Source organism: Bos grunniens, chromosome X (genome assembly GCF_055505025.1).
Source record: "Bos grunniens cultivar Pamir isolate PY7600 chromosome X, Bosgru_T2T1.0, whole genome shotgun sequence".
NCBI lineage: Eukaryota > Metazoa > Chordata > Mammalia > Artiodactyla > Bovidae > Bos > Bos grunniens.
This window is the reverse complement of record NC_141194.1, coordinates 55,052,968-55,327,914: the sequence shown is the minus strand read 5'-3', so window position 1 is coordinate 55,327,914 and position 274,947 is coordinate 55,052,968. Positions and strand designations below refer to the sequence as shown.

Here is a 274,947-nt window from a genome sequence, read left to right as displayed (position 1 = left end):
GTAGGTTTAGTCTCACTTTACCAACAGGACCAGGACGGGGTGGGGAATAGGAGCACAAGGCAGGAATGTGAGTAGGGGACAGAAGGCAGAGTCAAGGTGACTTACTGATAATTTGATTATTTTGAATAAGTAGTTGAAATTAAAAATGAAGTAAGAGTAAACTAAAATTAATCAATAAATTAAACAAAATTAGATAAAATTACCAAACAAAGGAGATTTCCACGAGAAATTTCTGAATGACTGATGACAACATGTAACATTAGGTTACATGCTGGTTCACTGCAGGTGCTCACTGGACAGATGAATGAGTCAGATGGCTACAGGGAAACTTGGGTGAGTGAGTAGGTGGAGGGAAGTACCTTCTGAGCTTTGCTGAACTCCTTATCCAGGTAGGCAACCTTCTGTCGAAGACTGGTGAGTTCTGGTGTGGGGAAATCAGGGAGTCTCAGCTTCAGTCAGTGGTAAGGAGCTGAAAGGTCTTCCTGCCAGGCCTCTGAGGTATTTTCCCCCTTGGCCTCTGTCCCCCAGAGCCACCCCCATCTAATGAGACCCTCTTGGCTCACCAACACCATTCTTGCGTAGTTCATCTGAAAGCTGGTAGTTGTTTGTCCGGAGTTCTAGTAGCTGAGCCTGAGAGGGAAGCATGGAGGGAAATGATTTGGCAGGAATGTGCCCCCTACCCTCATGAGGAGGGAACCAACCCTCTGAGCCCCAGAGACCCTGTTGCCCTTCTTGTGCCTTTTTAATCACTCTTAAGACCTGTGCCTCACATGTTAAGACCACTTTTTTAAGCAGCCAAATCACAATGAAAACATCACTACTGTAATGCTTGGCTCATGATGTTATTTCCTCACTATCAGTCTGAGACCCAGTAATAAATATAAAACGTTGGAAAAAAAAAAAGACCTGTGCCTGCTGCATCCCAAATGAGTCCAGCCACTCAGCCCCTGTCCCACCTTCTCCAGTTCTACCTTTGACCACAGCCAGCCTCGAACATCTCCCTGCTGCCTCCACCTCTCCCCTTTCAGTCCAACTATGACTCCAGGCGATGCCACAGTGCTGACCCAGTCCATCTCTTGTTCCTGTGTGTTCCATGGCTCTCCGTGCCCTCAGGATGAAGTCGGCTTCCTCACCCTGGCTGGCCTCGTCACACACTAAACACTTTTCAGTCTTCTATCAGAGGTGCTGTCTATCCTCTTGGCCTGAATAGGGGGCAGGGGACTGCCTTCTTCCCTTTTTCCCAAGGGAAGAGGGCTTGGTATTATGACCAATTTCACTGAGTAAAAACGGGCTGCCTGGGGTCCCCACAAGCAAGGCTCTCAAAATGTCCAGATCCCTTTCAAGAATCAAGGACAAGTGAAGTATGGGGCATTCCAAACAGCATATCCCTACCTATCAGCCCCTCAGGGCACTGAGGCCAGTTCTTCCCAGAACAACCATCCCTTACAGCACCAGGACCTTTCCCTCTCTCCCATGGCACTAGACTCCATTCCTGGGTGGTCTGCTAAAGGGGAGAGGGCTTGGCCCCTATGCAACCTTTCCTGCCCCTGTCCACTCCTGGACCCTCTCCTCCTGATCCAATGAGAACACCCCTGGCACCCACTTAAGAGTCTCTATCCATCAGAGTCCAATGGTTTTCCCTTCACTCATGACTAATGGAATCAATCTTCCTCACTCAAGGGTCTCCTACACCCCTCAAGATCTCCCCAGTCATGATCCAATGAGATGAACCTATACCCTTCAGGGTTTTCCCCCCACAAGGCCTTGGATGGGTTAGGTGGATTACCCTTACTCACATAGGATAACCCTTATGCACAAGTTACAAGGGCCTTCCCCTTTTATGGTCCAATTATCTCGCCCTTCCACCCTCAGGGTCCTTCACACAGTGACAACTGGTTTCCTTCATTCAAGGACCAATGGATTATCTGTCTTCACTTGGAGTTCCTTCTGTCCTCCCACAGACCCTACACAGGGTTTCCCCCCTTGAGTCTGCCCACGCACAAAATCCAGTGGTATTCCCCAGTAAGGAACTATGTCAACAAGGGTCCCCTTTGGCCTTTCATCCCATCTCAGAGCCCCACCAAAAGAATCAAGTGGTCAGAATACTCAGGGTACCTTCCCAGAGCCCGGTGATCTCCTCTCCACGTGGTCCAAGGGTATCACTCTTTCACCTCCTCTGGTTCTCTCTCCAACAAGGATTAATGGTATTACCCATTCAGGGCCTTCATCACCCCAGCCCTAATGGGATCACCCCTAATCATCCAATGGTACCACCCCTTGCACAGAAGCTCCACCTCCCAAGAACAATGACAACATGTGGGGTCTTTCCCCAGTGCCCTGACATAGTGGTATCTCCCACAAAAATGTCTACCTCCCACCAGTAATGGTATTGCCCTCTCCAGGGCTCCCCCCACCATGACGCAAACAACCCAACGCCTGCTTCCTTCCTCTCCAGGCAAAATGGTTTCGCCTTCTCAGGATCTCCTTCCCTCAAAGCTCAGCAATATAATCGCCCACCTAGGGTGTCTCCCAAAGGTCTCGTCCCCTCCAGGTCTCAGTAAGGTATCACCCACGCTAGATCTCTCTTCCACCCACAAGGCTAACAGAATCCAACCGCTGAGAGCCCAACAGTCTCTTAGAATCCAGTAGTCTCACCACTCGGAGCCTCAGTTTCCCTTCTCCAGACCTCTTAGACTCAAGGTCCATCCCAACCAACCCCTGTTCAAAGCCAGTGGCACAATCTCTCTCTTCCCCGCACCCCCGTCGCCTAGCCTGCTTTTCCTCGCCGAGCGGTACCTGCATCCGCTGAAACTCCTCTTCAGACAGAGCTTGCGCCATGTTCCTCCCCCCCACCCCCCCAACAGCTTTCTGCGCCGACGCGGTTTGTCTCTCCTGTCAGTAGAATTGGGTCGGACCAAACCACCGGTCAGGAATAGAGGGGGAGGAGTCTACTCCGGAAGTTCAGCGTTTTGGAAACCGAGACAAGAGAAAAAAAACTGGCCGGTTAAGTGAATTGCAGTTTAGGATTTTACCAGAATCCAGGTCATTAGATTTGGTTTTTGAGCTATCATTAGACTACTCATTGTGATGCGACACTGTGACATTCCTGTGTCATGGGACTCGTCGCTAGGGAAGTGTTTGCCGACCGAAAATCGCGCTTCCGCGGTACTCCTTTAAGGAAGATGGTCGGCTTTACAGTGGAAATGAAAGCGGAAGCTTTGCGCGTGTCTTGTTCCGGCCCTCCTCCGGGTGACCCCAAAAAGGGAATCCCGTCTCTTGTGAAGCCCTTGGCGTGTTTGTTGTTTGTTTGTTTTTTTTTTTTTTAAGATTTAACGCTGATTTTTTTTTTTTTTTAACATGATACTGTTAGGTAAAGGGCCCAGCCACCAATAAATTTAAAATACCTGCAAGGAAAGAATGGCAGTGAATCAAACGAGAAAGCTTCACTTAAAAAACAAAACTAGGATAGCAAAACATCAGGAACATTCAAATAAGTGTTAAAATGCATTATAAACGTCTCTTGTGCTTACCGGCCACTGCTGCAAACCCTGCCACCCAAGCAGTAGTTTATATTTGGGAAAGAAAAAAATTAGCATGTTTAGCAGCAACATATCTGGTACTAGGATTTGCCCTATTTTCTCTTTTTTGTCTTTTTAGTGGGGCGAGGAGAAAAACGATTTTATGCCATTTTAAACTTACAGAAAAGCAAGAATGGTATAAGGAAATGTGCTTAGTCACTCAGTCGTGTCCGACCGTTTGTGACCCCATGGACTGTAGCCCGCCAGGCTCCTCTGTCCATGGGATTCTCCAGGCAAGAATACTGGAGTGGATTGTCCTGCCCTCCTCCAGGGAATCTTCCCAACCCAGGGATTGAACACAGGTCTCTCGCATTGCAGGCGGGTCCTTTACTGTCTGAACTACCAGGGAAGCCCATAAGGAAATTACCTGTACCCTTCTGCCAGCTTCATCAGTTGTTCACATTTTGCCACCTTTGCTTTATCATCCTGTCTTTAGATATAAAATTTTTGAGCTATTGACTTCAGCATCCATCAATGATTTCCTAACACCAACATTCCTTTGATATTTGTTAGTTACTAGTCTACTGTAAGAAAGAGCTTTCTCTTCTTCCCCATTTATGTATTTAGATCTGTACAGACTCGTTCTTATTTTATTCCATAGATTATAATCAATCACTATCATTATTTCCTTTGACGCTCAAATTGTCCCAGATTTGACCAGTGGAAGCTCCTTCAGGTTGACTTTTGTGTCCCTTTGACATGGCCCCATCATTTTTTTTAAAAAGCACTTCCTTGCTTTCTAGCATTACAAGATGCTCCAGACTCAACATTATTCCTTTTTAGCCCCAGTTGAGAAAGTGTTCATTGCTACTAGAGTGTAATTTTTTCTATGCCGTCTCAGTGTACAGAGCTAAAAAATACACGTATATGAACTAATTCATGTATACACACATATCTATTATATCTAGTTACATATTTTGCTATAGGTATATGTATTTTTTATTTTTATTTTTTTGTCATGCTGTGTGGCATGTTGGATCTTAGTTCCCTGACCAGGAATAGAATCTGCACCCTCTGCAGTGGAAGCAAGGAGTCTTAACCACTGGACCATGGGGGTAAGTACCTTTTATTTTTTAGGTATATGTACTTTAAAAACATAAGTATACTACTAATAACTTCCATTTCAACACAACACACAAGATTCATTTTAGTTTCCTCACTTTTCATATTCTTTTTTTTTCTTTTTCTTTTTTTTATTATTATTTTTTTTTTACTTTACAATATTGTATTGGTTTTGCCAAACAGCAACATGCATGCGCCACAGTTGTACACGTGTTCCCCATCCTGAACCCCCCTCCCACCTCCATCCCCATACCATCCCTCTGGGTCATCCCAGTGCACCAGCCCCAAGCTTCCTGTATCCTGCATCGAACCTGGACTGGCAATTCGTTTCTTATATGATATTGTACATGTTTTACCGCCATTCTCCCAAATCATCCCACCCTCTCCCTCTCCCACAGAGTCCAAAAGACTGTTCTATACCTCTGTGTCTCTTTTGCTGTCTTGCATACAGGGTTGTCGTTACCATCTTTCTAAATTCCATATATATGCATTAGTATACTGTATTGGTGTTTTTCTTTCTGGCTTACTTCACTCTGTATAATAGGCTCCAGTTTCATCCACCTCATTAGAACTGATTCAAATGTCCATGCTAATCTTCTCTGTATCGTTCCAGTTTTAGTATATGTGCTGCTGAAGCGAGCACTCATATTCTTCTCCAACAGAAAGAAACCTATCTCCCACTGTCCACAATAAATTTACTTATTTGTGTAATCATAATGCACATTAACTCCAGGATTGCTTACCCATAAACTATGAAAAACAAATCTATCAACTAGAGGTCAATACTTTTTTACAGCTTCTTTTGTATTTAGATTCCTGTTGGTTTCTAGTCAAAATACTGTGTTTAACAAGACTGCCATAGCTTTAATACAATGCAGTTCCTTTTGTTTTTAATCTGATGGTAGTCAAAATACTGTGTTCAAAATTTGCTTGGCTTGGACTTCCCTGGTGGTCTAGTGGTTTAGACTCTGAGATGCCAAAGCAGGGGGTGAGGTTTGATCCCTGGGTAGGGAACTAAGATCCCACATGCCAGTGGCCAAAAAGATTTTTTAAAAATTCGCTTGGGTTAGTTCTCCCTCTCCCCAATGCCCCTCCCCCATGAGGCTGCGTGATTCATTTGAAATATGGTTAGGTTCCTTTGTTTTTGTTTGAATTCCATTTTGCCCTCCCCTCCACCTCCTTGTTGAGGTAACCAACCTAATTAATTTCTAGTTTATCCTTTCTCTTTTTTTTCACACAAATGAGCACATGTGAAGAGAGGCAGAAATGCCACCCCAAAATATGCCACTTTGATTTGCATTGCTCTAATAATTAGCGATACTGAGCATCTTTTCACGTACCTGTTAGCCATCTGTGTCTTCTTTAGAGAAATGTCTACAAAATGTGGTACTTTAGTGTGTGACTTATTTTAAGCTGAAAAGAATCAAGACCAGCACACTGAAGAAAAATTTCTACCTCTCCTTTAACCGCATAGAAGAATTAAGATAGGTGGTCTAGCCCAGAAAGAGAACTATACCAGCGATAACGTATTATCTAAAAGACCCGGCGTGGCCAAGCAAACATTTGACTAAGAAACATCTGCTCTTACCATCCTGTGAATTGCCCTCCTCCCCTTTGAAACCTCTCTGAAGCCCTTATCCCATTCCTTAGCTCAGTTTGGCATGTAAGCCTCAATTGCCCAGCTACCTTTGGGTCTCATATTTTTATGGATATCCTGCACATACAAAATTAGTTTTTCTCCTATTTATCTGTCTTATGTCAATTTAATTATTAAACCAGCAAAGAACCTACAGAATAGAAGGAAAACTTTTCTGCTGTAACACATACATGTATATTATCTCATTTATCCTACATGAAGGGTAACATCCTGTAACTACTCTTTTGCACTTTGCATTTTTCATTTGATAATATCTTCTTTCTCCCTGTCTCAGGTACATAGTACCCCATTTTTTCAATGTATCATAATTGAACTACCCTCCTATGTTTGCCCATATAGGCGGTCTCTAATATTTTGCAATTATAAACAATGCCAAAAGGAATAACCTTATACATATATGTTTTTTAAAATTATTATCTGAGGTATATCTTCAGGGTAAATTCATAGAACTGGGATTGCTGCATCAAAAAATGAATATCTGGGGATTTCCTTGGTGGTCCAGTGGCTAAGACTCCGTGCTCCCAATGCAGGGGGAGAGGGTTCAATCCCTGGTCAGGGAACTAGATCCCATGTGCTGCAACTAAGACCTGGTGCAGTCACATAAATTAAAAAAAAAATTTTTTTTTCCCATGAATATCTGGTTTTAGTTGATACTCCCAAATTCCCTCCCAAATGGGCTGTTCCAAGTTCATAACCACTATCAACGTATTTGAGTACCTGTTTCCTCACAGCCTAGCCAATAATCTGTGTTGTTCTATTTTACAATTTTCTCCAATCTCAGAACAAAGAAATGACATCTCATTGTATCCTTTATTTCTTGGAGCACACGTGGGATCAAACCCATGCCCCTGCATTTTTTTCTGTCATTTTCATCAGACTAAATAATCTGCTTGCTGTGGGAAAATTATTTCAGCCAGGTCTCTTTTTTTACTTTTTTTAATGTATGAACTTTATTGAGATATATTCTCTATTTACCTATCTACCTATTTGTATAATTCAATGAGTTCTGACAAACACATACCTTGTAACCACCACCACAATCAATATATAGAAAATTTTCATTACCCTCAAAAGGTTCCTTAGTTACCCATCCCAACCCTCCACTCCATCTCAGGCAACCACTGATTGGCTTTCGGTCATGGGAGATTATATTTGTCTTTTGTAGGGTTTCATACAAATGGAATCAGACAATATATACTCATTTGCATCTGGCATCTTTCACTCAGTGTAATGCTTTTGAGATTCATCCAAGTTGTTGTATGTATCAATATTTTTCCTTTTTATTTATAAGTAGAATTCCATACTGTGGATATACCACAATTTGTTTATCCATCCTCTTAGTATAGTTTTAATTTATGTCACTCTAATTATGAGTAAAATTATGCTTTTCATATAAATAAGACCATTTTAATCTGTGAACTGTCCACATCTTTTCCCCATTTTTCTAGTGGCTTTTTGGACTTTTTTCCCCTTAATGTTCAAGAATTCTTTCTATATTGGGAGTATTAACACTATGCTGCAATATATGTTGCATATATATTGTCCCAGTCTGTCAGTTGTCCTTTAACCATGTTTATGATTCTATACAGTCCATGGAATTCTCCAGGCTAGAATATTTGAGTGGATAGCCGTTCCCTTCTCCAAGAGATCTTCCCAACCCAGGGGTCAAAACCAGGTCTCCCTCATTGCAGGCGGATTCTTTACCAGCTGAGCCACTAGGGAAGCCCATTTATGATTCTATGAACTAGAAAATCAATGTATGCATGCTAACCCATGTATTCACACTTATCTATAAGTATTTCTGCGTCTATTCATCTCTCTATATTTTAAGATGAGCATGAATTCATACTGATGTTCCAGTACCATATGGTTCATCTTAACCTGCCCTTCTTGCTCATCTGTAGCCTGCCATTCCAACAGTGAGAAACCCAGCTCCAGCCATCCACCACCGATTTACTTAATTGTTTGATCCCAGTGTATATGGATTGCAATATCAGAATTGTTAACCTGTATTCCTATGAGAGACAACTTTACCAAAGTTAAATGCTTTTATATGGTTCCCTTTGTCTTTTAGCTCTGGAGTTTCCAGTCAAAATACCATTTTCCAGGGTTACTTAGGTCAGCATATCTTCTCCCCATGCTGTTCAGCGATGTTATGTCATACATTTACAATAGAGTTGGATTAGGTTGTCACAGCCTCTATTCCATACTGGGATTCCCTGACCTCCAGGTTGATTTAAATTTTTTTTTCATACATTAAGATGATTTATTTGGTGTGTGCTATAAAGATCTTTGGGTTTTGACAAATTTTAAAGTTTTCTTCACATAGATTTTTTTTTCACATTTCTTTTTAGGTTCCTTTGTAAGGTATATTACCTTCTTTAGTGCTGTTATAAATGGGGTTTTCTCTAACTGGTTATTATTTGTATATATGAAGGCCATTGATTTGTCTGTTAATTTTGTATCATCCCACTTTGCTGAATAATTTTATCGTTAGTTTTATCATTGATTCTCTAAGGTTTGCTTCGCTGATAGCTCAGCTGGTAAAGAATCTGCCTGCAGTGCGGGAGACCTGTGTTTGATCTCTGGGTGGGAAGATCTCCTGGAGAAGGGAAAGGCTACCAACTCCAGTATTCTGGCCTGGAGAATTCCATGGACTGTATAGTGCATGGGGTCGCAAAGAGTCGGACACGACTGAGCAAGTTTCACTTTCTCATTTTCTAAGCTTTGCTAGGTACAAAATCATATAATCAGAAAATAGAGATATCTTTATTTCTTCTTTTCCGTTTTACGCATCTCTAATTGGTTTCTTTCATCTAGCTGATGTGTCAGGAGAATGGGGTGAGAGAGGATGATCATGTCCCATGTCTCAGGTGATTCCCTGGGACAGGTCTCCAAGTGAGGGTCAATGGATTTGCACAGGAAAGAATTCAAGAGCAAACCATAGTAAAGTGAAAGCAAGTTTATTTAAAGAGATACACACCCCACAGAGAGAATCTGGTCCTTCTCAGAAGGCAGGAGTGGCCCCAGGGCCTAGGGTCATCTTACAAAGTGAGAATGGACCTGAAACCTGGGGTAGTTTTTGTGGGCTGAGTATTTCATATGCTAGTAAGTGGGAGGATTACACCAGATATTTTGGAGAAGGGGTGATGATGTCCAGGAATTGGGCCACTGTCCACTTTTTGGCCTTTTATGGTCTGCCTTGGAATATCAATAACCTCAGATATGTAGACCACCCTTATGGCAGAAAGTGAAGAAGAACTAAAGAGCCTCTTGATGAAAGTGAAAGAGGAGAGTGAAAATGTTGGTTTAAAGCTCAACATTCAGAAAACTAAGATCATGGCATCCGGTCCCATCACTTCATGGCAAATAGATGGGGAAACAGTAGAAACAGTGGCAGGCTTTATTTTGGGGGGCTTCAAAATCACTGCAGATGGTGACTGCAGCCATGAAATTAAAAGACGCTTACTCCTTGGAAGGAAAGTTATGACCAACCTAGACAGCATATTAAAAAGCAGACATTACTTTGTCAACAAAGGTCCGTCCGGTCAAGGCTATGGTTTTTCCAGTGGTCATGTATGGATGTGAGAGTTGGACTATAAAGAAAGCTGAGCACTAAAGAACTGATGCTTTTAAACTGTGGTGTTGGAGAAGACTCTCGAGAGTCCCTTGGACTGCAAGGAGATCCAACCAGTCCGTCCTAAAGGAGATCAATCCTCAGTGTTCATTGGAAGGACTGATACTGAAGCTGAAACTCCAATTCTTTGGCCACTTAATGTGAAGAGCTCACTCATTGGAAAAGACCCTGATGCTGGGAAAGATTGAAGGAGGGTGGGGAAGGGGATGACAGAGGATGAGATGGTTGGATGCATCCCAGACTCAAAGGACATGAGTTTGGGTAAACTCCAGGAGTTGGTGATAGACAGGGAGGCCTGGGGTGCTGCAGTCCATGGGATTGCAAAGAGTCAGACACGACTGAGCAACTGAAAACTTAGATTTTGTGCCCAAGGCAAGTGCATCACTTGCCTGACCCTAATCCTAACTATGGTTAGGTCCTGCTTTTTATCTTTCTGGTCTTAAAATCCTTCCCTTTAATGGGAGCTTTTAGTCCATTTACATATTATGGAATTATTGATATGGTCAGAATAAGCTCTATCAGGTTGTAATGTGTTTTCTGTTTGTTCCTTCTGGTTTTTGATCTTCTCTGTCCTCCTTTCTCACCTTCTTTTGAGTTAACCAAATATATTTCCATGTTTAATTGTTATTCTTCTATTGGCTTTTTTATTAAAAAATATTTATTTATTTGTGTCTGCACTGAGTCTTTATTGTTGTGCACAGGCTTTCTCCAGTTGTGGTGCGTGGGCTTCTCATTGCGGTGGCTTCTCTTGTTGTGGAGCATGGGCTCCAGGCACACGGGCTTCAGTAGTTGCAGCACGCAGGCTTAGTTGCCCTGTGGCATGTGGGATCTTCCTGGACCAAGGATTGAACCTGTGTTCCCTGCATTGGCAGGCGGATTCATAACCACTGGATCACCAAGGAAGCCCTCTATTGGCTTTTCAGTTGTACCTGTTTTCATTATCTTTTTTAGAGGTTGCCCTGGTGATTACAAAATGCATCCTTAATTTATTACAGTCAACTCAAAGTTAATATTGCACCATCTCATATGAGACGGAAAAATCTTGCAAAGCTATGGTTTCATTTCCCAAATCCTGTCTTTTGTGTTATTGTTATATATGCTATATCTATATACATTCTAAATGTCACAATTCAACTTGATCCTTTTGAAGCATGTTTTTAGCATATTTTGGAGAAGATCTATAGTAACCCTTACTCTAGAGCTGAAGTGGCATGGTCTTAAGGCATGGTCTTTCTGGGGTGTCTATTTCTCACTGGGGTATTGGGTAAAGATTCTCCACTCAGGCTGGTCAAAATCTCTGTCTCCCAGGAATGTGCAAGCATCCATTCAGTTCACGTAAGCCCAGGACTGATCTTTGCTTGGTCTCGCAGTGCCTCACTCTAAACCTGCACAGCTTAGCATTTGGTCAAAGACCTAAAGCAATGCCTATGATAATTTCTGAAAGTCTGACTCTACAAAGCTCTTTTTTCTCCAGTACCATGCCTGCTAGTCCTAAGGTCTGAAATCTGATCTCTTCTACCCAGCTCAGCTATATTGCTATTCTCTTCCTAGGCTCCACTTCCCTCCAAGCAGGGTCCTGAACCTGACCCAGGCAGAAAGAATGTACAGTCTAGGCTCACTCTGTGCCTACCTTCAAGTTTTGCCCGCTAATTTTAGCATTTAGCTGTGGATCCAGTCCAGAGTAATTATTATTGTGGTATTCTAGTGGTAATTTTCCATTTCTCTCATTCCTTCTATATTTATTATTTGGAAATCTTATGCAAGGAAGAGTTGTCCCATCTCCAGCATTTATTTACTTATATAATCATATCACTGATTTATATAAGTATGGAATCATGGATATTTAGTTTTTGGACTATAATACAGCACTATTGTTATTTTTTTGCTGCTCAGATTGTTCTACCTTTGGCTGTTGGGAGTTCTTTCAGATTGGCTCCCGCATCTTTATGACACAGTCTCATTTTTTTTTTAGGTTCCTTCTTACTTTCTGGCACTGAACAATGCTCCAGGCTTGTCTTGTTAAATTTCTGTTCATCAGCCTTAAAATCAGTCATTTCTCCAAGGAGCCCATGTTCCTTTTATTGGAGCGTGGCACTTAGAAACCAAGATCTGGGTACCAGATGTGCTTGTTACCTCTGGCATAGTGCAATGCCTTCTCAATGGGCAGACTGAGAAACTGTCAGAGGAGACCATGAAAATATGACAGCTCAACCCAGTGTGGTAGGGAGCTTCTAAGACAGCACCCCAGTGGTCCTACTGATATTCATGATCTTGTGTAATCCTCTCCCTTGAGTAATTTGCTTCTAACCAACAGAATGCCCTAACGGTGAGGGGATGTCACTTCCATATTGGATTACAAGAGATTGTAACTTCCGTTTTGCTAGCGGACTCTTCTAACGTTGACTTTGATGAAGCAAACTACGTATGTTGTGAGCTGCCTCATGGGAGGAAAGGCACACATGGTAAGGACTGAGGGCACCTCCAGCTGACAGCCAACAAGGAACTGAGGCCCTCAGTTTAACAGGCTGCAGAAAACTGAGGTCTGGCCCAAACCATATTAGCATGAAGATTCTTTTCCAGTCCCCCTTTCAGATGAGCCCTCAGTCCTGCCCACACCTCCCCTGACTGCACTCTTGTGACAGCCACTGGAGTAGAGGACCCAGCTAAGCCAGCCTGGATTCCTGACCTGCAAAAACTGGGAGATAATGAATGCATGATTTTTTAGCCACTAAGATTGTGGTCATTTGTTACACAGAGAGAGATAGCAAATAGAGTATCCTTACTTGAATCTTAGAACAGGAAAAAGACATTTGTGAAAAAACCAGTGAAATCCAAATAGTCTGGACTTCCTAGTACTGTGCCAATGTGATTTTCGTAGCCTTAATAAATGTGCCATGGTTATTAAAGCTGTTAACGTTAGGGGGAGCTGGATTATAGCTATGAGAACTCTTTCGCCACACTTCTGTAAATCTGAATTATTCCAGAATACAAACTTAAAAAAAAACCATTTCTGGGTGTTATATGTTATCTTTGTAAAATAAATAGAATATAGCAAATTTGAGGAGAAAAAAAAGTTATCAGAGACCTACCATTCTGGTGGTAGAGGCTCAGCAATGAGGCTCTAGGACTCACAGTATGTTAAGCTAGAAAGGTGCAAGGCAGTGTGGTAGTCAGTCTGACTGGGGAAACACAGGACCAGGCTGGGTCCCAGTGCTCAGGGGTCAATGTTGGATGGGGGTGACACAGGAGGCAGCCTGATACCTGTCCTGGGAGTCAGTTAGGTTGAGAAATCCCAAGAGTATTTTTTCCCAACCTAAGATACTTGTGTCTTTTCACTTCCATTTAAATCTGCCCCCCCCCCCCCAAATGTCAACATCTGTTCCAAAACCAAGTTGTCTGCTTATTCCTCTACCTTTACAGTTTTTGTCTTTGCCATTTTCACCATCTGGAATACTTCTACTCTTTATCAGTAGATATCATCATATACTCTTTTTTGTTTCAAAAGTGAACTTCCAAGAAAATCTCTTTTGGCTCATCTGTCTTCCGTGACATTTTTCAAACCAGAGCCCTCACTTACCTAACTTTACCATTAAGCTCTTCATCCATTTACCAATTGTGTATCTTCAGATAGTTCTTAAATTCTTAATGTGTTTCTTAAAACATGAAATAGGAATAGGAACCAGTACTATCTTGATAAAAATTCCTTAGAACAATAAATTGGGTACAACATTGCAACCAGCTAGTTGCAGATAGTTGAGGACCACTTTTGTTTGTACATTGTTTTCCTCCAGCCCCTCTACCTAAGTTGTTTTATTCATCCTCTCAAATCTGTTTCTTCCAAGAACCTTTCTCCCTCCTGGCCTTCATGAGCCATGCTCACTCCATAGACAAAAACAAGGACAGGAGACTCTTTGCCAAAGTTAAAAGCGCATCAAACACGCCTAGCATTTATTAATCACAAACTTACAGACCCCTCAGAACACCCTCCTCGGGGCATGGCCCCAACAATTCAAAGCTGACAACCTTGGGTATATGTGTAGGAGGGATGGGGATGAGCAGGGAGTGTCTCTTGATAACTCTGAAATGGGGAGGACTTCTCCAAATGGAGAACTGGGTGGAGGCCAGAGGTTGGGGGTGACTTAGCTTCTGAGTAGGAGGTGGGAGTCAAAAAATCAGATAAACAGAAGAGTGGGTATGTATGCTTTTGCAATCCTCCCCCTGTGCCTCTGTCTTGGTGGGATAGGCTTCCACTTGTTCCCGGGCTGGGGAACTCCCTGGAAAGGTCCCTTCCTTCATCCTGTTCCTCTACATGTTGAAAAAGAATACTGTGGTGCTGATTGTGTAAAACTGGACCAAGTACTCCCTAATCTCCATCCTCTCCAGTCTACCCCTGAAAGGAACGAAACAACACTCTGCCTAAGGGTGCGGGGTCTAACTCTCACTCACTGCTGATCTAGGTCTGGAATGTCAACCCACAAGATTTCAAGATCTGCCCCCTTCTTCAAGGGCAAGGCCAGCTTAAAGCCCTCTTAGGTTAGATCAAGTTGGTCCCAGGTTAAGACGGGGTTGGGGGGGGTCGGGGGGAGCTTAAGTACCACTCCTCCCTGCAGTATGGAATGCTGGATGGGATATTGCTAAGAGACAAAGACTGTGATGTCCACAAAGCTGCCTGATCGTACTGACTCCTCCACACCTGAAATACCTGCGCTGAGTTGTTCCTATAGGGAAGGGGCAGGGCCTGAGTCCTCCATTGTTACAAGGCCAGGACTGAGTTCCCAGGTGAAGGGGCTGGCTCTAATCCTCACTTCTGCTCCTTGCCTGGGCAGGGCAGGATTCACAGGGGAAGGGACAGGGCTTAAACACTTAAGCTAGGACAGCCATCATTTTGACTCCTCTTCCTTCCCAGGATGGACTAGACTGGTGGTTCCAAGAGAGGAGATGGAGCAGTATTCAGACACCTCTTTATCCCAGGAAACCAGCTAGGACAGTCCCTAGGGGCCAGGGGCCAACCTCATCCCATCTCTTTCCCTCACCTGGGCAAGGGCGGGTGCCACGGGACAAGGTCAGGCTGTGATCTGCAGGATACAGGCCCTGATGTCCCTACCTTCTCTATGCCTGAACACCTCCACTGGCCTTTCCTGTGGGGAAGAGGTGGGGCCTCATCAAGTCTCCTTTTCCCCGGGGTACACCTGGACAGGGCAGTCTCATGGAAAGGTGGGGGAAAAGGTGGGGCCTCATCCTGACAGGTCCTCCTTTCCTGGGTGGGGAAGTCCCAGGGGAGGGGTGAGGCGTGATCAGGACTCCTCTTCCATGCTGAAGCTGCTGCGGCGACTGCTGGCCTTGGAGACTGCAGGGGATACTGAAGAAAGCAGGGGATCAGAGGCAGCCCGCAGTGGGGACAGGGTGCCCCCTGACAGTCCCCCCACCACCCCCTCCTCCTCCTCCATCAGAATGTCCTCCAGCCCCAGATGGAAGGGGTCCCCCAGATCCCCCAGGTGGTCGCTGGGAAAGTGCAGGTCCAGAAGTGCATCTGAGGGTGGTGGTGGCGGCTGCTGATGGGGAGCACTTTGGGCAAGGCCCCCTGTTGCATGAAAAATTGCTGTGCCTGGCCTGCCTTCCTCTTCAACATCCAGCTGCTCTGGCTTGAGACTGTCAGAGGCTGAAGTTGCAGCCAGCGAGAGCAGCCCTGGGGTGGGAGGCACCGGCAGACCATGGATCTGGGCCTGCAGCTCCAGCTCCTGCAAAACATAGGTGGGGGCGGTGTGGGACAAGATGGGGTTCAGAGGTCCTTCAGAGGCAGGGGATTTAAGAGTTAAAAGGGTAGGCTGCCTAGGTTCAAATTCAGCCTCTGCCACTCACTAGTTGCATAACTTTAGGCAAGTTGCTTACCATCTGTCCCTGAGCCTCAGAGTCCCAATCCATAAAATGGGTATAATAATGGTCCCTGTCTCACAGGATTGTTGTATTAACTTAGTAAATGGAGAGAAGGCTCTTGTCACAGTTCATGGCACAAGATAAACACCATGTCTATTAGCCAATATTCATTATTATTGTTGTTAATGTTATGACTAATCTTCCCAGGTGGTGACAGTGGTAAAGAACCCACCTGCTAATGCAGGAGACATAAGATATGGGTTCGATCCCTGGATGGGGAAGATCCCCTGCAGAAGGGCATGGCAACCCACTCCAGTATTCTTGCCTGGAGAATCCCATGGACAGAAGAGCCTGGAGGGCTACAGTCCATGGAGTCAGAGTCGGACATGACTGAAGCAACTTAGCACTAGCACAATGTTATGATCACTGCTTATGATCATCATCATCATCAACATGTGAGTCAGGAAGCCAGGGGATCCCCCAAATATGCCCAGAGGGGAAATCCTGGCTTGTTCTCCCTCTGCTTCTGCCTCAGGAAGCCCCCCACCCCCACCTCTGCTACTGCCTCCTCCTTCCAGACCTGGATTCGGAGCTGCAGGCTGCGGTTGGCTTGCTCCAGGGATCGCTGCCGGCTCTCCAGGTCTTTGGAGCGCTGTTGCTCCTTCTGCAACTTGCGGATGTAATCCACGGAGGCTTTTAGGATGGTGCCCTTGTTCCAGCGCATTTCCCTGTGCAGCCCGAGGGGGAAGAAAGAAGGGAATGCTGGGAAAGAAGGGAATGGAGTCTCTCGGGAGCTGAAAGGGGCACTGCAGCAAGTAGATGGAGCACCCAGCCACATGCCTGGAACTTGAAGTGTAGGCCCATCAAGGGTATGGAGTGCTCAGATGAAAACCACCTGCCTGGAACCCTCCAATGATGCCCCATCACACTCCAAACCCAGGAGACTCCCTGACCTGATCCCTTACTGCTTCTCTTATCAACCCCCCTCTGATTCATCTCACTGCAGCCACACTGGCTTCTCAATGCTCCTAGAACATGGAAAATCATTCCCACATCAGGGCCTCCAGTTCAGTTCTGCCCTCCACCTTGAGCTCTCTTTTTCCCTAGACACCTAGATGGCTCCAGCCTCACCTACTCAGGCTCTTTATTCAAATGTTTCCTCACCAGCTGAGGCCTGCCCTGTCCCCACCCTCCTCACCCCAAACTGTGACCTTCCCAACATTCCCCCCTTCTTCCTTCCATACTTAATTCCTCTCCACCACACTCATCATAACCACCAGATTTTATTTATTTATCTTGTTTGCTGTCTGCCCCCACTAAAACATCAGTTCCATGAGGTCGGGGACTTTTGTGTGTTTTGTGCCCTCTGGTATCCTCAGGGCCTAGCATGGTACCTGGCACAAAGCAGAAGCAGCTGAATACATTTCTTGAGTAAATAAAAGAAGTACTAAATAAGCAGAAAACTCATGCGGGGGTTGGATGAGGTGCATGGACCATGTCATGCACCTAAATTTAGATTGGGACATGGTGAGAGGCTGCCACCCTGCTTAGAGTGAGGGAAGCTGGGTGAGAAAAAGGAACGTGAGCAGGACTGCCTGGGTGGTTCCCATTTAGGGCAGGCCCACCCAGGAATGACTTTCAGGGAGTAGGGCCCCTATCCCACCTTCCACTGGCCCTGGGGTTCCCAGCCCAGACTCACGGGTCACTGGACTTGGGGATGAGGGTGCCCAACTCCTTGATCCTGTCGTTAATGTTGAATCGCCTGCGACGTTCAACTTGGAAGGCAAGGGAAAGAAAGAAGAGTCATCAATAGGCCGAGGAGGGAAGGAGAAAAACTGGGGAGTTGAGAGGCTGCTGCAGGGAGAGCCCCACCCGCTCAAGGAAGGCTGGGCAGAGTGAAGCAGGGCTGCATGGCACGCAGCCAGGGGTACATGCTCCCACTCACTCAGATTGTGATTGTCTTTCTTCTGCCGTTCCTTCAAAAGGGCCTTGGCCTCCGTCTCTGGAAGAGATGGGGTAGTGGTCAGGGCTTCTGGGCCTGGGAAAGGTGACAGACGATGGAGGGCAGCACATGTAGCCACTTGGGTAGGCTTTGGTGGGTGCAGGCAGGGGAAGTAACTACTTACAAAGTGCTACCCTTTTTACGATTTTTAAAGAAGCCATGGTGACAGGCTATTTGTTAAACCCAAGAGAAGAGGAAGTGGACTGAAAGCAGGACCATAGGCCATATGGCCAAAGGTGGCAAACAGCCCCCATTACTGTCTGTTTAAACCTTCTTCCCCTAGAACCAGGCCTGACCTCCAGACCTGGTAGAAATGGGGCTTGCCCTGGGGTAAAGGATGATGGCATGGGGCCAAGACCCTGTTCCTTACCAGAGATCTCCCGTTTGATATTGGGCAGCTCAGCTGGACAGGAGTTGCTGACAGTGATGGCTGGCGTGGCTACGCCCTGATTATTGTACACATCAAGCAGATTCCCCGACACAGGCAGCTGTGGGCAGAGTGAGCAGAAAAACCATGGTTGGAACAGACCCCAGGCTTGGCCTCTTCTCCAAACCTAGTTCCTGATCCTCCACACACCCCAAAGGTGGCCCCCTCAATGCAAGGATTGCCTGGCTCCATGTGGGAACCCTTCCTTCTCCATCAAGGGAATTTCATACTGTGACTCACAGGGAGGACAGCGTCAAGGGGTCCTACCCTGCTTTGCAGGGGGACTGGACCCTGCCTGGCCTGTTCATTGTGACCCCATAGCCCCTCCAATCCCCTGGAGACTTCTGAAGCCTCTCTCCCAAACCCCAGGGCTGGCTCTGAAGAGAAGTGCCAGAAAACCACGCTTCTCAGGTCTTTATCAGCTCCAGTGCAACATTTCAGCCCCTCCTAGCATGACATTCCAATTCAGCATTCTTTTTTTTTTTTTTGTCCTGAATGACCTACTCGTTCCATTCATCTGGGTTTCAGAACAAGGTTTTTGACTCGCCTTTGGGCTGATGCCTTAAGCTTTTCAGGGCAAAGACCCAAAGCATGACCACAATCTGCACCACTTGCCCCTGGATTTCCCCAGCACAGGTATCTAACCCACCCATATCTGCATCTGCATACTGGTTCTTGGCCTCTGCAAGCCACTTCTCAAAAGCCTTATTCTTGCATGTAAGACCCCATCAATGGAACATTTCCGGTAGCCTCTGAAAACGTCAGTTTTAATAAAGGTCTCTGGTTGTACCTGAGAAATGGCAAGTACAATGGGAACTGTGTTTTCCTGAAATGTTGCAGATCAGTTACAGCAAACAGAACGGCGACCGTCAAGGAAAACTGTCACTTTCGGCTCCTTTTTGACCACAGCAGCTATATGGAAGCAGCTGCAGCTTCGATAAGGGCCACCAATTCAGCATTCTTGAAACACTCCAACCCAGTCTTCTCAGACCTTGGGAAATTGTCATGGCAATATTTCACCCCAAATCTGGCTTTCTGGAAAGTTCCCCAGCCCAATCTCCAGTCTTTTGCTGTGATTGCATTGCATCACATTACATACAGTCTCCAGCTGCTATTCACCAAGGTCCTGACTCTAACATCTTGCACATTCTGATCTCAGGATTTCTAGGGCAAGAAACTAATCCATAAGCGATCAGTCCCACCTCTTGATGAGTTTTCATTTCTTGAAACCCCCTCACTAGTCCACTGGATCTGTCTAATATAAATCCCAATCTTTAGCTATTGTCCAAATCAATGAAAAATTCTGATAAATTGATACCATTTTTACACGCGCTTCTATCCTCTTGATGAGCTGGAAAGAAGTAAAGCTATAGCCACTTGCTATGTCCCAAAGCGAGTTATGGGACTCTTGGAATGTTCAAAACCAGAATGTTATAGTTCACTGGTACATCTCTTACTCTAGAAAGCTTTATCCAATCTTTACAAGGCCCCAGCCTCTTGGCACAGTTCACTGTAAGAGATGTGGTACGTTCTAATTACTTCAAGGTCCAAGTACATCAAATCTGGCTACCTTTGGCATATCATGTTCCAATCACTTCATGGTCTGTGTATGTCCTCTTGATTTGAATGTCTTAATACATTCAAAATGCTACAAGAGTCCTCCTCTTCTTTTTTCTCACAGTGAAGCTTGAGTGCTTTGGTATGCCCTAATATGTCCATAAAGTTCCCACTGTGTATGTATCAAAATCTACAAAGTCAACCTGTTTGTGCAGTCCAACGTGGCCCCAGGGCACTGATGTGCCCCGTTCTTATCATCCAGCCCCGACACTCTATCTCAGTACAATTCAACATGAGAATCTCTTATATATAGCCAGCTTGGGTGTACGTAAGCTATCCCTCAGGGACAGAGAGACACACAAATTTTTAGACCAACCTCCCCTCTTAGGGCCTTACTGTGCTAGGGAGCTGCAGCCCCGTGTTGCCTCCAGGCAGATAGCTGAGCATCTCATCATTGTAACTGGACTCCAAGCTAATGATCTCATCGATGACATCGTCAATCTGGGAGAAATACAGAGGAGCATTAGAAGAAGCTGGGGTAGGGGGAACATGTGAGGGTCGTCTGCAGCCACTCACCTCCTTCTCTGAGCTAGACCCGATGGTGAGCAGCGCCATGGGGCTGTTGGGAGCACTGCTGGTGGGGCCAGGAGCGTGGGCAGCCTCGGGGGTGGGGAGCGGCTGGACACTAGCACCCCCTGGTGGTGGGGTGAGGGCCTGGGAAGCCAGCTTGGGCCCAAGTGTGGTGGACAGGTACTGTTTCACCTGCTGTCGGCGCGCCTGCTGTAGATGATAGCGTGTTGGGTTCTCCAGATGGGTCTGCACCTGTGGAATGAAAGGGAGACAGGGTAGGAGGGAACAAGGCAGAACAGGGCTCAGAAAGAGCAACTCTAAGCCCCAGTTTGCCTCCCAGAAGTCATCTGTTTCTAGCCTCAGGATGGCAAGCCAGGCCCAGAATCTGAGAACCCACCCCCAATCCCCAAACACTGGTAACTCTCCCCTAGGACCCAAACTCCCTCTCTCAGAGAGCCTGCACAGCCCCTCAAGATCTACCCAAGGCTGGCAGACTCCTTCAGCTTCTGGAGCAGCTTGTCACAGTCCCCAAGACTCCCCACGTCTGCGAAGTCTCTGACCCCGCTTAACAAACCTGGGAACCATACACATGGCTTCCCAAGACACTCCAATGCCAAGGAACTCCTAATGCATCGCCAGACACAAAGTGCTTCCTACTGAGTCACTTCACAGACTCCAGGGCACTCGTGCACCTCCATGGGCCACCAAGACATCCTATGGCCCCCAAGAACCCCTCACAACTCCACGGGAACACCTTGGAAACCCGAAGCACAGGGGGACACTAGCACAGCCTGCTTTTACCAGTACCTGAGACCCTCTTTTAGAGCCCCTAGGACCTCACCCCAAAGCCACCAGGGCCAATCCTCAGTCACCAGGAGCCCCTCCCAGGGCCTCTGGATGTGGCCTTACCTTGAGCACCTCCCTGGGCACCTGAGCTGGGGGAGGACGACCCAGTGTGTGGCCCCCAGCAGAGACGCCAACCACAGAGATGGCGGGAGAGGCAGGTGCAGGACTAGGGAAGGAAGAGGCCTGTTCCCGACGCTCACGCCTCTCCTGTTCCTGGGCCTGGGCCCTCATTAGCTGCTGCCGCAGCAAGACCCTCGATGAAGAAGAGGACGACATGGCAGGGGTCCTGGAGCCCTCGGCAGAAGATGATGCAGACAGTGTAGCTGGGGTGGCTGGTGTGGCCTGCAGTGATATTGGGAGGCTGTGGAATGGGAAATACGGGGCCACAGGTAAGCTAAAAGTCTCAGCTCCCAGCCTAAGGAGTCACAGGGGGAGGGAGCAGACAGAAGAACCTGGCCTGTTCTCCACCTCCAGAGGCCACAACATAGAGGGGAGATATAGGAACCAGACCCAGTCGCCACACTCAGGGCTCAGTCTGCTGGGGCGACTTTAGCCCTCAGTCCTTAGGGTGAAGCCAGGACTGGGGCCTGTTCATATATTGAGCTGAGATACCACTGTTCAGCTCTGGGAGCAATTTAAAGAAGAGCTGGAAGAAACAGAATTAAGACTGTGGCACAGAAGGCTCCTAAGCTCTATTTCGGGCTGGACATACTCCCTGATCTCCTGGGGGTGGGCATCAGGCTTCCGGGCAACCGAAAGTCCTTCTTCTTCCCTGCTTAGGCCTCTGGTCCCAGGAGCTAGTCAGTCTTGAAAAGGAGATTTCACAATCCTCTCTTCCTGCCCCTCTTCCAGGTCCCCTCCCCTCTCTTAGAGCCCAGGCCCATGACTCAGCACATTTCGACTTCGCAAGCTTGGGGGGGAAAGAAGACACCAGCAGGGGTTCTTAAAGGGCGAGGGGAGTGAATTCGTGGAGTTAGGAGGGAGGACGACCAGGGATTTGGGGAACGGCTCCACCCACTTGGGGGCTGGACTTAAGCACGCCACGCCCCGGGTCTGGGAACTCCAGGCACGCGGCAATTTTTATCTATGAATGGATGAGCAGGTGGGGCGGGAGGAAGCAGAGGAGATTTTGTCTGAGATACTGGAATCCTAGTTTGGCCTCCTGCTTTTTACATGCTCTTTCTGGCTCTTAATTTTACTCTCTGAAAAGTTTAGGCTGGTGAGAGAATGGGCTGGGCTGGCACTGAGACCTCTGCCCATCAAGAGGGGATGGAGGTGCCTGAGGAACCGGGAGGGGAAGTCAGAGAAGACATACCTTGAGCGTAGCGATAGGGGTGGGCTTTTGAGCTCGTAGAAGCTGTCAGGATCAAGGACGTTTTCTAACTCGATGTCAGCAACAATCCCGGACTCCGGAAGCAAAGAGTTCAGGCTGCGGGTGGGGAAAAGGCAGGGGTAATGGTCAGTGATTTTATGCAGACATCATTCCCCTAAGACAGACAGACAGACAGACAGACAGACAGACACACACACACACACACGCACAGAGAGACAGAACAGAAGCACACACCAAGAGGGAGGAGAACCGAGTGTAGCCTTCGCGTTCCGCCACTTTGCTAAAACCACCACCATGAATTCCCAGGTCTTCTTCCCTCCCCGCTCTCTTTTGCTCCGTGTTACCCATAGTTCCTTAAGATTCAAAATAATAAGCCTGGATCCCAGCTCCTCGATCTAACAATCACGTGTACAACCTGGGTTTCAGGAAAATAGAAATGAAGAATTTAGGAGTGACAATTCACTTTGAGGGATTCCTGACTCCGCATTCAGAGTTCACCCAGCCCCCACAGTGCCCCGCTGTTTTCCTAGCTGCTGAAAGTGAGCCCACGTTGGTCCAAGTAGGGTGATCCCTCTGCAGAACAGTCTATTGTAACACAAACTGAATGCATCACAAAGAGAACTGGGGTAGCTGATTCACTTTACTGAAGGATCCACCACTTTGCAAATGAGCCCCTCCGCCACCCCACCAACCCTGCCCCAGAATTTGTGGGATGCGAATAGGCATCCAAAAACAAGATGGGAATAACAGGCTCCCCTTGGTCCAACAATCTGTATTTAAAAGAGGGAGAATTTCGGCGGATGATCCGCTTTATATGAACATTTTTTTCTTGGTCAGAGGAGCCTGCCCAGCCCTCTCCAGTTTTTTGAATAAATCAAAACACAAACGCACCTCCAATACCAAAACCCGCTGACACACAAAATGAGAAGCCACGAACACACCTCCCCTTCAACTACTGCCACTACTGTGATGCTCTAAGTTGTTATAAAGACATCAGAAGACGGTTAATTGATTTATGGAAAGGCTCCTACTCAACCCTCCATGCTGGGTGCAAGACCCTAATGTATGAGGGACATTAACATATAGACAGATGGATATGCATCCTTGAATTTAGTCAAAGATTTAGAATCCTGAAATTGTCATTGACTTCACTTGACAAGAATTCTTGCCCCTCCCCAAGAATCTGTCTTCCTCCCTTTCCTCACCCACAGTTGGGGCCCTAAAACCACCCAGGAAGCTGGGAAGAGGAAGCTCAGGGAGCCGCTGAGCTCAGCACAATTCCAAGGCAGAAAGTAGGCAAAGCCCCCTCCCATGCTCACACATCCATTGCACAGAAGTTGGAAGAGGTGGGCACTAGGGCTGGGATAGGCAGGGTATACACAAAGAGGGCTGGGGCTTCCAGGCCCTCTGATGGAAGTGAGGCTAAGATGTCAGAGAAGATCCACCTAGGCAAGGATGGTGCAATTGGTGCTCATTCCAGCTCTAGGGTCAGATTCAAGATTGTCTCCAGGGCCGGAGAGACAATCTGGAAAGGTGAGATTAAAAAAAACACAAAAACTGTCTGTGTGTGTGTAGGGGTTGAAAGGGGCTGGCTGAGAGACTAGGGCAGGCAGTAGTAGGAACAAGACCCTCCTCTGGATTCCGAAATAAGGTCTGAGGCCTTCTCTGAGATAAGAGGTGGCACCATCTCCATTGCCTGTCTGTCTCCCATTTGAGCCCCTATAGGGGTGTTGGGAAGACGGCTCTTCCACTACCCAGCTGGATGGGTGGGAGGGTGAGGGGATTACTCTGATCAAGTCTTGACTAATGTTGCTTTTCTTGTTCACTCACACACTCACAAGGATGGTTCCACGCAGTATATTCGAGATACCCCCAAATCCCTCTAGAGTCATGTTATCCTCAAACACAGCCTCCAGCAACCAGCCACTGGGAGTCATCAAGCTCCCAAGACGGTACATCTCTCTTCCAGGAGCCCTTCCCAAAGGGAAAAAGTCCCTTCAAATCAGTGAGTGCCTCACCTCAGAGTGTCCCCTCATACCCGACTCAAAGACCCCAAATTCAGCCTCTAGTCAGAGTCTCAGTACTCAAAGCTCAGCAACCTTAGACTAGTTTCTGGACACAACAGAATCAGCCCCTGTTAGACCTAGTCAAGAGGCCACCCAAATCTGAACCAGGCCTCCCTTAATGCACTTCCACGACTCCTTTAAGCTTCAGTTCAAGCAAGCCACCGCCAGATTCCTTAAGTGCCCCCCCAAGTCGGGCGCCCAGACGTCCTCCAAGTCTAGCCCAAGGGCCTCCAATCACAGTCCTTGGTCCCCGCTGCCCCAAGATTAGGCCCCCAGGAACCCCAGTTAGCACTACCGGCCCCAGGCGGCCCCGCACCTGAGCAGCTGGGCTGAGTCGGCCGGCCTGCGGTCCTCCAACAACAGGAACACGGCTCGAGGGCCCTCCGCGCTGGCCTCTACGCCGTCCTGAGCTGGCTCGGCCGCATGAGACATGACGCCCGGCCCCGGGTGAGCCCTGAAAGGCCGGTCGGGCCTCGGCCCGGTCCCCCTAACAAATTAAGAGTCCCCTCCCCCGCTCGCCACCGCCTCCTCCGCTAAGCCATGGAGAGAGCTCTGCGCGGGCGGACGGCGTCGGGGAGATGGGATGGGCCGTGAGTCATCCCCCGCCCAGAAAGGACCAACAACCCCCTCAACCTAACCCCGGACGACCGCCCTCTTCCCCCTCGCCCTCTTCCCCCTCCTCCTCGGGTTGGGGAAACTCCACAGGAAGTGACCGAACCGCGGATACACAGATAGCCGGGCCACGCCCTCCGAGTGAGGCGACCAATCACTGAGGGGTGATTCAAGAGCCCGCCCTAAGCTACGCCTACAAACTGCGAGAGAACTAGGTTCTGCCGGCCCTGATTCCGAGAAGGGGCCACGCCCTCAGAGACAGAGGCAAATCAATGAGAGGTAATTTGATTGAGGCACGCCTTCTCTTCGCAAATTATCCCTCCGCAAGATATTAAGCCGCGCCTTGGGTCCTCTGCGCCTGCGTACTGATGGCCTTTCTGCGCGCGGAACGTCTCCACGCTACGCTTCTACCTGCGGAAGCGCGCCTCCTCTAGGCCAATCTTCGTAATGCTGCTGCTGCTAAGTCGCTTCAGTCGTGTCCGACTCTATGCGACCCCATAGACGGCAGCCCACCAGGCTCCCCCGTCCCTGGGATTCTCCAGGCAAGAACACTGGAGTGGGTTGCCGTTTCTTTCGTAATATTTGTTGCCTAAACCGTGCTGCCACCTTGATCTAGCGTTGCCTCCTCAGCCAAAGCCATAGCCTTGAGGCCTTGTTTTGTCAGTAAGTCGTGTTCGATTCTTTTGCGACCCTAGGGACTGTAGCCTGCCAGGCTCCTCTGTCCATGAGATTTTCCACACAAGAATACTGGAGTGGGTTTCCATTCCCTTCTCCAGGCATCTTCCCGACCCAGGGATCGAACCAAAGCCTCCTACATTGGCAGGCAGATTCTTTACCACTGAGCCACAAGGGAAGCCCTAGCCTTGAGGCCTAGGCAGCTGTAATACATTGCCTGGAGGTGCACACCAGAAACCTCACCCTTTTGGTACCTAAAGTCCAGCTGCCCAGGTGGTCTTCCTAGAAGCCCTCCACCTACTCTATGTCATTTAGAGCGGTTGTTGTATTTGGTTGTTGTGCTACCCAGTAGGTGCTTAGTAAGTCCTTGACAGATGGATGAATGAGTGGAATGATGGAAATGAGAACTGGTCCCTTCTGTGGATGACTTCTGGAATCATAAAGACCTGGGTTTGAAGATGGGCAAGGGACTTCCCCTCTCTGAGCCTCAGTTTTCCTGGCCTGTCAAATGGGGGGTCATAATACCTGTCTGGAAGGGTTATTATGAAGATTAGCACTATTATGAATAGTGCTGGCAGGTTGTTTGGCATACAATAATCTCTCCAAAATTTAATTGAGTCACTCCTTTGTGAACTGATTTAACAAAAATTTTTGAGCTCCTCTGTGTGCTAGATATATGCAAGCTGGCTTGCACACAGCAGAGTCTCACCCAGATCTTCAGATGCACAGTCAGCTCACAAAACACCCGGACCTGCAGCCCTCCTTTTATCCCTCCCAACATCCCAAGATCATGCCCGTCAGTTGGACCACTGGGAACTTCACTGGGCTCCTGTTTGCTTTGCACCTTCCTGTACTGGCACCCTTATTTCCCAAGTTGGCTTGGGAAACACCCACATCCCTCTATGCTCACAAACATTATCCACATGATAAAGATGACAGTTCTTTCCTAAATTAATTTTTAAAAAATCAATACATTACCAATAAAAACTGCAAAATGGAACTTGCAGACCTGTTGTTTCTATGGTGCCTTAAATATGCAAGAATATCTAATTTTATAAAAGAAGAAGAAAGAGAAGGGTACCGTCTTAACCAAATTCAAAATGTCTGACAAAGTTCTAGTAATTAAAGCATTGTAATATGGGAGTAGGAAAGAAAAACTAGATCAGTGTATTATGGGAATTAGTAAATGACAAAAGTGATACTTCAAGTCACTGGGAGATGGACTATTTACTAAAATGGTCTGGGGAGAATGACTGTCTTCTGGGGAAGAGGGATTAGATTCCTAATTTACTCAATTCAGAAAAATTAATTCTAAATTGGCTAAAGACTTAACCATTAAAAAAGAATACCACCTATCACACTTTTCTGGTTGTCCAGTGGCTAAGACTTTATGCTTCCACTGTAGAGGGCCCAGGTTCGATCCCTGGGTGGGGAACTAAGAGCCCACATGCTGCGTGCTGTGGCCAAACACAAAACACCTGTAAGAAATATCAGAAAAAAATATGTTTGGAGAATATGTTTAAGTCTTTGGCAAAAAAAGAAGGCCTTCTTAAACAGGATACAAAAAGCAAAGCTATAAAGGAAATAATAAACAACATCTATCAATCATTCTTGGCACTTTATCTGTATTAATTCATTTTAATTCTCAAAACAGACTTCTGAGGAGGCTTCCATTACTCATCCTACAGATTAGGAAATCAAGGTACAGCAAAGTTAAGTCACTTGCCCTAGGTCACCTCAGTTTATAAAACCTGCTGTGGAACCCAGGCACTTTTTATCACCTTGCTCCACCATTTCTCCAGTTTTACCCATCAAAATATAAAACTATAATCTGATGAAAGATGCTATAAACAAATTAAAAGACTTGCAGCAGACTGAGAGGAAAAAACTACAGCATTAAACCCAAAGATTAGCTATCCTGTCACATACCCCAATTCTACAAACACCAGCCTCATACACACATCCCCAATATCTCCATGACAAGTGCGTCCCCATCACATACCCTGCATCCATCCTCCATCTGTCTGTCTCTTTTAATCTCTTGCTCACAAGTCACAACTTTTTCAACACTGCTCTCTCAGTCTTTGTCTCTGTCTCTCTCTGGAAGCTGGGGTTTCATTGCAGTGCAACTGAAGAGTAGGGTAAATGGGAGATATGAAGAGAGAAGAGAGGGCGGTTGGGTGGTGAAGTTGGGGATATTTATAAAGAGATGTTGGTGGTGATTGAGGATGGCGTGGGGTGAGGTTGGGGGTCTATTACAGGACAGTTGCTACACAACTAAAGAATCACATCTTCAGGAGAAATGGGGCTAGTAGAGGACAGTATAGGAGTGTAGGTAGGAGCTACTGGAGGGTAAATTGGGAGTACTTTTGGGGAGGGTGGTTGGAAAATGGTTTGAGATGCAGTCGGAGGGAGTATCAAAAGTTAGTGTTTAGTCTTTTGTAGTTTAAGGAATTTTTCATAGAACTGTTAATTGTCATAAGATAGTGTGGTGGGCTAATGGCCCCCCAAAAGATATCCATGTCCTAATCCCTGGAATTTATAAATGTTACCTTATATGGCAAAGAGCGGGGAATTGCAAATGTGGTTAAATTAAGGATTTTGAGATCGGGAGATTGCCCTGGATTATTTGAATGGAACTTAATTGTAACCCCATGTCCTTATACTAGGAAACCAGAGAAAGATTTGACAAACCGTAATGGAGAAGAAATGGCAACCCACTCCAGTGTTCTTGCCTGGAGAATCCCAGGGACGGGGGTGCCTGGTGGGAGGCCGTCTATGGGGTCGCACAGAGTCAGACACGACTGAAGCGACTTAGCAGCAGCAGCAAAGGAGAAGACAACGTGACCACAGAGGCAGAGATTGTAGTGATATGGCCATGAGCCAAGGAATGCCAGCAGCCACAAGGAGCTGAAAGAGGCAACATGTTCTTCCCTAGAGCCTCCAGGGAGCGTATGGCCCTTGCTCACGCCTTGATTTTGCCCAGTGAAACGGATTTTGAACTTATGACTCAGAACTGTGAAAGAGTAGAATTCTTATATTTTTAAGCCATCAAATTTGTGTTGATTAGTTACAGAAGTCACATAAAGTAGATTTTGGTACCTGGATATGAGATGCTGCTGTGTCTTAATCTGCCTGGGCTGTCGTAATAGAATACACAGACTGGGTGTATTAAACAATAGAAGTTTATTTTCTCATAGTCCTGGAGGCTAGAAGTCCAAGATCAATGGGCCATCTGGGCTGATTCCTGATGAAAGTGGTCTTCCTAACTTGCAGATGACTGCTTTTTGCTGTGTCCTCCCATGCTCTTTCCTTTGTGCATGTGCACTCTTGGTATCTCTTCCTCTTCTCATAAGGACACCAGTTCTATTGGATAAGGATCCTATCCTTATGACCCCATTTAACCTTAATCATCTCCTTGAAGGCCCTATTTCCAAATATAATTATATTGGGGGTTAGGGATTCAACCAATTAATTGGGGTGGTGGGTAGGGTAGACATAAGTCCATAATATGTTATAACAAGTACCTGAAAATATTGAACTGGCTTTGGAATTAGTGAGCAGAGGCTGGAAGAATTTTGAAGTATGTGATAGAAAAATCCTAGATTGTCTTGAATAAACTATTGGTAGAAATATGAATGTTAAAAGCCCTGCTGATGAAGGCTCAGAAGGAAGTGAGGAGCACAGTAGGGAAAACATACACTGTCTTAGAGAAAACATATATATATCATCATAAACAGAATGCTCGTAGAAATATTAATGTTAAAGGTGCTGCTGGTGAGGGCTCAGAAGGACACAAGGAACATGTTATTGGAAACTAGAGGAAAGAAAGTCCTTATTATATAAAGGCAGAAAACTTAGCTGAATTGTGTCCTACAGTTGTATGGAAAGCAGAGCTTGTAAGTGATGTATATTTAGCTGAGGAGATTTCCAAGGAAAATGTTGAAGGTACTACCTGGTTTCTTCTTGCTGCTTGTGGTGAAATGTAAAAGGAAAGGGATAAATTGAGGGAAGAACTATTAAGCAAAATGGACCCAGGATTTGATAATTTGGAAAATTCTCAGGCTGTCCAGATTGCAAAAGACACAAAATTTAAGAGATGAACTGTCTGAAAAGTATGCTCTAGAGAGAAAGCTAAGGGTGTGGCAGGACAGCCTTTTGCTAGTACCAAGGAGATGTTGTGTGACTCATAGATCCCCTCAACCGTCTCAGAAGTCAGGAATAGAGATGGGATTATCCGTGAAAAATTTGAGGAGGACCTTCTTGTCTAATGAGCTCCTGTGGTGGCTCAGACGGTAAAGAATCTGCCTGCCAATGCAGGAGATGTGGGTTCTATCCCCTGGAGAAGGGAATGACAACCCACTCCAGTATTCTTGCCTGGGAAATCCCATGGACAGAGGAGTCTGTTGGGCTACAGTCCATGGGGTTTCAAAGAGTCAGACACGACTGAGCAACTGACACTTTCTCCACTTTTCTTGTCTAATGATGTGAATCTCTCCACCTCCCATGGGAGACCCAAAAGATTTTTCAGAATGTTATGCAGACAGAAACACTGCCTAATGGGCTTGAAAAAATAACAGATACAGGATGAAATGAAGGAATGATGTCGGACTCTCAAAATTTTACTGCAAGGATACAGGCTAAAACTACTTAGCTGCAAACATGTGTACCCTTCAAGGGAAAGGAAGAATGACTCTGACAGCACAGCCTTGAGCCCACACGCGAAGCCTCAAGCCACAGAGACTTCTTCTCAGGCCTTGCAACTAAATGAAACTTGCCCTGCTGGATTTCACAAGTACTTGGAACCAGTCACACCCTTTTTTTTTCCTTCTGTTTTCTCCTTTTTGGAATAAGAATATCTATAACTCTTATCCTATGCCTGTCCCACCATTGTGCTTTGGGAACAGATAACTTGTTCTCTACTTCCACAAGTCCAAAGATGGAGAGGAATTTTGCCTCAGAGTGGATCATACCCAGAGTCTCACTCATATCGGATTTAGATTATTTCAATGATGAGATGTGAAATTTCTGAGCTGATGATATTAAACTCAGATTTTGAACTTGATTTGATGCTGTGATGGGTTGAAATTCTGGGAGTACTGGGATTAGATATGTTTTTTTCACATAGAGTGAATATGTATCTTTGGAGGCAAAGGGGTGTACTGTTGTAGGCTGATTGATGTCCTCACCAAAAGATACGCACATCCTAACCCCTGTAACCTTTGAATTTACCTTAAATGAGAAAAAAGAAGAAAAGAAAAAGACCAAGGACTCTGCAGTTTGCAGATGTGATTAAGGCAAGAATTCTGAGATGGAGAGATTATCTTGGATTGTCCAAGCGACTCTAATTGTAACCATAGTGTCCTCCTAAGAGGGAGGCAGAGGCAGATTTGACAGAAAAGAAGGCAATGTGACCATCAAGCAGAGATTGTACTGAAATGGCCACAAGCCAAAAAAGGCTGATATTCATCAAAAGAGGAAGCAGCAACAAGCAGATTCTCCCTTGGATCCTCTGAGGAGAGCATGACCCTGCTGGCACCTTAATTTTGGTCTTCTGCCTCTCAGAACTGAAGGAACCAATTATTTTAAATTTTTTACATTTTAAACCACCAAATTTGTGGTGATTCATCACAGTAGCCACAGGAAGCTTAGGTGTAGATTTGAGGGTTGTCGGAGGGACTCAAGTGTATGCTTGAAGCTTATTGAGGGCATTTTGAGGGTATAATGAGGGCATTAGAAAATGTTTGGGTGCAATTGGAGCCATCAAAGGGAAGATTGAGGTGGTGTTGAAGGAGTCACCGGAGGATGACTCCCAGAGGTTTCGAGGCATAGTTGGGAGTCCCCAGAAGGTGGTTTGGGTGGTACAGTGGAGAATATTGGAAAATGTTTTGGGGGTGTATTACATGTACAGTTGCCCCTTGGTATCCAAGGGGAGATTGGTTCTAGGACACCCCCATGTACAAATATCAAAATCCAAGGATGCACAAGTCCCTTATATAAAATGGCATAACACAATTGGCCCTCCCTATTCCCAGATGTGGGACCAGTGGATATGGAGGCAGACTGTAATTTAAGACAGATATAGCTGTTACTGAAGTGTGGCTTGGAGGTATAGTTTGGGGCTGTAGCTGTGGGACCAAGGCAAGGTAGTTAAGGGGTATTTAGAGGTAGAGTTGGGGGTTCTTGGAAGGGAAATTTGGGAGGTGAGTTTTATAACTGTTGGAGAGTAGTTTGGGATTAGAGTTGGGTATCATTGAAAGGGCAATTTGGGGATGTTCTTGGGAGTTAGAGGGCAGTGTGAGGGTAAAGTAAGGTGTGTAGGAAGATTTGGAAGTGACGATGAGGACCTGGTTGGATAGTTTAGTGATGAGGTTTAAGGTTCAATAGCACGGTTTGGGGATATAGTTGAAGGCTGGTGAGTACAGTCTGGGATGCAGTTTATGGGCCTGTTTTGAGGTCAGGGTGTCAGAGGGATTTTATGCATTATAGTTGTGGATCTAATAATGGTTGATTTGGGGAGCAGGTAAAAGATCATTGGACGGAATACTGTTCTCAGTAATAAAAGAAACAAACTGCTGATACATGCTACAACATGACTGAAGCTCAAAAATATTATACTAAGTGAAAGAAGTCAAATATCAAACATCCATATATTGCGTTTATATGAACTATCCAGAAAGGCAAATCTATAGAGACAGAAACTAGATTAGCAATTGCCTGGGACTGGGAATGTGAAGAGGGATTAAATGTATTTTGGGCATGAGGGGTCTTATGGAGATGATGAAAATGCTGTAAAACTGGATTGTGGTGGTTAGCACACATTTTGGTAAATTTACTAAAATAATTAAATTGCATGCTTAAAATGAGTGACTTTTCAGTTCAGTAGCTCAGTCGTGTCCGACTCTTTGCAACCCCATGGACTACAGCATGGCAGGCTTCCCTGTCCATCACCAACTCCCAGAGCTTGCTCAAACTCATGCCATCGAGGTGGTGATGTCCTCCAACTATCCCATCCTCTGTCATCCGCTTCTCCTCCTGCCTTCAATCTTTCCCAGCATCACTGTCTTTTCCAATGAGTCAGTTCCTCGCATCAGGTGGCCAAAGGATTGGAGTTTCAGCTTCAGCACCAGTCCTTCCAATGAATATTCAGGACTGATTTCCTTTAGGATGGACTGGTTGGATCTCCTTGCAGTCCACGGGACTCTCAAGAGCCTTCTCCAACACCACAGTTCAAAAGCATCAATTCTTCAGCGCTCAGCTTTCGTTATAGTCCAACTCTCACATCCATGCATTACTACTGGAAAAACCATAGCCTTGACTAGACGAACCTTTGTTGGCAAAGTAATGTCTCTGCCTTTTAATATGCTGTCTAGGTTGGTCATAACTTTTCTTCCAAGCAGCAAGTGTCTTTTAATTTTATGGCTGCAGTCACCATATGCAGTGATTTTGGAGACCAAAAAAATAAAGTCTGTCACTGTTTCCATTGTTTCCCCATGAAGTGATGGGACCAGATGCCATGATCTTAGTTTTCTGAATGTTGAGTTTTTAGCCAACTTTTTCACTTTTCTCTTTCACTTTCATCAAGAGGCTCTTTAGTTCTTCTTCACTTTCTGCCATACGGATGCTGATATTTGCATATCTGAGGTTATTGTTATTTCTCCCGGCAATCTTGATTCCAGCTTGTGCTTCATCCAGCCCGGCTTTTCCCATGATGTACTCTGCATATAAGTTAAATAAGCAGGGTGACAATATACAGCCTTGACATACTCTTTGCCCAATTTTGGAACCACTTTGTTGTTCCATGTACAGTTCTAACTATTACTTCCTGACCTGCATACAGATTTCTCTGGTAATCCCATTTCTTTCAGAATTTTCCACAGTTTGTTGTGATCCACACAGTCAAAGGCTTTGGCTTAGCTAATAAAGCAGAAGTAGATGTTTCTCTGGAACTCTCTTGCTTTTTCTTGATCCGACGGATGTTGGCAATTTGATCTCTGGTTCCTCTGCCTTTTCTAAATCCAGCTTGAACACCTGGAAGTTCACGGTTCACATACTGTTGAAGCCTGGCTTGGAGAATTTTGAGCATTACTTTGCTAGAGTGTGAGATGAGGGCAATTGTGCAGTGGTTTGAGCATTCTTTGGCATTGCCTTTCTTTGGGATTGGAATGAAAACTAACCTTTTCCGGTCCTGTGGCCACTGCTGAGTTTTCCAAATTTGCTGGCGTGCTGAGTGCAGCACTTTTCACAGCATCATCTTTCAGGATTTGAAATAGCTCAACTGGAATTCCATCACCTCCACTAGCTTTGTTCATAGTGATGCTTCCTAAGACCCACTTGACTTCACATTCCAGGATGTCTGGCTCTAGGTGAGTGATCATACCATCATGATTATCTTGGTCATTAGGCTCTTTTTTGTATAGTTCTTCTGAGTATTCTTGCCACCTCTTCTTAATATCTTATGCTTCTGTTAAGTCCATACCATTTCTGTCCTTTATTGTGCCCATCTTTGCATGAAACTGTTCCCTTGGTGTCTCTAATTTTCTTGAAGAGCTCTCTAGTCTTTCCCATTCTCTTGTTTTCTTTTATTTCTTTGCATTGATCACTGAGGAAGGCTTTCTTATCTCTCCTTGCTATTCTTTTGAACTCTGCATTCAAATGGGTATATCTTTGCTTTTCTCCTTTACCTTTATCTTCTCTTCTTTTCACAGCTATTTGTAAGGCCTCCCCAGACAGCCATTTTGCTTTTTTGCATTTCTTTTTCTTGGGGATGGTCTTGATCACTGCCTCGTGTACAACGTCATGAACCTCCGTCCATAGTTCTTCAGGCACTCTGTCTATCAGATCTAATCCCTTGAATCTATTTTTCACTTCCATTGTATAATAGTAAGGGATTTGAGCTAGGTCATACCTGGATGGTCCAGTGGTTTTCCCTACTTTCTTCAATTTATGTCTGAATTTGGCAATAAGGAGGTCATGATCTGAGCCATGATCTGACAGAATGTGGTCCACTGGGGAAGGGAATGGCAAACCACTTCAGTATTCTTGCCTTGAGAACCCCATGAACATCATGAAAAGGCAAAAAGATAGGATACTGAAAGAGAAACTCCCCAGGTCAGTAGGTGCCCAATATGCTACTGGAGATCAGTGGAGAAATAACTCCAGAAAGAATGAAGGGATGGAGCCAAAGCAAAAAGAATACCCATCTGTGGATGTGACTGGTGATAGAAGCAAGGTCTGATGCTGTAAAGAGCAATATTGCATAGGAACCTGGAATGTCAGGTCTATGAATCAAGGAAAATTAGAAGTGCTCAAACAAGAGATGGCAAGAGTGAATGTCGACATTCTAGGAATCATCGAACTGAAATGGACTGGAATGGGTGAATTTAACTCAGATGACCATTATATCTACTACTGTGGGCAGGAATCCCTCAGAAGAAATGGGGTAGCCATCATGGTCAACAAAAGAGTCCGAAATGCAGTACTTGGATGCAATCTCAAAAACAACAGAATGATCTCTATTCATTTCCAAGGCAAACCATTCAATATCACAGTAATCCAAGTCTATGCCCCAACCAGTAAGGCTGAAGAAGCTGAAGTTGAACGGTTCTATGAAGACCTACCAGACCTTTTAGAACTAACACCCAAAAAAGATGTCCTTTTAATTATAGGGGACTGGAATGCAAAAGTAGGAAGTCAAGAAATAACGGGAGTAACAGGCAAATTTGGCCTTGGAATATGAAATGAAGCAGGGCAAAGGCTAATAGAGTTTTGCCAAGAGAACACACTGGTCATAGCAAATACCCTCTTCCAATAATACAAGAGAAGACTCTACACATGGACATCACCAGATGGTCAACATTGAAATCAGATTGATCATATTCTTTGCAGCCAAAGATGGAGAAGTTCTATATAGTCAGCAAAAACAAGACTGGGAGCTGACTGTGGCTCAGATCATGAGCTCCTTATTGCCAAATTCAGACATAAATTGAAGAAAGTAGGGAAAACAACTAGACCCTTCAGGTATGACTTAAATCAAGTTCCTTATGATTATACAGTGAAAGTGAGAAATAGATTTAAGGGCCTAGATCTGATAGATAGAGTGTCTGATGAACTATGGATGGAGGTTCGTGACATTGTACAGGAGACAGGAATCAAGACCATCTCCATGGAAAAGAAATGCAAAAAAGCAAAATGGCTGTCTGGGGAGGCCTTACACATAGCTGTGAAAAGAAGAGAAGTGAAAAGCAAAGGAGAAAAGGAAAGATATAAGCATCTGAATGCAGAGTTCCAAAGAATAGCAAGGAGAGATAAGAAAGCCTTCCTCAGTGATCAATGCAAAGAAATAGAGGAAAACAACAGAATGGGAAAGACTAGAGATCTCTTCAATAAAATTAGAGATACCAAGGGAACATTTCATGCAAAGATGGGCACAATAAAGGACAGAAATGGTATGGACTTAACAGAAGCATAAGATATTAAGAAGAGGAGGCAAGAATACTCAGAAGAACTATACAAAAAAGAGCCTAATGACCAAGATAATCATGATGGTATGATCACTCACCTAGAGCCAGACATCCTGGAATGTGAAGTCAAGTGGGCCTTAGGAAGCATCACTATGAACAAAGCTAGTGGAGGTGATGGAATTCCAGTTGAGCTATTTCAAATCCTGAAAGATGATGCTGTGAATGTGCTGCACTCAATATGCCAGCAAATTTGGAAAACTCAGCAGTGGTCACAGGACTGGAAAAGGTCAGTTTTCGTTCCAATCCCAAAGAAAGGCAATGCCAAAGAATGCTCAAACCACTGCACAATTGCCCTCATCTCACACTCTAGCAAAGTAATGCTCAAAATTCTCCAAGCCAGGCTTCAGCAATACATGAACCGTGAACTTCCAGATGTTCAAGCTGGTTTTAGAAAAGGCAGAGGAACCAGAGATCAAATTGCCAACATCCGCTGGATCATCAAAAGAGCAAGAGAGTTCCAGAAAAACATCTATTTCTGCTTTATTGACTACGCCAGAGCCTTTGACTGTGTGGATCACAACAAACTGTGGAAAATTCTGAAAGAGATGGGAATACCAGACCATCTGACTTGCCTCTTGAGAAACCTATATGCAGGTCAGGAAGCAACAGACTGGTTCCAAATAGGAAAAGGAGTACGTCAAGGCTGTATATTGTCACCCTGCTTATTTAACTTATATGCAGAGTACATCATGAGAAACACTGGGCTGGAAGAAGCACAAGCTGGAATCAAGATTGCCGGGAGAAATATCAATAACATCAGATATGCAGATGACACCACCCTTATGGCAGAAAGTGAAGAGGAACTAAAAAGCCTCTTGATGAAAGTGAAAGAGGAGAGTGAAAAAGTTGGCTTAAAGCTCAACATTCAGAAAACGAAGATCATGGCATCTGGTCCCATCACTTCATGGGAAATAGATGGGGAGCAGTGGAAACAGTGTCAGACTTTACTTTTGGGGGCTCCAAAATCACTGCAGATGGTGATTGCAGCCATGAAATTAAAAGACGCTTACTCTTTGGAAGAAAAGTTATGACCAACCTAGATAGCAGATTGAAAAGCAGAGACATTACTTTGCCAACAAAGGTCCGTCTAGTCAAGGCTATGGTTTTTCCAGTAGTCATGTATGGATGTGAGAGTTGGACTGTGAAGAAAGCTGAGTGCCGAAGAATTGATGCTTTTGAACTGTGGTGTTGGAGAAGACTCTTGAGAGTCCCTTGGACTGCAAGGAGACCCAACCAGTCCATTCTGAAGGAGATCAGCCCTGGGTGTTCTTTGGAAGGAATGATGCTAAAGTTGAAACTCCAGTACTTTGGCCACCTCATGCGAAGAGTTGACTCTTTGGAAAAGACTCTGATGCTGGGAGGGATTGGGGGCAGGAGGAGAAGGGAATGACAGAGGATGAGATGGCTGGATGGCATCACTGACTTGATGGACGTGAGTCTGAGTGAACTCCAGGAGATGGTGATGGACAGGGAGGCCTGGTATGCTGCGATTCATGGGGTCGCAAAGAATTGGACACGACTGAGCGACTGAACTGAACTGAACTGATCTGAGCCACAGTCAGCTCCCAGTCTTGTTTATGCTGACTGTATAGAGCTTCTCCATCTTTGGCTGCAAGAATATGATCAATCTGATTTCAGTATTGACCATCTTGTGATGTCCATGTGTAGAGTCTTCTCTTGTGTTGTTGGAAAATGGTGTTTTTTATGACCAGTGCGTTCTGTTCGCAGAACTCTATTAGCTTTTGCCCTGCTTCATTCTGTACTCCAAGGCCACATTTGCCTGTTACTCCAGGTATCTCTTGACTTCCTACTTTTGCATTCTAGTCCCCTATAATGAAAAGGACATCTTTTTTTGGTGTTAGTTTTAGAAGGTCTTGTAGGTCTTCATAGAATCCTTCAACTTCAGCTTCTTTGGCATTACTGGTCAGGGCATAGAGTTGGATTACTGTGGTATTGAATGGTTTGCCTTGGAAATGAACAGAGATCATTTTGTAGTTTTTGAGATTGCATCCAAGTACTGCATTTCAGACTCTTTTGTTTACTATGATAACTACTCCATTTCTTCTAAGGGATTCTTTCCCACAGTAGTAGATATAATGGTCATCTGAGTTAAATTCACCCATTCCAGTCCATTTTAGTTCACTGATTCCTAAATGTTGATGCTTACTCTTGCCATCTCCTGTTTGACCACTTCCAATTTGCCCTCATTCATGGACCTAAGATTCCAGATTCCTATGCAATATTGCTCTTTACAACATCAGACTTTACTTCCATCACCAGTCACATCCACAACTGCGTGTTGTTTTTGCTTTGGCTCTGTCTCTTCATACTTTCTGGAGTTATTTCTCCACTGATCTCCCATAGCATATTGGGCCCCTATTGACCTGGGGAATTCATTTTTCAGTTTCATATCTTTTTGCCTTTTCATGATGTTCATGGGGTTCTCAAGGCAAGAATACTGAAGTGGTTTGCCATTCGCTTCTCCAGTGGACCACGTTTTGTCAGTGATTTTTATGGTATGCAAATTATACCTCAATTAAGCTGTTTTAAGAAAAGGTCATTGAAGGATGCTCTGTAATATAATAGGGTCACTTAAAAATGATTTAGGGTGTGCGTAAGAGTCATTGGAAGGCTTGAGGGACACATTTGGGGTCACTGGAGTATGATTTGAAGGTAACTGCAGAAATAAAGTTAGTGATTATTTGGAGATATTGTTGAGGACTGTTGGAGAGTGCTCTGGGGTCAGAGTCTGGATCAGTGGAGTATGATTTGGAGATGGAGAGGGTGTGGAGGGTAGTTTGAAGTGCAGTTGGGGGAATCTCACTTTGCGTAGTTGGGAGTATATGGAATAGTGATAGGGGCTTTGGAAGTTAGTTTTTCTGGGAGTGGGATTAGTCAATGAAATGTTTGGTGGTGGTAGGGAGTTGGGAGTTAAAGCTCGTGACTGTTGGAATTGATTTGGGGTGCAGGTAAAGGTCACATACAAAGGTAGTTGAGAATGTTTGGAGTGGCTTGAGTGCCATTTGGGGGTCAAAAGAGTATGGTTAGAAGGGTACATGGAGAGTGGTTTAGGGTCAATGCAGGGTGTTTTGGGTGCATATTGCAGGGAGATGAGTGTGATTTGGAAGTGCTCTTTGGACACTCAAGGTTTCAGGGCTGATTGTAGATGATTGGGGGAACAATTTGGGGTATTGGAGGGTAGCTTATTCGTGCAGCTTGGGTGTTCAAGGGAGGTAGATTTGGGGTACTGCTTTGGGATCAATGGACAGTAGTTTGGGGATACAATTTGGGAGATGTGAAATGTGGTTTGGAGTGCATTTGGGGCACGGAGGCGGAATTCAGAGGTGTGCTGGTGGCTGACAGAAGGAAGTTTGGGGTGGCTTGAGGTGAGAGGACACTAATCTGATCACTGAGGGGGCGTGGCCTCGGTTTGAGAACGCTCCACGGCCTCGAGAAAGCGTGTGCGCACGCGCTCCGAGCTGGTTTGCTCCTGGCGCTCCCAGGGCAGGAAAATCGAAGACCCGAACTAGCGCCTGCGCACTCGGACTCCGCCGCTGCTGTGGTCTCGCGCCCCGCCCCCCGTCTGCCCCCACCCCCCCGACCCCGCCCCTCCAGGCTCGCGCTCAGCCGCGGAGGTGGAGGTGCAGTCGGGAGCCGACCGACCCGAGTTAAGGTGGGGGGCCAGGGTCCACCGCCCGCGGTGGAGCGGGTACTCCTCTCCTACCCTCCCCGCGTCCCCAGTCTGGCCCCCACGGCTCACAGTCGCGCGGCCGAACGCGGCCCGCGGGCAGGGCGCGGAAAGGGAGTAGGCAGGAGCCCGGGGACGAGCTGGGGGCAGCGAGGGAGGGGCGCCGCCCCCCCCCTCCCCACGCCATTGCCTGCACGGACACCGCCTACGCCGCGGGCGCGGACACTAGGTGAGTAGAGCCGGCTTGGGGTTGTAAAAGAGGAGACAGGGTGGGGCGAAGGCCCAAAAACGCCGACCAGCGATGTACCTGCGCTCGCACCCCTTATCTCTGACTCCGTGGTCTCCCTCTCGACCCCTGACTTACCTGGCTACATCTTTTTTAATCTGGAACCCCTGCCAGTTTTGGCCCAAGGACCTCTGGACTGACCCCTGACTAACCATATTCTGGCCTGGTGTGATCCTCAACCTTTGTTTTGCCCCCCTAAATCCAGTCCTGACCCCAAAGCATCCTTGACCTGACCCCAGATCCTTGCTTGACCCTGTTCCGTCTCTGAAGCTCATCTTGCCTTGTCTTGATCACCCCAGTTTTTGTCCAGATGCTTCACGTGCCTGTTCCCTAAACTCTAGTCCAGTCTCTGGACCCCTACCAGTCATGTCCTGTCTGCTAAACTCCAGTCTGATCCAGGTCTGTCCTGATTCCCAACCTCTGATTTCTGTACTCTTTCCCCCAGGTCCCCCTCCTGACTCCTGAACTCCATCCTGGCCCATCACCTTTAGACTCTCCCTCTTGCCTCCTGCCATGCCCCTGCCCCCAAATCTATGCTGTTTCCCCGTTGTCTTCCCTAGGCCCACCACTGTCCTCATTCCTATCTTCATTCTGTCCAGATATTTTCCTGTTCCTTACCTCTATCCTGAACCTGCCCTTTTCCCTACCCTCTTCCATGACTACTGTCTTGGCCTGTCCTCCATCATGTCTTCTGACTGCCCTTTTATACTGATCCTGATACCTGCCTGCTTTTTTGTCCCCTACTTTCCCCCTGGCCTTTATCCTGAACCTCACTCTATCCCATTCTCTGGCCAGTGTCCTGGCTCCTTCTCCGTCTTATCTTTTGACCTCCATCCTACAATGACTCTGATTCTGTTTTGTTCCCTATACTCCTTCCTGTTCTGTCCCTTCATCCTGTCCCAACCCCAGGCCCCTCTTCTGCCCCTTACCATGCCCTTCCATGCCATTCAGATCTCCCTTCTTCGTAACATCCACTTTTCATCTCCTTTGAGCCCACAAGGACAGGGGTCCCATTATACCTTCCCCTTGAACTTGGAGGTTCCACTGTACCCATTATCTCTGAAATTCATCCCAGAAGCTTTTCTTAGCATGAGCAAATAAATAGCAAACAACCTTGTGGGCCCCCTGCGACTAAGGGAGTTTTCACATGTGATTTCTCTCATCCCTCACCCAGTGATCTCACACAGAAATTGCATTTCTCTCCCTGCCCCAGGGGGGCATGGAACTGTTCCTGGGCCCCCTCCACTCCCCAAGTGTGAAAGAGCACCCTAAATTATTCAGTGACTCTCTGGGAGTCTGTGAAGTCTGGGTCATGTTTCCAACCTTGCTACGTTGGGGGCTGATGTGAGTCCTCTAGGTCATGTTATCCCCATATCCTGGTCTTGATCCTGGGTGCAATGATCCCTGCTTTCCTGGCCTGAAAAAAGTCCATTCTAGGCCAGAGGCTTCAGGGCTTGGTAGAGGTAGGATGCAGGCAGGAGTTTATCCTTTTCCTCTCAGCAGGAAGCAATACAAATCTTGATGCTAAGTCCATCCTACCTCTGCGGGCAGGTCTATGTGTATTGGGTGTGTGGTGGGGGTCTCTGTTAGAATCAGGCCCATCCAGTAGTGACAGTAATAACAAGAAAAAATACGAAGTTCTCTCACTGTCTGAATCTCCTTGATTTTGAAGACAGACAAGGAGAATTTGAGTAGTGAGGACGTAACATGTCATTCAGTTCTGTTTTATTCCTGTATTTCTCATAGAGAATAGTGAGAGTTTGAATAATGAAATAATGGGCCTGTTTCATTTATCCAAACCTGTTAATGACAACACAAACATCTCTCGCTATTCTAGTGTATTTGGTACCCAAGTTCTGAGAGGAGAGTTTGAATAGTTCACACAGTGAAAGATACTAAGTTATCTGAAGGTATTTTGTTTTAGCATTTTACAGAGTGAGTAGGGAGAGTTTAGGTAGTGAAGGATAATGGCTTTAACTCAGAAATGTGTTCAGATCTACTAATTTTCCTGTGCTCCAGTGGCAAGGATTGGGATAGTAAGAGCATCTCATTATAGAAATATGTTTGGTTCCTGTTATTTTGCCTGGTGAGTAAGGAAAGCTCAGAGAGTGAGGAAAAGGGAAAGTGAAAAAGGAAAAGGACAGCTCAGGATTGAGTCCTATCTCAGAAATGTATCAAAGTCCATTCACTTCCTGTATTTGGATAGTGAGAGTTCAGACAGTTTTTCTGAATATATTTGGTTCCTGCATTTTTGATGTTGAGTAGGGAGAGGCTGGATAATGAGGAAAAACAGCTCTGTTTCAAATATGTCTTGTTTGGCAAGTAGAGAGGGTTCTATATCTGGGTGGCAAGTAAGGAGGGTTTTGAGGCTGAAATGTGTGTGTGTGTGTGTGTATTTGATTCCTGAGTTTGGACTGGGAAGAAACAATTATGCATGACATATTACATATGTATATAGACCACTTACCATGGGCCAACCTGTCCTAAACTGTCCCAAGCAAACTTTGGATCTCTTAGCTCATGTCATGCTTACAGTCACCCTGTGAGTTATATACTGCTGTCATCACCCCCATTTTACAGATGAAGACGTTGAGTTACAGGGAAGTTGAGTGACTTGCCCAAGCAGTCACACAGCCAGGCAGTGGCAGAGCTGAGTTGAATCCCAGACCCACCACTTGCTAGCCCTATAGGAAGAGGCCACAGGAGGCTCAGGTCCCCACTGGCATGTGGCTTAGAGGTGGTTGTCTTCTCAGTTCAGTTCAGTTGCTCAGTCGTGTCTGACTCTTTGAGACCCAAGGGACTGCAGCATGCCAGGCTTCCCTGTCCATCACCAACTCCTGGAGCTTTTTCAAACTTATGTCCATTGAGTCAGTGATGCCATCAAACCATTTCATCCTCTGTCGTCCCCTTCTCCTCCCACCTCCATTCTTTCCCAGCATCACGGTCTTTTCCAGTGAGTCAGTTCCTCGCATCAGGTGGCCAAAGGATTGGAGTTTCAGCTTCAGCACCAGTCCTTCCAATGAATATTCAGGACTGATTTCCTTGAGGATGGACTGGTTGGATCTCCTTGGAGTCCAGGGGACTCTCAAGAGTCTTCTGCAACACCATGGTTCAAAAGCATCAATTTTTTGGCGCTCACCTTTCTTTATAGTCCAACTCTCACATCCATACATGACTACTGGAAAAACCAAACCTTTGACTAGACGGACCTTTGTTGGCAAAGTAAGGTCTCTGCTTTTTAATATGCTGTCTAAGTTGGTCATAACTTTTCTTCCAAGAAGCAAGCGTCTTTTAATTTCATGGCTGAAGTCACCATCTGCAGTGATTTTGGAGCCCCCAAAAATAAAGTCTGACATTGTTTCCATTGTTTCCCCATCTATTTGCCATGAAGTGATGGGACCAGATGCCATGATCTTAGTTTTCTGAATGTTGAGTTTTAAGCCAACTTTTTCACTCTCGTCTTTCACTTTCATCAAGAGGCTCTTTAGTTCTTCCTCGCTTTTGCCTTAATTGTGGTGTCATCTGCATATCAGAGGTTATTGATATTTCTCCCGGCAATCTTAATTCCAGCTTGTACTTCATCCAGTCCAGCATTTCTCATGATGTACTCTGCATATAAGTTAAATAAGCAGGGTGACAGTGTACAGCCTTGACAGAGTCCTTTTCCGATTTGGAACCAGTCTGTTGTTCCATGTCCAGTTCTAACTGTTGCTTCTTGACCTGCATACAGATTTCTCAGGAGGCAGGTCAGGTGGTCTGGTATTCCCATCTCTTTCAGAATTTTCCACAGTTTGTTGTGATCCACACAGTCAAAGGCTTTGGCGTAGTCAATAAAGCAGAAGTAGATATTTTTCTGGAACTCTCTTGCTTTTTCTTGATCTAACGGATGTTGGCAATTTGATCTTTGGTTCCTCTGCCTTTTCTAAATCCAGCTTGAACACCTGGAAGTTCACGGTTCGTGTACTGTTGAAGCCCAGCTTGGAGAATTTTGAGCATTACTTTGCTAGCATGTGAGATAGGTAGTGTGGTAGTTTGTGCAGTAGTTTGAGCATTCTTTGGCATTGCCTTTCTTTGGGATTGGAATGAAAACTGACCTTTTCTAGTCCTGTGACCACTGCTGAATTTTGCAAATTTGCTGGCATGTTGAGTGCAGCACTTTTCACAGCATCATCTTGTAGGATTTGGAATAGCTCAACTGGAATTCCATCACCTCCACTAGCTTTTTTCATAGTGTTGGTTCCTAAGGCCCACTTGACTTGACATTCCAGGATGTCTGGCTCTAGGTGAGTGATCACACCATCGTGGTTATCTGGGTCATGAGGATCTTTTTTGTATAGTTCTTCAGTGTATTCTTGCCACCTCTTCTTAATATCTTCTGCTTCTGTTAGGTCCATGCCATTTCTGTCCTTTATTATGCCCATCTTTGTCTTGTAGGGGCTGTTAAAAGTCGTGGACAAGGCCAGTGATGTGTGTGGGTGACTCCGCCCTGCCTCTCCCAAGAGCCCCAGTTACCTGCTCTTCCCTCCTTACTCTCGCTCCAACCCACCTCTGCCTGAGTTGATTATGTAGTTATTAGCAATTGTGAATGACATGGTGTGAGTTTCCTTGCATTTTGAAATGTCTTCCAAAGCTACTTTGGCCTCCGTTGGTTGGCTGTGTTTGTGCCATTTACCTGTTTTCCAGATGCGGAAACCTAAGCCTTGAGACTCAGTCTGCATCGCCAGCCAGATACCCTGTCCCTCTCAGCCCTGATTTTATAAACATCCCCCTTCTGAGCATCCTTGGTGTCCCACAGGACAGGGGGTTTGGGGCCATGGCTGAGAGGACACTCCCCACCAACACCCAGCTGCCCAGCTTGTGGCTTCTGCCTCCATCAGCCCCAGGCAGTGAAGGGAGGGAGAAGGGGGTGATGAAAGTGGCCTTTGTGTCCCATGCCAGAAATCTCACAGCCAGGAAGAAAGGTGGGCAGGGTAGCAGGAGGCCTGTAGCGTGCACATGGGGCGTTACTGATACAGAGTAAGTTCCTTTCCAGCCTTGGCCCACCTGTCAAGTGGGGAGGGAGCTTTCCTCACTCTGCTTTTTCACATCATGGCATGGGCTGCTGTCGGGCCTGGGCTGGGCTTGGGCCCTGAGGGCACAGAGCAGATGGTCCCTAATGGAGCTCAGGTTGTGTGTGGGGTGTGCCGGGGCAGGCCCAAAGCCCAGGTGGTGGTATAGGGGAAACAGTTGGTCCATCGGTCTGGTCCATCGCAGAGACTGATAGCCTCCCATTTCCTTGACTCCTGGCCAGAAATGCCCCAGGGGGTTGGAGAGACCCAGCCTGGATATGAAGTGTGAACCGCCCCCACTCCTCCTCCCCTGCAGGAGTTGCCTCTGTCAACCTGCAATCCAGCACCCCACCCCCGCAGTTCTGATTGTAGCAGCTCTTGCACCTCTGTGATCAGAGTTGGGCCTCTTCACCTGCACGGGGAGGGGGGGGGGCCCGCTTTCATCTCTCCAAGCTGGCTCTGTGGAGCTGGGTCTGTGCCATCCTCTCAGGTGTGTAGGGGTCAGTTGGGGGGGGGTGGTTAAACCACTGGTGTGTTTTTGCCCTTTGCTGGAATGATTTCTTGTGACGCTGCAGAAGGTTATAGGGTCCTGAGACATGGTCTCTCTTAGAAAACTGGACCTCGTTTGTCCCACTTTGGCAAACTGTTACCTCAACGAGGGTGGGAATTGCCTTCCAACCTTTTCCCACGTCTGCCTCGCCTTGGGAGGAAAGGGTAAAGGATCTCCAGAAAGTGATGGGTGCTGCCACAAGAGACACACACCCAGTGCACACCCAAGTCCTTCCGTGTGCTTAGCCTCTCCCCAGACCTCCAGCCTTCAGCTCCTAGGGTAGGCAGGATTGAATCTGGGCACTTGGGCAGCACCAGAGGCAGCTACCACTCCCACGACCATTAGCCCTTCCTCCTCGGTCCTCCGCTAGGTATATGGGGTAAAGGGGGAGGTCCAGGCTCTCTTCTTGGCCATGCTGGACTCCCGGGAGAGACATGACTCCAAGACAGCTTTTAAGGGTGACCCAAGCCCTGGTGTCAGGCAGGCAAGGGTTAAAAGGTATGGGCTGGCCCAGTCCCTGGCCAGGTAGGCTGGGCCATTACCTAGTGGGAGGCGGCCTCGGCATCCGCCACTGGGCTCACCACTTATTGCCACTACCAGCGGGAGCAGGGCCTGGTCGAAGCAACTTTTTTTCTTTTTTGAGGTACCTGAGGCCACCCCACAGCACCTCTCTGACGGGTGAGCACCCGGGAGCGGTGGGGCCAGGGGCGAGGGGTGAGGGGAGAAGGGCATGGGTATGCTGAAGTTCCCTGCCAGAGAGAGCGAGGTTTGTGTGAGAGGCACAACCAGGAAGCAAGGCCTGGCTAAAGGGGCAAAGCCTAAAATGTCCAATTTCCTTTCCTGGCATGAAGCCGATTCTTTGCTGGATGTGGATGAGGGGAAGGGACGAGGGAGAAGAGCAGCTGGCACCCTATTAGCAGAAGAGCGCCCCTTCTCCACTCCCTCCTATTTCCTGTCCCCTTTCCTCCACTGCTGAGGTAGCCCTTGCCCCGCTTCAAGGGCTCATCCCCCTAGGAAAGCATAGACTGGGGTATTGAGAAACTGCCTCCCACACCTGTCTGCCCACCACCCCTATCTGTCCCCCTAGAGGGGGCCCTGGGGGAACCTCTCGGGCAGTGTGGGGAACAGTGCAGTACATCAGGAGCTGTTATTTGCTCCAGAGATGGCAGGATGTAGAAATGGGGGTCCCACTGAGGTGTTGGGGTGCCACCTAGGTGAGGTGTCTTGGTTGTAAACAGTCATTACAGCCAGGAATTTCTTTCTCGGCTGTGGTGTCAGAAGGGCAGACCTGAAAAACCTGCTGGGCCCGGCCGCCTCTGGGTGTGTGTGGGGGCCCTTTGCAGCTCTCTCACTGCAGCCCATCCTCAGATAGGACAGGGACACAGGGTCACCAGTGGGGAGCCCCCGGGGCTGGTTGGGAGTGTGTTGGGGAGGGAACTGCTGGGATCCCCTCTTTCTCACCATCCTTGGGTGGCAACCAGGCTGCCCCAGGCCCCCAGGCCAGCATGGAGAGGGTAGGCGAGTGGAGGCAGAGGCTTGGGAGCGGGTGTGAGAGTGTGGGGGTGTGGGGCGTTGACCTGTGTCTAACCTGCCTGATGACCCCATGACTCAGGCCCTAGCTATGTCCCTGAAGTCAGGCTGACAGGGTGTGGAGTCGGGGTTCCTGTCTGGACCCCGTGTGGACTTCCAGGATGCCACAAGCTCTACAAGCTCCCAGGGAAGGAAGGCTGAGGGAGATGGAAGGAAGATGAAGCAGCCCAGTGTGGGATGGAGGAGTGATCCTGGTGAATGGGCCCATTGGGGAGGAGTTGAGGCTCCTGTTGGGGTTAAGGAAGGTTTAGGGGAGCCCTCCTCAAACCCAAATGGAAGCTGGGGAAGAAGGAACCCCTGGAGCCAAGGAGCAGAGGAATCTAAGCTGGGACCTCAAGGAAAGCCTGCCATGCCAGGCAATGTCAGACCTTGGAAGGTAGCTGCTGCCTGGAGGTGCAAAATAGCTTTAGGGACTGACCCCACCCTGATTTTGAGGATTAGGAACCCCTGCTTTGTTGGAGGGGCATAGACCCCAAGAGGTGGGTGAGAGGCCTGCTGAGAAACTCCTGGCACCCTATTAGCAGCTTGGCCATGACTCCAAGATACACATAGGGAGGGGGCTTGAATCCACCCCACCAAGGCTGCCTGGGTCTTCACACCTGGCCACCACGTAACGACAAGCTGGGGATTGCAGAGGCAGATAGAGATGGAACCTCGGTAGCCTCAGGAGGTCCCCCCAGTCACCTGCTGCCGAGGTCAGACCAGGTGGTGGGAGGTGATGTCACCTAGCTGCCCAGCTGGGGACTGAGCAGGCCGTGGGAGGGAGCAAACTCCAAAGGAAGGGATGAGGACAGGGCTGGCAACCAGCCAAGGCTAGCTCCATGGTCAGCCAGGGTGTCTGGGGCAGAGAAGGAGGCAGTCGCTTGTTATCTGCAGCTGTGGACTTTGCCACTCCCAGTCCTGGCAGGGTGACTTCCCTATGCCTGTGCGGGACAGGCTGGCATGCTGGGTGGGGCTGGATGGGTCCTGAGGCCAAGGGCACGCTTTTGCTGCTGCACCAGGGCCACAGGACGGAGTTGGGACGAGGAGCAACTCACAGACCTTGCAGTCATTCTTTTATTCACCCAGCAGACACTCCCTGAGCACTTGCTGTGTGCCCGGAAGTATTCTGAATGCCAGAGATACTGATAACATTTTCTGTTCTCATAAAGGTACAAGGGAGGCATAGTCTTGACATAGTGTGGGGGCCCACCTCTGGAAGTCACACTGAAGCCTCAGAATATGAGAGAACCAGGGGCTGGAGTGGCCGGAGGGAAAAGTGCACTCCAGACAGTAGCTGCAGCCTGTGCAAAGGCTTGGACCCCTGATGGGCTGAGAGATTATGAAGGATTCGTGAGGTTCAGCACCTCTGGGGAGGGAGAGTGTTGGAACAGAGGGTGGGCCTGGCTACATCCTTAGCCGTAGGCAGATTATTTCATCTCTTTGTGTCTTACTCTTATCTCTAAAATGGAGGTAACGATGGTCACAGAAATTGCCATCGCAGGGTGGTTGTGAGGATTAAATGTGACATATAAGGTGACTGTTCCAGGCACCCAGGTGGTTAATAAAGGCCCACTGTTGTTCTAGTTGGTTGTATCTGTACTGTTAATTCTCCTTTCCCAGGCAAGACTCCTGACGGTGGCCCATGGGCCTCTGACGAGGTGTTGTAAGTCTGCCCAGCTCCCCACTTGCTGTGCTCCCACTCAATGGGAAGGGAACCAAGGTACCCGGGCCTTGACATTGGCACAGATTCTGAGAGGGCAGGCCAAGCAGGTGGGTGGGGTCAGGGTCCTCCTTATTCGCAGCTGGGGCACGGGAACCTGGGTAGGGGTGGAGGGTGGGGGTGCATGCCGGATGATCCCCAGTGGCCCCCCTGCATCACTGCTAGGCCTTGTGCAGCCATCAGTCACGGCATCCTGACAGCTTCAGGATGGAAGTCAAAGGTCAGCTGATCAGCTCTCCCACCTTCAACGCCTCAGGTCAGTGTCTGGTTCCCCCTCCTGCTGCCTCCTCCCCTGCTGAGTTACCACTCGCCTGCGTGGGAAGGAGTGGGCCCTGGCCCCACAGCTGCTCCAGGATGCCCCCCACCCCCTGATCTTCACTCCCTCTGTGTCCAGCTGCCCTGTTTGGAGAGGCTGCCCCCCAGATGAAGTCAGAGCGTCTACGGAGTCTGCTCGACCGGCAGCGGGCCCTGCAGGAGGCCCTGAGCCTGAAACTTCAGGAGCTTCGGAAAGTGTGTCTCCAGGAGGCGGTGAGGGCCTGAACCTAAGGGCGTCTGTGGTGGGGGGAGGGGGGGCGGGGGTGGGGGGAGAGGGGTGAGGAGCAGGGACGAGGTAGGCAGACTGAGCCACTTGTCTGAGCTGGAGATTCCCCAAAGCTCAGCTTGGATGTCTTCAAATACGGTAATATTTTACCACAATCCCCTATCAACAATTTGAAATCCAAAGAAGAAGAAGAAGAAGAAAAGCCTCAAAGACAAAAGAAGTTATTTCCCAAATGTGGCAGTAAAACCTGACCAGAAGTGACATGGGCTGATTTATAGTTTCGATTTACCTCTCTTGCTGCGAATGTCCACACAGTTTGCCAGAAACGGTAATGCGGTTCAGAGCATGCAGCCCAGGCCCTGAAGGGAGTGTCATATGATATGTAGTATACAGATGGTGTCACCTTTATAAAAACTGTGAGATTCTGGATTCCAAAGCAGGCTTCCCTGCCTCCCATGCCCACCGGCCCTGGGCTTTGGGCCATGAAGGGGCTGAGAGTGTGCCACACACCCACCTGGTGGAGAATTAGGAAGAGGAAGAGAAATAACAGGTGTGGGCGCTGAGCAGGGCTGGGCTCCTAGTCCGACTTCTGTACCTTCGTGTGTCATGACTGCTTTGCCCCATCCCCCCAACTAACCCTTGGTAGTCTCCAACCCCTGACCCCACCCAGGAGCTGACTGGCCAGTTGCCTCCCGAGTGCCCACTGGAGCCTGGTGAACGACCCCAGTTGGTCCGCCGGCGCCCCCCTGCAGCCCGCGCCTACCCTCCACCACACCCTAACCCAGCACACCACTCCCTGTGCCCCACCGAGGTGAGCTGATGGGCATGCTGAGCAAGGTGGGGGTGGGACAGGATCCCGGAGGAAGCTGAGAGGGGCTTATGGCCAGGGAAAGGAGAGACTAAGGTGGGGAGGCTTCCCTGGTGGCTCAGAATCCACCTGCAATGTGGGAGACCTGGTTTCCATCCCTGGGTGGGGAAGATCTCCTGGAGAAGGGAACGGCTACCCACTCCAGTATTCTTGCCTGGAGAATCTCATGGACAGAGGAGCCTGGTGGGCTACAGTCCATAGGGTCACAAAGAGTGGGACACAACTGAGCACCTTTCACTTTCACTTTCAAGGTGGGGAGGGAAGGAGCTTAAGGGAGGTGGCTTCCAGGTCTGAGAGAAGATGCTGGTCCCTAACTGTCAGGATAAGCATTTCCCCCTGCCCCAGGAAGACGAGCAGGTGCAGCTCTAATGCACACAAACCCTGCCCCCAGAGGAACAGTAGGCGCCCCCAGGAGGGGCAGGCCCCGCCCCCAGCCTATCCAGGCTCTGACACCGCCTGGTCCTGGCGCCTGGCATTTCCATTTCCAACATCTGGTCCTGTCGCACCGTCTCGGGTGGGCCCCACAGGAGCTGGCGCTTGAGGCCCTGGAGCGAGAGGTGTCTGTGCAACAGCAGATCGCCGCAGCTGCCCGCCGCCTGGCCTTGGCCCCCGAGCTCAGTGCTGAGCAGCGCCGGCGCCGGCGCCAAGTCCAGGCAGATGCCCTCCGGAGGTTGCACGAGCTAGAGGAGCAGCTTGGGGAGGTCCGGGCCCGCCTTGGCCTCTCGGGGCTCCCGCCATCCCAGCCCCTGCCCCTGTCCACTGGAGGAGCCGTTATCACCGCCCAGGGAGTCTGCCTGGGCACGCGCCTCGCTCAGCTCAGCCATGGTGAGCCAGGCCCTGTTATCCCACCGACGAGAGCGGGAAGGTGGGCACTGGCTAAGGGGCTGGCAGGGGTGGAGCGGATGAGCAGCCAGTGAAGATTGGGGGAGGTAGGCAGGGCTTAGGGGACCCTAGCTGTGAGAGGAATTGTTGTAGACTGTTCCCAGGCAAGGGTGGGGACATTGGGAACAGGCCTCAGGAAAGTGAGGGACAGGGGCTTCCCTGGCCGTCCAGTGGTTAAAGCTCTGCACTTCCACTGCAGGGGGCACAGGTTTGATCTCTGGTACTAGAACTAAGATCCCTCATGTCACTCAGTGTAGCCCCCCCCCCCCAAAAAAAGTGAGGGAATAAGCCCCTGGTGGTCTTGGATTTAGGTAAAGGTGGATTCTTGGGAAGGGTGCCAGGTGGGGAGGAGATGGTCCAGTGGTGTAAGGGGGTGGCACCCAGGCCTTGCATTGATAAGCCTGGGTCTCCGCTTTTCACCTGTAGAGGATGTAGTTCTGCACTCGGAGAGCAGCTCCCTCTCAGAGTCTGGGGCCAGCCATGATAATGGTGAGAACCCTTGTCCCCTAAATTCTCCCGTTCTTTGATGCATTGCCCCTGCCCTCCCTCTTCAGCTCCTCTTTAGCCACACCCCATCCTCTGGTGGAGCCCCCATCTTCTTCACTTCACCGCCCTCCCCTCTGCCCCTCCCATCAGCCCCAGTTCCTGCCTTCCTCCCTTGGTTCCTCCTCTACCTGTCCTACCCTGCTTAGCCCTCTGCACCTCCCTAGCTCCTGCCCTTGGCTTTGTCTACAACCCTCCCATTGAATCCCCCCTCCACCATTTTCTCCCTTCTGCTCAGAGGAGCCCCGTGGCTGCTTCCCTCTGGCTGAGCGCCCCTCACCGCCCAAGGCCTGGGACCAGCTGCGGGCAGCTGGGGGCAGCCCTGAGCGGCGAACCCCATGGAAACCACCCCCATCGGATCTTTATGGGGATCTGAAGGGCCGGCGAAACTCTGTGGCCAGCCCCACCAGGTGAGGGTGAGCCCCTCCACTCCTTCTGCACAGCCAGGAGTGGGGGCTGAGCCTGGGTGGGCAGGAGGACCTGCTGGGAGGTAGGGTCTCTAACCTGGCCCCCACCCCCACCCTGGGCCCGCATGTCTCTGTCTAGCCCTACACGCTCACTGCCCAGGAGTGCCTCCAGTTTTGAGGGGCGAAGTGTGCCTGCTACTCCCGTCCTCACCCGGGGCGCTGGCCCCCAGCTCTGCAAGTAAGTGGACTCTAAGGGTGAGTTTGAGGACCAGAGGAGGGAACTGGTAGTTCTAACAGGGGGTACTGGGGAGAGTTATTTGGATTCCAAGAGTGTAGGACATGAAAGACTGGGCTTTGAATCCATCAGTTTTATTCTGATTTTCTGTGTAGGTTGTATGAAAAAGCAAGAATTTTATTTATGCTTCAGAACTTTTGTCCATAATGCATCCTATTACATGATAAAGAAATATAGGTAAAATATCTTTTGGAATATGCCATACATAATGTATGTGTAACATCACATTATAAATAAATTTTTTAATTGACCAAAAAAAGAAAAGCTGAGCTTTGAAAGGTGAATAGGAGTTGTCTTGGTGGAGAAAGAGGGTGGGGATTTGGGGCAGAAGCATTGAAGTTTGAGTATGGGGTTTTTTGTGCATTTTGGGCAAGTCATTTCCCTTCTCTGAATCTTGGTATCCTCATTTGTGAAACAGGCATATCAATATGTGTCTCTGGAAGAGGCTGTAGGCATAAATGAGTTCTGGTTAACATGTGCTGCATACCGGCCATCTGCTAGGAGTCAGTCCTTTACTTGGTATCAAACTCATTTAGTTATCACAACATCCCTATGAGGTAGATGCCATTATTCTCATTTTAGAGATAAGAAACCCGAGACACAGAGAGGTTAACTAACTTGTTGGTAAACCAAAGACTTGGTATTTGAACACAGACAAATTTGACTCAAGAGTCCGTGCTTTTAACCATGGTAGTCTCCTAGTCCTTAAACAAATACGTACTTACCAAGTGCCTACTTTTTCCAGGCTGTGAACAAAAGTCCCCATCCTTGTGACACTTGCCTTCTATGAATAGTGTCCTCCCCTGCTAGCATTTCCTCTGGAGTCCTTTGCTTCCATCTCCCTCGGAGCTAACAGCCCCAGGCACCCCATACATTTTCAACCCCTCTGCTCCCCAGTCCTGGTTAGGACCTCTGCTGCTCTTAATGTGCCACTCCCTAACGCCTTTATACCCCATTTCTAGTCCGGGGCCCATTGTGGAGTATGAAAATGAAGGCCCAGAGAGAGGCGTGTGTTGGGGGAGGGGTTGCGGAGCGTACTCATCCCATCTGCCTGATATTTCTGACCCTTCTCCCATCACCCCCACCTCTGTGCCCCTAGACCCGAAGGCCTCCATTCTCGCCAGTGGTCCAGCAGCCAGGACTCCCAGATGGGCTTCCCACGGGTGGACCCTGTCTCCGACCGCACCTCCCTCTTCGCAGCTCGCACCCGCCGCAGCAATAGCTCCGAGGCCCTGCTGGTGGACAGGGCAGCGGGTGGGGGAGCTGGGTCCCCGCCCGCACCTATGGTTCCCCCTGCCACCGGTCCTCCAGTCTGCAAGAGCAGTGAGGTGCTGTATGAGCGCCCCCAGCCAACCCCCGCCTTCTCCTCCCGCACGGCTGGCCTCCCAGACCCTCCCCGGGCTGCCCGGCCCAGCTCAGCTGCGCCGGCCTCCCGTGGGGCACCTCGGCTCCCACCCGTGTGTGGGGACTTCCTCTTGGACTATTCCCTGGACAGGGGCCTGCCCCGTGGGGGTGGCGGGACAGGCTGGGGGGAGCTGCTACCCGCAGCTGAGGTTCCAGGACCCCTCTCCCGCCGGGATGGGCTCGTCGCCATGCTCCCAGGCCCACCGCCTGTGTATGCAGCTGACGGCAGCAGCCCCCTCCTCCGCAGCAAGGACCCCCATAGCCGTGCCCCCCGCACCAAGCCCTGTGGTCTGCCCCTGGAGGCCGCCGAGGGCCTGGAGGCACATCCCAACCCTGTGCTGTGGATGCCCCCACCCGCCCGTATCCCCACGGCCGGTGAACGCAGCGGCCACAAGAACCTTGCCCTGGAGGGGCTGCGGGACTGGTACATCCGAAACTCGGGACTGGCCTCGGGGCCCCAGCGCCGGCCTGGGCTCCCCCACATGGGCCCGCAGCACCCGCCCTTCCTCCATGCCCGCTGCTATGAGGTGGGCCAGGCACTGTACGGGGCCCCCAGCCAGGCGCCGCTCCCACACTCGAGGAGTTTCACGGCGCCCCCTGTCTCCGGCAGGTATGGGGGGTGTTTTTACTGATGGGTAGGGGTCTCTTGAGGCAGATGGCAAAGGTGTCCAGGTCAGGGAGCAGCTAGTCATGGTAGCTAATGACAGGGACCAGGAAAGAAGCAGCTGCAGCCTTGGCCTGTGGTCCCTGGGCCTGCCTGACCCGCATTAATCCGTGGGGCCTCGGCGGAGGGGTATCTTGGGCCCCGGTAGCAGCAGTTCTTCACCGAACTATTCAAGAGTTGTAATAGTTGAACAGCCAGTGCATGTCAGCTAAAAATGAGCCTTGAAACTAGGGTGCTGGGAGGAAGGGCTGTCCTGTGCCCCTCGCCTTTCTCTTCCTCTTTTCACCGCGCCCCGCACCTGCGAGCCTAAAGGTACTCTCCTGTGCCTGTTTCCACCTCTTTAACGAGCCTCTTTTCCTCTTTCTGTGTCTTGTCCGTCTTTTCCTCTGTCCGGTCTTCCTACCCTGTCTTCTGGATTCCTGCTACCCCTTCTAAAGATACTACGCGGACTTCCTGTACCCCCCGGAGCTGAGCGCTCGTTTAAGTGACCTGACGCTAGAGGGGGAGCAGTCCTCCGGTTCTGACCCCCAGACCCCGGGAACACTGGTCTGACCCCTTCTGACATGCCCCTTATTGGCCTGGACAAGACTCCAATTTGGGGAGCGCACAGCTGACCTCGCTGAGCCCTGGGATAGGGTTGCTGTCACTCCTGGTGGTGGGCACCAACCTGATCATCCAAGGCCCCTAGCTCCCTGTGGGCCCATAAAGGTGTCTGACACCCTGCATCTCCTTTCATGCTGTGCTGGGGACTGGGGGCCCTCCGCCAGCTTAAAAGAGAGGAGGTGATGTAACGGAGACTCCAAGCCCCTTCCTCCATTTCTGTTTACAGTTGTGATTTAGGTATTCACTGTCCTCCCCCGACACTAGACATTTTATAAAAAGGGAAACTGTGATCTCATCCTGGTTGGGTTCATTCCTGTCCCTGTGCCCAGCCTGCTCCATTCAGGAACCCCCTCCACAAAATGGACCAGATAGGGTCTTGGGGCCCAATTTAGGGCAGTCAGGAGACTGATGTGAACAGAACTCCCTGCCACCCATCCACTGGGACAATTTTTTCTTGGCAGAGGTGCCCACATTTGGAAGGAATGAAGTCTCTGCCCACATGTGGAAGGACTGAAGTCTGGGTGGGAGGCTTGGGTTCATTTTCCCTTCCCCAGGGGTGCCTGAAGGTGCCCCAGATCCTGTCTGTCTGTGCCCGCTGCCTCTGCCCACAGAATCAGATGGCTCAGCCTTTGGTGGCAGCCTCTGCCCTCTTCCCAATCAGGAAGCCCCACAGGAGGACCAAAGGGCAGAGCCATTGGGTGTTTTGTGTCCTGGAATGCTGCGGTGGTGGAACCTAGCATCTGGTAGATGCCAGTGAAATCCTCAAGTGACGTCTTGCCACTGGCTCCATCACATCTTCCTTGGCTTTCCTTCCATCCACCACTTTTTAAAAAAAAATCCACACAAGCTGTGTTTTCTATGATACCTTTCTGTGACTTTCTGAAGCTGGGGGTTCCTCTACCCCCTTTACCTGGTGTGAAAACTTTTCTTTTTGTACCAGTGGATCTGGACCCAAAACACTACCCACATTGGAAGGGGATTTCTATAATAAATGTGTAAACTGAATCCATGTATTGCTTCCCTATCTGCCTTGCCTTGGGGGCCCACATCTTTACCTAAGATGACATTTTAACAAGAAAAATATATATATAGCACTGTGGAAACAGCCTTTGATAACGTAATCTGCTTTGGTTTTACTTGCTTTGTCATGTGGGGCAACTTCTTCGCCTGTCCATGCCCAGATTCCTAGGCAAGAGCCCTTAGAGATACAAATGATGGCAGCAAACACTCCTCGCCCTTAACTCCCTTGTGTGTTAATGCCACTCTAGGGATTCCCTGGTGGAACAGTGGTTAGGACCCTGCACTTTCACTGTTGGAGGGCCAAGTTCAACCCCTGGTCAGGGAATTAAGAGCCAACAAGCTGCTCAGCACTGGAAAAAAAAAAAAAAAAACCGCTACTCCAGAGGTAATAGATTTGAGAAAGGAACTGAAAGCTAGTCTTTTAAGCTCACATATGTGACAGACTCAGTCAGAAGTCTCCAGCAGAATTGAAAAGCAGGTTACTTCTGGCCATTGAAAAACACAGACTACCCAAGAGGCCCAAATTGACTTGAGCAATGCAACAGCCTTTATTGTTGCAGCAATACTGCTATATATGCCCCATTCCTGGTCAGGGCTACCCCCACACCCCACCCCACGGTCCTTGTCACTGGAATTTTTCGGAGAAGTGGCAGAACTCCTAAGCAGAGCTGGAGGGAGGCAAGTGGGACTGGTGAGTGTTGGGGTCACCTGGGACCAAGGGTTCAATGGGGTCAGGATACCTGAATCCTCTACCCTGATGGGGGCTGAGAACACTTGGATCCTGGGTTCAAAGCTGGGGTAGGGTCTGGAAAAGCCTTGGTTCAGGGTTCAGGATTTGAGAATGCCTTGGTCCCAGACCCCAGCTTTGGGACTGAGCATGGAGGATAGATGGGTCCCAGATTGGGGTTGGGGGTGTGGACCTAGAGTTTGAGGTTGACTATGGTGCTCTGGTCTCCAACTCTCAGTTTTGGGCTGGATGTGTCTCTGGGTCCAAGTTCAGGGCTGGGAAGACTCTGGTTTCCTAAAATGGGAGGTGGGGGTGGGTATGAGGGAATATCCCAGTTTGGGACCTGGGGAAAGGGTTGCAGTTGTCTTTTGAACTGGGTGGGAGGCTCCTATTTTAAGGGTTGGGCAAGGGCTCTGGGTTCGGGCCGGGGTGGGGATGGCATTCTCCACGCCTTTGGGTACAGATCCCAGGCCCCTAGGATCCAGCCTCCTGTTCTTGTCCCAGCGCCTCCAGCAGCAGCCCCATTGGTGTCCGCTTGAGACCAATGCTCTCGATCTTGTTCTCAATCTTGTTCTTGAGGTTGCGCAGGCGCAGTGACGCATGCACCAGGATCACTGTGGGCAATACCGAGAGGAGTGGGGTCAGTGGGATGGGACATCTGCCTTTAGCTAATGGGGGGCCGGAGAAAGGAACTGGAACACCGGCAGACCAATGGAATGGTCGGTAGCCAGGTCGCCTCCGAACCCTGCTAATATGGCGGAATAATACGTTTCACAACAGGGGCGTGGCCAGAAGGGTGCGCAGCAATGGGGACGTGGCCGGCGGAAGGCACTTCATACCAGCAGTGACGCCCAGAAAGGCGGGTAGTAAGAGGGGCGTTCCCAGGGAGGGGCTCAAAGCCAGGGAAGGCGCTTTGTAAGGGAGGGGTGTGGCCTTGCCCGCTGAGTATCCCAGCCCCCTCTCAGCCCAGGAACCGGGGTAGGGCGGGCCTGGCGCCGTTCGCGAGCGCTGGCTGTTTTCCCGGTTATCTCAGGGTAGTGAAGACTCACGAAGCACTGGCCCGGCGATGCTGAGCAGGAAGGTGCCAGCGCCGCCCGCGGCCCAGAGAACGAGGAAGCCGACGGCAAGCACTGCGGCCAGGCAGGCGGCTGGGTGGCTGCGACGGCAGCGGCGCACGGCGGCTCGATTCTCAGCCGCGCACACCAGCATACCAAGGGCCACCGCCACTACCAGCGCGCTTAGGAGGGTGTGCAGCGGGCGCACGTACCTGTGGGGACAATGGAACTAAGCTAGCCCCCGGGCTGGCGGGGAGAGGGCCTCCCAGACCACCGTCCACCAAAGCCTGGATGGGCCCCAAGAGCTCTGGTTTGTTCCCACCTCTACCCCTGCTCTGGATCCTCCCGCTCGGTAAATACTCCCACCTTCCCAAGAAGTCCACCCTCCAGGTCTTCTAACTTCTGGGAGCCCTGGGCTCCCCGCAGAACCCACTCCAGCTGCACCTCCCCATTCCAAGCCTGACCCCAAACCCACTCTTTGCAAAGGCCCAGCCCTTGCAAATTCCTCTTCCAGTCCTATTTCCATACATTTCCCACTCTCCAAGCCCAGAGTCCTTTCCAGACTTCCTTTCCTTGAAATTCCCCCTCCAGGCTCCCATTTCCTACAGATTCCTTCCTCCATCATTGCTAGAACCCCTTCCAGGCTTTCAGTACCACTCTTAACTTCCAATCCTGACCAAGACCTTCCTCCAGGTTCTCCAACTGTCCCTCGTCTCAGGCCTTCATCCTTGGGTCCTTCCTCATAACTCAAGTTTCCCAACTAGTACCTGCTCCTGGAGCATTCCAATTATAGCCAGGTTCCAAGTCCAGATCCTCCACAAGTCCACTCTTCAACTTGACCAAGTCCAGCCCCTGTCTCTGCAGTAAATTGTTCAAGGCCACCTAAAGCTGGTCCCATCACCCCTCAGGCAGTCATGTCCCAATTTTAGGCCCTCCTTATCTTCAGATCCACACTTAACCCTACCCTCGCAGGACCTATTCCAGCCGCCCCTCCCATCCCAACCTGTCCCTAAACCTTTGCAAAGGCCCAGCCCTCTTCGAGGGCTTCTGTCACCCAGTTCCCCCCTCAGTTCCTCATACTACTGAATTCGCCCTTCAAGGTCTTCATCCCTCTAAAAATCCCGCGGGCCCACCCTCCATGCCAGTGGGCATCCCCGGCCAACCGGCGCCTCCCTCCCTCCCTCACCCGGCCAAAGCGAGACCAAGGCCGAAGCAGATAAGGTAGTTGGTTTGGTAGTAGAGGAGGTTGTTGATGACGCGGTGGCACCATCGCTGCGGGTCGCAAGGATCCGGGGCCACCAGACGCGCGGACCCCAAAACGAAGTCGTCCAAGGCGCGTAGCGGTGGCAGCCGCACCTCCGACATCCTGCCTGTCGATGTAGCTGGACCAGAGAAGCGGTCGGACTACAACACCCGTACCACCCCGCGCCAACACGGGGCACACCGGGAAATGAAGTCTGGACCCTTCAGCCGCTACCCGGAAGACCCAGCGGCTGCGCATGTGCACCGATGCACGTGACCGGAAGTGCGGGCAACAAACCGGAACTGTAGGCTGGCAGGGGCTGCCGGGAAATTAAGTCTGCGCCATGGGGCGAGACATTCCCATCCACCCCCACGCGGGGGCGCCACAGGGCCGGTTGAGGGACATGCTGGCTGTTCTGGCACCCAGTAGCCAGACCTTAAAGAACACGCAGAGACTGTCAGAAGGACCTGCGCAAGATGCCACTTCCTTCCCGTCAAGGTCCAAGAGGGTCACACCTTTCAGGAAACTCCTGCAGGGCCTTTTCAGCCTCATCTTCTCTAGGCCCCACTCCCAAGGTCCAGTCATAAATACTATTAAGGGCCTTTTATTATTTATATTCATCACATCAGAGTCTTTTTCTGGGAAGTTTTTTAAAAATCCCCACAGGTTGGATTAGGGCACCCACTCTGGGTCCTTAGCAGTTTTCTTCAGGCTGGGAGCTCCAGGGGGTCCACTGTCTGGGTCCCTGAGTCCCTGGCCTGGCCCTGCAGGCACACAGTCATCAGGAAGTGCTTGGGGCAAAGTGGGCGCCCGCTCCATTAATGCTTCCTGGGTGGCGGCTTCCACAGCACTCCCACCCCCACACGGGCTTTGCAATCTGCCACTGAAGGTCCCTAGCACAACCCACAGGGTGCTTAAAAGTCATCATCATCACAGATGTCAAGGTACACATCAAAAGCCTCTCGGTTGCAGTTTCCATCAGGAGTGAAGACATATTTGTGGAAGGTCCCATCTACACAGATGGCTGGAAGAGAGGGGAGGATTGGAAAAGGTTAGAGGCTGCCAAAGCCACATTCTAATCCTCTCAGGTGTCCCATAGCCTAGGGTCTACCTCCAGGCCTTTGCCCACATCTCTTCTGGGTTGGGAAGATCCCCTGGAGAAGGAAATGGCAACCCACTGCAGTATTCTTGCCTGGAAAATCCCATGGACAGAGGAGCCTGGCAGGCTACAGTCCATGGCGTCGCCAAGAGTCGGACACAACTGAGCGACTTCACTTCACTTCACTGATGATGGAAGTGACCCATCCATTTTTGCTCCCTCAGGCCTCCCATGACCTAAAATTCTTTCAGGTCCAATTTGCAGGCCTCCGCCCATGCAGTACCCCAATCAAGGGCTATTCCTACTCACCAATGACAGAGTTGACATTCTTGGAAGTATTTCGACCAAAAGCACAGATGCAGGCTGACTCAGCAGGCACGGTGAAGCTTGCCAGGCTCCACTGAGAGTCCACATACTGCCCAATCATAGGCCCCACCTTGCCCACGCGAGCCAGCCTGCAGGCAATACTGGCTAAGCTCAGGTGTGGTATATGTGCAGGGGGATGATGGGGGTAAGGCAGGGTAGGGCAGGAGGTACTCACGCAGAACGGCGGTTCAGGCGGGTATCCTTGAGAGCAAAGATATGGACTGTGCCCTTATCACTGGATGCACACAGGAAGGAGGAATCATGGCTAAAGTTGATGCTGAAAGACAGACCAGCAGTGATGCCCACATGTCATGCTGGGCGTGGGGTCAAGAGCCCACCACCCATGCCCTGTGCTTACCAGTAGAGGGTGGCAGGGTCAGTGCCTCGACGCAGTTCCACCAGTTTCTCCTTGGACTGTGTGTCAAAAAGGCGAATAAGTGTGCCCTTCTGAGAGGCCGAGGCCACTACTGTGCCTGGCTGGTTCAGAGACACACACGCCACATCGCTCTGATGTGCATTGATGGTAAACGGAGCAGAGGAAGTACCAGGCTTTGTGCTTGCCAGGTCCTGTGGTAGAAGGAGCAGTTCAGGCTTAGAGCAGGTAGTAAGGAGGTCAGTGGCCAAGAGTCCACAGGGAGAGCCGGTCCACCTACCCATCCCTGCCCACGGGACAGCTCACCACAAGTTGGAGGCTCCCACACTTGTGTCCTGGGAACACTAGCAGCTGTTTCTCCAGGCTGGGACAGAGGTCACAGAGCCCTAAGGTGTGAAGGGGGTGGGCTGGTAAAGAAGACGATGGGGCCAGGCAGGGTCTCAGATGGACAGAGCTGGATAAAGGCTGGACTTCAACCTTCTATGATACATGTTACCCACAGAACCCACAGGGGGCTTGTCCTCAACTGTGCTCCCCACCATCAAGGCAGATTCTCTACCTCCCAATGCATTTGTGGCAGTTCCAGGAGGCCCAGGAGGCCCTGGCATACCTGCAAATGTCCTTACTGAGCCTTTTTGCTCTGTGATCTCAGATAGCCAGGGGTGGGACAGGGCCAAGAGTGGAGAGAGAGAACTGGCTAAGGGATGGGAAAATGGATACACTGGGAGTCTCAGCCCATCAGAGCATCTCTATGCAGACTCCCTCCCTGCCTCTTTCCCAGTGCCTTTGTGCATGTCCCTCTTCCCCATCCACTACCTCCTGCCATTACATCTGCATCTCAGGGTCCTCTCACCCTTGGGGTTGTCCCGGGTGTCAAATTCAAACAGCTTTCGGGGATTGTCAGGGAAGGAGTACACATAGATGCGGTTCTTCAGCACGATCACGATTCTGTGGGCATCACACAACACAGGATGGTCATGAGAGAGGGCAGGGTACCCATGCAGGATGAACCCTCTCTCCTGCTGGGGGGACTTCCTACCTCCCCCACCCCCAGTCCACCTCAGGCTCACTTGTCATGGCGCATGCGCACAGCCAGCACTGGCTTGGTGAAGGTGAACTCCAGCACCAGCTTGTCCTTGGAGTCCTTGCCCTCCCGGGCATCGTCCCAGATCAGCACTGCTTGGCAGGTGGGTGTGTTGTCGGGGCCAAAGTGTAGGGTGAGGGGCAGCCCTGGTGACACAAGACCTACCCCTACTCCCCATGGGACCTCAACCACTTGCTTAACCTTTTGCTAGTACCCCATGTGATCCTCACACAGCATGACCACTTGTGATTCCTCAGGAGACAGGTTCTAGAACTGTTATACTCATTTACAGATGAGGAAGCTGAGGCTCGAAGGGGCTGGCTACCTGGCCAAGGACCTCACAACCCATCAGCAACCAAGCAGGGACTCATATCCAGGCCTGGAACTTCCCATCAGTAACCATATCTGCTTCCAGGGTCCCAGTCTATACACCCCCAGAATATTTCTGTGAGGAATCCTAGGGCTTCTCTTGCCATGCCCCAGTGGGATAAACAAAAACCCTTAAAACAAGATGGTGCTTGAGACTCAAAGCAAGAGTGCAATGGGGAGACTGCCCCAAGATTTTAAAACCTATTGATTGTGTGACCTTGGATAAATCACTTAACCTCCTTGGGCCTCAGTTTCTTCATCTGTAAAAACGGGAATAATGATACTTCCTACCACACATAGTTATTATGAGTATTAAATGAGTTAATACATGTAAAGTGGTTAGGACAGCACCAGGATCACAGCAAGCGCTCTATAGGTAAGGACATGTCATACAGGAGGCATTCAACAAGTGTTTGTTAAATGAAGACAAAACACCAAGCTTCTCAAGCAATGAGATCCAGGACTTGTAAGCCTCACTGTGTGACTCTGAGTTACTCTTCATTTGCCAGTGCCTCTGGGAGGCCAGGATTCTAGGGAGTCTGGGCCAAGGGTGGGATGGGATGAGGACACTTACCTGAGATCTCTGAGAACTTGGGGCTGCTACCACCGCCCACCAGGGCCAGCAGGTTGGAGCGGTGCAGCATTTCCACCAGGCCCATGCTGCCCACCTGCTCATGGTCTGGACAAGGACCAGGGTATCAGTACGGATGGGTGCCAATTCCCAACCCATCCCTTCTGCCCATTGCACCTCCCCCACCGACAGCTCACCCAGATGCCCCTTCTCCATCAATGGCTCCACGTTGTAGATGCGCACACCTGTCTCCATAGCACAGCAAAAGCAGCCTGGGGATGGGAGGAATCCGGACTGCCTCAAAGGATGCCCAAGTGGGAAGCTAGGGGCTTAACATCCACCTGTGGCCATTCTCTCCCTCCCCCCGCTCCCAAAAGGGCATAGGCACAAGCCTCTCTCACTCTGGTCTTGGTTGAAACGCAGACTGGTCACACCTCGAAGTGGCTGCTGAGTCATGGTCCAGGATTACTTCCCTGGACATAAATGGGGGTAGGGTTGGGAAGAGTCCTTTGGTCTGTTCTCTGAGTCCTAGAACTCCCATCCTCAACTGATTACTTCCTCCTCCTTCCATTCTGCTACCTAACCCCAGCAGTATTGCAGAGAAGACAAAATCAGGGGAAGAATCCTAGGGTCTCCAGTCTAAGCTCCCAAGACCCCAAGGAGCATGGCCAGGAACATTTCCATCTTCTCACACTTGGTTGACCCCAACTCTGTGTGCCTATCCCGACCTCGACCACCCCTGCCCCACCTCCTTACTCCCTGGCCCTGACTGTTTCTCAGGAAATAATGAGGTAGGGGGTATTTCAGTGATGTCTCCTCTTTACCCCCAGCCAATCCTGACCCTAGTGCCCAACATGGCCTGGAACCACCCCATACCCACTTCTCTTCTTACACCTGGACCTAGCACCTAAGTCTGCCTGTCAATAAATGGGAAAGGGAGCTCAAGCACCCACCTCCTTCTGCACCTCCCCGACCTGGCCCTGAGACCTGCTATAGTTGGTCCACCATTCTGAGGAGCTCTCCTTCCATGTCCTTCTACTCCAACCTATTCTATCACTCCCAAGCTCTCACACCTTCTGTCCTCACAGGCTTCCTGAAATACCTCCAGGATCCCATTCCTACCTCCAGACAACCCCTCTCATGACATGCTAACTTCTGCCTCATCATGGACAACCTGGACCTTCCCCCAGATCCCTGTATGCCCTAAAGACACTAGTTCAGAATTCCCTTATCACCCAGATGCCCCACCCCCGGGACACACCCTTCCAAGTGTTCAGCTATCCCTGACTTTGACATGGGTTGGCTGGGACCTACCCTCAGGAATTTCATACCCCTTAAGATCCCTCTTCCAGACTCCCTATCCTCTCCCCAAGACCCTGCCCCAGGGGACCCTACTGCCTCAAGACCCTTGCCCAGGACACAGACTTTCCAAAACTCCTACCTGGGACTACTCAATCCCCCCAGCAAGATACCTGGCCCAGATTCCCCTAATATTCTTGCCCTAGAGTCCCCATATTCCCTTTAAACACCCATCTTCCCCAAATCTTTGCCCAGGCACACCCTCTTCCCACCCTTCAAATGTCCCCCTCACCTCTCCACACCACCTCCACTGGACTGCCTCCTCCACAACAAAGACCCATTCGTTGGAGATTCCCCCACCCAAGAACCCTGCCCAGGGATTCCTCACACATAGCTCTCCCACCCCTTACGTCCACGACCACCCTCATACTCTTCCCAATGCCAGCACCTACTTAAGATGCTTGTCCTAGATACCTTCCATCAACCAGAACTCCTGCTCAAAAGACCCCTTTGTCTCCTAGACCGCAACCAATTTTGGGACCATGCCCCAGATCCCTGCTCCTGCACTGACCTGACCTCTGTGCGTCCCCGATCCCAGCTCCAGTTCTCGGTGCCGCCCGCGGCCCGGCTTTCTGACCTCCCGGGCCTTGACGCCCTGCTCCGGTGTTTACATCAGGCCTCACTTCCGGGGGAGGGAGCCTGTGACCGGAAATGATTCACCCTGCCCAGAAAACGCGGCCAGTCCTGCTAGCCCAGCTTCTGGGTCATTGGAGCAATGAGAGAGAGTGTGGCATCCTCCCAGGAGGGCGCGGGAAGCAGAGGATGCTCAGCCAAGGCATGATTGTCTGAGGGAACCGCGGACGGATGGGCGAGAGAGAGTCTTTCCCTCGCTGAGCGGAAAAGGGCGAAAATTCTTCAATTCGGTCCAGCTCCGACAGCTAGAGGCGTTATCTTCTGGGCTAATAAGACGTGGACCACCGAGGTGGGGAGAGGGACCGCCCCCGTTAGCAATTTGTAGTTCCCGCACACTCCTAGGGAGGGGCGACCCAGGACCCTTGAGGCGGGGGTGGTCCTGGAAGCCTTCAAAGCTGTCTATCCCAATAGCCAGGGGAAACCAGATTGAGATTCCCCATCCCACCCTCGCTTCGTTTTATTCACAAAGTGAAAAAAATTTTTTTTGATGGCAAGATAAATGTTCTCTGGGGGGGGGGGGAGAAACCCCAATTATGTACATAGTGGAAATATTTTTTTATTCAACACGTGAGATGTGGACTCACGTGTAGTTTTGAGAAATAATACAGAGAAATTCTATGTACTTAAACACTTCCCCCTAAAGGTAACATATTATCAAACTATAGTAAAATATTACACTCAGAATATTGATATATTTAATATTGATACAATCCACCCATCATTTACTTTTTTTCAAGTATTGTTTTTTTTTTTTTTTTTTAGTTCTCCTTTTTAATTTATTTTTTAACTTTACAATATTGTATTGGTTTTGCCATATGTCAACGTGAATCCGCCACAGGTATACACGTGTTCCCTATCCTGAACCCTCCTCCCTCCCCGTATCAAGTATTGTTTTTATACTTTCAAAAGTTACTAATATATAATGGACAGTGGTTTAATGTAGCCTTTTAAATTGATTCATGGTATTCCGTGGAATAAATGTCTAATTGTTCAGCTGTTACCCTACTGATTGGAGAAGGAAATGGCAACCCACTGCAGTACTCTTGCCTGGAAAATCCCATGGAAGGAGGAGCCTGGTAGGCTACAGTCCATGGGGTCGCGAAGAGTTGGACACGACTGAGCGACTTCAATTTTTTTTCCCCTACTGATAGCCATCTAGGTTGTTTGATGGACTGTGTTGACAACATCCACAGGCATGTTTACTTGTGAATTTTGACCCCATATACTACTCTATAGCTTCCCTGGGATCCCTGGGTTGGGAAGATCCTCTGGAGGAGGAAATGGCATCCCACTCCAGTACTCTTGCCTGGAAAATCCCATGGATGGAGGGCCCTGGTAGGCTACAGTCCATGGGGTTGCAAAGAGTTGGACATGACTGAGTGACTTCCTTTTCTTTCTTTCTACTACTCTAGGCATCACTCCACTGTTATGCTCCTCCACAAAGCCAATCTTCTGGCTCTCTTCAGTCTCTACTTTCTCACAACCCAGAGCATATTTAACTTTTTTTTTTAATCTGCTGTGCCATCGGCATATTGCAGGATTTTAGTTCCCTGACCAAGGATTGAACCTAGGCACCAGCAGTGAAAGCTTCAAGTCCTAGCCTGTGGGCCATCAGGGACTTCCTAAGGCATATTTGACTTAATTCACTTTGGCTTCTGTCTCCTAGACTCCCTGTCTCTGAGACCTCTCTTAACCAGATTACTGATGATTAACAATCTTCCCAAACCAGCAGTTACTTCTCTACCCCTTCCTGTGACCACTCAGCATATTCCACAGTTTCTTGCCCTCACTCTCTTGGTTTTCTCCTGTAACTCTACTGCTCCCCTTTCATCATTTCCAAACATTGGTGTATGCTTGGCCATGATCCTGGCCCCCTTACTTTTATAGCCAGTATTTTGTCCCTAGGTGACTTCATCTTGTCTCCTAGCCTTAATTATTGCAAATATTTGTAAGATTCAGTAATTTAGGCCTCTGGCCTAGATGTCACCAGACTCATATATGCTATGGCTTGTTGCACATTTTCACATGGATGTCTCATAAGCCATCTCAGATTTAACCCATCCAAACAGATTTCTTGAATCTCTCTAACTCAAACACCCTCCTGTCACCCACATCTCAACCAATGGCACCATTACACCAAGTTTGTCATGCAAGCCAAAGAGCAGATATATCATGCTTGATTCTCCTTTGTCACTGGCAAATTGTGTTGATACCACTGTCAAAATGGTATCACAGATACAACCCCTGGGATTTCCCTGGTTTGTCCAGTGGATAAGAATCCACCTGCCAATGCAGGGGACATGGGTTCTATTTCTGGTCTGGGAAGATTCCACATGCTGCTGAGCAGCTAAGCCTGTGCACCACAACTCCCAAGTGCTGCAACTACTGAAGCCCGTGCACCTGGAACGAGAAAGCCCACACAGCAACGAAGACCCAGCACAGCCAAAAATAAGTAAATAATAAATAAATATAGCAGTGTGTACACGTCAAAAAAACAAAAAGGCCTGGCACATAGGTCGATTGGAAAAACTCATAATTCACAGGGCATGGAATACACAGGAAGGTTGTGGGGAATAAGTAGCCCTGGACTTAGTACCACTCCATACCCAATTAATCATTAAAGGAAGACAATGAAAAATCAAATTGTTTCCTAGTAACTGTATTTCAGTACAAAGATAAAGAAGATTCATAGGAATAATAATAATAAAACCCTAAAAATAAATAAACCTAATAAGGTAAAATTCACAATGTCTGTTACCCACCCCCCCAAAAAATGACTAGGCATAAAAAGAAAGCAGAGGTACATACTACAACATGGAAGAACCTTGAAAAACATATGCTAAGTGAAAAGAGCCAGTCACAAAGGACCATGTGTTGTATGATCTCATTTGTAGATAATGTCCATAATAGGCAAGTGAAATACAAAGTAGATTAGTGGTTGCCTAAGGCTGGTGGGGTGGGGGATATGACTGGGAGAAAAAAAGGCAATGACTGCTAAGGAGTGTTTGGGGTGCTGAAAATGTTCTAAAACTGATTGTAGTGATGGTTGCACAAGCCTGTAAGTATCATTTAAAAAGAACATTTAACTGTACACTTTAAATCGTGTATTCTGCGGTGTGTCAATTATATCTCAATAAGAATGTTATTTTTTTTAAGCAGAAAAACAGGACCCATAATAATCAGTCAATGGAAATTGACCCAGAAAGGACATACATGTTAGAATTAGGAGAGAATAATGCTAAAAAAAAGTTATTAAAAGCTGCACTCCATATGTTAAAAAAAGTTGATCAGAGACATGGAACGTTCACCCAAAGTAAAAAATACACCTGATGGGATTAATGACTAGACACTGCAGAAGAAAAACATTAATGACTTAAAGTCCTAGCAATAGAAACTAAGAAAATGAAAAAGGGAAAAGGAATCTCCAAAAATAAAAAGAGCATATATGAGCTGTAGAACAATTTTGTGTGACCTAATATGCAGGAAATCGAAACCCCAAAGAAGAGCAGAGGGGACAGAAAAAGTATGTAAAGAATAAAGTCCCCAAGACACATATTAATCAAATTAACAAAGATCAAACACAAAGAACAAATATTAAAAGCAGCAAGGGAAAAACAACAAATAACACACAAGGGGATTCCCATAAGGATAACAGCTGATCTTTCAATAGAAACTCTTCAAGCCAGGAGGGAATGGCAAGACATACTTAAAATGATGAAAGAAAATAACCTACAGCCCAGATTATTGTACCCAGCAAGGATCTCATTCAAGTATGAAGGAGAAATCAAAAGCTTTTCAGACAAGCAAAAGCTGAGAGAATTCTGCACCACCAAACCAGCTCTCCAACAAATACTAAAGGATATTCTCTAGACAGGAAACACAAAAATGGTGTATAAACTCGAACCCAAAACAATAAAGTAAATGGCAACGGGATCATACTTATTAGTAATTACCTTAAACGTAAATGGGTTGAATGCCCCAACCAAAAGACAAAGACTGGCTGAATAGATACAAAAACAAGACCCTTACATATGTTGTCTACAAGAGACCCACCTCAAAACAGGGGACACATACAGACTGAAAGTGAAGGGCTGGAAAAAGATTTTCCATGCAAATTGGGACCAAAAGAAAGCAGGAGTCACAATACTCGTATCAGATAAATTAGACTTTAAAACAAAGGCTGTGAAAAGAGACAAAGAAGGTCACTACATAATGATCAAAGGATCAATCCAAGAAGAAGATATAACAATTATAAATATATATCCACCCAACATGGGAGCACCGCAGTATGTAAGACAAATCCTAACAAGTATGAAAGGAGAAATTAACAATAACACAATAATAGTGGGAGACTTTAATACCCCACTCACACTTATGGATAGATCAACTAAACAGAAAATTAACAAGGAAAAAAAAAAAACAAAAACATGTATCTATAAAGCTCACTAAAGCAAAGCACAGTAAAATGAGGTATGGCAATAAAAGGCATTAAATTTATCAAATAAAAAATAAATAAAGTGCTGAAAAATTAAAGCTGTCAATTCTGTAATAGATATTCATTGAAAGTATCTTTTGAAATGGGAGTGAAAACACCTTCAGAGAAATGAAAGCTAAGGAAGCATGCACGAGCTATAAAAAATGATAAAGTCCTTTATGAATGATGATAATATCAAAACAAAACTGGGGAATACAGGAAGGAGTAAAGAGCACTACGAACAGTCAATACATGGATAAACATTAGAAACTATTCTCTTTTCTTAATTTCTTCATGGTAAACTATCAACATTATATTGTGAAATTTTTCAGAAAAAAAAAAAAGAATATGGTATGACATAGTTCTGTCTTAGATATTATGCAAGTGGGATGAATACTGAAAATAACTAAAGTACCTCATGGTAAAAAATAAAAAAAAAAAAAATAAAGACAGAGATAAACTATAAAAAAAAAAAAAAAGAATTTCTACTAAATTAAAAGTTTTTCTTTCAAAGTTGTGAAATTGCAATGTTGTGGTTAAAATAGACCAAGTCAAAAATTTCATGTCTTCAAATGTAGTGGTAAAGAAAAAAAAAAAAAAGAATAAAGTCCTAAAATTTTCCAAAATTAATTAAAAATATAACCTCATAGATCCAAGAAATTCAATGAACACCAGCAAAAGATGCATGAAAAATACTACACAGAGGCACACTGTAATAAAATTGCCCCAAACCAATGAAGAGAAAATCTTTATTTTTTCTTCAGGTTTAATTGAGATATAACTGACTTACAGCACTATATGTGGAAAATTCTGAAAGAGATGGGAATACCAGACCACCTGACCTGACTCTTGAGAAACCTGTATGCAGGTCAGGAAGCAACAGTTAGAACTGGACATGGAACAACAGACTGGTTCCAAATAGGAAAAGGAGTACGTCAAGGCTGTATATCATCACCCCACTTATTTAACTTATATGCAGAGTACATCATGAGAAACACTGGGCTGGAAGAAGCACAAGCTAGAATCAAGATTTCCAGGAGAAATATCAATAACCTCAGATATGCAAATGACACCATCCTTATGGCAGAAAGTGAAGAACTAAAGAGCCTCTTGATGAAAGTGAAAGAGGAGTGTGAAAAAGTTGGCTTAAAGCTCAACATTCAGAAAACTAAGATCATGGCATCTGGTCCCATCACTTCATGGCAAATAGATGGGGCAACAGTAGAAACAGTGGCAGACTTTATTTTTCTGAGTTCCAAAATCACTGCAGATGGTGACTGCAGCCATGAAATTAAAAGACGCTTACTCCTTGGAAGGAAAGTTACGACCAACCTAGATAGCATATTGAAAAGCAGAGACATTACTTTGCCAACAAAGGTCCGTTTAGTCAAGGCTGTGGTTTTTCCAGTGGTCATATATGGATGTGAGAGTTGGACTGTGAAGAAAGCTGAGCGCTGAAGAATTGATGCTTTTGAACTGTGGTGTTGGAGAAGACTCTTGAGAGTCCCTTGGACTGCAAGGAGATCCAACCAGTCCATCCTGAAGGAGATCAGTCCTGGGTGTTCACTGGAAGGACTGATGTTGAAGATGAAACTCCAATACTTTGGCCACCTGATGCTGGGAAAGATTGAGGGCAGGAGGAGAAGGGAACAACAGAGGATGAGATGGTTGGATGGCATCACCGACTCAATGGACATGGGTTTGGGTGGACTCCAGGAGTTGGTGATGGATAGGGAGGCCTGGCATGCTGTGGTTCATGGGGTCACAAAGAGTCGGACACGACTGAGCTACTGAACTGACAGCACTATATAAGTTTGAAGTGTACAGATAATGACTTGATTTACATACACCGTGAAATGATTATCACAAGTTTAGTGAACATCCATCATTCCATATAAATATAAAATTAAGGAAATAGAAAAAAATTTTCCCTGTGATCCACTTATAATTTACTTTTATATATAACATACAGCAGTGTTCATTATATTTATCATGTTGTACATTACATCCCTAGTACTTATTTATCATATACCTGGAAGTTTGTACCTTTTAAACCATCTTCATCTTATTCCCCCCTTCCCACCCCCATCTCTGAAAAACACAAATTGGATCTCTTTCTATGAGTTTGTTTGTTTGTTTTTGAAGGTGGGGATTGGGGAAGGGGCAGCAAGAAAGACAGTTAGGAGGCTATTTCAGTAAATCAGTGGTTTTTGGTGCCTTATGGCAGAAAGCAAAGAAGAACTAAAGAGCCTCTTGATGAAAGTGAAAGAGGAGAGTAGAAAAGTTGGCTTAAAATTCAACATTCAGAAAACTAAGATCATGGCATCTGGTCCCATCACTTCAAGGCAAATAGATGGGGAAACAATGGAAACAGTGAAAGACTTGATGTTGTTGGGCTCCAAAATCACTGCATATGGTGACTGCAGCCATGAAATTAAAAGATGCCTGCTCCTTGGAAGAAAACCTATGACCACCTAGACAGCATATTAAAAAGCAGAGACATTACTTTGCCAACAAAGGTCTGTTTAGTCAAGGCTATGGTTTTTCCAGTGGTCATATATGGATGTGAGAGTTGGACTATAAAGAAAGCTGAGCGCCAAAGAATTGATGCTTTTACAAAGACATCAAACCAGTCCATCCTAAAGGAAATTAGTCCTGAATATTCATTGGAAGGACTGATGCTGAAGCTGAAACTCCAATACTTTGGCCACCTGATGGGAAGAACTGACTCATTGGAAAAGACTCTGATGCTGGGAAAGATTGAAGGTGGGAGGAGAAGGGGATGACAGAGGATGAGATGGTTGGATGACATCACCAACTTGATGGACATGAGTTTGAGTAAGCTCTGGGATTTGGTGATGGACAGGGAAGCCTGGTGTGCTGCAGTCCATGGGGTCACAAAGAGTTGGACATAACTGAGTGACTGAACTGTCCTTCAACACAAGGTTGACTTTCAACAACCTGCCTGATGCTGTTAAAACTTCTGATAGTAGGAGTACCACTGTGTCCCTTCACCTCCTCACCTTTTTGGAGCAAATAGGACTTAGCATCTTATTTGAATTAAGATGTATTCCTAAGTCTTTAATCCTTTTTAGTTTGCTTTTCAAACCAGCAGTCTGATTATTTACTTACTGCTGTATATTAACAGGACAGTCACCAGAGAATGAAGAATGATGCACATGCCTGTCATGCCAAGTTGTCACAAGGAAGGGCGTCAGGATCAAAAAGGACCCACCTGTCATGATTGAGTAATGTCTGGAAAAAATCCAAACTAGGATGAATGCTTAGGCATTCCAGATTTGTGGGAATGAGTTTCAAGTATCTATATCTCAGTCAAAATCTTTCTTAAAACAGAAATCTTGAAATTAAACATGGCTCTGCTCAAACTCAGTTGGGTCAACTTTAATATTAGAATTTCTCCTTGGAACATTTCACCTTCTTTTGTGGATATGACTCAATGAATTAATTTTCTCTTAACACATCCTGGAAAATGGATTGTTTGGCAATTGAGAAATTCGGTTTTGCTCTGATGTTTTGGAAAGTAACATACTAATCCCCTTCATTAACAGCTAATTATTGAACATTTATCCATTCATTTATCCAATGTATACTGAGTGCCTACAACACACCAGGTACCTGTACTAAGTGTTGGAGAATGGAATAATAAACAGAACAATGTCCTTGGAAGAGAAAGGTGGTGAATAAATGGATGAGTAAACATATATTTATATATAAATTAGAGATAAAATGGATTAGGAGATAGGAAGGGTTGCTACCTTATTTGGGATGATCACAGAAACTTCTGTGATATGGTGACATTGGAGCAGAAACCTGAGGGATTGAAGTCTGTGGAAGTTTGGGGGAAGAGCATTCTGGGAGAAGAAACAGCAAAGATATCAGTGCAGCCTGAGCAAGTGAGTCACAGAAGTATGTTGTGGGGGCAGAATATGCAGGGCCTCATCACCATTTTAAGTGCTTTGGCTCCTATTCTGAGTGGGATAGGGAGCCATTTGGAGGGTTTGGGGCAGAGAAGAGAGACATAACCAGACTGGCTTCTGTGTGTGGACCACACAGAAGGCGGGGAGTAAGGGAAGGGGCAGCAAGAAAGACAGTTAGGAGGCTACTTCAGTAAATCACGCAGTGGTTTTTGGTGCCTTTTGGACACTGGGCATTGGAGATGTTTTCTGGAATTATTTTGAAGGTAGAGCTGAAGGACTATGTTGATGGATTAGATACAGGGTGTGTGGATGATAAGAGTTAAGAATGACTCAGAAGGTTTTAGTTAAGCTGAGAGGTGGAGAAGCAGATTAGGAGTTTTGTATTGTTCTTGTGAACTCTGAAATGCTTCTGAAATATCATTTAGAGATGTTAAGTAGGTGATTAGATATGACTAAAGGTCAGGAGTGAGGTACAGGCTGGAGACAACACATTTAGGAGGCATCAGAATATCAAACTCATTTACAGCCAGAGGAAATTACCTAGGAAGTGAAAGTAGGTGAGGTTAGAAGCCTAAGCCCTGGGGCATTTCCAAGGTATAAAAGTCAGTATAATGAGGAGGAACTGGCAAAAGACTGAGTAGGAGCAGCCAGTGTGGCAGGAACGGAACCAAGGAAGGATTTCTGGAAGTCAAGAGCAAAAGCATTTCAAGAAGGGAGTCAAATGTTGCTGAGAGGGAATGATAAGGAGCACTCATGATATGCAGGCACTGGGTGTACAAAGATGAACCAGAATGCCAGGCACATAGTAGGTGTCCATGTACTTTTAATTGTAACAAAATATACATAACAAGGTGCTTCCCTGGGGGCTCAGAAGGTAAAGAATCTGCCTGCAAAGCAGGAAACCCGAGTTCGATCCCTGGTTGGGGAAGATTCCGTGGAGAAGGGAATAGCTGGCTACCCAATCCAGGATTCTTGGCTGGAAAATCTCATGCACAGAGGAGCCTGGTGGGCTACAGTCCATGGGATCAACTGAGCGACTAACACTTTCACTTTTTAATACATAACATAAAATTTACCACCTTAACCATTTTTAAGTATACAGTGCATTAATGTTAAGAATATTTACATTGTTGTGAAACAAATCTTCAGAACTTTTTTATCTTGCAAAACTGAAACTCTAGACTCATTAAACAACATCTCTCCACTCAGCCTCCTGCCCCTCCCCAGTCCCTGGCAACTACCTTTCTACTTTACGTTTCTATGAATTTGACTTCTTTAGATACCTCATATAAGTGGAAACATACAGTATTTGTTTTCTTATGACTGGCTTATTTCACACAACATGATGTTCTCAAGGTTCATTCGTGTTGCAGCATGTGTCAGAATTTTCTTCATTTTAGAGGCTGAATAATATTCTATTGTATGAATATCCCACTTTTTGCTTATCCATTCATTTATTGATGGACACTTGGATTGCTTCCACCTTTTGGCTTTTGTGACTAATGCCGCAATGAACATGGGCATGCAAAGTCTATTTCATACTATGCTTTCAATTATTCTGGATATTTTTCCAGAAGTGGAATTGTTGGATCATATGGTAATTGTTTTTTTTTTTTAATTTGTGGGGAACTGCCATATATTTTTTTCCATAGCAGCTGCACCATTTTATATTCCTACCAAGAGTGCACAACGGTTCTAATTTTCTCATCTGAACCAACACTTCTTCTCTTTTTTTATAGTAACCATCCTAATGAGTGTGAGGCCCAGAGAATTGTCATTCTTGATCTGTATGGCAGTTCCCTGGAAACCTTCATTTACAGGGCTTGTCTTTATTTGACCTGATACAGAGCTCTCTCTGAATCACATCTGCTGAGGTGGTGATAACAGCTGGAATCAACAAGAAGTTGACCAAAAAATCATGAAACACTGGATATGAGATGTCCAGAGGGACCTTTGAAAAACTCTGACATATTTCTGGGAATCCAGAAGGCCAAATGCATGTGCAACTGCAGGACTGAAAGCATGCCCAGGAAAGAGCTAAGGAGACTGTATGCTTTCACCTCTGGGTGATTTGTTTTTTATTGGAGTATAGCTGATTTACAATGTGTATTAGTGTCAGGTGTACAGCAAAGTGAGTCAGTTACCCACTCATTTTCAAATTGTTTTCCCATACTTGTTATTACAGAACATTGAGTAGAATTCCATGTGCTGTACAGTAGGTCCTTATTAGTTATCTATTTTACCAGCAAATTTGGAAAACTCAGCAGTGGCCACAGGACTGGAAAAGGTCAGTTTTCGTTCCAATCCCAAAGAAAGGCAATGCCAAAGAATGCTCAAACTACCGCACAATTGCACTCATCTTACACGCTAGTAAAGTAATGCTCAACATTCTCCAAGCCAGGCTTCAGCAGTATGTGAACCGTGAACTTCCAGATGTTCCAGCTGGTTTTAGAAAAGGCAGAAGAACCAGAGATCAAATTGCCAACATCTGGGGATCATGGAAGAAGAGAGTTCCAGAAAAACATCTATTTCTGCTTTATTGACTATGCCAAAGCCTGTGACTGTGTGGATCACAATAAACTGTGGAAAATTCTTAAAGAGATGGGAATACCAGACCACCTGACCTGACTCTTAAGAAACCTGTATGCAGGTCAGGAAGCAACAGTTAGAACTGGGCACAGAACAACAGACTGGTTCCAAATAGGAAAAGGAATACGTCAGGGCTGTATATCATCACCCTGCTTATTTAACTTATATGCAGAGTACATCATGAGAAACGCTGGGCTGGAAGAAGCACAAGCTGGAATCAAGATCACCGGGAGAAATATCAATAACCTCAGATATGCAGATGACACCACCCTTATGGCAGAAAGTGAAGAGGAACTAAAAAGCCTCTTGATGAAATTGAAAGAGGAGAGTGAAAAAGTTGGCTTAAAGCTCAACATTCAGAAAATGAAGATCATGGCATCTGGTCCCATCACTTCATGGGAAATAGATGGGGAAACAGTGGAAACAGTGTCAGACTTTATTTTTTAGGGCTCCAAAATCACTGCAGATGGTGACTGCAGCCATGAAATTAAAAGATGCTTACTCCTTGGAAGGAACGTTATGACCAACCTAGATAGCATATTCAAAAGCAGAGACATTACTGACAACAAAGGTCCGTCTAGTCAAGGCTATGGTTTTTCCAGTGGTCATGTATGGATGTGAGAGTTGGACTGTGAAGAAAGCTGAGCGCCAAAGAATTGATGCTTTTGAACTGTGGTGTTGGAGAAGACTCTTGAGAGTCCCTTGGACTGCAAGGAGATCCAACCAGTCCATCCTAAAGGAGTTCAGTCCTGGGTGTTCTTTGGAAGGACTGATGCTAAAGCTGAAACTCCAGTACTTTGGCCACCTCATGCGAAGAGTTGACTCATTGGAAAAGACTCTGATGCTGGGAGGGATTGGGGGCAGGAGGAGAAGGGGACGACAGAGGATGAGATGGCTGGATGGCATCACTGACTTGATGGACGTGAGTCTGAGTGAACTCCGGGAGTTGGTGATGGACAGGGAGGCCTGGCGTGCTGCGGTTCATGGGGTCGCAAAGAGTCGGACACGACTGAGCGACTGAACTGAACTGAACTGATGTGGGATCTTAGTTCCCATAGGTTAAATTGAACCTGCGTCTGCCTGCAGTGGAAGGCAGATTTTGAACCAGTAGGCCATCAGGGAAGTCCCTGTATCATATTTTAGATTTCCATGTAAGAGTCACATGTAAGTGATAGCGGGTTTCCCACGTGGCACAGTGGTAAAGAATCTGCCTGCCAATCTAGGAGACACAAGAGAATGCAGGTTTGATCTCTGGGTCAGGAAGACCCCCCTGGAGTAGAAAATAGTAACCTGCTCCAGTATTCTTGCCTGGAAAATTCCATGGGCAGAGGAGCCTGGCGGGCTACAGTCCATGGGGTCACAAAAGAGTTGGACACGACTCAACAACTAACACTTTCACTGCCATATGCAACAATATTAATGGACTTCAAGGACATTTTGCTAAGTGAAATAAGCCAGACACAGAAAGCCAAGTACTACCTGATTCCACTTATAGGAGGTATGTAAAATAGATTTGGGACTTCCCTGGTGGTTCAGTGGTTAAGAATCCACCTTGCAATGCAGAGGACACGGGTTTTTTCCCTGGTCAGGGAACTAAGATCCCACATGCCACAGAGCCACTAAGCCTATGAGCTGTAGGGCCTGTTAGACACAAGACAGCCTGTGTGCTGCAACTACTGAAGCCCAAGCGCCACAACTAGGGAGTCTGGGTGCTACAACGAAAGATCCAGCATGATGCAATGAAGATCTCACGTGCCACAACTAAGACCCAACACAGCCAAATAAATAAATATTAAAAATAAAATAATCAAATTCATAAAATTAGAAGACCAGAATGGTGGTTAACAGGGGCTGGGTAGAGGGGGAAATGGGAAGTTATTAATCAACAGGCATAAAGTTTCAGTTAAGTAAGATTAATAAGCTCTGGAGATTTGCTGTACATTGTACCTGTAACCAACAATAATGTATTATATACTTAAAATTTGTTAAAAGCAGAGATCTTATGTTGAGTGTTTTCATCACAATAGGTCTAAAAAATAAAGCTCTTTGGAAGAAAAAAAAACATGAACTGGTTAATCTATCTTGGAAGCCTTCTCCATTTTGCATTAATGAGTGTCTAGTTGTGACTATGGCCTTTGTCCTAGAGACATTGCCCAAGGTTTGACACTGAAATGGGCCTGCCATTTTCTTTTAAATGCTTTTCAAAATTAATTATTTTTATTTTTGGTTGCACTGGGTCTTCACTGTTGCTAGTGGGCTTTCTCTAGTTGCAGAGAGTAGGGGGCTACTCTCTAGTTCTGGTACGTGGGCTTCTCATTGAGATGGCCTTGCTTGTTGCAGAGCACAGGGTCTGGGCACATGGGCTCAGCAGTTGTGGTCCATGGGCCCTAGAGCATGCCGGCTTTAGTAGTTGAGGCGAGTGGGTTCAGTAGTTTCAACTCAGGTTCCAGAGCATGGGCTCAGTAGTTGTGGCACACAGGCTTGGTGGGCCTGCGGCATGTGGGATCTTCCTGGACCAGGGAACCCATGTCCCCTGCATTTGCAGGGTGGATTCTCACCCACTGTGCCGCAAGGCAAGTCCTGCAGTTTTCTTTTGAAGAGTAGTTTGCAACTGGTGCTTGTACCATAAGCCCCTGGGGGGTTCATTATAACAGAGCGCTGGTTCCCAACTCCAGAAGGTCAAATTCATTAGGTCCAGAAAGGACCTGAGAATTTGTATTTCTGCCCTGTTTACAGGTGATGCTGCTGCTGCTGGTCTGGGGTCCACACTTTGAGAATCACTGCTTGCCTGATACCACAAAGGGGTCCACACTTTGAGAATCACTGCTTGCCTGATACCACAAAGTAATAAAACTCTGCCCCTGGAGAACTGTCCTAACCTCCTCATGGGAACCCTTGATTCAAGATATGGCCAGAGTCCCTAGAAGGACAGGAAGCTGAGACTTGGCTGAGTTTACAAACAGGTTTAGGATTTGCAGGAATTGAACCTGCTTGGTACTAAATGTTTGTTTAATAAATGACAAGTATGTTGGAGAGAGGGAAAAAAAAGCCCTACAGCTAATGGTGTACTTAATGGCATAAGACTGACTACTTTCCCCTCAAAACCCAGAATGAGACACATATATACTCTCACTACTGCTCTTTTACATTGTACTGAAGATTCTAGTCAATGCATAAAAGCACGAAGAAATAAAAGGCATCTGGATTGGAAAGAAATAAACCTGTCTTTATTTGCAGAAACATGATTATCTAGTAGAAAACCCAATGGAATCTATAAAAAAGGTAATAAAATTGTTATTTTAGCATGGTTGGAGGATACACGATCAATGTATGAAAATCAACTGTACTTTGGGACTTCCCTGGCACTCAGTGGTTAAGACTTGGTGCTCCCACTGCAGGGGAACTAAGATCCCACATGCTGCATAGCACAGCCAAAAAAAGAATGTGGAGAACTGGTTTTCAAAAATTATTTATTTGGCTGCATCGGGCCTCAGTTGTGGCATGTGGATCAAACCCAGACCCCCTGCAATGGACCACCAGTGAAGTCCTGGATAACCAATTTCTTTTAAAAGGCACAAAGCCATGCAGTGGAGGACGGATGGTCTTTTCAACAAATGGTTGATACTCATACCCAAAGGAAGGAGCCTGGATTCATACCTCCTACTATACACAATGTGTTAATTGCCCAGTTGTGTCTGACTCCTTGCGACCCCATGGAGTGTAGATCACCAGGCTCCTCTGTCCATGGGGATTCTCCAGGCAAGAATATTGGAGTGGGTGGCCATTCCCTTCTCCAGGGGATCTTCCCGACCCAGGGATCAAACCTGGGTCTCTTGTACTGCAAAAAGTAATTCAAAATGGATTAAAGACCTAAATATATTATCTGAAACTATAAAACTTCTAGAAAACCTGTGTGATCTTGGATTAGGCAAAGATTTCTTAGATAAGACATCAAAAGGACAATCCAAAAAGAACAAATTGATAAATGTGACTACATCAACACTGAACATTTCTGCTTTTCAAAAGCCATTGCTAACTTTCTGCCTCGCCAGCCACTGCAGAGCAGTGGCTGTGGCTCTGCTCTTCCCCATGGCCATTGGCCTCAACAAGGGCCACAAGATGACCAAGAACGTGAGCAAACTGAGGCACAGCCACCTCCTCAGGCGCCTCACCAAGCACACCGAGTTCATGCAGGACATGATCCGGGAGGTGTGCAGCTTCACCCCTTATGAGTGGCGGGCCATGGAGCTGCTCAAGGTCTCCAAGGACAAGCGGGCCCTCAAGTTCACCAAGAAAAGGGTGCGGACATACATCCGTGCCAAGAGGAAGAGAGAGGAGCTGAGCAATGTCCGGGCCACCGTGAGGAAAGTGGCAGCCAAGAAGGACTGAGCCCTTCCCCTCTGTGCACAATAAACATATTCAGGAAAAAAAAAAAAAGACATTGTTAAGAGAACGAACAGACAAGCCATAGACTGCCAAGAAAAATACTTGCAAAGCATATATCTGATAACGTGTCTGTATCCAGAAGATATAAGAACTGCTTTTTGAAAGGTCTATTAATAGGATATGGCAAAAGGGGTGGTGTATCTCTAATCTTCATAAAGATTCTTAAAGCTAGAAAAAATGGAATAGATGAATAATTTGCAAAGAAGAAATAGACACACAGATGTAGAGAACAAATGTTTGGATAACAAGGGGGAAAGAGGGTAGGACAAACTGGAAGCTTGGGATTGACATATTTACACTACTATGAGTAAAATAGATAATAGATATTTACAATACTATGTGTAAAATAGATAACTAATGCAAACCTACTGTACAGCATAGGGAACTCTACTCAATACTCTGTGGTGACCAAAATGGAAGGAAATCCAAAGAAAAAGGGGTGGGATATATGTATATGTGCAACTGATTCACTTTGCTGTACATCAGACTAAAACAACATTGTAAACCAACTATATGCCAATTAAAAAAACATTAAAGCAACCTGGGTCTCCTGCATTGGCAGGTGGATTCTTTTACCACTAGCACCACTTCATATCTTTGCTCAAATGCCACCTTTGTAATAAAACCTTCCCTGATTATCCTATGAATACTGCCCACTCTGGATCCCCTTTACCCTGCTGTACTTTCTCCCTGCATCCTCCTCCATGGTTGTTCACACCTTTTAACATACTGGATAATTCTCATGCTTATTACCTCTCAGCCCCACTGGAATGTCAGCTCCACAAGGGCAAGGATCTGTCTTGTTTTGCTCATGATCCTCAGTAACTAGAATCAAGCCTGGCATAGAATAGGGACTTGATGTTTGTTGAATGAATGATGTACCCTTTATGTATCCCTAGCATGCAGAACAGTACCTGGCATACATAGGGGTTCAATCAGTTCAGTTCAGTCGCTCAGTCGTGTCTGACTCTTTGTGACACCATGAACCACAGCACGCCAGGGCTCCCTGTCCATCACCAACACCCGGAGTCCACCCAAACCCATGTCCATCAAGTCAGTGATGCCATCCAACCATCTCATCATCCTCTATTTTCTCCTTCTCTTCCTGCCCTCAATCTTTCCCAGCATCAATGTCTTTTCAAATGAGTCAGGCTCTTTGCATCAGATGGCCAAAGTATTGGAGTTTCAGCTTCAACATCAGTCCTTCCAGTGAACACCCAGGACTGATCTCCTTTAGGATGGACTGGTCGGATCTCCTAGCAGTCCAAGTGACTCTCAAGAGTCTTCTCCAACACCACAGTTCAAAAGCATCAATTCTTCAGAGCTCAGCTTTCTTCACAATCCAACTCTCACATCCATATATGACCACTGGAAAAACCATAGCCTTGACTAGATGGACCTTTGTTGGCAAAGTAATGTCTCTGCTTTTTAATATGCTGTCTAGGTTGGTCATAACTTATAGATACCCATTGAATGAATTGGAGCAATACCAACTACTTCCTAAGGAAGTAGTTTTTTCAAGTTGTTACTTACTCTCTCTGCCGGATGCTACAAACACGGAAGTTAAAAGGCCCCATTGTGGGAGTGGAGGGGAGCACCTCAGGGCTGAGGAAGCCATGTCAGAAAAGAGGAGCCTACCTGTATATATCTGCGCCCAAGCTCAGCCCCAGGCAGCAGTCCCAGTCACCCAAATAACTGATTTCTCTCAGAAAAGCAGAGAAGCTGCTTCCAGAGTCTGTCACAAAGGGTGGCTCAGTGTCTGGACAGCTTCCTAACAGGGTAGCACCCTACAAGGAAAACTGGAGATTTGGCAAAAGTGGCAGATGCTTTTTCACCCACATCTTGCTCAGACCCTGTGATGGGGAAACAGCCAGTCTGGACAAATTGTACAGGTCGTGGTCCCCTGCTTGTGAGTGGTCTGTGGAGTATTCATGGGCTCATGGAAGCTGTTGCTGCAGTAACTGCTGCCAAGGAGGCAACACTGGCAGCACGTGCAGCAGCTGAGAACACCATGCAGACTCAGAAGGTGTTTGTACACAGTGAACGAGGGGCAGGTTGGGAGGGCTTCCTTGTTCTTCTGTGCTTCCTGGAATGTAATGAGGCCTGTCCTCATACTGAGGGATCAGGAGGGATCCTCTTGGAGAAGCACAAAAAGCCCCAATGATCTGCCCAGGGGTACCAGGCCATCTGCCAGGGGCTAGGCCTTCTGAACACAGGGTTGTATTCAAGAACTTCAGGCCCCATTTCCAAAGGCGGGCTCAGGAGAAACATTAACTCCAGGAAATTGGATCTGATAAAAGATCTATTTTAAGGGCCAAGGCGCACAGAGGAGATGGAGGAATTGTCTGAAACTGCCAGGTCATGTATCATTACAGGGCAGACACAGCACCAGGGCCATTCCCTGGGGAGCTTTATGTCCTCCAGGGCATTACCAAGACAGATCTACTATGATTTGGAGAAAAGAGGAGGCCTTCTTGACTGGGTGAAGCATTTAACAACATAGGAAACTGGTTTCTGGATGTGGGCTTCCCTAGTGGCTGAGATGGCAGAATTCGCCTGTAATCCCTGAGTTGGGAGGATCCCCTGGAGGACATGGCAACCCACTTCAGTATTCCTGCCTGGAGAATCCCCATGGACAGAAGAGCCTGGTGGGCTAGTCCATGGGGTGGCAGAGTTGGACACAACTGAGCAACTAAACACAGAACTCCCAACCCTTTCCAAGATTAAAAATACAAGTCAGCCTGTAATTCCAAGGCAGTATGTACAATCACAGTGATGATGCAAGAACTGGAGGGACTGAGGGTGGGGTTGTTCTCTGGTATCTGCCTTAATAACCCTGTTTGGCTAATCTTGAAAATATATGAGTTCTGGAATTAATTAGGGATGATTAAAAAAAAATTAAGCCAGTCTATGCAAGTGTCCCTCATACTGAGGTGACTATACTAGGTTTTCTAATCCCTTAGCTTACTGGGCCCATGGCCAACTCATTGTCTTTCTATACCTGCTCATTTTGGCTCAGAACAATAATCTGCTTCTGCTTGGTGTAGATAGCCGCTTACCTTTATTCTTCTTCTTGAGGGGAAAGTATTCAAATTCTCCACAGCGGTGCCCTGTTCTGAAGCATCAGGAGTTTATACCAGAAGCCTAGATCTAATGCAAACACCACTAATTATATCAATGATTTAATGACTGAGGATGATTTACAAACAGTTGTGCCTAAACTCTGACTTCCCTTGTCGATTTTTTTTCTTCCCTGTTGACTTTCTATCTTAGGACATTAAACAGGGAAAAGGATTCTCTGGAATCCTTTAGTAGGAAAAAAGATAACCTTTTGAGAATCTAGTTACTCGGAGAAACCAGAGAAATTCTACCCAAGATAGACAAAACTTTTTTACCTTCAAAGTTTTGGGACTAAAACGGGGGCCCCCGAGATTAACTGGATCCTCTGGAAATTAGTGCTAACATGTCCCATTGGTGGGGAGAAGCCTCCCTTCAGCCTGAATCCTGTCACAGGCTCAAGATACCCTGTGGGCATCTTCTGTGGACCACAAGTAAAAGCAGAGCCTGCAAGATTCTTCCTTAGGATGTTCTCCAGAGATGCAGCATTCCTGAATCCCTAGTCTCTGCTCGGGGACAGGGTTCATAGCTTCGGGATTCTGACAGTGGACTCAGGAGCAAATGGATTCTTCCACTTGGCTGACAGCCCAAACTTGGCAGTGGGGCTGAAAACAGGAATGGTTCCCATCTCCACTCACAGCTCAGCACACCATTTATGATCTCTTTGTTTCATGAACTATTTGAACTTTTTATTATATACTAACTTCGGGTAAACTGGGTTTGTTTCTAGCCTCCCTTCTGACCCATCCTGTCCCAGGGCTGCACTGCCAAGTGGAGGGCAAACCATGACCCCCCCCCACCTTCACAAAGGCAGGCTTTTCACACTGTACAGGACTGGCAACAGCCCAGGGGATAGGAGTGTGTCCACAGGTCAGTCTTCCTCCACGTCCCAGAGGCCCACAAACTGGCAGATGGCATCATAGTGAAGCTCCACCACTCTGTCTTCTCTCTGCAGCTGTACCAGAGCCCGGCTCCGTGCTCTGTCCCGGTCCAGCAGACGGCCCACCTACAGTAGGGGTGGGTCGAGTCAGCAAGGCCAAGCCAGACCAGAGACGTTCCCGTGTGCCCCTGCCCCCGTTCCTAGGTCTGCAACTCACCCTTCCAGCCCATTGCCCCAGCACCACCATCACCTGGTCGCCTGGGACCTTGGGGACCAGGGTCTCCAACATGTCTTCCCTCAGGCCTGTAGACAAGGAGAGGGGAGTGAGACCTGCAGCAAAGGCCAGCCCAGCCAGGTCCTGTCAGAAGGGCTTTTCCTGTATTCCCTGGAGCCACTCTATACCTGTTGACAGATGGTAGTCCCCCATATTCATTTCCCAGAGGAGGAAACCTAAGGAGCCATTCCTGGCAATAGTTGTAATAAAGGGAGCATTTATGTACAACAATGATGAGTGGGGGTTGATAACAGACACCATTTATTGTGGGCACATCGTATGCTCTGCCCTGCATGGGGAGCTTACACACATCCCTGCAAGGCACCAATCACAAGAGGGAGAAATAGGTTATCTTCATGATAATTTTTCAGAAGAGGCAAGTGGGGCTCAGATATTCACCATCACAGAAGTGTCTAGTGATCTGTCAGAGGATGTTGGGCCTTACAAAAAAACCCAATTCTGCCCAAACTCCCAGCCTCTGCCTGGGCCAGGGTCTTGACGCTAGATAGTCTTCTCATCTGCCTCCGGGATGATGGAAGACCCAGCAACCATCCCTCAGACTCACCTTCCAAGACCTGGCCTTCATCTGTCCGACACACACAGGTATCTGGGCTCAGGACGTCTTCAATTGTCATCTGGGGAAAGGGTCAGCAGATATGAGAATGTTAGCTAAGGGGACCCATTCCCCGGGGGAAGAAGCAGACCCAGGTGTGGGGTTCCCACCTTGGTGTTGTAATACTGGCCGCCCTTGTGCAGCTTGTCCACAAACCGCACTCGCAGATCCCTGTGCAGCCAGTGCTGACTTCGGGGGGCTGCTTTCTCATTCTTGGTCGCAGGCCCATCTTGTCTGTGGAGAGGGGTCAACACCAGGCATAGCTCTTTATGGGGGGCATGTTCCAGTCACCCCACCTTTGCCGATGTTTTGAAACCCACCCATAATGCCATTCCTAGTTCCTTCTAGGCACCTGCCTTGCCTGGAAGCCTTCTCTGCTGGAGCCTCCCCACAGTTCTGCCCCTACCCCCAAGGCTGAGATGCTCAGTGTCCCACCGGTCTGGATGGTGTTTCCGCTTCCTCTCTGCATCCTCCCAGCATATGTGGCTGTCCTGATCCCGGAGGGTCTTCCGTGGTGAGGTTGTTCTGTGGTGTTCCCCAGGGGAAGTTCTGCTCACCTGACCTGTTCAATAGGGTGTGAAGGGAACCCAGAAACAGCCTTGGTGTCTCACTCGCTTCCCTTCCAGGCCACACCTCAGCCTCAGGCCACCTCTCATCTGCCAGAATACCCCAGTTCACCATCCAGCCTTTGCCTTGGCTATTAGAACGCTGCCTGCTTCCTCTCAGCTGTCTCGGCTTCCTTCAGGAGGCCTTGCTCGACCCACCTCCCATGTGCCAAACTGGCCCATCCATGCCTAGAATGCCTTCCTCCCCGGCATGCCCTAGTCCTAGCTGTTCTCCATCCCTAGCAATAGAGCAGTCCACTACCCGAGAGACAAAAACTTTCCAAGGGTAGAAACTGGTTTCCATTCCTGTTGCTTCCTCCCTAGAAAGAGGCTAAAGACCCAGGGTTACTACAGAAACTTCTCTTCAGTCAAACTACATAAACCACTATGTTCACTCTCACCTCTTAATTCTGACTAGAGGTCACCCTTGCCATGTAGACCACTCCCAGCCCTCTACAGATCTAACTCCCACCCCCAGGAACACTGCTCCAACTCCCCCAGCTGAGTAACAGGCTCACTTACTCAGATTCAAGTTCTTGTCAAACTCCTTCTGGGAGACAGGCCGCAGGCAATACTCACTAACAGTCACCATGCGGCTCCCCACAGCCAGACGGACCATGGCTCGAACATTGTCAGGATCAAGGCCTTCCACCTAAAGTGTGTGTGGGCGGGGGGAAGAAATGAGGCAGGGGTTGAGTGGACTTGACCCATGTTCCTAGGACCAAGTTGTCCACCCTTATCTCTAATAAGCGTCTTATCTCTAATATGCGTCTCTCCCAGCAGACTGTGAGGCATGGACACATTTTAAGTGTCTAATCCTCAGGGACTTGTGGCATATGGCATTCTCTCCCTTTTAGTTGAAAACTGAGGCTCAGAAAGACCTGGCAAGTAGACCTTAGTTACAGAACGAGATAGTGGGCCTGGCAGCCCCAAAAGACAAGGACTTCCAGCCTTTATACTCCACACCCAATTCTGCCTCCTTCTGACCCTCACATCAATCTTCCCTGCTGCCTGTTTTTTGGCTCTAGGCACATTAAGGTTCCTTACCTTCCCATAGAGGCCTCGGTGGGGGCCAGAAAGAACCACCACAGCTCCTCCAGGCACCAGTCCTTTAGGCTGGTCTTCCTTATCCTTCTCTTGCTCCTCATCTGGCCTCGGCAGGCGGTAGGGGCTGGCAGGGGCCTGGGCCTGGACCTCGGTCAGGTTGGCGCCCAGTCCTAACCCCTTGGGCCTCAGTGAATTGACACGGGGCTTCACTACTCTGCAGGGAGCACAGAATATGGACTTGTCGGGGGGATGCATCAATCTTCAATGTCTTGTTCCCCACCCCTATCCCCAACCACTACTTAACTCCCATCCTATCAACATGTTCAAGAATATCCTTCCCAATCTCATATTAGGACTATTTCTGACCTACAGAAATGGAAATTTCATTTGGTTCAACCGAATAACATGCTGAGTATACCACCTATGACATGGTATCTAGAGTGGATTCTGAGACAGATCCCAATAGCCAAATATACCAATATTTCTACATGGGAAACTATTCACACCAAACAAGATAAATAGACTGTAAAATGCTCAATGTCAATTCAGGTCATATTTGGCTGCCAAATATTTCATGGGAAAAAAAAAAAGTGGGGTTTTCAGAATTCTTTAGAGTTTGGAACGGTAGTCTGTATGATCATGACAATATCAAGGGTTTAGCCTATGCTTATCTGCAGCCAAGGGCTACTATAAAGGCTTTATGTGTATCATTTCACTTAACTTTGAGAACAGTGAGGTCAGTACTATTATTATCCCTATTTTTCAGATGAGGAAGCTGATGCCCAGGGAGGCAATGTTTACATAAATAGGATCTCTTAATGGAGTTTCAAAGGGCAAACAGGAGGTTATAATAGCAGTGGAAGGAACTATTGAAATACTTAGGGTGGTAATGTGCCCTCTCCCTGCCTGGATGGTTCTGGGTGGGCGGTAACCATGGGGGGTCTGTTTCCTGGCCCATCAGTTGTCCCCTAGCCTATCTGCTGTCCCCTGTCCCTACCCGAGAAACTCACTGACTGAAGGTCCGGCCAATGCCCTCGCCAGGTTTCCAGCCCATGCCCCGCAGCATGGCCAGCCCATAGGCCTCTACAGGCACTGCCTCGTAATCAGCCTCCTCCGGCACCTATGGGTTTAGGCAGAGGAAGGATGGTCAGGCTTGGCTTACCATGGGCCCACTGAAGTGTACTTGCTATCACCCACTGAGTGACACTTGAGGCTTCTTTTCCAGTCAGCTCAAGGGTGAGTTTTTCTTTCCTCTCATCATCCCTCACTTTATTCCTCCATGTTCAGTCCTTGGACAAATATTTATAAAACATCTATTCTGTGCCAGCTACTGTTCCAGGTGCTGAGGATAAAGCAGTGAACAAAACAGACAAAAACTCCTGCCCTTGTGTGGCTTACATTCTAGTTGTGGAAACAGAATAAATGAAATGCCTAAAACATGATATGTCAGGTAGTGATAAGTCAGAAGAAGGAAAATAAAGCAGGTTAAGGGGAGGCAGAGGGATGGAGAAGGGAGTGTCACCAAGTTGATATTTGAGTAGAGACCGAAGGAGATGACAGAAGGAACCCTGAAGATACAGGAAGAGTGCTCCAGAGAGGACAGTAAAAGCAAAGGCCCCAAGGCGGGACAAGATCTGTTGTGTGTGAAGAGCATCACGAAAGCCAATTCGATTGAAACAGATGTGGAGGCAAAGAGGGGTGGTAAGAGATTAATCAGGAGAGCTGGCCAGAAGCCATGATAGGGTGGCAGCTGCAACGGGACCAGTGAAAAAGTTACTGCAATAGTCCAAATGAGAAATGCTGGTGGCTCAGACCAGAGGAGTGGTAGTGGTAATGGAGAGAAGTGGTCAGATTCTGGATATATGTGGAAAAGAGAGATGACAGGGTTTTGCTGACAGTATATAGGGTATGAAATAAAGAAGGGATTCAAGGATGACTCTAAGGTTTTTAGGCTGAGTGAGAGGAAGGATGGATGGAACTGTGATGGACTGAGATGTAGAGGCTCTGAGAGGAGGGAAAATCAGAGAAAAGAGGCCAAAACTGGAACGGGATGGAGAGTGAAGTGAAGGTCTTTTTTAAGATGAAAGAAACCCAGAGGTTGTCTGAAAACTGAGGAGAACAGTTCAGTTGAGTCTCTCTGCTTTGGGGCTGTAGGAGAACTAGAACCCAAATAAGCACTGCCAAAAAATTGTGAATGAAGAGGTGGAAAGTAGGGTCCACGAGTATGAAAGGCAGACTTGGTTACTTCTGTGAACACACCCCTCACCTCTCCTGTTATCAGAATCATCACTTCCTTAATTCTTTATATTCACTCTAGACACATCAAGGTGTCACTGATGGACACATACCATGCTGATTTCCTGTCACTATGCCATTGTCTGGGTGGTTGCTGCCATTAGGAGCACTCCCCCTCCTCTTCCCTCTCTCACTAAACCCTACCTATCCTCCTGGCCTCACTCCTACCACTCTGGTCTGGGTCACCATCACCTCTAGCATGGACTGCTGCTCTCCTTGCCTCCACCGTTGCTTACTAGTCTGTTCTGCTCACAGCAGCCAGAGAGAGCCTGGCAAGTCATAAGTATCATCCCTTCTCTGCTCAGAGCCCTCTCATTGCTCTCCTCCCACTCAGAGTAAAAGCCAAAGTCCTCACCATGGCCCACTTATGACCTCATCTGCTACCCTTCCCTCTCACTCATTCCACTCCAGCTACACTGGTCTCCCTGGTGTTCCTCAAATGCTCCAAGCAGAGTCTACCCTTAGGATCCTTACATTTCCTGTTCCCTTTGCTCCTCATCTTCTTCAGATAATCCCAGAGTCCAAAGGTACCTTTTCACACCTCAGTATTTGGATTCATTTGTCAGTGCTTCCAAAAAGAACAGAAGGAGGAAGGGAGAGGCGACAGACCTCTAGTATACACACAGACTTTTCCTGCTGGTGCAGGGAGACAAGCCCTGCAGACAGGGCAATGAGAGACTGGGGAAGCGGGGAGGTGAGGGGCCAGCTCACTGTCTCAGCCTGGGGTTCGCTGTCTGTCCCTTCTCGGTTGGGGGTGCATCCTTTCTGGATCATGGGGATAGCAAGTGTGGGGTCGACACCTGTATTCTCTCTCTCCTCCAGAGACTTCTTGGATTCTGAAGAAGAATGGGAGGGAGCAATGAGGTCCCACCCTCTCCTTCCATTTTCCTCCCGTTCTTCCTTCACTAGGGCAAGGCAAAGGAGGGATTACTCACCCTCAATGAGCTCCTTCACAGCCTGGGACAGCATCCCATCCATCAAGACCTCAGTATGTGTGGATGGCCCAGGGGCCTGGGTCGGTGGCTGCCTTCGATGGCCATTCTGGATCAAAGGGATGACAAGTTCCTTGGGGGCTTCTGAGGGCTTCACACTGATGTGGACACAGAGGAGTGAAATTGGGAGAGTAGCACAAGCAGTGAGTCCTGAGCCACAACCCTTCACTCAGAAGAAACACAAGAGCCACACTCACCCCCAGCCCCATAGATCATGCCCTCCGTTCTCGTGTTATACCCTAGTGGTGCTTTCTTTGGATTCTCTCCCCCACACAAACTCTTTTTTTTTTTTTTTATTTTGGCTGCACCTGGTGACTTGCGAGATAGTAGTTCCCCAACCAGTGGTCAAACCCCGCCCCCCTGCAGTGAAAATACGGAGTCCTAACCACTGGACCACCAGAGAACCCTCTCTCCCCACCTCTTAAATGTCAGTGCCTTCGTGGAATCAGTCCTCAGTTCTGGACCTTCTGTTCATCCCAAGACCCAATTCTGTGGCTTCCACAAGGACCTAGAAATCACCATCTTCAGCCCAGACTCTCTCCCCCCAGTTCCAGGCTCCACACCAGCCTCCTGGACGGTTGATTCTCTTCTGGAAGCCCCTCCCTCAAACTGTCCATTTCGAATTAAGCTGATGATAGCCTCCCCCCAACCTGAATCTGGCGCTCAATTCCGGTTCCCATATCGAAGAAGCCTCACCGCTCCACCTGGGCCACTAGGAGTCCTGTCATTCTCATTCCTTTTCTTTTTTCAGAACACAAACACACGCTCCGCAGGGCCCCTCGACTCCTAAAGACACTCTCTCTCAGGAATACATCCTCTCCTCTCAATCCCTTCGGCCAACAGATCCAATTTCCCCACCTGTCTTACTGACTCCCGACTTTTCTCCTTCACAGATTTTCTCCGGCTCTCCCTCAGACTTCCCAGGCCACTGTCACCAAGACATGAACTGGTTCCACCCTCTCGCAGGCACCCACCGCACCAGTTTCCAACGGATGAAAGACCCAGTACTTCACCTCTGCAGCTCCCGGCCTTCCACGGTCTTCAAGAAATCCTTCTCCTCCGGAGCCGCGTCTCCCGCTAGCCATCTCCGGGCGGACGTGCGATTGAAGCTGAAGGAAATTGGGGCAGTGGAAGATCCCGCCGGCCGCAAAACACCATCTTCGGCGTCCGCCATCTTGCCCCTCTTCCCAGGCCGTCGCGCTGCTCGCTGGGAAGCTTAGTTTACGCTCACTTTGCTGGGGCCTTGAGCACGACCGGTAGAACTACTCTTCCCATGAAGCACTGCGGCACTGCGAAGGCGGATAGGGACCGTAGGAAGTAACTGCCGCTCTTTTACGTCACAGGAGCGCGTGACGCCAAGCATAGAGGGAAATGTAGTTCTTAGGGAGGCTGTATGCGTGCTAAGTCGCTTCAGTCGAGTCCGACCGACTCTGCGACCCTATGGACCATAGTCTATAGGCCAGACTCCTCTGTCCGTGGGATTCTCCAGGCAAGAATACTGGCATGGGTTGCTATGCCCTCCTCCAAGGGATCTTCCTGACCCAGGGAGGGAACCCACGTCTCTTACGTCTCCTGCGTTGGCAGGTGGGTTCTTGGGGAAGGTAGGCGTGATAGAAGATGGGTTCGTTCTTGCCAAGTATTCATTCCTATGTGTGGGCATTATTAATCGCCTGCTTTGCCCTACTGGTGTGGGAAATTAGGTAAAATAAATGATTAAGAAAAAAAAAATCTGTTAGTGCCAGTTGTGTACAATAATAAATAATAGACTGTAAGTGGTGCCTTCAAGATGATAGATTTAATAGTGCACAAACTCTAGATTCAAATACACATGACCTTTGGATTACATGGGTTTGAACTGTGAGGGTCCATTTATACGTGGATATCTTTCACTAAATAACCTACTACATTACTACATGATGTGAGGTTGGATGCAAGGTTGGTTGAATCCGAGGATGCAGAATCTGGAGGGCTGACTCTAATGTTATAGGAGGATTTTGTTTTATTTTATGTATTTATTTTTTTGACAGTTGAAAATAAAATTCTAATTTATTAATCACAGCAGAGTCTGCATTCATTTTTAAAGGAGTGGTATACAGATGCTGCTGCTGCTAAGTCGCTTCAGTCGTGTCCGACTCTGTGCGACCCCATAGACGGCAGCCCACCAGGCTCCCCCGTCCCTGGGGTTCTCCAGGCAAGAACACTGGAGTGGGTTGCCATTTCCTTCTCCATATAGGAGGATTTTGGACTGCCCTGCATTGTTGCCCCTAATCCCTACATCGTTCAAAGGCCAGCGGTATTAATAGTCTGGCTTCCTCTCTTGAGACTCTGGGTCTAGTGGAAAACAATGACTCTCAAAATGATAAAAAAATGTTTCTACCAACTTTACATGTTGTGAGAGCCACCTCCTAAGGCCTCAGAAGATTAATGAGACACTCCTCTGAGTAGGACCTTAGAGTTTGTAAAGTAGAAGACCGATACTTAAATAGTCATAAGAAAGAAAACTAAAAATCTAAAAATTTATCCCAAGGAAACCATCCAAGATGTTAAAAAGTATATCAGAGTATTATTTATTGTAGCAAAAGCTTGAAGACCACTAAAATGAACAACAAAGGGGGATGGGCTAAATGAATTAGAGCACATGGTTTGGATGGAACCAATACAGAGCTTTTAAATGTGAAGCTATAATTAAATGAAATGAGGACATAGTCACAGTGTTTGGAAAGTAAATAATAATTTAGTGGGTTATAGGAAGCTCTTGAAAACAGGTAGCCCAATATTCAATCAATTTTGTGGCTATGCTTTCAGGTTTATAAGCCCTAGGCATCCTGCGATGGGCCCTGAAATCTCAAGAGAGAAGCCATTGTGGTTTTCAAACAAAATATACAACAACAACATCTTTTTTTTAAGTTGTGGTATATGGGATCCAGTCCCCTGATCAGGGATGGAACCCAGGCCCTCTGCATTGGGAGCAGGAGTCTTAGCCATTGGACCCCCAGGGAAGTCCAAACAACATTCTATCTTGTTACTAATGATGTGAACATTGCCTGGGAGGCTAACTGTCCCTGGCTGAAGTGATACCCACTTCCTGAAGCAGCCACCTGAGATAGTGTGCACAATACAGGCTTACGCAGGCTAGGGCCAGAGGTCCCTGAGAATCTTACCTTCTCAGTTGGTTCACACCTGATTTGTGACTAACTCTTGACATGTACCACAGAGATCATGCCAAGCTATGCTAGTCCTGATGCAAAACTTCATGGTGAAAATATAGTGGGAGAAAAGACACTTTTTTTCTGTTTTTCCTTTATTCTGAAAACAAAATCAGGAATTTTTTTTCTATTTGCAAGCATTAAGAAAAGTGTTTGCTTACCACGCAGTGTAAGAAGACTATAGGAAAGTTTTGCACATTCAACCATTTATTCTTTTGTTCATTGAATAAACATGAATTGAGCACCTACCTTATTACATACTCTTCCCTCCAGGTACTCATATAGGATAATGGGACAATCCATGGTTCCAAACATGGTTATGACTGCAGACATACAGGACTGTGGGAAGGGGTGGCTGAGAAGACAGAGGGGATTAGTTTACATGATACCACTTCTAAGATGGGATGAAGATTCAGAAAGCATTCTGAAAGATGGCAGGAAATGAAGCTGGAGTGATGGGCTGGAGTTTGGCTACCTCACTACAACTGACTCAAATCCTCAAATTAAAGACTTTCTGCTGCATGTGATAAGGGTGCCATTCGAAGGTTATGTGACATGACAAAATTTGTATTTTAGAAAAATAATGTATATCAAAGGTATAGAGACAATGTGCTCAATACACAAAGCGCTCCTGTAGTTCAATAACTATAAAAGGAAAGCAATTCCCAACTGAAAAATGGGAGCAGACAGAATTAGATGGTTCACGAAATGAGAAATACAAATAGTCATGAAGCACATGTAAAGATTCTTAACCTCACTAATACTCAAAGCAGAGACTTCCCTGGTGGTCCAGTGGCTAAGACTCTGGGGTCCCAATACAAGGGACCCAGGTTCAATCCCTGGTCTTGTAGCTAAAGATCCCACATGCTGCAACTAAGATCCGGCACAGCCAAATAAATAAATAAACACTCAAAGCAATGCAAATAAATAAATAATAAAATGCTGTTCTTCTCTTAACTCACTGGTAAAATAAAAAAGACAAACACTTCTACTGTGAGTTCTCTACGCCAATTGCCCATCTAAGCACTCACTTAGTCCCCCAAGGATTCTGTGAGGTAGGAACTATTTTAAAATCCATTTTACAGGTAAGAGAACTGCAGCCCAGAGAGGCTGAGTTGGCCAAGATCACAAAATAGTAAGTACTATGGATAAATCCTAGAGCTACTAAAGATAGAAGAAAACGGGCACATTCATACACTGCTAATATGGGCACAAATTGATTCGACATTTATCCAGGGCAGTATAATAATATATATGCCTGCCCTGACTCAGTGATTCCATTTCTAAGAATAGATCTGAAGGAAAGAATGGAAAATTGGAGCAGGAAATTCTGTATGCTAATGAGTGAATCTACATTATACCCTGACTAAAAAGGTTTAAAAATTCTTCATGGTTTGACAAGGAACAATAGCTACAGTATTGTGTTAAATGGAAAAAGCAATTTGAGGAGTATGTAGGAATTTCTGGAAAATTAATAATGTTATCTTATTTAACCTAGTGAGAGTTACACAGGTATTGATTTTACAGTTTGTCAAACTGTTAGTGTATGCTGTATGTATGTTCTCTATTAGGTATATTTCACCATTTTTTAAAAATAGAGAATTCCAGAATAGTAGTACTAGGAGCTTGGTGGGCCTTATCCTCAAAGCAACCAACACTAGTGAACTTTTTCACTTCTTTTTATTCTTTATTAGAAGATAAATGTTTTACAATGTTGTGGTGGTCTCTGCCATACATCAACGCAAATTCTGAGCCTCAGTTACCGCCCCACATTCCACCCCTCTAGGTGGTCACACAGCATCAGGCTGGGCTCCCTGTTATATAGCAGCTTCCCACAAGCCCTCTAATTTACACATGATAGTGTATATAAATCAATGCTACTTTCTCAATTCGCACCACCCTCTCTTCCCTTGCTGTGTCCACAAGTCCGTTCTCTCTGTGTCTCCATGACTTCTTGGTAAATAGGTTCATCAGTACTATTTTTCTAGATCCCATATAAATGCATTAGTATATGATGCTTGTTTTTGTCTTTCTGACTTACTTCACTCTGTATGACAGACTCTAGGTTTATCCACCTCACTACAAGTGACTCAAATTCATTTCTTTTTATGGCTGAGTAGTATTCCATTGTATGTATGTACTATATCTTTATCCATTCAACTGTCAATGGACATCTAGGTTGCTTCCATGTTCTGGCTATTGTAAATATGTAAATAGTGGTGCTATGAACATTGGGGTACATGTATCTTTTTGAATTATGGTTTTCTCAGGGTATATGCCCAGTAGTGGGATTGGGCTTCCCTGGTAGTTCAACTGGTAAAGAATCCGCCTGCAATGCAGGAGACCCCAGTTTGATTCCCAGGTCAAGAAGATCCCCTGGAGAAGGGTATGGCAACCCACTCCAGTATTCTTGCCTGGAGAATCCCCATGGACAGAGGAGCCTGGCGGGCTACAGTCCATGGGGTCACAAAGAGTCGGACACGACTGAGTGACTAAGCACACACATGGTAGTTTTATTCCTAGTTCGTTAAGGAATCTCCATACTGTTCTCCATAGTGGCTATATCAATTTACATTCCCACAATCCATGCAGTGGGTTTTCCTTTTCTCCACATCCTGTCCAAGATTTATTGTTTGTTGTTTTTCTTTTTTATGATGGCCATTCTGATTGGTGTGAGGTAATACCTCATTGTAGTTTTGATTTGCATTTCTCTAATAATGAGCTATGTTGAGTTTAACCAACCCCGTAAAGTCTTTGGGAATTGCATAAGGGCATATAGGAAATGGAGAAACATTTGTTCAAGAAAATCCAATAAATCACTATGAGAACACCAAGAGTCTGGCACTTTAATTATGACTTGCTCCCTCCCTACATGCCAGCTCAGTGTGATAGAAGCTCTACTCCAAGAGTGTGGACAAGAACATGGGGCTCTTCCCCTGCCAGCTCCTGGTCTAGGACAGTGATTTCTCCTCAGGAGGGGCAGGTAACCAACATGTCTCATCTGCTCAGCCCCATATTATAGAAACTCTATTCTGGGAAGGCATGACTAAGAGGCCTGGGGCTCTCTTCCACCACCCAGACCCTGTTCATAAGGATGAAACTGTACCCCAGTATGGCAGACCAAGAATATTGGGCCCCAATTGCCCACTCCATAGCTTACTATTAGAGTGGAGGTTCCACACTGGGAAAGACAAGCAGATAATACCAAAGGATATAACCTCCCCAGCTCCCTGCTCATAAAAGAGGAGTGTTGGTCATTCCAAGAGGGGTGGGCTTCTGATAGACCTGCAACTCTTGAGGGAGAATATAAAGAACAGAGAGTTTAACAGCTTTCCCTTAGAGGACTGACTTTATTTGAAACAGAAAGTCAAGAAGTTGAAGAACAAGAGCTTTAGAAGCCATTAAGATAGCAACAGGCAAAACAGGGAGAAACAGCTGACAAGAGTCCTTCTAGGGGCAGAGCAAGCTACAAAGACTGCTCTCAAGAAGAAAAAAAAAAGCTGTTCTGAAAGACTACACCATGCTTACACCTTAAACATTGTAAACCAACTATACTTCACTTAAAAAAAAGATTAAAAAGACTACCCCATATTTTAGTTGAATAAGGGGCCTGACTTTAATGGAATAAGATTTTAATTGGTTAATTAGAACAAGTTATGGAGAAGGCAATGGCACCCAACTCCAGTACTCTTGCCTGGAAAGTCCCATGGACGGAGGAGCCTGGGGGGCTGCAGTCCATGGGGTCGTGAAGAGTCAGACACGACTGAGCGACTTCACTTTCACTTTTCACTTTCATGCATTGGAGAAGGAAATGGCAACCCACTCCAGTGTTCTTGCCTGGAGAATCCCAGGGACGGTGGAGCCTGGTGGGCTGCCGTCAATGGGGTCGCACAGTCAGACACAACTGAGGCGACTTAGCAGCAGCAGCAGAACAAGTTATGCCCCAGAGTATTGTAAAACTTCAGTGGCAGTTAAGTTAGGTATAGTATTGATAGCTTATGGTGAATGATGTCAGATTCGTGATCTCTAAAGAAAAAGATTTAGATTTGGGACCAGAGACCAGGCTTGACCACTCAGGGCTCTTGTGTGGCAGAAGTTTTGTTACAATGAAAAGGGACAGAGAAAGCTTCTACACTGACATCAGAAAGGGCTGGAGAGTACCCCACTTGCTAGTCTTAGCTAGGGAGCTACATACTTTTTATATTGGTTATTATTGCTAAGTCGCTTCAGTCGTGTCCGACTCTGTGCAACCCCATAGATGGCAGCCCACCAGACTCCGCCATCTCTGGGATCCTCCAGACAAGAATACTGGAGTGGGTTGCCATTTCCTTCTCCAATGCATGAAAGTGAAAAGTGAAAGTGAAGTCGCTCAGTCGTGTCCGACTCCTAGTGACCCCATGGACTGCAGCCTACCAGGCTCCTCTGTCCATGAGATTTTCCAGGCAAGAGTACTGGAGTGGGGTGCCATCTAAATCAAAATAATATCTCAAGGTTATAAAAATCTTCCTAGACCCACTCCCACAATTTACATTTTAAGATTACAGGATTAGAACTAACAATAGAAAGATCTTACCAGACCCACTATCATAATATACATTTTAAGATAACAGGGTTAGTCAGAAGGTTTTCAAGAAGGAGAAACTATCCTCAAGCAGGATACATTGTTATCTAATCCTTGAAAGTGAAAAGTGAAAGTGAAATCACTCAGTCTTGTCAGACTCTTTGTGACCCCTGGATTGTACAGTCCATGGAATTCTCCAGGCCAGAATACTAGAGTGGGTAGCCTTTCCCTTCTCCAGGGGATCTTCCCAACCCAGGGATCGAACCCAGGTCTCCTGCATTGCAGGTAGATTCTTTACCACATGTTGTGGTAAAGAATGAGCCACACGGGAAGCCGATATAATCCTTAGTACCTTAGTACGAAGTTTAAGCTGAGTTGTTTTTTTGTGTAATCATCAGCTCTGGGCTTAAAGAAGAAAAACCATTTTATGTGACTAAGACTCAGAATGTAGCCTGGCGGTCTACACCCCATGGGGTCACAGAGTCGGACACAACTGGAGCAACTAACACTTGGACCTAACATTCCAGGTTCTTATGCAATATTGATCTTTATAGTATCAACTTTTACCTTCACCACAAGACACATCTACAGCTGAGCATCATTCCCACTTTGGTCCAGCCATTCATTCTTACTAGACCTATTAGTAATTGCTCTTCACTCTTCCCCAGTAGCATATTGGACACTTTCTGACCTGGGGGGATTATCTTCTGGTGTCATATCTTTTTCCCTTTTCATACTGTCCATGGGGTTCTCCAGGCAAGAACACTGGAGTGGGTTGCCATTTCCTTCTCCAGTGGCCCAGGTTTTGTCAGAACTCCTCCCTATGACCCATGTGTCTTGGGTGGCCCTGCATGGCTCCTAGCTTCACTGAGTTACACAAGCCCCTTCACCATGACAAAGCTGTGATCCATGAAAGGGACTATGTTCATGCCCAAAGCTGAACCCTTTGAAGAAGTTTATAAGGTGGAAACAGATTTAACTAAATTAGTCTGGTCAAGCCACTAAACAGTAAACAAGGAAATTATAACAAAAATGGACAGCTCTAAATATAGAGTTGCTATATTATACAAAATGTTTAGTTTTCAACAGAAAATTATGAAACATGCAAAGAAACAAGAAAAGTGGCAGGAACAGCAGGAAACAGAAACTATTAGAAGACTCAAATGTTAGACCTAGCAGATAAACTTCAAAGTGAAACAGGAGGAAAGAGGGCAGGGCACGACCTTTAAAAGAATTACATACCAGTTGAGGATATGACATAAAATGACTAGAACCAACTAGGTCCAAGATGGCAGAATATTTGACTTCCAGTAGACTTTGAGCCTCATTATATGCTCATTTTAATATATTAGCATGCTAAATGGCACACTTACAGGCACCATAACAGTTCTCAGATCAACCATAAAAAAGCAAAAAGTGGGGGTGGCCCAAATCCTGGAAATCCTTGCCCCTTCTCCAAAATAGTTGGAATAATCCTCCCAGTCATTTGTCTATGAAATACTCAGCCCATGAAAACTAACCACACCTTATTTCAGGGCCTCTCACCTTCTGAGATGGTCCACACTCTGTCTGTGGAGTGTGTTTTTCCCAAGGCCACTCTTGCCTTTTGAGATGGACTCCATTCTGTCTATGGAATGTATATCTCTAAATACACCCATTTTTTACCTATCACTTTGTCTCTCACTGAATTCTTTCTGTTATGAGACATAAAGAACCTGAACTCCATTAAGTCCTGAGACCAGGTGTGTGATTTCAATGAGAAGGCTATAGGTTTAAGGCCCAGTCTGGGTCTCAGCTGGGTTTGAGTCCCAATCTGAGATGTGCAGTTTCAAAATCAGCTATTAAATTTGCTCAAAGAAGTAAGAAATCATGTATAAAGATGTAAGGGAAAGTATGAAAACAATATCTCATCAAATAGAGGATATAGTTACAAGGCTTCCCAGCTGGCTCGGTGGTAAAGATTCCACCTACCAATGCAGGGGACACAGATTTGATCCCTGGTCTGGGAAGATTCCAGATGCCATGGGATAACTAAGCCCATAAGCCACAACTACTGAGCCCTCATGCTACAACTACTGAAGCCTGTGCACCCTAGAGCCTAGGCTTCACAACAAGAGAAGCCACAGCAATGAGAAGCCCATCTATGGAGTGTGTATCTCCTTAAATAAACCTACTTTCCCACTTAATTCCTGGGGTAGTGGCCCTTGCCTGCACGCTTGTCTCCCTCATAAGAGTCCTACATTAATATGCCTACTTCTTGCCCATTGCTTTGTCTCTTTCTGAATTCCTTCTGTGCTGAGACATTAAGGAACCCGAGCTTCAGTAAGTCCTGATGCCAGGTGAGTGATTTTGTTAGGGAAGCACTAACTGAAACTTCCTGCCCTGGCCAGGCACACAGTAACAACTTGCATGAACTATCTTAACAACAGGAGGTCCTGGTAAAGAACACAGAACTAACAAGCTACCAACAACCGAAATAATTCAGGAAAGGTGTAAAGGACAGAGGGGGATGCCAGTCCATATATCCTACCAACCTCCCAGAAAACGTCTTGCTGGAATCTATCTTGGCTGAGCAATGTGCATGCCATGGAGGAGGGACCCTGAGTCAGAGTCATGGGCCAGAGATAACCCAGAAACTAACCGCAGTACCATAAAACCCGAGATTGTGAGCCACGTAGCAGAGTAGTTCTCCTGGGTTCCCTTACCCTCCTGCTCTCCACCCAGATGCCCTTTCCCAATACAGTCTCTTGCTTTGTCAGCACAGGGGTCTCCTCAGACAATTCCTTTCTGAGTGAACTATCTAACAAAGTGTTAGACAAGAGCCCACTCTGAGGCCCTGGAAGGGGTCCTCCTTCCTGCAAAAATTTTAATTAAAAGACAGCGGCTTCAAGCATCAACAAGACAACTCCTTAAAAGACAATATTCTTTCTTGATCTTGTAACATGACCTACCATGATGATGCTTAGATCTGGATTATGTAAACCATCATACATCACTTGATGTATAGCCCTCTGTCTCAAAAAACATATAACTGTATCTTGACTTCTAAGGGCCAGAACAGTTCTCAGAGCTTTCTGAGATGCTCTTCTCAGGTTATAATCCTCAAATTTGACTTGAATAAAATTTTTCATTTCTTTTTTGGATCAACCAATTAGTTTTTCATCTACAGGACAATAACCAAAATGAAAAAAATAAGCAGAGGGACTAAAAGTAGCTCTTTGGGGCTAGCAGAAGAAAGGAGCAGTGAACTAGAAGAGAGTTCAATGCAAATTATGCAATTTGAAGAACAGATTGTAAAAGGAATGAATAAAAAAATGAATAGAGCATCAGACAAATACGGGACACAACTAGGTACACCAGCATATGTGTAATGGGGAAGCACAAGTGGAGACAGAGAGAGGAGCCAAAGAATTCAAAGAAGTAATAGCTAAAATCTACATGACAAGAAGCTTAACCAACTCCAAGCAGGATAAATGCAAAGAGATAGATACCTAGGCACATCATATTCAAAAATGTTAAAATCCAAAGAGAAAACCTTGAAAGAACAAAGAGAAAAATGACTCATCTACAAGGTAACCCCAATAATATGACAAGCAGTCTTCTTTTTTTGGTTCCACTGGGTCTTCATTGCTGCTCACTGACTTTCTCTAGTTGCAGTGAGCAGGGGCTATTCTTCCTTGCAGTGCACATACTTGTTACTGGGATAGCTTCTTTCACTGCGGTGCACAGGCTCTAGACACAGGGGCTTCAGTAGTTGCAGCACTTGGGTTCAGTAGTTGTGGCTCAAGAGCTTTAGTTGCTCCTTGGCATGTGTGTCAGGAAGGGCGGCGGTGAGGAGACACCCCTCGTCCAAGGTAAGGAGCAATGGCTGCGCTTTGCTGGAGCAGCCGTGAAGAGATACCCCATGTCCAAGGTAAGAGAAACCCAAGTAAGACGGTAGGTGTTGCAAGAGGGCATCAGAGGGCAAACACACTGAAACCATACTCACAGAAAACTAGTCAATCTAATCACACTAGCACCACAGCCTTGTCTAACTCAATGAAACTAAGCCATGCCCGTGGGGCAACCCAAGATGGGCGGGTCATGGTGGAGAGATCTGACAGAATGTGGTCCACTGGAGAAGGGAATGGCAAACCACTTCAGTATTCTTGCCTTGAGAACCCCATGAGCAGTATGAAAAGGCAAAATGATAGGATACTGAAAGAGGAACTCCCCAGGTCAGTAGGTGCCCAATATGCTACTGGAGATCAGTGGAGAAATAACTCCAGAAAGAATGAAGGGATGGAGCCAAAGCAAAAACAATACCCAGCTGTGGATGTGACTGGTGATAGAAGCAAGGTCCGATGCTGTAAAGAGCAATATTGCATAGGAACCTGGAATGTCAGGTCCATGAATCAAGGCAAATTGGAAGTGCTCAAACAAGAGATGGCAAGAGTGAATGTCGACATTCTAGGAATCAGTGAACTGAAATGGACTGGAATGGGTGAATTTAACTCAGATGACCATTATATCTACTACTGTGGGCAGGAATCCCTCAGAAGAAATGGAGTAGCCATCATGGTCAACAAAAGAGTCCGAAATGCAGTACTTGGATGCAATCTCAAAAACAACAGAATGATCTCTGTTCGTTTCCAAGGCAAACCATTCAATATCACAGTAATCCAAGTCTATGCCCCAACCAGTAACGCTGAAGAAGCTGAAGTTGAACGGTTCTATGAAGACCTACAAGAGCTTTTAGAACTAACACCCAAAAAAGATGTCCTTTTCATTATAGGGGACTGGAATGCAAAAGTAGGAAGTCAAGAAACACCTGGAGTAACAGGCAAATTTGGCCTTGGATATGGAATGAAGCAGGGCAAAGACTAATGGAGTTTTGCCAAGAAAACGCACTGGTCATAACAAACACCCTCTTTCAACAACACAAGAGAAGACTCTACACATGGACATCACCAGATGGTCTACACCGAAATCAGATTGATTATATTCTTTGCAGCCAAAGATGGAGAAGCTCTATACAGTCAGCAAAAACAAGACCAGGAGCTGACTGTGGCTCAGACCATGAACTCCTTATTGCCAAATTCAGACTTAAATGGAAGAAAGTAGGGAAAACCACTAGACCATTCAGGTATTTCCTAAATCAAATCCCTTATGATTATACAGTGGAAGTGAGAAATAGATTTAAGGGCCTAGATCTGATAGATAGAGTGCCTGATGAACTATGGAATGAGGTCCGTGACATTGTACAGGAGACAGGGATCAAGACCATCCCCATGGAAAAGAAATGCAAAAAAGCAAAATGGCTGTCTGAGGAGGCCTTACAAATAGCTGTGAAAAGAAGAGAAGCGAAAAGCAAAGGAGAAAAGGAAAGATATAAACATGTGAATGCAGAGTTCCAAAGAATAGCAAGAAGAGATAAGAAAGCCTTCTTCAGAGATCAATACAAAGAAATAGAAGAAAACAACAGAATGGGAAAGGCTAGAGAGCTCTTCAAGAAAATCAGAGATACCAAAGGAACATTTCATGCAAAGATGGACTCGATAAAGGACAGAAATGGTATGGACCTAACAGAAGCAGAAGATATTAAGAAGAGATGGCAAGAATACACAGAAGAACTGTACAAAAAAGATCTTCATGACCCAGATAATCACGATGGTGTGATCACTGACCTAGAGCCAGACATCCTGGAATGTGAAGTCAAGTGGGCCTTAGGAAGCATCACTACGAACAAAGCTAGTGGAGGTGATGGAATTCCAGTTGAGCTATTCCAAATCCTGAAAGATGATGCTGTGAAAGTGCTGCACTCAATATGCCAGCACATTTGGAAAACTCAGCAGTGGCCACAGGACTGGAAAAGGTCAGTTTTCATTCCAATCCCAAAGAAAGGCAATGCCAAAGAATGCTCAAACTACCGCACAGTTGCACTCATCTCACATGCTAGTAAAAGTAATGCTCAAAATTCTCCAAGCCAGGCTTCAGCAATATGTGAACCGTGAACTTCCTGATGTTCACGCTGGTTTTAGAAAAGGCAGAGGAACCAGAGATCAAATTGCCAACATCCACTGGATCATGGAAAAAGCAAAAGAGTTCCAGAAAAACATCTATTTCTGCTTTATTGACTATGCCAAAGCCTTTGACTGCGTGGATCACAATAAACTGTGGAAAATTCTGAAAGAGATGGGAACACCAGACCACCTGATCTGCTTCTTGAGAAATTTGTATGCAGGTCAGGAAGCAACAGTTAGAACTGGACATGGAACAACAGACTGGTTCCAAATAGGAAAAGGAGTACATCAAGGCTGTATATTGTCACCCTGTTTATTTAACTTATATGCAGAGTACATCATGAGAAACGCTGGACTGGAAGAAACACAAGCTGGAATCAAGATTGCTAGGAGAAATATCAATAACCTCAGATATGCAGATGACACCACCCTTATGGCAGAAAGTGAAGAGGAGCTAAAAAGCCTTTTGATGAAAGTGAAAATGGAGAGTGAAAAAGTTGGCTTAAAGCTCAACATTCAGAAAATGAAGATCATGGCATCCGGTCCCATCAATTCATGGGAAATAGATGGGGAAACAGTGGAAGCAGTGTCAGACTTTATTTTTCTGGGCTCCGAAATCACTGCAGATGGTGACTGCAGCCATGAAATTAAAAGACACTTACTCCTTGGAAGGAAACTTATGACCAACCTAGATAGCATATTCAAAAACAGAGACATTACTTTGCCAACAAAGGTTCGTCTAGTCAAGGCTATGGTTTTTCCTGTGGTCATGTATGGATGTGAGAGTTGGACTGTGAAGAAGTCTTAGCACCGAAGAATTGATGCTTTTGAACTGTGGTGTTGGAGAAGACTCTTGAGAGTCCCTTGGACTGCAAGGAGATCCAACCAGTCCATTATGAAGATCAGCCCTGGGATTTCTTTCGAAGGAATGATGTGAAAGCTGAAACTCCAGTATTTTGGCCACCTCATGTGAAGAGTTGACTCATTGGAAAAGACTCTGATGCTGGGAGGGATTGGGGGCAAGAGGAGAAGGGGACGACAGGATGTGATGGCTGGATGGCATCACTGACTCGATGGACGTGAGTCTGAGTGAACTCCGGGAGTTGGTGATGGACAGGCAGGCCTGGCATGCTGTGATTCATGGGGTTGCAAAGAGTTGGACACGACTGAGTGACTGATCTGATCTGATCTTCCTGTGTGCTGTTCTGGATCTGTCAGGAATCCTCTGTTCCTTATTAATTCCTAAATATTCAGGAATTAAGAGGAGAGGCAAGCCTCTCCCATGGCTGAGGGATCCAGGCATTTCCTTCATTAGTTTTTCAATATGGTGATAAATACCCTCTTTCTTCTTATGAACCATATGGTAAAACTGATACTCTCTCTTTAATATGGATCGCCTATGTTTTGTAAGTCTGGAATTTTAATCTTTATCTTTGCTGAGAATAACTACAGTATATATGCCCAAACCATGTTGACTAAAACACCTTTGCTCAATCAGAGCTTTGGTCCCTGTGTCTTTCTTTCTTTCTTTCTCTCTCTCTCTATTTCTGGCTGATTTCCTGGAACGCGAAAGCCGTCTGTAACCCAGGAAATATTAGCCTCTCTCCTTCTTTCCCTTTCTCATCATCGACTCTGGACCACCAGGTTCCAGTCCATTAAAGGACATCAACACATGTGGAATCTTCCCGGACCAGGGATCAAACCCTTGTCCTCTGCACTTAGCAGGTGGATTCTTATCCACTAGGCCACCAGGAAAGTCCCAAGTAGGCTTCTTATCATAAACAGTGGGTCCAGAAAACAGCTAAAATTTTACTCAATCGTGAAAGTCTATATACTTTGTACCCATGATCTGGAATAAAACAATGTCTGCTCTTGCTACTTCTATTCAATATTGTACCTAAAATTCTAGTTGGGAAAAGTAGGCAAGAAAAACAAATAAGAGGCATCCATATTGGAAAATGTTGATAAAAGAAAGGACAAGTGAGTGGTTCAGCAGCAAAGAATTCACTTGCAATGCAGGAGACTGTCTGCAATGCAGAAGACACATGTTCAGTCCCTGGGTCAGGAAGATTCCCTGGAGAAGGAAATAGCAACCCACTCCAGCATTCTTGCCTGGGAAATACCATGGACAGAGGAGACTGTTGGCTACAGTCCATGGGATCCCAACAGTCAGAAAGGACTTAGTGACTAAACCACAATTTAAACAGTGAATTATTTCTGGGAAGGTCACCTTCCCTTCGGGGAAAGCAAGGGAGGATGTCTTAGGCAGATTACCTCACTAGTGCTGACCAGGAAAAAGAAAACCTCACAGACTAATTGGCTTAAAATTCAATTCCTAGGATAGCCTGCAAGTACAATTTGGTTAGATATTAAATATCAGTGGAGCTTAGCACAAGTCACTCCATTTTGCATTGATTGTTTCCTTTTTAACAAAAGAAATAAAACCATCTCTGTTTGCAAATGTCATTATATAGAAAATCCTAAGGAACCAACTGAAAAACAATTAGAACTAATAACAAATTTCACGAGGTTACAGGATAGAAAATTAAACTACAAAAATCAATTGTATTTCTATAGACAAGAATGAAATAAAAAAAAAAAACTCCATTCACAACAGCCTGAAAATAATAAAAATACTTTCAAACAAAATTAACAAAAGAAGCATAAAAATTGTACTCTAGGAAATGCAAAACATTGTTGAAAGAAATTAAAGAAGACCTAAATAAATGGAGAGACATCCAATATTGACTCAAGGCTTGTGCTGGATTCTCAGCATGGCCCTGTTCAATGCTCTCCTGCAGCTCCCATCCTTCTCTTCCACCCTCTCTCCCAACCCAAGAACCCAAGATTCATGAAGGAAATCTTGGCAAGATGGATGGTTCAAGCTTCCCAAAATTACACGTGTATTTTTTTTAATACTTATTTATTTGGCTGTGCAAGGTCTTAGTTACTTAGGATCCAATTCCCCAAGGTAACTGAACCTGGCCCCCTACATTGGGAGCCTTGAACATTAGCCACTGCACGACCAGGAAAGTACAACGCAAGGCTTTTAAAACCGACTGTACTTGACATGCCAGGAACTCTTCCTAGGAGGCAAGGGCATCTTGGGACAAATCCATGATGTCATTGTCCTTCTGGTATTCTAAGGGCTAAAGAATAAAAGAGACTAGTGTTAGTCGTGCAGTCCTGTCTGACTCTTTGCGACCCCATGGACTGTAGCTGGCCAGGCTCCTCTGTCCATGGGATTTTCCAGACAAGAATACAGCAGTGGATAGCCATTCCCTTCTCCAGGGGATCTTTCTGGAATCAAACCCAGGTCTCCCACATTGCTAAAGAAAGTCTTTAATGATGGTCCTGTGAAACTGGATAGGGCTCTCGCCCTGTATAAACATTCTAGCAGCTTCTCTTTGAATTCACATCCGGGTTTCACCACTCTTAGTATGTAAGCCGAGACCCTCAAGTAATCATCCAGGCTCCACCCACCCGAATAACCATCCTGATCCCACCTTAGCTAACAACCCTAGCAACAAATATTCAAGCAATCCTACCTCCCTCAAATAAAACACAGATTTTGCCCCTCATTTTAAACCCTTAGGCCCACCCTACACCGTGCTTCTCCAGAATTCCAGGTCCTGCTCTCTAATTAGCCGGGTTTTAGTCATTAAGTCTCCGACTCATGTACTATAGCTACCCCATGCACTATAGCCCTCCAGACTTCCTCTGTCCACGGGATTTGGCAAGAATACTAGATGGGTTGCCATTTCCTACTCCAGGAGATCATCCCACCCAGGAATCGAACCCGGGTCTCCTGAATTGCAGGCAGATTCTTTACCCACTGAGCTACAAGAGAAGACCAACTAGGCTATAAAACCTCAACCTATTATTCCTGACAATTCCAGCCACACTCCCAGTGCGTTTATAGACTCCGCCCCCTTGACTAACATTTCAGGCCTGCCCCTCAGCCACTGCCCGCCCCCAACCCTCTCCAGGCCTGGCCTCCTCAGAAATACCACTTGAAACCCCGCTGACGTAAGTAAATATCAAACTCCGCACCCACAGCTAATCTTACAGCGTTCAACTACTCCAATAACCCTCTCTATGTCACCTCCTAGAGGAATATTCTAGGCTAAAACCAGCACCCTCCAATCACAGCCGAGCGCGGGCCTCCATATTCACACTCATTGGTCCCACCAAGAGAAGTGAAGTTGCTCACTCGTGTACGATTCTTTGCGATGCCATGGACTGTAGCCTACCAGGCCCCTCCGACCGTGGAACTTTCCATGAAAGAGTACTGGAGTGGGTTAGCCATTTCCTTCTCCAGGGGATCTTCCTGACCCGGGAGCGAACCTAGGTCTCCCGCATTGCGGATAGACGCTTTACCCTCTGAGCCACCAGGGAAGCCCTCCCACCAAGGGGAGTAACTAATAATCCTGGGCCCGCACCCTCGGAACCAGGCTGCACTCCGACCACGCCCCCGGAAGGCCACGCCCCATCACGCACCCTCCTTGGGGCGCAGGCGCAAGGTGGCGCCGGCCCTGCGTACCAGCGCCGCCACGTCGGCCGCAGCTCGGGCCGCCAGGGGGCGAGCTTTCAGCCGCGCCAGGAACTGTCTGGCGCTGGCATCCTCGGGCTGGGGACCGCCACCGCCTGCGCGAGTGAAAAGAACAGATCAGGGCCCACCCTGAGTCTCAGCGAACCCTCACGGGCCCCTACGATCAAAGACCTAGAATCCCCCTCAAGATCCCCGAGACCACTCCTTTTTCATAGTCCCGAAGGTCACCGACTGTGCCTTTCACCTCCCTGGACCCCCGACTATCACGGGAATGCCCGTGGACCCCCGCCTGCTCCCACGATATCGCCGGAGAGCTATTTAACTCCAGCACTCCTGGACACCTCCTAACACCCTGGGAATATCTCGAGGTTTCTGACGGCCCCCCCGACACAACCCCAGATTCCAAACTCTTCCCCCCAATATCCAGAAGGACCACGATTCTCCCAGATGTCCCAACAGAACACGGTCTGCTCCCTGTGGCCCAGGCACCCCCGATTCCCCTCTAGATGTCCTAGGTAGCCCCGCTGGTCCATGTAGCCCCGGATGGCCCCTCCACCTATCCCCAGAGGCTCCAGCCTAACCTCCCACAATCCACCAGACCCCCGCCTCCCCCCGCCCAGTGCCCAGGTGTCCCCAATGACCCTGGGCAGACCCCTCCAGCACACCTCCCCCGAGACTCCTTGGAGTCCCGGGGTCTGGTGCGCCGCCCCGCGGCACAGGTGTGGGTGTGGGTGTGGGTGCGGCTCCTCGAGCCCAGCTGGGGTCGCTGGGCCGCTGCCCTCCCCCGCCGCCGCCCCCGCCGCTCGCCGCCGCCGCCGCCACTCGGGCGCCAGGGCTGCTTTGTTTACCACCTGTCAGAAGGAGAAGGTGAGGAGCAGACAGGAGGTGCGAGGGCTGGCAGGGACGCGCCCACCACCCTCCCACCCCGAGCCCGGTACCTCCTTTGCTTCCCCTAGGGTCCGTGCCGCCCCCCGGGCGCCGCTCCATGACCTGTACTTGGCCTGGTGGACGCACGGCCGCCCGCGACGCGTTGGGAGCGCTCGGGAGCGCTCACCTGGTGGCCAGCCGGGGCCTGGACGTGGCTGAAGCCGGCCGGTCCCGTGCTCAGCGCCCCAACCAGCGCAGTGACCTACCTGGCAGCCGCCAAGGTGTCCTGGCCCTTGGAGCCAGCGCGCACTCTTGGCCTCTCCCTGCCTCAGCCGCTGCCTCTCTTTCCACCCAGGGGATGTTGTTATTCCAGTGTCAGAGGGGAAAGTCAGGGCCCAGAGAAGTTAAAGGCCCCACCTGAGCTCTGACAACTAAAAATGGGGTGCAAAACCGGAATCCAGGTTTACCGAGGTGTACTGCAGCCTCCAGCAGAGCTTTCCACATCTTACGTGGAAAGTCTCTCAGTCGTGTCTGACTCTTCGTGATCCCATGGACTGTAGCCCGCCAGGCTCCTCTGTCCATGGGTTCTCCAGGCAAGAATACTGGAATGGGTTGCCATGGCCTCCTCCAGGGGATCTTCCCCACCCAGGAATCGAACCCGTGTCTCCTGAGACTCCTACATGGGCAGGCGGATTCTTGACCACTGAGCCACCTGGGAAGTCCCTTCCACATCGTAGGCACTCAGTCAATCTGCACTGAATGTTTCCCTACTGGGGAACTGGAAGAATATGGTGGCCTGAGCAGTGGGGGCACCCTGGGAGTCTTTGGGAGCCCTGGGAGGTGTCAGGGCCCTGAGCATGATAGGGTTGGGGGACCCCAAAAGTAGGGAAGGGCAGGTCTCCTGGAGAGTGGAGGGGCAGTAGGAGCCTGGACTTGAGGAAGCTTTGAAGGCATAGGGTGTGTATTGGGGCGGGGACACTAGCCAATGAGAGGGGAGTAATGAGGCTCCTCCTAGGTTTGAAATGGGGCAAGAGTGTCTGGAGACAAAGCCCCCAAGATGGAAGCCCATGGGCAGAGTGCTACTCTAGTGACAGGAGGAATGGGGAGGGGTGAGAGAAGGCCTGTGGCCACCACTTTGTGGAGGAAGAAACAGGCAAAAGATGTGAACACAAACTTTACCAAAGAACATATACAGATGGCAAATAAGCGTGTGAACCCTGCTTAATATGATTAGTCTTTAGGTAATACAAGTTAAAATCATGGCAAAATGCCACTACACACATATTAGCATGGCCAAAGTTAATTAAATGTCTGACCATACCAACTGTATGTGAAGTTGTCCAGGAAATGGAACTCTCATATACTGCTTCCAGGTTCAATACTTGTTCAGGGAACTAAGATGCCCCGTGGGGCAAGAAAAAAAATCGAGCACCCCTCTTAGCTGTAGCCATTCCTGAAAATAATTCTTTTGCCCCTTTTAGCATCACTTGGTTCATGGATGTAGGTCAGTCCCTCTAACAACCCCACCCAATTCTTATTAATTTAAGCAAATCTTTCTTTTCTTTAGGAGATTGTGGGTTAATTGACATAAAATTTGATAGGTTTTGAACCTGTGACAAAACCAGTTTCAATTTGCTCAACATGCAGCAAGTCAAATGATGAGACACCAAGATCTGCAGCAGAGAAAGGAAAGTGCCTCCCCAAAACAAAAGACCCTGATGCTGGGAAAGATAGAAGGCAGGAGGAGGAGGAGATGACAGAGGATGAAATGGTTGGATGGCATCACCCACTCAATGGACATGGGTTTGAGCAAGCTCTGGGAGATGGTAAAGGACAGGGAAGCCTGGCATGCTGCAGTCCATGGGGTCACAAAGAGTTGGACATGACTGAACAATTGAACAACAACAAGTAAAGTGCAAACTGATACACAGTGCAAGAAAGTATATCAGTGTCGGGGTGGGAGGACAGCAGTAAGGAAAGAAGAGTCACACGGGGCAGGAGAAAACATTTGGCAGTGAGGATTATGTTCCCTGTCTTGAGTGTAGTGATAGTCTCACAGATGTAAACACTTTGAAACTGTGCCCCATAGGGTCAATGTTTCTGTCCTGGTGACAGAGATTCTTGAGCTTGTCTTACAGAACTGCAGATTTGGGAACAGCTTGTTAAAGATCGCTCTGCTTTGTAACCTGCCTTCACTGACCAAACTTGCCTTAATTATTTTTTGACTCCTTCACCACTCCCTATTATCTATAGGTGTCACCACACCTCTGACATATGGGTTGCTATAATAATGAGGGCTTTGTGTTGTTTTTCAGGAACTTGGAGTTAGATCTTGTCCAGTTCAAACTGGCTAAGATTGGTTAGCCAACCCCAAACTGGGCCTGCACAGGGGTATGATGAATAACCTTTGCACATCACATGGTCCACCTTCAGATTATGGTGCACCTCCATTTTTGCACATGCATCCCCTGAAGCAGCATAAAACTCATACACCTGCACAGAACACCTGTTAGGTCACCTTTTCCCTACCTCTAATCACTTTTTCCTGGGTCAAAGACAACTCTGCTTCTTTATTTCATAAATATCTCAAGCCCTGTGCCTTTTGGGAGGCACTTTCCTTTCTCTGCTGCAGATCTTGGTGTCTCATCATTTGACTTGCTGCATGTTGAGCAAATTGAAACTGGTTTTGTCACAGGTTCAAAACCTATCAAATTTTATGTCAATTAACCCACAATCTCCTAAAGAAAAGAAAGATTTGCTTAAATTAATAAGAATTGGGTGGGGTTGTTAGAGGGACTGACCTACATCCATGAACCAAGTGATGCTAAAAGGGGCAAAAGAATTATTTTCAGGAATGGCTACAGCTAAGAGGGGTGCTCGATTTTTTTTCTTGCCCCACGGGGCATCTTAGTTCCCTGAACAAGTATTGAACCTGGAAGCAGTATATGAGAGTTCCATTTCCTGGACAACTTCACATACAGTTGGTATGGTCAGACATTTAATTAACTTTGGCCATGCTAATATGTGTGTAGTGGCATTTTGCCATGATTTTAACTTGTATTACCTAAAGACTAATCATATTAAGCAGGGTTCACACGCTTATTTGCCATCTGTATATGTTCTTTGGTAAAGTTTGTGTTCACATCTTTTGCCTGTTTCTTCCTCCACAAAGTGGTGGCCACAGGCCTTCTCTCACCCCTCCCCATTCCTCCTGTCACTAGAGTAGCACTCTGCCCATGGGCTTCCATCTTGGGGGCTTTGTCTCCAGACACTCTTGCCCCATTTCAAACCTAGGAGGAGCCTCATTACTCCCCTCTCATTGGCTAGTGTCCCCGCCCCAACACACACCCTATGCCTTCAAAGCTTCCTCAAGTCCAGGCTCCTACTGCCCCTCCACTCTCCAGGAGACCTGCCCTTCCCTACTTTTGGGGTCCCCCAACCCTATCATGCTCAGGGCCCTGACACCTCCCAGGGCTCCCAAAGACTCCCAGGGTGCCCCCACTGCTCAGGCCACCATATTCTTCCAGTTCCCCAGTAGGGAAACATTCAGTGCAGATTGACTGAGTGCCTACGATGTGGAAGGGACTTCCCAGGTGGCTCAGTGGTCAAGAATCCGCCTGCCCATGTAGGAGTCTCAGGAGACACGGGTTCGATTCCTGGGTGGGGAAGATCCCCTGGAGGAGGCCATGGCAACCCATTCCAGTATTCTTGCCTGGAGAACCCATGGACAGAGGAGCCTGGCGGGCTACAGTCCATGGGATCACGAAGAGTCAGACACGACTGAGAGACTTTCCACGTAAGATGTGGAAAGCTCTGCTGGAGGCTGCAGTACACCTCGGTAAACCTGGATTCCGGTTTTGCACCCCATTTTTAGTTGTCAGAGCTCAGGTGGGGCCTTTAACTTCTCTGGGCCCTGACTTTCCCCTCTGACACTGGAATAACAACATCCCCTGGGTGGAAAGAGAGGCAGCGGCTGAGGCAGGGAGAGGCCAAGAGTGCGCGCTGGCTCCAAGGGCCAGGACACCTTGGCGGCTGCCAGGTAGGTCACTGCGCTGGTTGGGGCGCTGAGCACGGGACCGGCCGGCTTCAGCCACGTCCAGGCCCCGGCTGGCCACCAGGTGAGCGCTCCCGAGCGCTCCCAACGCGTCGCGGGCGGCCGTGCGTCCACCAGGCCAAGTACAGGTCATGGAGCGGCGCCCGGGGGGCGGCACGGACCCTAGGGGAAGCAAAGGAGGTACCGGGCTCGGGGTGGGAGGGTGGTGGGCGCGTCCCTGCCAGCCCTCGCACCTCCTGTCTGCTCCTCACCTTCTCCTTCTGACAGGTGGTAAACAAAGCAGCCCTGGCGCCCGAGTGGCGGCGGCGGCGGCGAGCGGCGGGGGCGGCGGCGGGGGAGGGCAGCGGCCCAGCGACCCCAGCTGGGCTCGAGGAGCCGCACCCACACCCACACCCACACCTGTGCCGCGGGGCGGCGCACCAGACCCCGGGACTCCAAGGAGTCTCGGGGGAGGTGTGCTGGAGGGGTCTGCCCAGGGTCATTGGGGACACCTGGGCACTGGGCGGGGAGAGGCGGGGGTCTGGTGGATTGTGGGAGGTTAGGCTGGAGCCTCTGGGGATAGGTGGAGGGGCCATCCGGGGCTACATGGACCAGCAGGGCTACCTAGGACATCTAGAGGGGAATCGGGGGTGCCTGGGCCACAGGGAGCAGACCGTGTTCTGTTGGGACATCTGGGAGAATCGTGGTCCTTCTGGATATTGGGGGGAAGAGTTTGGAATCTGGGGTTGTGTCGGGGGGGCCGTCAGAAACCTCGAGATATTCCCAGGGTGTTAGGAGGTGTCCAGGAGTGCTGGAGTTAAATAGCTCTCCGGCGATATCGTGGGAGCAGGCGGGGGTCCACGGGCATTCCCGTGATAGTCGGGGGTCCAGGGAGGTGAAAGGCACAGTCGGTGACCTTCGGGACTATGAAAAAGGAGTGGTCTCGGGGATCTTGAGGGGGATTCTAGGTCTTTGATCGTAGGGGCCCGTGAGGGTTCGCTGAGACTCAGGGTGGGCCCTGATCTGTTCTTTTCACTCGCGCAGGCGGTGGCGGTCCCCAGCCCGAGGATGCCAGCGCCAGACAGTTCCTGGCGCGGCTGAAAGCTCGCCCCCTGGCGGCCCGAGCTGCGGCCGACGTGGCGGCGCTGGTACGCAGGGCCGGCGCCACCTTGCGCCTGCGCCCCAAGGAGGGTGCGTGATGGGGCGTGGCCTTCCGGGGGCGTGGTCGGAGTGCAGCCTGGTTCCGAGGGGGCGGGCCCAGGATTGTTAGTTACTCCCCTTGGTGGGACCAATGAGTGTGAGTAGGGAGGCCCGGGCTCGGCTGTGATTTGAGCGTGCTGGGGTTAGACTAGAATATTCCTCTAGGAAGTTACATCAGTCCGTTCAGTCGCTCAGTCATGTCCGACTCTGCGATCCCATGAATCGCAGCACGCCAGGCCTCCCTGTCCATCCCCAACTCCCGGAGTTACATAGAGGGGGTTATTGCAGAAGGTGAATGCTGCAAGATTAGCTGTTGGTGCGGAGTTTGATCTTTACTTTCTTCAGAAGGGTTTAAAGTGGCATTTTTGAGGAGGCCAGGCCTGGAGAGGTTTGGGGGCGGCCATTTGGCTGAGGGGCGGGCCTGGAATATCAGTCAAGGGGGTGGAGTCTATAAACGCACTGGGGCAGCGGCTCAAATTGTCAGGAATAGGTTGAGGTTTTATAGGCTAATTAGAGAGCAAGGCCTTATATCTTCACCAGCTGGAATCCTGGAGAAGCACCGTGTAGGGTGGGCCTAAGGGTTTAATATGAGAGGTAGGATCTGCATGTAGGAAAGTTTGGCGAATACTAGAATAGCTGTTGTCAGGGTTATTAGTTAAGAAGGTGCAATCAGGATAGTTATTCATGTGGGCGGAGCCTAGTTAAATGAATGAGCAAGTCTGTGCATCCTAAAGGGACGGAAATGAGATGAGGCTAGAATATTAATTCAATAGACAGGTCTTCGTTTCTTTATAGTACCCTTCCGACTGCCTTTTTCATCCCCCAGCCATTAGCATGCTGTATTCTGCCGAGATAGAGGTCACAGACAATCGCCTTCCTAATGCCAATTTCGTGGAACAGCGTCCACAGGTACTACCTTGTCCTCCTAATCAAGGCCACCTGCCTCAGGACTGGCAATGTATGTACACTTGTGTCCTTACTCCAGCATCGTCGGTCAGAGACCATGGGTATACGTACCGCGCCGCCCCAAGTGACCCAGGGTAAAGCTCATCCTCCTTTGAAGTCACCCCAGGCCTCTGGTCAGTTCTCTGTTGAACTCATTCGCAGTTCCACCGGCTTTGGCTTCACATTAAGTGGAGGCCGAGACGCAGGTGGGGATGCTCCGCTGGCAGTGCGCCGGCTGCTGAAGGATGGACCAGCTCAGCGCTGTGGTCGCTTGCAGGTGAACCAAAAGGCACCCTCCATTCGATGGTGCCAGCCCTGTCCTCTCCCGTTGGTGTGCTCTCCATTTTGACCTTCCTACAACACCCGTTGCCTTGCACTCTTTCAGGCCGGCGACCTCGTGCTTCACATCAATGGAGAGTCAACTCAGGGCCTCACTCATGTTGAGGTCATGGATCGGATTCGTAGAGGTGGCCCCCGGCTTTGCCTCGTGCTAAGCAGGCCTCCTGAAACCCACCCTGGCAAGCCTGAGGTGGTAGGAAGGCCCCAGAAAGAAGATGGTGGGTTTCCTAGGGGAGAAGGGTCAGGGATCTGTGAGGGGAAGAAGAGGGTCACAGAGTGGAGAGGCTGGGGACCTCGTTAGAAGGGTTTGGTAGTCTCAACCAGGAGGATCGGGGCTCGGTGTCTGAGGGTCATGGTATTTTCAAAAGGGGAGGGGAAGACCGGGGTCCTGGGGTAGGAGTAAGGGTGGATTTCAGAGCGAAGGGTTTTGAGGTACTGGGAGAGAAGAGAAAAGATGGTGTTAGGGGTAAAAATGGGTGGTCAGAAGGAAGAGTTGTGGTCCTCAGATGGGAAGGCAGAGTAGGTCTACGCGGAGAGGGGATGGGATAGGGAACCAGAGGGTAGGGAGACTAGTCCCGAAAGACGAGAGATCCATTAGGGTAAGGGCTGGGAGTTGAGGATGATGGGATGAGCAAGGAGAGAGTCTGGGATCCTAGATGGGAGGGTTTGACTGCATTTGGGGGTTGTGGGAATTGATTTCTGAGAGGAGTGTTCTGGATCCAGGAAAGGAGGGGAAAGGAAGCATCAGGTCTTGAGGTGTGGCCCCATTCCCGGAGTGCATGTCCATGCCTTTGTCTAAGTACCAGGGTCTTTGTCTTTTGCAGCCCTTAGAGTCTGCAGGCCACCCTCGGCCAAAGAGCTCCATCCCCATTGCCCACCCTATCGCCCAATCTTATCCGCAGTCCTGCCATCCCCAGATCGCATTCCAGATCCTGGGGAGCCAGAGATGACGAAGACTCGCAGCGCCAGCACTTCCTCCCCACTTCAGCATCCACGACCCCGTACGACCCCCCAAAACCGGGGCAGCCAGGAGCCTCGCCTAGAAGGGGCGGCCGACGGCCCCGCGGTTCTTGCTGCAGAGCGCCGCACGGAGGACCCCAACGACCAAACTCCGGATTCTCCCGGACCCTGGCTGACGCCCAGCGAGGAACGGCTCTCGCGGGCCCTAGGGGTCCCGGGGGCCGAGCAGCTCGCCCTGGAGATGGCAACCGGAAGGCGGAGGCACTGAGCGTGCAGCAGAAGGTTCACTTGGCATTCCCCAACCTACATCTGGCGTGCTGCCCCCGCCGCTCACTTAGCATCACTGGGAGAACTTCCTTGGTCTTGTTCCCCACCCCCCCACCCCCCGCATCTTGCTTCGCAGTCGACCCGCCCGCGCTCCCCTCGTGGCGTCAGTGGTATGGCCCTTCCCAACCGGCCAGCCCGGCGCTTCTTGTTTCGGGGCCGGGGAGGTAATAAAATGGTTCAATCCAGTCTTGACTTGTCAGGTGCTCCAGGCCAGGTGGGGATCCCAAGTCCCACACATGAAGGAGGGGGAGGGTCGATCTGGTTTCGAGGAGGGCCTCTTCAAGCAACCTTTGGCAAGCTTACTTCGCGCTGTTTCTTTCATGCCTCTAAAGAGCTCTTTGCTTCTGCCGGCGCGCATTGGACCCACTCCGTTCCCACTTTGCCAACTCCTGGTTCTTTCCCCATTCATTCATTTCACTTTTTTGGAGGTGTACAGGGCTCACAGCTAATTATTGCGCATGGCGTGGGGAATGCAGAGGTGGGCCTGTTGTGGCAAGAGTGCACCAGTTTACCCTCAACCCCGGCGGGCCGGGAATCGTCCAGACCCTCAAGTGCACTAGATAGCAAAGTTAGAACCTAGCGGCTTCCTTCGCCGAGAGCCTGCGGTCACTCACTTCCGGCCCGGTCGGCCAGCTTTCGCTGGCTGTAGACTGCCACCCTCAAGGCACTGGCTGGGGCCCCGGAGCCCCCTTCGGGGAGGAGCCAGGAAGGTGTGAGTCAGCAGGCTGGGCTAAAAACGGCTGTTAGAAACTTTGGGCCGCGCCCCCCTCTTCCACAGATGGTGACGAACTGCAGCCAGGCTTGTGTGCACACGCTACACGCTGGGCGTTCCCAGTCCTGGAAGAGGCCAGAGTTTCCTCCGTCCTGGGAACAGAGCCCCAAAGCCCGGTCTTATATGGCGAGCTGGGCTCTGATGTAGCCCCAGTGCCAGCGCTTACTGAGATCAGCAATGTCCAGTCACCTCCGTGGTCACCACACTCACGACACTTGGCCCTATCCCCCCAACGAAGGAAGCTGTGGTCTGGAGGGAATGAACAACTCTCACCTCTATGGGGAGGGGCTGGAGAGGTGGGAGGAAGTAAAGGACCCTCGTGGGAGTGTCCAGGGCGGCGCTGGAGAAGAAAGAGGGACTGTAAAACTAGGCTGGGAGTTGGGGTATAAAGAGGTGAAGAGGTGAACCCTTGAATGATTAGTGCTGTAGCAATTGTGGGAGAGTGCACTGGGGCTTCTAGCTGACCCTTACTCAGCTTGATAGAAGGTGTGGCTCTAGGGAAGTCAGGGAAGGACTTCAGAGCCTTAGTCACACCCAGGAGTCTTAACAATAGTAACCCCAACCACCATTTACTTGGTTTTATTCTGGCTACCGGCTTTACTGGCACTATTTCCACTTAGTTACACATTGACTCAACAATCCTGATGCGTCCATTTCACAGAGCAGAGAAATGAATCCCAGTGAGTATAAATAGCGTAAGTTGAGGATTGAAGCAAGATTTAATCTTGCCCAATTCTTTGACAAGTATTAACTGAACCCCAACTGTTTACCTTGCACTGTGATAGGCACTGATGAAATGTTGGAGGGATGAAACATAGATTTCTATCCTTGTGTATCTAATGTAGTGGAGGGGGGTAGATTGATGTCAGAAAAGACACAGGAGATGAATAAAAGAATTTCAGAGAGAAGTGAGAGTTATGAAGATAGCAAAAGGTTATGGTGGGGGAGGTAATGATGGTGGGCTGCTGACCTCTTTGAAGACATAGTATTTGATCTGGGACCTGAGTGACCGGAAGCTAGATGTTTGAAGGGGCGGGGTGGGAGTGGGGGTGGGGAGGAGAAGGGCATTGAAAGCAGTGGGAGAAACAAGTTCAAAGGCTCTGATGTGGAAGAGAGTTTGTTCTGTTCTAGAAACTCAGGCATGGCCTCACATAGTTGGAAAGCACACACTCAGCCCTGGGAAAGGTATGCTTCATGCCTTCCACTATCCAATCTCTTTCAGCCACCTGGACTGAGGACAGCCCCTTACTTGGTTTTGTGGGACCCAAGGTTCAGGGGGGAAAGCAGGCAGGCCCTTGAGTTGAACCATCCTGGCCTTCCAGCCATGGCTCTCCTCACCTCAAACGAGAATGAAACCAACACCCACTCTGGAGAGAGTGTGCCAGAGGAGCACACCTTGGGGGAAATCCTGATTCCATTACCAGGTGCAGGTCTCAGACGCAGAAATTGAGACTGAGTCAGGAAAAATTACTTGCTCAGGATAACTCACTCTTCAAATGTCATCAGCCTTTTCACCCAGTCTGGCACCCAGGAGCCTTCCCCTCATTGTGCCAAGCTCACGGCAATAAACAAAACTGTGCTCCTTCCGCATTCTTCATCTAAGACCGGGCTGACAGCCCCTCTACTTAGAACCAGGAAACAGAAGCCCAACACTTGGGGCCAGGACCTCCCTAGAATTGCAGAACAGAAACAGACTCTGGGCTCTGACACTGTTAATAACATCCACTCTTCATTTATGGAGCAGCATGATGCTCAGCAGGCTTTGTTCTCTCTCAACCTGGCAAGGTCTCATCCCCATCTAAGGGGTTTATTCCATGATCCACCATCTTTTATCCACAATCCTGAAATCCAAAAAGCTTTGGAAACCAACAGATTTCCCACAAGTTGGGCACCATTTGGTTACAAAACTTGACCTGACTTAACCAGGAACAATTTTTTGGTCCTGTCTTATCCCACTTACTGTGAAGGCTGAGGAAATATTAAGATGTGTATGTTGCTTTTTTTTTTTTTTTTTAATGAGGCAGTCTCAGATCCCGCTGAGAGTGTTCAATAACACCTTGTATGCATTGGGAAAATTTTTCCAAAATCTGAATTATTCCGAATTCTGTAAACAAACCTGAGTTTAACCTTGGCCTGGGCAGTTTTTACAGCTAAGGAAACTGAGGCATTCCCTCCCAAAGCCAGATCTCCACGGTTCTGAGGCAGTCCCAGGCGCATTGGTATTCTAAAAGCGTGAAGGGTCTCTCTATTGCAACACAGTTCTGGTTCGCAGAACTGCCAAACCGCAGAACTGCCAAACTGGCGCCCCTGAAGACTGGGCACCTCAGGGGCTGAGAGCCCGGCAGGGAGAATCCTTGGCGGGCGGGGCGAGGGGGCTTCCGGGGCGGTGGCCACCTGGCCCGACCCGCTTAAGCCCCGCCCGCTTCTGCTCTGCGCGGTGATTCACTCCCTCCTTCGCCCCGGGGGCCCCCTTCCCGGCCAGACGGCTGGCAAGACAGCTGGGTGTGCAGCGTCCTCGAAAACACGAGCCAGCGAGCAGGTCTTTTGCGCCTCTTGGGACTCGGGTCCACACCATGGCGGATTCCGAGCGCCTCACGGCTCCCGGCTGCTGGGCCGCCTGCACCAGCTTCTCGCGCACCCGAAAGGGATTTCTTCTGTTTGCTGAGATTGTGAGCGTCCCGGGACTGGCGGGTGGGCAAGGGCGGGGTGGGGTGGCAGCAGCACGCGGAGCGGGCAGCTCCGGGGGAGGCAGGCGCACGGCTGGGGGCTCTCGGCAGTGGGGCGCCAAGTGGGTGGGTTGATGGCGGAGGCCCGAAACCAGGGGCGCACGCAGGGCCAAATCAGTGAGGTCTTGGAGAAGGTGGTCAGGAGCTGCTGGCCCACGCGGTCAGGCAAGAGGCCCACAGGGCGTATGGCGGGCCCGGTGGAGAGAGACCCAGTAGACTCATCGGTGGACTCCTCGAAGGTGTCCCCAGGTCCTGGGTGTTGGGGGGACATCCCGTGGCAGGGCGTGGCGCGGCCTGGGCACAGGCAGGCGGGCTGGCAGAGGGCCCAGGGGCGGGACCTGTTGGGGTGGGGCCCCGCGAGCTCTTGTCCCGCAGGGTAGGGTGACTAGCTCTCCCCCAGTTCTTCCTAGCCCCTCTGTGGTGGGGCGGAAGGTCTTTAGCTATCTGGGTCGCTCAGGAGCCTCGGTTTCCCGTACTCCTCAAAGTGGGCGCCTCCTTTGAGTCCTTTGTAAAAGGTGCAGCGCCTTTAATGGAGCCCTGCCCCTCTGGTGTTACTCTCACCGATTTCCAGAGAGGTTGCTGGGGGAACTGCATGTCGCGCCCTGTCAAAGCCCTGAAGCTGGTACCCTGAGTGCTATAGGCAATACTCCCCAGAGGGCATCCTAGAAGGAAAAAGATGGGAAACCGAGGCACCCAACTTTACCTATTAGCTGGGTGATTGTGATAAGTCACTTCACATCTCTGTGCCTCACTTTCCTCATGTATAAAAAATAAAGGTACTAGTAATAGTACCCAGTTCACTAGGTTATTGTGATGATTGAGTGAATTAATACTTGTGCAGCTCTTAGAACAACATTTGGAACACAGTGTGTACACACTAAGAGTTTAGCTATTGCTATTTGTCATTTTCCCAGTCCTGAGTTTGAGATGACCCCCCGCCCCCCCCCCCCACAATTGAAACCATTCCCCTCAGCCCTGGGAGTTGACTGAGGCCCCCTTTTACATGTCCTTCCAGATACTGTGCCTGGTGATTCTGATCTGCTTTAGCACCTCGACATCAGGGTACTCTTTCTTGTCGGTGATAGAGATGATCTTTGCCGCCATCTTTTTTGTTGTCTACATGTGTGACCTGCACACCAAGATACAGATCATCAACTGGCCTTGGAGTGTGAGAAAGGGGCCACAATGGCAGGGCTAGGGAGGGATACAGGAAGTTGTGATTGTGGGGGGCAATTCTGAATGCTGACTTCGCTCTTCTCCCTACACCTCACAGGATTTCTTCCGAACCCTTGTAGCGGCCATTCTCTACCTGATCACCTCCATTGTGGTGCTCGTTGAGAGAGGAAACGGCTCCAAAATCGCTGCAGGGGTAAAGGCTGTGGAGTCAGCTTCTAAGCAGAGAGAGAAGGGTTTGAGGATCCTGGGGCTATTTCTGCCTCTGCTTCTGCCAGAAAGTGTGTGACTCACAGTAGGTTACATTTGTCCTCAGGGCCTGCAGGGAAGTCAAACTGAGGCCCTGGTTTTCTTCCCCAAATCATCATTTGCTGTAAAGAGCCATCCCTTGTCTGACACAAGGATTTTTGTGAGAAGCACATAGAGGTGGAAGCACAAAGCACTATCACTGTCAATACATTAGACTAAACCATCTGCTAGAGCTTTGTTTCAATGCACAGTATGAATGCCATCCCCTATATGTGGGGCCTGGCTTCCCTGGTGGCTCAGTAGTAAAGAATCCGCCTGCAGTGCAGAAGACCTATGTTCAGTCGCTGGGTCGGGAAGATCCCCTGGAGAAGGGAATGGCAACCCACTCCAGTATTCTTGCCTGGGAAATCCCATGGATAGAGTCGGACATGACTGAGGAACTAAACAACAACAACATATATGGGGCCACTGTGTCGCTGTACTGTGTTGAGATGTACTAGGAAGAAGGAGGGTGGGGTAGAATCCAGTCTCTGGTCTTTCCCCAGGGCTCTCTGGGATCCCCACCTGCAGCTTTAACCATAATCCCTGCATGGGCTAGTCACTGGAGGTGGTGGATACAAGGAGATAGGAGGCTGGGTAGGCTGACCAGTCTAATCTACGTGCCCTCACTCCCATCCCTAGGCGCTGGGCCTATGCGCTGCAGGCCTCTTTGGCTATGATGCCTACATTACCTTCCCCTTGCGGCAGCAGAGACATACAGCAGCCCCTACTGGTAAGTGTGTGGGTGTGTTGGGGGTGTTGCTAAGGGGGCTGAGAAGAAGATGGGTTTTCCCAAGGGGCATGAATGCCAACTCTGTCTCTTGTTGGTACTTAAGGCTTTAGTGCCAATAAGTACCATAAGTTTCAGTATTCTTATCTGTAAAACAGGCATATGGATCCAACCAATGCTTTCTCTCTTTTCCTCTTGCAGATCCTGCAGATGGCCCGGTGTAGGTGAACTCTCTTCATTTCTCTCAGCAGTCTGCAAATAACACCTCTATTGAAATAATTCCTCCCCACCCCTATAACACTCCCAGTCAACTCCCAGCTCCCTATTGAGGTAAAAGTGCCTTTGTCATGGAATTTTTCTTCCAGCCTGCCAATCAACCCTCCTGGGTATGGCTACCTTTATGGGTGTGCCTAGGGCCCCCTTCTGCAGTATCCAAACAGAGACATCAGTTCTGCCTGGACAATGTCCCACCTAAGTCACACAGAAGAGGGTACCTCATATTTCAGACTCCAGGCTCCATGTTGTAACCCACTCTAAATAACCTCCTCAGTGTGTGTAGGGGGTGGGGGTGTTCTGTGGAGCAATAAATAAATACTATGCAGATTATTAGAACATATGATAGTGAATAAATTAATCCTTTGATTAAATGTAGATAAATTTCAAGCATCAGTAGAGGGAAAATTGGGGAGGAGGGATGCTGGAGCAAGGAGGTAAAGAAGACAAGCCTGTTTTACAACAAATATTAAATTACTTCAGTAATACAAACAGACAAAGGAGGGAGGAAGGAAGGGGATCAATGACTTAAGTTGGGGTGTAGGTCTTCATCTACACTGACTTGAGAATGAAGCCCCCCCAGAACTGTCACTCCTTCAAGCCACGATGCAGTTCTTATCTCTGGCCTGTCGAGATATTCCTGGGCGAGAGTTCCCAGGGAGCTGTGGAGATGGGGAGTTGGTGGTCTCAGCTGCAGTGTCTTGAGCAAGCACTGGCCTGCACAGGTGCGGGGACAGCGGGATGCGTTCCCCTAGGAAGTAGCCGTCCTCCTCTGAGGACTCGGAACTGGAACTGGAGGGTGAGCTGGAGCAAGATCCTGAGTCTGACCCTGATCCCAAGTCACATTGATGGTGGCGACGTCTGCCAAAGTGGCAGCGGTGGTGGTGGTGGTGGTGGTGATGATGGTGGTGGTGGCGGTGGCGGCGACGACGCATGGGGCCCCTGGGCGGGGGGCTGCGTGGTCTGCGGCGCTGGGCTGGGGGCGCACTCAGGGTCCGCCGAGGGCCTCCCTCAGACACCAGAGGGTCGCGGAAGCTGACACGAGGGGCGCTCTGGCGACCAAAGGCACCATCTTCTGGTCGCGGATCCGGCTGGCTGGGAGGCCCCAGGGGTGGTTCAGGGACACTGCGGAGCCCCAGCTCAGGCATGGAGTGGCGGTGGGGGGCCCCTCTCAGAAAGTGGGTGGGTTCCTCAGGGTCTGCAGCTGGAAAAAGATGGAGAGTCGCCCTATACCTCCTGCCCCACTCCCACCCCACCCAGGAGAGGCCTCTGGAAAGGACCTTCTCTCTCCCCGATCAAGACTGGGAAAATGGGGGCAGGTATCGGGGTGGGGTAGAAAGGTGGGGAGTCCAGGAAATATGAGGCCTTAGGCAGGTTCTGGGTGGAGGTGAAAGCAGGAGTAACAGGACAGGATTGGTGTATGAGGTGTGGCCCGGGTGGGGGCGTGGCCTCTGGTGGAAGGGGCGTGGTATAGGATGGAGCAGAATCCGGGCAGGGCCAAGGAGCAGAGGGTGAGGGGTCAAGGGTTTGGAGGAGGAACTTGGGCTCAAGCTGGGACAAGTTGAGGTAGGGGAAGGGCCCTGCACAGAAGTGGGGCAGAACCAGGATTCACGTGGGGTGTGGTTTGGGCTGGAGATTAGGCCTGGAATGGTTTGGGGATGGAGCCAGGACTGAGATAGGGGTAGGGCCAGGGATGCCAGGATGCCAGGGCCGGGGCTGGTCAAGGGGAAGGGACAGGGTTGGGGGAGGTGGGGTGGCTCACCAGGTGCTGCCTCGGTGTTGGTGCCTTTGGTGGTAGTCTCAGATGCCCCCTCCACAGCAGAGAAAGAGGCTGTAGAGGCTGTGAGAGGTGTGGAGACCGTGCTTGTGCTCCAGCTGCGGCGGCTGTGCGCTGGAGCCATGGGCTCAGAACCCAGGCTGCAGGCTCGTGAGCAGAAGATTAGGCCACGGCGTGGCAGGAAGGGGCGGCCCAGGAGAGCTCGCCCGCAGCGACTACAACAGAAGCAGCGCTCTGAGGCATGCCAGTGCTGGCCCTCATAAGCCATCTGGCCTTGGTCCAGGCCTGCAGGGATGGACAGGAGGGGAAAAACTGAGGCAGAGCCCTCAGGCATATCCCCGACCCTACTGAATGGGGGCCCTTCTTGGAAATCTGGGGCAGGGTTCCTGGAGATGCCCTCTTGCCCCACCTCTCCAGACTGGGGCCCTTCCTCACCCTCCTCTCCTGGAAACTGGCTAATAAATGTCTCCTCTGCCTCCCTTTCTTTCCCCAGGTGGCCCCTCCCAGAGTGGAGGTGGGTATTAGACTCTAAGATGCGGGTCAGGCTTAGACATTAAGAGGTGGCTTCAGGTGGAGGGAGAATGGAAGGTAGACCTGAAGAAACCTGGGTGGTGGCAACAGGACAGAGAAGGTAGGGCGTGGCTTTGGTGGGAAGGGAGTCGATCTTAGAAGGTTGAGTCTGGCTTAGAAGGTAGGGTTTACCTAGGCTGATGGAGGAGAGTGTGAGAGAACAGGGCATAGCTTAGAGTAGGGGCTAGGTTGAGAGGGTAGGAGAGTAACTTGGGAGGCGGGGTGCTAGAAATTAGAGGGCACTCTGGAGGTGAGCCTAGATATGTAGTGGTGCCTAGTGTAGCTGGGTTTAGAAAAGATGGCATGATGGGGGACATCAGTAATGGAATTGCAATGAAGGGTATAGGGCTACAGTGCTGGGGCTAGAATTAAAGTATGGGGTATAATGGGAGATGGGGCCTGGAAGACAGAGGAATCCTGGGGGTGGGGCTATGACCCAGCTGTCCATCCATCGCCCAGCCAGTCCCATGTTCACCCACCAATGTGCTCCCCGCAGCCATCACAGTACTCCGCGTGGCGGGCCTCATAGCAGGCACAGCAGTGGGGGCGACTCTGACGCATGACATAGCGCTGCCCCCCGAGCGATGCTTCACACTCAAAGCAGCAGAAGTGATCCATGTGCCAGTGCCGGCCCTCAGCTTCCGTGCACTCAGGGGAGAAGATGATCTGGCAGGCAAAGGCCATCATGGCCATCAGAAGGGTCTGCCCCTGGCCCTGCCCACCCTCCATTCCCACCGTTGGGCAGAAAGACACAAACCTCGTCACAGGCTTGGCAGCGTGGACGCAGGCGTTCGGCATGGTGGCGACCACAGTAGACCTTGCCAGCATGGTAGAAGTAGATGAGGTCCACCAGCAGCTCCCGGCACGTGGAACACACAAAGCACTGTGGGTGCCAGCAGGCACCTAGGCCTGCACGGCTGGCAAACACAGCAATGTCCCCACCTCCAATCTGCTTCCCACACTGTGGAATGACAGGTGAACACTGTCACCATCACCAAGAGGGTCAGATGGATGGGGGTCAGCCAAGGTGTGTCACACCTGGGCCTTCCCCATGGTCTATGTGACCAGCCCCATCCAGGAGGTAACTTCAAGATAGGCTCTGCCTACATGGCTGGGGGTAAAGGTGGGAGCAGGAACCTTTAGAGAACAACCCTGCTCCTGGGAAAAACCACAGAGACAGGCCCTATCTCTCGTGGGTGGCCTCAAAGGCAAGTCTCGCCTTTAGGGGGTTGGGAAAACCATAGAGTCAGGTCAGGTCCAGTTGGGGGATCTTAGCAACAGACCTCACCTAACAGTAAGATCTAAGGTTAGGGTCCACCCACCAGGGGGGGGGCCTCAGAGACAAATTCCACCCATTGCCCAGCTCTGAAGACATGCCCTGCCACTGTGGGTTGGTTCTTAAGAACAAGTCTCGATCATAAGAGGGCCAAAGAGATAGCCCACATCCCATGTCCACAGCATGGAAGGGAGAAAATGAATAGAGAAGGTCTACTAGGCTCTCCTTAGAGGCAGACCATACCTGACATGGGATCTGAGAAACAGGCCCCAGTCCACCAGGGGGCCCTACAGACAGACCTGGCTGGTCAGGGAGGCCTTAGATATGGTCCCTGCCCAACAGCAGAACGTGAGGAAAAGACCCCACCTACCAGAGGGGACACTAGACAGACCACTAGGGCTTAGGTGGCCAGCCTCATCTTCCCAGGGCATGGGAGATGGGTCTGCACCCCAAGGCTTGGAGCAAAGGCACTACTTACTCACTGAAGCCCTCCATGGCTCACCTCCTCGCAGATGGCCCCAGTGATGGTCACGGGGAAGATGCGCACGGTGCCACGCCCCAGATTCTCCCGCTTCCGCTGCTGGCTGAAGGCTCTGAGCTCTTTCTTCTCCTCCTCTTCCAGTGCCGTACAGTACTGTACCTGGAGTAGCAGGGGTCTTCCAGGCTCTTCCCCTGATGCCTGCCCCACCCCAACCTTCTTCCAGATTTCATCCTTGCTCAGAAAGTTTACTTCTAGGCCTTTGTACAGGTATCTCAAATACCCACCCCTTACCTCTTCTCCCAAGGCCCAGCTGTGGTTTTTACCAAGGAATGTCCCCTGATCGCTCCTGCCTGTTTAGACCTGTCCCCTCAGATCAGTTCACCTTTTCTCCTCTGAACCTGCCCACTGCTTTCCAGCTCCCAGCATTTGTCCAGGCCGTGCCCCCTACCTGGCATGCCCTTCCTGTCTTCTGCCTCCTTACCTCACTGTCATGTGGGGGCAGCTGGTGCAGCAGCTGCTTGATCCTGTATTTCTCCCCAGGACTGTTCACATAGGGGACCTTGTCTTCTGGGAGGCAGCTGAAAAATTGGTATACCTGGAGGGACATAGGGGATGGCTGAAAATAATTGAGACTAGAGGCGATGCAGTGGGGTGGTTGTTGTTCAGTGGCTCAGTCGTGTCTGACTCTTTGTGACCCCATAGACTGCAGCAAACCAGGCTCCCCTGTCCTTCACTATCTCCCAGACTTTGTTCAAACTTATGTCCATTGAGTCAGTGTTGGTGGAGCCCTACTTTTCTGAGAAAATTAAAGTCATCAGGAGGGAATTTCTACTGACCCCCCTCCATCTCTCCTTCCTACAGGCCAGATCGTTCCTGCCACATCTCTAACATACTGAGAGTCCCTTAATGTCTTGACCCTTCATCTGCTGCTTCACTTTTCTTTCCACATTTACAGCAAAATTCCTCAAAAATGTATGCGTTTGCTATCTCCATTTCATCTCCTCCCATTCTCTCTAGACCCCACTCCAGTTGGGCTTCTCTGCCCCCTCTGTCTCTGTCCCTCCTCCAAAGCTATTCCTGTCATAGTCATTGATGATATCCAGATTGCTAAACTCATTTCTCAGGTCTCAGTCTTCATCCAGTTTGACCCATCAGTAACAATGGACACAGCCAATCACTCCCTGTTCCTGAAAACACTCTGTTCTGTTAGCTCCCACAAGACCACACAGCCCTGGGTTTGCTTCCTCCTACCTTATTGACTGCTCCTTCTCTGTCCCTCTTTTGGTTCCTCCTCAGCTAGTTGATCCCTAAATGTGGGAGGGTCCTTAGTCTCAGTCCTTGGTCCTCTTCCCTCTGTCTACCTTCAGTTCTTTGGGAATCACATCCAACTTCATGGCTATAAATACCATCTCCTGGCTAATGCCTCACAAATGCATACCTCTAGCCCTGTGACTTCTTGTTGAGTTCCATTTTCATGTGACCACTCAGATGTCCAACAGGCATCTCAAACTCCAGACAGCCAAAACCAAATGTATGCTCTTAGCCTTCAAACCTGCTCCTGCCTTGGCCTGCCCCATATCAGTCAATCCATCCATCCTTTGTGTCATCTTTGACTCCTCTCTCATACCCACAAGAAAATCCTCTAAGCTCTAGTTTCAAAATATAACTAGACTCTGACTACCGCTCACTACTTCCACTGCCAATGTCATGATCAGGATCAGTCACCTGGACCACTGCAGTTGCCTCCTCTTCACTAATCCCCTGCTTCCACTCTCACTCTCACAGTCCATTCTACACTCAGCAGCCAGAGGGATCCTGTTAAATCCTAAGACAAATCACATCCCTTCTCTGCTCACAATCCTCTGGTGTCCTCTCCCTCGTTCAAAGTGGAAGTCAAAGTTGTGTCCATGGCCCCCACCATCTCTGACCTCATCTCCAAACACTGGCCCCATTGCTCACTATGCTCCACATACACTGGCATCCTCACTGTTTCTCACACATGCCAAGCGCACTCCTGCCTCAGGGCCTTTGCATTCGCTTTTCCCTCTGCCTGGATTGTTCTAACCTCTGATATCTGCATAGCTCACATTCTCACCTTCTTCAGGAAGCTCAAATATCACACTGCCACAGAGGCTGACCTGGGCACCTTATTTACAATTCCAACTTTTCTGTCTCTCCTCCACTTCCCTGCTCTATTTATTCCATAGCTCTTCCACCATTTGACATACTTTTGTAGGTTTGCTTATTGTCTCTTGTTCCCTTTGGGAATACAACCTCCAGGTGGGCAGGTATATTTTTGTGTGGGTTTTTTGTTCTTTGTTATGTTCTCAGAACAGTGTCTGACATGCAGTTAGTGCTCAGTGACTGTTGAATGGATGAATCAATGGAAATACAGTGAATGAAAAGTGCTGGGATAAGGCCTGAGATAAGGCGAGAACAGGAGTGGGGTGATCAGGTCCTGAGGAACTGGCCCAGCCATCAATCAGGGTTCCCTGCTAGATCACAGAGGGGTCAGAAGGACATGCACAGTCTGACCACGTACTCTAGTGTTTCTCTGGAAATAGGTTCCCACCTGAGTGTGTGTGTGAGTATGTGTGTGTGCGTGCCCACTGGTGAGCAAGAGTGGGTGGTGGTGTTTGGTCACCTGCTCAGGCTTGAGACCAGGGGGCACCCAAGCATACTCCTCTGAGGCACAGCCTGAGTCATCATCAGAGATGGAGTGGCGCTGGAAGTCTGAGATTAGCCGACACATGATGCGTTCCAGGTCCACAGGCACTGCATGCACGGCGTGCTCCTCCCTCGGGCATTTGCAGTGCTGGCAGATCTTTCTGAGGGGGCCGGGATGGGGGTCAGTTCCAAAGGGATAGCCCACTGGGATCCCCCTTGGCGGCCCAAGGAAGTCTAACCGGAGGGGCAGAGGCACGCAGATTATCGCCAGCAAAAGACTTGGAGCCTGAGAGGGCTCTGGGCTTGGAGGCGGTGCAGAGCCGACGTGAGGCTGTGAGCCAAACCACTGTGGGGGAGTGGGCGGGGGCTGTGAAGGGCCGGGCGGCCACCTGGGCTGGGAGCTGCGAGCGGGACTGTGGGCCTGGCCAGAGGATGTGAAGCGAGTGGTGGGGCTGTGGGAGGTCTCAAGGCCCTGACTTTCAGCACTGGGACTTGGGTCACACTCTCCTGGCAGCGGACCTGAGTAGGGGCGGGGCTGAATCTGAGATTGGAGTCCCCTCAGGACTTTGGAAGTTGTTGGGGGAACTTTCCTAGAGGCGGGTTCTAGCTTGTGCTGAGCCTCTGAACTCGTAAATGGGTCGGGCTCTGAGCTCGTGAGTAGGGCTCTGTCTGTTGTATTCTGTGGGAGGTTTTGGGTACAGAGCTTCACTAGGAGGATAGGACCTGGGTGTGGGAGAGGAGTTCTGAGCCCAAGAAGGGGGCTGGAGGTCAGTGGGCGGTGCTCAGAACCCGGGACTCAGGCTCTCCCTAGAGACAAGACTCGGAAACTAGGATACTTCTGGGGGCGGGGAGATATAGTAGGCGGAGATCTCCTGGGAATGCCACAATTAGGACCGTGTCTGGCGAGGGAGGGGCTCTGGACCTGAGCTTTTCTCGAAGACCGGGCTCCAGGCTAGGGGAGTGGCCTACGTCTTGGTGGGTTCCCCTAAGGGCAGGACCCTGAAGAAGGCAAGGTCACCTACCTCCAGCCGTGTAGCAGGAAGCCGGGGCACTGCTCCCTGCAGGAGTTGCAGGGCTGGCCGCGGTCTGGGTCCTCTGCCTCTGGAGGCTGTAGTGGGCGGGGACAGACGCGGGACCGGGCGAGGTGCGCGAGGGCGGGGAGGGAGAGAGAAATCAACGCCCGCCTCTCCATTCCAAGGACGGCAACCACAGGCCAGGGCCTGTCCCACCAGGGCAACGCCAGGCAGGCTGGGACAGAGCCCAGAGCAGAGGGGGACACCACCGAGGTAGAGGCGGGGCAGCTGAGGCTACCTCCCTACATGCCCCCCTTTCAGGGAATTTCCCCTCCCTGGGCCAGCCTCTGACTCCCATCACCCAGCCTGGACACCTCCCACCAGCCTCTGAATCCTTCAGGCCTCAAAACACCTGAGCTGAGTACTCTCCCCACCAGAGCAGAGACCCTAATCTGGGTGTCTCTTCCCAGGCCTCATCTCGCTGGGCCCCTTCTCCACTCAGGAACCAGCAGCACTCCAGTTCCACAGGTTGGGAGTCTGAGACCCCATCCTTACTTGGTATCCCCATGTGAACCCTATTCCTATTTTCAGAAGCTCAAGAGCTGTTCTGGAGAAGGCAATGGCACCCCACTCCAGTACTCTTGCCTGGAAAATCCCATGGACAGAGGAGCCTGGTAGGCTACAGTCCATGGGGTCTATAAGAGTCAGACACGACTGAGTGGTTTCACTTTCACTTTTCACTTTCCTGCATTGGACAAGGAAATGGCAACCCACTCCAGTGTTCTTGCCTGGAGAATCCCAGGGATGGCGGAGCCTGGTGGGCTGCCGTCTATGGGGTCACAGAGTCGGACAGGACTGAAGCGACTCAGCAGCAGCAGCAGCAGCAAGAGCTCTTCCCCAAACCCTGGCTTCACCTTTTCAAACCCAAGGAACTGAGACCCTTCTCTGGGATCTCAGGAGGCCCTTGAGCCATTCAGAAACTCACACCCCAAGAAGCCTTGGCCCTTATCCCTCATATCCTAGGGCTATTCACTCTTCTGGACCAGACCCCACCCAGACAGCCCCTCCAAAGGAAGACAGAGACCCTCCTATCTAGGAAGTCAAAAGCTCCGTGACTCAAGTGGAAGCCTGGAAGCTCTCTTACCCCCATATCCCTACCACTTGACTCTCAATATTCGGACACCCCAGGAGTGTAAGGCCTCACCCCTCAGTTCACCTTCCACCCAGGTACAGGGGGAGGTCCCTTTCTTCAGAAGCTCACGAGGTCTCTGCTCAATCTAGGACTTCAGGACCCAATCTTTTGGCTCTCAGAATCCCCTCCCATCATTCACCCAAGATGGGAGTGCACCAAGTCCCCTGCGTACTGATAAAGGTGTGCGGAAAGGTGATTAGGAAGCAAGGACCACCAGATTTCTACATTCCTTCATCCACATGCTTCCAGCAGTCCTCCGGTCTGGGTATCCTGGGGATGGGGATTCCCAGATCCTCTGTGGAACACCTCCTCTCTATCCCTTGCTTCCTCTCCTGGGTCTCAGTTTGTCCCGACCCCCATCGCTGCCCCGAGTCTCGCTCACCGCACGCCCGGAGCGGCGCCTCCGGGACCCACGCGCGAACATGGCGCGCCCAGGCAGGGTCCAGCCAGGCCGGGTCAGGCGAACGGAATCCTTGCGGCCGTCTGGCCACCGCGCGTCCGGCAGGGGAGCTCTCAGTTCCGTAAACCTGACACCGGCGTAGGAGGAGCACGCCCAGCGGGGTCCGCCCCTGCGCCTGTAGTCTCTCCCAGGCCAAGGCGCCCCCTGCCTAGAGGTGAGGAGCGCGCAGCCCAGGAGCGCCGTGCGCGACAGCTTCCCGGCACTCCTGCCTGGGCGGGAGCTGGGCCTCAGAAACCACAGCCCCCAGAACCCCAGGGTTCCATGTAATCTCTCACTAGATGTTCTGGGGCTGGAGGGCTCCGTTGTGGAGGAGGGGAACTTGAAAGTGGTGACCTGACTGCAAGGAGTGTGTGCTACAGTAATTGTATTGGCACTTTGTGTCAATTTATCTTGGATGTTTATTTGGGGGATGGGTTAAAGCCACCTCTTGGTCCTCCCCTCACTGGTGATGATCTGAGGGTCTCTTTCCCTCCAATTAATGCTGCACGAACGGTCTCCAATCCTATTGCAGGCCCGTCTGAAAGCTAGACCTTGTACACCCCCGCTCCCCATGTCCTTGCTCACATCCGCTTTCAGAGAGAGCCAGGGTTATTTGAGATTTATGGGAAAGGACTTAAACTGACTGGCCAGGTTCCGCGGCCCTCTTCCCATCCTTATAGTTCCAAATGCGAGGCCTCATAAGTCCTTAGAAATATATTTTAAAGGTTTCTCTCCCCTGCTCCCGCTTTTCTCTCTCCAGGTATTCTTTCCCTGAGCTAGGAGTCTCTCCTTCGCCCTCTCAGGCTTCGCTACGCCTCAGGGTGGGAGGAGGGGGTCCCGGGCACACAGTCAGAACTCTGATGCCCGGCCAAGGTAGGCACCGCAACGGGCAGCGGTCCACCGGCCCTTCACGGTGGGCTCCAGGGACCCCGCCCCTCACCCCTCACCTTCCCACCCCCCAAATCTCCTACCCGCCTACTCTACCCTACCCCACATCACCCCCGGCCCATTACGCAAACCGGGTCATTTCCCGCCCCTCCCTGCCCCAGGGAGGAGCCAGGAAAGGTTATGAAATGAATGAGAGAACTAACTAGTCCCCTCGGCGCCCCGCCTTCGCCTTGCTGCCTAGACGGTCTCCCGGTTCTCCAGCAGGAGCGCAGGCAAGGAAACGGAGAGATAGCAGGGTCTGAAGAATGCGAGGCAGGTGACTAGAGGGAAGTCTCCTTGTGAAGCATGGGGATCCTATTTGAACCCTTTGGGGATTCAAGGACAGGGCTCCCCAGAGTCTGGGAAAGGGCCTGTCTAAGGAACCCAAATTAGAACCGAACTGTAAAGAGACTCAGTGGTAAAGAATCTGCCTGCAGTGCTGGAGACACAGGAAGCTTGGGTTTGATCCCTGAGTCAGGAAGATACCCTGGAGGAGGAAATGGCAACCCACTCCATTATTCTTGCCTGGAAAATTCTATGGACCGAGGAGCCTGGTGGGCTACTGTCCATGAGACCGCAAAGAGTCGGATGTGACTGGGCATTCAGTGGCCAGTAGTAGGGCAGTGGGCAGGGCTACTCTGAGTGTGACTTAGAACAATCGGCAAGTGAGGCTTCACAGAGGATGCAGCTCAGCAAAACACTGTTGGAGGGGCCGAAAATGGGTTTTCTTGAACGGTGTCCAGCAGGTCAGAGGTGGAGCTTTCTCTCACCTTCTTTTCCCTTTGTCCCCTGCCTCCCCCCCCTCCCCCCGCAAAGACACTGAGAAGTCAGAGCCGTGTGGACTAGGTGGTTGAGGAATTTATTTAGGGGAGAATTAATCATATTTGTTCTTCCTCGGGGAGGGAGTCTTCAAACAATATCCAAGGGCACGGGAAAGGGAGAAGGTCTGGAGGGGTGGGGGAGGGGCAACAGCCAGACAAAATGGCAACACACGATCACAGGCACTACAGACGCCACAGACACAGCAGAGGGTGCAGGATAGGGGCTCCAGACCAGGCCTCCAACCACCCCGGGGAGGAAGCGGGTGTGGAGGGAGGGAGGAGGCAAGGGAAGTGGGGAGAGAGGGTGGGTTGGCCCCACAGACCCTTTGGCTCTGTCCACTAATTGCCTTGCTGGCCCATCTCAAGGTGGGCAAAGGTGTGTGGGGGGTGCCTCTCTCTGGATCCCACCCCTTAACCTCCAAGTCTTATTTCTCAGCTCTTCCTGGGCCACCTCAGTCCCCAGCCTTGGCCAAAGATATTCCCCCCATCCCTAACAAAACCCATCCCTCAGCCCCAGCCAAGCTTCTCATCCTACCCTCCCCACTGCCAAGCCCATCCACTTTAAAATATATTTTCTTCACTGCTCCATTGCGGGGGCAGGGCTGCCCTTTTTGAAACCACCAGGCAGGCCCCACTATGAGCCCCAAACTGTCTAGAATCCCCACCATGACCTCACTCCAAGTTTGGCCCATTCCTGAACCCCACTTCTAGGCTTGCCCAAGGTCTGCCCCCTTTAGAATCAAACTCAGTCTATGGAATGTTCCAAGTCACATCCCTTTCATAGATTCTGGTCCCAATCCGAGACGCGTCCCCTCTGGAGCCTCATCCACTGTCTAGTTCAAGCCCCACCCTCTCTAAAACCAGGCCTCAGTGTTTTTTCTCTACCTGGTTCCTGGGTCTCAAGTCACACTTCTTCCTTAGAACTCTGTCCTACTCTAAACCCTGCCCACTGTGGGCCCTACCACTGCCTCACTCAAAGCTCCACCCCTTCTAGACCCCCACCCTCAGCCTCCTTCCAAGCCCCATTCTAGAATGCTGTAGGGCACCCTTCTTCTTGAGATTCCAAATCCAGTATGTCTGGAACCAAACCCATCTGCTTATTAGTCTCCTCCACTCCAGAACTCCTCTCCAAGACCACTTTGGGTCCCAGGCTCACCCAGTCTCTGCCTTTCTCCCCTCTTTAGTGTTGGATTTTCCCTAATGGCCCCTGTTCAGGAATTGCTGGAAGAAATCAAGGCCAGAGTCAGGAGGAGGAGAGGAAGAAAGGGGAGATAGTCTGAACTCACACCCACCCTCCCCATGCAGCCTTCTGTCTCCTCTCTGTGCCCCTTAAAGAGTCCCCCCAACCTCAGGGCACAGGGCCAGGGGCCAAAGGATGAAGGGGAAGGGGTAGGGGTAAGAGAAGGGCCCACTCAAGATCGGGTCCTTAATGCACAAGGGGAGTGGAGTGGGGGCAGGGCTTAGACAGATAAATAGATATTTATATATAATATATATATATATAAACAGCAAAGACAGTTAAGGGTCTCCTGGCTTGAGGGGTGGAGACCTGGGGTGTAGGGATGGTAAGCGGGGGCAGGCCTTCTCCTGAGCTCTTGCCTACCCATGGGGTCCTCCCAGGCTGCACTGACCTGTGGAGACAAAAGACATAAAAAGGAGAGGTGGTCTAGACACAGGTAGTGCCTTTAGGGAAGGGCTGGGCTGCTATGCCTCTGCCCAGGCTTTACCCTCTATCTGCCATGCCCTTCTTCCTTCCTTCTTCCTTCACTTATAGTCTTGGGATCAGGTTCATCCCAGCTGCTCCTGTTGGGAAGATATACCTTACCTCCACTAGATTAGGTACCAAAGAAACTATGGTTTCCTTTTGGATTGGTTTCCCCTAATCCAAAAATATCTGTTAACAGGTACTGAGCAGAGCGAAGATCCATATCTTTGTGGCACTTACATTGTAGCGGGGGAGACAGAGAGACTTAAAACAATGACCATGATGTGTAAATAAATTATCTAGTATGACATAAGGTGATAATAAGTGAAATGGAAAAACAAAATTAGGCTGGGATGAGGGGGATTAGGAGTGCCAGTAGGGAAAGAAAGGTTGCTCTAGTAAGTAGGTAGTCAGAGAAGACCTCATTGAAGAAGTGACATTGGAATAAAGACTTAAGGAAGTGAGGGAATGAACCATGCAGATAACCAAGGAGAATTACATTCTGGGCAGGGAGCACAGCTGCCAGTGCAAGGACCCTGGGGTGAGACCACATCTAGTGTGTTTGAGGAACAGCAAGGAGATCCGTGGGGCTTCAATGGAGTGAGCAAGGGAGAGTGATAGAAGGTGATGTCAGAGAGATAGGTAATGGGGTCACATAGGACCTTGTGGACAAAGTTGTGAGGACTTCTGCTTTGACCCTGGATATTTTAAAATGATAGTAAAATGTTTCATGCTATGTTGTTTCAGTAAATGTTTCTTAACATTAGTAGTGCTCTGATTTATCTATGGCATGAATTAGTCATGGGGACATCCCCTAATCTAGTAGAAGAGATAGTAAATAAACATATAAACTAATAATTACAGACTGTGATAAAACATAGGGAAAGGTAAGAAAAGGGTCTTATAAGGAGTTGGCCAGGTAAGGTTATCAGTGTGTGTGGGTTTGAAACTCCAAGAAGAAAGCAAGTACCAAGACCATGAAGTTGGACTGTGCCTGACACATCGAGATGGCCAGTGTGGCTGGAACAGAGTCAGGGGGAGTGGTTGGGGATGAGAGGTCAGAGAAGTGAGGGGTGGGGCTAGATTGTGTAGGGCCTCGTGGGCCATAATGAAGGCTTTGGCTTTTAATCTGAGTGAGCCCCAGCAGATATCTGAGTTCTGAGCACAGGAAGGCTGTGGCTTGATTTAGGATTTAACAGGGTCCTTCCCCAAGCTGTAAACAGAATATAATGGGAATGGGAGTGGAAACCAGTGAAGAGGTCCAGGGGGACAGTGTGAAGATTATAGATATATTTTGAAGGTAGAGCCAACAGGAATTTTTAATGAATTGTATATGAGATACCTAATAAACTCCTCCCTGCCCTTTCCATCCTGGCCAAGTGCCACAAACTACCTCCACCAGTGTTGCCATTTCCTTGCCTTTCCCTCTAACGCCATCAGCCTGCCTCTATTTCCCATCTTCCCCTCTCATATGCGAGGGACATCTCGCTTCTCTTTAGGGTACCAACAAGGCAAGCAAGACTTTCCAATGCCCCCTGCTTCGCTTCGCCTCGCCCCTTTCCTTCTTGGAAATTCCACACCATCCCCCTCATCTCCACGGTTGCGGAGAGGTGGATCTGTCACCTCCTTCCAGATTAGTAATCGCTGACCTTCATGATTCAAGCCCATTTACCCTTATCATCCATTGGCCTTATCATAACACATTGGCTAAGACCCACCTCCTCTTCCCTCCTCGGCGCCTGCGCCCAGCCGACTTTCCAATACGCAAATCCTCCTGTTATTCCTCCTTTCATTGGTTGCTCTGCCCGCTTCTCTCCCCTCCCTTCCATCAGAGCAGCACTTCCACCTCTCTCCCATTGGCTCTTCATTCTGCCTATTTTCAAAAGCCACTCTTCTCCTCTCCACCATTGGCTAGTTACTCGCCCTTAACGTGTAGCTCCGCCTCTCTATTGGGGCCTTCAAATGGCCGTCCTTACTTGTCCAGCTAGCGTCCTATGGACCAGCCTCTTATTGGTTCATTGACCCGCCCATCTCCTTTCGTGAGCCCTCATTGGCTATCTCACCCGTCTGTCACTCACCAGACTACATCTGATTGGAGAAGGATGTGGGTGCACCCTGAGGGCCGTAGCCTTGCTGCCCGTAGTCGCCCTGAGGCCCATAGCCACCGCCGCCGCTGCTGGCCGGCTGCCCGTAGTCTGGCTGATAGCCACCCTGGGGCCCGTAGGAGTCCTGGGGCCCGTACCCGCCGGGGCCCTGCCCGTAGCCTGCCTCGCCATAGGCGTCCCCGGGCGCTGGTTGTTTCTCGGGGGCACCAGGAGGAGCGCGCAGGAATGGGGCGGCCCAGCCTGTCTCCTTGAACACGAACCACAGGTTGCCGACCCAGAGCACTAGGTTCAGGAAGCCAAACACCTGCGGGGAGACAAAGCTCTGCTGTCATCTAGCGCCCATTGCCCTGGTGGTCCCAGGGAACATTGAGGCTGTTTGCATCGAGTTTGGATTCACAGGCGCCCAGAGGGTGGTGGTTTCTGAGACCCTGACCCTCCGAGTCCCAGCACATGAATGTCTATGTGCAAAAAAATCACCTTGGTGGGGTGATTAGAATTCACATTCCCAGGGATATACGTGTTTATGTATTTGCATATATACACGTTTATACATGTACAGAATATAGTAAATCAATCTAATTTTGTAAGATATAGTAAAATGGTAAGCATAACTTTTTATTAAATACGTAGGCATAACACTAATAAACACATATACACAAAGTACATAAATGGGATTTTCCAGGCAAGAATACTGGAGTGGGTTGCCATTTCCTTCTCCAGGAGATCTTCTTGACCCAGGGATCAAACCCGCGTCTCCTGCATTGCAAGCAGTTTCTTTACCACTAAGCCACCAGGGGCTTATGTATAAATACACATGTGTAAAGTATATAAATATATGATTTATACTAAAACAAAGATACGGAATTTGTATAAATATGTAAATGTAATTCAGTTTGGGGCCAGAAAGTAATATTTCTACTTTACAGTTGAGGAAACTGAGGCCCAGAGAAGCTAAGTGGCTGGAGGTCTGATAGCCAGCAATTGACAGAAAAAAATTGGAACCTTAGCATCTGTAACACTTGTATACGACTTACCATGTGCCAGGTCCTTTTCTAAGCATTTTGTATGTTATTATTCCACTAATCAACTCTTGTTTTCTATTTATATGCTCAAACTGAGGTCTGAGAGGCTATCTATTGATAGTTAGAGGTTATAGAGCTTGCAAGTGGCAGAGCCGGGATTTGAGCTCAGCCTGACTCTGGCCAGTAGGGGGCGTCCAGATGAGAAATATTTCAAGTTCTTTCATTTTGCATGTAAGGAAACAGGTTCCTAGAGGGTACTTGCTGAGTTGCCAGAGATTCTACATGACTAGGCTGAGCCTGGGATCCAGGACCTAACTGGACAGAAAATCTCATGTCCCCTTTTTGGGGACAGTTTGTGGTGTCACAGTGATTATAATTACTATCTCATCCTTCAAGGCTCTGTTGTTTGCATGCCTCCTCCAAGGAGCCCTCTCAGATTTCTTCGGAATTCTCCTCTCATTTTTTTCTCTCCACCACTTCGCCTCCCCATGCCAGATTAAGTTTCCCAGCCACCTTCCCCAGCTGTCTCAGCCAGCTTCCCAGGACTTACCACCGAGGTGTTGAGGCCAGAGGTCACAGGGTCCCTCAGCTCCTTGCATGTATTCCCTGGCTGGTGGCAGACATGCATCCCCTTAATAATGTTCTCTGGGTCTGTGGCCATCTTCACGTCTGACAGCCCCTTGGCCCAGGCCGATGAGCTAACCAGCCACATGAAGGCAAACACTGCCGTGGCCAGAAAATCCTAGGACAGGCAGGGGAGAGGGATACAGCACCATGAGTGGGCTGCTTCATGCTGGGCTGTGGGGCCTCCTCAGATCACAGGCTTTCCTGGGGGGGGGTCCCCCAGAAGAAGCCTGTCTCTCCCTTGCCTTTCCAGCTCTTGAAGCCCCCAACACTCACTTGAAGGTGGTTCTTCTTGCTTGGACGTGTGTGTGTTTGTGTATATATATGACCCAGAGGGTGTGAGAGTGTGATTGTGATATGTGGGGTGTGTGTATGTATGAGGAGGATTCTGTGAGTTTGTTGTCTAATCTGTGGCAAGTAGTGTGTCTTTCCACTTTTGTCTGAATGTGGGGATTTGTGTAATTTTGTATCTGGAATGAGGGTGTATGAGTACAGCTGTATAGGAATCAGTGTGTCTGTGTGGTGTGATGGATGACAAGCATGACTGATGTAATGAACCTCTGTGTGCTCCTTTCTTTCATCTAGACTGTGGGGTTTGGTGAGAGGTAGTAAGTTTCCAGGTTTCTGGGATTCCGTGTGGGCTGTAGATGTGTCCCTGTCACTCAATTAGTCAGTGTCTCTGATGCTCGTAGCAGCAGTGCTTGCGTGTGAGCCTGTCTGGAATTTGGTGTGGCCTCTGAAAATGGCTGTGTCCCCGAGGCTCCATGTCCCCTGGCCCCTGCATGCATGTGAGTGGCTGTGGGAGCTCACCAGCATGGGCCCTTTGTTGTTCTCTCGGTACTTGTTCTGCAGGAAGATGTAGGTAGCCAGAGCCCCCATGGAGTAGAGGAAGGCAAACACAGCCACGGTGACAAAGAATTCAGCTGATGAGGAGTAGTTCCCCACCAGGAAGATTTTTTTAGGGTCCCCTTGGCAGGTGGGTGCCTCAAAGTACACTTCGTGCAGCCTGTGGAGAGAGGTGGGCAGGTGTGGCCTAGGCCCTAAGAATTCCCTTCCCCTCCCCCCTTTCCAGTCATGGGGCCTCCCAGATTCTGACATGGTCCCAGGAAGAGGAGGCGATAACCATTCACGAGCACCTACTGTGTACCAGTCACATTTCATTATTTGTTGTTGTTTGGCTTTTATGGTTGCACCACAGGGCTTGTGGGATCCTAGTTCCATGACCAGGGATTGAACTCGTGCCTTCAGCAGTGAAAGCATAGAGTCCTAACCACTAGACCACCAGGAAAGTCCTGCAGTCACATTTCAGGAGAACATCCCGGTGAAATAGGTGTTATTCAGCCCTCACTCCAATCTAAGCACTTGGCCCCTTGGTTATTCATAGAACACACCAGGCACCCTCCCACCCTAGGATATTTACACTAGAAAGCTCTCCTAGATATCTCATATCTTACCCACTCCATCTTCTTCAAGCTTTGCTACACTTGTCATCTTCTCAGTGAGGTCTTCCCTGATCTATTTAAAATTAAATCTAACCATTCCCTCCCAGCACTCCTTAGCCCCCTTCTTTATTCCATTTTCTCTGTAATTGTGATACCCTTGGACATACCATGTATGTTACTTTTTTCCTTGATTTTTGCTGTAAGTACAAGAGGGCAGGGCTTTTCCTTGGTTTTGTTCACTATTGTGCCCTTAAGTCCCGGAACAGTGCTGCCACATAGTAGGCGCTCAGTAAGTATTTATTAAATGAAATATGTGGAGGCAGAAACAGAGGCTCCAAGAAACGCAATGACTTGCCTAAAGTCACACAGCTGGCATGGGAATGACAGAATTGGGATCTGAATCCTGTGTTTTTTCCCTATGTCATGTTGACTCTTCTCTCCACCTCACTTCAGGTCCTCAAAAGAAAAACAAATGTGTACATAGCAGAGGAGAGCCCAGAGACTACAAGATAGGAGGAGACGGACAGAAAGACAGGAGGGTAGAAGGGATGCAAGAACAGGATGAGTGTATCTGAGGTGTGGGTGGGGAGGGTTGGGGGAGACTGGGAAGACATGTGGTGTGAGGGAAGAGGGGTCATAAGGAGGGATGTGTGTGGGGAGAAAGACTGGAGTGATGTCCCTGAGCTCCGACCTCAGGTTGTGGGGGCAGGATCCTGAGATAAGCAAATGGTGCCGATGCCCTTGTATAGCAAAGGCCCTAAGGGAAGGGCTTAAACGTATTGATCAGCTCTAAGCATTTTACATAATTGCCTCTTTTAAGGACTCTCCCCCACAATTCTCTAAAGGAGGCATTATTATACCTGTTTTACAGAAGAACAAACAGAGGTTCTGCAAGACTAAGTTACTTATCCGGGGCTGCAAGGCTGCTAAATGATGGAGCTAGGAGTTGGGTCTAGTTTGAGTTTTTGGGTTTCTAGGGGGAATGAAGGGTCCTTAAGGGGGGGTTATTGGGGCAATGGCAGGATTGGTCAAGGGGAACACAGGCTAAAGATTTTTTCCCTGGCAGACTTGTGGGTAAAGGGCAGATCCTCAGGACCTGAGGCTCTAGGCATGGGAGGTGTTGGGGGCCACAGAGTTTTGTGGCCTTCTAGATTCCAAGATATCCCATGCTGCAACCCCTACTCCTTCCCCAAACTCCCTTGGCTTCTGTGAGCTGGTGGGTCCCTGGTTGCCATGCCCCCTCCCCAGCCTCTCAGACCATGCCTCCCTGGCACTTTTCTTTTGATTATTGCTCAGGGCCACTGCTGGACTATCCTCTCTTCAATCTTCCCTCTCACCTTGGATGATCTCTTGAGCCTACATTTACCCTTAATGCTCAAAAATCCCTAATTTCCAACTCAAACCCTGACCTCTTTCCCCAGTCCTTTAAACTTCTTTATTTCCCTTATTTTAACAAACACTTATGGAGTGCTTATTGTGTTTCTGGCACTGTGCTAAGCATTTTACAAGTATTAATTCACTTAATATGTATCATAACCCTGAGGATGAGTAGTATTATCCCCTTTGATGGGTGAAGAAATGGAGACCTGGAGCAGGTATGTGACTTGTCCTAGTAGTGGAAGAGCCTTAGGAGCCTCCATTGAAATTGTTCCTGTAAGTCTCTGTCTTTCCATGGCTAGGAGGGAAGCCTCTCCATTAGGGCAGCCACTTTGCCTGCTTGTGCTCACTCTCATGTACCTAGCACCCAGCATATGGCAAGAGCTCAAAAATTCTCAGAACTGCTTAATTGGGTTTAATCCTTCTCTATGGCTATGCAGCACCCCCTCATTAATTCTCTATCATAAGACCCTGCAGGAGGATCCCCTCCTTGGATTTCTCCCAATCTGCAATTATCTTTATTAATTTGTTTATTTGTTATAATGCTGGCTCCACGAGGGTAGGGAGCTTGGTCTGTTTTGTTCACTGTTTTATCCCCAGCACTTTGAGCAGTACCTGGCATACAATAGGTTCTCAAGAAATGTATATGGAATGAATGAATGGGAATTAAATAATAATATTGGCTAACATTATTATCCTATGGCATTAAGGATACATATATATATGTGTGTGTGTGTGTGTATATATATATATATAATTTTGAATCTTATTTATTGCTAGTCTCCTGTCCCTCCCCTTCACTAGAACATAGCCAGAGGGCAACAGCCTATGCCTGTCTTGGTTGCCACCTGTCCTGGATGTCCAGAGCAGTGCCAGGCACAAGGTAGGTGCTCAGTGCATGCGCAGTGACCTGAGTGGGTGTGGTCTCCCGAGGTGGAGGCTGGGCAGGAGCCTCTGGGGTGGAGGTGTTGGCCAGTCCCAACCCCCCACCCCCATCCCAGGCCTGTCAGGATCCCAGGGGTGGGCTAGAGTGGGGGCACACCTGAAGGGGTACTCGAATTCGACCTCGATGTTGAGGTCACTCTTGGTCTTGTTGGCACAGTCCACACTCAGCTGGAACTCCCCACTGTAACTGCCGCATGTGGCAAAGGCGAAGATGGCAAAGACCTTGGGCAGTAGGGGTGGGGATGGCCACAGTGAGCCTGTGTGCATGTGGGATGGGGCTGCCCTCCTCTGGACAGATCAGGACCCAGCATAGGCAGCAGCAGATGGACTAGTCCCCACCCCCACCCCCTAATCAGGGCTCATGGGGCCCAAGGACAAGCTGATTAGAGGGGTGTGACTATCTCTTCCAATCTTTCTCCCACTGTCTCTCTTGGGCTCTACATCTCAATAATGCTCTGATTCCCCTTGTTCTGTCTCAGTCTCTATTTCTCTCTCTCTGTCTCTCTCTCTCTCTGTATTCTGCCTGTCTCTGTTGTCCTCTGTGTCTCTAGTTCTCTCAGTCTCTCTCTCTCTCTGTATTTCTCAATGTCTTTGTCTTTCTCAAATATCTCTGTCTCTGTTTCTCTCTCTACTTCTCTAGTATATACGTGTGGCTCTTTCTGCCTCTTCTCTCTCTCTCTATCTCTCTCTCTGAATGTATGTCTCTCTGTGTGTGTGCCTTTCTGTTTCTTGGTCTGTCTCTAACTCCCTGCTTTGTCTCTGACTCGTTGTCTCTATGGTGCTCTCTCCGTCTCCCTCTTGCCTTTCTGCTTATCAATTTATCTCTTTTCACAGTGGGTCTCTTCTTCTTCTATTTCTTTCTCTCCCCCACCCCACTTTTCTTCTTCTCTTCCTGTGTCTGTTTCTCTTTGCATCTCTGTTCATCTTTCTCTGTCTTCCATTTCTTTGTCTCTTTCTCATCTCTATATCTTTTTTCTGGGTATTTCCATCTCTGTCTCCATCATTCCTGATCTCCCATTCTCTCTGTCTCCTTCACTGTCTCTGGGTTTCTCTGGCTTTGTGTCTCTCCCTGGAGCAACCAGCTTCAGGCTTCACCTCCCTTGCCCCTCTCTCACCTCAGGAGAGGAAGTAGCACATCGCAATATTCCACTTCATGATGTGGGTACCCTTGACCTTATGTGATGTTACATCACAGCCCATCCATTCTCTGGCCCCAATGCCCTGGGACTTCACCCTGGAGCCCAATTTCCCCATACCCTTTGCCCCTCCACCCACCCATCTATTCCTCCCTCCCCATTCCGAATCCCAGTACCTCCCTCTTTCTCCCCACAGCTCAGACCACACTCACCCATTGCAGCACCTTCACGAAGCCGAGGGGCTCCTTGACCACCCGAAACTGACCCCCAGCCACCAGCTGAGGAGAGAAGTAGTGGGGAAGGGTGGGGTTGTTGGGGATGGAGAGGAAGGTGAGGGACAAGGCCACCAGGCAATAACCCCTGGGGATAAGGCATGTGATCTTGGGGAGAGAGTGACGTTTGGAGAGAAGGTGAAAAGGAGGAAGTGACACTTTGGGGAAAGTGTGAGCTCAGGGTCTCTGAAGAAGATCCCTGGGGTTCAGGGAGGTGGGGAGATAGATGGTGGAGGGGTTCAAGGGTGAGGAGGATGGGGATGGAGTCAGGACTAATTAAGGAGAGAAGGTTTGAAATCGTAAAGATGAGTCAGATGGCAAAGGGGATCAGGTGGAGAGACTGAAGAAGGAGTTGGGGTTCATTAAGGTGGGGGAAATGGTCTTGGATGGTGAAGGTGAGTCACAACAGGGAGGGAGTTGGGTTGGCTAGGGTGGGGGAGGGGTCTGCAGCGGTAAAGGTGAGTCAGATGATGGTGGTGGGGTGTCTGAGATGATGAGGATGGGGAGGGGTTAGTCCTGGTTAGAGATGGGCAAGGTTCTGAGGTGGTGAAGAAGAGTGCGATGGCAGAAGGTCTGGGCTGATTAAGGTGGAGGAGAGCTGGGACATGGCTTCACTGTATATGTGCTGGGGGAAGGGAGACTAGGGGTTTGGGAGAAGCGAAACCGATCGTCCCCCTTGGTCTGTTCTGGGGGAAGAGGTGGTCGTCTACCAGGGTACCATCTGGAAGGGTCTGGGAGGGGCAGGTGTCAACCCTCCCTTGCACCCCCGCCCCCACTCCTTCTGTCGCTCTATTTCCTAGCTCATCCACAGCACCCCCCAATCTTCCTTCCATTCTCCCTTCCCATCCCTCCTTGCCTATACCCTAGCTCTAAGACCCCTCTTCTTCCTTGCTCGCCTGTAAGGAAATGGCTTCTGGCGGCTCCCGCTGCGGCAGTGAGGACAGCCCTCGCTGCGGCAAAGGGCGCATTCCTTTTCTCCACCTCCCCTTCCCTCCCCTCGTCTGCCGCAGACCCCAGCCCCAGAGCTGGGACCAGGCGTCCGCTGCTAGAATTCTGGCCACCACCTCTAAGAGTAGGCAGATTCACTGCGACCCGGGCGAGGAGGCCGGGCAGCGGCGGGCTCTGTCCGCGGTGCTGGAACGCGTACCTGATTCACCACGTCCATGTCGGCCAGCAGCAGCATCAGCAATGCAGGGGGCGGGAGGCGCCTGCTAGCAAGGGCGGGCGCAGGGCGCGGCGGGGGCGGCGCGCGATCGTCGGAACAGCCCAGGCGGCCGCAGCTCCGCCCCTCGCACCCCCGCCTCACTCGCCAAGGGAGCCTGCGCACAGCGGCAGTGTCTAAATCTCACTGGTCGCCATTCCAGCCGGGAGGTTGGAACCGTGAGAATTCTCTGGGAAGGTCGTGATCTCTGAAAACACGGCTAGAGATCTGGGGAGGTGGACCGTTCCGTCCTACAGTAGGACAGTTTGCCAGCCCTTTACTGAATTTGTTGAATGTGTTCATTTATTTAATCCTTAGAACGTCCCGATGTGGTAGGGACCATTGTCCCCGTTTTTACAGGTGAGGAAAATTAGTCCCCAGAGAGGTTAAGCGACTTGTATAAGGTTACCCAGCTAGTTATTGGCAATGCCCAAAGTCCCTGCAATTTAAACGTAGTTCCCAAAGTCCCACCAATTTAAACGTAGTTCAGGGTCTTGAGGGTTTCTTCTTTTCTGAATTTTCAGCACATTAAAAAAAACCCAACACCCTCCCACTCCACCTATCTCCCCTGTTTCTCTCTTCCTTAGTCAAAGGAATAACTTAGTCAACTCCCTACTCCAACTCTACGCTTGATACAACCTGTTTATTCCTCAAGTCCTCCGTTAATTGGATTACACCTCCTTCATGCTGCCAAAACTAGGCCCACCGAGGTCAATGGCAATTGCCACGTTGTAGAAGCCAATGGATAAATACAGTTGGAATTTAAAATGCTAAGCCTCACTCATACTAAAAGAAATGCCTATAAAAGCTACCAAGACATTGTTTTTCACCTTTGAGGGTGGGGAATATAAAACAGTTTAATAATGCTCAATATTAGCATGTTGGCCAGAAACAGGCATTCTCATAAATTGCCCATGGAAGTTAAATTGGTATAACTTCTGTAGAGAATAATTTGGCAGGATGTAGCAAACTAACAAGTCCATATATGTGGCTCAGCACTTAGACTTGTAGAAATTTGTCTTGCAGGGAGATACATACATGTGCTAAAGGAGGTATGTATAAGATGATACACTGCAGTGCTCTTTATTTTTTATTATAAAAATAAGGAAGTGTGGACACTTCCCAAGTGCTCATTACTGGTGGCCTGTTTAACAAAAAACTCAGCTAGAGGTACAAAATGGAGTACTATGTAGCTGTCATTATTAATAATATGGAGCTGTGTAATGATATTCAAGATACTTAGGAAATGCAAGAGGCCAAACTATGTGGGAATTGTGTACAAACAGAAGGGATTGCATCATAATGATAGAATAACTAACATTTTAAATTGTGGCGATTCTGTGAGCTTCTCATATATCACTCATTTAAATCTTCACAACAACTCTATGAGTCAGGTACTACTACTATCTCAAACTAAGCTGAAGGAATTTTCTAAAGTAATACAGTTGGAAAGTGATAGAACTAGGATTTGAACAGCTGGTAAGTGGTAGAACTTTGAACAACTGGTAAGTGGCAGAGCTAGGATTTGAACCCAGGAAGTTTGGCTCCAGCACCTGTTACTGTTAGCCATTGTGCTAACTTATCAGTACAGCATCCTATAACTGTATAAAAGATATCTGATAATACTGGTTGCCTCCAGAGGGAAGGGAAACTTTCACTTTATACTTCTCTGTACTTTTGAATTTTGAACTATCTGAATGTATAGTTCAAATGTATGTATGAAGAGCTTGGGCTTTGGCATCCAGTTGCTGGAATTTGCATCCCACCTCTAATATCTGTTCCTGTATGACTTTGGACAGGTAAGATAATTTAAAATGGTACTTGTAGGATAGTTACACTGTTAAACAAGATAATCACTGTAACACACCTAGTTTGGGGCCCAGTAAATGGTTCATTTTACCTCTACACATCTCTGGAACCTACTCCCTTCTCTCCATTTCCTCTGCCACCTCCCCTGGCTAAGGCAACCATCATTCCTGCCAAATTTAGCATCTCCAGTCTCTTCCCCCTCCCTTCTGTTTTCAGCACAAACGTCAGAGCATCTATTTAAAATGCAAAGTTAACTATATCACTACCCTGCTCAAATTCCTCTCATGGCTCCCCACTGCGTTCAGGAAAAACCCCAGGGGTTGGGGCTTGGCATTCAAGGGTCTGCATCATCTGGCCTCAGGTGGCTTGTCCCACCTCATCCCTCAACAACTCCCTTCCCTCTCTTTACCCTACCCATAACTTACTTTCCCACCATACACAAACCCAACCACCCTAAGCCTTTGTTTCCAGACCTAATGCAACTCTATATTCTGAGTCCCAGATCTCCTATTTTGGTTTCTCTCAAATTTCAGTCCTGGTTCAATTGGCACAAATTATACAAATGAGAAACCCCTGCTCTGAGAGCTGGGGGGAGACTTTAGGTCAGACCCTCCCCATAGGTGGCCCCATCCTGTGCCACTTCCAACACTACCTCAGTTCCTTTGGCATGGGGATGACTAACACTTTGGACAAGTCTTGACACATGTCTAAGCCAGCTCAGTTTGTACTAAGGGAAACCCAGAACAGTGCCTGGCACACACAAAAAAATGCCTGTTAAACCTTCACTGAATGAATGAGACCCCAAAGTTTGGGCAATGACTAAAGGTAGGAAAAGAAGCAGAAAGAGGAGCTGTGGGATCTGGGAATGGGGTACTCTAAGTTGGTCTCAGGAAAGCCAGGTTGGTCCTGAGTGGGTTCTCCCAGGCTAGAAACCTCACCCTAAGCTGTCACCCATGTCTTTTACAAACGGAGTTAGATTGTCTCTCTCTCTTTCTGGCCATGCTGTGTAGCATGCGGGGTCTTAGTTCCCCACCAAGGATCGAACCCCATGCCCATGCAGTGGAAGTGCAATCTTAACCACCATACCACCAGGGAAGTCCTAGATTTTCTTTTGTTCCAGCAGAAAAGGCAAAGTAGGAGACAGGGTGATCCCAATTTAGTCTCCCTCTCTGACACTGTCAGAAAGCCCCGCTGCCTAAGACACATCACATGCCAGGCTAATTCTAACCTCCAGGCCTTACTGCTGGCAGGCCTCGCCTGGAGGTTTCCGTATCTTTCCATCCATCTGTCCTGCCTCAGTCTGATCTGCCTGACCCCTTGTGGAATCTCTGACTTTCCCCCACCCCTCATCCAAACCCCCACACATCCTCTCTGTCTCTCCACTTCCCTCCATCTGTCTAGTACCCTCCCTTCCCCCAGCACCTCCACTTTGTCTCCAGCTTTTTTTGGCTGCTGTCTCTTCCTCCTCCTCCTCCCTCCTTCCCTGACGCTGAATAATCAGGCCTGGCTGTCCTGGTTTCTGGAAATACCCATGTGTGGGCAGTGGCTCAGGGCTGATACAGGGGATGGATAGATGGGAGCCGCTGGGCAGCCCCAGGCCTCCAGTGCAAAGACACCAAAATCCAGGAGTGTGGTCCACGGCTGTCTCCTTCTGAGGAAGGGAGGGAAGGAAGTTTATTGAGCAGTGGGGGAGGGGTAGGACTTCAGAGGGCATGGACGCAGGCCATCTCGTCTCCTAGGTCCTCCTCATCAAAACGGGAGAGGATGGACTCTTCGTCACTATACAGTGAGCTGGTCCCCTGTGCCAGCAGGTCACTGGCAGCACTGTCCATCTCGTCCAGGGTCAGGCGACATGCATCTGCAATCTCCTGCTTGGCCAGGGCCACGAAGCGTGGGTCTCGAGCAAAGAGGCCCAGGCCCTCAGAGATGAGCACCTGGGGGGCACAGATGGGATCTGTGTTGACAGTGGGTGCAGCATGGAAGCAAGGCAGTATGCACAGAAAGGCTGCTGTGAATTAGTGATGAACCCATGAAGGCACACAGGGATGTCTGTGGGGGACAGTGGGGCACACATCTTGCTGAGCAGAAGTTGCAGAGCAAAGAGAGAGCTACGTGCACAACACAGAGACTGGGGACCCCTTTCCCCTCCTTCCCAAGCTCCCACCTCCTCCCCTTCTCTCCCGTCCCTCCTACCCCTCCCCTTCTGGACTCACAGCCTCCACCAGGCTGTCAGCACTGCCCCTTTTGCCATGGCTGGGGTCCGAGTGGGTTCCAGGCACATGCAGACAAGTGAAGGTGTGCAGCGGACTGCTGGATTTGCCGATGTATCCCTCCCCTGCTGCACCCTCCTCCACCAATAGCAGTGGGGCATATAGGAGTCGGCCCCGCTGAGGAGGGGTTGCCCAGGAACCCTGGACCAGAATAAACATCAGGGGCATAGTGATGGATGGATGGGGTATGAGGATCTAGGAATCACTCCCATGCCTACCTCTTACCCCAAACCACAACTGGAGTCAAACTTAAAGGGTATAAATCAGACTTGAGTTTATTTAAGAGCACAGAAGGCCTGGGTTTGCCACCTACTAGCTGTGTGATCTTGGGTAAGCCTCTCTGGGCCTCAGTCTCTTCATCTGTAAACTGGGGCTAATAGTACCCACCTTACAGGCACAGTGAGGATTGTGTGAATTCACATGTGCCCCCTTCTTCAGAAGGAACTAATATATAGTGTATTTGATAAATTCAGCCTCGGCTGCCCCCACCCCTCCAGACCTCAGCCTCCCTCCCCCACCTCACCTGTGCCCTACTGGGCCCTGAGTTTCGTCCACGATGATAGGTGCCTGGGATAGGTAGATCTTCACAGCTGCCCTGGCGCCGCAGACACTGGATGGTGAAGGATGGCTTCCGACCTGGGGGTGTGGGGGGCACCATGGGCAAAGAGGAATGTCAGTGCCTCCCGAGCCCTCTGCCCTGATGGCCCAGGGAGGGGGGCCCGGGCCCACGTCCACTCTCACCTGCAGGCGTTGGGGGCAGCAGACGGCGGCGTGGTGCTTGGTGGCCATCCACGTATCTCTGGGGTCTGTGAGATGGCAAAAGGATGGGGCGTGGGGGAGCCCCTGCCTGTTCATCTAGGTAGGAGAGCCTGTTCATGAGGAATGGCTGGGGTGAGCTCAGGCCTGGGCATGTGCAGTGGGTTACCATTCCACCCACACATAGGCTCATGGGCTCATCCTACGTGTCGTGGCCAGAGTGCTGGCTCAGGACTTCCTCTTGCTCATCCTGCCTCTCTTGCCCTTTGGTTGCCTTGGACTGAGAACTTCCTTCTTCTGGAATGGTGAAAATGAGAACCCCAGAGCTTCTCCTGGGGAAAGTGAGGCAAGTTAGGCAGACCAGATCCTCTCAATGTGGTCCTGAGCCCCTGATTCCCTCTCATTCCATGCCCTACCTTCTACAGAAACACCAGACTTTTAATTTTTTCCTAATTGAGAAAATTCACAAAACATAAAGTTAACATGTCATAATTTTAAGGCAAACATAAGCTTTCTTTTAACAGTTGTCCGTCTCATTGGAAGCACCCAAAGTTTCCAAAAAATCAAAGCAGGCTCTCTCTTTGGCCTATTGAAGAGAGAGCTTCAACACAAGAACTGGAGGTGTGTTGAGGAGGTGGTGAGGGGGAGGCTGTAAAAGCTAGGTGTGACCTCATTTCATCCATCATTCCCATGAGGTAAGTGCTACCATCACTCCCCATTCACAGGTGAGGAAATTGAGGACCACAGAAACTAAGTGACTAGCTCAAGGTCACTTAGCAAATGGCAGAGCCAGGATTTGAACTTAAACCCATTTTGCTTCACATCATATGTTTTTGTATATTAAACCTCTTTATTGCCTCTCTCATATGAATCTCTTATTACCCTTTGTTCCCACCAGAGCCATTGAATCCCCTCCATTTCTCCCCACATTTCCATTTGAAGGCCCTCTTATGCTAACCACCTCTGCGCCCTGAAGTCCCCATATAGTGGCTAGTCCCTGTCTTCCCTCACAAGCCTCCCGTAGAGCTTTGGTCATACCTGTGGGCATGGGACCCAGACTGGGGAACATTGGACTGTCTGGAGTTGGGAGCCCCCCCATCGTCATCACTGGGTCCAGGGGAAAGTGAATCTGGAGGTCTGTCTCCAGCAGGCAGAGACACAGAAATCACGGAGCTCCGGCGAGATGGGGGCTGGGAGCCCATCAGCGCCTATGGAAATCACAGGATTGAGGATTGCATCCAGGTTATAACTAAGTCACTTGGTCACATAGTATGTATCCAGCAAGTGCCCCGGGGGCTGAATCTGGGTCTTGCCCCCAGCCCAACAGTGGGTTCAGTTCAGTTCAGTTCAGTCACTCAGTCGTGTCTGACTCTTTGCGACCCCATGAATCGCAGCACGCCAGGCCTCCCTGTCCATCACTAACTCCCGGAGTTCACTCAGACTCATGTCCATCATACCAAATAAACGTTTGTCTACTGTAGGGTGTCTTCTCTGGGGGGCTTCCTCCCAGAGGCAGTATGGAAGTCACTCAAAGGGTTGAGGGAGTATTCAGTTCAGTTCAGTCACTCAGTCTTGTCCGACTCTTTGAGACCCCATGGATTGCAGCACGCCAGGCCTCCCTGTCCATCACCAACTCCCAGAGTTTACTCAAACTCATGTCCATTGAGTCGATGATACAGTTGGCCAAAAAGTTCATTCAGGTTTTTCCATAACAGAGTACTGAAAAACCCAAACAAACTTTTTGGCCAACCCAATATTTTACGATCAAGAGTGTCTGGGGGAATGAAAGCTTATTGTCCTTACTGTGTATGTTTCCAGGTCCTCATGTTCCTCCTCTCCCTCCTGCCCCTCTTCCCCTTCCTCTTCCTCTGTGTCACAAGTGAGGGCCTGCCGCATCTCCGGACCCAAGTCTTGCAGGCTCCTCAGGCCAGCCTGTGAGGGTAGAAAAATAGGGAAGCAGGCAGCTCAGGGTCTAAACTTCCCTGCCCTTGGGTAGGAGTGTGGGGTGGGAAAGGAGCCCCACAGCCACCCCTGACCCTCTATGGGTCCTGGGGCCTCAGTTTCTTCATCTGTGACATGGCTTCCATGAGATCAAGAAGGCAGTCAACCTCAGCTACAATGCTCCCACATATCCCCACCCAGCTCAGCCCCTGCTCCCAAGACCTGAAGGGCAGAGGAGGTGCTTGGGGGGGCCTCGGTGCCTAGTAGCCCCTTTTCTTTCCTCCGCCGGAATTTGCGGAAGTAGTCCTGGATCAGAAATGTGGCGTAGAATTTGCCCACAGTAACTTCTTCCTCTGGGAGCAAGGGAGAAGAAGCAAGGTCACACAGAAGTCCTCTGTTCTCCCTGCTTCTCCCACCAGGGCTTGGACTCTCTCCCTGCACCCCTCCGTCTGTAGCCAGGGATGGTTTGGTGGTGGTGAGCAAATCCTCGACATTCAGAGGCGGGTTTAAGAAACTGGGGTGGAGCCAGCTCACCATCAGCTGGTGGGATGACCTCATCTAGCAGCTTCTGCTTCATCCGTTTCCAGATCTTTTTGATGACAATCCGCAGCTCCTGATTGGCTTGCTCCAGGTTTCCTGCATCGGGAGAGGATATGGGCATAAGCCAATGGGAAGAACACTTCACAGCTACTCCCTCACTGTTGGAGGGGGCGTCACAAGCTTCTACTGCAGCCATACACTGCTCCGGTTGGACAGGTGGGAAAACAGACCTGGAGAAGACAAACTCACCTATTTTGAGGTTCAGAGCTAGGAGTGGGGCCCGTTCTCCAATTAGTTTGCTCCTGGCACCTTACCCAGGCACCCTCTCCCTCCTGCCCCTCCCCCTCTTCCCCACACACCTTCCGTCTTGATCTTCAGTGATGTCCGGACCAGGGCAAATAGTGTGGCGTTGAATGTCACTGTCCCATCTGAGTTGAGGGGCATGTTCATCGCCACAAGTCTCTGTGCACAGCAGGGATATGGAAGCCACTTTGGGCAAATGCCAGGGATGCAGGCATGTGATGCCCAAGGGCAGAAGCCTTTGAGGATGCCACCAAACACCCCTTCCCCACCCAAGGCAGGGTCCCTGCCCACCCCAGTCATATGGTGGACAGTCCTCTCCAAGGCAGTGGTGGGCAGGTGCACAGACCTTGCAGGCCACTCGGTGTGGGCACAGCTTCCCAAATCCCAGTGGGGGCTGGATGCGTCTCAGCAGGGCAACCACATCCAGGTGCTTGATGCGGCCTCTGGGGAAGGTAGGGGTGGATAGGAGGCACTACTGGGTTGGAGATAACCCCTCTAGTCCTTACTCAAGATCCTACCAGCTCATCACTCCCTCCCCGCACCAACACCCTATAGCCTGCCAGGGGAGAGTTGGGAGGGGAAAAGGCCGAGGACAGCAGCAGTGGGAACCTTGGAGCATCTACTGCCTGGGTAATGGGAAGCACAGGTGAGTGGTTCTGGGGTTGGAGGACTGTGTGGGGCAGTACACTGTCCTCTGGGATCCCAGGTATGGGGTTAGAGGGCATACTTGGCCCCAGGGTCATATTCAGACCAAATCCTCTTGAATTCATCGAGGTGATGGGGGCCCAGGATGGACCAATCTCTGGTTAGATAATCAAAGTTGTCCATGATCACAGCCACAAAGAGATTTATGATCTGTGGGCCAGTGAGTAGGAGAGGTTAGGTGAAGGGCAGAGCAGGGTATGTGGGTTTGGTGGGAGGCTGAGGTAAGCTTATATGGTCACTGACTCAGGAGTCCTTGGTTTGATCTTGTCAGGCCAGCCCTTTTATCTGCTCTGAAGATCTGGGCTCCCCACCTCATCCCCGGACTTCCTCAGAGCCAGCCCCTGGGACAGTGGTAATAGTGGTGGGGAAATGGTCCTTACCAGGAATGCACAGAGCATGAAGAAGCTGATAAAATAGGCGATGGCAAAATTGCTACCACAGCTAAACTCCTCACCAGGGCCGAAGTCAGACTCAGGGTCACACCGGCTTCCAGGAAGGCTGGCAAGCATTATCTCCTGCCATGCCTCACCAGTAGCACACCTGGGGGGTCACACAGGGATGCCATCTTGGAGGGGAGGCTGTGACATCATGACAAAGGGCTGTAGGGGCCAGAGGGGTGAGGAGATGACCTACTTCTTGCCAGGCGCAACATCTGGTAAAGATAGCATTTCAATATTTTAAAAGCTGGTGTGGCCATGTTGATGACTATCATGTTTTCATTTTATAGATGCAAGGTCTATGAAAGGTATACATCTTGCAGCCAGAAAAAGGATGGCTGAGGCTAGACTATTCTAAAAGATTCTTTAGAACACAACCAGAAAAGGTCTTTGGGAATATGGAGTCTCACAGCACCAGCACTAGTGTTAGTTGCTCAGTCGTGTCTGACTCTTTGCAACCCCATGGACTATAGCCTGCCAGGCTCCTCTGTCCATGGGATTCCCCAGGCAAGAATACTGGAGTGGGTAGCCATTTCCTTCTGTAGGAGATCTTCCCAACCCAGGGATCAAACCTGGGTCTTCTGCATTGCAGGCAGATTCTTTACCATCTGAGCCACCAGGGACACTCCATGGAGTCCCATGCTGCCCTGTTATTTCCATAACTCAGGCAGTCTGGGGCCCAGAGAGGCTATGTGCCCCCCCCAAAAGCATGCTGGAGATCAAAGCAGCAGGGAAGGGGTTTTTGTGTCACCTGAACAAAAGCAGTACAGCCTGTGGAAAGGTCTGGAAGTTGTTGTTTCGGTTGATCTGTGTGCCATCCTGAAGAGCCACCTTGCCAAACATCTGTGGGCACACAAGAGCTGTGTCAGAGGGGTGACTCTGTGCCCTTTACAGGATCCCACCCATTTCACAACACCTAATACCTGAAGGATCCTCACCACGCTGACAAGCAGGCACTGCTGACCCCATTACACAGATGTGTGGACTGACTCAGGGTTATGCGGCTTGTCTTTATACCCCCACTTTGGGCTCATTCCTGTCTAACCCCTTTCAACAGAAGAGTGCCTGAGGGATTCCCCCTAGTGTTTCCACGTACCTGCATCCCAATGACTGCGTAAATGAAGAATATCATTGCGATGAGAAGAGCCACATAGGGTAAGGCCTAGGGGGGTAGAGAGGACGATAGGTACTCAGGTCCAGGCAGAGAACTGTAAGCCCCAGAATGCACTGCTCCCTCAAGCCTGGGCCATATGAGAGATGTGGTCCATCCCCAAGGTGCCTACAACACAGTATTAAGTACAATAGAGGCCAAGACACGTTGGGAATTGAAAGCCCACAGAAGACAGAAAACTGGAAATAGTAAGCTGTTGATGGGTATGACATGCTGGAAGGGGTAGTTCTGATAGTGGTAAAAGGACAAGCTGAGAGGTGTGAGGTAGGGATGAGGAGTGGACAAAGGAGTGAGGGAGTTACCTGAAAAGACTTGATGAATGTCCAAAGTAATGTGCGAATCCCTTCACCCTTACTAAGAAGCTTGACCAATCGCATGACTCGGAAGAGGCGAAAGAAGGTGATCGAAATGCGGGAACTGTCCTCAGAGCTCTGGGATTGAGTGTGTGGTGAGTATGCTCAGTTCACATTTGCTTCAGCCACCTCCCGGTCTCATACTTTGACCTCCCGAAGCCATCAAATCCCTCAGAACCCAGGCCCCATAGTGGTTAGGGAACATTTCTAAGGACTTTCAGGCAGAAAGGAAAGGATGGTAGGTGAATAGAAAGGCATACAGTCCCTGCTGTGAGGTGGGGGGGTTACCTCGCCCAGGTGGCCACCATTCTGGATGGAGATATTACCAAAACAGAGGTGATGAGATCACAGGGTCAGTGAACAAGAGGAGAAATGATGGAGCAGATACGAGGGATAGTGGATGGCAGAGTTATTATCCAGGGATGATGAGGAAGGTTATGTAGTGATGGATCAGGATGGTTGAAGGAAAAGTTGGTAATAAGGGTGAAAGGGAAAGAAGGTGCAGAAGATGATGGAGGAGAGATATTGCAGCCAGTGGAGGAAATGGTGGAGCCAGTGGTTTCATGGACATGAGAGAACCGATGAAAGATCCAATGGAGAAGCCAGTGATGGAGATATGGACCCAGCAGCATTGTCAACGGAGGACCACGTAGTACCCAATGAAGAAGATGATGGAGCCAATGGTGCAATCAGTGGTGATGACAGAGCCGTGAAAGACCCAGTGTCAGAGACGATGGTGTTGGTGGAGGAAATGGAGCCAATAAAGGAATCAGAAGAGATGATGGAGTCAAAGCAGGAGTTGGTGGAGATGATGGGGCCAATGGAGGGGGATGTAGAGGCAATGAAGAAAATAATGGTAAAAACAAGAGAGTCATTTTAGGAGCTGCTGGAGGCAGGGCATAACTTGCAAATAAATGGGAGGGGGAGGGCTGGGAGAAGAGGGCTTTGGCTGAACCCAACAGAGACTCAGAGAGAGAGAGCTAGAGGAAGGAGTTCTGAGTCTCTGGGAGTGAGTAGGATGTGAGTGGGAACCACCTCCCCATGAGAGAAAGCCCTGGGGTTGAGGTGAGAGAAGGTTGGTAGGAGTAGAGTGGGTTAGTAGAGAGGCCAGTCCTCACGTTGACTTCAGTGACGGCAATGTCCACTACGCTGCCCACCACAATAAGAGCATCAAATGTGTTCCAGGCATCAGTAAAGTAATGCTGTAGACAAGAGGAAAGCAGTGTCCTGTCTTCTCAGAGCTAGCAAGCTAGGGTATGGGGCTAGTAGCAGTTGGGGACATTGGGGAGGCAGGGTCTAGGTTGGACCATGATAGGGCTGCATCTAGATCCCTCTTCCTCCTTAGTCTCCTGACTCACTGGTTGCTGCCCCCCTGGTGGTGGTGGTTTAGTTGCTAAGTTGTGTCCAACTCTTGCGACCCCAGGGACTGTAGCCCACCAGGCTCCTCTGTCCGTGGGATTTTCCAGGTAAGAATACTGGAGTGGATTGCCATTTCCTTCTCCAGGGGATCTTCCCAACTCAGGAATCAAACCCAGGTCTCCTGCATTGCAGGCAGATTCTTTACCGACTGAGCTATGAGGGAAGTCCCCCCTGAGAGGTACGCAATGAGCTCCACCTTAAGGAATGGATTAGGTCTGGGAGGAAGGTACCTTGGGTTTGAAGGCAATGATTTTGAGCACCATCTCGACAGTGAAGAGGCCAGTGAAGACCATGTTGAGGATGTCCATGGCATAGTTGAAGGGAGCAGTCTGCTCATAGTGCTGCAGGAGAAAATCAGATGTGGGGATACAGCATGAGGCAGAAAACCACCATAACAATCAAATATTCTCTGGCTTGGACGGAGGTGAGTCTGGGGATGTGGAAGAACAATGAGTTGGCCAAAACTCTCACACTGTCTGCTTCCCATTATGGATATTGGAAAGCCCAGCTCTTGATTTCTTAGCTTTCCTTGCAGCTAGTTCTGACTAATGAGACTGAAACATAAGCTTGCTGCTGCTTGGACAGCTTCTGTGAAAAATATTTTTGATTTCCAATAAAAGGATCAAAGAAGGAAATGGCAACCCACTCCAGTATTCTTGCCTGGAAAAATCCCATGGACAGAGGAGCCTGGCATGCTACAGTCCATGGGGTCACAAAGAATTGGACACGACTCAGAGACTAAACAACAAAAGGGTCAAATGAGGAAAGTCCCTTACTGCAACCTTCCTTCCTTTTTCCTGCTTTGAATGTGGTTTTGATGCCTGGAGCTATGGCAGCCATTTTGTGACCATGAAGCAACAATCATGAGAATGAAAACCAACTTGCTAAGAATAGTGGAACAGAAAGAGCCTGGGTCCCTGGTGGGCAATAAGCAAATAGCCTACCTCTGCTTGCTATGTGAGATAACTCACATTTATTGATTCCAGGATATACATCTTTTCACATTTAGAATCTCTGAAATTTGGGTGCATTTCACAGTCAATGGCAACTTATATTTGCCATCTGCCATATTTTTTCACATTCTGACATCCCTGAAATTAGGGTGAATAGGTCTGTAATTTGAAAAAATGTGACACATATCTTCAAAGCTTAAGTTTCTCTCAGTTGGGGGTTTTGTTACTTGCAGCCTAAAGCATTTCTGATGGTTCTCAAGGATTTGTGTGGGCAGAATAGGGTCAGGTGTCTGGTGGGGGTCAAGGTGGGGAGTTCAGACCTGCATGGCTAGAGCAACCGTGTTGAGCAGGATGAGCAGGAACATGAGATACTCGAAGGCAGCAGAGTTCACAGTGGCCCACACACGATACTGATGTGGGTTCTTGGGGATATAGCGACGGAGTGGTTGGGCCTTGAGGGCGTATTCTACACACTGGCGCTGCATATGGGTGCAAGGCATGAGTGAGCGGTGGTGTCCCAAGGCAAGGAGTTGGGGAGGGGAGTTGGTGAATCAGGGGTCAGAGGTCACCTGGTTCTTATCCAGCTCACAGTCTTGGTACTCCTGCTCGCCCTGGGCTCGGAAGGTGATGATGACAAAGCCCACAAAGATGTTCATCATGAAGAATGCAATGATGATGATATAGACAATGAAGAACACTGAGATCTCCACGTGGTAATTGTAGATGGGGCCCTTGTCCTCTGCGTTTGCATCAATGGCCTTGTATAGCAGCCTGGGGAGCCAGTGGGGGGAAGTGGGGGGATATCCCAGACTCCTACAACCTACCCATAGACACCTTAGATACCCCAGAATATCCTTCTCAAATATCCCCCACCCCCCCGACCTAATCACCTGAGACCTCCACATCAGGTCATCAAAGACTCCTAAAGCCCAGCCCTCCAGAGACCCAGAGATCCCCATCCAACCCTCCAGAGAATTCCCCAATCAGGCTCTCTGGGACCCTCAAATCCCTTAAGTTCCCACAGATGCCCAATTCTCCTCCAGTCATCTTGGGGTCCCTATGCAGCTCCCCAGAACTCCCCCACAAGCCCCCAAAGATCTCTAAGTCCTCTGTCCCATCAGCTTGAATTCCTTGTTCCATCTCCCCCCAAACATCTTTGACTAATACCATGAAGACTTGTGCAGGTATCTGGAAACCACTGAATCTCCAGCTCCATCTCCTCCAAGACCTCCACCCAGCCCCCCAGACCCCTACCCGGGTACCCTCTAAATCGTATCCAGTCCTCTCTAGACTTCCACCTAGTGCCTCAGAGATCTCTACTCAATTCCTGGAAGCCCCCTCACCCAGGTCCCCAAAGCACCCTCAACCAACTTCTAGGAGATCCCCACTTAGTCATCTGATACACCCACCAGTCTCCAGAAAACTCTATTCATTCTCCAGAGACCTTCATCACATTTCAAGTTACCCTTCCACCCATCCCCAGGATATCCCAAGCCAATCCACTAGAGACTCTCGCCCAGTCCCCTGCCCATCCCTGGGGCCCTGTCCCTCACGCAGGCCAGCCTTCGAAGGTGGAGACAGTGAACAGGGCCATCATGGCTGAAAGGACATTGTCAAAGTTGAAATCGCTGTTGACCCAGAGCCGCTCCCGGACCAGAGGCCTTGACACATCTCCATCGGGGTAGACCAGGAAGGAGCCCCTGTGGATGTTGCAGACATGCTGGATGGATGAGGAGGGGTGGGGAGCTATGGAAAGGTGACTGGTGTCTCCAGCATGGAGGCAGCAGGGCATAGTGGTGGAGGTGAATAGCCTGGGTTCAAATCCTGGACTTCCATTTACTGACTGGGTGACCTTGGGCAGTTAGCCTCTCTGTGCTTCAGTTTTCCCCATTTATGAAATATGGATAATGACAGAACATATTTCTTGGCTTGTCACAAGGATTAATTTTGTCAATCAATGAGAACAGTGTCTGGTGCATTGTTGGGACCATATACATTAGCTATCGTCACCATTATTATCATCATCATTGTCATCCAGGAAAAAGCAATACTAATAATACCCAACATTTATCAGCACTAAGTATATGCCAGGCTCTGTACTAGGCTTTACATGTACTACTCTTACATTGTAGTACACTCTCCATGTAGTAACTCATTTACTCTTCACAACAACCTTGTGAAATCCATACTCTTTTGATCCTCATTTTTCAGTTAAGGAAAATGGGACTCATTGAAGTTAAGAAACATACTCAAGTCTCATGAGATGAAATTGAACCAGGAATGTCTAATTTCAGTTAACTACTACCCTCTACAGGCTTCCCAGGTGCCCTAGTGGTGAAGAATTTGCCTGCAATGCAGGAGATGTAGGAGATGCAGATTTGATCCCTGGATTGGGAAGATCCCCTGAAGTAGGGGGACCCACTCCAGTATTCTTGCCTGGGAAACCCCATGGACAGAGGAGCCTGACAGGCTACACTGTCATGGTGCTGCAAAAGAGTCAGACACAGCTTAGTGGCTAAATATCAACTACCCTCCATAGGAGTCTCAAGGTGGAAGCTGGGGACTTGGTGGTGGTGGTGGTGGTAGGTGTTTTGGAATTGCCAGGGGGAGTGGAGGTAACTCTGGGGAATGTGAAGAGGGGTTTGGGGCAGTTACTGGGGGTATCTTAAGGATTAGTGAGTTCTGAGAGCCTTTGCAATTCTTAGAATTCTCAGGGTGTATCTTAGGGCCTTGAGGAATTCTGGGGTCTTGGGGGCCTTGATAAAATCTGGGGGTGGCACTTACCTTGTGGTCCAATGGTTAAGAATCTGCTTTGCAATGCAGGGGATGTGGGTTTGATTTCTGGTTGGGGAACTAAGATCCCACATGCCACAGAGCAACTAAGACCACGTGCTCTGGAGCCAACGGGCTGCAACTACTGAGCCTATGTGCCATAACAAGAGAGTTCCGTGCACTGCAGCTGCAGCAGAAGATCCTGTGTGATGCAACATAGATCTGTGTGTTGCAACTAGGACCCGACTTAGCCAAATAAATATGTGTGTGTGTGTGTGTGCGTAGTCGCTCAGTCACGTCCAACTCTTGTGACCCTTTGGACTGTAGCCAGCCAGGCTTCTCTGTCCATGGGATTCTCCAGACAAGAATACTGGAGTGGGTTTCCATGCCCTCCTCCAGGGGATCTTCCCAACCCAGGAAACGAACCAGCATCTCCTGTGTCTCCTGCATTGGCAGGTGCATTCTTTATCCACTGAGCTATTGGGAAGCCCAGCCAAATAAATATTTTTAAAACTCTGGGGGTCTCTTAAGTTCTTTGGAGGAAGGTCTAGGGGTTTCAGAGGCCTGGGTGAGATCCAGGGACCTCTTTGGACTCTGGGAGGGGTCCTGGGCTGCATGGAGGGCAGGATTTGGGCACTCACTTGCATTCTTGGGGTGTGTGTTTGGCCTCATCAGTGCAACTGTAGAATTTCCCCTGCAGGGATGATATTTGTCAAACAGATTCATCCTTCATCCCCACCTCCCCGCCTTGACTCACATCTGAGCCTTTCCAGTGTTTCCTCTCACCTTGAAGAGCTGCACACCAATGCAGGCGAACATGAACTGCAGGAGCGTGGTCACGATCATGATATTTCCGATGGTCCGGATGGCCACGAACACACATTGCACCACATGCTGCAGACACCCACAAATATGGCTCATGGACAACCGCAGGCCATAACAGCCAGGGGGCACAAACTCTTGGCATGTGTGGGGCTCAGGGACTTGGGTTGAGAACATGCGGTCTTGGGTGAAGGACATGTGGGTACCAACTGGAAATAAGTGTTTGCCAGATGGGTATGAGTCCACACATCAGAAACCTGGGTCATAGAAATGTGGCCTTTGGTAAGAAATGGACAGTAACTGTGCCCACTGTTCAGGGCTGGGTGGTTACAACATCAGGTCCAGGCTATGTGGTCAGGTTGTGGTTTTAGTCGCTAAGTCGTGTCTGACTCTTTGCGACCCCATGGACTGTAACCTGCCAAGCTCCTCTGTCCATGGGATTCTCCAGGCAAGAACTGGAATGGGTTGCCATTTCCTTCTCGAGGGTATCTTTCCCACCCAGGAATTGAACCTGGGTCTCCTGAATTGAAGGCAGATTCTTTACCGACTGAACTACGAGGGTCAGGCATCACTGCAAATGGCCACTCTGACCATGATCTTTGGCCCCAGGGGTGGGGCAGAGTCTGGGTCCCATGAATTTGGGTGGGATGTGGATACCTTGAGTCCTTTGGCCCTGTTGATAGCTCGAAGGGGCCGCAGTACTCGGAGCACACGCAGAATCTTCACCACTGAGATGGCGCTGGAGCTGAGGAGAGGGCAGTCCTCAGACCATGGCCAGGGCCTGGCCTTGGCTCTTGGAGGGATGGAGTGGGCAAGGTATCACTCACTGGATACCAAAGGAAATGAGGGACACGCTGACCACCAGCAGATCCAGCAGATTGAACCAGCTACGGCAGAAGGAACCACGGTGCAGGAAAGCCCCGAACACTGTCATCTTGAGAGTAGGGGGATATAAGGCTAGTTAGACCACAGATCTGGAGATAGGGAGGGCAGTTGGGGATGGAAACAGGAGTGGTGGGCTACAAGGGTTGGTGGGGAGTAGGTTGGGGCAACTGGGGGTATGGTGGGGGCATATCAACTGTTGTTCAGTTGCTAAGTCGTGTCCGCCGACTCTTTGTGACCCCATGAACTTCAGGGGCCCATTCATACCTTTAGTAGAATCTCCACAGTGAAAATGGAGGTGAAGGCATAATCAAAGTACCCCAGAATCTGGGGGGTGAGAAAGATGGGGGCACCAAGTCATGGATGAGGGGGATCCTAGCTGTGTGTCCCTCTCTGTAGGTTTTGCTGTTCCTCCTCCTTCCTTCCCTCTCTTCCTCACTCTCTCCTTCCTTCCTTCCCTCCCTCTCCTTCCCCTCTCTCATCACCATCAAGGACTTCTCTACAAGGCAAAATCCTTGGCCATCAGAAAGACAAGGCTTCGGACCTGGCCTCCTTTCCTTCTACCCAGCTCCATGGGCACCCTTGGTCTGCTCAGCCTCTGAGTACAGCTTCCTCCTCTTCCAAATACTGATCACCTCCCCGGCGCTTCCCCAAGGGTGTTGCGCACATAATAAAGGCTAGTACTGCTGCACCTACCATTATTTCTTGTCTCTCTCTGCCTAACTAGGGGGTCTTGTCCCTGTCTGCACCCTGGCCATAGTTTGTATCCAGTAGGACAGCCCTGGGAGTGTCCCCTTGAGCCCCCAGCCCAAGGCTCACGTGGTTGCGGAAGGAGTGGGCTCGGATGGGATCCTCAGCGGCCAGGGACACACTGCTGAGGATGATAAACACCAGGATGAGATTGGTGAAGATGTGATGGTGGATGAGAGTGTGGCAGGCCTTCCTCAGCCTGGGGAGTGGAGAAATGGCCGTGCTCAGAACCCAGGACCACAGAAGTGACTGAGGGAGCCCAAGGGAGACAGCCTGGGCCCTGTTGCATCAGGCTGTGCACCCCACCTGAGCCTTGGCTGCTCCCTGGTCCTCCCCATCTCCCTACCCCAGGCCCTCCTGTTTCCCTCCCCTCCTTTGCCCCCCTCCAGCCCCCACCCCCCCCCACACACATTTGCAGCACTCACGGGTTGGTTTGGCTGAGGCAGAAGAAAGCACTGCCCTCAGGGATGGGTACCACCTTCTCCTTGGGTACAACTTCCTGCAGGAGTTCCACATGCCCGGCCCCCACTTCCTCTTCCTCCTCCTCCTCCTCCTCCTCCTCTTCCTCCATGCCTGGCACCAGAAGATCAAAAGAGAGAGAATGAATTGAGAAGATGTATGTAGAGCACCTAGAACAGTGCTTTCCCATGGTAAAATTCTCATCTCCCTGCTAGAATGGCAGCGCCTCAGAGAAGGGATTTCAGTTCGTTTTGTTTACTTCTGTGTCCTCAGCACTTAAAACACAGGATCGAACCCAGGTCTCCCACATTGCAGGCAGAGTCTTTACCAGCTGAGCCACAAGGGAAGCTCTGGGACACAGTAGGGGCTCAGTAAATGTGTACTGAGTGAACATCGCCATCTTCAGGACTGTAGCCCACCAGGCTCTTCTGCCCACGGGATTTCCTAGGCAAGAATACTGGTGCAGGTTGCCATTCCCTTCTTCAGGAGATCTTCTGTATCCAGGGATTGAACCTAGGTCTCCCACACTGCAGTTAGATTCTCTACCATCTGAACCACTGCGGAAGCCCCTCTTCAGGCATTTACACACTATTTTATAACAAAGGCTCTGAGAAGTTCTGCAATAAAACAAAATATTGGTTTCTCTTTTGGGGCTTCCCTGATGGTTCAGTCAGTAAAGAATCCATCTGCAATGTGGGAGACCTGGGTTTGATCCCTGGGTTGGGAAGATTCCCTGGAGGAGGGCATGGCAACCCCCTCCAGTATTCTTGCCTGGAGAATCTTCATGGAAAGAGGAGCTTGGCGGGCTGCAGTCCATGGGGTCGCAAAGAGTTGGACACGACTGAGCGACTAAGCACATCTTTAATCTCAGTGTCTTGAAACTTCCTGACCACACACCAAGTCCATTATTTTCAAGACCATCTCATAGAAGGCTTCTCCCCAGAGAAGAGGGCCTCAGGGGTCACAAGGTCTGCCTGGGTGGTTTCCCCAAGGTCCCACGCCTCTTCCACCTGACCTGCCCACTTGCCTGCTCCTTCATTTTTTGCAGATTCCTCTTCCTCATTCTCCCCACCAGGCACCTGGGGACAGGAAGATGGAGGTCATCGATGATGGGGGGTTTACCAGGGGATGGACACAGGGGAGGCACAGAAGGGATGCAATAAAGAAGGAATGAATAGGCAGAGGATGGGGGTTAAAGACACGCACACAGATACTGGTGGTAGTGGGAGGTGTAGACAGTGCCCAGGCTTTTAACTCACCAGTGCTCCATTCTCCTGTGGAGTTTCCTCAGTGATCTTCTCCCTGGGCAAAGAAATATAGGGGGTGGTGTGGGCGGTGACTGTTAAAGATTGAATCAGATAGGCAAGGCTGGTGGAGGAGGGGGTCACTGTAGTCAGAACAGACCTTTCTTAGGTCCCATAGAACCTCCCTGCTTCCTCCCTCATCTCCTTGGTCTATTCTCATAGCAGCAGAAGAGATCCTGTTAAGTTCTAAGTCTGGGATATTCCTCCTCTGCTCACACCCCTTCCATGGCTCCTCCCTTACTCAGAGCAAAACCAAAAGCCCTCACCATGGCCCAGGATACCGTTGATCTGGCTTCTCTATTTCCCCCTATTTGAGCTCATGCCCTATCACTCTCCTCCTTGTTCATGCCACTCCATGGCATCCATGGTGTCTCCATGGTGTTGTTTTTTTTGCCACTCCAAGCAGCATGTGGCATCTTAGTTCTCTGACTAAGGACTGAACCCGTGCCCCCTGCCCCTCTGCAGTGGAAGCATGGGGTCCTAATCCCTGGATCACCAGGAAAACCCCTCCATGGTGTTTTTAAAATGTCCTAAGAATATTATCACCTCAAGACCTCTGCACTTGCTGTCCCCTTGCCTTGAACTCTTACTCCAGATATTGGCATGGCTCACTCCCCTACTTCTTTCAGGCCTCTGTTCAGTAGTCACCTTCCTTGATTACTCTAACCAAAACAGCAAGCATAATATCTCTCTATTCTCTTATTCTGCTTTCTTTTCCTTCATTACATATTGTAAACATATATTTAATTAAATTATATTGTTATATATTCATTTGTTTGTGTTTTGCTTGCCTTTCCCAGCTAGAATGTCAGCTCCATGAAAGCAAGAACTCTGTTTACTTTGACCACTGCTGTCTCCTTAGCATTTAGAACAGGGCCTGCCAAAAAGTGTGCATGTATGTATTAGTCGCTCAGTTGTGTTTGACTCTTTGGGACCCCATAGACTATAGCCTGCCAGGCTCCTCTATCCATGGGATTTCCCAGGCAAGAATACTGGAGTGGGTATTCCTCCCCATTCCCTTCTCCAGGGGACCTTCCTTACCCAGGGATTGAACTGGGTAACAATGAGTCTCCTGCATTGCAGGAAGATTCTTTACCATCTGAGCCACCAGGGAAGCCCTGAGCCACCAGGTAAAAAGTAGGTGCTCAGTAAATGCATGTCCAATGAATGAGGACTGGCAGGTTGGATCTGCAGATAGAGATTTCCAGGGAGACTAAGGCATCTTTGGTGGTGTGGGATGTGTGTGTGAGGGTCCCAGTCAGGGATTCCAGGGCGAAAGTGTCTTGGAGGCAGAGTCAGACCTCACCTGCCCTTATCTTTGTCAGTGCCTGCATCTCCACTGGCCAGGTTGTCCACAGCGATGGCAAGAAACACATTCAATAGGATGTCTGGGGTGAGCTCAGGCTAGAGAGGATGGAGAAGCAGACTGCCTACAGAGTGCCCAGGTCCTCATTATCCTCCCCCAACCCTGCCATGATCCAGCCTCCCAAGGCTCTGAGGATACAATTGCCGCAGATGAAGAGGATGATGAAATACACGCACACGAGCATCCCTGGGAAGAAGGGGCCGCCATAGGCCATGATACCATCATACATGACCACATTCCAGTCCTCACCCGTCAGTATCTAGGGGTGGGAAGTCACCATGAAGTCCTTGGGACCCTCTCCCCAACCTTGGGTCCCTCCCCACTTGCCCACCCATCCCATGATCTCCAGGTCCCACCTGAAAGACAGTGAGGAGGGCCTGGGGAAAGGTGTCAAAGGTGCTTCGCTTGGTGTGGGTCTGGTCAAAGTTGAACTTGCCCCCAAACAGCTGCATGCCAAGCAGGGAGAAGATGATGATAAAGAGGAAGAGGAGAAGCAGCAAGGATGCAATGGATTTCATTGAATTGAGTAGAGACGCCACTAAATTGCTCAGAGATGCCCAGTGCCTGCAGCAGAGATGGAGGGGGAAAGGTTGACATGTCCAGTGGTGAGTCAGGAGCTAGGGCAGGGCTTCAGCTTGGGGTGTACTGGGGCGGGTTAAGGTGAACTTTGATGTCACTGTTGGATGTGATTTTGGAGTTAGAGTGAGGTGAGAATAAGAAGGAAGGGGAAGGGGTTATTTGAGGTTAGGGTGGTGTTAGGGAAGATGAGATTAGTATGGTAGGTATATGGAAGTTGGTGAAGCTAGAATTGGGTTTCAGCCTGGGTTGGGCCTGGGACTGGGTTTGGGGTAAGGGATGGTAGCTGGCGATGGGCTTAGGGAATATTTGGAGTTGTAGATGACCAAGTTGGGGATAAGGTTGTGGTTGAGGGTTGGGATAGAGGAGAGGATGGATGGGGATGAGATTTCCCAGCTAGGGCTGGGAATGGGGATGAGTTTGCAGTTGGAGATAGGCTAATGGTTATGAATTTGGGATGTGGGGGTTGTGGTTAGTGATGGGGATGTATCTGGGAGTTAGAAATGAGGTTGGAGGTGGGGCTGGGCTTGGGCTTGGATATTGGGGCTGTAAATGACCTTGTGGATGATGAGTGGCTGGTGGTTGGAGTTAGAGATAGTGTTATGGTTGAGGGTGAGGGATGGGGTTTGGGTTGGTGATGAGTATGGGGTTGAATTTGGAGATGGGGTTGGGAATCATATTCTAGCTGAAGTTGAGGCTGAGGAAGGGGAAGGAAGTGGAGTAGACACCCTCCCCAACTGACTTCAATCTCTAGGAAGGCAGGAGCTATTGTCTGCTTTGATTCCTGGTGTTTCTCTAGGGCCTGGAAGGACACCTTGTATGCAGTAGGCACTCAATGGATATTTGACAAATGAATGATGATGCAAATATAGTCATCATTGGAGCTGGGGTGGTGGCTGTTGCAGCTGTGTTTGGGCTCTCAGTCTTCATCCTTCGCCACATACAAACACACCCCCCACCCCCACCCCCCACATACCTGGTGACCTTAAAGATCCTGAGGAGGCGCACACAGCGGAGTACCGAGATGCCCAGGGGCTGCATGGCACCCACCTCCACCAGGGTAGTCTCCAGGATGCCCCCACAGACCACGAAGCAGTCAAAGCGGTTGAAGAAGGAGGACACGTAGACAGAGGGCCCCAGACCATACAACTTGAGAAGCATCTCCACCGTGAATAGACAGAGTAGCACTTTGTTGGCATACTCTGTGGAGAGAGGGGCAGGGGTGAGTGGGCTAGCCAGGTTTATGGTGACATGTAGGGAGGGAGGGGCCATGGAGCGATCTGGGGCAGCTGGTAGCAGACCAGGCACAAGCTGGTGATGTGGTTAGGATGGAGGATAGGGTGAGTTTGTAGGTCAGGGTGCATGAGGTTTTGAGAGTTTTGGAGCTGGGGCGAGGGCAGAGCTGGGGTGTGGGCCTCAGTTAGCCTCTGTGAATACAGAAAAACTCTGATTCACGGGTAGACTTAGAGCCTAGCTTTTAGCTGGGACTGGGGCTGGTTTGAGGGTTGGGGTTAGAAGTTTGCTCAGTATTCAGGTTGGGGCTGAGATTAAAATGAATAATAGTAAGGGCTATTAATAACACTTATACAGTATTAACTCCATGTGGGTCAGGCAACATTCTAAGCATTTTTCACTTTAACTCATTTAATCCTCCCCACCATCCCTGGCGGCTCAGATGGTAAAGAATCTGTCTGCAATGCGCAAGACCTGGGCTCGATCCTTGGGTCAGGAAGATTCCCTGGAGAAGGGAACGGCTACCCACTCCAGTATTCTTGTCTGGAGAATTCCATGGACAGAGGAGCCTGGCAAGCTACAGTTCATGGGGTCTCAAAGAATCAGACAGAACTGAGCAACTAACACTTTCACTTTTGCTTTTAGCATCCCATGAAGTGGATACTATCACTATCCCCATTTTGTAGATGGGGAAATTGAGGCACAAAGGGTTTAACTTGTCCAGACAGTGTGGTGTTAAGAGCCTGGACTCTAGAGCCAGGCTGCCTGGGTTTGCCACTCAGTAGCTGAGTCCTGGGGTTAGTCATTTAACTCTTCAGGACCTTGGTGCTAGGCCTCTGTGCCTTAGTACTTAATTCACATAAAGTTGCAGTGAAGAGAAATTGAGTGAGTACATGTAAACTGCTGAGAACAGAGACTGACACACACAGCAAGCACTACATAAGTGTAAGCTGCAAGGTAGGATGGGACAGGTTTTCTGCATTTACTTGGGTGGGAGGGCCGTATCTGGGGATCTAGGGCACCCAAGAGATCCTGCATCTGAGCTTCTGGGGTGGAAGGAATTGGGGGCTGGGGAGAGGGCTGGCAGGCTGGGGGGTGCACCCTGGATCTGGGTGAGCCAGAAGGGCTGCCCGTGGTGCTCCGAGGCGATTGTCAGAGTGTTGAGGAAGACGAGCAGCAACACGGCCCAGTAGCAGGCATTGGACTTCACAGCCCTCCGGCAGCTCGCCCGAAGGCCCCGGTTGGCTCGGCGGAGACGGCGGCTGTGGGGACAGGGAGCCCACTGACAGAGATCACTTACCTGAACCTGTCCTGAGGGCTCAGGTTGGGGAGCCTGTTGGTCATGGGGGGCTTGGAGGTGGGGTTCACAAAGTCATAGGGTCTGGGAGTCACATAGCTTTCCCAACTCACCAAACGCTGGTTTTCACAATCTTATTTCTGGAAAAGGGGAAGATGGGAGGTGGGCATCACTGGGGGCTGAGGGGCACTCAGCAGCAGGGGTTGGAGGTCAGGGCTAGGAAGTTGGAGGCTGAAGTCAGGACTGGGGCCAGGATCTGTTCCGGGTTCTGGGCTGGGTCAGGGGTCAAGGGCCGGAGCCTCACAGGCAGCGTGTACAGCTGGCTAGAGTGCCCTCTTCCTCTTCCTCGTCTCCTTGGGTCTCTGCCATTGAACCGGTGTCACTGGCTGGGAGGCTGGCTATGGGCAGGGTGGGAGAAGAGGTCAGCACATGAAGATGCCAGGGTTCTGCTCTTGGCCTTCCCCTCTGCCTACTCTTCCCACCCCCTCCTCAATCTGGTTGGATCCTCACCATGGCTGCTGGTGGAGTGGGTGGAGTGACTGAACCAGCGCAGACGTCCTCGTCTCCTATTGGTCAGCTCTTCCAGTTGTGGCCCTGTAAGCACAGGGAGGACATTTGAGGAACAGGGTCTGGGGTGAGGTTAGGGCTCTGGGGTGAGGGGTGTTATTTGGAGTCTTTGTTCTGGGTACAGTCTGGGAAGGGTATCTGAGTCTGGGTTCTGTGTCATAGACCATAACCAGAGGCTGGGCCTAGAGTTGCTGAGGGCTGGGGCTAGATCTCAGGAGAGCAGCCCACATCTGAGGGACGCGTGAGGCAGGGAGTGGGCTGGGTTGAGATTGCCTACGGTGGCCGGCCAGGCCCTCTTCAGCCACGGAACCAAAGTTGCCAGCAGCTGAGGGGTCCTCCATGTCCAGCTCCTCCGCCTGTGTGATCCAGTCCAGGTAGCCCCGGAGGTCCTCCTCCAGCTGCTGCTTCTCCCGAAGCTTTTGGAAATCCCCTCGTGCTTTTGCCTTCTCCCTCTCTTTGGAGAACTCCCTGAGGAAGGAGAATAGAGGGCTACACAGAGGAACCACCCTGGCCCCCTTGCCATCACCATCCCAGCCACACTGACCTCCTTGCTGTTCTTTGAATATGCTAGGAACGTTTTAGCTTTGGAGACTTTGCACTGGTTCTTCCTTTTGCTTGGAACACTCTTTCCTCAGATATTCAGTATCTTTCCCATTTTTACTCAGATAACACCTTCTCAAAGAGGCCCATCCCTGCTTGTCCTTATTTGTAATTACAATATCTCCCCATTCCTTTCTTTCCATAGTATATATTTCATATGAGACAAAACACATATGTGTGTATGTATGTATGTAATATCCAATAAAGCAGAGACTTCTGTCTTTTGTTGCATTCCTAAAACAGTGCCTCACACACAGTAGATGCTCAGTGTTGACTGAATGAATGAAGGGGTATTTTAGATGGGTTTTGAAGGATGCCTAGAAGTTTGCAAGGAACAAAGTAAAGGGACAGGGGCTGAGGGGTTGGGTAAGTGTCTAGGCTCCTCACCCACTCAGGACACCAAGCACAAGGTTGAGGACGAAGAAGGATCCAAAGATGACGAGACTCACAAAATACACCCAGGGCAGCTCATACCCCATGGCATCCTGCATCTAGGGAGGGGGGAGAACATGCATCTCTCAGTGTATGCAGACCCTCCTGCCTGAGACCAGGGAAGAAAGGCAGGTTCAGCTTCTGCACTGGGTGTCTGTCATTTCACCTCACCCAGTAGAGCACGTCGGTCCAGCCTTCCATGGTGATGCACTGGAAGACTGTCAGCATGGCGAAGAAAAAGTTGTCAAAGTTGGTGATGCCTCCGTTGGGCCCTGCCCAGCGCCCGCGGCACTCCGTCTGGTTCAGTGTGCAAGCACGCCCTGATCCTGAGGACGCACAGGGTGACGGGTCCTCCTCCGCCTCTACGTCTGTGGGAACACTGGAGCTCTGGAATCCGAAGTGCACCCACCCACAGTCATGGGCACCTTGGAAGCCCGCCTACCTGGGAAGTTTGCCTCAGGGTTCTAGATTTTTCTAAATCAGACAACCCTTAGGGCTTCTCTGGTGGCTCAGTGATAAAGAATCTGCTTGCCAATGCAGGAGACCAGGGTTTGATCCCTGGTCCCAAAAGATCCCACATACTTCAGAGCAACTAAGCCTGAGTAGTGCAACTATTGAGCCTGTGCTCTAGAGCCTGAGAACCGCAACTACTGAGCCCGTGAACTACAACTACTGAAGTCCACACTCTACAGCCTTTGAGCCACAACAAGAGAAGCCTGCACACTGCAATAAAGACCCAGCACAGCCATAAATAAATACATGAAATTAAAAAAATAGACAACCCTTAGCCTCTGATTGCTGGGTCAAGACTCTGAACCGCTGGGAAGCTGTGAAGCCTAACCACAGAGATCTGGGGAGTAGGACTGTAAATTTTGAGGCAGAATCTTGTGAATAACAGTGAGCCATGAGCCTAGGAGCAGAGTCTTGTGAATTTCAGAGGGTCATTTGAAAGGATGGGGGCAAGCCTTGGGTTTGGGTCTGGATAAAAAAGGCCTGCCTAGGAGTCTTCACTTCCCTGGTGGCTCAGTGGTAAAGAATGTTAATGCAGGAGATGCGGTAGACACCGGTTGGATCCCTGGTTTGGAAGATCCACTGGAGAAGGAAATGGAAACCCACTCCAGTATCCTTGCCTGGGAAATCCCAAGGACAGAGGAGCCTGGTGGGCTACAGTCCATGGGGTCACAGAAAGGTCTGCGATTAAGGGTAGAGTCTTGAATACATGGGGTGTGCTGTGTGTGTGTGCTAAGTGGCTTCAGTCATGTCCGAGTCTTTGAGACCCCATGGACTGTAGCCCGCCAGGCCCCTCTGTCCATGGGGTTCTCCAGGCAAAAATACTGGAGTGCATTGCCATTTCCTCCTCCAGGGGATCTTCCCAACCCAGGGACTGAACTCGTCTCTTATGTGTCCTGCATTGGCAGGTGGGTTCTTTACCACTAGCACCACTGGGAAGCACCACTGGGGTAGGGCTTGTTGATCTGGTGGCAGAGCCTGAATCGGGGAGAAGAATCTCGTGTATTTGAGTGCGTCTCCTTGAGAACAGGGTGGGGCTTAGGAGCCAATGGAGGAGGCATGCCCTGTCTCGGGATGGGTGGGCTTGCTGACCAGATCCCAGGAAGTAGCACGTTTTGTGCATGCGTCCGAGGAACAGCTCCAGTCCAATGATGGCGTAAATGATGATGACAAAGAGCACAAGAAGTGCAATATGCAACAGCGGCACCAGAGCCTTCATGATGGAATTGAGCACTATGTGCAGGCCTGTAGGGAGCCATGGGTGGGCAAAGTAGGGGCAGGGTCAGCTCAGCCCCCAACTCCTCCCACTCCCATCCATCACCTCCAAGCCCGGGGATGTGCCACTCACTTGGGACCCCAGACACCAGCCTCAGTGGCCGCAGCACCCGAAATGCCCGCAATGCCTTCACATCGAAGCCCCCTGGCTTCCCTCCCATATGCGGGGTGTCCCCTGGGCGTCCGGGACCCTGCTCCAGCAGCACGCTGAACAGCCTGATGGGGGAGCATGAGAAAAGGAAGTAGGGGGTCAGGCCTTGGGATCCCCCCTTCCCTTCCTTTCCTTCTCCTCTGAGAAGTACAAATCCCTGTAACTGGAAATGCAAATAGGTTTAAAATATGTTAATATTCCTGATTCTGGCTGCCAAATGGGGGCAGTCTGAAGCAGTCACTTCCCTGAGCCCCGAATTTAGCAGGTCTGTGGTGGGAAGTTGAACTAGGGTAGGGTGTGTCCCCTGCAGATGCGCACCCAACCACGACAATGATGAAGTCAAGCAGGTTCCAGCCGTTGCGGATGTAGGCGCTGGGGTGGAGCACCAGTCCATAGGCCACGATCTTGAGCACCGTCTCCACAGTGAAAATCACCAAAAATACGTATTCCACTTGCTCCTGGGGGCAGAGCCGGGGGCGAGGTGGGAGATTGGGAAGTTATTTGGGAGTGGGGTTTGTTTGATAGGGGGTAGGGGGAGGCGGGTCTTCCCTGGTGGCTCAGAGGATAAAGAATCCGCCTGCAATGTGGGAGACCTGAGTTCGATCCCTGGGTTGGGAAGAACCCCTGGAGAAGGGAACAGTTACCCACTCCAGTATTCTGGCCTGGAGAATTCCATGGACAGAGGAGCCTGGAGGGCTACAGTCCGTGGGATTGCCAAGCATCCAACACAACCGAGCAACTTTCTCTTCAGGGGGAGGCCAGCAAAGCAGGACGGAGGGTGGGGCTGGGCAGGAGAGGGTCATCTGTGTCAGCAGGGGTGGGGCCTGGCTGGAAGGCTTGAGGTGTGGCTCTACTGGAGCTATATCTAGCTGGAGGCAGGGAGGGCAAACCTCACCAGGTTGTGGTTGGCAGTGTTGGAGTCGTCCTCTGGGAAGGGGATGTAGACTCCCAGGGCCACGCAATTGGCAAAGATGGTCAGCAAGATGAGGATGTCGAAGGGCCTCAGGTGGACACAGTTAAGGACCCAGGCAGAGTGGCCTCAGAATATGACATTTCCTTGGGGCCCTCCCCACCCAGTGCTGACTCGACTCTAAGATGACCAACCTTGACATTCCTGACCCCTGCTCTGACCAAGGCCTTGACTCTGACCCCCCGGGAAACTTTTAGCATCCTCAAGTCTGGCTGAGATTTAGTCTTTGATTCTTGACAACACCCCCTCCTCCAGACCCTCACCTTTCTCAACTCTCCCTTGAATCCAGTTCTTAACCCTTGATCCCTGGTGATCTCAGCCCTCTTTCATTCCAGCTCTGGCTCGATCCTTGACTCTTGGTACCCTGATGACCTTCACCCCTGAGCCCTGTCCCTGGCCTTCAAGGATGCTTCCATTCCACAATGCTGATGCAGGACCGCCGCAGGGGGTTTGCCAGGGTGAGGCAGAAGAGTGCCCGGGGTGACCGCTGGGCACTGGCTACTGCCACTGTCTTGTGCTTACTGTGCTGAGTCTTTCGCTTAGGGGTCCCTAGGCCCGATGCCCCGCTGATTTCACCATCTGATGCTGGGGGCCCAGGGCACAGCCCCCATTCGGGCCCAGGGCCTGTCCCATTGGCTGGACTGGGCTCTGGGGTGGTGTCTGTGTGAAGAAACCAAGTCAGGGTGAGGACAAGGTATTGGTTGCCTCCTACCTGATCCTACTCTTCTATCTGAGGGAAGGAGAGAAGAGCATGTAAAATTAGGGAGAGTTGAGGGTACTTGGGAGTTGGTGGTGGACAGGGAGGCCTGGCGTGCTGCATTTCATGGGGTTGCAAAGAGTTGGACATGACTGAGTGACTGAACTGAACTGAACTGAACTGAGGGTACCTGAGTTAAGGATTGGGGGATGAGTTGGTATTAGAATTGACTGAGGGTAAAGTGCAAGTTTATAGGTGAGAGAGGGTGATATTGTATTTCTAACTGAAGTAGAGTTTGTGTTAGATTTGTGGGGTGGACAGCTTAAATTTGCATGGGGTAGGACTGAGTTTATAGCTAGAAGCAAATGTAGGGTTAAACTTAAGTGGTAGATTTTGGGTTGGGTTTAAATTCAGGTGGGAGTAAAGTGTGCTTAAAATATGATTTAGGGTTAGGCCTAGATAGTTGAATGAGTTGGGATTTGAATCAAGATCAAGGTTAGCGTTAAAGTTGAGTTTGAGTTCAGGTGGGATCTGAGTTTTACATTGGGGTTTTCAGCTAAATCCATTCCCAGTTCCCACGGCCTTATTTCAGCCTCCAAGGGGTAGCGGGTTGGTCTGGTTAAGATACCATCAGCTTTAGAGGGAAAAAAACTATTTGAGTTTAAATCCTGATTCTACCACTTTGGTAGCTTTCTGTGGCCTTGAGCAAATTATGTAATCTCTCTGAGCCTTAATTTCCTTATTTGTATAATGAGATGACAATAAGAGTACCTACAACATAGGGTTGTTGTTAGGATTAAATGAGTTCAGCATTCAGAAGAATGTCTGACACACAGTATTATTCCCATTTTTCAGGTGGAGAAATTGATGCAAAAAGAGAGGTTAAGTTATTTGAAGAAGCGACTGAATTGGGAGTTAAACCCAGGGAGTCTCTGACTCTAAACCTTCACGATTTATTACCACCATCAAGTATGCATTCTGTCTTTCTCTCTGATCCTTAAAAATGGGTCTGTGCTCTTTCTGGAAAATCAGAGACCCATTCGCCAACAGTGCTGATATCCAGGGGTTGGGGTTGAGTTTAGGTGACTTTAGAGCTCATGGTAAGGTCTGTATCCATGTTGGGATTTGGACTCTAACAGGGGTTTGCCCTCTGGTTGGTAAAGTTTGTTAGGATTAAGCTTGGGGCTAACATTGGAGTTGAAGTTGGGGTGGGTGCTAGGATAGAGATCAGGGCCAGGATTGGGGTTGGGTTTCAAATTGGGATCTAAGGCTGTGGGCTGTGTTGGGGCTATCTGGGATGGGAACAGGGTAATATGATTCCAGTCCCCAAAAGGCTCTCCAGGGGTAGGATCCTGGTGGGCAGTGGGTGGGTCAGAGGGGCAGAGGATAGAGCAGAGCCCAGGCTTGCTCCAAGGGTCTGTAGGAGTGGAAGGTTGCTCTCACCTTTCCCGCCTTCAGATGCCGACATCCTCCTTTCGAGATTGAAGAGCCATCTGCACACAGCCCCTGTCTCTTCCCCCAGCTTTGGAGGGATTAAGGTCACAGGGCGGGGCCATAACAGGGTCGGATGGGAGGGTGAGGAGGGGTGAAGATGGGACACTTGTGGGCCAGAGCCTGGCAACAGAAAAGGCACTGATTAAAAAAAAAAAAAAATATATATATATATATATATATATGTTTATTTATTTTACAAAATATATACCAGCACCAGAGGCAGAAACTAAAATAAGAAAAATGATAATTGTTTTCCAAAAGTATCTGAAATTTGAAGTATGCAGGAATAGACGTAAGATAACATATGTACAAGATCTCCATGGGAAAAAATTATCAAATATTATCAAATGATTAAAGGGGATCTAAATAAATAGATAGATTAAATTTACTAATTGAAATAGTCAATATTATGAAGATGTCAATTCCTCCCAAAGTGATCCAGAGATTTAATGTAGTCCCAAATAAATTTCTAAAGATTTTTCCTTGACATTTGACAAACTAATTCTAAAATGTATATTGATATACAAAAGACCTAGAAAAGCAAAATCTTTGAAAAATAACAAGATGGGAGGACTTGCCATATTAGATATCAAAACTTGTAATAGAGCTAGAGTAATTAAGAACAAAAATAGAGTTCAGAAACTCTATTTTGTCCCACATGATTTAATGACAAACGTGGCACTACTGATCAGTGAAAACAGGGTGGTCTTTTTAATGACTGGTGGTTATATGAATGCTTACTAGGTAATTATACTCTGGAGTGTACACATATGTATAACATTAAAATAAAGCATTTATTGAATGCATGAATACTAGTGACTGTAGCTTAGTAGCTAGTAGCTCAGTCATGTCCCACTCTTTGCGACCCTTTGCCTCTCAGGCTCCTCTGTCCATGGGATTTTCCAGGCAAGAGTGCTGGAGTGGATTACCATTTCCTTCTCCAGGGGATCCTCCCGACCCAGGAATTGAACACGGGTCTCCCACATTGCAGGCAGACGATTTACCGTCTAAGCCACCATAGTGCTTTTTTTTTTTTTTTTAACTGTATTATGTATCACACACAGTTTAACAGCTGCTTTACATGAATTAGCCTCCAATGCGGGAGACCTGGGTTTGATCCCTGGGTGGGGAAGATCCCCTGGAGAAGGAAATGGTAACCCACTCCAGGATTCTTGCCTGGAGAATCCCATGGACGGAGAAGCCTGGTAGGCTACAGTCCACAGGGTCGCAAAGAGTTGGACACGACTGAGCGACTTCACCTTCACCTTACATGAATAATTCTCCTTTAATCCTAGGAAACAGGTACTATGAATAGTCCCATTTCACAGATGAGGAAACTAAGACAAAGGAAGCTATGTAACCTCCCCACTGTTGCACATTTAGCAGGCTGTGGAACTGAGACTCAAACCTAGTTGCTTTGTGCGAAAGCCCCTGCCTTAATTAACTTGTACACTTTTACAATCTAGAAGATGAATGCCTTAAAAGGAATGAGTCAAGAAGCCTCTCTCTCTCTCTCTCTCCCCCGTCTCCTTCTCTCTCGCGTGCTCAGTACCATCCCTTGGCCACTTGGAAGAACGCACTGGGCTGTAGGCAAAACAAAACAGAACGGAACCTACAACTCCCAGCAGCCATTGCGCGCTCAAGCGTGCACGCGCTCATTCACACCAGTACGACAGGCACCCGGCTTGCGTCAAACGCGCTCTCGGGACTACACTTCCCGACTCTCCTCGCGGAGCCTGTGACACTCCTTGGACCGCGAGCGGGGAGCGGGCTTTCCTCAGCTGCGCCTCTCTTCCTCGGACCCGGCCCTGGACCCAACCTCGGACTCCAAAACGGCTCCACCATGGAGGAGGCGGACCGAATCCTCATCCATTCCCTGCGCCAGGCCGGCACGTAAGGACACAGCCCCCGCCTACCTCGGAATGCCCACATCCGGGACTCCAAAACTCCGGATCCAGTCACCCGGGAACCTTAAAACCCCAGACCTTAACATCTAGGGATCCAACCTCCAGGACCCTAAGACCCTCCCTCCTCCATACACACACACACACACACAAACACACACACACACACACACACACACTCTCTCTCTCTCCCCAACCTTTAACCCCTACACTTGGTAAACCCCAAACTCCAGGACCTAGGCACCTCGAGACCTTAAAACCTTGCAATCTCAAGGCCTGAGCTCCTGAAGTCTGTGGATCTTAACATCAGTCCCTGGAACCCTGATATCTGGAGATTCTAAAACACCTGTATCCTGAGAACCAAGGAACTTAAAACCCTGGGGTCCTGGCACTCAGGGACTCCAAAACCCTCTGGGACTGGATACTTGGGAACCTTCAAACCTCTTTTCCCAACACCCAAGGCTTTTACAATCCCAGGACTTTAAAATCTGGTGTTCTTAATGCCTGGTGACCCTGACACACTGGGACTCCTGCATTCGAGGGTCCTAAAAACCCAGGATGACAACATGTAGGGAGCTTGACTTCCAGATTGCTTGAGACTAGGTGGTCTTGATATCCAGGGACTCTGACATTTGGAAGTCCTGAAAATCCCAGCTTCCTGACGTCGAGTCTCAAAACCCTAGCAGTTCAATATCTAGGGGCCCCTGACATGCAGGGAACATGATATCTGGGGATGCAGAAACCCAGAGACCATTCCATCTGGGCTCCTAGGCCTTCCCAGACCCCAGGAATTTGGGACTTCTAGGCATAGGGAAATTTGAGATTTTTTGAATTTGGATCTCTTCCATCCACCATTCTACACTGAGGTCTTAGGACCTAAGGACTACCTCCCACCACCACCACCATTTTTAGTTTTACAAATGGAAGTCAGCCAGCAACACTGAGGACCTGTCTGAACTGTGTCCATCCTCACCACCCCATCCCAGTATTAGGGCTTACAGGAGACTGTACGGCTATGCCTCATCCCTGTTTCCTGACTACTCCCATCCCCCTCATTGAGTCTGCCCCCTTCTTCTTCAGGGCAGTTCCTCCAGATGTGCAGACCCTGCGAGCCTTCACCACTGAGCTGGTGGTAGAAGCTGTGGTCCGCTGCCTGCGTGTGATCAACCCCGCTGTGGGCTCTGGCCTCAGCCCCCTGCTGCCTCTTGCCATGTCTGCCCGTTTCCGTTTGGCCATGAGCCTGGCTCAGGCCTGCATGGTGAGTGCCTTCCTCCCGATATACACAGCCTCTTCCTTCCTCCTTTACAGTCGCCAGACTCCTTTGAAACTCTTTTGACTTTCCTCTCTGCTACCTCCCCTTGTGACTTAGTGGTTAAGGCTGCTGGCTCTGTGGTCAAACTGCCTAAGTAACTGAGACCCTGGCTACAGCATTGGCTGTGTGTGACCCTAAACCTTGTAGCCCTCAGTTTTCTTCTCTGTGAAATTGGGATGATAAAAGTAGGGTTGTTAGGATCATCAAATGAGTTGATCCAGTTTGCACCTGGGTGACTCCTGGCTTCCATATTTTGAGCTTGCTGCTGCTGCTGCTAAGTCGCTTCAGTCGTGTCCGACTCTGTGCGACCCCACAGACGGCAGCCCGCCAGGCTCTGCCATCCTTGGGCTTCTCCAGGCAAGAACACCGGAGTGGGTTGCCATTTCCTTCTCCAATGCATGAAAGTGAAAAGTGAAAGTGAAGTCGCTCAGTCGTGTCCGACTCCTAGCGACCCCATGGACTGCAGCCTACTAGGCTCCTCCATCCATGGGATTTTCCAAGCAAGAGTACTGGAGTGGGATGCCATTGCCTTCTCCGATTTTGAGCTTAACACCAAGTATTTTTCTAAATCCTATAATATCCATTTACCAGTTCTGAAACAGCCCTGTTTGATTAAATGCTCAGGCTGAAATTAACCACCTGTTCTGATTGGCCCAGCCTGGATCCTATGGTCATCCCTATAGGGCACTGTGAGTAGCTACTCCATCAGGATCACATGGAGTTGGGGGAGGGAGGGTTATCCAAAGGAAGATATGCTGGTTAATTTAAACAGTGTGTGCACTAAAACTTCACTCTGCCCTGTTAGCCAGATAGGCTTGATCTGGCTTCTTGCATTCCAACAGCCTGTAGCTATGTAATGAATGTCAGCATACCCAACATATGCAGTATTTGGTGGTAGAGGGCCAATAGTGTTAACTACAGTAAAACTTTCCACTTAGCCCCAAGGGACAGGGTGGTCCGATTTCTTGAATTTGTGCCTTGCTTGTGTAGTCTCTGTCTCTTAGAAATAGGCCTCTACCCAGCCTTCGGCTCTCAGGTTCACCTAGCTCTTAGGTGTTCTTGGGTTCTTCTGTCTCGGGCTTTTGGTGGCCTTCAAGGCGAGCAGTCTGTCCTCTGGCCTGGGGTTGTCTTCTTGAGAATGGCACTTTATAAGGGGGAACGTGGGTCCTCTGTTTGTCTAGACGGGGGCACAGTGAGACATGTTGAGGAGGGGCTGGGGCTTAGGCTTCCCCCAGTTTTCTGTTACCTCCTTCTCTCAGTGTTGTTTCCCACTGGATTTGATGGTTATCTACTTTTCTGCACACTAACTTTTGCGTGGGGAAGAGAATGTGGCTTTTTCAATGATGGAGAAGTTCTCGTAATTGTCTGGCCCCAAAGTCTTGGTTTGGCCTGAGCATCTAGAAAGCCTGCTGTGTGTCCAACTCTTTGTGACGCCATGGACTGTAGCCCGCCAGGCTCCTCTGTCCATGGGATTTTCTGGGCAAGAATACTGGGGTGGGTTGCCATTTCCTTCTTCAGGGGATGCAAAAGCAAGTAGAGAAAAGTTTCTTAACTCAGCTGGGTGCTGCTTCTGTAGCACACCTTGGCTCAGCACTGCCACCTTCTGGTGTCTGCCTTGTCATGTGCCCTACTGCTGACACCGCTTTCTGCGACTCAGCCACCTTCATATTTTGGTGTCTGTCATTTCACACACCCCACTCCTGGAATGAGTTTCTGTATCAGTCACAACTCTTTGATTGCAGGTGTCGGGAAAAACCCAAAGTAAAGTAGCTTAAAAGACAGTGGTTTTCACACTTTTTGTCTGCGACCCTCTGAAATAAATATGTCCTACATTGTGACCAAATACACATATGTCTGTATAATAACGATGTTATATATAATCATGATGTTTTCTGAGTGTTGCTCTGTGCTGGCTGTTGTGGTAACTTGGCATCAAGCCATTGAATTATTGAGCCAGCTTTCTGAAGTAGGCACTGTTGGTATCCTTTTACTCAGGTGAGGATAGTAAAGCTCAGAGAGGTTAAGTGATTTGCCTGTGGTCACACAGTTGGTAAGAAGCAAAGCTTAGATTTGAATCCAGAAAGTCTGCTTTCAGAATCCATGCAGCTCCAGACCAGAACCTTGATGGGCCTTTTTACCACTTAAGTGAAAATGAAAGTGTTAGTCACTCAGTCGTGTTTGACTCTTTGTGACCCCTGGGCTGTAGGCTGCCAGGCTCCTCTGTCCAGGGGATTCTCCAGGCAATAATACTGGAGTGAGTTGTCATTCCCTCCTCCAGGGGATCCTAATCCAGGGATCAAACCCAGGTCTCCCACATTGCAGGTATATTATTTACCATCTGAGCCACCAGGGAAGCCTTTTTTTTTTTTTAATCCCTTAAAGCATCCACATAGAAACAGTACTGTCAGCCCCATTTTACAGCTAGAAACTGAACTGGGTGGTTAAATAATGAGTCCAAAGCTTTATAGTGAGTCAAGTAGCACAGGTTAGATTTCAGCTGCAACCTTTTTGACTCCAAAGCCCATAGTCTCTTTTGAAACCATTATTTACTGTTTTATGGAGGTCATTTTTATCAGAGTCCAGTCCAGACACAGAAACCCTAGCAGTAATTTGAATAGGGAAAATTTAATATGAAGAACTGTTGCCCTTCGACACTATCTAGACAGGGGTCCATGTGGCATTGTTCTGGGTTCCCATCATAACTTAAAGGGGAACTTTCACAGTGTCCAGAGCCCTTGATACCCTACAGGTGAAGGAGGAGGATGTCCTTGAATTCCTTGCAGCAGGAACCCACTTAGGTGGCACCAACCTTGACTTCCAGATGGAACAGTATATCTACAGAAGGAAAAGTGATGACATCTACATCATAAATCTGAAGAGAACCTAGGAGAAGCTTCTGTTGGCAGCTCATGCCATTGCCATTGAAAACCCAGCTGATGTCAGTGTCACCTTCTCTAGGAATACTGGCCAGTGAGCTGGGCTAAAGTTTGCTGCTGCCCCAGAGCCACTTCTGTTGCTGGCCACTTCACTCCTGGAACCTTTATTAACCAGATCCAGGCCGCCTTCCAGGAGCCAAGACTCCTGGTGGTTACTGATCCCAGGGCTGACCACAAGCCTCTCACAGAAGCCTCTTACGTTAACCTGCCTACTGTTGCTTGATGCAGCACAAACTCTTCTCGGCAGGATGTGGACAGTGCTATCCCATGCAACAACAGGGGAGCTCACTCAGTGGGTCAGATGTGATGGATGCTCTGTGCCTGTGTGGCACGATCTTGTGTGAATACCCATGAGAGGTGTAGCCTGACCTCTACTTCTACAGAGATCTTGAAGAGATTGAAAAGGAAGAGCAGGTGGCAACTGAGAAGCTGTGACCAAGGAGGAATTTCAGGGTGAATGGACCACTCCAGCTGCAACTCAGCCTGAGGTGGTGGACTGGTCTGAAGGTGCTCATGTGCCTTCTGTGCTTATTCAGCAGCCTGCCACTGAAGACTTGTCTGCAGCTCCCACTGCCCAGCCCACTGAATGGGGAGGGACAACTACTGAGGGGCCTTAAGCTGTGCTTCTACAAACTCTTAAAATGGAAATTCAGTTGAGAGAAAATAAACAGTTTCTTAAAAAAGAACAAGAATTGTTAACTAGATGAAAGATGGTTAGTTACTGAAAGAGTAACTCTCCAAGGTGTGACAGAAGTGACACGATACCTTGAGAAGTCTCACGTGCACTCCAAACCATTCACCTGATTACCCTTACCTGGCTGCTGAGAGGGGGATTACTTTGATTAGTTTCTTGTGTATCTTTCCAGTTTTTCAGAAAAAAAATGAAGATATAAGCAAATATAAATATATATTCTTATTTCCCCCCTTTCTTACATAAAAGAAAACATATACCTAAATTCTTATCCTTTTTCCCCCCTTGCAGCATATCCTGGAAATCATTTCATATCAGACAATAGAGCTCTTCCTCATTTTTTTCTTTTTGAAGCTGTAGAGTAGTTCATTGTATGTACGCACTGTAGTTTATTCAACTACTCTCCTATGCTTGAACATTTAGGGAGTTTCCAGTATTTTGCAAATAATGCTGTAATGAATAATCTTGCACATCCATATTCATGAATTGTTGGAGGCATATCTTCATGGTAAACTAGAAGTAGGATTGCTAGGTGAAAGAGTAAATGCATGTGTCATTTTGTTAGATTTTGCCAAATCACCTTCATTGGGATTGTTTAATTTCTGTATTCCTGACAGCAGTGTATGAGAGAGTATCTGTTTTTCCACAGCGTCTTGCACTAAGGAAGTGTAGTGTCAGAGTTCTGCCCGTTCAATAGGTGAGAAATAGTATCTCCAAATAGTTTTCCCGCTAGTTTTGCACTTTGAAAAGCTTTTGAATTTAAGGAAAAATGAAAATAGAAACATAACATCTTTCTCCTAGCTTCCTATACTGTTAACATTTTACTTCATTCTTTTCTATCTGGGTACACACACACACATTTCTTTTCTAAACCATTTGAAAAAAGCAGACATTGTGATACTTCATACCTAAAACTTTCAGTGCACCTCTCCTAAGTATTGATAAAAGGACAATCACCAGTATAACCGTAGTACCATGATCACACCCATGAAATTGAATATCGATAGAATAATAGTATTTAATATTTGTACATGGTCAGATTTCCTCAGTAGTTACAAAGATATCCTTTACAGCTGTTTTTTTCCAATTACAGAATCCAATCAAAGATCATACATTTTATTTCACTGTTATATCTCTAATCTTCTGTATCCAGCAGCAGTCCTTCTTAGTTTTTCTTTATTTCTTTTTGCAATGACCCATGTCTGAAGCGAGGAGGCTGGTCGTTCGATGGAATGCCCACAATCTGATCTGATTGTTTGTTCATGACTAGATTCAAGTCTGGGGCAGTAACTCTGTGCCAGTGATAGTATCTCTCTACCCAAGTGGAACTTCAGGAGAACATAATGTCAGTTTATCCCAGATCAGTGATACTAACGTTGGGGCTCAGTGTGCTTTCAATTCAAGTCTCCTTTGTAAGTGAAGTTGGACATGTTTGCATATGTTTAAGGACCATTTTTTCATTCTTTTTCTGGGAATTGTCTATCTGTTCCTATCTTTTGCCTCCTTTACTGTTGCACTGCTGGTCTTTCGGCTTGTGTGGTTTTAGGCACTCTATATATATTAGGTGGGCTTCCCAGGTGGCGCTAGTGGTAAAGAACCTAGCACCAGCGGTAAAGCCAGTGCAGAAGACAAGAGTTGCGGGTTTGATCCCTGGGTTGGGAAGATCCCCTGGAGAAAGAAATGGTAACCCACCCAGTATTCTTGCCTGGAGAATGTCATGGACAGAGTAGCGTGGTGGGCTACAGTCCATAGGGTCACAAAGAGTTGGACACGACTGAAGCAACTTAGCATGTATGCTATATACTAGGTAGATTCACTCTTTGTCTTTGATATGTTGATGTATGGGAGAAACCAACATAATATGTATAAAGCAGTTATCCTTCAATTAAACATAAATAAATTTTTTTAAAAAGAATGCAGACAAGAGGCTGGATATGTGACAGCCAGTTGCAACATCTTAAATTAAAAAATCAAGTCCAAATACTATTTTTTCCCATCTTGTTATTATGCTTTGACATTGCTCATTATATTTTTTCTTTAAATTTTTTTTTGTGTATTCAGAAACACTCACCTTCTCTTTTATGGCCTCTGGGTTTTGATCATATTTAGCAAGGCCAGAGCTTTAACTTTAAAGTTCTGGAGGCCGTGGGGAGGCAAGGGAAAGTTCGGAGGGTGGTGGCTGGTGAGAGCATGGTAGCATTTGGAGTCTCTGCCCTGGGCTCTCAGGTCAGGACGATCCTGCCTGTCAGACTCACAGGTGTCACCCTTTCCAACCCCCAGGACCTGGGCTACCCCTTGGAGCTTGGCTATCAGAACTTCCTCTACCCCAGTGAGCCTGACCTCCGAGACCTGCTTCTGTTCTTGGCTGAGCGTCTGCCCACTGATGCCTCTGAGGATGCAGACCAGTCTGCTGGTATGGGGCGCTTGGGGTGTGATGGGAGTGAGGGAGAGGGTGTTGTGGGGCTTGAGAAAAGAGGAAGGGGTGAAAAGTTTGGTGGGGGTGGAGTATGTGTCTTAGGGAGAGCTAAGTGGGAGGACTGGGGTGGGGAGGGGGATACAGGTCATGGGGAGGGAACTGGGGCTTGGGCTGACCCAGGTGGGGAGTTGGTGCTGGAAGGGTCCTGTGGCCTTACCTCCTGCCTTGCCTGCCCCCACTCTAACCACACTGGCCTCAGTGATGCTCCTCAGACACATCAGGCCACTCCAGCCTTAGGGCCTTTGCATCTGCTGGCTTACTCTCCCAGGTACTTACTCTCATGGTTCACTCCCTTACCCCTTGGAGTTTCCTGTTCATGTGTCACCTGAGGGAGGCCTTCCCTGGATTGCCTTGTTCAAAACAATATCTTCCTCTCCCTGGTCCTTAGCCTCCTTTCCTGACAACCACCTGCCAGTTTTCTACATTGTACTTATGACCTCGGTCATGCCTCTATCAGCCTGCCGCCCTGGGAGGGCAGGAGGATATTTATCAGTTTGTTCACTGAGGTAGCCTAAGGGTCTAGAATGGGGACTGGTACAGAGTAGGCGCTTAATAAGTGTTCCTTGAATGACTGTGAAAATGATAGCTACATAGATATGTATCTCTGCGAGGGGGTCAGGCTGCTCTCCCAGGGTGTATGCATTTTTGGAGTTGTGGCATTATTACCTGATGGATACCCCCTCCCCTCTCCCCTAGGTGAATCTGCTATCCTCCTCCGGGCCATCGGGAGCCGGATCCGGGACCACCTGGCCCTGCCCTGGGTCCCACCCCTCCTTCGCACTCCTAAACTACAGTACCTCCAGGTGGGACCCCTCAACTCATGTTAATATTGCTTGTCACTGCCCTGCCTGCCTTGTCCCCAATTGTTTGCTCAGGTTTTTGGCCCCTTCCCTCTGCCCACCCCCAAACACGATTCACCCTAGAGGCTCTCTGATTCTGCTCTCCCACCAGGGCTCAGCCCACCAGAAGCCTTTCCATGCCAGCAGGCTGGTCATGCCTGAGTTGAGCTCCAGAGGAGGTGAGCAGGAGGCTGTGGAGAGGGGCTGAAGGGAGGGGCAGAGGTGGGCCTGCCCGTGTGGTGAGGCCGGAAGGCTGGCTGACTCTTGCTGCTTCTAGAGTCCCGGGAGTTCCAGGCAGGTCCCCTGCTGCTACCAGTTCCTGCCCAGGTGCCCCAGCCGGCTGCCAGGGCGGCCTCGCTCCTCGAACACCATGCCATCCAGCTTTGCCAGCACACAGGCCGGGACCGTGCTGGGGACGAGGACTGGGGCCACCGGACATCCCGCCTCCCCGCCCAGGTACTGCTTGGTGCTTGGCCCCCGCTGATGAGGCCGCTCCTCCCTACAGCTCCCATTTCATCTCCCTTTAGTCCTCTGCCCCTCTTTTTTCCCCACTTTGTCCCTTTCTTCCATTGTTTCCTCTCTGTGTGCAACTACCTGGTTCCCTGCCTGAAAGGACGCTGGAGCCAGAGAGTCAGTCCTCACACAAGTCAGTATGGCCCCTCAGAGCTTCGGTGTCCTGCTCTGACACATGGGTGGTAATACTGCTCTCCTCCGAGGGTGATGTTCCACCAAAGGTCGTGCATGGGCAGCCAGAGCCATCAGGATCTCCTCCCTTTCTCCCTGCTTCTGTTACCTCCTTCCTGCCCCTAATTCGCTTCCTCTTTCTCTGTGTCGTCATCACCGATTACAGCCTCCAGATCTCTGACCAACTCTTCCCACCACTGGCTTTCTCGTTTTGTGGTTTTGCTGCCCCTCTTTCTCTCTCCCCACCACTGTCTCATTTCTGTACTGTCTCCCCACCTCTGTCTACTTGTATATCTGTCCCTATATCCCCTTTGTCCACCTCAGTGTCTGTCTCCATCCCCTCCCCACTTTGTCTACCTCTATAACTGTCCCTTTCTGCCTCCCCCACTGCCATTTGTTCTGTCTTTATCTTTTTCTCTCATTTTAAAACTTACAGGCACTTCAAACACAGAAGTAGAGAGAGTTGTTTCATGAGCCCTATGGCCCTATCATCCACCTTCAATTAAAGCATTTTGCAGGACTTCCCTGGCAGCCCAGTGGTTAGGACTCTGTGCTTTCACTGCCAGGCCTGGGTTCAATCCCTGGTCAGGGAATTAAGATCTTGCAAGCTCTGTGGTGCAGCCAAAAAGAAAAAAAAAAGATCCAAGCATTTTTCCAATCTTTCCTCATCTCTTCTTTATTTTTTGTGTGTATTATTTTAAAGCAAATTCAAGATATCATGTCATTTTAAAAAATTTATTTATTTTAATTGGAAGCCAATTACTTTACAGTATTTTAGTGGTTTTCGCCATACATTGACTTGAGTCAGCCATGGGTGTACATGTGTCCCAGCTGGTGCTCTGGGACAACCCAGAGGGATGGGGTGGGGAGGGAGGTGGGAGGGGGGTTCAGAATGGGGGGACACATCATGTCATTTTAACTCTGAATACTTAGGCAGACATCTCGTGATTCAAAAGGGCATTCACTTTTTAAAAATAAGTTTTTAAAATTTATTTAATTTATTTTTGGCTGTGCTGGGTCTTTGTTGCGTGGGCTTTTCTCTAGTTGTGGCAAGCAAGGGCTACTTTATAGTTGTGGTATGCAGGCTTCTAATGGCTTCTCTTGTTGCAGAGAATAAGCTCTAGGCATGTGGGCTTCAGTAGTTGTGGCCCATGGGCTCTAGAACACAGGCTTAGTTGCTCCATAGCATGTGGGATTGTCCCGGATCAGGGACCAAACCTGTGTCTCCTGCATTGGCAGGCAGATTCTTTACCACTGAGCCACCAGAGAAGCCCCAGGGCATTGACTTTTTAATGCAACCAGCAGGCCATCTTCACAGTTAAGAAAATGAACAGTGACCTCTTAATACTATCCAACACTGAGTTCACAATCAGATTTCTCCATTTGTCTCAAAACTGCCTCTGTTTTCATATCTCTCTGCTCCACTCTGCCTCCGCCCCCTTCTTTTCCCAGCTCATCTGACTCAGTCTCCACTCTGTCCCCACATGTCCTTTCAGTGTTGGTCTCTAATTTGGGGGCTGCAAGCTTGTCTCCCTTCCCATAGCCTCCTCCATTGTGGAGAGCCGAGTGGGTGGAGAGAAATGGGGCTGTCCTCAGGGAGCTCCCAGGCTGGTGGGCCCAGACAGTGGGGCCGGGTCCTCTTGTTGGAGAGGCTGGAGGGTGGGTGCGACTTGGGGGTGGCCCCTTGTCAGGCAGCTCCCTGGTGGAGGCAGGGCCTCGGGTACCCAGCAGACCTCCACCCCCTTCCACTGTTTCCAGGAGGACACACGGGCTCAGCGGCAGCGGCTACAGAAGCACCTGGCCGAGCATCTGCGCCAGACCTGGGGCCGGCCAGGGCCCCCCCAACAAGCCCGAGACCTGGGAGAAGTGCTGCAGGCCTGGGGTGCTGGGGCCAGGCCTGGTACTCCCAAAGGCTCCCGCTTCACACATTCCAAGAAGTTCACCTTCCATCTGGTAGGTGGGGCTAGGGCATGCTGATGGCACCAAGGTTGCTGTATGTATACACACCACACTCTCTCCACACAAGAGGCCCCTGTTCCCACCAGACCTGCCTGCTCCCCACTGAGGTGGGTACCCAGAGGAGTCCCCTGGCTTCTTGGGAACTTCTGTGGAGAAAGGGTCCAGGGGTGGGAGCCGTGTAAATGTGTAGGACTGCTCTTTGTGCAAAGCTCAGCTTTCTCTGCAGAGTTTCTTCTGGATATCTCTTCTTGGATGGTCACCCGGAGGGGCCCTCACCCCTTTCATGGGCAGGTGGGCAGGAGCTGTGTCAGGGTCAGGGAGGTTTTTTATAAGTAAACACTCCAGTCTAAGGTCACAGAGAGTGCTTTGATCCTCACACATATTCCGACAGCCATCAGTGCACTGTACATGAGTACTGTGCTGGGAGGGCGCCGACAGGGGGTATTGAGGTTGGCTGTGAGGGCCTGGGCCTTCCCCGACAGCCAAGATGCTCCTTCCTCCCTCCCCAGGAGCCTGAGGCCCAGGCAGCCCAGGTGTCAGATGTGCCGGCCACCTCCCAGCGGCCTGAACAGGTGAGCAGAGCAATGGTGGGTGGGGCGGTGTCCTGGGCCCTTGGCTGTCTATTGGGCCTGACACCCCCACATCGCCTGGCCTGTGTCTACCAGGACACGTGGGCAGCCCAGGAGCAGGAGCTGGAGTCTCTTCGGGAGCAGCTGGAGGGGGTGAACCACAACATTGAAGAGGTTGAAGCTAACATGAAGACGCTGGGAATCAACCTTGTGCAGGTGAGGGTTGGGGAGGGGCTGCCCGCTGAGGTCGGGCTTAGGGGGCTTAGAGGGACTTGTGGGGGCTGAGGGTACTCTGTAGAGGTCTGCAGATGTCAGAAAGATTCGTGGAAGCCATTGGGGGACCTGTGGGACTCTTGAGGGTTCAGGAGAATCAGGGGGAGTGGGAGGGGGATGTGGGACCTGTAGGGGTTAGAGGTGCCTTGCTGTCTGTGAGAGTTGGGAGGGGTGTGACTGTCCATGGGCAACTGGAGGGGCCTGTGGGCCTCCTCGGGGCTTCCAGGGGAGTCAGTGTTGAGGTCAAGGAGTCAGAGGGGTCTGCTGTGGGTGCCTGTCTCTGCTTATATGTCTCTGTTGCTATTGGGAGGGGTCTGAGGGGCCTATAGGGGCATGCTAAGTCACTTCAGTTGTGAATCTTTGTAACCCCATGGACCGTAGCTCCTCTGTCCATGGGATTCTCCAGGCAGGAATACTGGAGTGGGTTGCCATGCCCTCCTCCAGAGGATCTTCTGACTCAGGGATCGAACCCCCATCTCTTGCATCTCCTGCATTAGCAGGCGGGTTCTTTACCACTAGTGCCACCTGGGAAGACATAAGGGCTAGAGGGATGTATTGTCATCTGTTGGGGTTGGGCTAGGCCAGGGCTTTCCAGGCCCAGCAGGCTGGGCTCCCCCACTGACTGGGAGTAAGGGTTTCTGGGGTGCCAGGTGGAGACTGAGTGTCGGCAGAGTGAGCTCAGCATCGTGGAGCGTGAGCAAGCCCTGCGTCTGAAGAGCCAGGCGGTGGAGCTGCTGCCCGACGGGGCTGCCAACCTTGCCAAGCTGCAGGTGGGGCTGGTGCTGAGGCTGGGCTGGGAGGGTCGGAGTTGGGCGGGCCCAGCCTGTGTTATCTGCAGCCTCCCTCCCACCATCACCCTCCAGCTTGTGGTAGAGAGCAGTGCCCAGCGGGTCATCCACTTGGCGGGTCAGTGGGAAAAGCACCGGGTCCCGCTCCTCGCTGAGTACCGCCACCTCCGAAAGCTCCAGGACTGCAGAGAGGTAGGTGGTGGGGTCCCAGACCATGGGTGGGGCAGGTTCAGTCCCTCCCTAGGGGGCTAGTCCTGTGCTCTGCCTCACTACCCTCTCTCTGTGGGACCCTGGCAGCTGGAATCTTCTCGACGGCTGGCAGAGATCCAGGAGCTGCACCAGAGCGTTCGGGCAGCTGCAGAAGAAGCCCGCCGGAAGGAGGAGGTCTACAAGCAGCTGGTAAGACCCGTGGAGCTTCCCTGGTGGCTCAGACAGTAAAGAATCCACCCACCAATGCAGGAGACATGGGTTTGATCCCTGATCTGGGAAGATCCCCTGGAGAAGGAAATGGCAACCCACTCCAGTATTCTTGCCTGGAGACTCCCCATGGACAGAGTAGCCTGGCGGGTTACAGTCCATGGGGTCGAAGAGTCAGACATGACTGAAGCGACTGACCAACCAACAACCAAAGACCTGTGTGGGGGCCTTGGGTAGCTCAGAGTGGGGGAGGTGTGGGTCCAAGGGGAGCACCCGCTGTTTCTGTGTAGGTGTCAGAGCTTGAGACCCTGCCCAAAGATGTGTCCCGGTTGGCCTATACCCAGCGCATCCTGGAGATTGTGGGCAATATCCGGAAGCAGAAGGAAGAGATCACTAAGGTACACCATTGTGGCTGTGGAAGGTGGGTCACGCAGGCAGACATGCCCAAGGGCAGGATGTGTGTTGCAGGGTGACACAGGGACCTTACACCCTATGGAAGGCAGAGCTATCTGGCCATACTTGGCACAGCACAGCCCCACATAGTCCATTCCAGCCACCCCTGAGCCTGTCTAGATGTGACAGCATGAATATGAATGGCCTCAGCTGGCTGGCTGCTTGTCCCAGACATGGGCTCACGGGTACCCTGGTCTCTGCCAGATCTTGTCTGACACGAAGGAGCTTCAGAAGGAAATCAACTCTCTGTCTGGGAAGCTGGACCGGACGTTTGCAGTGACTGATGAACTTGTGTTCAAGGTTTAGGGCAGGCTGGGCTGGGTGCAGGGGTGGGGTGGGTGGGCCTGGACCAGGTGTGAGTCTCATAGTTACAGTGATGCTTGCGCCTGGCTTTGCCCCATGGAAGGTGAAGTCAGAGGAGTGGAAATGGGTGGCCTTGTTGGGGGAAGGTGGGGGTGGGGTGGGAGTGGGGCAGGACAGCCCACTGACACCTTCAAGATCCCCTGTTTCATCAGGATGCCAAAAAGGACGATGCTGTTCGGAAGGCCTACAAGTATCTAGCTGCCTTGCATGAGGTGAGGGGAGAAGTGTGCCTGGGGGCTGGCTGGGGAGGGGACAAATTTGGGTGTAAGCCTTCCACTCCTGCTGTCCCCAGAACTGCAGCCAGCTTATCCAGACCATCGAGGACACAGGCACGATCATGAGGGAGGTTCGAGACTTGGAGGAGCAGGTAAGGCCAGGGGGTGGGAGGGCTCAGCAAGGCAGGCCGGGGGACAGAGAGGCTGTGGGACCAGACCTAGCCAATGGCTGGGGTCTTAGCCCTGCCCGTTAGTAACTGGTTGTGTGACCTGGAACCGCCCAGTGGCCTGCTCTGACCCCCGCCTTCCGTCCTGAGGGTCCTCATACCTGCCTCCAGGGCCATTGGCAGAGGCTTCAGCTTAAGTATGGGCTGGGTGATCCTGCCACGCAGCCAAGGATGCTTCAGGTGGATGGGTGACATCTGCTAAGGCCTGGTGGTGGGACAGAGCAGGCTGTTATTGGGGCAGGGGGTGGGAGGAGCACAGTGGGGCCCTGAGTGGCTGCAGTGGGGTGTTGGCGGCAAGCAGGAACTGAGAAGGGGGCCCTGTGTGCTAAAGGGCTGTGGTTCACATTGCCTTAGATTGAGACGGAGATGGGCAAGAAGACCCTCAGCAACTTGGACAAGATCCGCGAGGACTACCGAGCCCTTCGCCAGGAGAACGCTGGGCTCCTGGGCCGGGTCCGCGAGGCCTGAGTAGCCCCACCAGAGGTCTGCCCCCGGCCTCAGGCAGGGATGTGGAGTGCTGGCAGCACTGGCCCTCGCTGTGCCCTCTGATTACCATCGGGTTCCTCCTGCTGTAGCCTTGGCCCCAGAGCCTCGCCCACCTCACCCCGACCCTTATCTGGGGCAATCATCCAGAGTGTGGGAGCTTGGCTTCAGTTTATTGTGAAGGGCACGGGGCGGGGGTTGGGGTCTTGGATCTCAAATAAATGAGGGGCTCTGTCTGCAGTCGAAGCTGAGGCATGGAAGAGGGTGCAGGGCTCAGGGTGGGGGAGGGGTGGGTGGCAGGTGAGACGCTGGATACATTTGGTGAGTTGGTGTGTGTAGCCCTGGGCGTCTGCCTGGGACTCCAGAGGCCCCTCGGGGTGCTGTGTGGGTGTGCATGTGCACATGAGACGTGCTGGTGAGTTCAGAGTCTGTGTGACCAAGCATGTGTGTCGGGAGCCACGCGTTACCGTGTGTGACCTGCGTGCATGCGTCTGGGTGGCTTTCTGGAACCTGACATCCTGAAGGTCCCAATGCTGCTGCTGTGCTGTTGTCAGGGCCTGCCTCATGTGACACCGCACCTGTGGGCCTGGAAGCCGGCTGTGGGTATGTGCTTTGGGGGACGTGGGTTGACTGTGTGTGGGTGTGACTGTGTGACTGCAAACTTGAGGTGGTGTGAGTGTACTGAGGCAGGCTCTTCATGTTTTGGGGGTTTGCATCGAGTCCAGGGGACAGGATTGTGACTCTTATGTGTCCTTTTCCAGCTCCAAGGTCATCTGTGAGAGTGACTGAGGCAGGCTGTGTGTGTGACTGTGAAGTCTCAGTTTGGCTGAAGAGCCCATCGCAGGGGGCTGGGGAGTGGGTGCAGGGCTGGGCCTGGGGTCCCTCTGAGCATCCTTGGTGCAGAGCATGTGATCCAAGAGGGCGGTCAGCTGGGGAGTGGGGTCCCTGACTGGCAGGACAGTGCACACCTTACTTCTTGGTCCCTGCGGGCATGTCCAGGGCTGGTCACCCCTGCCCCCAGCCACTTCGATCCCCTCCCCTGTCCTCCCTTCTCTTCTTGGCTCTGAGATCAGGGGCCAGGTGTGGGGTTGGAACACCTGCTGGGCCTCTGGCTCCTCTTCTTGCGGAACTCAAACTCATCCACGGTCCACACAGCCCCCTTCTCGCTCTCCACGCGTACGAAGCACTTGTGCAGGCTCAGGTTGTGGCGGATGGCATTCTGTGCAAGGAGAACCAGCCAGCCGGGCCAGGGCCAGGGGGTGGGGGGATCAGGCAGTCATGCACTGATGCCAGCAGTGCCCACCCCAAACTGACCTCCTGCCCTTTCCCAACACGCCTCCAAGCCCCCTCCCAGGCCCACATGTGGTGGCATTTGAGGCCCTCCCAGCCACTGCCCCGTCCAAAGAAGCTCACCTTCCAGGTGGCTGGGTGGTTTCTGAAGAAGGCAAACATGCGTGTAAACCAGTGATAGATCTCGTTGAGTGTCCGCTGCTTCTCAGGAGCCTCCAGGATGGCCTGGAGGTTAGGGAGTGTGGGGGTGAGGGGAGCTGCTCCCCCAAATGCAGCCTGACAGGGGCACTGGCCCACCTTGGGCTGGCCTCTGACCTGGGTGGAATTGTGGGGACAGGGGAAGGGAGGGAGATAGTGAGGGGTGACGGGTCAGAGACAGGGTTAGAAGTGGGGTGAGGGTGGGGCTGGGATGGGGTTAGGTGAAGGATCAGGGCTGAGGTTGGAGTTGCTTCTGGTTCAGGGTCAGGGCTGGAGTGAAGTTAAATTTCTGGGGTGGAGTTGGAGCTCTTGGGATGGGGGTAGGGTGAGATTTCAGGGTTTAGGAAGTTTAAGGGCCAGGGGTGGGGTACAGTTAGGGTTTGGAAGGAGTAAAGGGCCCAGCAGAGTTAGAGGTCAGATAAGTGACTGGTTAAGGGTCAGGCTGGGGATGAGGTGGGGTGAGTCAAGGGGCGAGGGGTGGGATGACATGTAGCATTAGGTCAGGAGGCAGAGATGGGCCTAGTTATTTCGTGTGTCTGGACTGTAGTTAGGTCTTGACTGTGTGTGGTCATTTAAGGATCAGGGATGGGATTGGGTGTGGAGTGAGGCTGAGGGTCTGGGAATTTGATCTGCTGGGATTTAGGAATGGAATTGCGTCAGGGGTCGGTGATCATGGCTGCAGTGAGCCTCCGGGTTTGGATGGGGTGAGGCAGGTGAATGAGTGGTGTTGTGTAGGGTTAGGTGTGGGCCTGGGATGAAGGTCCATGTGGGATCTGGTGAAGCTTTGGGGAAGGCATTAGGGAGATTAAGATGAAGGGGTTGGGATGGGGTGAGGTGGGAAGGGGTTAGGGATGGGGTCTAGCAGGGGGATGTCTTGACAGACTAGGGTACGTCAGGGCTGAGGAAGGAGTTAGGGTGAACCTGAGGTGGGCATAGGGGAAGGGGCAGAGATCAGATTAGTTTGGGGGCTATTTATAGGCCCAGGAGGCAGTTAGGCATGGGGTTGAGGTGGTCGTTAGGAAAGGGGTGGATTTAGGGCCGGCTCTTGGCTTGCCATGGCTTGGATAGCAGTTGAGGTGTGGGTTTGGGGTGTAGATGGGGAATCACATCTAAGGCATGGGTTTGTTCACACAGGAGGCCCCCTGAGGGTGTTTGGTGAGGGGAAGGTCCTCCACCCCAGCCCTCTCTTCCTTCTCCTCAGCCTGGCACCCCGCTTACCCAGCGGATGAGGGTGGCATAGGTGAAAGGGGGCCGCATGTTGTGGAACTTGAAGTAGTCCATGTTGTGGAAGAACTCTGCAAGAGGTGGGGAGGGATCAGGGGCCATCTGGGAACTCCTCACTCCCTCTTCCACCCTCTGCTCTCCACCAGCTGTTGAGTCTGCATGCCTGAAATCCCACCGTGTACACCTCTTTCCAGGATCACAATCACTGTTGGCTAAGCACTCTACGTAAATGATACCATTTCCTCTTTACACTGCTCCCACCACTATAGGGCTTATTCTTCCCAGGGTTTAAAAGTAGTAACTTCCACACCAAAGGGATGTAACTGGTTAAGTGGCGGGGCCAGGAGGGCACTCAAAGGCCCTGATCCCTGTTAAACCCATAGCCCAGACCTTGTGGATGGCAGAGGATTGGGGAGCTCAGCAAGTCACCCTGCTTTTTCTTGGTGGTGGGGAGACAAAGAGTCCCTGGGAATTATTAAGCTAGCTCTCTCCCTCCTGATGACCAAATAGAGTGAGTGGCTGAAGCTCAGAGTGAGTGAGTCCCAACCTCCAGGGAAGACAGGGCTAGACATCTGAGACCACAATGGGGGCTTGGAGGCCATGGAATTCCAGAGAGGAAGCTTTTGCAAGCAGTTGCCATTTCCCAAAGGCTGGGTGGCAGTGGCAGGGGAGAGTGGTCCCCAACCTTGTACCAGTTAGGGAGATGAGGGGTCAGGGGGCACCGTGTAGGACATGCACCACCCTTACCTGGGAATGTGCTGTTTCCATGGCTGCCCCAGAGGTGCCTCCGCACGGCAAACAGGCCATCGGGGGCCTCCTGGGGTCCTGGCCAGGCTGGGACGGTGGTGCCTGGGGTGCCAGTGGCTACGATACAGCAGGAGCCCTTGTCAGATGATGCCTGGGGGAAGAGGGAGGGGCTGGTGACCCAGAGGCTTAAACTTTCCACTTTAGTTTTAAATAAATGTTTTTATTAACAAAAGCAAGGGCGTCCTCAATTCCACTCTGATGTGGAATCCGACAAAGCAGCACAAACCATATTTATTAGAGTGGAGGTGTGGACAAATGGGTGTAGAGCACCAGTGATGGGGCCACAAGCTAGGGTTGAATTGGGCTCTTCTGCCACCCAACTGGGACCTTGAGGAAGTCACCTAAGCCTCCCTGGCCTCAATTTTCCTCAACTGTGAAGTAGAGATGATAGTAATACCTCACACAGGCATCATGAGGAATTAAATAAGGTAACATCACCAAAGTGCTCAGAAACAATGCCTGACACCCAGGGCTGGCTATATGATCACTGCAGGTGCCCAGGGCCCGGCACTTTGTTTAATGTTCTGCAATCATCACTTTGAAATCCGAGCCCTGTGATTTCATTTTGCACCAGGCCCTGTGAGTTATATAGGTGGTTCTGCCAGCAGCACGTGGTCTGTGTTCAGTGTTGGGTGATTTGCTGTTGCTTTGCAAACTCAAGATCGTGATGTCTGGGGATCTTAAGATCAGAGAGTTTGTAAGCAGAAAGTGACAGATTCCCAGGTCTGGATGTGTTTGGAGCTGGGGACGGGGGCCCAGAGATCCCAGGACCTGGGTGCAAGGATAGGTCCCCTGCACCCTGCAGGAGCCTCTCCCACTGCCCAGCCGTCCGTGCCACCTGTGGGGTCTGGGGTGGCTCACCGCAGATGGAGCCTTGGTTTGGGCCATCTTCCCGGCCAGATGGGCCTGCATAGCACCCAGCTTCTCCTTCTCCAGCACCAGCTGTGAGGACAGGCACAGAGTGAGGCCTTGACCTGCTCTTTCTCTTCCACTTCTTTGCCCGGGCTGTGGTCTTCCCTGGGAGTACCCTGCCCCCTTCCTTCCTTCAGGCCAGGCCCCTTCCTGGGTGAGCTTGGCTCCTGGCATGGGGTGGACTGACCATTTACCACACCCCCACATCACCTGTTGCTCCAGAGATTGCACCACCTCCCTCTGGAGCAGACACTGCGCCCTGCCCTTCTCATCCAGGAGATGGTCTGCCTGGCAGTGCCTGGGTAGGGGGAAGAGTCCACGCGGGTGACCATGGTGGGCCCAGCCTTCTGGCTCAACATTCTGAGGGAAAAGGGCTCAGACTCTCTGGGAGGAAGGTCTCTTCAGAGTCTCAGCCTCCCTCCCCTCTGTTGACCTCAGTCTCCCTCTCACACCTGTCATTCCTTCAATGCATGCCACTTGGCATCTACTCTATGGCCAGGGTGCTGGAGATGATGATGGATGGGTAGTGAGCTGAGAGCGGGCCAGGTAAGTGAGAGTGGGAAAGGCATTCCAGATGGAGAGGACCGCCTGTCCAAAGGCCTGGTCGTGAAGACAGGATGCACTGAGTTGCCACTGATAGTTGGGTATGGTTGGAGAAGGGGGTGGGTGTGAGACAGAGAGAGAGAAACAGAGTGTGTATGTGTGTGTGTGTGTGTGATGGGGCTGAGAGGAAGCAGCAACAGCCACTGTGAGGATCTGGGACTTCAGGGATCAATAAAATCAGGCTGGTGTGTTGGCATGACAGGGTAGCAGGGCAAAGCAGTTAGGAGTGTGGATTCTGGAGGCTGGCTATCACTCAGAAGCTGGGTGATCTTGATCAAGACACAACCTCGCTGGCCTTAATTTATTCGTCTGTAAAATGGAGGCAATCAGCACACACCTCTATTGTGATGCCCCATTATACAGATGAGGAAACTGAGGCTCAGAGAAACTAAGTAATTTGCCCAAGATCAGAGCCCATGAGTGATGGAGTCAGGCTCTGAACCCACAGTCTCAGCTTTTGCCTCTTTCATCTTACTCCCTATCAGGATGAGGCGTGAGCTGAAACCTGCACCCCCAGACCTCCCACAAACTGACCCCCACCCCTGGACCAGAATGGGCCTGGTGGGCCCGGCTCACTCACTTGAGGAAGTCTTCTGGCTCCTTGAAGACCTTCTCACATCCGGGCCACTTGCAGACGCCATTTGCTAGCAGTGAGTAGGAGCCCTGGGGCACAGTCGAAAGGGTGCTAGGGGGGACAAAGAGTGTCAGGGGCGGGCGTGGCAGGGCAGGGAGCTTTCCCAGCCCTGTGCACTGACCTGTCTTTCCTAGGCATGCCGGGGCTTGGGAAGGTGCAGAGGAGTGCTGGCTCCCTGGAAACCCACTCCAGGCTGGCCACGTTGATTCCTGCAGGGGGGACAGGGCACCTCTGGGTGCCAGGCTCTGAAGCTTGGCCCTGACCAGGCCTCTTGTTTTGAGCTTCCGACCCCGCCCTGAGTTTAGCAGGCCCAGACTCCCAGGGGGCTCTGTGGTCCCTAACCTCCAAAGCTTCTGTAGAACAGCTCAAAGACTGTGCTGACATTTCGACTAACTGCAAAAGATCTGTGGTTCTGGGATTTTGACATTCTGCGTCTTTAAGATTCTGACATTTTTGAGAGGTTGGAGTTTCCAAGATGATAAGACCTGACCCCTCTGGCCCCCCGAGGGCCGTGATTCAGCAGCCCACACTGCTTTAGTTCAAGGATTGGGGGCTCTGGGGTTCTGTGGAACTGTGGGGTACAGTTACCAGGTGGCAGGCCGGGCCGGGCCTTGAGAGAGAAGAGCCCCGTAGCAGCAGTGGGTGGCGGGAGGCTGATCATAGCTGGGCTGTCCAGTGGGCGCACCTGCAGCACAGGGGTCCGGGCATGGGCGTCCACCGTTGAGAGCTGGGGGCACATGAGGGCTGTGGTTCAACCTGGTCCCCTCCCCAGTTCTCCCGCCTGCTCCACCCTCCCTACCCATGCTGAGCTGGTACCTGGTGCACGAAGTGTGGCCTGTCCTGGAGGAGCGCCTGCAAGTGGGGTGAGGGACCCAGCCGAGCTCCGGAGGGTGCCACCATGACAAGGGGTACTGTGGGCATCTGGGGGAAGGCAGGTGGGTGACATGCTATCCTTATGCTCGTTCTACATGTCTAATCCCTATACTCCTCACTACAACCCTGCCTACCGGGTACTATGACCATCCCCATTTTACATATGTGGAAACTGAGGCTAAGGGAGACTGGGTGACTGTTTCAAGGTCAAGCCAGCTAGTAAGTTTCGGAGCTGGCTTCCATCCCGTCACCTTACCTCTGTGGGCCCCCAGCCCTTTGTCACATGGGGGTGGAGACACACACGGCTATGCCTGTGGGACGATGATGGGGTCTCCTCTCCTGAGATATGGGTTGGGAGGTTGGTGAGAGCCTCGAATCTCTGAGACCTGCTATGTGGGGACTTTCTTGGCCCTGTGACATCTGCATAAGTCACAGACTTGCCTGGGACCCAGAAAACCACTTCCTGTGCCCCAGCTGGGCCCCCCCTCCCAGTGCCACAGTAAAGGTCGGCACCTGTAGGCCCAGGTGCCCCACCCTGCCTGCCCTATCCTGGACCCTAGGCCTTACCTGCAGCTGTGATGGTGGCATGGGGTTCAAGGAGGAAGAGGAAGTGTGGGCCCCGCTTCGGAGATCCCGGCCTTGGAAAGTTGTCCCTGGGCTCTTGGTGCCCAGCTGGTCTGAGGCCTTGGATGCAGCCCTCCAGCTGGGCGAGGCTCCTGGGGATGGGCTGAGTACCAAGGAAGGGGCCAAGGGCTTGGCTGGCCTGGGGTTGGGCATTGGGTCCTTGTTCAAGGGCAGGCTGCAGGGACACAAGAAGAAGGAAGTTACATGTGTGCTGGGCTGTGCGTGTATGAAATACTCAACTGTTTGAACCATGTGGACACCCTCTCTGGTCAGAGCAGGCACTGGCCAGGGACTGTCCCAAAGGGACCCCAGCTCTGGTCACATGTGTGTGCCTGTGTACACACATACTTGGTGTCAGGGACACAGGTGTGCCTACTATGGCTCAAAGCACACCCCCCGTGCAGACATACATAGACCGAGTACACAGCCTGCCCGCACACACTGGCACAACCCTGCTGGGGAATTCAGGCTGGTTTTGGGGGCTTCAGTCAGGGTAGATTTCAGCACTTGAGTGGTGGACTTCAAACCTCCGCCCTCCTGTCCTCCCAGAACTGGGTACAAGCCACACAACTTTTGCTGACCCTGCTAGGACTGGGTTCTGATTTTCTCCTGGGAGCATTGTTACCCCAGTGACTTGGGCATATCTGGGAGTAAGAGGGGGGCATGGAGTCAAAAGATCCCTCTGGCTGCTGTAAGAGGGGGATGCTCTAGGGAGGTGAGGGCAGAAGTAGGGAGAATAGTGAGGAGGCTACTACAATAGTCCAGGCAAGCAACAGTCCAGACCAGGCTGATGGCAGTGGAGATGGTGAGAAGTGGTGAGTTATGCTGAGTTATGTTTTGAAGGTGGAGTCAGGAGAACTGGATGGCAGCTTGGATGTGGGAGGTGAGAGAGGGAGGGTCATGGTGACTTACGGGTGTTAGCTGGGCAGCTGGAGGGACAGAGCTGACATGACCTGGGATGGGGGAGCAGGGTAGGGGGTCATGATCCAGGTGTGGAGGGACATGGAAAGTCTGGCATTAGATGTGCAAGTGGCAAGGCCGGGTAGGAGCTGAGTGAAGAAGTCTGGAGCTTAGACGGGCATCTCTAAGATCATCTCCATGCTCCCACCCTGCACGGAGCTGGCAGGGCAGGTACCAGAAAAGAGGAAATACAGATTCTCTTGAGCCAGGGCTGGTACAAGCTCCTTGACTTGGCTCCCACCAGAGTTTACCCCAGTCTCTGCTTTGCAGGCCTGCCTCCCAGCCATTGCTCATGCTATTCGACCTACCCAGAATGCTTGCTCCTTTTCCTATCCAGAAAGCCCCGTCCAGAAAGTTCTCCTAAATGGCTCCAGAACCTTACACTCTCTGATGGGCAGGGCCTTGGTTTCTCAGATTCATGTAATCCAAGTCTGAGAGGAAGCCAGAACTGGAAGGGACTGCCAAGTCCAACTTCCATGCTATGGAAGTGGCTAACCAGGTACAGTGTCCCACAGCCCCATGGTGACTTGAGAACTCTTTCTCCAGAAAGTGTGTGTGTGTCTGTGTGTGTGTTCATGTCCCAGTCTCACCCCACAGCACTGGGATGGGCACAGAGCTGCTGAGAGCAGACCTGGGGAGTAGAAGGGAGGGTTCTGAGGGGGCAGTAGCTCCTTTTTTTCTTTGCTGTCAGTGGGTGTCAGAGCTATGGTGCTGAAGGAAGTAGGGGTAAGAATCCAGGTATTTAAACCCCTAGTCTTTCAGGGGCTTAGGGCATTACTGCCTGAGAATTAAGAGCCTGGGTCTGTGGAGGCTCAGAACAAGGGCCAGAGAGACTGTCGAAGACCCTGAAGACGTGAGTGAATGAATGAGTGGATGAAGGCAGGCAGAGATCACGGTGAGGCTTGAACAAGCCAAGGGACATCAGGCTGCCAGCAAACCATCCAAAGCTATGAAAGATGCGTGAACAGATTCTCATACCCCTATGAGGAACCACCCCTGCCGACACCTTGATCTCGGACTTTGGCCTCCAGAACTGTGCTACAAACCGTTTCTGTGGTGTAAGCCACCTAGTTTGTGGTACTTTGTCACAGAAGACCTGAGCAAACCAATACCGGTTTTGGTGGATGCATGAATGTTTCCCAGCGCTCTGGCCTGGTCCACAAGGCTAGCTTGTGGTCGGTTCTCCAGTTGCCTGGACCCTTGGCCAGAGCATATAAGAAACCACTTCCCCAGATACATCTGGAACCACCTGAGTCAGGGCAGCATAGATACATTCTCAGAAAGGGGCCGTGGATATGGTCTGTCTGGTGGTGGGGTACCTGGAGGGCCAGACTGGGCAGCCGGCTTCCTGCACTGTCTGTTGGGGCGTCCCTTTCTGACTATTTCTCAGAAGCCACATGGAGGATGTTTCTGGGACACAGATTGTATTTTCGTATCGGGGTCTGCATCTGAGCCCTGCTGTCACAGCCCCCGACTTCCCCAGATATTTCTGCCATTGACGTCATGGCGGCCGGATGCACTGGGCTTCATCAGTACCAAGGAGGAAAAGAAGGGGGCAGGTACCCCACCCCACGGGTTTCATTCCGAGAATTGGCCATCCCGTCCTGCAGCTGGTTTGGCCCAGGTGGGGTGATGTGGGTGCTGGCGGATGTGGTGAGTGACGTCCATCTGGCCACCATGACGAGCCCTGGGCCCTGTAGACCTGGCCCTTCTTGGGCCATGGAGAGGCCCAAGGTTTGACGCTTGGGGAGCGCCATGTAGACCCCACAGAGACTGGGGCCCTCGGAGTCTTCAAATGGTACGATGCCAGAACCTTAGAATCATAGAACATTATTTCTTAGATTCAAACGATCCCAGAATCTCGAACCCACAGACTCTGTGGGGTCCATGGGCTCAGTTTCTCAGTATGTGAAGGCCTACGTCCCTGGTGCCCAAATTCACTGGAACTTCCTTAAGTTCACAGTGCCTCCTGCCTACCAGGCCTGGAATTGCAGCAAGCCTCCCCTCGGCCTCCCTCCTAAGTTCTGGGAAAGCAGGAAGGTCAGAATCATCCTCTGCTTCCCCCAGCCTGGAACCAGGCTCTGACACTAACCAGCTGTAACATTCCTCAGGCTCAAATGTAAATTTAGACAATAATAGTACCCATCTTCCAAAGTTAATGTGTACTAAATGCTTAATGAAATGTCAGTGACCAGTAGATGGACCCGTGAAGGGTCTGTCTTCCTGTCCATTCTGGGACAAAGCTCCCAGACTCACAGCCACTATGCCAGAGATGTGGGAGGGAAGGAAGGGGACGTTGAGGCCAGCACACCTTTGGCTAGGACCTCATGGTGGGAGCAGGAAAGGCCCTGGTCTTTGCCAGTAGAGAGTGCACCATCAGGCTCTCTGGAGGGGCTCCAGGATAGAGTCCCAGGGACCAGTGCCAACTCTGGGGACATGGCTGAGCCCTGTCCACAGCCAGACTCACAAACAGACCGACTGATGTCCCTCTAGTATCACCACCCTCTGGCCATGAGGCTTCCTGACTCATGGGGCCCTGGGACCCCACCCAGCCTAGCTCTTGTGAGGCTGGCCCCACACTGTGACCCTGAGGGTCCAACTTGTGAGAGGGCTGAAGGGAGAATGGCAGCAGATGGGAGGCAGCCCAGGGTCCCCCGTGCCTGTGATGGGTGCCGAGGAGTAGTCTGAGGCCTACGGTTGGGGAGAGAGACAGAGCCAGGGCCCCTCTGAGAGTCTCGGGATCTGAGCTCGGGTCTCAGCTCTGCCACTATGTCTCTGTGAGGGCTTCATGGAATCTTCCTGCCCATCTCCCGGCCTCAATCTGCCCCCTCTGTATGCTGGGAAGGGGAGGGGTATGGAGTGGATGAGGGCCAGGGGCCTTGTGCTCTGTGTCTGGGTGAGCGGCTAGGTGTCTGCAGGCCTTTGATTCGATACTGCCCTTCTATCCAGGGGAATAGCTGGAGACCGGGATACAGAGAGACAAGGAGAGACAGAAACAGACATAGGCAAATTGAGAGACCCAGAGGACAACAGCTACAGAGAGAGATGGGAGAGACATGGGGTGGGACAGAGAGAGACACTCGGAGAGAGAAACAAAGAGAATGAGAAAGATAATGAGAGAGGAGAGACAGTGAGGACGAGCAAGGAACCCACAGGAGCAGAACGTCAAAGACAGAGAACAAGAGAGACAGAAACAGGGAGATGGGGAGAGACAAAGAGACAGACAAGAGAGACAGCAAGAGACAGAGAAAGAGAGAGAGGGAGACAGAGAGAGACAGAGAAAGAGATGCTCCAAGTAAGAACAGTTGTTGGTCTCTGGCTGGAGGAACTGATCCTTTGTTATTCCACAATAACAAAGGAATAACAAAGGGCAAGGCGCCAGGGCTTTCAGTGGGTGCTACATTGTAGTGAAGAGCAACAATCACAAAATGCTGTGGCCCTGGCACCAGAAGAGACACTGAGGGGGAACAGAAGGGGAAAAGCTCAAATACAGACCATGTATTTGAGCTCAAAAACATCTACAGGGAATGGAGTTGTGATGAATGTGGCACGTGGCATTTCAAACCAGGAGACATTGAAAGAGACTGTTTAACAAATGTTTCTGGGATAATTAAGGGGACAATAAAGTTAATGACTGACCAGTCCATTTTCCCACCAACCCCTCCCTGCCTAGTGTGAAATGTCACCCTCATCATATACCCTAAAATAAATTCCAGATCCATTAAAGGGATAAATAATAATATCTTATATTGATCTTGGGTTTATTGTATGCCAGGCCCTATGCTAAGCATTTAAGAAGGTTGAGAGATTTAATCCTTGCGACCACCCTTTGAGGTTGGTACTATTATAACCATCACAGTACCAATGAGGAAATGGAGGTATAGAGAGGTTAGATGCCTGGCTAAAAATCACACAGATTGCTTGGGCTGAGGTTGGGTTTGTCCCAGACAGTTTGGCTCCAATACCCACACTCTTAACCTCTAAAGTAAATGGAAAAAATGAAGCCATAAAAGAGAAGAAAAGCCAACACAGGTGAACATTTATCTCATTTTCAAGTGGGAAAGGACTTTCTAAGCATAAAACCAGAGACAGTAACCACAGAAGAAAAGACTAACCTCGTTGACAATATAAAAACATCATAAGCATCACAAAACAGCAGAAATAGAAAAACAACTTCAGCAAATGATGAATTGAGAGAGAATATTTGCTGTATATGTATGGCTGAGAGAAGGTTAATATCCTTTTATATAAAGAGCTGTGACACATCAATAAATTAAAATAATGAACACCCTATTAGGACTAAGGACATGACCAGACAACTGGGGGGGAAAAAGCATGAATGGTCAACAAACAGTATTATCAAAAGGTGCAAATTTCAACAACATGGTAATATTTTTCTTACCTGTTATGTTGGGAAAGGACTAAAAAATGATAATACCCACCCATGGTTAGCTCAAGTAGAGGGAACATAAAACAGGACAACGTTTTGGGAGAACAATTTGTAGAAAAGGTCAGAAACCTTAAAAATGCACAAACCCTTTGCCCTAGCCACTCGACTTGTAGGAATTCGAGGGATTAATCAGGGATGATTATGGGAAAAACTAGAAACAACCTGAATGTCCAAAAATCAGCACTTGGTTAAACCAGCCGTGGTTCACACCAAAGTGAAGATAGTCTGGACAGTTATAAAAGATCATTTTATGTTGAAACATTTTTCAGTGACCTACAAAAATGCTCCTATTCATTGAATAAAGCAGAAACAAAATCAACAGATAGCCAGATAGCATGATTCTAATTTGGTTTAAAAAAAAATACAGTTAACACTCAGTGAGCACTTGCTAAGCCTGCAGAGACAAAATCACACGGACCCTGAATGATCTACTCTGTTACTGGACATGGATCCTGGCCACACACACATACACACACCAGGTCCTAAGGGTATGACCCTGCAGCTAAACCATGGTTGACAATGGTGTGAAGTGCCCCCCAGGAGGCTCTCATCATGCGGTGCGAGCACAAGTTCATGTTAAGGGCTCAGCCCAACCCAACTCCTCTTTTGATCAGGGCAAACAGAATTGAAGCTCATTCTTGTAAAATGTAAATGTCCTTCTCAACGTTATTTAACACACTGTTATTAACCACCAACTGTACAAAGTTCAGTGCTAGACTTTGGGGTGTGGGGAGGCAGGCAGGGAGAAGGCAAGATGAGTGAATAGGAAAGGTGGTGGGAGAGACGGAGGAAAGGAGACAGACGGAGTGTGGTCAAGATGGAGGAGACAGCAACAGGGGAAATGGTCAGAGACAGAGAGAGACAGAGGGATGGAGAGTGTGCATTCCAGGAAAAGACAGAAAAAGAGTGGGGCAGAGAAACATAAAAAGAATGAGACAGAGAGGTATGGGAGGTATCAAGAGAGAAGAGCCGAAGAGATGCCACAGACGTAATTGAAATTTCCAGTTTTACCTGGATAGTATTTCAAGTTGTTCAAAGCTCTGCAATTCATAAAGATTGGCAGTTGATATATTTAAAATATCTTACCCATCCACTCATTGATCCATTTATTTATCTCTGCCTCTGCCTCAGCACTGATTAAGTGCTTATCTATCAGTCTTCTGGCGTTTGTTATTACTATTATTACTGTAAATAATACCTTACCTGACCAGGACCACAGGAGCTGTGTGCGTCTTGACAGTCCCCAAGGGCCCCCGATCCCCTCAATGCCTACCTCACTGTCGTCTCTTCCGTTGTACCCACATCTGGTGGGGGAGAGTGGGGACACTCACCTTGGTGAACTGGACTGACAGAAAAGGATCAGCTTGGCTTGTGGGAAACTGTCACATATCAAAAACAACTTTGCTTTTATACCGAGAAGAAAAACCACGGTGTGGAAGCCACAGACCTCTCTCTTCTAATAATCCAATTTTTTTTTTGATGAGTGTGTACGCTGATAATCACGGGGTGGGGGGGGTTCTCATAGGTTTTTTCTTCTCTCTCTCTCTCTCTCACTCGCTTGCTCTGTTTCTTCTCTTCTTGATTATGAGACTTAAACGGAAATTTTGAAATTTTGGGTTTTTTCTTTGCCCTTTACGAGTCATCTGAAAATATGATTTCTTCCCCTCACTACAGAGGTGAGAGGTATCAATGAGATAACAAGGCTCATGAGAAACCACAGTTTTTAAAACAATTGTGTAGAGTTAGAAAAAAAGGGAAAAGAACTCAAATAAATCACAGGGGCTTCTCAGGCAAGTAGAGATGCCACCCCATGAGTGAAGGCATATGTGAGGGTCTCCGAGGAAAGGGAGAGACGAACTACAGGCTATGCATGGATGGGAAATGCCAGGGAAATAAATGAAATAGGGTTGCATTTCCAGAGGCCTTGCTCTGGTCCAGGCCTGTTTACCCTTAAGTGGAACTGACATGGTCATCACGCTCTTACTGCCCAAGGATGAGGAGCTCTGGACATTCTTGCAACCCATCTTCTGAGACTGAGGGGCATAGAAGTTAATTTACCGAGAAAAAATGCAGGGAGTCCCTCCCTACCCCCGCACAATTCACAGAATCCAAGAGTCTGGGAATCACTCCCAGAATCCACTGAACATCACTGAATGAGGAAAGGGAGAAAAGTCTTGCCTCATTATATCTTAGGGCCTGAGAACTCTGACCCAGAGGCTGCCCTACCAGGAAGGTCCCAACCAGGCCCCAGTATTAATATATCCATCCTTGCAAAGCCTGGAGAGGCCCGTTGGGACACCAAACTTCTCATGGTCAGGTACATCATGTTCTGATGCTTCTGAGGCCCTCAGCCTTTGTAATTTTCTACTCTGACAAATCCCAGTTTCTAAGGATTTAGTATTCCAAATATCCACCATCATCCCTATAGCTGATAGTTATCTCAGATTTTCCATGTGCCAGGCACAGCACTGAACACTTCTCACAACTAATCATGTTCAATCCTCACCACAGCCCTTGGAGATCCATCTGTCATCACGGCGGTTATACATATCGGGAAAACGGAGACATGAGGTAGTCTGGCAATGTGCCTGGGATCACAGAGCTGGTGAATAGGGGCCCTGTGTCCCATCAGTGGTGGAGTTTGAAACCCCCATGTTTCCTTGAGCACAATGGTCTCACGTTTTAAATTCTAGGCTGCAATGACAGGGAGGTTCTGAGATTTGGAGATTCTTCGGGGGGCTTGAAGGTTTCAGGTTGTCCAAGACTTGGTGGCTGCATTTCCTCACCTCAGTGAGCTTTCCCTCCAATCAATCTTCAACAGGTGTGAGCAGCCCTCGGGCTTCTCCAGATAAGCCATGGCTGAGACTCTCTGCCCTTAGCACTCCAGTGCCCTGCAGAGCCTAGGGTTCTGCCATCCAATGTCTACTCCAACCCGTCTGCAAGATTGGCTTCAGGCCTGGGGAACAGAAATTGGGAAGAGCTTATTCACATGGTATAAACCTCCTGTCCAAGACCCAACCCCTTCACTTCTTTTTCTCCCCATTCCCTCTCAAGTTTTCAAAAGAAGGAGAGCCTCTTTCCTCCACTCAGACTTACCTTTCTGGAAAAGTGCAGAGGGGCCTGGTGGCCTGGCTTTGTAAAGACAAGAAAAAAAAAAAAAGTGAATAGAGAAAAAAGACCTAAAAAAAAAAAAAAAGCCAACAACAATAAAGAAAAAAAAAAAAAAACCCAAATCTCCCTACCATTAGTTCAAAACAATTTCACTGGTTGAGGCATTTGAGGTGGTAAGATATGTCTGAGACCCAAAGATGGCCCATGTGTGCCGAGCAGCCAGGGGAGGCACCAAGTGGGGTAAGGTCTCAGGCTGGAGGCCTTCAGGGATCCTGCATACAGCAGGAGCTTAAAAGATGTGGCATGTGGTTAAGAGCAAGAGATGGGGTGAGGAACGGGCTTGTCAGGAAGGAGTCTGACTTTACGGATGTCCCTTGCTCCTTGTGGACTTGGGGGGTCTGAACTATATAACTGTAAACCAGGTCAGTTCTAGAAGCTGAGGCCCCATTCCCTGCCCCAGGACCTGTTCCCTCCTGAGAGAGGGGGCTCTTTTTTCCCTTTCAGAGTCCAAGGTGTGGGTTGCATCCTCCCCACAGGGCCCCTACCCTTCCTCTCACTCTGTGAGAGGAGCACCAGAAAAGGAGGGAGAAGGCTGAGTGAGGGGTGATGCTGCTGCTGTTGGGGGCCAGGACTCGTGCACAGCGAGGACCAAGGGGTCAAGTGGGCAGAGGTCAGGGTCACCACCTCTCTGCACTGGACTACATCCTCTCGCAGAGGAGGCTTCTATGGGAGAGGGGACGGGATTAAATAGAGAGGCTGGCGAAAGTCTGCAGAGAAGTGGGCCTTTGACAAAGATTTGAAGGAGGTGAGGGGGGAGTCATGTAGATGATATCTGAGCAATTCCAGAGGAAATAGCCAGTGCTAAGATCCTGATGTGGGAGTGTGCCTGATCTGCTCAAAATATACCAAGGAGGTCCGTGTGGTTAGAGTGGTGCAAGTGAGAGAAACGGGTAGGAGGTGAGGTAAGACAGGGGACTGGGGGGAGGGGCATTGAACCATACAGGACCTTATAGCCCATGGTAAGGACTTTGGCTTTTACTGAATGAGCAGGAGGCCATGGGAGGGTTGTGAGCAGGGGAGAGATGTGAACTGTCATAGGATTTAACAGGATCCTTTTGATTGCTGAGTGTAGAATGGACTGTAGGAGTGAGGGTGGAAGCAGAGGCATCAGTGAGAGAAAGGCTACTGCAGTAATCCATGTGACTGATGATGGTGCTGGCAGTGGAGGGAGTGGGAGAGGGCATATTTGGGAAATATAGCAAATGGAGAGCTGACAGGATTTGCTGAAGGATGACAGTCTTAGGCCAGACCAGGACACAGATGAAGGACTTCCTGGACTACTTAACATCTTGAAATTTTAGGTGAGAAAAAAAAAAGTTCTATCTTGTTTAAGCCCATATTATTTTGTGTGGGTTTCCCTGTTATTTGCAACTAAACATATTAGTTCCTGGCCCATGACCCTATCCTGGACACAGACCTGAGGAGGGGAGCCCGCCGGGAGAACTGCCTTTCTCCTAGGGATGTTGTGAGTCAGAACCTTCCATACAGTGGGTGTTCAGAAAAATCCTCCCAGGATGGAGGGAGAACATGTCATGTTCAGTGGACACAAGCTACAATTCCGTTCCCACAGGAGGCAGGGTTTCAAAGTAAGAGTGGAAGGGGAGTGAGAGGAGTTCATTAGATGACCAAGAAGGAGCAGTACTCTTGGAGGAGGGAACAGTAGGAGTAGAGACCGAGACAGAAAGAAGGGAGCTGAGGCCACTGAGGGGTGTGGAGTTTGAGTCAGGCAAGAAAGACAGGGCTCTGGTTTGTGATTACATTAGTCAATGTCTGCCAACATGCTCAACCAACTCCTGGATGCATACAGTCATCACTCAGTGTTTCTGAGCTGGAGTTAGAAAAAGCTAATCTTCCCCATAAAGCTCTGACTCTCATTTGGCCATTCACTCAAGAATGATGCCAAGTCTGGAGAATACTGAAGATGATAATCAGGGGCATTCTTGGCTAGTGGTACAGCTCAAGGAAAGGCTCGGAGCTGGGTCGAGCAGGCCCAGTAACTGCGACAGGAGAGGTCCGTTGTGCCTTCTTAGGTTTCACATGAGGATGCAATCTAGGTCTCAGGGGCTCTGGGCATTCACACTCCTGGGGCAACAGGGAGTCACAGAGGATTAAGGAGAACGTAAATTCATCCATCACCGACTCGATGGACGTGAGTTTGAGTGAACTCTGGGAGTTGGTGATGGACAGGGAGGCCTGGCGTGCTGCGATTCATGGGATCGCAGAGTCGGACACGACTGAGCGACTGAACTGAACTGAACTGAAATTCATCCGTCAGAGGTGTACTCTTCCTAAGGGCTGCCTACATTCTACAGATCAGTGGCCTGATCACCCTACAGCTCAGGCGGCCTACGCACTGTCCTCTTCTCTGGCCTCCTTATTGGCTGTTCATCTTCTTCACAACACCTAAAACATCCCAGTTGGTTCTGCTCTTTGCAGTCCCGCCTCCGGGTCCTTCTACACTTTCTGGCTTCGGCATTGGTTCATCCCGTTCTAGCACTGCCCTTTGCGGTCTCAACTGCTTTCACTCTGGCTCCCCCATTGGCTACCTGGCAGCTCTTCCTTGCTACTTCATCGCCCACCCCATTGGCTCTTCCCCTCCCCTCCCCGCTGAGGCTGCTGACACCACCTCCTGTTCATCTTTTTTAGCCTCCTTATTGGTTACGTCTGCCCTGGCACCGCCCCTTAAAGGCGTAGTGCACACTTACAAGACTCTCCATTGGCTCACTGCAGCTATTATCGTCATCCTTCCTTACATCACCGGCGCGCGGCTCCCCATTGGCTCTTCGCTGTCTCTCTCTTCCGTCCCACTACCTACGCAACCTACGGATCTCCTACTTTTCTGGCCTTTCTGTTCGCTCCCTGCTGCCCCATCGCCTGTAGCCATTCCATTTTCCCAACCACCCCAGCTCACACTTCCCCATTAGCTATCCTACGTCTGCTCTCTTCATCCCGGGCCCGCACCCCCCACGCATCCAGGCCTCTCCATTGATTCCTCGATCATCCCGCCTCGTACACCGCCCACTCTCGGGCATCCCCATTGGTTGTGTGCTTCCCCTGCACGCACTTCATCGCCTACGTCACGCATGCGCGGATCCCCATTGGTTCTCCGCTATACCTGTCTTCGTTTCACCGCCTACGTCCCCCGTGAGTCGTAACCCTCCCCCGCGCTGGCCTTCCCATTGGCTGCCCGCCCCTTCAGGCCCTGCCCCCGCCGGTCCCGCTGCCGGTGCCGTCGGTGCCGCCGCCGCCGCCAATATGGCGCGCACGGCCCCTGTGGAGCCCCCGCTGCGGCATCCCGCGCCCCCCTCGCTGGCCTCGGGCGAGCCCCGCACCTCAGTAGAGGCAGCGGTGGCCCCGCGGAGGGTGCTGTTCGCCGACGAGGCCCTGGGGCTGCCGCTGGCGCAGCTGCGCCGCTACCGGCCGTGGGGCGGGCCCGGGGCGGGCAAGATGGCGGCGGCGGCCGGGCAAGATGGTGACGGCGGCGGGGCTGAGGACGACGATGGCGAGGATGGGGATGAAGGGGAGGAGGAAGAGGAGGCTTGCCCCGAGCCCTCGCCGTTGTGCCCCGTTCCCGCTGGCGGGGGGTTTTACCTGGTGCCCACATTTTCGCTGCCGCCCGCGCCGGGCCGTCTGGAGCGCTTGGGGCGCGTCATGGTGGAGCTAGAGGCGCTGCTGCCGCCTCCCGGAGCGGTCCCCGGGGGTGCCGGGGTGTGGGTGCCTGGGGGGCGCCCGCCAGTGCTGCGAGGGTTGGTCCGCGTGCTGAACCGCTCTTTCGAGAAGGTGGTGCACGTGCGGGCCTCACACGACGGCTGGGCTTCCTTCTGCGACCACCCAGCACGCTACGTCCCGCGCAGCCCGCCGGGGGCAGGAGCGGGAGGACCAGGAGCAGGAGATCCCATCTTGGATCTGGGCCTTGGCCTGGGCCCTGGCCAGGTGTCCGCCTCCTCGCCCGACGACGGTGGCCGCACTGACCGCTTTGCCTTCCAGCTGCCCTTTGCTGAGGGCGCGGGCGATGGGGCGCGCCTGGACTTCGTGGTGCGCTATGAGACCCCCGAGGGCACTTTCTGGGCCAACAACCACGGCCGCAACTACACAGTTCTGCTCCGGATTGCACCCGCTCCCATACCCACTGATGCTGAAGGGCTGCTCCAGCAGCAGCAGCTGGAGCCACAGCCCGAGTGCCAGGGCCCCGTGGAGGCTGAGGCCAGGCAGCTGAAGAGCTGCATGAAGCCGATGAGGCGCAGGTAATGTCTGCCAGCGCCACCTCCGCCAACGCAGGGCTGTGTTTAGGATGGAGGACAAGCATTCCAACAACCCTCAGGCCTGCTGTCCAGGACAGGGAGGAGGGCACGTTCAGTCAGTCAGTCAAAGAGTAATGGAGACCAAACATGTGCTAGGCCGTGTTTTAATTACTGGGGTTTCATTGATTTATTGAGGTCCACTGTAAAGCCCTGAACAAGACAGACATCTTCCCTGCCCTCAAGGTTCATACAAGCTTTTATAAGCATGGTTTGAAAAAAACCCACAGGTATATAAGATACATAGGATAAGATTAACTGCTGAGAGAAAAGTAAAATAGAGTAAGGGGATAGTTTGGGAGGGAATAGCTGCTTTAGGCAGGATGTTTGGGGAGGGCCTTTGAGGGAGTGAATCCTGGATGCTGGTAAAGAGTTATGTACAGATACGGGGGGGTTGTAGAAAAGGGAACAGGGAGGACTTTCTGAGGAGGTGCTGTTTTAACTGAGCTCTGAATGATAAAGAGGAATAGCTATGCACATATGACGGGAGCAAGGGTGTTTTAGGGAGCGAGAACAGCAAGTGCAAAGGTCCTGAGCTGGAAATGAATCTGGTATGAATGAAGGATAATGTGCTGGAGTGAAGAGAACTGCAGTGATATGGTAGTGTGGACCAAGGGCGTTGCCAGTGGGAGGCGGGGAATCTGATCCCCATTTGATGGAGCAGGAGGCCAGGGTTCCAGAGGGAGAAACTGGTTGAGGAAGTGATGGTGCCTGGCTTTTCCAGTTCAGCCATGTCTGACCTTGAAGCCTGTGCACTCTTTCCTGCTTTGCTCTAATATAATCTGATATCTCCTGTGGACTTGAGGGGCTGCGCCCCTGCTTTCACAGGCAAGCAGTGCCTCTGGCAGAGGCAGAACCAGATGGGCCTGGACTGGAAGCTCTTGATCTTTGTTTTTGCTGTACCACCTGTGACGGACCATTCAGGTCCTGGGAGAATGAACCCGTTAACCCCAGGAGGTCTTGATGTAAGATTCTCCTATCAAGTCGCGAGTTCTTCAAGAGTAGCAGCTAGGCCTGATTTTGAGGGGAGCCACCTAAGTCTAACCTGGGATAAGTAGGTTCTTTGTGCACTTGTGGGAAATGCATGCATTTCCCCACTCTTTGGAGGACTGGAAATTGGAATGGGAAAATGCTTTTTGGATCTTGTATATGCTTGATCAGAAGCCTCTGGCTGCAGCAAGATGTTTATGATTCTGGCAAAGTCTTAGGCTGTGAGTGGTTTGAAAGGTCTAGCTTGGGTCTGGTGCGCAGATGTGCCTGGGTAAGTGAGCAAGCAGACAAGTACCCACTTACCAACCAGTGAGCCTCACAGTAACTTGAACAGGGCAAGCAGCAAGGCTGAGCGGTGAGTGGATTCTGACATCAGTGCCTGAGTTCAAATCCTGGTCCTGTCTATTAGCCTTGTGACCTTGGGCAACTCATCTCACTGCACTGTGCCTCAGTACTCTCATCTGGAAAACATAATTATTGCACCTGCTTCACAGGAGACAAGTAAGAGCATTCGGAACTGAGCCTGGCTATTAGTGGGGCCATATAGGTGTCAGTATTAATACTTAGGGAATCACAGATGGTTTCTTGGATTCTGTTCCCCATCTCTGCTCTGCCTGTCATCAGCTGTGTAGCCTTGCATCAGTTTCTTCATCTGTGAGCCTCAGTTTTCCCATCTGCTAAAGGGATGTGACAGTCACTTTGGTGCTTGGATTGGATGCAGCAAGCATGGGCAAGGTAACTGAAGCATAGTGGCAGCTTCGAAAGATTGACAGTGGCCAGCATTTACTGATCTCTGTGAGAGCTTTGAGTTTGTTCTCTCTTTAGTCCTGCTGTGCATGCTGTGTGCTGTAGATGCTATGATTATGCCCATTTAACAGAGGGGAAAACTGAGGTAGTTCAGAGAAGTGAGCCAACTTGTTCAAGTATACTCAGCTAGTGAGTGACAGGACCAGGGAGGAGAGGTAGGGACCTTTTAAAAAACTACTGTTCCTCTTGAAGGCCTGATAGGATTCCAGGCAGATTCTACATTTTACTCCTGGTGTTTCTGTGTTTCCAGCATGTCTTGCTTTCCTTTTATCTTTTTTATTCTTTATTGATCTTAAGTGTAAAGCTCAATAGATTTTTACATATGTACGCCTTTGTGAAACCATCACCTAGATCAAGATAATTGAGTTGTTCCAGTGCCCCAGAATCACCCTCATTTCTGTCAGTTTTCCCAAGTCGTCATCCCAGGCAGCTGTCGTGGGAGCTCTGTCTAAGACGCAACAGTTTGGGTAGCAGAGTTTGGTCATTTTAGAGTGTGAAAGGAAGGGAACAGAGAAATCAAAAGCTTGCAGGGCCAAGGTGGGTGGAGAGGGTGTTTTTCTTTTAAAAATACATGGGTGGTTTTAAGGAGAAATTGAAGCGGCCCGTTCAGACAATTGTTTTGGTATCTGGCCCCAGGTCTGTGGTTCCTAACATGACTTGTGATATTATTTTAAGTGGGCAGATGGCTTTTGATAGCTTCTTTATCTTGATCTCAGCTCTTGCAAAGGGGAGGTTGGTGCTCACTGCAAGATCAGCGATGATCAGTGATAAGATTTTCTTTGTAGGTCGGTGGCTTTCTTGGCGAGTACATTTCAACTTATTATTGTTTTAAAACCTGGGTGCTGCCGGTGACATGGAGCGCTGTTGAAGAACAGCCACTCCCTGCGACCCAGCCCTCTTAGGAGATGGTAGAGGATCTTAGGGGCTAGCCTTCTGTGGGAGCCCTGTCATAGATGGCTTGCCATTCAGAAAGTGTTGGCTGCAGGCCTATTGTGCACCAGCACAGCCACATCATGTTGGGGCATGGGAGAAGTCTGTGCTAGCCCTTGGGATACAGCTCAGAAACTGAAATGGCTGCATTCCTCAAGTTGCTGGACTAGGCTTCTGATAACCCTCAGGCTTAGAGATGACCCATCAGCAAGCATTTATTGAAGGCCTGCCATGTGCTGGGCACAGTGCTAGGTTCAAATAGGGCAAAAACTGCAGACTGGTGCTAAGTTGTCAAAGGGTTGGTGGTGGAACTGGGTGGGAGGGGCAGGGATGGAGGGCTTGTTGAACAAGATCTGGCAGAGACCCTGCGAAGTATTTGCGTGCACAGTCTTATCTAACCCTTTCAACGTTCTCTGTGAGAAAGACTGTTTTGATCCTTCTTTTCTGGATGAGCAAACTGAGGCTCCCAGAGTCCAGAATCCCAGGGCCGGTGTGGGGAGGAGAGTCTTCCAGGTCTGCCTCGGCTTACACCCTTGGGAAGTGTCCTGTTCCTCTTAAAAATAAAGACAAGGAAGGCCTCAGCATGTCCTTTGAGCACCTCCTGCCTTCTCCCCCAGTCTGGCCTCCAGGTCTACTTGTTTCACCTCACACCATCCTTTGCCTTCTGAGCTTCTGTCACTGGGGTCTTTGCAAGGTGCTTTGCCCTTTCCTGCCTCAGAGCCTTTGTCCCTGCTGTTTCCCTCACCAAGAATGTTGGTCCTGTGCCCCTTGCAGCTCCTCATTTTGATCCTTCAATTCCCCTCCTGGAAGCCTGTCCGTCCCAGTGACCTCAGGCCCAGGTCTTTTTATAGCACTGATCAGCCAAGCAGGCAAGCCCTGATAGAGACTGTCATATAGCAGAGCAGATGAGCATTTCCACAGATCCAGGATCACTTTGCACCTTGCCTGGCAGTCCTACTTTATTCTGAGCCACTCTTGTCTTGTCCCTAAAGTGACTCTTTTGAATGTTCTTTACCTTCAGACTTCCTGCTTCAAAAAAACAAGTAGAAACCATAAAAGTGGAACTCCCTACGACTTGTAGCCCCCAAGCCTGCAAACTGATTTCCCACCTTTGTGTTTCCTCCCTTAGGCCAGTCCCCTGCTTACACTCTGTGTTCCATTTTTCCGCACCTTGCTCCAGAACCTGACATAATCAGTTACACTTTCTCTTCTGGCAGCTTTTCACTGCCCTCCTTGGCTGAGCCTCTCTATTGGCCTTTATACATGCCAGCGTCTCTACTGTCTTAACCATATGTCATTTGACCTTACTTCTGTCCATGCTGCTCCTGGCTAGCACCCAGTCACCCTTCTCCCCTTCACTGTTGACCCGTCTCTGAAGAGGTACCTACACCTCTCCACTCCTGCCCCTGCATCTACCAGATTCCAAAGGGGTGTTTTTGTTTTCTTGAAGTGGTTGAACACTCCTATTTAAAATACTTTCTTTCCTTGCCTTGGGACCACCCTCTGCTGCATTTCCTCTGAACTCTCTGGCTCTTCTCTTTCTCTCTGCTCTTTTCTTCAGCCTCATATATATTAACTCAGTACCTCTACTTGGCTGATGTCCCAAAGATGCCTCAAACTCTCCTCATTCAAGATTGACTCCATCACCTCTTCCATAGAGTCCTGAGCAGCCCCTTACTCCCCAACCCCTCCATTGCTCATTTTTCTTCTAAGCATCCTAAGCCCTCTCTGATCCTGTAGTCTGGGCCAAGGCCCCTTGTTCTAGGGCATTCTTTCCTTTTCTGAAGGCCCTGGCCTCAGTTTGTAGTGAGACGTTCATTAGGGGATTATTGGATGACCCTTTCTGCCCTGCTAGACTGTAAGCTCCGTGAGGGGTAGGGACATGGTCTGCTTTTGTTCACCACTGTATTCCCACAGGGCCTGTCACAGTGCCTGGCACTTAACAGGTGCTCAATAAATGTTTGTTGAAAGAATGAGTGTGAGTATCTTTTTTTGATATCTTCCTGCACACTGAATTGTAAGCCTCCTAGTCGGATTTGCTCACCATTTGTCTCCAGGGTCTGTCCCTGGGCTGATGCACAGTAAGGCCTCCATGATTTTTAGGTGTACCTGTAGGCGAATGAATGGGGACCTGACTTGCTATCCGAGTTAGCAGTTGGGACATCAGAACAATCAAAGTTGAAACAGGATGGGCCAGGGGTCATCTTAGTTGTCTAGAAAGTGAGGATTTTAGTGGGAAAGTGATCCTCTTTTATTCCATGGAAAACTAGTAGGGCATCATGGTCAAGGATGTGGGCCTGAGGCCACATTTTATGAAAATGGTACAGCTGGGATCTGAGCTGGGAGCTCCTGCTCTGGCACCCCAGTTCTCAACTGCTGTGCCAGGCTGGGTGATGGGTCTTACCAGCTGGGCAAGTTTCCTTCCTCTTTAGAGCCTCAGTTTCTTTTAGTGGGAATTTGGAGGGGAGTACTGTTGGTTAAGCACTTTAAAGGCAATTTCAAAATATTTCCTCAATCTGCCAAACAGCTCTCTGAGGTAGGTATTACTATTACACCCTCTTCACAATGAGGAAACTGAGGCACAGAGAGGTTAAATAACTTGCTCTAGGTCACACAGCTGGTAGGTGGTAGAGCTGGGGTTATTCAAAACTACATGTCATGACCCTTTATTGAGATGTGAGATCAGTTTACTCGATTCCAACAAACATTAAAAAACAGCATAGAAAATAATGAGTGCATCACAACATGTAGTAAAGGTAAGTGTTCAAAGAACAACTGGTTTTCAGATATATGTCTATATATTTACACATGTATGAGCGTGTACTGGGTTATGATGTAAAATGTATCTCACTGTGGGTCACTGCGAAGTGAATAGAGGCATTGCTTTAACAGAAACTCATAGCACAATAAACTGCTGAGCTTCCTCCCTCCACCCTACTGGGTTGTCCGTAAGTTCCAGAACTGACACACACAGCTGGGGAAGGCAAAGCAGTGCCCCACATAACTTGGCTTTCTCAGCCTCCTTCAAACCCCATTCTTTTCAGAAAGCAGATGGCTCAGGGTAACTGGGATTCCAAGTATCTTGGGCAAGTTTCCAAAGCCACCTGTCCCCTTGGAGAGTCAGCATTATCTTTGGGCTGACTGCATGGGAGCTGGGGTCTGCTGAGTTTCCCTTTGGGTTTCATTGCATGACCCACTTTGGGCTGGCCAGGTTCTTTGAAAACACGAGTGTTGGGGGTGCTCTCAGAGGACTTGGGTGGTGGCGGCAGTGATGTGACATCCCTAAAAGTCTGCTTTGCTCTTCTCCATGGTTGTCCACAGGGGTTGTCAGCCATCACTTGCTCACTCACTGTGACGATGCACTTTTTTTGTTCTGTCTTGGCTGGCCTAGGCTGGGGCCCCCAGCAGCTCTTTCAGAAACCCCACCCCCAGTCTCAGCTGCCATCAGGTCAGAGGCCACTGAGTCTCCTGATGGCAGGAAGACTTCTCAGGCCCAGGAGACAGGCGTGCAGGCCTGACATGGCCCCTTCTAGGCCACACTGTCTTGACTAGCTGTCAGGAGAGCACCCAGAAGAGCACCCAAGATGCCCCCTGATCTGTGTGCTCCAGCTTGTGACTGCTCATAACCCTTAAGGTGATACCATGTGGCATGTGTGGGGTTGGTGCCAAAAGGGCAGGTTTCCTTCTCAAAAATTAGCAAGCACACTGGAGGTACAGTTTTGTTCTTAATCTCCCTCTCCAGTTTTCTAAGAACCCCTCTTCTCTGTTACCGATTATTGAGTCAGTATATATTTGTACTCCCATTTCTTTTACTATCCTCCTTTTGATTAAAATCCTAGCTGCCTCCAAATATTTACTGTGAAAGACAGTTCAAGGATAGTGTTTTTTTTTTTTTTTTTTTTTTTAAGGCCCAAAGTTTCAAACTGTCTTCAAAATGGAACCCTCTTTGGATGTTATCAGAGTGGTGTGTAGTTAGTAGTTAGTGTGTATAGAGAGTTCCTTGAGCCTCAGTTTCTGCATTTGCAAACAGTTTCTGCAAAAGGAAGGGTATTGCTTAGAAGGATAGATATGAAGGTTTTCACATGACTTAAGTGTATCAGTGAAAAGGGTCCACGGTGGAGGAGGAGAACGATGTTTGTGCCTCCTGCTTTCATTTCTTTGACATCAGAGGAAGGGAGAATGAACTCTGTACTTCTGCTGACTTCGTGGATCTTGGGATTGGCTGAATTGCTTGACCCAGTTTTTGGATGTCCCCCCTCTTCTCACCTTCCCTGGCTGTGGAAGAGATGTTCTAGGGGCAGAAGGATTGTTATGTCTTTGTTTTTCTTCTCTCTCTTCCTTCAAATGGACCGTGGAGTTCTTTCCTTGCTGTTTGCTGCATCCTGTGTTCCCCCTCTTATCTCTCATATATACCCAGGGCTCTGGAGTGGCTTTTAGAAGTCTGATTGTTGTGTACATGCACTGGGCCAGATGGCAGGGGAAGGCTGGCTTAGTCCTGCCCTGGAAGGAGGGTTGCCTCTCTGTTTGTGGGTCTTAAGGATGCTTGAGAAGACCCTGGGAAGATGACATTTTCTTTAATGAAGGACTACATTAGCCAAAGAAGTCAGCAGAATTTGTGTTGGGCCACAAATCCAAAGACCTGGATTTTCAGCCTACTCAAGGGACTGGTGCAGGACCAAGCCAGTTTGCTCCAAATCCCCCATTCTCATCCATGAAGTACAGGAGATGATGGCTGAGCTCCTAAAGTCACCCACTCCATGCCCTGTAGTCTCTGATTCTGGGAGATGTGAGCCCCAGTCTGTGGAGAAGGACAGATGGTCCTTTCTGGATCTTCCAGACTCTAGATCCATGTGCATTGTTCAAGCTTTATATTAGCACCCTCCCCAAGGGTGCTAATAAAAAGCAGTTCTTTCAGCCATTTCTGTGTCTGGTGGTCTTCTAGCCACATGTCCCACAAAGGCAGGGAAACTGGGAATGACAGTGTGGGCAAAAGGCAGATCGAAAGCAAAGCTTGAATGAAGATGGAGGGAGGGATCTTGTCCATTATTGCTGCTTCCTATCTACTCTGGAAAGGATTGGAGATGGGGCTGTGGTAAGATCCCAGCCTCCCTCATCAGTTTGTTGGTTGAGAGCACAGACTTAGGAGCTGAAAGGCCTATGTTTCTATCTTCACTGCATGACTGAGCTGTTTACTTGGCTTCTGTTTCATCATCTGTAAGATAAGGATAATACTGTCTACTTCAAAAGAATAAAAGTATCTCGTAGGGTTCTCATGAGAATTAAGTGAATACATGTGAAGCTATGCTACGAAGTACCATAGTAAGCACTATATTCAGGTCAGCTAGTGATAATTCTGTTTCTGTAGGTAATTGTGAAGACAATTGATTATATGTTTTCAAAAAAGTTGCAACCACTTCCGGAAGTGTCAATATCATACTGTACTTCTTAGAAAGAAAAAAGCCCTGAGCTATTGCTTCAGCTCTTCTCAGATCTCCGTATGATTTTAGTTAATGGTTCCCTCATTGGAAACAGCTGATACTCATGAGAACAATGATTTCCGCATGATCCTCATGCCCTCACTTGTGGTAGGGACTGGGTGAAATACACTTGGTTTCTGCTACTCAGACCTTAGGGTCAGACTTGCCTGGCAAAGGAGGAAAAGACCAAAAAAATATCTATTCAGCCCCTGCTCTGTGCCAGGCCCTGGTGTCTGGCTTGAAGTCCTCATTTCCCATGACTGCCCTGTGCTTGGTGTATACATCCTGGCTCCTCTGTGCTCCGTTTTAAGATGAGGAGGGTGAGGTTCAGGAAGGTTAAGTATCCTGCCAGGCTGATACAGCAGTGGGTGGAGGGTTGGCAGAGGGACCTAGGCCTCTGCAACCTCAAATAACTGCCTTTTCTTCTGACCTTCCTGTTTTCCATTTGCTTCCTTCCTTCCTGTTGCTGTTTCCTGTGCCCCACAGTCCTCACTTGCCATTTCTTGGAAAAGATGGTTTCCTCCACAGCCAGAAATATACCCTAGAGAAATAATCCAAAGCTATGTCCTGGCAACCCACTCCAGTATTCTTGCCTGGAGAATCCCAGGGACGGGAGCCTGGTGGGCTGCGGTCTACGGGGTCGCACAGAGTCGGACACGACTAAAGTGACTTAGCAGTAGCAATGATGTCTGCTGAAGTCTGCTTTGCCAGAGCAAGATGAAAGAAATAACCTAGCTGCCCAGTAGGAAGGGAATGGCTATGTACATTAAGGTCAGCCCATGTGATAGGAGCAGTAAACAGCCATTTCAGATGGTTACAAAAGTATATAATTCTGCTTCTTACTGTTAAGTGGACAAAACCAGCTGCAAAATTATGCCTGTAGAATCTAAATGATTCGTAGAATGTGTGGAATGAAATTTTCCAGAACAGTAATGGTGGTTGCCTCTGGCTGATGCATGACTTTCCTCCTGCTTCTTTACACGTTCCTGTATTTCGTCAGTTTTCTACAGTGAGTGTGTAGACTTTATGACCAGAGGATAGAGAGAGACAGCAGAAGAGAAACTGCAGCTATCAGGTGAGGGTGGCCCAGCAGAGAGGCTCAGAAAGTGCCGGTAGGTGGCAGAACTGGCCTTTCAGGGCATCAGATCCATGCATTCTCTCCTCCGCCCCACAGGCCTAACGAAGAGCTGAAGATGAAGAGTGCGGACGATAATACCCCTGCTGTGGGTAAGCAATTGGCAGGCTGTGGGAGTTTTAGCTTATATTTACTATTTCTATCTTCCTCTTCTTTCTCCATAAATTAAGAGGCACCCTCTGCCTTAGATTGTCACAGAAAGCTTCAGAGGCAAATCTGACAACTGGCTAGAAGCATATATTTTCTTAATCAAACCAGGCCAGTTCATATACTTGCCTGGCCCCAACGCTGTCCTCCTCTTTCCAGCAGAGCGTCCTGATGTCCAGGAGACAGTGGGTCCCTTGGTGGCCCCCACACCTCTCCGTCCATGGCCCCAGATGACACTTCAGGTAAGCAGACCTGGCAGCCTCTGGATGAACGGCCCGATGAGAGGCTGGGTGGTGGGGGCTGACTTGCTCTGGGTCAACCCTAGGTAGAAGTTTGTTGCTGTTTAGTCGCTAAGTGGTGTCCGACTCTTTGAGACCCCATGGACTACAGCACACCGGGCTTCCCTGTCCTTCACTATCTCTCGGATTTTGCTCAAACTAATGTCCACTGAGTTGGGGGAGACCCCCAAGTCAGAACTTGGTGGCAGAACAGTAGAATGCAGTTATTTGGGCTTATAGAAATGTCATTTGCTTAGCAAATATTTATTGAGTGCTTGCTCTGTGCCAAGCACTGTTATGGACACTGGTTACACAGTAATGACCAAAAACACTGTCTTCATGGGGCTTACTTACATTTTAGTGGAGTGAGACATAATAAAACAAAGTAGTAGTTAAAATGTATGGTATTTTACCAATTAAAAAACAAATTTTAAAAATATGGTATTTTAGATGATGAGTGCTAAGGGAAAAAATAAAGGGATAAAGAGAGAGAGTATGTTGGTGTGTGTGTGGGAGGGGGGTTTAGAGGAGGGGAGATGTTTGCAACTTCAGATTGGGTGGCCAGGGAAGGCCTTAGTGGTCAGTGAGATTTGAGTGAAGAGCTGAAGAAAGTGAAATAGTGAGGCATGTGGATAACTAAGGGAAGAACATCTCAGGCTAGTGCAACGTCCCCAACCGGGGCTGTGGCTAATATGTGTGAGGAGCAGCAAGGAGGTCAGTGCAGAGGGGCAGAGTGAGTGCAGGGGAGCGGCAGGAGGTGAGGTGGGGGAGGGTGGGGAGGACAGATTGTGTGGGACCTCATGGGCTGTGGAGAGGACTCTGGCTTTTACTCTAAATGGCAGGGGAACAGAGTGGGGCTGTGATCTGACTTAGGGTTTAGCTGGTTCCCTCTGGCTGCTTTGAGGAAAATAGACCGTGGGGTTGAGGGCAGAAGCTGGGGGACCCTTAGGAAGAGGAGGTTACTGCAGTGGTCCAGGTGAATGATGCTGGTGCTGGCAGGGAGAGAGAGAGATTCTAGAGATGTAAGTGTGTGTGTGTGTGTGTGTGTGTGTGTGTGTTAACTTTTTAATACAAAGATTTTCAAGCGTATCAAAGTAAAGCAACCAGGAATTCCCTGGCAGTCCAGTGGTTAGGATTCCATGCTTCCACTGCACAGGGTGTGGGTTTGATCCCTGGTCAGTGAAATTAAGATTCTGCATGCCATGCTCTGCTAAGTCACTTCAGTCGTGTCCGACTCTGTGCGACCCCATAGACGGCAGCCCACCAGGCTCCCCCGTCCCTGGGATTCTCCAGGCAAGAACACTGGAGTGGGTTGCCATTTCCTTCTCCAATGCATGAAAGTGAAAAGTTAAAGTGAAGTCGCTCAGTCGTGTCCGACTCTTAGCGACCCCATGGACTGCAGCCCAACAGGCTCCTCCGTCCATGGGATTCTCCAAGCAAGAGTACTGGAGTGGGATGCCATTGCCTTCTCCTCTGCATGCCATAGGAGCAGCCAAAATAATAATAATAATAATAATAAGGAAACTAGTATAAGGAACGGATAAGGTGATGGCACCCCACTCCAGTACTCTTGCCTGGAAAATCCCGTGGATGGAGGAGCCTGGTAGGCTGCAGTCCGTGGGGTCGCTAAGAGTCGGACACGACTGAGCGACTTCACTTTCACTTTTCACTTTCCTGCATTGAAGGAAATGGCAACCCACTCCAGTGTTCTTGCCTGGAGAATCCCAGGGATGGGGGAGCCTGGTGGGCTGCCGTCTATGGGGTCACACAGAGTCGGACACGACTGAGGCGACTTAGCAGCAGCAGCAGCAGTATAAGGAACCCACATATACTTATCACCCAGCTTCAACAAATTTTAGCACATCCATTCCTACTTTTTCTATACTCCACCCACCCCTTCTTCTCGCCTTCCCTATGAAATTATTTTGGAGAAGATTTAGACATTATGTCATCCACAAATACTTCAGTTTGTATTTCAGAAAATTAAGCACTCAAAAAAAAAAAAAAAAAAACCCACAATACATCATTCCCCCTCAGAAGATTAACAGTAATTCCTTAGTATTACCAAATATTTGGTCAGTGTTCAAATTTCCTTATATTGTAAGTGTTTTAGGGTTCAAACAAGGTCAACACATTGCATTTGGTTGATGAGTCTTTTTAGAATTTTAAATCTATTTTACAGTTGTAAAATTGTTTGTTGACGAAGACTTGTTTGTCCTATAGAGTTTCCCACAGTCTGGATTTGGCTGATTGCATCCACGTGGAAACACATTTCTACTTAATTTTTATTAATTTATTCTATTTTATTTGATCTAATATTAGGTTTAATTAATTTATTAAACTATTAATTTTTATTAAATACATTTATTAAATCTGTTATTAAAGTAATTCAAATAGAATCAATTCTGTTTACTTCTATTTCCATTTTATTTATTAGCTGAAATTCTTCTCTAAAGAAAAGCTTTCTCTCATCAACTATTTGGCTACCTTGAGCATATATACACTGAGGATATATATAGTTTGTATAGAAAGCTGGATAAATATTTAAAATTTTCCCTTTCATTTACCAGTTTTCAGAAGAAATGAACACCAAAGGTGACCAGTTAGGGATTTAAGTTTTGGGGTGATATTATTAACTCATGAATTTTAAACATATTTGATGAGTTTCAACCCATTGAACCTATTTATTTATTTTGATAATAAATTTAACTGCTTAAGTTGAACTGTCTCTGGCCAGTGGGAATTTATTTTCATTGGCTCCAGACTTGTTTTGACACATCCCCAACATTCTTTGAGCACTTTCTTACATTCTGGTATGTCAATATGTCACAACCTCATCTTGTACTTTTCCTGCCCCATACTTGAAAAACAGTCATTTATTTCAGGATCCCTGATTCCTTTTAGTGGAGAATGGTATTTAGAAACCAAGATCTGGGAGCTAGGAATGCTTGTTGCTACTAGACTGGTCATTGTTTCTAGGCCTTGTCAAAAGACAGTGCTAGGAAATACAATTTTTTTTTAAAGAGAAAATATATGAATTCATATGGATGTCCTGGATATGTTTTGGAGGTCAACCAATAGTTTTTACTGATAGTTGTTCATCAAATATTGGTGCCCACTGAATTGCTCAGCTTTATGATCTGCAGGAAGTCCCCTTTTATTCCATCTATTTTAATATAGGCATACTCTTTGGAGTTAAGGAAATTATAGTTCTTTAAGGAGTTTTCATCTGGAAACACTTGTGGGGCTGGGTGCAGGCTGTCAGCAGTTCTCATTGTCTCTGCTTGTTTCCCTGCCTCCCCTGCCTCTTCATTCCCTTCCCTTTCTCTCTGCTCCCACCTCCCACCATGGTTTCCAGGTTTCTGAAGTTACAGTGACTGGCAGACCCCCAGAGGAAGGTGATGTCACCAGAAGCAGCCCGCCTGTGACTTTCACAGAGGTTCCCCAGGCACCAGCCATCAGGATTCCCCTCTCTTCTTCTCTCTGCGCCCTGGGTCGCTCTCCCCGGGACCAGGCCTCTGGGCCTGATGCAAGTGAGGGGGCAGCTGGGCCTCTCCTGGAACCGAGCCAGCGACAGATGGAGGCCACGTGGGAAGTATCCGGCGAGAATGGAAGGGGCCGAAAGGAGCCCATAGTGGGAGCTGTCATGGACAAGCCTCCCGGGGGGCTGGAGGTTGTGAGTGGGTTGGAGGAGCTGCTTGGAGAGGACACCATCGACCAGGAGCTGGAGCAGCTCTACCAGTCCCACCTGAGCCGCCTGCGGGCTGCCGTGGCTGCTGGTGGGGCGGGAGGTGGTGGGGAGGGGTCCATAGATGGAGGGGTGTCCCCCAGCCAGCCCCTGGGCATACTCACAGACCGCGACCTGATCTTGAAGTGGCCTGGCCCTGAGCGGGCCCTGAACAGTGCCCTGGCTGAGGAGATCACGCTGCACTATGCCCGGCTGGGACGTGGTGTGGAGCTCATCAAGGACACCGAGGACCCTGATGAGGAGGGGGAGGGGGAAGAGGGGCTCTCCATCATACCCTCCAGCCCAGAAGGGGACACCCCTAAGGAATCACCTCCAGAAATCCTCTCGGGGGCCCCTTCTTTGGTATCTACTATGGGAGATGTGTGGCTCCCATGGGCGGAGGGTTCTGGATGTAACAGCCCTGTGGCTCTGGGTATAGAGGGTCAATTCAGTGGGGCTCCAGAGAAGGGGACGAGCAAGGACTCTGACTCTTTGCATGTGAGTAGGATGATATCTGGGGTGACTGGGTCCTCAGGTGCCACAGAAGCCCAGATGGAGTTTACCACTGAGTTGGCAGACAGGCTGATTTCTATATCTGGCCAGGAGCCAGCTGCTCTGGTCCTGCAGGGGCGGCAAGATCTCTCCCTCCTTGGTCCCTTAGGGACTGAAGTCTGTCCTTCCAGCCTGGCCAGGCCCCATGTAAGCCCCCAGGATGAAGGGGGTTCAGGCCCAAGCCTTGAACCCCCAAAGAGGTCTCCTACCCTAGCAGACCCTGCAGAAAGCATGTGTGTATTGCCTCCCCAGCTCTGGGGACCCCTGACCCAGACTCTGGGGGTCCTAGCTGTGCTGGTGGTGGTCCCTGTGGCTCTGAACAATGGTATGTCCCTCCTGGTGCTTGCACTGTGCCTCTCTCTGGTCTGGTTCTTGTAGGAGCTGCTTGTGAGATGAGCAATAACAGGTTTCCCCTCTCTGGGGAGGGGCAGCCCCTGCATCACCCCCCCCCCCAGAGGGTTCAGATGGGTTGTGTGGTCTGTTCAGTGAACAGTCCTTTGCTTCTGAGAATACTTGACTGGAGAGAGACCTCTTTGTCCCTCAGCTCTCCAGTGAGCACGGGGTTCCCTGTGGTGATACCAGTGGAGAGAAGTGGCATGCGGGGATGGTGTAAGAACTTGCAGAATGGAATTGGGCATGTCCTCCCCTCCCACCCCACCCTCAAGCCTGTATTTATTTTTGTATAATTCTCTGGTTGAGGGAGAGTGGTCATGAGCTGGTCTTGGGGCACAATTACCCAGAGATGTATTTATTAACAGCCAACCTGTGCAACCTGCTGGAGCTTTATTTTTAATTTAATTTATATAGAGTACCTATTATTATACGCCGCAATAGAACTCTATGAGAAACAATGTGTCTTGTTGTGCAGTGTTTTCCTCTTTGGGCCTAAATGTGCAGGGTGGCCACGTTCTGTGGAAGGACCATGGTGGAGAGTGGGTGGGGGTGGATGGGTGGGGTGGGATGTGGTCATACCTGCTGCTGCTGCTTCAATATGTCCTTGAGGATCTTTGTCATCTCACCTATGGTACTAAAATGTAGTCTGGTGGTCTTGCGGGAGTGGAGGCAGATCCTTTGGTCTTTTCCACCTTCTGCCAGGGGTGGAGGAAGAATGGTGGCCACATGAGTGTTTGATGTCACACATATGACTCTATGACATGTGGCCAGCTGTGGATGAGGGGATATTGGTTGTGAATCAGCCACAAGGTTTTGAGGTTAGTGAAAAACAAAAACAGCCTTTGACACACAGGGAGAGCCCTCTGCCCTCAGGATTGGGATGGCCTCAGAAAGGACAGAGGACTTAATGTGTCATAGTTGAGTTGCTGTCCAAGACATTGCATTCTAACTCAAAACTGGAAACCCAGAATCTTTGAAAGGAAGGATAGATGTATATACTGCATGCAAATGAAAAACTCTATATAGCAAAATAAAACACCATAAATTTATTTACTTGCCTTCACAGCAAAACTTTATGTCATCTTTCTTTAGTCCTTCTCCTCCAGGGCTCCAATGCTTTTCTGAAACAGCCCCAATTGGATTTTTTTTGCCTAGCCACTTCAGCAAAAGTGCTGAAGACACTGATGATACTCACATTATGCTATTGACAGTCATCTCAGACCTAATCAGACTTAATTGATTGACAGTATTTGACACAGTGGGCCATCAACTCAACCTTGAAATCCTTTCTTCACTTGGTTTCCAGGATACCACACTCTTGTAAGTTTTCCTCTTTCCCCACTGGCCACTCTTCTAGAACAGTACCTGGCACATAGTAAGTGTTCAATAAATACATTTTGAAAGAAATAAGTGAACAAACAAATGTATGTGGGGAAATACAGAGACGTGGCTAGAGAACTTAGCTGATAATTCAGTGGTTACAGCTCATTTCAGCTCCACAAGTGTTGATGTGTGCTCTACTCTAGGACATAGAGGAAAGGGCCCATGGTCTAGTGGGAGAGACAGACACAGAGGGGGTTAGTACCACAGTGTGGTTAGAGCATTAGCAGCAATGGATCCAGTGAGCTGTGGGGGCCCTAGGACAGGTGCTCAGTCCAGTGTAGGGACTCTTAAAGCCTTCTTGGAGGATGTGGTGCCTGAGCTGCATTTTGAAAAACAAGAAATGGGAAGTCCCTGGCAGTTCAGTGGTTTGGTGCTTTCACTGCCACAGCCGAGGTTCCATCCCTGGTCAGGGAACTAAGATCGCATAAGCCGCTTGGCACACAAAAAAAACAAACAAAACTAACAACAACCCTCCTTCTCCCCTACAAAACAAGAAGGAATCCACCAGGTGATGAAGGGAAGAGAGGGTAGTCCCGTCAGAGGGAATAGCATTGCTGAGGTCAGGAAGTAGAAAACAGCTTGTTGTTCAGTTCGTAAGTTGTGTCTGACTCTTTGTGACCCCATGGACAGCAGCACACCAGGATTACCTGTCCCTCACCATCTCTCAGAGTTTACCCAAGTTTCTCTGCCAAGAAAACAGCTGTGTGTGCTAAGTCACTTCAATCATGTCTGACTCTTTGTGACCCCATTGACTGTAGCCTGCCAGGCTCCTCTGACTATGAGATTTTCCAGGCAAGAAAACTGCAGTGGGCTGCCATTTCCTTCTCCAGGGGATCTTCCCAACCCAGGGATCAAACCTGTGTCTCTTGTGTTGGCAGGAGGATTCTTTCAACACACTCATATTTCACCTTTTAATGAGCACACTCATATTTCACCTTTTAATGAGGATACTCTGACTTTGTTAAGTATCAAAGTTTAGACATGTGCCCTTGGCCTTCCACTGATGTGATAATTTGCTCAGTGTCCAAAAAAGAAACTTTATGCCAATTGGGCTGAAAAACTAGGTAAAATGGACAAATCACTCGCAGACATATAATTTGCCAAAACTGACTCAGATGGCTTCAGTGGTGAAATGCTCTGAGGAATAATAATAATGTGTAATAATTACAATAATAATTCCAATTTTATAAAAGCAATTCTAGATTGTAGAAAAAGAGGGAGCATTTCTAATTCACTTTATGGGACTTATATAACCTTGATACTAAAACCTTCTGAGTAAAAAAAATATTAATGAGATATTAGAAAATAGATGTGGGACTTTACTGGTGGTTCAGTGGCTAAGACTCTGCACTCCCAACGCAGGGCCCCAGTAACTAGATCCCACATGCCGCAACTAAGACCTGAAGAAGACAAATAAAGAAATATTAAAAAAGAAAATAGATGTAAATGTTTTAAACTAAATGAAAACTTCCTGTCTTTGTTCAGGCTACTATAACAAAATAGTGTAGACTAGGTGGCTAATAGACAAAAACATTGATTTCTCATAGTTATGGAGGCTGGGAAATCCAAGATCAAGGTGCTGGCAGATTTGGTGTCTGGTGAGGGCCAACTTCCTGGTTCATGGGCGGCTCTCTTCTTGCTGTGTCCCCACACAGTGAAGGAACAAGGATGCTCTCTGGGCTATTTTATTAAAGCACTAATCCCATTCATCACGGGCTTCCCTGGTGGATCAGCTGGTAAAGAATCCGCCTGCAATGCGGAAGACCTGGATTCGATCCCTGGAGAAGGGAACAGCTACCCACTCCAGTATTCTGGCCTGGAGAATTCCATGGACTGTATAGTCCATGGGGTCGCAAAGAGTCATACACGACTGAGTGACTTTCACTCTCTCTTTTTCAATCCCATTCATGAGAGCTCCACTTTCATGACCTTGTCACCTTCCAAAGACCTCCTCCTAATGCCCTCACACTGAGGATTAGGTTTCAACTTTTGAATTTTGAGGGGACACAAACACAGTCTATAGTTATACTGAGCGACTAACACACACACACACAGGATGCCTGCTATCACCATTTCTGCTCAGTATCGTACTGGGGGGCCTAGCAAGCACAGTAAGGCAAGGAAAAGAAGTACAGAATTGCCATTATTTATAGATGATGCGTGTGTGCATGCTCAGTTGCTTCAGTCGTGTCCCACTCTGAGACCCCATGGACTCTGTAGCCCACTAGGCTCCTCAGTCCATGGGATTCCCCAGGCAAGAATACTGGAGTGGGTTGCCATGCCCTCCTCCAGGGGATCTTCTTGACCCAGGGGTGGAACCTGGGTCTTCTGCATTATAGGTGGATTCTTTATCACTGAGCCACCAGGGAAGCCCCATTTGTAGATGATACCACTGTATATTTAGAAAATTCAAAATAGTCCATGGATAAATTATAAGAATTATTAAGTGTTTTATATTTCTGGGACTTCCTCAGTGGTCCAGTGGTTAAGACTGTGCTTCCACTTCAGGGGCCATGGATTTGATCCCTGGTGGGGGAACTAAGATTCTGCATGCTGTACGGTGAGGCCAAAAAAAAAAAAAGAGAATTTTAAGCTTTCTGATTTAAAATCCATATTTAAAAATCTACTGCTTTTATATGCTAACAACAAAGAAATTTTAATAAAGATACCATTTTTGAACTTCTTAGAAATTAATGAAAGAAGCCAACATTCTTGGGAAAAATATAAAACTTTATAGAAAGAAATTTTAAAATACTAAATAGATATATGTATTTATCAAATGGAAGACTCAATGTCATAAAGCTTTCAGTTCCCTCTAAACTGTTTTATAGGCTCAATACAAATAAAGTCGTGATTTCAATAGATATTGTGTCTGTGTATCACAACAAGATAATTCTTAAATTTATGTGGAAGTTCCAACAAGCCAGGGCACCTATACTTACTCTAAAGGTATAGCAATTAAGATGGTGTGATACTGCTGCAAGGGTAGACAAACAGACCAATGAAAGACAGTAGTCTCAGAAACAGACCCGCTTGTATGTTGACAGAGAATATGTGGCCAAGGAGGTACTGTGAGATCGGACTTCCAATACGGTTAGATTTCTAATAAATGGAACAATCTGTTTTCCATATTGAAAAAAATGAAATCAGATCCCTACCTCAAAACACAAATACAAATAGTACTAGATGGATTGAAAACCTAAATGTGAAAGACAAAAGAGCTTTAAGACTTTAATATAGTATAGAGGTTTTTCTTAATACAGAAAAAACACTAACCATAAATGACAATTATAAAACATTCAATTACATTAAGAATGTCTATTAATCAAAACTACCATAAAGAGAATGAAAACCACAAATTGGGGCACAAATTGGGAGAAGATAACTGAAACACATTTAACTGATTAAAGACTCAAACGTAGAATATATTAAAAACTACAAATAGAAAAACCAAAAGTGACATGAAGTGTGTAGTTTATTCGTAGAATGGACTATTGTGCAATAAGAATGAAAGATCTATGAATACATGGAACAGCCTGGATGAACCACACAGATATGCTGTTGAGCAAAAGAGTGAAATCGCTCAGTCGTGTCCGACTCTTTGCGACCCTGTGGACTGTAACCTACCGGGCTCCTCCGTCTGTGGGATTCTCCAGGCAAGAATACTGGAGTGGGTTGCCATTTCCTTCTCCAGGGGATCTTCCTGACCCAGGGATTGAACCTGGGTCTCCCGCCTTGCAGGCAGACGCTTTAACCTCTGAGCCACCAGGGAAGCCCAAACATAAATGCTTACACACTGTATGACTCACTTACACAAAATTCAAAAACAGGTGAAGTGAATCCATTACTACTGGTAAAATTACAAAGAGAATCAAGGGAATAATAATCATCAAGTCATAATAGTGTTTACTTCTGGAGGAGGGAAGAATATGATTGGGAAGGGATCCAGGGGACTTCTGGAATGTGGATAATGGTCTACTGCTTGATCTGGGTGGTTGTTCATAGATATGAAATTCATTAATCTTCATTAAGATGTACATTTCTCAAGTGAAAAAAAACACCAAAGACAACTAAAAATGCAGTGAGAAGTAGGAGTAATATGATTCTCTGGGACTCCTCCACACAGGCTCTGAGCCACCCAAATTTCCTTGTCTAGACCACGAAGTGTAGACTACTTCCGTCAGAACCTCCTCTGGAGTCAGAGTCCTCTTAACCATCAGTCTTGGAAGTTACTGACGTTCCCTCAGCCCTGTCTGAAGTCATATTTTGCAGAAATTGTTTATTCTTTATCTCCTGACACCAGCGGTGGTGTGGGGATACCTCTCTGAGGGGATGGATCAGTTCAGTTCATTCGCCCAGTTGTGTCTGACTCTTTGTGACCTCAAGGATTGCAGCACACCGAGTTTCCCCATACTTCACCATCTCCCAGAGTTTGCTCAAACTCATGTCCATTGAGTTGGTGATGCCATCCAACCATCTCATCCTCTGTCATCTCCTTCTCCTCCTGCCCTCAATCTTTCCCAGCATCAGGGTCTTTTTCAATGAGTTAGTTCTTCGCATCAGGTGGCTAAAAAAAGTATTGGAGCTTCAGCTTCAGCATCAGTCCTTCCAATGAATATTCAGGACTGATTTCCTTTAGGACTGACAGGTTTGAGGGGATGGATAGGATCTGCTAATTTTGTCCTCAGACTCTGGAGTCCATATTCCCTTGGACCTCATTCACATTCATACTAACTGAGGAAATGTGGTTTTAGAGTCTGGTAAATGTGCTATAAAGGCCAGAACCTCAAGTCCTGGTTGTGTGACCTCGGGCAAATCATCTTTCCTCTCCTGGCCTTTGTTTCTCATTCATAAGAGGGGGTTAGTGCCCACCGGGCTTTGGAGAAAATATGTGTAATGGCCTTATTTATGACCACATTTTTTTTTCACAGCACCATACAGCTTGTGGGATCTTAGTTCCCCAATAAGGGATTGAACCTGGGCCCCTGACAGTGAAAGCACCAAGTCCTAACCACTGGACCTCCAGGGAATTTCCCATGACCACTTTTGATTAATCTAGTAATCCAGGCGGTGGAGTAGGGTGAGCAAGAGGCGGGGCTCTGGAATGACACAGTCCAGGACTAAATTTCCATGATGTCACATGATGGGCAAGTTACACAATCTCTCTGTGTCTCCCTTTGCTCCTCTGTCATCACGAGTGATGACTTTCCCTCCTCACAGGGTTGTGGTGAAGGTTAAATGAGATAACACTTTCACCTGGGGCAGTGCTCGACCTGAGCAAGTAAACATCAGTTGTTATCAGCCCCTTCTAGATCTCACAATCACAGGCTCATGACACTTTGTGTCTACCTTCAAGTATGTGTATTATTATAGTGGTGGATAATGGGCAGGGGGCCTCCTTTGTATCCCAGGCCCCTTCCCTGTCTGCCACCTTGAGAAGCACTGGGTCCCAATATACCCTCCTCAGTGGACTTGCACCCTCCTGTCTCCCCCTGTCTCAGAGACTGATGGAAGGGACAGAGCCACCATCTCATCCCAGGGCCAGGGGCCACAGGACTGGACATTTCTGATAGAGTGGAGGCCTGAGAAGGAGGAAGGAAGGGAGTGGAGAGGATATGTGTTTCCCCATCTGCTGCTGCTGCTGCTGCTAAGTCGCTTCAGTCATGTCTGACTCTGTATGACCCCATAGACGGCAGCCCACCAGGCTTCCCCATCCCTGGGATTCTCCAGGCAAGAACACTGGAGTGGGTTGCCATTTCCTTCTCCAATGCAGGAAAGTGAAAAGTGAAAGTGAAGTCGCTCAGTCATGTCCGACTCTTCGAGACCCCATGGACTGCAGCCCACCAGGCTCCTCCGTCCATGGGATTTTCTAGGCAAGAGTACTGGAGTGGGGTGCCATTGCCTTCCCCATTCCCCATCTAGTGGTTTCCTGTTATTGATGTAACAAATTTACAACAAACTCAGTGGCTTAAAACAACACAAATGTATTATCTTTCAGTTCTGGAGGTCAGAAGTCTCACAAGGTGTCCTCAGGGCTGCATTCCTTCTGGGCCTTCTGAGGGCTCTCGGTGAGAAACCATTCCCCTGCCTTTTCAAACTTCTAGAGGCAGCCTGCAGTCCTTGGCCCCTTTCTTCCATCTTCAAAGCCAGCAATAACCAGTCTAGTCTTTCTCACATCAAATCACTCTCTTTCTTGCCTTCTTCTTTCACTTATAAGGACCTTCATGATTACACTGGGCTCACCCAGATAATCCAGGATGATCTCCCCATTTCAAAATACTTAAATTTAATCACACCCACAAAGTCTCTGTTGCCATGTAAGGTGACATATTCCAGGTCCTGTGGTTTGGGACATGGACATCTTTTGAGGGGGCATTATTCTGCCTTATCAAATACCCTCTCCTTCACCAGATCTCTCTGGTGACCGCCAGTGTCCCCACACTGGAGCCACAGAGGTGGACCAATGGGTTTTACCATTGAAGGAGACAAGGTGCCCAGCCCGTGGGGGAGAAGAGCATGTCAACAATTATTTAAGACTGAGTGATTCTTGTAATAATAAAAATAACAATACCATCACCATTAACCACACAGCTACTCTGTACCAGATGTTAGTGGATCACATTACATGAATCATGCTTTTCTCACACCAACTGCATGATGTAAATTCAACTTTTATCACCACTATACAGATGGGCAAACTGAGGCTCTGAGTGCCTTCCATGTTCTCATCAGCCCTGAGTACAGTCCTTTGCCTTCCTGATCTTCCTCTCCCTCTTTCTCCTCATTACGAGGCCCAGTATCTTGATCTCATAGTGGCCTCTCTCTCTGTCCTGATTCTCTCGGCCCTCAGCCTGGCTGTTACTGGACCACCTCCTATAACCTCCCCACTTCCCATTCTGGATGTCTGTGATGCAGGGTGAGTCCAGGTCCAAACCCGAGGATGCTGCTAAGTTAAATCAGCCTTTTGTTTTCATTCACGGAAGCTTGCCTGAAGCCTTGGCCCCACAGGAGGTCTTGGCATCACCAGGCACAGCTCAGCCACCAACTGTCCACATTACAGAGATACCTGCCTTTGCCAGCAGGGGCGTCTCATCTCCAAGACTGGGAAAGTGTCTGAGAACACAGAGGAGGAACAGAGGCAGAAACATTCACACCTGAGAAGGTCACAGGCCTCTGGGTGTGTGAGCCCCAGGCCTGGGTGTCCCTTGGAGCCTCCTTCTCTGTGAGTGGACAGCTGGGGGCAGCCTAAGGTCAGCTCTGCCTCTTGCTCCTGGGGGACCCTGGAAGACTCTGGTTTAAGCTCAGGGTCTTTTGCAGATGGCCATCCCAATTTGGAGGGGACAGCATGGATTTGATTCCCGGTCAAGTAACTAGATCTCACATGCTGCAACGAAGATAGGAAATCAAGCATGCTGCGACTAAGATCTGGCACAGCCAAATAAATAAATATAAAAAAATTAAAAATGAAAAAAATCATACAGTAAAATTGACCTTGGGAGTTCTGTGAGTTTTAACACGTGTGGATTCATGTAACTACCACCACATTCAGGATACATGACTGTCCTATCACCCTACAGAACTTCCTTGTGCTGTCCCTTCATAGCCACACCTTCCCACACAAATATGACTAACTGATATTTTACAAAGGTGTGTCTATGTGTCTATAACCCTTTGCCAATACTACACTGTCTTGATTATTGTAACTTTATAGTAATTCTTAAAAGCCATGTTGGGGCTTCCCAAGTGATGCTATGGTAAAGAATCTGCCTGCCAATGCAGGAGACAGTAAAAGACATGGGTTTGATCCCTGGGTTGGGAAGAGCCCCTGAAGGAGAGCATGGCAATCCACTCCAGTATTCTTGCCTGGGAAATCCCATGGACAGAGGAGCCTGGCAGGCTGCAGTCCATAGGGTCCCATAGAGTTGGACATAACTGAAGCAACTTTGCACGAAAAACCATGTTAGTCCTCCAATTTTGTTCCTCCTTTTCAAAATTATTTTGACAGTTGTAGTTCTTTGTTTTTTCACATCTATTTTATTCTCTATTATTTTTAATTAAAAAAAGTCTTTTGGCCACGCCACACAGCTTATGCAATCTTAGTTCCCCAAACAGGGATTGAACCCTAGGCCCTTGGCAGTGAAAGCACAGAGTCCTAACCACTGGAAAGCCAAGGAATGTCCTCCACATACATTTTAGAACCAATTATTCTGTATTAAAAAAATTCCTGCTGAGATTTTGAATGGAATTGCATTAAATCTAAAGATCAACTTGGGGAAAACTGACATCCTAACTACATTGAATCTGTCAGTCCATAAACACTACATTTGTTTGTTTAGGCCTTCTATTTCTTTCATCAGCTTCTTGTAGTTTTCAACATCCACAGATCCTGTACATGTTTTGTTAGATTTTTTGAGGAGCTGTTGTAAAAGAGTATTGTGTGTGTCTTTAAATTTTGGTTTTGTCTCTTGATAGTATATAGAAATAAGCTTGATTTTTGTGTGTTGAACACTATTTTCTCATCCCCATTCTGCCATTGAACCCATGCACTGAGATTTTTATTTGGCTATCATATTTTTCACTTCTAAAATTTCCATTTATTTCTTCAACTATTCTCTCTCTGTGCCAAGATTTCCTGTTTCTCCATTTGTTTCAAAAACGTTCATGATTAATTTGTTGAAGCGTTAAGAAAATAGGTGCTTTAAGGACTTCCCTGGTGGACCAGTGGTTCATAATCCAATTTTCAAAGCAGCAGAGGCAGGTTTGGTTCCTGGTCCAGGAACTGAGATCCCATATGCCTCGGGGCCAACTAAGCCTACACACCACAACTAGAGAAAGCCTGTGTGCCACAACCAAGACCCAGCACAGCTAAAGCACAAAAACAAACAAACAAAAAAGATGATATCAGGGTTTCCCTGGTGGCTTAGTGGTAAAGAATCCGACTGCCAAGGCAGGGGACACAGGTTTGATCCCTGGTCCAGGAAGATCCCACATGCCAAGGGACAACTAAGCCTGTGTGCAAAAACTACTCAGTCAGCGCTCTAGGGCCAGTGAGCTGAGACTACTGAAGCAGGTGCCTAGAGCCGGTGCTCCACAAGAGAAACCACTTCAGTGAGAAACCTGTGCACCACAACTAGAGAGTAGCCCCCGATCTCTGCAACTGGAGAACACCCATGAGGAGCAATAAAGACCCAGCACAGCCATAAATAAATACATCTTTAAAATTAGACGATGTCAGATAATACTTGTCATCTTAGTCTTTTCTACATTGGTGTCAGTTGATTGTCTTTCCCATGTAAGCTCAGATTTTCCTGGTTTTTCACATTTTGAGCAATTTTTTTTTTCACTTAAAAATTTAATACAATTTTAGAAGTTACTTTCCATTTACAGTTATTATAGAATATTGGTTATATAATACAGTAAGCCTATCTTGCACCCTATAGTTTGTACTTCCAATGCCTCTACCCCTATATTGCCCCTCCCACCACTGGTATGCAGTAGTTTGTTCTCTATATATGTGAGTCTGCTTTTTTGTTTTATTCACTAGTTTGCTGTACTTTTAGATTCTACATCTAAGTGATATCATACAGTATTTGTCTTTCTCTGACATTTCACTTAGCATAATACCATCCAAATCCCTCCAGGTTGCTGCATTCTTTTTATGGCTGAGTATTATTCCCTTGTATGTATCTATCATGCATCTTTATCCATTCATCTCTTTGGGTACACTTAGGCTGTTTCCATGTCTTCACAACTCTACATAATGCTGCTATGAACATTGGGGCACATGCATCTTTCCCAATTAGTGTTTTTGTTTCTTTTGGATATATATACCTATGAGTGGGATTCCTGGGTCACATGGTAGTTCTGTTTTTATTTTCTTGAGTATTTCTGATCAATTTTGAATCATACGTTGGACATTTTGAATATTAGGTTCTGAGGCTTGAGCTTGATGCTGCTGCTGCTGCTGCTAAGTCGCTTCAGTCGTGTCCGACTCTGTGCGACCCCATAGACAGCAGCCCACCAGGCTCCGCCGTCCCTGGGATTCTCCAGGCAAGAACACTGGAGTGGGTTGCCATTTCCTTCTCCAATGCAGGAAAGTGAAAAGTGAAAGTGACGTCGCTCAGTCGTGACCGACTCCTCGAGACCCCATGGACTGCAGCCCACCAGGCTCCTCCAGCCATGGGATTTTCCAGGCAAGAGTACTGGAGTGGGGTGCCATTGCTTAGCCATGCCTGATTCTCTGCAACCCCATGGACTGTAGCCTGCCTGGCTCCTCTGTCTATGGGGATTCTCCAGGCAAGAACACTGGAGTGGGTTGCCATGCCCTCCTCCTGGGAATCTTCCCAACCCAGAGATCGAACCCAGATAGCCTGCATTGCAGGTGGATTCTTCACTGTCTGAGCCACCAGGGAAGCCCAAGAATACTAGAGTGGGTAGCCTAACCCTTCTCCAGGGAATCTGCCTGACCCAGGAATACAGCTGGGGTCTTCTGCATTGCAGGTGCATTCTTTGCCAGCTGAGCTACCAAGGAACGTGTAAATTCTATGGAGTATATTGTACTGTGGTTTTAGCAGGCATTATATCTCACTTCACAGGCAGCCACCACAGCCCTCGTCCTAGTGGCAGGGCTGGGATAATGGAAAACAGTACACCAGAGTGGAAAGGGACAGTAGAAAGTGGGGCGAGTCTTGGAGGCATTACTTGAGGCACCTGTGCCCTGGAAGAACTGGAGCTGCTGACAGAGCACAAATATGGAAGTCATCTGGGGTTGGGGGCGGGGTGGTAATCTGTTGGGGGAGTTGGGCGGGGAAACCAGCCCACTTGGCGCACGAGAGACGGGTTGCGCGGTTTCCCGTCAGCCCTTGCGGTGCAGCGTGTGTAACGTGATTTGCGTGTCGAGCTCTGCAGCTCGCATGATAGCTTTTGCTTCTTTCTATTTGGCTGAGACTAACCAGGTAGGTCCACCGATATTTCCTGTCTGGAGTTTAAGTGTGCATGTGTTTCAGGGGGAGCCAGAGGGCTTTGGGCTGGTCAGGCAGTGCCATCTTTAACTTTTGAAGGGGAAGGCCCTCGAGGTCAGCCTCCATAGCTCTTGTTCTGGTGGTGGGAGAGTTAGGGCAGCGGGCAGTGGAGGTCAGGGAGTCAGATGAAGGTGGGGTGAGTCTTGGGGTGCTATTGGAGGTATCTGGGTCCTGGAGGCCTTAGAACTGATGACAGAGCACAGAAACGGGAGTTATCCATTGAGGGGAGGTGGCGGGGGGCGGAAGCGAGTCATCCATGCGGAGAGGGGGGAGGGGCGAGGAACCCAGCCCACATGGTGCACGAGAGACTTAGTGCACATGCCCAGGGTGGAGCGCTTTCCCGTCAGCCCTTGTGAAGCGTGTGTAACGTGGTCTGTGCCGAGCTCTGCAGCTCGCATCTTAGCTTTCGCTTCTTTCTATTTGGCTAAGTCTAACCAGGTAGGTCCACCGATATTTCCTGTCTGGAGTTTAAGTATGCATGTGTTTCAGGGGGAGCCAGTGGGCTTTGGGTGCATCAGATGGTGCCATCTTTAAATTTTAAGGAGGAAAGCCCTCGAGGTCAGCTGTCATATCTCTTGTTCTGGTGGCGGGAGAGTTAGGGCAGTGGGCGGTGGAGGTCAGGGAGTCAGATGAAGGTGGGGTGAGTCTTGGGGTGCTACTGGAGGTGTCTGGGTCCTGGAAGCCTTAGAACTGACGACAGAGCACAGAAACGGGAGTTATCCGTTGAGGGAAGGTGGCGGCGGGGTCATCCATGCAGAGAGGGGGAGGGGCGGGGAAACCAGCCCAAGCGGCACACGAGAAACATAGTGCGCATGCCCAGGGTTGCGTGCCTTCCCATCGGCCATTGGCGTGCCGCGTGCATAACGTGGTCGGGTGCCGAGCTGTTAGAGTCGCGTCTTAACGTCTGGGTTCTTTCTACCTGGCTGAGACTCACCAGGTAGAGCCACCGATATTTCCTGTCTGGAGTTTAAGTGTGCATGTGTTTCAGGGGAAGCCAGTGGGCTTTGGGCGGGTCAGGCGGTGCCTTCTTTAACATTTGAAGAGGAAGGTCCTCGAGGTCAGCCGCCATATCTCTTGTTCTGGTGGCGGGAGAGTTAGGGCAGCGGGCGGTGGAGGTCAGGGAGTCAGATGAAGGTGGGGGTGAGTCTTGGAGTGCTACTGGAGGTATCTGGGTCCTGGAGACGTTAGAACTGACGACAGAACACAGAAATGGGAGTTATCCGTTGAGGGGAGGTGGCGCGGGGTGGGGGTGGGGGTCACCCATGTCGAGACGGAGAGGAGCGGGGAAACCAGTCCAAGTGGCGCACGAGAAACATAGCGCGCATGCCCAGGGTTGCGTGCCTTCCCATCGGCCATTGGCGTGCCGAGTGGGTAACGTGGTCGGGTGCCGAGCTGTTCGGGTCGCGTATTAACATCTGGGTTCTTTCTACCTGGCTGAGACTTACCAGGTAGAGCCACCGATATTTCCTGTCTGGGGTTTAAGTGTGCATGTGTTTCAGGGGGAGCCAGTGGGCTTTGGGCGGGTCAGGCGGTGCCATCTTTAAGTTTTAAAGAGGAAGGTCCTCGAGGTCAGCCGCCATATCTCTTGTTCTGGTGGCGGGAGAGTTAGGGCAGCAGGCGGTGGAGGTCAGGGAGTCAGATGAAGGTGGGGGTGAGTCTTGGGGCGCTACTGGAGGTATCTGGGTCCTGGAGACGTTAGAACTGACGACAGAGCACAGAAACGGGAGTTATCCGTTGAGGGGAGGTGGCGCGGAGTGGGGGCGGGGTCACCCAAGCGGAGACGGGGAGGAGCGGGGAAACCAGCCCAAGTGGCGCAGGAGAAACATAGCACGCATGCCCAGGGTTGCGTGCCTTCCCGTCGGCCATTGGCGATCCGCGTGCGTAACGTGCTCTGGGTGCCGAGCTGTTCGGGTCGCGTCTTAACGTCTGGGTTCTTTCTACCTGGCTGAGACTCAGCAGGTAGAGCCACCGATATTTCCTGTCTAGAGTTTAAGTGTGCATGTGTTTCAGAGGGAGCCAGTGGGCTTTGGGCGGGTCAGGCGGTGCCATCTTTAACTTTTAAAGAGGAAGGTCCTCGAGGTCAGCCGCCATATCTCTTGTTCTGGTGGCGGGGGGGTTAGGGCAGCGGGCGGTGGAGGTCAGGGAGTCAGATGAAGGTGGGGTGAGTCTTGGGGTGCTACTGGAGGTATCTGGGTCCTGGAGGCGTTAGAACTGAGGACAGAGCACAGAAATGGGAGTTATCCGTTGAGGGGAGGTTGCCGGGGGGGGGGGGTCATCCTTGCAGAGAGGGGGAGGGGCGGGGCGTTAGAACTGACGACAGAGCACAGAGACGGGAGTTATCTGTTGAGGGGAGGTGGCGTGGGGAGGGGGTCATCCATGCAGAGAGGGGGAGAGTCGGGGAAACCAGCCCAAGCGGCGCACGGGATACATAGTGCGCATGCCCAGGGTTGCGTGCCTTCCCGTCGGCCATTGGCGTGCCGCGTGCGTAAGGTGCTCTGGGTGCCGAGCTGTTCGGGTCGCGTCTTAACATCTGGGTTCTTTCTACCTGGCTGAGACTCACCAGGTAGAGCCACCGATATTTCCTGTCTGGAGTTTAAGCGTGCATGTGTTTCAGAGGGAGCCAGTGGGCTTTGGGCGGGTCAGGCGGTGCCATCTTTAACTTTTAAAGAGGAAGGTCCTCGAGGTCAGCCGCCATATCTCTTGTTCTGGTGGCGGGAGAGTTAGGGCAGCAGGCGGTGGAGGTCAGGGAGTCAGATGAAGGTGGGGGTGAGTCTTGGGGCGCTACTGGAGGTATCTGGGTCCTGGAGACGTTAGAACTGACGACAGAGCACAGAAACGGGAGTTATCCGTTGAGGGGAGGTGGCGCGGAGTGGGGGCGGGGTCACCCAAGCGGAGACGGGGAGGAGCGGGGAAACCAGCCCAAGTGGCGCAGGAGAAACATAGCACGCATGCCCAGGGTTGCGTGCCTTCCCGTCGGCCATTGGCGATCCGCGTGCGTAACGTGCTCTGGGTGCCGAGCTGTTCGGGTCGCGTCTTAACATCTGGGTTCTTTCTACCTGGCTGAGACTCAGCAGGTAGAGCCACCGATATTTCCTGTCTGGAGTTTAAGTATGCATGTGTTTCAGAGGGAGCCAGTGGGCTTTGGGCGGGTCAGGCGGTGCCATCTTTAACTTTTAAAGAGGAAGGTCCTCGAGGTCAGCCGCCATATCTCTTGTTCTGGTGGCGGGAGAGTTAGGGCAGCAGGCGGTGGAGGTCAGGGAGTCAGATGAAGGTGGGGGTGAGTTTTGGGGCGCTACTGGAGGTATCTGGGTCCTGGAGACGTTAGAACTGACGACAGAGCACAGAAACGGGAGTTATCCGTTGAGGGGAGGTGGCGCGGATTTGGGGGGGGGTCACCCATGCGGAGACGGGGAGGAGCGGGAAAACCAGTCCAAGTGGCGCAGGAGAAACATAGCACGCATGCCCAGGGTTGCGTGCCTTCCCGTCGGCCATTGGCGATCCGCGTGCGTAACGTGTTTTGGGTGCCGAGCTGTTCGGGTCGCGTCTTAACGTCTGGGTTCTATCTACCTGGCTGAGACTCAGCAGGTAGAGCCACCGATATTTCCTGTCTGGAGTTTAAGTGTGCATGTGTTTCAGAGGGAGCCAGTGGGCTTTGGGCGGGTCAGGCTGTGCCATCTTCAACTTAAAGAGGAAGGTCCTCGAGGTCAGCCGCCATATCTCTTGTTCTGGTGGCGGGGGGAGGGGTTAGGGCAGTGGGCGGTGGAGGTCAGGGATTCAGATGAAGGTGGGGTGAGTCTTGGGGTGCTACTGGAGGTATCTGGGTCCTGGAGGCGTTAGAACTGAGGACAGAGCACAGAAACGGGAGTTATCTGTTGAGGGGAGGTTGCCGGGGGCGGGGGGTCATCCATGCAGAGAGGGGGAGGGGCGGGGCGTTAGAACTGACGACAGAGCACAGAGACGGGAGTTATCTGTTGAGGGGAGGTGGCGTGCGGAGGGGGTCATCCATGCAGAAAGTGGGAGGGGCGGGGAAACCAGCCCAAGTGGCGCACGAGAAACATAGCGCGCACGCCCAGGGTTGCGTGCCTTCCCGTCGGCCATTGGCGTGCCGCGTGCGTAACGTGGTCTGGGTGCTGAGCTGTTCGGGTCGCGTCTTAACGTCTGGGTTCTTTCTACCTGGCTGAGACTCACCAGGTAGAGCCACCGATATTTCCTGTCTGGAGTTTAAGTGTGAATGTGTTTCACAGGGAGCCAGTGGGCTTTGGGCGGGTCAGGCGGTGCCATCTTTAACTTTTAAAGAGGAAGGTCCTCGAGGTCAGTCGCCATATCTCTTGTTCTGGTGGCGGGGGGGTTAGGGCAGCGGGCGGTGGAGGTCAGGGTGTCAGATGAAGGTGGGGTGAGTCTTGGGGTGCTACTGGAGGTATCTGGGTCCTGGAGGCGTTAGAACTGACGACGGAGCACAGAAACGGGAGGTATCCGTTGAGGGAAGGTGGCGGCGGGGTCATCCATGCAGAGAGGGGGAGGGGCTCGGAAACCAGTCCAAGTGGTGCACGAGAAACATAGCGCGCATGCCCAGGGTTGCGTGCCTTCCCGTCGGCCATTGGCGTGCCGCGTGCGTAACGTGGTCTGGGTGCCGAGCTGTTCGGGTCGCGTCTTAACGTCTGGGTTCTTTCTACCTGGCTGAGACTCACCAGGTAGAGCCACCGATATTTCGTGTCTGGAGTTTAAGTGTGCATGTGTTTCAGAGGGAGCCAGTGGGCTTTGGGCGCGTCAGGCGGTGCCATCTTTAACTTTTAACGAGGAAGGTCCTCGAGGTCAGCCGCCATATCTCTTGTTCTGGTGGCGGGGGGGTTAGGGCAGTGGGCGGTGGAGTTCAGGGAGTCAGATGAAGGTGGGGTGAGTCTTGGGGTGCTACTGGAAGTATCTGTGTCCTGGAGGTGTTAGAACTGACGACAGAGCGCAGAAACGGTAGTTATCCATTGCGGGGGGCGGGGGTGGGGTCATCCTCGCGGAGAGGGGGGAGGGGCGGAGAAACTAGCCCAAGCCGCGCACGAGAAATATAGTGCGCATGCCCAGGGTTGCGTGCCTTCCCGTCAGCCATTGGCGATCCGCGTGTGTAACGTGGTCTGGGTGTCAAGCTGTTCGGGTCGCATCTTAACGTCTGGGTTCTTTTTACCTGGCTGAAACTCACCAGGTAGGGCCATAGATCTTCCTTGCCTGGAGTTTAAGTGTGCATGCATGTGAGGGCGAGCCAGCGGGTTTCTGGCGAGTGGGCAGTGTGGTCTTTAGCCTCTGAGGAGAAAGGTCATCGAGTTGTCTTTCTCCTCACAGGTGTCGCGGCCGCCATAGCTCTTGTCCTGGTGGCGGGAGAGGGAGGGTGGTGGGTCGACGAGGTCAGGGAGTCAGATGAAGTTGGGGTGAGTCACGGGTACGTTATTTGCTGTGTATGGGTCTTGGAGGTTCTGGAACTGACCACAGCACAGAATCCAGAGGCGGTTGCGGGGCTCGGGTCCTGGGGGCGGGGCAGGAGGTAATGGAAAGGTCTAGAAACTGACCACTGTGAGGGTTGTGACTGCACTGTGAGATTTGTAATGCCTCGAAAAGGGTGCGAAGGTAGGCGAGTGTCTCGTAGAATCTTCATTTCCATAGCTCGACTCTGCCATTTTAGTGCAAATATAGCTATAGAAAAAATGTAAATGAGTAAGTGATTTTGTGTTCCAGTAAAACTTTATGATGGGGGAGGGAAGAGAATGGGCTTGGCAAATGAGAATGTGACACTCTTATCAACAGTCAAGTTTTAAATTTCCAGCAGTGTTTCACTAAATGTCTCCATGATGGTGAATCAAGTTGTGAGATCAAAACTCATCAGAAATGTATTCTTGGTAATTCCCTGATCCTCCCGTGGTTAGGACTCCATGCTTTACTGTGGTTGGCCTGGGATCAAACCCTGGTCTGGGAACTAAGATCCCAAAAGCCATGTGGCGTGATAAAAAAAAATCGTGTGTGTGTATATATATGTTCTTTTACTGTGTGTTTTAAGATGATTTTTCAGTCTATTTGGCCATAACAAATAGCTGCTTTTGCAAGTAGCCAGATTTACTGTAATTGGAAAGCACACACACAATTAAATTACCTTGAGAGTTATTTTGAAAATATTTTCAATTTTACAAAAATAGTATACATCATTATTTGGCCAGGGAAGTGTTCAAATATAATTTTTCTCTTAAGGGTATTTTCCAAATGACAATATTCTGTTTACAGTGGGAAATATGAGTCGAAGAATAAAGTCAACATACAGGCCTAAAGGAAGAGGTTTTGGTCGTGCATATCCCCAGGCACTTGTAAGTGTGGCTTTAAGTATTTTAACATTTGACGTTTTTTATTATTAAAAATTAATTCCTGTAGGTATTGTTGAACAATATAATCATAACGGTATTCCATGTAATAAGGAACATTGATCCAGGAGGATTATATTCTGGTGTTGCCTGTATGTATGCTGTTATGTTCCTGGGGAATGTGGCTGATGACATTCTTCTCAAGCTTATTAACAACAAAATTGCACACATCCATCCCAACATTGATTAAAATAGCTTCTGAAGTCTGTGGGTAACTGTTCTTAGAATAGCCTCACTGTGGGAAGAGTAAGTTTATTAAGAGTAAGTGTGAGTAGTATTGGAAAAATGTCTTTAGAGTTATTTATGATCAAATATATGTTTATATTCTGTGTATTTATATTGTTGACACATTAGTAACACAACTTTTCATTTGTGCACACACACCTAAAGATCGAGGTTGAGGAACCTGCAGAGGAGCTACCAATTGAAGGAAAGGGCATTACACCTGGTCAAGAGAGAAAGGATGAAGGAGCATCTGCATCTCCAGGTGAAGGGAAAGGGAAGAGGAATGCCTGTGTGTGTGTGTGTACGCATGCATGCACGCACTTTTATGTCTCTTGTATTATGATATACTAGTAATAGAAGGAAAGAAAGCAGTAGAAAGGGATCTCAAACATGGCCTGAAAGTAAAAGTGAAGTCGCTCAGTGGTGTCCGACCCTCTGCAACCCCATGGACTGTAGCCTACCAGGCTTCTCCGTCCATGGGATTTTCAGGCAAGAATACTGGAGTGGGTTGCCATTTCTTTCTCCAGGAGATCTTCCCGACCCAGGGATTGAACCCGCGTCTCCTGCATTGTAGGCAGACGTGGGTGCAATCCTTGGCTCAGATGGTAAAGTGTCTGCCTACAATGCGGGAGACGCGGGTTCAATCTGTGGCTCAGACGGTAAAGTGTCTGCCTACAATGAGGGAGACGCGGGTTCAATCCCTGGGTCGGGAAGATCTCCTGGAGATCTTACTCTTATCACAGTGAGGCTATCCATGGGGTTGCAGAGGGTCGGACACGACTGAGTGACTGGGTGATTTTATGGCCTGAAAATTGGCTGGAAAAGTGAAGAGAGTATAGTTTGTAGCTTAGGGTAATCCCTCACTGTAATAAATTTCTTCTATTTTATAAATGAGAAAATTGAGGCTCAAGGATTGTGTTTGTCAAAGAGCATTTGACTATTGAATACAAAATCTGTATTTCACTCCAAAGTTGGAGTCTCCTTATCGTGAATGTGGCTGTAAATAAGGTGAATGATTTTGCTTAAAACTCAAATATCTGTACTGTAATGTTTCTCAGTATTGGCCCAGTTGAATGTAGTAGGACAGAGACTCCAGAAATGAGTCCTGAATGATGGCCATTGTTTATGTAATTGATATTTTTACATGGAAGTTTGATAAAAGCTCAATAGTTCAGGGTACTGGCATACTGGTTTAGTATGATTTTTAAAAAATAATTATTTTGGTTGTGTTCTGTCTTCATTGCAGCATGTGGGCGCGCTCTTGTTCCAGTGAGCAGGGGCTACTCTTTGTTGCAGTGTGCAGGCTTCTCATTGAGGTGGCTTTTATTTGTGGAGGACATGGCACCCAGGCTTAGTAATTGCGATTCATGGGCCCTAGAGGGCACAGGCTTCAATAGTTGTAGTGTGTGTGCTCAGTACTTGTGGTATACAGACTCAGTAATTGTGCCTCAAGGGGACTCAGTAGTTGTGGCACATGGACTTAGTTGCTGTGCAACATGTGGAATCTTCCCAGACCAGGGATTGAACCCATATCCTATGCAAGGCAGGTGAATTCCTTTCTACTGTGCCACCAGGGAAGTCCTCAGAAGATTATTCTAAGATTAACATAAAGACAGAAATTATTTCTCCTGCATATATACAGTATTTTGAAGCAAAGCATTTATATAACTCAGGCCACTATTAAAAGTTTCTAGAATTTGATGGGCAACTATGCCCATTTCATTTCCTTCTATCATACTTCCTTTATCCTCACTGTATATTTGACTGTTATTCATAATTTCGCTGTTACTTTTGGTACCAAAAATGGGATTCATTTATGGAAAGTTACATATTGGATGTTTGGACTTAAATATTATTTATTTTAATGAAATAAGTTTCTGGTTACCCCAATAGAGGGTGGGCATCACAACTGTAAGATTTGTTACAGACCCGCAAATCCACTCAGATAACCCTTCAGAAAATTACATTTTACTTGTAATTGAAATCCTATATGTGGTGTAGACTTCAGGCTTTGTAGCTAGCTGAGGCTCACTGTTTTTAGTACACTACAGCAAAATACAGAAATAATTAATTCTTAGACTGACATTTAAAATGTTTCAAAATACAGGAAAACAAATATGTAAAGTCCACTCCTAGTTTCTGTTAATGATGCATTACTGAACTATACACTTAAAAATGGTTAAGGTGGTAATTTTTTGTTGTTGTTGTCTAAAAAAATTTTTTTTGAGCATGCCACATGAGTTAGTGGGATCTTAGTTCCCTGACCATGGATTGAACCTGGGTACTTGTCAATGAAAGTGCAGAGTCCTAACCACTGGACCTCCAGGGAATTTCCTGTTAATATGTTTTTAAACCACAATTAAAAATAATTATTGTCTTCCTGAAGTACAATGTAGACATCATATCTTCTCTTTAATTTTTACTTTATATTTCTAAAACATAAAATTTACATAGAATTTGCAAGCCTAGAACAATTAACTGATACTTTTCACCTAGATTTACCAATTGTTAATAGTTTTTACCACATTGGTTTCATATCCTCTTCCCTTCTCCTGTATATATACACACACACACATATACACACTTAGTGATGTGTTGGCTCTTTTTAATACTGAGTCATTTAGATAAAGGTTCACATATTATGACCTTTTACTGTAAGTACAGTAATGTATATATAGCTCAAGAACAAAGAAAAAGTCATTTTTTGGCTGATGAGTGTATGGTTATCAAAATCAAGAAATTAGTGAGAATATGCAATCATAAAATACACAGTGTATATTCAAGTATCTCCAGTTGTCCTGATAATTCCCTTCACAGAATTTTTTTTGATCCAGAGTCCAGTCCAGGATCATGTAAGGTATTTTAGTCATCATGTCTATTTAATCTTCTTTAATCTGGAATAGTTCTTTAGTTTCCTGTCATTCATAACACTACATTTTTGAAGAGGAACATAACAGTCAGTTTGCAGAAGGTTAATCAGTTTGAGGTATTTTTTAAAGACTTCTTCCCCCCATTCAATATTTATTGTTGTCTGCTCATGCCATGTAAGAGAGCTCACAGTCTAGTCAGAGAGATCCAAAAGATCATTGGTAAGTACAGTCACAATTACAGTATGCATAAGTACAAAAGGAGTACCTAATTTGTTTGAGGGCAGTCTTGCAAAAGGAAGAGGGGTAATAAAACCCTGTTTTCCTGGTGTTTGGTAACAGACTCCTGAAACAATGCTCTTGTGATTCTCATGCATCACATGTATTACTGCAGTAGCCTAAGGCTTTTATTTCATAACCTTGAAGGAATGAATATTACCATTCCCTTATTCATATCTCATGTTTTATTTCTTAAATTGATAAACTATTTATTTCCAAGGGCCTTCCCTGGAGGCTTCTCAACAGGAACTGGCTGAGCCAAAGACCGGTTCTGAGCATGGAGATGGCCCTGATGTCGAGGGGAAGGGAGTGCCAAATCTAGAGCCCATAAAAATGCCGGAAGCGGGTATGTTATCTTATTAAGCATGTGAATTACAGAGTGTCTGTTGTCCACAATATTACCTTTTTAATAATACAGAGATAATGTTACTGTTATTTTAATACAGTTCACATAAATACAGATTATTTGAAATGTAGTTCAGAGCTTAAATGCCCATGGAACATCAGGTATATAAACAAATTGGGTCAAAGCCATACTGAATTATAAAATAAAAGCTTTTAAGTATAAGCCTTTCAACCAACAGTTAATAATAATTTTCAGATATTTTTATAGAGCTCTGCATTTAACAAATATGTAATGCATTTGTAACACGCATCAGTTTGTATGAAATATACTGAAACCCTGAAGTAGGTTCTAGTACCAACTCTTAACATAATTTGTGTGACTCTTGGGCAAACCCCTTAACTTCTAAACTCATCTTTGCTCTTATAAAAATAGTGACTTCAAATAAGATATTGAAAAATTATTTTTAGTTCTCATTATTGCTTATTCTGGTTCTGTTGCATATAATACAAAGATAAGCTATTTTATGAGATATTTTTATTATAAATCATCAAATCCTGACCTGAGTCAAATTACATTTGAAGTTTCATCACTACTAAGAAAATGAACAAAAACACTTTGCTTGATGTTTGTTTTACTGTTCAAGTTCTGATGCCTCTCCTCAGATTCTGTTGAATTCTGAATTCTCTGGCTCTTAATGACAATTGCATTTTATTTTTTTCCAGTTTTATTTATGTATAATTGACAAAATTATAAACAGTTGCATTTTAAATCCTTTCTTGAATTAAGCCTCAAAAATGACTAATAAAATATCAAGAGAAAGTCTAGTTTTCTAATCTTTGTGGCTGATCAAGTAGAGAGAGTGCATGTAGTCAGGGATGCTCAAGGTTAGTGTTAGTAACATAACCTATGCTGAGTATGCTCCCTGTCTCCACTATCAGTCTTAATAAGCTACTGTTCCTAATAAAATGTGGACACTGATATAATCACCTCTAACCATGTCAAATGTGGCATGAAAATTTTGTGCCTTGAGGCATCAAATTGGTAAGATTGAATTTCAAAGGTCATAACTGAAGTGTGAAGCACTTGATGTTTAGGGAAGAAATTACCCTGCATTAGTCTTCTAAATATTTTCACTTTACAGTCCTGGTCCATTTTACATTACAAGACATTTTATATTACAAGACAGTTTGCAGGCTACTTCCAGGAACCTGTTAAACATGGCTAAGATGTACTCATAGGAAGATCATAGCCTTAAATACATATGCTATTAAAAAAGAAAAAGGTAATAAACTACATGAACATTCAATATAAAAAAAATAAAAGGCAACAAAATCAAAGGGGAAAGAAAGGGGATTCTTAAGACAGGTATGAATCATTAGGAGAAGGAAAAGTAATAAAACCAATAAATCGAGATTGCTCTTTAAAAAAATATTTGTGCGTAGAAGACCTACTAATTTAAATGATCTTGGAGAAAATACAAAATGCCAAGTATCCATAATAAGGATTATGAAAAAGACAAATATTGACTATATTATCTATCTATCTGGATATTTGGCTTTCCAGGTTTTTTTCTCCTACACTGATAAATGGTACTGTTTTCCTTCACCATGTGATGTTACCTTTGATGGTAATGGCTTAAAACTAGCATAACCACATAATTTATTATGCAAACTGGAATGCTTTTAAGTGTATAAAAAGTCACTACTCATAATTAGAGCAGGAGTATGGATGCAAACAGGGGCAAATGGTTAACTTACTACTAGGTAAGGGTTAAACTGGCTCATAGAGAGTTTTGTACTTTTCTACATTAGAGCCAAAACAAATGCACTACTAACCTTTCTGTTGTTCATTTAAGCAATTCTAAGTGTGACATTATTGTTTTAGATATCCTACCTATATTAATATTTTTTCAAGTCAAAACATTTAAATGAACTTTTAAAAAGTTTCTTTTGTTTCTTAGGTTTTTTATTGTTTGGATTTTTACTAAAAATATAAAAAATTGTACTTTCTACTTAAAACTACTTCTGAATAGAAGCATTGGGTTTAATCACTTCTGAACTTGAATAGTCTCTTTGTTTCTCTGTACCACTAGAAAGAGGGATGTGTTTAGCAAATGTGGTTAATGTGCCTGAAAGTCTACCTTCAAAGTCTCTACAGAGGTTTAACTGTAGATAAAGCCAAGGGTTGGTCATCCTTAGGGTTCTGGTTTTAGTCAATTTTATAAAACTAAAATTGTAGTGTCCTCTGTATCCCTTTAGTGTCATCTCAATAAAGTTCTAACTAATAATCCCAAATGTTTGTTAACTTACAGGTGAAGGAAAACCGCAGATTTGAATGAAGACAAACTAACCATGCAGGCTGTTCTTGTGTTGAAAATGTGGCTCTTAAAATTCTCTCAATATTGCCTCTGAAACTACTATAACATTTAAAAAGTTTGAAACAAAAAATTCAATAAAGCCTTGCAGCTTTGTCCAAAGAAGTCTTATACATCGTTTGTTAAATTTATTTCTAGGTATTTGATGCTACTGAAAATTACACCTTTTTGGGAAATTTTATATTTTGTTTGATCTGGTATAGAGGGACATAATTTTTGTGTGTCATTTTTTTCTACCCAGCAACCTTGCTGAATATGCTTATTAAGTTTAAAAGTTTACCTTTAGGTTGTTTTCAATTTTTTTTTTTTTTGGTGATATTCTTTATTTTTTTAAAATTAATTTAATTTTATTTTTAAACCTTACAAATTGTATTAGTTTTGCCAAATATAAAAATGAATCCACCACAGGTATACATGTGTTCCCCATCCTGAACCCTCCTCCCTCCTCCCTCCCCATACCATCCCTCTGGGTCGTCCCAGTGCACTAGCCCCAAGCATCCAGTATCGTGCATCGAACCCGGACTGGCAACTCGTTTCTTACATGATATTATACATGTTTCAATGCCATTCTCCCAAATCTTCCCACCCCCTCCCTCTGCAACAGAGTCCATAAGATTGTTCTATACATCAGTGTCTCTTTTGCTGTCTCGTGCACAGGGTTATTTACATAATTATATCATCTTTGAATAGTAATAATTTTGTTCCTGTCATTTTAAGCATTATAGCTTTTATTTCCATTTCTCATGGCATTAGGTAGACACACCTAGTAAAATGATGTATAGAACTGGTGATAGTGTACATCCTTGTTTTATCCCTGATGAGAAACGGAAAATTTTCAGTATTTCCCCATGATATATAACTGCTTTTTTTGGTAGATACTTTATCAGAGTCATTCTATTTTATAATTACTTTGCTTAGAGTAGTCATCTTGATTATATGTTGAATTTCATCAAACACTTAAAAGTGCATCTATTGAGATGATCACTTCCCTCTATTAATATGATAATAGGTTGAATTACATTGATAGGTTTCTATGTTTAAGCCAATTTTATATTCCTAAGATAAACCAATTTTGTCATGAGTAATCTATGTCCTAATTTGTTTAGGATTATGTGTGTCCTCATGAGTGACCTAGCATATGCTTTTATTTCATGTATTCTTAGACTTTGGTATCAAAGTTAACGCTAGCTTCATACAATGAGTTGGGATGTAAAACCTCGAAATTCTCTAGAGCTGCAAGACTGAGTACCTATCCCTTCAAATTTTGTGAGGTGCCCATCTTCCCTGCCAAATACCTCTAATGATGATGTTGCTCTGAAAAATACCTGCTCCTGTTTCTATGCTGATACAATCTTCAGTACACAGAAAATTAAAAGTCACTGTTCTTGATTTTGATCTGTGCTGTCTGGTCACAAATGGCTGACAAACCCTGGAAAGTGAAAGTTGCTCAGTCATGTCCGACTCTAATGCGACCCCATGGACTATACAGTCCATGGAATTCTCCAGGTTAGAATACTGGAGTGGGTAGCGATTTCCTTCTCCAAGAGATCTTCCCAACCCCGGGGTTGAACCCAGGTCTCCTGAACTGCAAGCAGATTCTTTACCAGCTGAGCCATCAGGGAAGCCCAAGAAAACTAGAGTGGGTAGCCTATCCCTTCTGCAGCGGATCTGTCCAACCCAGGAATTGATCCGGGGTTTCCTACATTGCTGGCGGATTCTTTACCAGCTGAGCTGCCCTGGAGCTGTAAACAATTATGACCACAGCTTCATTTACTGAGTTCTTTTTATCTAATGATAATAGGAGTTACTATAAAAACTCAAATTTACAGAGTATGTATGTGTGCTAGGTTCTTCACATGTATGACCTCAGCCTCACAAAGAGTTTGTTTTCACAAAACTGAGTTATCTCTTGACTGCAGTAACAGGCATATTTGGGGGGTTCAAGTTCTAAGTTCAAAACCCTTGCTCTTTTCTCAGAGTAGCTCTGGAAGTGTTGAGTACAGAACTGATGGTGTCAGTTATAATTTGATGTGAGTGAGTGAAGTCGCTCAGTTGTGTCCGACTTTACGACCCCAAGGACTGTAGCCCACCAGGCTCCTCCGTCCATGGGATTCTCCAGGCAAGAGTACGGGAGTGGGTTGCCATTTCCTTCTCCAGGGGATCTTCCCGACCTGGGGATCAAACCTGGGTCTCCCGCATTGCAGGCAGACGCTTTACCATCTGGGCTACTTCAGTTATAATCTGATGTGTTTTATAAAATTTAAGAATTATATGAAATTTTTCAATTTAAAAGGCTTTGTTCTCTAGAAGGATTTCCCAATATGTGGAGCACAGACGAAGTGTTGACCCAGATGGTGTTCTAGATGAAATCATTGATATAAAAACAAACCTTTAAAAATAATATGCTTATCTTACAGCGCTACATAAAATAGAACATTAAACCTCTTGGGGACAATTTATGGGACGACAGAAAAAACTTACGCCACAAGCCTCCTGGCAAAATGCCATAGCATCTCCTGTAAACATGTGTATTCTTCAGAGTTATTCAGAGGTAGGGTGGGAGCAGCCACGAGTCTGTTTCCTCTGCAAAATCCTCTGTTGCGGTAACAGTCACAGATCTCACTCAGAAGCCCCCAACTATATACAAGAAGATCAGGTTACATCTCCAAGCTTCCATTTGTATTTTCACAGCCCCAAAAACAGTTGTGAAAAAGACACTACTGGTGGTTTTTTAAGATTCTGCTTAAGGAGAATCCACCCTGCTTAAGGAGTGATAAATGTAATTATTTCTCCCTTGTAATACAGAGTTAAAGATACTTCCTGACCCAAAAAGACTGAAAATCTATGGTTTAAATAAAAATACTAAACGTAGGGTATCCGAATTTGCTGCACAATATGTGACAAGTCCGTAGGCTGTAGAGTTGGATGAAAGGATTAGAACATAGGTGGAAGAGGGAAAGGGAGCAGAGCATCTCGCTGAGGCCAAATGACTTGTGTCCTACCTACTCTTTCTCCTTATAGGCCATGATATGAACTAGCCATTGGTTTTGACCATGGCTCTGACATGCACTGTGTTATGGTAGGAAAGGTATTTATATCTTTGGGTCTCTCCATTTCTAAAATAGGAATTAAAGTATTGACACTAAATTATTGCTATGGTGAAATAAGTGAGGATGGATACATATGGTGTTTGCCATAGGGGATATGACACTGATGGGGCAGGCAGACACAAGAGTAGTTGAAGTGCAAAGGAGGAACACAGGGAAAGGACCTAGAAAAAAAGTGATGAGTAACGTGGCCACAAAGCAAGAGGAAAACAAGGAGAGAAGACTCATAAGGGTGAAAGGTCAACTGGACTTCCCACACCTCAAGTATGGGTTCACATACTTGATTCTGTTGATACAAGGTTGAGTGACATCTATGCCTTACACTTAGGACTAAAATAACCAAGGACTTCCCTGGTGGTCCAGTGACTTAAGACACTGCACTCTCAATGCAGGGGGCCTGAACTCCCAATGCAGGGTTCAATCCCTGGTCAGGGAACTAGATCCCACGTGCTGGAGTTTTCATGCCACAACTAAGACCTGGCAGGGCCAAAGAAATAAGATTGGCAGTGTGTTTATCCAAGAAGTATTCATTGAGAGCCTAGTCTGTTCCTTGGCCTCTTTATATAGAAAGACTAGTGAATTAACTGATGCAGTGCCTAACTTAGGGCTGATCTGAGAAAATAGCAGTGACAAAGATTCATTATAAAAGTGGGCAATAAACAGGTACTACATAAGTCTGTCAGAAGTGTGGGGTAAAGAGCACAAGCTCCCTGTGCAAGACCACTCAGGCTTGATGATCTGCTAGAAGGACACACACGACTCAGAAGCTGTTATACGCATGGTTTGGTTTGTTACAGTGAAAGTATACAGATCAGAATCAGCAAAGGGAAAAGGTGTATGGGATTTAATCCAGGAGAAACCAGGTGCAGATTCCCAGGGGTCCCTTCCTAGAGGAGTTGCATGGGGACATATTCCTTATGTATTCTCCCAGCAATGATGTGGTACAACACATGTGAAGTTTAGCCAATCAGGACACTCTGAGCCTTGGTGCCATGTTTTTGTCTTGGGAGTCAGTCACATAGGAACACAAAAGAGTTTATGTGGCTGATCTCGGGCTGCTCAGACCATATCTCCCCAGAGCAAAACCAGACATTTACCATAAATCAGTGTTAGGATAAACTTATTTGATCCTGCTGGTAGAGCATGGGCTGAGGTCTTAAACACACAAAAAGTCTTACCAGGCAAAATACTCCAGGGGCTCAGAAGTTATCTCTTAGGAGCCATCCATGTGCCAATCTCAGAGGCAGGCTTTTCTTTGGTATATGTAGGAATTGAGCAACCCAGGCCTGCTGAGGTCACCCTTTCCCCCACACCCCCATTTAAGAGAACAGAAATTTACAGAGAGATTTCCTACAATATCTTGGATATAATGTTATTTCCAATAAGCAAATGCTGGTTTAATGATGGTGTAGGGAGGGAAAATATATTTTTTCTCTACCCTTCAAAATTCTTGGCTGGGGCTGCTGTAACAAAAGATAACAAGGGAAAAACATATTAATTCATTTAATAAATTTTACAAGATCTGAAGTGGATAAACCTGAGCGTTTTATGCTAGATTTGATGAGTCCTGGGAAAATGTGATAAGATAAAAAAGAATGTGAGCCGAGTGTAATAAACTAGGGGAAACATCAAGGCCTGTCTGTCCAGATTCTTGTCAGTGTCTCTGTGTCTTTGGAGATAAGGATGCTCTTTTCCTCTGGGTAGAGGGAGGGCACCTCTCACATGACAGTTTATGACCTGTTTCAGAGAAAGTTCAGAAAATCCTGCCTGTACCTGCTGTTTGTTAAATTCCTTCCACTTGAAATATTCAACATGCCAAGGTGCCGTATTTTGGGGTAGTGTGTCCTGAACCTCATCATCCAATATACTTGATTAAGTAGTGTCGTCATCACTCAGACAAAAACCCATTCAACAAACAAAACCAACCAACCAAACCAAACCAAACCCAAAGCCAAAAACAATCTTGTTTGAGCACCTGCTGGGAATCAAGCTTCTTGCTTTAGGCGAAGCAGGTTCTGAGGACATAGGAATGATTGATTAATGCAGGATATAAGTTCTAAAAGAGTTCAGAGTTAATGAGTAGAGAACCATCCAGAAGATTGTGATAGAACAAATATGATGAGAGCCAGGGCAGGGGAGAGCCAGGGAAGGCTCGGAATACAGAGGAGAGCTCCGTAGCCCAGGTGGTCAGGAATGGCTTCTCCCAGGGGATGATGTGTGTGCTTTAGGTACTGTTTGTAAGTACATTTCCATCTCTCTGTTACTATCCCTCTTTCATTAAAAAAAAAAATCTCACTGTTCTATTATCATTTTATAGGTCAAATAATTGAGGATAAGAGAAATATCTTATTCAAAGTCAAATCACTAGTCCAAGTGCAGCTAGTTTTGAACCCAGGACTCTTAGAACCCCTGTGTACCTCTCAATGTGTATGTGCTCAGTGGTGTCTGACTCTTTGCGACCCCATGGATTGTAGCGCACCAGGCTCTTGTGTCCATGGGATTTTCTAAGCAAGAATACTGGATTGGGTTGCCATTTCTTCCTCCAGGGGATCTTTCCAACCCAGAGATCAAACCTGTATTGACAGATGGATTCTTTATCACTGAGCCACCTGGGAAGCCCGTGTACTTCTCATTATAGCCGTTTGTTGTCTTCAGTCTTAATTCGCACTCATCATACATGTTTCTTTTTTCTGCTTATGCCATAAACCCTTTCTCTTTAATTCATCTGGAGTTTGTTTATTTATTACAGCTTTAGTGCCAAACTGATGAAATATTTTTCAAAGTGGCTATACAATTTTGCATTCTCACCAGTAATAATATATGAGGGTTGCTTCATATCCTCATTAATTCTTGGGATGGTCAGTCTTTTTTATTTTAGCCATTCTAAAAGGGATATGGGGCTTCCTTGGTGCCTCAGTGGTAAAGAATCCACTTGCTAAGCAGGAGACACAGGTTAGATCCCTGGGTTAGGAAGATCCCCTGGAGGAGGAAATGACAACCCACTCCAGTATTCTTGCCTGAGAAATCCCATGGACAGAAGACGGGCTACAGTCCATGGGGTCGCACAAGAGTCTCTACAACTTAGTGACTAAAGAACAACAACAAAAGCAGGGTTATAGTGGCATCTCCTTGGGGTTTGAATTTGCATTTCAGTATGTTGCACCTATTTTCGTGTGCTAATTTTTCATCCATATATATTCTTTTGTTTTTGGCTGCACTGGGTCTCTGTTTCCGCATGTGGGATTTCTCTACTTGTGGTGCACAGGCTTCAGTAGTTGTGGTGCATGGGCTAAGTTGCCCCACACCATGTGGAATCTTCCCAGACCAGGGATCAAACCCATGTCTCCTGCATTGGCAGGCAGACGGATTCTTAATCACTGGACTACCAGGGAAGTCTGTCCATATGTATTCTTGTCTGTTCACATTTCTTGTACATATTTTATTGGGTTGTCCTCTTAAGGATTTACTATTTATTTTTACTTAGTATTTTGAAATTTTAAGTAACATCTCTTTGTCTAAAGTGTTTATTCATTTGTGTTAGATACACATGGCCTTCATTTCTAAGGGGCATTCTTGCATTATTTCTTTGAGAATTTCCCCTGCCTTTTCCTCTGTTTTCGGTATCTGAAAAGTTTTAAAAATCTAATTCTAGATCACCTTTACTAAGACTTAAAAATTGTTTCACTCCTTTTATCTGTTTATTCAACTTTCTGGAAGATTTGCTCAACTTGTTTTTTCAAGTCTTCCATTGAATGTTTTGTATTAGCTACCTGATTTCCAAGATATCTTTTTGAAGTCTGTTTTTTCACTTCAATAAAAAATTTAAACATACAAAGAGCAAAAAGAAAAATCTACTTTTTGGAAATCCCTTGGAAGTCCACTAGTTAGGACTCTGAGATTCCACTGCAGGGGGCATGGGTTCAATCCCTGGTTGGGGATCTAAGATTCCACAAGCCTTGAGGTGTGGCCAAAAATAAAAATAAAAAAATAATAAAAAGATCTATTTCTCTACTTTTTCTTAATAAATGGATGCTTAAAATATAAACATACACCTAATCCAATTAAGATCTCTTTGTTGAGTTCTGATACCAATATTATGGCAAATTGCTACAAAATCTTGAAAATTCATTTTTTTCCCTCCCCAGTGGAAGAGTTTACAGAGCACTGGAGTTGTGTATTGCCCATAGACTTACAAACTCTGGCATTCCCTAGACTTGACAACCTTTTGTAAAGGACAAAAGATGGCCCATGGGAGCAGAAGTTCTTAAGCTGTTTCAACTTTGGAGTATTTTCAATGAGCCGAAAGCCAGGGAAAACTGGCTGATGCTTGCTCTTTCCCCCAAGTCACCCAGTAACTGTTTGATTCAGAAATATAGGTGAAGAGGCACTCAAAGGACAGAAGATGCAGGGTATGACGGGATGTAGGGAGGTTTTATTTCTATGGAAGAAGATAAATCCTTGACATCTGGTCTGTTTTGACTCAAGTCTACCCATTAAAAGTGTTTGGAAATCTCTTTTTATTGCTCTGGCTTTGGATCACAGACATTTGTGAGGAGCTGTGTATCTGGGTCAGAAGCCTTGCTGAAGACTGGTGTCAGCCTCCCTTAGCCAGGGCACCTTGGAGAAGAGATACTTATCTAGGTCCCGGGTAAGGCTTAGAGTTGCACAGACTGGTCTATGTCACAGGAACAAAGGCTTTAGGATGACCAGAGATCACTGGGTATGTCTTCTGGGCACCGTGAGGCTGAGGATCAGGGGATGATTTCCCCCTAAGAGGCATCAGCCCCTCCAGGATGCTCAGTTCAGGTCAGTCAGGGTCATGGGCACCTGGAATTCCAATAGCTGCAGGACAAGCATTTGTGGCAGTTGTGGATAAGCAGCTTCCCCCTCCTGCACGCAACATTCTGCTTTGGGTTCCTGGTAACAACCATTGCTTCATTTAAACAATTATTTATTTTAAAACTGCATTTAAAGATAACGGTAACACAAATTTTGCTTTAGACCACTTTTAAGTGTACAGTTCTGTGGCATTAAGTACATTTACATTACTGTGAACAATCACTATCATCTATCTCCAGAAGTCTTCATTTTGCAAAACTGAAACCCTGTACCCATTACACATGAACTTCCCATTTCCCCCTCTGTCTCTTTTTATTTTTTATTTTTTTTTAAATTTTATTTTATTTTTAAACTTTACATAATTGTATTAGTTTTGCCAAATATCAAAATGAATCCACCACAGGTATACATGTGTTCCCCATCCTGAACCCTCCTCCCTCCTCCCTCCCCATACCATCCCTCTGGGTCGTCCCAGTGCACTAGCCCCAAGCATCCAGTATCGTGCATCGAACCTGGACTGGCATCTCGTTTCATACATGATATTTTACATGTTTCAATGCCATTCTCCCAAATCTTCCCACCCTCTCCCTCTCCCATAGAGTCCTGATATTGGTAATTTGTCTTCTCTTTGATTTTTGTTTGTTTGTGTTTTTGGTCAGTCTGGCTAGAGTTCTATCAATTTCATTGATCATTCCAAGGAACCAGTTTTTTTTTTTTTTAATTATTTATTTATTTTTGGCTGTGCTGGGTCTTTGTTGCTGTGCGCAGACTTTCTCTAGCTGTGGTGAGTGAGGTCTACTCTTCGTTGTGGTGTGAGGGCTTCTCATTACAGTGGCTTCTCTTACGGAGCACGGGCTCTAGGGTGCATGGGCTTCAGGAGTTATAGCACAAGGGCTCATGGTAGTTGTGGCTCATGGGCTTAGTTGCTCTGTGGCATGTGGAATCTTCCCAGACCACGGATTGAAGACTGTGTTTCCCTGGCATTGGCAGGCAGTTTTTTTTTTTTTTTTTTAATCTCTGATTCACAGGTCTAGGTTGGGAAGAGGCCAGGAATCTGCATTTCTTTTATTTATTTATTTTTGGATGTGCTGGGTCTTCGTTGCTTTGTGAGGGCTTTCTCTAGTTGTGGCCATCAGGGGCTACTCTTTGTTGCAGTGCACGGTCTGGTTGCGGTGGCTTCCTGTTGCAGAGCACAGGCTCTAGGTGCATGGGCTTTAGTAGTTGCAGCCTGTGGGCTTGGTAGTTGTGGCGCGAGGGCTCAGGTGAGGGCTCAGTAGTTGTGGTACACGGGCTTAGTTGCTCCTCAGCTTGTGGGATTTCGGACCAGGGATGGAACCCATGTCTCCTTCATTGGCAGGTAGATTCCTATCCACTGTACCACCAGGGAAGTCCCTCATTGATTTTTTTCCCTCTTATTATTCTGTTTTCTTGATTCATTTTCTGTATTATTGCCTTACGTCAGCTTGGCTTAAGTTTGCCTATTTCTAATTTCATGAGGTGGAAGCTTAGATCATTGATGGGAGGCTTTATTGAGGTTCACGACATGCTACTTCCAAATATGGCATCTTGCCATATTGAATACTTTAAGCTGAAGGACTTTGAGAAAACAGCAGAAGTATGGAAGTAACCCTGACCTCCACACTGCCTTTCTTCCCTGAAACAGATCATATACCCTCATATAAGAAGTTCGTTCCCTATACCCACAAGAAAGGAGCATCTGAACAAACAGGTCTTGCTAACTTTCCCCAGTTTACTACACTTACCACGTGCTCTCTGATCCTATCATATTTCTGTCTTCGCGTCATCAGACCTAGAATAAAACTACTCAGGTCTGTTTCCTCAGGTCTTCATTTCCTTATGAAGGCTCCCATGTATGTAAAATTCATATTAAATAAATGTGCATACTTTTCTCCTATGAATGTCTTTGTCATTTTAATTTTCAGACCCAGCCAGGGGAGTCTGAGAAGGGTTAGGGGAAGGTCAGGGTTACTTCCTTACTTCTGCTGTTTTCTCAGAGGCCTTCACCTTAAAGTATTCAAAATCCAAGGTGCCATATTTGGAAGTAGCATGTCTGGAACCTCATCAAAGCCTCCCATCAGTGATCTAATCTTCCCCTAAGTGGGTCAAGGGAAACTTTTTCCTCTCCTATAACTGTCTTTTCTAACATAAGCATTTAATGTCATAATTTTTCCTCTAAGCATTGCTTTAGGTGCATACCAAAAATTCTATTATGTTGTGTTTTAATTGTCATTTAATTAAAAATATTTTCTGATTTGCTTTGAGGTACCCATGGGTTATTTATGTGTCTTTAATTTTCAAACATTTGGAAATTTACCAGATATTTTTGTCATTGATTTCTAATATAGCTCCATTACAGCCAGAGAACATACTGTGCATTGTTTCAGTTCTTTTAAATTTGTTAAGATTTTGTTATGACTCAGAATTTGGTCATATGGACATTGATTTTCCTGCCTCCTCCTTTCATTTATAAGGATCTGTGTGATTACATAGGGGTCATCCAGATAATCCAGGATAATCTTCCCCAGTTTAAGATTCTTAATCACAACTGCCAAGTCCCTTTTGCCATGTAAGGTGACACATTCATAGGTTCTGGGAATTAGAATGTGGACATCTTTGCGGGGGGCCATTGTTCTGTGTATCACACCCTCCTTTCCCATCCCCAAGCCCTTGTGGTGACTGTCACTGTCTCCAAATGGGTCCGTAGAGGTAGAGAGATGGGGCTTACCTCTGAGAGTAGCCAGGTCCCCATCCCACAAAGGGGAAAAATACAGCAACAGGCCCTAGGAATAATAATAGTGACAATGTTGATCTTAAGAGTCATTGTTTGCATTGGGCTTGCCATGTGCCAGTGCTTTCCATGAATAATACCTGCCACTGTCTCCATTTTACAAGTGAGAGTCTGAGGCCCAACAAAGTTCTATGATCTGCTCAGTGTCATGCAGACAGGAATAGTGGAGAAGCCAGGGTTAGAACACCAGCCTTCTCCATAGCCTGTGCCCTTAGCCACTGTCTCAAGTTATGACTATGACCACCAGAGGTCAGGGGAGGCCTCCTTAGAATGGATCGTTAATGGACCTAGAATTTTAGGATGAATTTTAGGGTTTGCTAGTGGCCAAATCAGGGCTTCCCAGGTGGCCCTAGTGGTAAAGAACCCACCTGCCAATGCAGGAGACTAAGAGATGTGGGTTCAATCTCTAGGTCCAGAAGACCCTCTGGAGGAGGGCATGCCAACCCATTCCAGTATTCTTGCCTGGAGAATGCCTTGGACAAAGAAGCCTTGCAGGCTACTGTCCATGAGGGTTCAAAAGAGTCAGATGCTACTGAAGCGATTTAGCATGCCTGCAGGCAGTGGCTAAATCACTACCTTTTATGAATCTCCAGAGAAGCTATTTGGTTCCACCTTTCTCTGTGTCTCTGACTCTGATTCTCTATGTCTTTGTCTGTCTGTCTCTTACACACACACACACACACACACACACACACACACACACTTGTGGCTTAATCTACAGAATTAAGGGGTTATGTATCTATAAAACTCAGGGGATGATGATCCTCAGCACACATGGGGCATGCCTTACACAAAGCTCTGCAGCCCCGTCCCCCATTAAAATGGCCTTGTTGAGAATGAGGGGGAGGCAGCCAGGGAGAGTGACAGTCTCCTGTGGGCATCTGGAGGGAGGTCAGTGCAGGGGTCTAGACCAGGACTTAAGGACACCTCAACACATCTGTTCCCAAACCTCCCTTTGCCTGCCACCAGGCCTCCCCTCCCAGCCAGGGCCTCTTTAGCCCCTCCCCCAGCCCTGCTCACAGGGCCTCAGTTACACCCTCAGCCCATTTGTGGCCTTTCACCCAGCACCTGTGCTGCCTCAGAGGATCCCCTCAGGACCCTGCCTGCTCCCTACATTCTGCAGGACACCTCTCTCCTGCCCACACACAGGGTCTGTCATAAAGTCCTGGTGAGGGAGGAACTGAAAAATCTCTCCAGGATCCAGAGAAAATCCAGGCCCAGACCAGGCGTCCAAGGCACTTCCCTCAGGGCTGGGGGGAAAGGGAGGGGGTCTCTGAGAGGAGCTGGGCTCAGTGTCCCGTGGGAGGTGGGATGACACAGGGCAGGGCTGGGTCTGTGAGGACAGGGAACAGCCCTGGGAGGACCCGGGGCAGTGGGAATGCGAGGATGGCCCCAACTGCTGTCCTCATGGGCTTTGGCACCTGGCCAGGCTCTGTTCTACTGGAGCTGGACAACGGAGTTTGTTAAGTGCCTTCTCTGGGCCTGAGTGTCTTTGCTGACAGGGGCAACAGGGTTTTCTTCAAGGGCCTTGGTGAGGATGAAGTGAGGTGGCACTTAACAGATTCTTGGGATCAGCCATAAAAAAGAATGAGATTTTGCCATTTGCAACAACATGAATGACCTTGGAGTGCATTATGCTAAGTGAAATAAGTCAGACAGAGAAAGACAAAGACTGAGTAATCTCATTTATGAATAGGTGGAATCTAAAAAAGACACAAATTAATAGAAACACAGATCGGTGGTTGTCAGAGGTAGGGTGAGGGTAGAGTGGGTGGGGTGGGGGCTGGGGAATGGTTGAGTCAGAAGGTACAAACTACCAGTTATAAGATAAATAAACCCTGGGGATCCAGTGTACAGCATGGTGACTATAGTTAACAATACTGTATTGTGTATTTGAAGTCACTAAGAGAATAGATCTTAAAAGTTATGATCACAAGAAAACAAATTGTAACTATGTGAAGTGATGGATGTTAACTAAACTGATTGTGGTGATTATATATGGACATATCAAATCATTATGTTGTACACCTGAAACTTATACAATGGTATATAACAATTATATCTCACTAAAGTTGGGAAAAAGAAGTGCTTAGAACACTACAAATCAGACAGATCAGTGATTACCGAAAACAAAATTCTTATTTAAATTTAAAATTTAAAGTTTTGGAATTTTTTTTTTACCATAGCTCATTAACTCTCAGATGCTATAGACAGCGTGTCACATCATTATTTTAAATAATCAGTATTCTTGCCTGGAGAATTTCATGGATAGAGGAATCTGGTGGACTTACATGGGCTTGCAAAGGGTCGGACACGACTGAGCGACCAACACAGACTAACACACAAGAAAGAAGGTGTGGCGAATTAAACTGTGCCCCACAGCCTTCTCATCTCAGTGACTGTAAGATGCATTCTCTATTTCTGATATGTTGAAATATTTAAAAAAAGGCATTTAGAATGATAAGATATGGTATTTTTCATTGTTTATTTTTACAGTTACCTTCTGTGGTAATACATTGCTTCTGATTTTGTGTAGTGATATAGCCTTTTCTATTTCATTTAAAACAAAAAATGATTCAATCTTACAGAAAATTTGAGACAATTGTACTAGTCAGAATGGGCTCATGGCCCTTGAGCCACTCCCAGCTGCCCAGAAGGATCTTCCTGGGGTGAGGTGCACAGAAGCTCATTCCCCTAGATGCCCACACTGAGAGCACTCCGGATGCCTACTCCAGGATGGAAGGGGGAGGAGTTAACCCATCAAGTCAGCATCTGCTGAGGGATGCCCACACAATGTCAAGGACATCCTGGCTGCTGGGAAGCTGGCAATCCCACAGGCATCATGCAAACCTTCAGGAGTCACATAGTCTGGTGAAGAAGGCTCACACATGCTCTCTCTCTCACACACACAAGCACAAAAAGAAAATGATAAGGCACTGCGGTATGTGGTTATAAGGATGGAACTCTGGATCCAATGGCCTTGGTTCAAATTCTGGCTCCTTGATTTCCCAGCTGTGTGACCTCTGGCAGGTTTCTAAACCTGTTTCCCAGGTGCTTCATTTGTAAAAAAAAAAAGGGGAAAACAAAACTTCCTACCTCATTAGGTTGTTGTGAGAAGTATTATGTGAGTTAATATTTCAGAAGAATTTGAAACACTTTCTGGTATATAGTAACTATTTCATAAGTGCTTGCTAATGAAACCCTTTTAAAACATTGAATTAGAAGTGCAGCCCATGGAAATTCAAGAAGAGACACAGGGGAAGAAGGCATAAAGGTCTTTTCACATGTAAAGTGGAGGTGATAACAGCATTATCCTCCCAAATTTATTGTGCCTATTTTGTTACATCTTTCTTAAAGTGTTCATGTCACTTTAAGAAAGCCCTAGCCTTAGTCCTAGGACTAAGTCTCCATTCCTTAGCAGGATGGACCGCACTCCTGTTACAGTGGCTCCAAGATTTCCGGGTGGGTCCCAAAGGTCCCTTCCCGAAGCAACACGGATCCCCCTTTCCCTGCAATGCAAGGGCCCAATTGGGTGTTAGGGCCTTATTCTGGGCCCTGTTGAAGGTCACTCCAGGGGCCTGACTACCCAGAGACAACTAGAATCTGGGGATTCCTGTCCTTCCATTGTCAGTCTGGATAAGCTTCTTGCTTCATCCAAGTCCTAAAGATTACTGGCAGCCCACTGCATTTGTGAATAAACGAATGACATTCAGAATGGCTCACTCCCAGGCTCCTAAGCCAGCCCTCCCCAAGCTCCTCCTCTGAGAAAGCCCTGTGGTGAACAAAGCCTGGTCCCCGTTCCTCCTCCAGGGATCGGGCACTAGCCTCATGGGGTCAGACACTTTTCTCTGCAACACATGTATTCCACTTGCTGTTCTTTGTTAACTGCATGTTCTGGAGAATGCACTCCCCTTTGTTCCTGTAAGCACACACAGGTCCCACTCATTTTGTATCATACCCAGCAGGTGCTGTGTGGTATAACATGAACCCTAGTCATTAATTTTACTCTGTAAGCTATTGGCTATAAATGGTTATTTAGGGTCCACCCCACCTTCTCCGTTAGTTTCCTTTATCAGCCTTGTGCACACATCTGTGTGCACATGTGTGTGTTTCTTCAGCAGTCTTAGAAGTGAACTGCTTAGTCAAAGGGGTCAGTCAGTCAACAACCCAAGTGCCTACTCTGTGCCATATAGTGCTCAAGGCGTTGGGGTGACTCGAGGAACTAGAAAGCCACATGTTCTTACTTTCGTGGAGTTGACATTACAGTGGAGGATATTTCCAGTTTTTATTTTAAAATAGATGCTGCCACACTGCTATCCAAATTACTGACATCCTCAGCCTACTTCCAGGGCAGCAGCTTTAAGGAGGGCGGGTGTACTCCTTTGCCTTCGCTTTCTGCAGGGCCTTTAGGGTCAGGGCCTGGGACGGTCCATTTGGGGACATGGGTTAGAGACAGGGATGGAAGGGTCCAGGGAGTGGGTGGAAGGAGGCTAAGGAAGGAACAGTTCACAGGGCATCTGTATGGAAACCTCCTTCATCACACCACTAGAGGGCGTACGGGACTCAGGGATGAGAAGTTGGCAAGAGAACAATACCCTCAGGTAAGATAAAGTCGCTCAGTCGTGTCCGACTCTTTGCGACCCCATGGACTATATCGTCCATGGAATTTTCCAGGCCAGTACCAGAATACTGAAGTGGGTAGCCTTTCCCTTCTCCAGGGGATCTTCTCAACCTAAGGATCGAACCGAGGTTTCCTACATTGCCCGCGGATTCTTTACCAACTGAGCTATGAGGAAAGTGAGCCTCAGGTGAGGAATTTGCCTGCTAACGCAGGAGACTCAAAAGATGCGGGTTCCATCCCGGAGTTAGGAAGATCCCCTGGAGGAGGAAATGACGACCCACTCCAGTATTCTTGCCTGGGAAATTCCATGGGCAGAGGAGCCTGGCGGGCTGCGCAATGAGTCAGACACGACTGAGCACACACGCACGCACTCAGGTTATTCCACTGCGTGAGGCACAGATGGAATAGTCAGTTCTGAGAGGTACCACTGGGTAGGTGGCATCTATTTTGGAACAAACCACTGCGAAGGACACTAAGGGCCGCTACCACCCCCAGGTAGGGGGTTTCCACAGAAGCTCCGGATGGAGGCAGGAATGTACTTTGACCGTCCGCACACCGCACCCATCTTCCCTATTCCTATCCGAGTCCCTGGAAAGCACCCTCTATTGGACTGAGACTTTCACATTGCCGAGGCTTCCCTCGCAGCTTCTCGGTCTCCGCCCTTCAAGTGTTTTACCTTTGAATCAGTGGTTTGAACATGATGGAGAAAGAGATTGTATCAACGGAGAGGCATTTGAAAAGACCCTGATGCTGGGAAAGATTGAAGGCGCGAGAAGAAAGGGACGACAGAGGATGAGATGGTTGGATGGCATCATCGACTCAATGGACATGAGTTTGAGTAAACTCCAGGAGTTGGTGATGGACAGGGAGGACTGGCTTGCTGCAGTCCACGGGGTCGCAAAGAGTCGGACACGACTGAGCGATTGAACTGAACTGAGGGGCGGGGGCGGGTTTCAAAGCTCTTTTTGGGATCTGATTGGTCAATGTGGGGTTTTACCAATCCGGAGCTTTTTCTGAGTGCACAGGGCCCCCGCCCCCCGGCGAGCGCCAAACTCCAATTGCTTGCTGATTTGGCGCAGGCGCGGTGGTTGCTTGGGCAGAGTTCTGAGCTGTGGAGGCGGGGCTTTCCGGATTGAGGGCGCGTTCAAAAATGTCTGCTTGCCTGTTTCTTCACTTGTCAAAGGTGGTGAAGCTTCTCCTGTAGCACAATTTAAAACTATATCTTTGAGTGCAGGGTGATGGGGGTTGACCTCGAGTGAACAACTGCAGTCTCTTATTCCCCATTCGCCCCTAAGCCAGTCACAAGTCCAGCTGCTGCTGCTGCTGCTGCTGCGTCGCTTCAGTCGTGTCTGACTCTGTGTGACCCCATAGACGGCAGCCCATCAGGCTCCCCCATCCCTGGGATTCTCCAGGCAAGAACACTGGAGTGGGTTGCCATTTCCTTCTCCAATGCGTGAAAGTGAAGTCGCTCAGTCGTGTCCGACTCTTAGCGACCCCATGGACTGCAGCCTACCAGGCTCCTCGGTCCATGGGATTTTCCAGGCAAGAGTACTGGAGTGGGGTGCCACTGCCTTCTCCGCACAAGTCCAGCGGGCACCTTTATTTTACCTCCTTGCATTCATCATTCATTCTCTCCATTGCTAAAATTGCATCGTCGGATTTGAGATTTAGGGAAATTTCACAAAATCCTGCCCTGGTGGAGGGCCCATGAACCCAGGACCACAGAGCAGGGCTGCTTGGAGAACCCACTTGCCAGCAGTTGGTGCTTTGGCAATGAAATATTTTCCCATGTGGGTTTTGTTTTTTGCTGTTAATTCCAGAAATACATTAAGCCTCAAACCAGGTTTATTTTGAAACCATACTGCAATTTAATTTTAAAACACAACAGAAATCTTTATCTAAAGGCAACAACACACACTTGTGTTAGCTGCATATATTTCCAAGATTTTCTCTTCTGATACATAGGAAAGTGGGGAAAGCTACATAGTCAAAAAGTAAAACTGTGATAGTATGGGAGGAAAAACAAGCTCTAAAAATGAATACAAGCATACAGAAATGAACCTCACTCTTTAAAAAAAAAACTTAGCTATTTTTTTTTAACTCTTATTTTGTATTGGGACTTCCAAGGTGGCTCATTGGTAAAGTATCTGCCTGCCAAGCAGGAGATGCGGGTTTGATCGCTAGGTCAGAAAGATCCCCTGGAGAAAGAAATGGCACGCACTTCAGTATTCTTGCCTGGGAAATCCCATGAATGGGGGAGTGTGATGGGTTACAGTCCCTGGGGTTGCAAAGAGTCAGACATGACTTAGCAACTAAACCACCACCACCATTGAATATAGTTCCCTGGGCTATACAGTGGGACCTTGTTATTGATTCATTTTATATATAATAGCTTACACCTAACTCCAAATTCTCACTCCATTCTTCCCCCAACCCCCTCTTGTCTTGGCAACCACAAGTATGTTCTCTGTGTTTGTGAGTCTGTTTCTGTTTTGTAGATTGGTTCATTAATGTCATATTTTAAAAAGGTTTTATGTATAAGTGATATCATATGGTATTTGTCTTTCTCTTTCTGACTGACTTCTAGTTGCATCCATGTTATTGCAAATGGCGTTATTTTGTTCTTTTTTTTTGTGGCTGAGTAGTATTTCACTGTATATACGTACCACATCTTCTTTATCCATTCTTCTGTCGATGGACATTTAGGTTGTTTCCATATCTTGGCTATTGTGAATAGAGCTACTGTGAACATAGGGGTCTATGTATTTTTTTGAATTATAGTTTGGTCTGGATATATGCCCAGGAGCAGGATTAATGGATCATGTGGTAGTTCTATTTTTAGTTTTTTGAGGAACCTCCATACTGTTTTCCATAGTGGCTGCACCAATTTACATTCCCACCAATACTGTAGGAGGATAAATGAACTTCACACTTGATCTAATTGATAACCCATAGAGAAAAATAGTCTTCTAGATAACTTTTGCTGACTGTGTCAGTAGGGCTCTAGTATTCAATTCAAGACAGTCTTCAGTATTCAATTGATTGTCTTTTCTCTTTGTCAAGATTTGTGAATGATTTCTATTTGTTTTAATCAGAATGGTGTCATTTATCTGAAGCCCATTTCTCCAAGACAAAGGCAGACTGGATAAACAGCCTGTTTAAAAAATATTTATTTATTTATCAGTTATGTTGGGTCTTTGTTTCTGAGTGTGGGCTTTCTCTAGTTGCAGTGAGCAGGGGCTACTCTCTGTTGTGATGCATGGTCTTCTCATTGCAGTGGCTTCTCTCTTGTTTTGGAGCACAGGGCTTCAGTAGTTGTGGTGCATGGGCTTAGTTGCTCCACTGCATGGGGATCTTCCTGGACCAGGGATTGAACCTGTGTCCTGCACATTGGCAGGCAGATTCTTAACCACTAGACCACTAGGGAAGTCCCAACAGTCTGTTTAAATCAGTTACTTGTCTGGAATTGCCTCGGAATACAAGATTCAGACTGGGTAAGCAGGTGACTTGAGTAGTCTCACTTTCCTCCCCGATCCCTTCACCATTTCTCCAGCCCCTGGAGTATCCCAGGTAACTCTAGCTGCTAAGGGCCATAACCCAGTGTGGTGCTTATTATTAACCCTCTCTTAGATCTCACTCTGATCTTTCTCTGTCTTTCCATGTCAAAGCAGCTGCTGAGAAGCCACAATTGGTGGTTGCCTCTACTTATGACAGTCTGCATTACTGGGCCCAACATGGCTTTAAAATCCCTGCATTATAATCCTCTTCTGGAAAAAGCAAGGAGGGGACTGTTTACATTGCTATTAGTACATATTAGTAGTCTGGTTGATCCAGATTAATGACTTCTTTACTTCACACTTGTATATCAGGATGTTGTTGTTGTTCAGTCACTTAGTCATGTCCGACTCTTTGCAACCCCATGGACTGTAGCATGCCAGGCCTCCCTGTCCTTCACCATCTCCCAGAGCTTACTCAAGCTCATGTCCAGGACTCGGTGATGCAATCCAACCATCTTGTCCTCTATCGTCCCCTTCTCCTCCTGCCTTCAATCTTTCCCAGCATCAGGGTCTTTTCCAATGAGTCAGTTCTTCACATCAGGTGGCCAAAGCGATTGGAGTTTCAGCTTCAGCATCAGTCCTTCCAATGAATACTCAGGGCTGATTTCCTTTAGAATCAAATGGTTTGATCTCTGTGCTGTCCAAGGACTCTCCAGAGTCTTCTCCAACACAGTTAGAAGGCATCACTTCCTCGGCACTCAGCTTTCTTTATGGTCCAACTCTCACATCCATACATGACTACTGGAAAAACCATAGCTTTGACTAAATGGACTTTTGCAGGCAAAGTAATGTCTTTGCTTTTTAATATGCTGTCTCTAGGGTTTGTCATAGTTTTTCTTCCAAGGAACAAGTGTCTTTTAATTTCATGGCTGTAGTCACCATCTGCAGTGATTTTGGAGCCCCCCAAAATAAAGCCTGTCACTGTTTCCATTGTTTCCCATCTATTTGCCATGATGTGATAGGACCAGATGCCATGATCCTAGGTTTTTGAATGTAGAGTTTTAAGCCAGCTTTTTGGCTTTCCTCTTTCACCTTCATCAAGAAGCTCTTTAGTTTCTCTTAGCTTTCTTCCACTAGGGTGGTGTCATCTGCATATCTGAGGTTATTGATATTTCTCCCAGCAATCTTGACTCCAGCTTGTGCTTTCCAGCCTGGCATTTCACATGATGTTCTCTGCATATAAGTTAAATAAGCAGGGTGACAATACACAGCCTCAATGCACTACTTTCCCAATTTGGAACTAGTCTGTTGTTCCATGTCCCATTCTAACTGTTGCTTCTTGACCTGCCTACAGATTTCTCAGGAGGCAGGTAAGGTGGTCTGATATTCCCATCTCTTTAAGAATTTTCCACAGTTTGTTGTGATCTACACAGTCAAAGGCTTTAGTGTAATCAATGAAGCAGAAGTAGATTTTTTTTTCTGGAATTCTCTTGCTTTTTCTATGATCCAATGGATATTGGCAATTTGATCTCTGATTCTTCTGCCTTTTCTAAATCCACTTTGAACATCTGCAAGTTCTTGGTTCATGTACTGTTGAATCCTGGCTTGGAGAATTTTGAGCATTACTTTGCTAGCATGTGAAATGAGTGCAATTGTGTGGTAGTTTGAACATTCTTTGGCATTGCTCTTCTTTGGGATTGGAATGACAACTGACATTTTCCAGGCCTGTGGCCACTACTGAGTTTTCAAAATTTGCTGGCATATTGAGTGCAGCACTTTCACAGCATCATCTTTTAGGATTTGAAACAGCTCAGCTGAAATTCCATCACTTCCATTACCTTTGTTCGTAGTGATGCTTCCTAAGGCCCACTTGACTTCACACTCTAGGATGTTTGGCTCTAGGTGAGTGATCCACACCATTGTGGTTGTCTGAGTCATTAAGATCTTTTTTTGTATAGTTCTTCTGTGTATTCTTGCCACCTCTTCTTAATATCTTCTGCTTCTGTTAGGTCCATACTGTTTCTGTCCTTTATTGAGCCCATCTTTGCATGAAATGTTCCCTTGGTATCTCTAATGTTCTTGCTAGTCTTTCCCATTCTATTGTTTTCCTCTATTTCTTTGCATTGTTCACTTAGAAAGACTTTCTTATCGCTCCTTGCTATTCTCTGAAACTCTGCATTCAGATGGATATATCTTTTATTCTCTCCTTTGCCTTTCACTTTCCCACAGGGATGATGAAGAATGGGTCACAGTGGGCAGAAGAGTTTGATGAAGGACAAGTTCCTGGAGGTTTGCTTGGAACCCAGATCACAGTGATCATTCACATGATAAATGGGGGAGAATGAGGGATGCAGAGAGGGTTCTCAAAGAGAAAAGTGAAGACCGTGAAGGAACATAACATGTTTTACAATGTTATGAGAAGTGTTCCTTTCCCTTTCCTGTTTTAAAAAATGTATCTTAATTAATTAATTAATTAGTCTGTGCTGGGTCTTAGTTGTGGCATGCATACCCAGGTTCCCTGAATTAGGAGCATGGAGTCTTAACCACTGGGCAGCCAGGGAACTCCCTCCCTTTATTTTCTTTAGTGTAGCTCCCTCTTTATACCAGTCTCCATGTGTTCCCAAGGAGAGGAACCCAGAAAAAAAGTTTTGCTTGAGATGATATTAAAAACATTAATTGACCTCACACAGCTCTTAATA

The 274,947-nt window shown here is 48.6% G+C and overlaps 16 protein-coding genes, 1 long non-coding RNA gene, 1 other non-coding gene and 2 pseudogenes across 119 annotated transcripts in view; 7 read left to right on the top strand and 13 right to left on the bottom strand.

Moving 5' to 3' along the window:
• Positions 1-2,859, bottom strand: part of GRIPAP1 (GRIP1 associated protein 1) — a 21,502-nt gene extending 18,643 nt beyond the window's left edge. For 8 of the 14 annotated variants that reach the window (XM_086387785.1, XM_086387789.1, XM_086387788.1 and 5 more), the window contains exons 1-3: positions 2,797-2,859; positions 564-630; positions 360-421 (exon numbers count right to left, since the gene is read on the bottom strand). In XM_086387785.1, the coding sequence (XP_086243911.1) occupies positions 360-421; positions 564-630; positions 2,797-2,838 (171 nt within the window). In that variant the 5' untranslated portion in view covers positions 2,839-2,859. Of the gene's footprint in view, positions 1-359; positions 422-563; positions 631-1,064; positions 1,234-2,115; positions 2,239-2,796 lie in introns of those variants that run through there. The other 6 variants (XM_086387781.1, XM_086387783.1, XM_086387782.1 and 3 more) reach the window with 2 other exon arrangements.
• Positions 2,860-5,224: 2,365 nt separating this feature from the next.
• LOC147340411 (U6 spliceosomal RNA) lies at positions 5,225-5,283 on the bottom strand (annotated as a pseudogene).
• Positions 5,284-13,844: 8,561 nt separating this feature from the next.
• TFE3 (transcription factor binding to IGHM enhancer 3) lies at positions 13,845-25,319 on the bottom strand. 13 transcript variants are annotated; one of them, XM_086387773.1, is made up of 12 exons: positions 24,926-25,319; positions 22,888-22,958; positions 22,526-22,639; positions 21,274-21,571; positions 20,371-20,616; positions 20,191-20,295; positions 18,887-19,027; positions 18,181-18,298; positions 17,754-17,846; positions 17,508-17,583; positions 16,389-16,536; positions 13,845-15,672 (listed from the first exon to the last, which is right to left on the bottom strand). In XM_086387773.1, the coding sequence occupies exons 4-12, from the start codon at positions 21,484-21,486 to the stop codon at positions 15,229-15,231; spliced, it is 1,584 nt and encodes a 527-aa protein (XP_086243899.1). In that variant the 5' UTR covers positions 21,487-21,571; positions 22,526-22,639; positions 22,888-22,958; positions 24,926-25,319; the 3' UTR covers positions 13,845-15,228. The 13 variants fall into 13 exon arrangements, with proteins under 13 accessions (XP_086243899.1, XP_086243901.1, XP_086243904.1 ...); XM_086387775.1 differs by having other exon boundaries at positions 21,274-21,552; positions 24,926-25,063; XM_086387778.1 differs by lacking the exon at positions 18,887-19,027 and having other exon boundaries at positions 17,754-17,810.
• LOC147340410 (small nucleolar RNA SNORA16B/SNORA16A family) lies at positions 19,052-19,186 on the bottom strand. Its single transcript, XR_015159995.1, has one exon. It is a non-coding gene; the product is annotated as a small nucleolar RNA SNORA16B/SNORA16A family (small nucleolar RNA).
• Positions 25,320-40,025: 14,706 nt separating the features above from the next.
• On the top strand, positions 40,026-56,495 carry CCDC120 (coiled-coil domain containing 120). 11 transcript variants are annotated; one of them, XM_086387756.1, is made up of 11 exons: positions 46,537-46,669; positions 49,184-49,320; positions 49,449-49,539; positions 49,678-49,811; positions 50,495-50,635; positions 51,220-51,517; positions 52,001-52,063; positions 52,356-52,527; positions 52,664-52,762; positions 53,919-54,833; positions 55,325-55,586. In XM_086387756.1, exons 2-11 carry the CDS (start codon positions 49,267-49,269, stop codon positions 55,437-55,439), a joined length of 2,082 nt encoding a protein of 693 aa, XP_086243882.1. In that variant the 5' UTR covers positions 46,537-46,669; positions 49,184-49,266; the 3' UTR covers positions 55,440-55,586. The 11 variants fall into 11 exon arrangements, with proteins under 11 accessions (XP_086243875.1, XP_086243878.1, XP_086243882.1 ...); XM_086387745.1 differs by adding an exon at positions 48,653-48,732 and having other exon boundaries at positions 46,563-46,669; positions 49,184-49,333; positions 53,919-56,495; XM_086387747.1 differs by adding an exon at positions 48,650-48,732 and having other exon boundaries at positions 46,586-46,669; positions 49,184-49,333; positions 53,919-56,495.
• A 539-nt stretch (positions 56,496-57,034) lies between these two features.
• PRAF2 (PRA1 domain family member 2) lies at positions 57,035-59,681 on the bottom strand. Of its 2 annotated transcripts, none has more exons than XM_086387764.1 (3): positions 59,060-59,681; positions 58,287-58,504; positions 57,035-57,851 (listed from the first exon to the last, which is right to left on the bottom strand). In XM_086387764.1, exons 2-3 carry the CDS (start codon positions 58,444-58,446, stop codon positions 57,712-57,714), a joined length of 300 nt encoding a protein of 99 aa, XP_086243890.1. In that variant the 5' UTR covers positions 58,447-58,504; positions 59,060-59,681; the 3' UTR covers positions 57,035-57,711. The 2 variants fall into 2 exon arrangements, with proteins under 2 accessions (XP_086243890.1, XP_086243889.1); XM_086387763.1 differs by having other exon boundaries at positions 59,479-59,681.
• A 442-nt stretch (positions 59,682-60,123) lies between these two features.
• WDR45 (WD repeat domain 45) lies at positions 60,124-65,361 on the bottom strand. 3 transcript variants are annotated; one of them, XR_015158980.1, is made up of 11 exons: positions 65,268-65,361; positions 63,799-63,870; positions 63,595-63,669; positions 63,401-63,505; positions 62,444-62,549; positions 62,227-62,321; positions 61,680-61,759; positions 61,359-61,567; positions 61,176-61,277; positions 60,944-61,105; positions 60,124-60,559 (listed from the first exon to the last, which is right to left on the bottom strand). XR_015158980.1 is itself a non-coding variant. In XM_086387760.1 (11 exons), exons 2-11 carry the CDS (start codon positions 63,851-63,853, stop codon positions 60,450-60,452), a joined length of 1,083 nt encoding a protein of 360 aa, XP_086243886.1. In that variant the 5' UTR covers positions 63,854-63,870; positions 65,268-65,361; the 3' UTR covers positions 60,124-60,449. The 3 variants fall into 3 exon arrangements, 2 of the variants coding, with proteins under 2 accessions (XP_086243886.1, XP_086243887.1); XM_086387760.1 differs by having other exon boundaries at positions 60,944-61,089; XM_086387761.1 differs by lacking the exon at positions 60,944-61,105.
• Positions 65,362-79,595: 14,234 nt separating this feature from the next.
• Positions 79,596-83,987, bottom strand: LOC147340404 (uncharacterized). The gene is made up of 2 exons (XR_015158982.1): positions 83,896-83,987; positions 79,596-80,228 (listed from the first exon to the last, which is right to left on the bottom strand). It is a non-coding gene; the product is annotated as an uncharacterized LOC147340404 (long non-coding RNA).
• On the top strand, positions 80,465-80,779 carry LOC147340405 (large ribosomal subunit protein eL36 pseudogene; annotated as a pseudogene).
• Positions 83,988-84,616: 629 nt separating the features above from the next.
• On the bottom strand, positions 84,617-91,856 carry GPKOW (G-patch domain and KOW motifs). 3 transcript variants are annotated; one of them, XM_086387759.1, is made up of 11 exons: positions 91,673-91,856; positions 90,603-90,757; positions 90,379-90,503; positions 88,370-88,492; positions 87,373-87,586; positions 86,848-86,977; positions 86,156-86,282; positions 85,831-85,954; positions 85,673-85,742; positions 85,051-85,136; positions 84,617-84,959 (listed from the first exon to the last, which is right to left on the bottom strand). In XM_086387759.1, the coding sequence occupies exons 4-11, from the start codon at positions 88,447-88,449 to the stop codon at positions 84,825-84,827; spliced, it is 966 nt and encodes a 321-aa protein (XP_086243885.1). In that variant the 5' UTR covers positions 88,450-88,492; positions 90,379-90,503; positions 90,603-90,757; positions 91,673-91,856; the 3' UTR covers positions 84,617-84,824. The 3 variants fall into 3 exon arrangements, with proteins under 3 accessions (XP_086243885.1, XP_086243883.1, XP_086243884.1); XM_086387757.1 differs by having other exon boundaries at positions 88,383-88,492; XM_086387758.1 differs by having other exon boundaries at positions 85,084-85,136; positions 88,383-88,492.
• A 139-nt stretch (positions 91,857-91,995) lies between these two features.
• LOC147340402 (PDZ domain-containing protein MAGIX-like) lies at positions 91,996-110,105 on the bottom strand. 2 transcript variants are annotated; one of them, XM_086387765.1, is made up of 4 exons: positions 109,919-110,105; positions 108,929-109,075; positions 94,115-94,220; positions 91,996-92,342 (listed from the first exon to the last, which is right to left on the bottom strand). In XM_086387765.1, the coding sequence occupies exons 1-3, from the start codon at positions 109,965-109,967 to the stop codon at positions 94,183-94,185; spliced, it is 234 nt and encodes a 77-aa protein (XP_086243891.1). In that variant the 5' UTR covers positions 109,968-110,105; the 3' UTR covers positions 91,996-92,342; positions 94,115-94,182. The 2 variants fall into 2 exon arrangements, 1 of the variants encoding a protein (XP_086243891.1); XR_015158981.1 differs by lacking the exons at positions 91,996-92,342; positions 94,115-94,220 and adding an exon at positions 107,442-107,577 and having other exon boundaries at positions 109,919-110,058.
• A 3,458-nt stretch (positions 110,106-113,563) lies between these two features.
• MAGIX (MAGI family member, X-linked) lies at positions 113,564-117,836 on the top strand. 31 transcript variants are annotated; one of them, XM_086387729.1, is made up of 6 exons: positions 113,564-113,886; positions 114,925-115,071; positions 115,907-115,989; positions 116,066-116,302; positions 116,411-116,582; positions 117,267-117,836. In XM_086387729.1, exons 3-6 carry the CDS (start codon positions 115,915-115,917, stop codon positions 117,590-117,592), a joined length of 810 nt encoding a protein of 269 aa, XP_086243855.1. In that variant the 5' UTR covers positions 113,564-113,886; positions 114,925-115,071; positions 115,907-115,914; the 3' UTR covers positions 117,593-117,836. The 31 variants fall into 31 exon arrangements, with proteins under 31 accessions (XP_086243855.1, XP_086243845.1, XP_086243836.1 ...); XM_086387719.1 differs by having other exon boundaries at positions 113,620-113,886; positions 117,189-117,836; XM_086387710.1 differs by having other exon boundaries at positions 113,634-113,685; positions 117,282-117,836.
• A 3,026-nt stretch (positions 117,837-120,862) lies between these two features.
• PLP2 (proteolipid protein 2) lies at positions 120,863-123,956 on the top strand. Its single transcript, XM_086387744.1, has 5 exons — positions 120,863-121,092; positions 122,165-122,317; positions 122,423-122,518; positions 123,253-123,343; positions 123,542-123,956. Exons 1-5 carry the CDS (start codon positions 120,997-120,999, stop codon positions 123,562-123,564), a joined length of 459 nt encoding a protein of 152 aa, XP_086243870.1. The 5' UTR covers positions 120,863-120,996; the 3' UTR covers positions 123,565-123,956.
• PRICKLE3 (prickle planar cell polarity protein 3) lies at positions 123,944-133,089 on the bottom strand. 2 transcript variants are annotated; one of them, XM_086387706.1, is made up of 9 exons: positions 132,972-133,089; positions 131,407-131,492; positions 130,362-130,545; positions 128,199-128,312; positions 127,739-127,876; positions 126,718-126,942; positions 126,440-126,626; positions 125,376-125,675; positions 123,944-124,817 (listed from the first exon to the last, which is right to left on the bottom strand). In XM_086387706.1, exons 1-9 carry the CDS (start codon positions 133,011-133,013, stop codon positions 124,210-124,212), a joined length of 1,884 nt encoding a protein of 627 aa, XP_086243832.1. In that variant the 5' UTR covers positions 133,014-133,089; the 3' UTR covers positions 123,944-124,209. The 2 variants fall into 2 exon arrangements, with proteins under 2 accessions (XP_086243832.1, XP_086243833.1); XM_086387707.1 differs by having other exon boundaries at positions 126,718-126,921.
• Positions 133,090-134,795: 1,706 nt separating this feature from the next.
• SYP (synaptophysin) lies at positions 134,796-146,668 on the bottom strand. Of its 2 annotated transcripts, XM_086388769.1 has the most exons (7): positions 146,552-146,668; positions 145,345-145,410; positions 144,094-144,218; positions 141,043-141,238; positions 140,159-140,350; positions 138,560-138,890; positions 134,796-136,407 (listed from the first exon to the last, which is right to left on the bottom strand). In XM_086388769.1, the coding sequence occupies exons 1-6, from the start codon at positions 146,585-146,587 to the stop codon at positions 138,564-138,566; spliced, it is 942 nt and encodes a 313-aa protein (XP_086244895.1). In that variant the 5' UTR covers positions 146,588-146,668; the 3' UTR covers positions 134,796-136,407; positions 138,560-138,563. The 2 variants fall into 2 exon arrangements, with proteins under 2 accessions (XP_086244895.1, XP_086244894.1); XM_086388768.1 differs by lacking the exons at positions 141,043-141,238; positions 144,094-144,218 and having other exon boundaries at positions 136,264-136,407; positions 146,552-146,654.
• Positions 146,669-150,043: 3,375 nt separating this feature from the next.
• On the bottom strand, positions 150,044-177,528 carry CACNA1F (calcium voltage-gated channel subunit alpha1 F). Of its 3 annotated transcripts, none has more exons than XM_086388812.1 (48): positions 177,319-177,528; positions 175,731-175,735; positions 175,154-175,259; positions 174,577-174,716; positions 174,181-174,323; positions 173,925-174,077; positions 172,494-172,690; positions 172,278-172,381; positions 171,568-171,758; positions 171,234-171,317; positions 171,028-171,121; positions 170,837-170,863; positions 170,528-170,688; positions 169,170-169,395; positions 167,974-168,181; positions 167,756-167,876; positions 167,558-167,639; positions 166,207-166,249; positions 165,958-166,026; positions 164,914-165,053; positions 164,558-164,687; positions 164,006-164,065; positions 163,684-163,790; positions 163,514-163,601; positions 162,821-162,928; positions 162,676-162,728; positions 160,816-160,962; positions 159,832-160,033; positions 159,583-159,741; positions 158,540-158,650; positions 158,009-158,092; positions 157,179-157,199; positions 156,840-156,968; positions 156,463-156,528; positions 156,118-156,209; positions 155,310-155,469; positions 154,952-155,079; positions 154,571-154,667; positions 154,281-154,383; positions 153,916-154,017; positions 153,604-153,734; positions 153,244-153,372; positions 152,479-152,648; positions 151,665-151,772; positions 151,426-151,553; positions 151,208-151,320; positions 150,628-150,825; positions 150,044-150,348 (listed from the first exon to the last, which is right to left on the bottom strand). In XM_086388812.1, the coding sequence occupies exons 1-48, from the start codon at positions 177,391-177,393 to the stop codon at positions 150,118-150,120; spliced, it is 5,724 nt and encodes a 1,907-aa protein (XP_086244938.1). In that variant the 5' UTR covers positions 177,394-177,528; the 3' UTR covers positions 150,044-150,117. The 3 variants fall into 3 exon arrangements, with proteins under 3 accessions (XP_086244938.1, XP_086244936.1, XP_086244937.1); XM_086388810.1 differs by having other exon boundaries at positions 175,639-175,888; positions 177,369-177,528; XM_086388811.1 differs by having other exon boundaries at positions 171,601-171,758; positions 175,639-175,888; positions 177,369-177,528.
• Positions 177,529-179,159: 1,631 nt separating this feature from the next.
• CCDC22 (CCC complex scaffolding subunit CCDC22) lies at positions 179,160-194,248 on the top strand. 2 transcript variants are annotated; one of them, XM_086386316.1, is made up of 17 exons: positions 179,160-179,312; positions 180,404-180,581; positions 186,543-186,675; positions 187,435-187,541; positions 187,690-187,756; positions 187,855-188,033; positions 190,020-190,214; positions 190,730-190,792; positions 190,886-191,005; positions 191,713-191,832; positions 191,926-192,042; positions 192,148-192,249; positions 192,558-192,665; positions 192,925-193,020; positions 193,236-193,295; positions 193,376-193,450; positions 193,880-194,248. In XM_086386316.1, the coding sequence occupies exons 1-17, from the start codon at positions 179,263-179,265 to the stop codon at positions 193,991-193,993; spliced, it is 1,884 nt and encodes a 627-aa protein (XP_086242442.1). In that variant the 5' UTR covers positions 179,160-179,262; the 3' UTR covers positions 193,994-194,248. The 2 variants fall into 2 exon arrangements, with proteins under 2 accessions (XP_086242442.1, XP_086242443.1); XM_086386317.1 differs by lacking the exon at positions 192,925-193,020.
• Positions 194,163-213,723, bottom strand: FOXP3 (forkhead box P3). 4 transcript variants are annotated; one of them, XM_086386320.1, is made up of 14 exons: positions 213,346-213,723; positions 209,680-209,715; positions 209,370-209,539; positions 201,117-201,348; positions 200,493-200,597; positions 200,265-200,403; positions 199,798-199,885; positions 199,623-199,727; positions 198,650-198,737; positions 198,389-198,469; positions 197,468-197,618; positions 196,715-196,791; positions 195,422-195,523; positions 194,163-195,227 (listed from the first exon to the last, which is right to left on the bottom strand). In XM_086386320.1, the coding sequence occupies exons 3-14, from the start codon at positions 209,438-209,440 to the stop codon at positions 195,078-195,080; spliced, it is 1,389 nt and encodes a 462-aa protein (XP_086242446.1). In that variant the 5' UTR covers positions 209,441-209,539; positions 209,680-209,715; positions 213,346-213,723; the 3' UTR covers positions 194,163-195,077. The 4 variants fall into 4 exon arrangements, 3 of the variants coding, with proteins under 3 accessions (XP_086242446.1, XP_086242445.1, XP_086242447.1); XR_015158393.1 differs by lacking the exon at positions 198,650-198,737 and having other exon boundaries at positions 213,346-213,662; XM_086386319.1 differs by lacking the exon at positions 209,680-209,715 and having other exon boundaries at positions 213,346-213,662.
• PPP1R3F (protein phosphatase 1 regulatory subunit 3F) lies at positions 212,639-228,946 on the top strand. Of its 6 annotated transcripts, none has more exons than XM_086386311.1 (4): positions 212,639-213,998; positions 223,431-223,483; positions 223,698-223,780; positions 227,175-228,946. In XM_086386311.1, the coding sequence occupies exons 1-4, from the start codon at positions 213,010-213,012 to the stop codon at positions 228,471-228,473; spliced, it is 2,424 nt and encodes an 807-aa protein (XP_086242437.1). In that variant the 5' UTR covers positions 212,639-213,009; the 3' UTR covers positions 228,474-228,946. The 6 variants fall into 6 exon arrangements, with proteins under 6 accessions (XP_086242437.1, XP_086242436.1, XP_086242440.1 ...); XM_086386310.1 differs by having other exon boundaries at positions 212,898-213,998; positions 223,701-223,780; XM_086386314.1 differs by lacking the exon at positions 212,639-213,998 and adding an exon at positions 222,437-222,576 and having other exon boundaries at positions 223,701-223,780.
• An 11,782-nt stretch (positions 228,947-240,728) lies between these two features.
• LOC147340393 (X antigen family member 5-like) lies at positions 240,729-253,480 on the top strand. 18 transcript variants are annotated; one of them, XM_086386294.1, is made up of 5 exons: positions 240,729-240,826; positions 247,151-247,230; positions 247,675-247,771; positions 250,876-251,001; positions 253,313-253,480. In XM_086386294.1, the coding sequence occupies exons 2-5, from the start codon at positions 247,159-247,161 to the stop codon at positions 253,333-253,335; spliced, it is 318 nt and encodes a 105-aa protein (XP_086242420.1). In that variant the 5' UTR covers positions 240,729-240,826; positions 247,151-247,158; the 3' UTR covers positions 253,336-253,480. The 18 variants fall into 18 exon arrangements, with proteins under 18 accessions (XP_086242420.1, XP_086242418.1, XP_086242419.1 ...); XM_086386292.1 differs by lacking the exon at positions 240,729-240,826 and adding an exon at positions 241,238-241,330; XM_086386293.1 differs by lacking the exon at positions 240,729-240,826 and adding an exon at positions 241,751-241,829.
• The last annotated feature ends 21,467 nt before the right edge of the window (positions 253,481-274,947 follow it).

What these genes read in the sequence shown, in the direction of transcription:
- TFE3 (XM_086387766.1), bottom strand. Translation starts at nt 25,041, where the DNA reads ATGTCTCATGCGGCCGAGCCAGCTCAGGACGGCGTAGAGGCCAGCGCG. An exon ending in GACTCAGCCCAGCTGCTCAG is followed by an intron (nt 22,640 to 24,925) that starts GTGCGGGGCCGC and finishes CCCCACCCGCAG; the next exon opens with CCTGAACTCTTTGCTTCCGG. An exon ending in GGTCTAGCTCAGAGAAGGAG is followed by an intron (nt 20,296 to 20,370) that starts GTGAGTGGCTGC and finishes TATTTCTCCCAG; the next exon opens with ATTGACGATGTCATCGATGA.
- CCDC120 (XM_086387745.1), top strand. Translation starts at nt 48,694, where the DNA reads ATGCCAGAGATACTGATAACATTTTCTGTTCTCATAAAG. An exon ending in TGAGAGGGCAGGCCAAGCAG is followed by an intron (nt 49,334 to 49,448) that starts GTGGGTGGGGTC and finishes CATCACTGCTAG; the next exon opens with GCCTTGTGCAGCCATCAGTC. An exon ending in TCCCACCTTCAACGCCTCAG is followed by an intron (nt 49,540 to 49,677) that starts GTCAGTGTCTGG and finishes CTCTGTGTCCAG; the next exon opens with CTGCCCTGTTTGGAGAGGCT.
- PRAF2 (XM_086387763.1), bottom strand. Translation starts at nt 59,657, where the DNA reads ATGTCGGAGGTGCGGCTGCCACCGCTACGCGCCTTGGACGACTTCGTT. An exon ending in CTTGGTCTCGCTTTGGCCGG is followed by an intron (nt 58,505 to 59,478) that starts GTGAGGGAGGGA and finishes TTGTCCCCACAG; the next exon opens with GTACGTGCGCCCGCTGCACA. An exon ending in CATCGCCGGGCCAGTGCTTC is followed by an intron (nt 57,852 to 58,286) that starts GTGAGTCTTCAC and finishes TATTGCCCACAG; the next exon opens with TGATCCTGGTGCATGCGTCA.
- WDR45 (XM_086387760.1), bottom strand. Translation starts at nt 63,853, where the DNA reads ATGACTCAGCAGCCACTTCGAGGTGTGACCAGTCTGCGTTTCAACCAA. An exon ending in CAAGTTCTCAGAGATCTCAG is followed by an intron (nt 62,550 to 63,400) that starts GTAAGTGTCCTC and finishes CCTGCCAAGCAG; the next exon opens with TGCTGATCTGGGACGATGCC. An exon ending in CACCCGGGACAACCCCAAGG is followed by an intron (nt 61,760 to 62,226) that starts GTGAGAGGACCC and finishes TTCACACCTTAG; the next exon opens with GGCTCTGTGACCTCTGTCCC.
- GPKOW (XM_086387757.1), bottom strand. Translation starts at nt 91,833, where the DNA reads ATGGCGGACGCCGAAGATGGTGTTTTGCGGCCGGCGGGATCTTCCACT. An exon ending in TGTGAAGGAGCTCATTGAGG is followed by an intron (nt 90,504 to 90,602) that starts GTGAGTAATCCC and finishes ATTCTTCTTCAG; the next exon opens with AATCCAAGAAGTCTCTGGAG. An exon ending in TGAAGGCCAGGTCTTGGAAG is followed by an intron (nt 85,137 to 85,672) that starts GTGAGTCTGAGG and finishes CCTTGTCTACAG; the next exon opens with GCCTGAGGGAAGACATGTTG.
- LOC147340402 (XM_086387765.1), bottom strand. Translation starts at nt 109,967, where the DNA reads ATGGAGCGGCGCCCGGGGGGCGGCACGGACCCTAGGGGAAGCAAAGGA. An exon ending in CCCTAGGGGAAGCAAAGGAG is followed by an intron (nt 109,076 to 109,918) that starts GTACCGGGCTCG and finishes TCACTCGCGCAG; the next exon opens with GCGGTGGCGGTCCCCAGCCC. An exon ending in GCGCCTGCGCCCCAAGGAGG is followed by an intron (nt 94,221 to 108,928) that starts GTGCGTGATGGG and finishes CTGTCTTCTCAG; the next exon opens with CCACCCCTTCCCACAGTCCT.
- MAGIX (XM_086387711.1), top strand. Translation starts at nt 114,033, where the DNA reads ATGGAGCGGCGCCCGGGGGGCGGCACGGACCCTAGGGGAAGCAAAGGA. An exon ending in TCGTGGAACAGCGTCCACAG is followed by an intron (nt 115,990 to 116,065) that starts GTACTACCTTGT and finishes TCCTTACTCCAG; the next exon opens with CATCGTCGGTCAGAGACCAT. An exon ending in AAGGCCCCAGAAAGAAGATG is followed by an intron (nt 116,583 to 117,188) that starts GTGGGTTTCCTA and finishes TGTCTTTTGCAG; the next exon opens with CCCTTAGAGTCTGCAGGCCA.
- PLP2 (XM_086387744.1), top strand. Translation starts at nt 120,997, where the DNA reads ATGGCGGATTCCGAGCGCCTCACGGCTCCCGGCTGCTGGGCCGCCTGC. An exon ending in GCTCCAAAATCGCTGCAGGG is followed by an intron (nt 122,519 to 123,252) that starts GTAAAGGCTGTG and finishes TCCCATCCCTAG; the next exon opens with GCGCTGGGCCTATGCGCTGC. An exon ending in ACATACAGCAGCCCCTACTG is followed by an intron (nt 123,344 to 123,541) that starts GTAAGTGTGTGG and finishes TTCCTCTTGCAG; the next exon opens with ATCCTGCAGATGGCCCGGTG.
- PRICKLE3 (XM_086387706.1), bottom strand. Translation starts at nt 133,013, where the DNA reads ATGTTCGCGCGTGGGTCCCGGAGGCGCCGCTCCGGGCGTGCG. An exon ending in CTGGTCTCAAGCCTGAGCAG is followed by an intron (nt 128,313 to 130,361) that starts GTGACCAAACAC and finishes ATGTCCCTCCAG; the next exon opens with GTATACCAATTTTTCAGCTG. An exon ending in GCTGCCAAGCCTGTGACGAG is followed by an intron (nt 126,627 to 126,717) that starts GTTTGTGTCTTT and finishes TTTGCCTGCCAG; the next exon opens with ATCATCTTCTCCCCTGAGTG.
- SYP (XM_086388769.1), bottom strand. Translation starts at nt 146,587, where the DNA reads ATGCTGCTGCTGGCCGACATGGACGTGGTGAATCAG. An exon ending in TCGTGAAGGTGCTGCAATGG is followed by an intron (nt 144,219 to 145,344) that starts GTGAGTGTGGTC and finishes CTACTGCCCAAG; the next exon opens with GTCTTTGCCATCTTCGCCTT. An exon ending in CTGGCCTCAACACCTCGGTG is followed by an intron (nt 138,891 to 140,158) that starts GTAAGTCCTGGG and finishes GTCTCCCCGCAG; the next exon opens with GTGTTTGGCTTCCTGAACCT.
- CACNA1F (XM_086388810.1), bottom strand. Translation starts at nt 177,393, where the DNA reads ATGTCGGCATCTGAAGGCGGGAAAG. An exon ending in CGGTTGCTCTAGCCATGCAG is followed by an intron (nt 158,651 to 159,582) that starts GTCTGAACTCCC and finishes TTTCTCCTGCAG; the next exon opens with CACTATGAGCAGACTGCTCC. An exon ending in TCATGCTCTGTGCATTCCTG is followed by an intron (nt 155,080 to 155,309) that starts GTAAGGACCATT and finishes ACTGGCCCACAG; the next exon opens with ATCATAAATCTCTTTGTGGC.
- CCDC22 (XM_086386316.1), top strand. Translation starts at nt 179,263, where the DNA reads ATGGAGGAGGCGGACCGAATCCTCATCCATTCCCTGCGCCAGGCCGGC. An exon ending in CCTCCCAGCGGCCTGAACAG is followed by an intron (nt 190,793 to 190,885) that starts GTGAGCAGAGCA and finishes TGTGTCTACCAG; the next exon opens with GACACGTGGGCAGCCCAGGA. An exon ending in ATCTAGCTGCCTTGCATGAG is followed by an intron (nt 193,296 to 193,375) that starts GTGAGGGGAGAA and finishes TGCTGTCCCCAG; the next exon opens with AACTGCAGCCAGCTTATCCA.
- FOXP3 (XM_086386320.1), bottom strand. Translation starts at nt 209,440, where the DNA reads ATGGCTTATCTGGAGAAGCCCGAGGGCTGCTCACACCTGTTGAAGATT. An exon ending in TGCAATCTCTGGAGCAACAG is followed by an intron (nt 198,470 to 198,649) that starts GTGATGTGGGGG and finishes CTGTCCTCACAG; the next exon opens with CTGGTGCTGGAGAAGGAGAA. An exon ending in ACCACCCAGCCACCTGGAAG is followed by an intron (nt 195,228 to 195,421) that starts GTGAGCTTCTTT and finishes CTCCTTGCACAG; the next exon opens with AATGCCATCCGCCACAACCT.
- PPP1R3F (XM_086386311.1), top strand. Translation starts at nt 213,010, where the DNA reads ATGGCGCGCACGGCCCCTGTGGAGCCCCCGCTGCGGCATCCCGCGCCC. An exon ending in ATGAAGCCGATGAGGCGCAG is followed by an intron (nt 213,999 to 223,430) that starts GTAATGTCTGCC and finishes TCCGCCCCACAG; the next exon opens with GCCTAACGAAGAGCTGAAGA. An exon ending in GGCCCCAGATGACACTTCAG is followed by an intron (nt 223,781 to 227,174) that starts GTAAGCAGACCT and finishes CATGGTTTCCAG; the next exon opens with GTTTCTGAAGTTACAGTGAC.
- LOC147340393 (XM_086386290.1), top strand. An exon ending in AGGAGCATCTGCATCTCCAG is followed by an intron (nt 247,772 to 250,875) that starts GTGAAGGGAAAG and finishes TTTATTTCCAAG; the next exon opens with GGCCTTCCCTGGAGGCTTCT. An exon ending in CATAAAAATGCCGGAAGCGG is followed by an intron (nt 251,002 to 253,312) that starts GTATGTTATCTT and finishes GTTAACTTACAG; the next exon opens with GTGAAGGAAAACCGCAGATT.